Source organism: Peromyscus leucopus, chromosome 22 (assembly GCF_004664715.2).
Source record: "Peromyscus leucopus breed LL Stock chromosome 22, UCI_PerLeu_2.1, whole genome shotgun sequence".
NCBI lineage: Eukaryota > Metazoa > Chordata > Mammalia > Rodentia > Cricetidae > Peromyscus > Peromyscus leucopus.
Window position 1 is genome coordinate 31,971,140 of NC_051081.1, and position 288,358 is coordinate 32,259,497.

Consider the following 288,358-nt stretch of genomic DNA (forward strand, 5'->3'; position numbering starts at 1 on the left):
TGGCTTTAGTGTAATTGCAGGCCTGCATGACCATTGCAATAATATAATTTTAGAGCATTTTTCATCTCTATATAAAGAAATGTAATACTCCCCCAGCATTCACTCCCCAGTTCCATACAACCTTTAGTCTTAGGAAAGCACTAATCCATATTATGATTCTGTAGATTTGCCTATTCTGGGCGATTCGTGTAAGTGGAATCATGAAATGAGCGGCCCTTAGTAACTGTGTCTTTCACTTAGCGTAATGTTTTCAGGTTCACTACATTGAAGCATGCCTTGAGTCTTTGTTCCATTTTAGTTCTAAGTAGTATTTCATTGATGCTATACCATTGTTGATTCATCATTCCACAGCTGGTAGATGTTGAAGTTATTTCTACTTTGTGATGACTATCATTAATTATCATATTGTAAATGTTTGTAGGTGAGCTTTGAGGTGGACATATGTTTTCACTTCACTTGGCTATATAGCTAGGGATGGGCCTTAAGGATCACATGATAGCTCTGTATAACAATCTGAGGAGTGACTTGCCTTTTCTATCTTGCAGTTACTTGCAGTGACTGGGAGTTTAAGCAGCATTTGGTATTGTCTGTCTCTGTGGGTTTGAAGTGGTACCTCACTGTGGGTTTGATTGGCACTTTCTTGATATCAAATGATGCTGAGTCTCTTTCCTATTAATTATAGGCTGATGTATGTTTTCTTTGGAGAATTCTATTCAAATCCTTTCTGCATTTTGAAATTGAGTTATATATTAACATATTCTTGCTAGTGAGTGGTAAGCGTTATTTTCATATTTTAGTTACTAGTCCTTATACATATATATGTTTTTGTCAATTTTTTGCCTCTTCAAGGTTGTCTTTTCAATTTTTTAATTTTAATTTTTATTTAGTTTTTAATTAAAATTGTTTTCATGTAATATATTTTCTCATATTTTCCCTCTCCCAATTCCTCCCAGATCCTCCCCCACTTTGTATTTTTATGGGGGTTTTGTTTTGTTTTTGTCTCTTCAGTGTTGGGCGGTATCATTTGAAGGTCATGAGTGTCTAGGTTTGATGAGATCTACCATGTCTGTTGTCCTTTGGTTAGTTATATTTTGGATGGTAGATCTCAAGGGTCACTTGTCTATCCTTCAGTCACAAATGTTTGCTCCTGATTCCCTTATAACTATTTTTTACAATTTATATTTGGTCATTTAGGCTTTTGAATTATCTTGAGGTATTTCTTTTTTTTTTTTTGCCTGTGTATAGAAGGAGGTGTAGCTTTATTCTTTCACATATGGATGTCTGGTTTTCTCTGGACCCATTGCTAAAAAGACTAGTGCCTCTTCCCTCTTGTTCTCTTTGAATATCAACTCATCATACTGTAAGGATTTATTTAGTCTATATTCTCAGTCCTATCCGGGAGTATGGGGGTAATAGGGATCACATTAAATATTAAATTAATTGGGAAATGTCATATTCACAACATAAGGTTTTGAACTGAGGCAAGAACACACCTTAATTTTTGCATCTTTAGTTTCTTTTAGAGATGCCTTCCTGTTTTCAGTATGGAAGGTCTGCAAGCCTGTGGTAAACTGTCTCCTGGGTTTTATATTCCTTTTTATGCTACTGTGAATGACATTGTTTTCTTGCCCCCTTCTCATCTATCCATTGCTAGTTTTTAGCAATACGTTGAGTTTTATATACTGATCTTACATATTGCAATCTATCTAAACTCATTCATTAGCTCTGGTTTTAAAGGGTCCCTTTGGATTTTAAAGATATAAAATCATATCTGAAAGTAGTTTCATTTTTTTACTTTCCAAATTGTATCCATTTATCACTTTGGGTTTTTGTTTTGGTTTGTTTGTTTTTTTTTTTTTGTTTTTCCCTTGATTTATTATCCTGAATAGGACTTCTACCACAATTATGAACAGAAATTAAAAACAAATGAATGAACAAAACCCCAGACATCCTTATATTCCTGATCTTGGCATAGAAGCCTAGTCTTTGACTGTTCCATATGATGCTAAGTTTTTTTTGGGGGGGGGGAGTGGGAATGTAGTATTTTTAATGTTACAACAAATACTGTATGATATTGTCCCCATTTTACAATTGAGAAGGTCGCTCAGGGTTTTAAGGCTAGTTAATAGTAAGGGGGGATTTAAAAGCTAGGTCTGCCATTTTCCTAGTTTCCTATGGTGCTTTTCCAGCCGTGTATACAGTGGTTGGATTGTATGTGTTCACGTCTAGGTGACAGTCTATTTAGTATTTAGAAAACATTGCATCTAAATTTCATTCAGAGATGAGTATGTCCAGGACCATGCATGTTTGTGTGGATGATGGATTTTTCCCTTTTTTATTATTTGAGAATTTCATACATGCATACAACGTGTTTTGATCAGATCTATCCCCCATTGCCTCCCCTATAATTCCTCCTATGCCTCCCTAACCACTTTCCCCTTCTAAGTTAATGTGTTCTTTTTTTAAAACCCACTGAGTCTACTTAGTGCTACTATATGACCTGGGTGTAGGACCATCTTCGGAACCCGAGTAGCCTCTCAGGGGCCATATCTCTGAAGAAGACAGACTCTTCCTCACTCAGCAATCTGAGAGTCCCTCTCTCACCAGCTGCCAATAGTGCCTTAGCTAGGGGTGAGACTTTGCGACCACCTCCCATTCCATGCTGGGTTTTGTCTACCTTGACCTTGTGCTGGTCTGGAGCATACCGCTGCTGGTCTGGAGCACACCGCCACCACTTCTGTGAGCTCATAGGAACAACGATGTTTTATAGTAGTCCTCCACCCCCTCCGGCTTCTGCATTCTCTCTGTCCTCTCTTTCGAGATGACCCCTGAGCCTTGGGAGAAGGGAGTGTGATATGCATGTCCCATTTACCTTTGAGTTCTTAGTAGATACCCTCCATCTGGTTAAGGAACTTCCATCTGTTTGTAGTTGGCTAATACACGCTTAGTTATTTGCTTGGTGACTACATCCCCTGCATGTGTCACATTTGTTGCTACCTGAGCACAAAGTAAAGTGTGGGAAAGGGAATCATTCAGTCACCACTTCCCACATTGCAAAAGAAATCGTGCTTTCATTTTTAAGTTTTATTTTAATTCAAATATAATTACGTCACTCCCCCACTTCACTTTCCTCCCTCAAACCCCTCCCATGTCCCCCTCTTCATTCCTTCTCAAATTGATGGCTTCTTCTTTTATTATAATTACATATATCTATGCATATATAAATGTACCAATAGATAACCACAACCTGCCACATCTGTTGAGTGTTGCTTGTGAGTGTGTGACTTCTGGGATAAACAGTTAGGGGGCTCATCACTGTGAGGGAATAACTCTCCCTTCCCCAGAAGTCATCAGTTGCCTGTAGTTTTTCTGTGTGGTATGAGACCCTGTAAAATCCACCCCCTCTTCCATGCTAGTATGTCTGTTGGTATTGTCACTGTTCAGGTCTTGTTTATTCAGCCATATTGTTGCTGGAATAAACAAAGGATTTGTCATGTTTAGGACAGGAGCTTCTTCCCCAGAGAAGAAAGTAATGGAACCTTGTTGCCAGGCCATTCTATTTCCGGATCACATTCTATAATCTATACAAGAAGCCTTTCATGTACCCTAGACTTGCTGAGCGGGTTGGCTTGTACTACCTTTGTTAGAATCATGTTTTCCTCTATATCTGCCTCATCTTCAGCCCCCCTGCTCATTTCTGATTTAGCTTAGGTTGTGAGTAAGCACAAGCCAGGCTGAACAGCTCTTATCCTCTCCCCTCCAACCTGTTTGTTTTGAAGAAGGCATGGGTCTCCACCGCCACATTACAGGTGGTGTTTAGGTTAAATTATCAAGTTCAGAAATGCTAGCCGTGCATTGAGACAGGCGAGGCCATGTTGATCTCAACTGATTTCAAGAGTTTAGAGGGTCAGGACATTGTAAATCACATCTTGCTGGGAGCTCATCTAGCTAATGCCATCCGCATCCATGTTGATGTACTGACAATAGGGCAGGAGAATACCTCCTAACAGAGTTAGTGTTTGTACCATTTTCCACTGCACAGCAATCTTTAATCTCTGTGACAGTGAAAAATAGGCAGCAATGACCTTGATCTTGCTGATTGCTATCAACTATTCCTCAGAGTGGCTTCTACCCCAATAAATCCATCTCTCCTAACCTCTGAGGTAGCTGGCTAGACTTTGGGTTGAAGACTGGTAACACACCAGATGAGACCATCAGAAGCTTGGAGCAAACTCTCTCATATAGGTCATAGGAAGAGCTGGGAGTCTGGATTTGCCACTGGTAACATGAGAACTCCAGATCCCACTAAGAAAACATAAATACAATGGTTCCCAGTTACCCCAGAAGATCATCATCCAGCTTTCCGAGCTGGCTTTGGAAGAGAAATGTACTGAGCTAAGAGATGAACATGCAGCCTCAAAGAGCATAATCAGAGGGTGGGGGTAGGAATCCAGACTCGTGAGCTCCATCAGTAGAAAAGAAGAGTTAGCGGAATCAGACACAGCACAGAGGGCAAGCCGTCCCCAGAGGAGCAGAAGGGTGAACTGAGGGGAGAGAAAACCAGAATATTTCTTTGGATGGCTTTATCGTGCAAAAAGCTTTGAAATTCTGCTGGAGACTTAGGAAGAATTATTAAGATAATGACAGACTATACAGACAAAAAAAATGAGGCAATTAGTAACTCCTGGAAGAACAAAAAGTTACAGAAGAACGGAAATGTGATCCAAGAGTATTTCTTCACTCAGCGGTGAACGGTACATATATAATTGTAATAAAATAGAAATTAAATATTGATTTAACAAAAAGTGGAATATAAATATATTAGAAGAATGAAGAGAAGATAGAGATATAAAAGTGGATGAGGAACACCCAGCTCCATCTTCCATCACAGAAATCGATGGGCATTTAAAACTGACAAGTGAGGGAGCCACTGTCTGAGCTGAGTATTTAGAAAAGTAGAGTAAGGCTTCCAAAGCAAGTCTGAGGAGAACCGAGGACAGGAAGAGACACAGCCTTCTGCCCTTTTTCCTTCGTGGCTTGTAGTAATGATTGAGTTTTCAAATTATATGTGTTAAATTAAATTCTTGCTAGAAAATAAATCTAAGAAGTCAGAACAAGCCTGAAAGTCAAACGCTTAGGTCTTGAAAGACGAGACCAGCTGGAAAGGAAAACGGGGACCCCTAACTGCCGTGGACGGGGACATATTACAGTTGCAGGGGCAATATCTATGCAGGGTTGTCAATCTGAGCCACATACACTTGAGAGAAGCTATTCTTCTGCAGAAGTCCGCAGCCAGCAGACTGGAGCACACAGAGGGCAGAGCTGCCTTTCTGGTCTGCCCCAGGGAGGACAGATCCGGGCTGACTCCAAGATTCTGTCATAGCACCACAGGCGCACGGAGCCATGGGAGCCGTGGCGTGGAGTCTAGCCGCAGGCAGAGTAGAACAGATGGAAAGCAGCTTCTGAGGGTTTTAAGGAAAAGAGCATCCCTGTCTACTGTTGGGGGGGAGGGGACCCAGTGAGGGAGCCAGTCACTCTCACAGTAGGAAATGCCCAGGCTTGCTATGCTGGTCCACACCGTGAGAATGGGGCTGGGCCTCCGTGGTTACTTGAAGAAAGGAACCGTTTCTTTATTCCCCCTTGGACCTTTTGCCTATGAGCATCTATGTCTTTCTCTAGGACAAGCTCCTGGTGGTCACTCAAGGAACTGGCTTCCTCCTCCAAGGCGTTGTGCCGACCTCCTGTGGCAGGTCTGCAGCTAAACCTGATCTTGGAAGTGGAATCAAAGATGCCTTTCAAGATCTCGGGGTGAGTTGCCAGCTGAGTCAGGCTCCGGTAAACCCAAGGACGTTAGGTCATCAGAGCACTTTCTGACATCGGTAGGCACTTCCAGGAAAACAAAGCAGGAAGTCTCCCCTGTGGGGAAGAAGGGAAGGAGCCTACACTACCAACTCTCGAATCCATCTCTTGGAAAAAACAGACTGACCCAGTGTATTCACCCCCCAGGTGGCGTTGGTGACCCAGGAATGGTCTATTCAGTGTCATTTACCAGTAATGACATTTTTTTGTATCTGCAACATAGTTGTTTTACAGCTGAATGGCAAAATAAAATAAAATGTCCACAAAGGATTCTGGGTGTGAAAGAAGACTCTTCGGTCTGGTTTTAAAAGCTCAGCTGAGGGAAAGGACAGTCTAGCCAGCAAAGGAGCCGCCTTCCTCCTCCTCGTTCATCGTTTGGTTCTTGGGTATCTCAAAAGGGTCATTTTGAATCATGGTCATTTCAGAAAATAACCAGGGGAGACCTACTCTGCAGTATATGCAGTGTAAGAACTCAACTCTGGAAGCATCTCTCAGTGGGGGATTGTATTGGTTGTTTTCCTCATCTACGTAACAGAGTACCTGATATAACAACTTCCGGGAAGAAAGGTTTATCTTGACGTATTGTATCATGAGATTTTAGCCTACTATGGTGGGGAAGGGATAGCAATGTTCATAGTGACTAGAGAATGTGGCACAGGTCCCTCCCGCCATAGTGGACTAGGAAGCAGAAATGGACCAGAACCAGGAACCAGGCTATATAGACTTCAAAACCCACTTCTGGAGACCTATCAGTTCCCTCCTCACCACCTGAGGGTCCCACCATCCTCCAAAAATAGCGCCCCCTGCTCATGCATGAGCCTTAGGGAGACATTTTGGTTTAAACCACAATAGGAACAGCAAATGTGTGTGTGGAAAGGACTTTCTCGAGTGACTTTGTGAGAAGACCCCATTAGAAAACAGATGGCATGGGCAGGATGGCTCCGTCATGCACACATTCATGCCAAGAACAAGGTCACCATTTGAAAGTGACCACATCCAATGCACAAACAATAAACCTAGCCAACTCATCCACACATTGAAGGGTGTTCTTGGTCATTGCGTGTCCCCTGAATGGAATTTAGAATGAAATAGCTAATGGACTGGATTGCCCAGTTCCACAAGATCTTTTTGCATGCAGAAATATTGGATCCATGGGTCAGCATAAGCTCTGCTACAAGGGGAAAATCCAACACACTGAAGCAGCCATCCCTGAAGAAGGTCAAAGGTGACTTTTTCTGAATAGCTAGCTATGTGGAAATCCAGCATGCCTGTGCTCTTGGCTGCCTCGGCCTCCTGATAGCCTGTGCCCCTTCTGAGTCTGCTCGGGTTTGAGGAACCAAGAAAGAGCATTTTGTTTTGCAGCCATAGGGTCCACAGTGAGCAGCCCTGGGGTTGACCAAGCCTCTTTGGCATTGCTAGACTGGTATCCACAACAACTCAGACCAAGTTTCTCCCTCCTGAGGCTCTGTTCGGGAGCCAGGCTTTAATTTTCTCATTAAAGTAACAAGACATAAGAGGAGAGGTTATTTGGTCAGTTGATTGCAATGCTGACTCACAGAGAGCCACGCTGAGCTCCAGAGGACCCGGGGGGGCCATAGTGGCCATGACATGACACATAGACTCTTCCTGTCTAGAGTTTGGAGATCCTTTCCCCCAGTCCCTCAGCACAGGACAGACCAGTTAGCATGCTCCCTTGCTGTACCTTCTCAGGGTTCCTTGCATCCCTCAGCAAAGGTCAAGAAAGGCCCCAAGGCAAGGGCAGTGTGATGTGCTAAGGACTCCAGATGCTCACAGCCCTGCCAGAGTCTCACCGCGCACGGGTGACAAAGCCTCTGTGATCGCCTCCTTCTGTGACGACTGCCTTTATCTTCCACGGACCTGGAGATGCTGAGAACCACGTTTGGCTTCTTTGCTGTTTGAGGAAGAAGCAAGGCTGAAGGAGTCCCCACCCCCACCCCCCAAAACCAACCAAACAAAAACACTTGAGTCTGCATTGACAGCTGCTTTGGGGGACTCAGCTTCCCTGAGTAATGAGTCTTCCTCTTCTGCCTTCCAAGCACCACACAGGCTTATCAATGGTGGGCCTGCAGATGTATCTGGAATCCTCTCGGCAAAGCCATTCTCAGGCTTCCAGCCCGGGAGAGAATAAAGAGAGAGGTGTAACATGTCCCTGTCACCAAGAGATAGTCCCCTGCACAAGTGGAAAAGAAGATGGAGAAAAGGGGGGGGATGGAAAGATCTGGAAGGGGGATTTGAGATTAAAATGGTAGGCAAGCCAAGGAACAAGGCTGGAGTAGTATAAGCAATGCTGAGAGACGACAGGAAACCAAAGAGTGTCGGGGAGGGAGGCTGGCATGCCCGGAAGCTGGTAGGGATGCTGCAGGTCAAGCCCACCCCCACCCCATGTGAAGTGCATGTCTGGTGGAAAGAAATGTGGACCTGCTCATCAGTCACCAGACTTAAGTAACTCTTAAACCCTCAAGGCCAAGGCTCCCACACGGCGTTGTGAACAACAAAACCCGTCTGGAGTAACTTGTCTTCAGAACAAAGCAAAAAAAAAAAATCTTCCAAGATTCCGATCGAGAAAACTCAAACCCAGGCCTGCGTGAGTCTGAATTTTTAAAGCTCCCCAGGAATGGATGTGGTCCTTGAGTGACATCGGGAACCACGCTCTTCCATGCCACCGAATGGGGTGCCTCTCCGGCCTCTGGTAGCCAGAGGGGGCAGAAATGTCTGGTGAATTCCAGCAGAAGGTTTGCTCTGGTCAGAGGCCCCACCCCCAATCTGCTCGAGACAGGGGCTGCTACCCAAGAGCGCTCCGAGGTCCCTCCCACCCCAACTCACTTTCCCCTTTCCTTCCGGCTTGCAGAGAACTAATGTCCTGGTTGATTTTCTTGCCCTAAACAAGCTAATTAAGCAATAATCCTACCAGAATCCATCACTCTGACAAGGTTGTTGATTAATGGTCCCCCAGCCAAGCCCAAAGTGCTTAATATCCCAGCAGAACGGTCAATAATGAATGCGGCAGTGGCACGCGGCGGCTGCGGGTCTGGCCACATCAGAAAAGACGAATGCGGAATGGGCAATGGGGCCAGGTTTGCATCCCGGTAGAAGGCAGAGGAGGGAAAGGAAGAGTGGAGCAACTCTAACCACAGGCAGCAGTGGGCAACCTTTTGACGCTGTGACCCGCGGCCATCGTCTACAAATGTGTTTGGACACATCGGTTGCTCTCCTGAGACTTGCGTGGCCCCCATCCATGGAACTCTGTATCCTTCCATCTGAGACCATCAAGTGCTCTCAGAATGTAACCCTGAATAACTCTGGACCACAGAACGACCCCACACAAGGTAGATGAACACACGAAGGCTTTGGTTTTACAGTAGTGTCCACTCCGGAGCTGCTGGAGTGAAAGGGAAGACAGGTGAGATGATACAATGATTTCTTCTGAGAGGTAGATTTCAAGTCCAGACTGACATACCTATTCATTTTCTGCACCCACAACATTATTGCAAACACTCGAGTCCCTAAAAAGATAGATCCCAAAGTAACTTTCTTCAGCGTTGAGAGATGGGGGCCTTGATCAAGCAGAATGTGATGAAATATCGCCCCCTGGTGGTCACAGTTGCAGCTTCCACGGGTCTACCTTCCTAAGCAACCTGCCCCAGCAAGGGTTCAGGAGCCTCTGTGAGGACCCCACACTCGGTATCATCTGAGCTGCCACAGCAACATACACAAACATACGTATTGGCGAAAGTTCTGCCCATTGTGAAGATTTCCCTTTAATGGCGCCTTTCAGGGTTGTCCCAGAGAGGGGTTGTAATGCTGCAGCTGTCCACTTCTGGGTGGTGTCTGTACAACGTACAGAACCATCAGTAAACCAAGCCCGGGTCTTCTCTTCCTCAGTCAAATGACCACAGGGCACACCCCCATGAGGCTGTAGGTGCATGCTTTAGAGCAGAAGACATTGTAACAGGAGTAGAAAACGTAGGCATTTGGGCAACGTCTTCATGGAACTTGCTGGTGCCTTTAGGACCTGCTTGGGCCTGATCATGTATCTACCACTTCCATTTGATAATGGATTGCCTGTGAAACTGCCCATCATCTTTGAATCCTCTTTTTTTTTTTTTTTTTTTTCTTCAGAAAGAGTGGATGTTCTTGGCAAAGCATCCTTGACCAAAGAGAGGGAAATGATCTCCCTAGCTCTGCTGCCTCCTCATACATGCCCTGACTGGTTCTATCACATGCCAGGGCATCTTATGTCTATGCAAATGCCCAGTTATTTCCCCATGAATGGTAAGAGCGTAGTTGATGGAGCATAGTATAAAACAGGGCACATGATGGACTACACAGCCTTCCGCTGAACCTCCCAGCCTAAGGCTTAAGTCTGTTCTTTCTCTATTCAGCTGTATGTCCTAAGGGAAAGGCTTTCTCCTTCTGGCCCTCTTCTCCAAAAAGTAAGACTTTGACTCAAAGATCTCTAAGGTCTTTTCCAAATGACAGTGTTAAGGAGCCAGTACCTAATAATCAGCAATCAGCATTGAGGGCAGCCGTTAAGCCACAAAAAAAGACCCCCTGGCACCACAACAGCCCGAGACTCATACTGTCTGGGGCAGTAAGCCAAACAGTGCTCTCTCCCTACAGTATGGGAGAAGATGCTTCTCTGCCTTGGATGTTTATGAGCATGAAAATGAAAAACCCCTTGTCCCTGGACAGATGCTGGTGGGACAGCGACACCTAGTGGCTATCTCTACTAATTACTGTCCAGCCCCCCTGCTCTGCCCTGAAGGCAAGGAGGCAGCCGGGAGTCCAGTCCCAGCCATGGCTTTAACCAACAGCCTTAACTCACAGTGTGAGCACTGCGGAACTGATGTAAGCCTCAGTCTGGCTTTAATCAGTTTCTTCAATTAGTTTGGCGTGGCCCCCAAATCCTTCCCTTGTTCCCCAAGTCTCTCCCATGCTTACAAAACAGTTCTTACCAGTTAGGAGTATCCCAAAGCCCAGTATGGGAACACTGGGATTTCACCTATGTCCTCATATCTGTCCATATCCACCTCCGTATGTGGAGCAGAACAGTACGACCAGGCTATTGACTGCAGACATTGCATGTCAAGGCTTCCCTTCATCCCAGATGCCAGAACAGCAGACACAACTAGAGTAAGCCTATCCCTGGACCACCGCAGAGGTCTTGTGTAGTAGTAACCCGTCAGAGCCCTCCCAGAAGGAAATGGTCATTGGCTCTGGCTGAGGATACAAATTTAGAGTTGCCATAGCTTCCGGCAGTGTATGGCCACTCTCTGTCAAGAAATCATGTTTAGCATCACACCTTCTAAAGGTGAGAGCCGGTGTACTGCCATTTCAAAAACACCTGCTATGAATTTGTCAGAGTCTCTGTTGGGGACGTAAGTCATACCCACAACTTGAATAGGGGAATCTAATTGACAGGCACACACAATAAGTAAAAGGCAGTTAACTTCTTTAAAGAATTGAAGTTGGAGCCCAGGAGGCTCCCTGCTGGGTACTGGGAACACTCACTGGAGATGGGACCTGGTTATTACGCTAAGCTTTGCAATGTCTCACTGGCTCCCTCTAGTGATAAAAGTGAGTGTTGCAACAGTGGGGAAAGAAGACATACACCGGGTACATACAGCTCTAGAGTGTCAAAGTCTGGCATCTAAGGACAGATTTTGAGTTGGGAGGCAATGTTAGGTAGGCCCTGTGTTTTGGATGTCTCTCGTGAATTTATGACGGCTTTGTTTATAAATCTTTGAACTAGAGATTGCAATCCATTCTAACATTGGAAAAAAAAAACACTAAAAATGAAGAGCAGTAACTCCAGGTGAGCTTGCAAGTAATTGCTGAGCTGGTATTTAAACTGATATGTGTGGATCTGGAGTGTGCCTTTCCACACCCAGCCAGCAGTGCCTTTGCTTATACAGAATTTGGGGCAGTAATCCCTCCCTTTCCAATTCTCCCAGCCCTGACTCAGAGGCTCCTTGGAGAGAGAAACCATGAGGCAGCCATCCTCTGGGTGTGATGATGCTCAAACCAAGTCACTAGAGAGCTTTGTGAAGAGTGTCCTGGGCCTGCTCTAAAGAGTCTCGTGATAGACCTGGGGTGCTGATGGAAGCCTAGAATTTGCATTTAACCACCCTGTGGTGATATTTGTGCACCCCAATAAAACTTGTCTGGGGATCGGAGAACAGAGCCAGCCACCAAATTAGACATAGAGGTCAGGCGTGGTGGCACACACCTTTAATCCTATCACTTGGGAGGCAGAGATCCTCTGGACCTCTGTGAGTTCAAGGCCACACTGGGAACAGAGCCAGATGTGGTGGCACACACTTTAATCCCATCACTTGAGATCTCATATCTGCTTGGGAAGGGCACATGCCTTTAATCCCAGGAAGTAATATGGTAGCACCCAGAAAGGTATATAAGGTGTGAGGAAGCAGGAACTCACACTCTGGAGGCTAAGGAGTTGGTAAGGTGAGGTTGGCTGTGGCTTGTTCTGTTTCTCTGATCTTTCAGCTTTTGCCCCAGTATTTGGCTCCAGGTCTTTTTTTTATATATTAATAATACTATTTAGCAATTCATGTTACACTACCCCAAGTCACTGCTGCGCCCCAGGAGAGGATCATAGCTCCTCACTGGGCTAGATATAGCAAGTGAAGTACTGCCTACTGGATAATAGGAGGGGATGATGAAGGCACCTCGTGGGAAGACTTGACATCTGGTGTCTGCAACGGAAATCCAGTAGGGTCTTGAGATCTGCTTTATGAATGATGGAGTTGTAATGCCTCTAACAGAAACAAAACTGATCGCTGTTTATCGGGCTGGTCAACAAGAGAACTGAGCTTTGAGACACCCTGGCTTTTGTCTGGCAGTCCCATCTGGCATACTTTCTAGGTGGGAGGTACTCCAGAGTTAGAGCATCTTGCTCAGGGATGAGGGCTTCCGGCTGCTGAACACACCTGTGGGGTGATAGGAATGATGCTGGATTCTCTGACCCCTAAGCACTCCTCATGGACTTACACCACAATTACCAACTAAAGACACAGGGTTGTGCCAAAGCCATGCGCTAAAGGGGTGAAGCATGGATAACTGCCACAAAGCCACACTCTTTCCACTGGTGTGCACAAATGTCAAAAAAAAAAAAAAAAGAAAGAAAGAAAGAAAGTCTAGGCTAGCTGCCCACAGGCCACTCCACACAGGCTAAGCACTTACAGACCTGAATGGCTGGACTGCCTACCAGGAAGCAGAACTTGACCAGAAGAACCCAGAAATGTCCTAGAGGAGCAAGAAGGGACACTTACCCTATGCCCCGAGTCTTCCAGGTATTTGGAGATGAGGGTGAGGCAGCGTAGGGATGTGCCTTCCTATGGGGCAGGGATCCAATTCTACGGTAATAGACACCCACCAATATTGTTATATCAGACCAGGAGTCCTGAGTCACTGCAGGAATGCTTCCAGCACCAACCTGCCCAGTGATTCTGTTTGCCTGCCAGCCCATGCTCCATGTGAGAAAGCCCAGTGAGTGTGGGCTAGCTAACAGGAGCCACTTACTACAAAAGATAGGCAAATGAGGTGCATCCGTGACCCCACAAGGCTGTGGCCAGCTCCATCCAGCAGCCAGCCTATGCCTGACACACAGTGGACCCTTCATCAGGAAGCCACAAAGTTGGAAATAAAATCCTGCAGATCTGGGCTGGGATCCTTGCCACCTCCCACTGTATGACCTTCACCCTAACTTCTAGACCAGCTACCGTCCTCTGTAAATAGACATAAAACACACAATTGATTGTCTCATGACTCTAATACCCAGGGTGCCCTACAATGTATGGACTTTGGGAGATAATGAGGTGTTAATGTTGGTCCATCTGTTGCATCAAAAGGACCATTCTGGTGAGAGATGCTGATGTTGAGGGATGGGAAGGAAGTCTACACTTTCTGCTTAATTTTGTCATTGAACCTCAAACCTCTTAGAGAAAATGTACTCTTTTTTTAAGGTTTATTTATTGTTTACACAGTGTTCTGTCTGCATGTATGCCTGCAGGTCAGAAGAGGGCACCAGATCTTATTATAATGTTGTAGTCACATGTGTTGCTGGAATTGAACTCAGGGCCTCTGAAAGAGCAGTCAGTGCTCTTAACCTCTGAGCCATCTCTCCAGCCTGAAAATGTACTCTTTAAAGTGTATGTCTGGGGAGATATTACCTCTTAAGGTTACTGTGAGAATTACATAAGACAATATCAAACAGCCTCACCTGGTCTTTTCAACACCGTGGGATCCATGCTAGCTGAATAATAGATTATCACCCTCTTACAACCCAAGATGCCCCCACAGCAAGGGGGACATCTGGTTCCATGATATCTCATCTCCCACAGGAAGGGTCCGGGGTGGGGACAGGTATAAGGATCAAGGAGTAGACCTGGCCAGAGAATAGCAAGTCCTCGCTCACTCCCCAGTCGTCATCTGGCACACAGGTCTTCCCTCCACTTGCTCAACCCTGTTGGATGTAGCTCCAGGTGCCACTCAGCAAAGCAAAGAGAGAACAAGCTGGTGTCTGCAGACTTGAATTTCAGGGCCGACTTCATGCTTCAATGTGTGGCTTTGTAATAATCTCTTCCCTCTCAGTGCCCTCGGTTTCCCTGGAATGGATTTCTCTCCTTCTGTCACTGAATACATTTCCAGTTGCCAGCTTCGAGCCAGGCAACATCTAAAGGTCCTTCCTCTTGTGATAGCACACGTGTTTTTAAATGATAGGTCGATGTACGGAGAGAAATAGAAAAGGCACGATGCTCGAAGCCACAGAAACAAACATCTCCATCACCACCTGTCCCAGAGCTGCTGTGTTTCTTCCCTTGCTTGCCTCTTGATCTGCACTGTTGTGGGGCTGTGGATGCCAGTGCTTGTTTAGACCATGTGTGGATAGCTTTAAGGGCTGCAGGGTTGTGATCCTGCTATGGGTATCTGTTCACTACTGGTCATTCTCCAGGCTCTGCCACGAGGGCAGCATGAAGCCCAGACAGGCAGGGATGCTTCTGCCTGTCCACAAATTTGATTTCACTTGGGGTCTCCCTTTTCGGCCACACCTGTCCTTCCTGCCAGATGCCTACCTGAGCCCAGAGCCTGTACAGCAGTGGTTCTCAACCTTCCTAATGCTGCCACCCTTTAATAACAATTCCTCATGTTGTGGTGACCCCAACCTTAAAATGATTCTTGTTTCTACTTCATAACTGTAATTTTGTTGCCGTGTGAATGGTAATGTAAATTTCTGTGTTTTCCAATGGTCTTAGGTGATCCCCATGAATGGGTCATTCGGCCCCAAGGGTCACAACCCACAGGTTGAGAACCACTGCTGTAGAGCACTCCAAAGCTTTTCTGGGGGAGGTACAACAAGATAGGACTAGCGTGAATTTTGGTTCCCATCCTAGACCTGTCTGTGTGGTCCTGGGAAGGTATTTAGCATCTCTGGCATTGTGGTGCTATATCTCAGTCACGGAGGGGATAAATCTCCATCTGATAGGATCACACAGACTAAGTGTCAACGGTGATGCCTCTGACCACGTACACAGCAGTGTCATTTTATTTAGTGACAGGCTGAATCTAATCATTAAGTGGGGGTAAATCACGTCATGTGTCAGGCCCATGCCTAGATGTTTACGCTGCATCTAGTAGCGTGATCAATAACTTTTTAGTTTCCTTCTCTTCGGTTATTTTTGTTTCCTTCCCCATGACCTCCAGATGGCAGCATGGGCCACAGAACCAGAGCTTCGCTTTATAGGCTGTTGCTTCACAGGCTGCAGCTGCTGGCAGGGCCGGAGTAACAGTAACCACAAGGCTGTTTGCTGGGTTCTTACTAAGCTAGGGAGGTAGAGAGCATCTCTCATAAACAGAGTTCGAGCGCTTTGGCTTTATGAGGAATGAAAGGGGTCTCTGACAGAAGGAACCCCTGACAAGGAGAGCCAGGAACCAAGCAAATCTCATCTCCAAGGCTGCCGGTCTGGCTACTTGCCCACCATGCCAGTCTTCTCTGTGAGTGTAGCATCCTTCTTCACTAATGAGGAGAGTGAGGCAGAAGGACACAATGGACCAGCCTAGAGCCCAGTTCCTGGAAATGTCCCATCATGCAAGGCACCAGTAAGAGGTCTGACACAGGTATGGGAAAGCTGAACCCCTGAGTCACCCAAGAGAACCACTTTCCTACTCAAAGCGATCTTTGATCAAAAGCCAAGATGGATTGTGGGAAAGTTCCTGCATCCCTCTGCTGAGCGTCCTCTTCCGCTGAGCCTGTGAGCCACTGCCTTTGGAACTCAGTCTCTAATCCTTTCATCCCAAATGTTCCTGGGGAATCTCTCAGCCAGCCACATATACAAACCCAGGTCCCTACTGGGGCTTCTTCCATGCTTGCCTTACTTTCCCTTCCCATGAAAGCGGCACAGGGCAACGCCTCAGGCCTGTGTGTGGTGTGTCTGGATCAGGCATACTGACTCTCTTTCCACTGTGCTCTGATCGGCTCTCAGAGGGATGCTCGTGTGTGAAGTTGGGTCCTCAGTTTCTTCCTCTCTGGAATGAGAAGAGCTATAGTGTTGCTTTGAAAGGAAAGCTATGAAGACCAAGGTCGTGTATGGAGTCATAGAAAACAACTGGAGTGAGCTATGTGTGGTGTTTTGAGGAGGAATGGCCCCAACAGGCTCACAGGTTTGAGTGCTTGATCTCACCAGGGGGTGGCATTATTTGAAAGGATTAGGAGGGATGGCCTTGTTGGAGTAGGTGTGGCCTTATTGGAGGGAATGTGTTGTGGCGATAATGCCCGCGCTACCATTACCCGTTCACCATGTCCGAGCGCGAGGAGCTGTGGATCGAAAAACAGAGACAAGAAACAATTGATTCATTTGCCTCAGCAGAATGCCAAATGCTGTTTATTGAAAGAGGGAGGAAACCTTAAATACAGGCTTACAGCACAATGGCAGAACCCCAGAGGGCAGAAGTTCGCTACTGATGTTTTACAATCTTGCATCTAAGCTGTTAACGCCCAATATGCAGGATACACAAACAAGGAACTTACCTTAAGCACTCAGGAGGGTGGAAACCAGCAGGGAATTAGCATAGGGCGGACATCTGGTCAAGGTCAACAGGTAGGCAACAGGTACCCAAATTGAGAGGAGGCCAGGGCCCTACAGTGTGTCACTGGGGGTGGGCTATGAGGTTTCAATGGCTCAAGCCAGGCCCAGTGTCCCTCTCTCTTCCTGCTGCCTTTGGATCTGGATGTAAAACTCTCAGATACTTCTCCAGCACCATGTCTACCTGGATGCTGCTACACTCTTTGCCATGATGATAATGGACTAACCCTCTGAAACTGTAAGCAAACCCCAATGAAATGCTTTCCTTCATAAGAGTTGCCATGATTCACCAGACAGTGGTGGCACATGCCTTTAATCCCAGCACTCGGGAGGCAGAGCCAGGTGGATCTCTGTGAGTTCTAGGCCAGCCTGGTCTGCAAAGTGAGATTCAGGACAGGCACCAAAACTACACAGAGAAACCCTGTCTCGGAAAGAAAGAAAGAAAAGAAGGGAAAGGGAAAGGAAGAAAGGAGAGAGAAAGAGAGAAAGGAAAGAAAGAAAGAAAGGAAAGAAAGAAAGAAAGAAAGAAAGAAAGAAAGAAAGAAAGGAAAAAGAAAGAAAGAAAGAAAGAAAGAAAGAAAGAAAGAAAGAAAGAAAGAAAGAGAAGAGAGAAAGAGAAAGAGAGAAGGAAAAGAAAATGAGTTGCCATGGTCCTGGTGTCTCTTCGCAGCAACAGAACATTGACTAAGATACTGCATCTAACAGTACCTAGAACATCTGTAGCTGCTGTTTTCATCCCTCGAGGACCACCACCATCCTCTTCCCTCTCCACCTCTGGAAGTGTGGCACCCTGAGGGACCACAGCTGCTCAGAAGCTGAAAGACACACTGGTATGGGCAAGTTGCCAGGCAGTTTCTGGATGTTCTGCGCCCATCAGTGACTTGAGCACAGGAGGCAGGCAGGGGTTTGAATGGAACCAGCAGTTATGATGTGGTCTTTGAGCAGAAGAGATAGTCAAGGTGCAGGCACCATTGGGCTTGAAACTTAATTCCCTGAGAGATGTGAGGGTACAGGACTAGGGAGGCTGACACTGAACTGGGACCACCATGCCTTCCCACCAACCTCAGTCTGGGGAGATTTTCAGACAAGGGAGGCTGGTCAATTGGCTCCACAAACTGGGCAGTTAGCGTTTATTTTGTAACCACAGATTAATGGAGCTCCAACTGCCCCTAAAGAATAAAATTCAATTGGTTCAAGCCCTGTATGGCAGGGAGCTCGATTCTCCTCCCTCAGATTTATGTGAATGCCCTGACTTCCTGTCCCGGTACTCTGTCTCTGCTCTAGGATCCAATGCTGGTCCCTTATCTCCTCCACTGCCACATTAGTCACAGATTCTTACTTTCTTTATGGAACAAATAAAAACAAACCTCCCGGTTCTCAAAGCAAAGGGTCCTCTGCATTCTCTGGAGCCACCCTCTGCCTAGCCCACACGACAAAAGTGTGTGCCCTAGTCAGCCAGGGGCAGCCCCTTTACAGGAAAACACTAACTCAGCTTCCACCATACCCTAGAGATGTACCTTGAACTTGAATGTCCAGGAAGCTCAGAGTGGACCATGAGGAAGCCTATGTTTTATATTCCCCTGAAAAGTCTCTCAACTCTATTGGTGAAATTATTAAGGCCACTCCACGTAGTTAAAAGGGAGGTTTATTTAGTGGAGTAACTTACAAATGAAGGGATAGGTAGGTTGCAGGGTCTGGGAAAGACGTAGCGCAGTGTGGCAGTGTTCTCTGGAGAACTCTGCTTGGTCTACCTCCAGTGTCCAGGGTCCAGGAACCAAGAGAGGCGGCACATCCAGATCTCAGGTCTTCAGTGTCCTCTCTTGGCCCTGCCTTGTAGGCGTAACAGTTACCGAAGCCTCAATGGGGGTTGGAACTCCCAGGTCAAAGTTGGAATGACTACCCACTACACAACTCAGTCCCTGAAACCTTACCCATCTCAACCAGAAATGCTCACCCCTCTGGTCACTAAGGGACTGACCCCCCCCAGAGGGAAGAAATACAACAGAGGACTTCATCCCTGATTAGCCTTCAAAGTGATTCAAAATGACATTGCTTCAATCAGTAATTTTTCTGGGCTTTTTTTTAATGCAATAGTGGTGAATCTATCTATCTATCTATCTATCTATCTATCTATCTATCTATCTATCTTTCTATCTCTATATCTCTCTCAGCCCACACCCACATCTTAGAGATGTGATCTCCCTTTTCCAACCATCTCTCTCCCCTTAATGCCTGTGCTTGAATTTATATTCAAATTTTCAAAATTCCTTGATAAAATCCAATTCTGCAAATAGATAAATGTAACAGATATATTTGACCGACATGAAAGCTTCACACAGTAACCCCAACCTTCTTGTCTGAATCTAGAGAAGGCAGAAGGTTGGAGAAAGCTTGACCCTAGGGAGGGTCTTCCCCAAACTCTGTAAACACATCCCAGGCCCCTCTATCTTCTGCAGAAGCAAAAGGTGAATGCAAGTGTTTCTTTAACCCATGTCAGGATGCCCGGTTTAACTCTTAGTGAGAGAAATGCCAATGAAATCCACACTGAGATACTATTTCGGCTGTATCATCAAATCGTGGAGGAAGACATTCTGCTCTTACAAAAGTGCAAGAACAGACCAATTCTCCTGCACTGTGGAGGAGAATTGAAATGGGGGCAGCCTCTAGTTTGGCAGTGACTGTAATACAAATGCACATGTGTGTAGGTCCAGGAATAGCATGGGCAGGCTCGTATGCCACAGATAATCTCTATCCATAAGGGAAATGACTTTCAGTGCTGTTTGTAAACAGTGTCAAGGCCGGTAACCAATCTAAATGGCCATCAAGAGGGAGTGGCTGTGGTATGTTTCCAAATAAATAATATGCCCATATAATGGAATATTCTGTAGCTGTTAAAAGAACACCCCTTATTTTATTTCTTTAGATTTATGTGTCTGAGTGTTTCCCATGTCTGTATGTATGTGTGTGCACCATGTGCATGCTTGGTTATCTATCCATGGATGTCAGAAGAGGGTACCAGATCCCCTGGAACTGGAGTTGCAGATGGTTGTGAGCTGCCATGGAGACGCTGGCAACTGAGCAAGGGCTCTTAACTGCTGAGCCTTCTCTCCAGCCCCCAAATTCTTATTTTAATTAAAAAAGAGGGGCTGGAGAGATGATTCAGTGATTAAAAGCACTGGCTGCTCTTCTAGAGGACCCAGGCTTGATTCCCAGCTGTCTCTTGTCCGTGAACCACCTTAAGTGCTCACAAAAACGAATAGGGAAGGTAAGACCCACAACAGCCTCTCTCCTGGTTCAGATCTGGGAGAGAGTGCCGAAGCAACCCCCAAAAAGACCCTTTGGGGAAAAATGAGCCACTGGGGAAAGGTAACATACCCTAAATTTTTTTTTTTAATAATCCTGAAGTAATCAGGCAACAGATAGTCTGGGAATTGAACCCAGGTCCTCTGGAACATCAGTCAGTGCTGCTGACTGAGCCATCTCTCTCCTCTCTATACCCTAAATCTTGAAAGCATGGTTGAACACCTGCTGCAGTTGGAGGGAGAGAAAAAGAACAATCCTCCATCCCTGACTGAGAATTGAAAGCACATGTAGATAGAGATCTGCACATGAAGGAGAGAAATATCTCCATGGAGGGCCAGATCGCTGTTCGAGACTGGAGCCAAAACACAGCAGCCAAGCTGTCCCTCTTTTCCCAAGCACTAACTCCCATCTAAAATCTATCGAGTAACGAGTAGTAGCAATCTATTTAGAAAGAGGATTGGAAAAAAAAGACCAAAACAAACAAACAAACAAGAACAATTTTCTTGGTCTGTGAGCCAAAGAAAAGCCCTAAAGGTGAGATAGAACTGAAATTAAGAAAAGCCTTCTGACCAATAAGGCAATGTGAGAAAAATTAAATCCGTGATGCACTGGGGGTAACCATAGAAACAACAAAGTCCAAATGCACCTTGAATCCTGATGAGACTGTTCAACCCTCCATAAAGAAGGTTCAGTGAAAGATAAGGAGGCCTGGCCATTCCCAGTATTTACTTCAATCCATAGTGTCCTACACAAGATGCTCAGCTCTCAGCAGCAGCAGCAGCAACACAGTTATAAAGCAAGAAAAAAAAACATGATCGATAAATAGGTGGATGGATAGATGATTGATAGATAACAGATAGGTAGGCAGATAGATAGTGATAGATAGAAAGAGGTAGATGATTAGGTCGGTAGACAGATAGATAGATAGATAGATAGATAGATAGATAGATAGATAGATAAAAGATGATAGATGACAGAAGACAGACCCATCAACAGAACTAAACTTAAATATGATACACATGTTTAAACTATCAGATAAGAAATTTAAAATAACTATGGCTAATGTGTTAAAACTTTTAACAAAAAAGTGGGCAACTGTGTGTTCCAGGTGGTAATTCTAGAAAAGAGATACAAACTGTAAGGAGTGGGGCGGGGGGGGGGGTATACTGCTGGCAGGTAGAAAGACTAGAAATGGAAAACAAAGAGAATGACATCCAGAGTCTCATCATCAGGCTTGATACAGCAGAGGAAACGGTGAACCAAGACAGAGCAATAGAAATCACTCAAACTGGAAAGAGGAAAACAGAACAGCACTGATGATGAGTGGGGACAATGTCCCAAAGCCAAACGTAGAACTGCAAGGTGAAGAGCAAGAGTAAGCAGTGCTAGCATTCTAAAACATGTTGACCGCTGGGCAGTCATGGTGCACGTCTTTAATCCCAGCACTCAGGAGGCAGAGGCAGGCAGATCTCTGAGTTTGAGGCCAGCCTGGGCTACAGAGTGAGTTCCAGGAAAGGCACCAAAGCTACACAGAGAAACCCTGTCTCAAAAAAAAAAAATGTTGACTGGGGGCAGAGAGCCTGCTGCCCAAGCCTGATGCCCTGAGCTTGATACATCTGTAAAGGTGACGGGAGAGAACAGACTCCACAAAGCTGTCCTCTGACCTACACACACACACACACACACACACACACACACACACACACACACCACATTAATAAACTTATATACTAACAGATACCGGACCTTACAGATCTCTCAATCTAAGCACTGTTAAAAATGATAGACAAAAACAAGGTGTTGAAGGATAAAGAGGGAAAGGAGCATGGGAAAGAAGAGGGAGAAATCGACCACACTATATTTAAAGAATTGAAATCAATCTCCAAAAACAAAATTTTGAAAATAGACAGAAAAGTGACAAAGAACGTAGAGCCAAAGACAGAACACACCAACTTGTCTGCAAGGTCTAAGCAAGCCAGAAGACCGCGGAATGACAGCTGTACAATTCCGAAAGAGGATGTGGGAGGGGGCGGGGACTGCCCACCCAGATTTCCACTCCGTGTGATGAAACCTTTCCATCACAAATGTCCAGCAGAAGCTGTTTCTGTTAAAAATTAAAACTGAGGGGACCTGGTGCCAGCTGACTGACACTCTAAGAAATAATAAAAAGTTCTTGAGAACAAAATTTATGATAACAAGCAGAAGCCAAGACAAGCAAAAGGAGGTAAGGAGCACAGACATGGCCAACGGGGAGGCAAGTCTTAAATTGCTGTAAAAGGTTGAGAGAGTGACTGTGTCTTGGGTCTTACAGCACACACGGAAGAAAACCTACGACAGTACTGGCCCGAAGGATGCGGAAGTCAGGACGGGGTTGTGATGAGAGCCCCATAGTTTACAGGAAGCACAAGTATGGCTATTGAAGATATTCTAAAACGTTAGGGCAACAAATGAAAGTCAAGTCTAAATTAAATAAATAACCCAAGAGTGGGGATAAAGGAGAATAATAACAAACATTCGATCTGGAAAAAAAAAAAAAGTGAATTTAAGAAACAGATCGTAAACTACTACCAGGAGCCAGGAGCATAGATTTTTAACCTAAACATACCTATCACTACATTATGACTTGTGGACTGACTTGTAAACCTCCAGAATATATATACTGAACCCCTAATATCTAGTCCAGTGGTTCTCAACCTTCCTAATGCTGCAACCCTTTAATACAGTTCCTCGTGTTGTGATGACCCCCAACCATAAAATTATTTTCGTTGCTACTTCATAACTGTAATTTTGCTACTACTATGAATTATGCTGTCAATATCTGGGTTTTTTCCAATGGTCTTAGACCCCTGTTAAAGGGTCATTTGACCCCATAGGGTCACAACCCACAGGTTGAGAACTGATGGTGTAGCAGATTAGAATGTGACTGTGTTTAGGGCTCTTGGGGATAAATAAACTTATATGAGATTTAAAAGTTAATCTCCAAACCACAGAGAGCGGTCTCAGTAGAAAACAATTCTTGCTGTCTATTGGCATCTTCATTCTGGACTTCTAGCCTCTAGGACTGAGAAAACTAAGTGATGTTGTTTAAGGAACCTCATTGGTAGCAGTGATGACAGCCCTAGCAGAGGAATGTATATCTAAATTAAAAGACGCCATTGCAGGATGGAGAGGTAGCTCAGTGGTTAAGAGTGTTTGCTGCTTTTCTAGAGGACCCAGATTTATTCCCAGTGCCCATTTTGGACAGCTCACAGCTATCTGCAATCCTAGCTCCAAGAGAGCTGATGCCTTCTTCTGGCTTCCATGGGTACCTGACACAAGAGGTGTACACACAAACACACAGAGAGACATGAGAGGAAAAGAATTGCTTTAAAGATGCAATCGCCAGATTAGAAACAGACAGACAGAAAGAAAGACAGACAGAGAGAGGGAGGAGGGAGGAGAGAGAGAGACAGAGAGAGAGAGAGAGAGACAGAGAGAGGGAGAGGGAGAGGGAGAGAGATCTTGTTCATGTGTGTATATCCAGGTGTGTAGAAGCCAGATGTTGATGCTGTGTGTTTTCTTCTATTACCCTCCATTTTACTTATTTTTTCACTTAAAGGTTTTTTTTTTAGAATTTCATGCATGAAGTACTGTGTTTACATCATTTCCTCCCTCTGCCCTTTTCAGATCTTCCCGTATCTCCTCACCCCTTCTCAAATTCATGACCTCTTCTTTAATTACTGATTGTGTGTGTGTGCGCATGCGTGTGTGCGCACGCACGCGCCCGCATACACATGTGCAAACATGTATAAACAGCCTGCTTCATTCGTTTGGTGTTGCTCGGATGCATATGTGCTTAGGGCTGACTGCTTGGCATTGAATAACTTATCAGGGGTGGTCTTGTCTCTGGAGAAGACTGATTCTCCTTTTCTTGGCAGTCATTAATTGCCTACAGCTCTTCTTCTAGGGGTAAGATCTTGTGAGATTCCCCCACCTACTTTGGCATGTCAGATGGTGTTGTCAATGTGCAGCTCTTCTTTAAGCAACCATATTGTGAGCTTTCATAGGTCAGCTTCCCTGACATATATAAAAGACACTATCTCACAGCAGACATCCTGGTCCTCTGGCTCTTAAGATGTTTCTGCCTGACTCTCCTTCTGAAATGTTCATTAAGCCCTGGGAAGAGGGTTTGTGTTGTAGATGTATCCATTGAGGTTGGTGACCCCACAGCAAGTTTTTATCTGAAATTTGACCAGTTGTGGCTTTCTGTAAGGTAATCCATCTGTGGTGTGGCCAAAAGAACTTTCATTGTTGAGAGGTGAGGACTACTTCTCTGTGGGTTTAAGGATACGTATTTAGAATACAGTTAGAAAGAATATTGGCTTAAGGAAAAATGGCAGTAATAAATACTTTCTTAGTGCTCACAGCCTTAACATCCATGAGTAGTTGGCTAGATTTAAAGTACAAGGCATAAATCCCCTCCTACTGAGTGGACCTTAAGTCCAATTAGGCAGCTGTTGGTTACCCCAAGATATAAGTGCCACTAACACACCTTTCAGGAGAGCTTGCCATTCTTGCCGTTGTGGTGGCTCATCAGCATTATAGCTGGATTGGTTGCTTTTCCCTCTTGGAAGTTTAAGCAGCTTCTCCTAGAACTATGAGAATTAGTCCTCAAGGAAGAGGCTTCTGGGACATTTCCAAATGGATCCCTCCAAGTCCAGTGTCCAAAGTGTGTTGTGTCTTCAGCGACACAGTCTTACTTTCAAGTTCTGACCCAACCAAGAGCAACTGCAGCAGACAATATTCTAGTTCTAGAAGTCTCCTTGACTCCCCTGACCAACAACTGGAAAGGAATTATCCTGTGCCTAGCTTTGGGGATTTTATTAGGTAGCCGCCCCCGCCCCCAGCCCCCCCTTTTTGAGACATGGTCTCTTCGCCGAACCTGGAACTTACTCATTGGCTAGAATGGCCAGTCAGGAAGTTCCTGGAATCTACCTGTCTCTGCCCCACTCCATCCCAACGCCAGGGTTGCAAAGGTACACAGCCATACTTGGTTCTTTACATGGATGCTGGGTATGTAAACAGCAGCAAGCGCCTTACCCACTGACCCGCAGATTGGGTTCTTTTAAGAGACCAAAGTAAATTCTGTCTCTTACTCTAAAGGCAGAGCTCAAACTAAATTGATTATATATATATTATATGATGTTACATATATATATATGTAAAATATATATATGATGTAAAACCATTCGAAAGCAAGTTGGAGCACTCACATTAATGTCAAGCAAAATAAACTGCAGAAGAGAGTATATTGCTGGTGACAGAGGATGACAGTTAACAGGGATGGTAGGGTCATGCTCCAAATAGGATAGCAATCCTGCCCATGTGTCTACTAAAGCCAGAGCTTTGAAATATGGGAAGGAAAGTCTGACATAGCTAAAAAGGGGACTAGAAACTCCATATTGTGCTTAACAGCCACCATGGTTCTCTGGAAATAACAAATACAACCAATGGTCAAAAAGAGTCTCCAGACACACAGAAGGTCTGGAGACCAGCTTAATCTGGGGGATGCTTGTAGAACATTCCACAAACAGCAGCAGTGGGATACCTTTTTTTTTTTTTTTTTTTTTTTTTAAGAGCACATGGAAACAATCACCGAAATAGACCATATCTGGGGCTTAAAAAAAAAAAGTAACACATTTAAAGGAATTTAAATAACACCAAATATGTTCTCTGACCACAGCAGAATTAAACTAGGAACCAAAGCCAGAAAGTATCTGAAAAATCCCCAAATATTTGGGAAGTTTAAAACGACACTTCTAAATAACCAATGGGTCAAAGAGAAGGTAACAGGAAATTGGAAAATAATTTAAAGTGGAAGAAAACAAAGCCCACAAAGTATTTAGCTTCGTGTGAGACATTTAAGACAGTGCTCTGGGGGGCATGGGTAGCTTTAAATATGGTACAAAGAAGACACACGTAAAATAAATGACTCGTTTTCCACCTTAGGGGACTGAAATAGAAGAACAAACACAACTCCAGACAGGAAAAAGGGTAGAAGTCTGAAAAAGAAAGGGCAAAAGTCAAAAAACAATAGACTAAAAACAGAATGAAGCTAGGCATGGCGGAACACATCTGTAATCCCAGGACCCAGGAGGCTGAGCCAGAAGGATTGTGAAAAGCTTGAGGCAAGCTTGGACTTATGGTGAGACATGGTCTCAAAAACATGAAAAGAGAAAGGAAGGAAGGAAGGGAGGGAGGGAGAAAGAAGGAAGGAAGGAAGGAAGGAAGGAAGGAAGGGAGGAGGAAGGGAGGGAGGGAGGAAGGAAGGAAGGAAGGGAGGGAGGGAGGGAGGAAGAAAGGAAGGGGAAGGAAAGGGTCTGGTTTTTTAAAAAGAAAAAAAAATAGAGTTGACAGACCCCCCTAGCCAGACTAAGAAGGAGGACCAAACACTCAACACTTCACATAATTAGCATAACTTTTACAATATATACAGTATACATATGGTGAAAATTAAAAATACTTCTGAAAGACATTTTTTTAAAAAATGGAGTCAGAAGATGTTAAGATGTCAATTCACCCCAAACTGACATGTGGATTTGATTTAGTTCCAATAAAATTGGAGTATTTGCAAAATTCTCTGCAAGTTTTTTATAAATATTGACAAGATGATGCTAAACTTTTATGCAGAAAAGCAAAGAAATTTGAAGAGCCATAACTGTCTTCAAAAACAGAACAAAGTTGGAGGAATCACATGGCTTGATTTCAAGGCTTACTAGGCTTGAAGACTTCGCAACAACTGAACCTAAATGAATATTCCACTCAACAGCAGAAACCTGTGCCAGGGTATGTAACTACAGTAATAAAGAGGAAAGGGTGAGCCGGGCAGTGTTGGCACACATCTTTAATCCCAGCACTTGAGAGGCAGAGGCAGGAGGATCTCTGTGAGTTCGAGGCCAGCTTAGGCAACAGAGCAAGATCCAGGGCAGGCACCAAAACTACACAGAGAAACCCTGTCTCGGAAAAAAAAAAAAAAAAAAGAGGGAAGGGTGTACATACATGCACACGTACATCTGTCTGTTTGTATGCACACATATGTGTGTATATACATAATATATAGTTTTCGTTGTCAACATGACTGGATTTGCATATGCCTCCTAGGTTTGTCTGTGAGGATATTTCTAGAGAAGGTGAACTAGGACAGCAGTTCTCAACCTGTGGGTCACAACCCTTTTGGGAGTTGAATGAACCTTTCACAGGGGGTTCAGAAATCCTGCATATAAGATATTTACATTACGATTCATAACAGTAGTAAAATGACAGTTATGAAGTAGCAATGAAAATAATTTTATGGTTGGGGGTCAGCACAACATGAGGAGCTGTATTAAAGGGTTGCAGCACTGGGAAGGTTGAGAACCACGGCACTAAGAGGACAGACCTGAATGTGGGCGGAGCATCCCACAGGGGGTCCCTGGCTGTATTAATAGGAGTAGGGGGTGGAGCCAGCTGAGCAACAGCATTCATCTGTTTTAGTGTGAGGGAAACTGGCCCAGAGTAGAAGAGGTGGTCTCAGGAAACATCTGCCAGGGCTGGGGGCTGGGAGATCCAGTCAGAATGAGCAGTTCTCTTTCTGGCACTGGACAGAGCCCTAGGAAATAGATGTTGTCACCCCATTTTTATGAATGGAGAGACTGAGGGCAAGGGTGACTGGGTAAGTTACCTGTGAGCACACAAACGGCTCAGTGACAGCAGAGGGGAGGCCTTGCCTCTTGCAGGTGCCAAAGAAGGCCCCCCCGCTTCTCCCCAGCTTCTCCCAGGAGCAGCGTGACAATCCAGCCTGCTGCCAGCTAGAGTCTGAGCCAGCTTTGGTCCCAGGGGTCCACACTGGTCCTAGTTCTTGTGGGAACAGGAGCTTCGGAGTAGGTGTGGGTCCTCCAGGAGGAAGCAGTAGGGACATTCGCATTTGTGAGCAGCACAGCTGGGATTTTGGTAGAGCCCTCCCGGGCCTCACCCTGATGCTCAGCATCTACCCCTCTAGCTGGCTAGGACTGGAAGTTCTTCCTTCCTTCTTTCTTTCATCCTTTCTTTTTTTCATTATTTATTTCCTTCTTCCCTCCCTCCCTCCCTCCCTTCCTTCTTTCCTTCCTTCCCCCTCTGTCTGCTTCCATCCTTCTCTTTTCTTTCCTTCCTTCTTTTTTGTTATTATTTTCCTTTTTATTCATTCTTTGAGAATTTCAGTCTATTTTTTATCATATTCTTTCCCATCTCCCAACTCCTCCCAGATCCCCACCCACCCAACTTCATGTTCTTCCTCTCTACATCCTCCCCCACCCCCACCCCCAAAAAAAGGAAGGAAAGGGGAAAGACACTAAAAAAAAAAAAATGCAAAGGGTCAACTCCTGAGCCTGGAGCCTGCTCTGAAATGTGATTGCTATATCCAGTGTCACTCCATTGAAGAAGCCTGATTTTCCTTTTCCCAGCAGCTCCCAGTTGTAAATCATCTCTTGGCCATGGCTGGGACATTGTGCATACTTCATCTCCTGTGTGCTGGAATTTGGGGGAGGGGCATCTTTCCTACCCCACCAGGCAATGACACCTTTGGTTTCAGGTTCTGAACTCTCATGAGAGGCTTCTTCTTAACATCTGGATCCATTCACTAAGGCTGCTGTAATAAAACACCATAGACTGAATGGTTTGAACAGTAAGAATTTCTGCCTCATGGTTCTGAAAGCTGGAAATCCAGGGTCAAATGCCAGCACTTTTTAGAGCCAATCCCTTTCCTGGCCTGCAGATTGCTGCCCTTGTGCTAGTTAGTGTCCACACAGTGTAGGAAGGAAAAGGCTCTTGGGTTTTAGATTTAGCCCTAGCCTTAGGGCCTCATTTAACATGAATTCTTCCTAAAAGGCCTATTTCCAGATATGGCTACACAGGGAGTTGGGAATTTTAAAGGAATAGAAGCATCACTCGGTAACATTTTTTAGAAACAGAAAGTCATGGGTTCTATTTCAATTTCTGTCCCACTAACCCTGTGGCCTTGGGGGAAATCATGCCTTGAGTGTTAGATTCCTAGATGTCGGTACCGACATAAATGGCCCCTGGTTTAAAACAACGCAAGCAATACTTCGTAGCTCTGAAGTCAGAAACCAAACTCAGCTTCACTAAGTTAAAACCATAAGCCTTCTGGCTCCCAGACTCTCTCCTTGCCTTTTCCAGCATCTAGAAGCTGTTCATGCGCCTCAGCCTCAAGTCCAGTATCATTTATACAACAGTTTCCATGGCCATATCTCCCTGATTCTAAACTCCAGCCACCCTTTTAGAAGACCCTGTGGGTGACATTGGACCCACCATACAACTTTTCTCATCTTAAGATCCTTCATTGTGTCTACAACATTCTTTTTTTCCATGTAAAGTGAGTCAGTCACACGTTTTGGAGTTGATAATGTGGACATTAGTGTGGTATTACTCAGCCTACCGTGCCTCAGTTTCCCACTTGTAAAATGAGGATGACAGTGCTCTGTAGGGAGGTCTTAGAATGTTGCTAAATGCTCAGCACCATACCTGACACAGAGGTTATATGAATACATGGACGGGTAGTTCCTGACTTTCTATGTTTTGAGTGCATCTGGGGTCACCAAGGCCCAACTCCATGCCTGCTTCTAAGTAGTGACTCAAGATACCCGGCTGGAATAACATGCCTGGTGGTGATCGACGGCTCTGACTCTCAGGTGTTGCAGTTGAACTCTGCTCGCCCATCTGAAGGCCTCTAGACAGCAGCAGAAGGACTGTGGATGGAATGTGGAGCACTCTGTGCAGAGACACAAATGCCACGTGATTTTTGTCAGGAATGCTGAGCACAAACTCATTCCATCTCCCTCCCCCATATTGGAACTGCTCTCCCAGCTGTCTCGGTAGAGACTCACTTTAGCTCCCATACATCCTTGAGGCAGAAGTGAATCCCTAAGCAAGCACAGAAACCTGAGTCCAGGGTCCCTGCAGAAGCCCTGAGTCCCATGTCCCTGCAGAAGCTGTCGCTGTCCCCCTGTCTGGGCTGCAGACAGCGATGGATCACGGTGGCAGGAGCCGAGCCACAAGTGTTCAGTCGAGCCACACAGTTGGAAAGACCTCTGGCCTCATCCCTTCCCCGCCGCCGCGCCCCTCCCTGCCCCCCCACACGTGCCGCCCCCCCCCCTCGTTCACCATGTTAGAAGTGACTTAAGAACATTGATACCCAGACAGTAGAAAGTACTTTGCACACAGCTGGTGCCTAATAAAATCAGGGAACAGTTTCTGAACACCTTGGAAGTCAGCTTTATAGAAGAAGGCCCCTCAAAGAACAAGACAGAGTACTCATATTTCCTGGACCTCAGAGTCCCAGGGGAATGAGTCACACCCATGCCTTGCTTCTCCCCAGTACCACACATGTCAGAACAGTGTGGCTGGGGACCCCTTGCCCAATCCCTGAAGTGTGGGGCGTTGTTCTTCTAACTTCGGGTCTAGCTCTCTGGGTAAGCCTGGAGCCTGGGGATGCTCCAAGCTGAGAGGGTCATGTCTGTTCTCAGATGAAGAAGCTTCAAAAGCTTTCATGGCTAGTGGCTTGCACTTCAACGTCACCCTTACTCCAGAGGCTGGGACAAGGTGGTGGGCAAACTGTTCACTGCTCATTTCCAGAGTCTTTGGCCAAGCGTTTTGCCTGAGGAGGGCCCATGGAGTGGCAATAAAAAGTCTTGGAGGCTCCCTCAAGGGCTGGGTCAAATGCAACACCTGATGGGCACAGGGTGGGGTCAAATATAACACCCGATCAGTACCTTAAAGTCATTCTGAGAATAGACTTGGAGACAGGAGACCCAAAGCAGAGGCTCGTGTGGGAGTGTCTTGAGTCTAAGAAAAGTAAAGCAAGATTCAAGAGCTTGATACAGCAGGAAGCCCACACTGATTACACCACACCCCACACAGTTCAAAAGCAAAGCCTACCTTGATGGTGGTCCATTTCCATACACTGGCATTGGATGGTACTGGGTTAGGGATGAAGTCAAGGTCAGAGTCCTTGACGCCTCCACCACCAGCTCAGAAAAGACTTGTCGCTCTGCGTGGGAAGGGCCACCAGGGCCAGATCCACCATACTATGAAGGGGGAAAGGGAGTAGGGGAGCACTCATAGGTAGAGCCATCCCACCAGAGAATCCAAGGCTCATATCAGGTCTGGCCAGAGAACCAGGTACAAGGGCTTCGGGAATTTGTTCTGTTCTGAGCCCCTAGCAGCCAGCTTTGTTCTCCTTATATAGGCACAAAAATGATGGGCTGCATATCCTCTGATGTCCCAACTGGACATTCTTGGAGTGTGTGTGTGTGTGTGTGTGTGTGTGTGTGTGTGTGTGTGAAGTCATCTGATCCCTAGCTGTCTTCTAGCCTGAGCCAAGAGCCTAGTAAACAGTATGGCACCTAGAGGTGATTCGGCACTACTAATGGGATTCTGAGATGTGAAAAAGGACTACATTTACTTGCTGAGAGGTAGGGAAGGCACACTAAGCCTTGCTCTTCCCCACCCTACCCTACTTTAAGCACTGGAGACAGTACCACTCTGTCTGGTAGCCTCTGTGGCATTCTGTGAACCAGTCTGAAATACATTAGAGACAGGAAGCCATGACCACTCCTCTCCCAATGGCCCTCAGAAGCTCTGCCTGCTACCTCATCCAGTGCCTCTGTCATATATCCATCGGCTGTTTTGACATGGAGGGCACCTCATGCATCTGGAAGGTCTCTCTTGGAGGATGAGCGGCATTAGAAGAACAGACTGCATCAGGACCAAGGTCTGGTTCTGGAGTGATGGACAGTCTCCATGGGCCTGGGATGGAAACATGCAGGCTTCCTTCTGTAACTTTCCTTAGTGGAGAGTTAGGATACAGGCCAGAGGCACATTGGCCGAAATCCTGTGAGAACAGAGATGGAGACATGTCCAGGACCTGGGGCTGAAAATATGGAGTAAGGAGTCAGATCACCAACAATGTACCTGCAGAAAACCCTAGCCATGATAGTTAGCAACAACAGTTCAAATGGCTAACATACTCTGTGCTGATAGATATCTGTGTCAGGGTAGAGGGGCCGGTGGATGGAGTTCATGGGGTCTGGGAACTTGGAGGGGAAAAAGTTACATCCTTGATTTCACTGCCCTTGCTCTGAACTTTAGGTGCATTTATAGATATATGGAATGGAGCTCAGATGTTCCAGGAGCACCTGTGATTTGTCACCCATAGAAATCAAAGTCCTCTTCCATAGCATAGTGTACTTGTTGAAAATATTCCACACTCCCGTTTCATCTCATCACTGCTCTGGAATTAGGGAAGTTGTTATACCTTGTGTGTTCACACACCCTTGTATTGCAGCATCTTGAATTTGGAGTTGTAAAACGTGTATGTGTGTCTGTCTGTCTGTCTGTCTTTTGTATTTCAATCTAGTTGGTTTCCTGTATAACCCCATGCATTCCATCTTATGCATTTCACATTGTTGCTCTGAGGAGGGGTTGCTAAGTTTGATCCAGCTGTGCTAAGTATCAGAGGTTGGAGAGATTGCTCAGTGGTCAAGAGGAGTCTGCATGCTTCTTGAGCATCACTTTGCATAATCTTCCCAACTAGCCAATGTGCTAAGGCAGTGTTGGAAGGACCTAGGTAGACCTGTGGACATTTTACTGATGCTCGTCCCACGGTCAAACAAAATGTTTATCAGGAAGCCTCAGCATGATGCTGTCTAAAGGTGGGACTTCTCTAGTTGAATTTGGGTGTGGGAGTGTGGCTGGGAGATGTGCGCCTTCCACCACCCAGCCCCTTTCTTTCTTCCTTCCTTTCTCCCTTCCTCCCTTCCTCCCTTCCTTCCTTCCTCCCTTCCTCCCTCCCTTCCTTCCTTCCTTTCGAGAATGCTCCACGTGCTTCCTAGGGTTGCACAGAGCACACGTGCGAACCACAGACCTACGCAGTCCCTCTCTAGGCATGAACAGTTAGTGGTGTGAAGTCCCACACTTGATTTCCCATACTCATGGAAAGACCAGGATGCTTTTGGCCCAGGTCTGGAGATTTGAGGTGAGGTTGAGTGAGATCTCATCCATGACTCTCTTATGAGCCCCTCATGCATTGTTTAAAAAAAAAAAAATCCCAGGAAAATCAGGGCTTCCTGGCAATTAGGAGTAGGAAACAGGAACCAGTAGGATCTAGGTTCAAAAGCAGGCACTAGCACCTCCCATTAGCAAGGCATGTCAGCCTCAGTGTTTATCTGCTAATTACAAATTGGTCCCCACAAAGTTGTTTTGAGTATTAAATTAAAGAACTAAAAAGTGCTTTAGTGGTATGTCTAGCTGCCACTCTCTGGGAAAGAGCCTCGCCCCCCCCACACACACACACACCCTCCATCCCTCCCCTCTCAGGAATCTAGCTCCCTAACAGAGACCACCCACCACCAGCTTTTCACCTTCCAGGCTTGAAGTATGTGCTTCTCCATCTTTTCAAACATGACACTGGGCATCTTCAGCGTATTTTGGTAGCAGTGGCGTGTCTCTCCCAGATGGTCCACACTGTAGCTATTATCTAATCATCTGATAATTAGCTTGACATTTATAAAGGGCTTCAAGGGCCGTGGATGACTGCTGTCTTCAGATGTGAGGAAAGGGTGCTCTCGTTTTGCATATGTGCGTGCCAGACAAGATGCAAACAGAAGGGACCTGTGACCCGTGTCTTGGCACAGCCTCCATCCTCCCGAACATGTTGCGAGCAGAGACACAGTTAAAGTACGGCACTGAGATACAATCTTTAGGATCCCTTAATTGTATAGACCTGTGTTTTCTGTAAAATTTGCAAAAGTAGTTTTCTTCCTTTCTTTCCTTCCTTCCTCCTTTCTTTCCTTCCTCTTTCTTCTTTCCTTCCTTTTTTCCTTCCTTCCTACCTTCCTTCCTCCTCCTTCCTTCCTTTCTTCCTTTCTTCCTTCCTTCCTTCCTTTTCCTTCCTTGTTTTCTTTCTTTTTCTCCACTCTAAAGAGGCCCTCTAAAATTGAATAAACACGGCGGGCAGTGGTGGCACATGCCTTTAATCCCAGCCAGGCGAATCTCTGTGAGACCAGGCCTGGGAAAGCTGGATCCTGCAGACTAGCATTTTATAGCCTTAGGAGACTTTATTTGGTGTTCCCAGTACGCAATTAAAATGTCATCATTTTTTATGTTTCATCTATCTATCTATCTATCTATCTATCTATCTGTCTGTCTGTCTGTCTGTCTGTCTATCTATCTATCATCTATATAGATATAGATATAGATATAGATATAGATATAGATATAGATATAGATATAGATGTATAGTGCAGCTCATTTCCAGAAGGGCCATCAGAATTCCCTGTGGCATGAAAGTGACTGAAATCCACACACAGCCACAAGGGCAGGGCAGAGACCCAAAGCCAGGATCCATTCTTGCAGTACTGACCTGTGAATTGAGATGTATAGGAAAAGGCAGCCATGGGGAATGGAGAAAGGCTGTGTTCCTTGCTCCTCCTCCTGGGTGGTGGTGGTTCTTAGATGCCACAGTGCGCAGGCATCACTGGGTACCTTATGGAACACATGAATTCCAGGTCCCCTGCCCCACTACAATATTCATTCAGGGGGTTTGGAGCAGAATCAGCAGTCTGCATGTTAGAAAGGGCACTGAGGTGGATACTAGTATGGTCCAGATTTAACTTCGAGAAAGTGTGTTCTATGACCTCCCCTAGTCAGCCTGAGAGGTGAAACACCTAAGAACTTAAACCAAAGAGATCATGGAAAAACATTCTTTAAGAATAGGGTCATTCAGTTGGTCTGTTTGTGGGGCTCCTAGGAGTGGGATCAGGGCCTGTCCTTGGTGCTTGAGCTGGCTTTGGGGAACCTATTCCCCATGCTGGGTTGCCTTGGCCATCCTTGATGCAGGGGGAGGAGCTCGGTCCTGCCTCAAATTGATGTGCCATGCTTTGTTGACACCCATAGGAGGCCTGGCCCTTTCTGAGGAAGAGCAGATGGGTGGAAAGGGGTGCAAAGAAGTGGCAAGGTGGGGGAGGGAACGAGAGGAGAGGAAGGGGGAACTGCAGTTGGGATACAAAATAAATGAAAAAATATTCATCAATTAAAAAAAAAAAGAACAGGGGTCATTGAAATATGGCAAGTGGTTGGAAGGAAAGCCATTAAGGCAAACCAGGGCAGCTTTGAGGGACCAAAATAAATATTCCTGCTTAAGACCTGCCTCCTAGAAAATAGCATTAAAATTAGAAAATACATTCCTAAGGAGAAGGGAAAGTCTCAATACTTCAGAAAGAAATTATTTATAATCTATAAGTGATGCCGCCCTTTGGGCAGACAAACAGAAAATCTCTCTTTAGAATGTGACCGGGTAGAATTTATATAAAAAATGATGCCTGATGCATGTACACATGGTCTTGTGCCAAATGACCTAGAGGATTCCAGACTGGAGCACACTTCACCAATGGCATCATGACCTACTCCCGGGACAATGCTTCAGCAACAGCCTAGCCAGCATGAAGACCTATCTCTAGACACAGAGAAATGGCCCTACCAACTACTCCGTCTTTTCCAATCCCCAGATGGAGGCATCGCTCGGTCCCCAGGAATGTCACGAATGAATTAGCAAGTGGTCCCCAACCTGTGACATCCTGGGTGGCTTGAAAACGGAGACTGCTTGCTGGTCATAGTCCTCTTGGGATGTGTGCATCTTTCGGTTGGCAGGCGCTTGCCATCCCTGCAGGCCACCATACTGCTCTATTGTTCTCCTTTTGCACATTGCAGACGCCATCTCAATCCTCTTCAAAACTCTGCCCAGAGCAGGGAGCAGAGTAGAAGACACGGGAAGTGACTGCGGGCTTTCTCTGCACAAGGACAAACATGGAGGTCTTTCTCTTTGCTTGGGGGGCCAGAGGAGACTGGAACGTGGTTCCAGAAGAAGCAGTTCCCTCCAGCCTCTCAGAGTGGGAGGACAATCACAGACACCATTTCCTCAAGGAAGTGTACAATTTCGTGACTGGCTTAATTTGAGGTCTCCGTACTTGATCAATAGGGATGATTCAGAGGGAGGCTGAGAACCAGTGTGAAGATGAAGCTAGAGAATAAACATGTTTTTAACTTGGATGAGATATCTGTCCAGGATGAAACACAAAAAGTACAGACAGATCCTTTTCAAGGCATGTTGAGTGGACATCTTGACCAAAGGCAGGCAGGTCAGTAGATGTCTATAAAGGAGACGTCAGTCACATAGGACTCCCTAATCAGAATCCAGGAAGGCGGTGAGCTCCACAGGCTATCAAAGTCCAGAGGATTTGCATGGTCACTAGATGAGCTGCTGGACGCCAGGTATACCCACTAGAATAAAGCCTTTAACAGACCTCCAGACTGAGATCAGAGAAGGGTCCAGACAGGCCTACTCAAAGGTCAAATCCCCTGAGTCACTGGACTTTAAAGATTTATTTTTATGATTTAAAAAAAATTTACATGTATGGGGCTGTATGCACAGACTTTAAATTTTTATTTTTAATTATGTATATGGGGAGCAGGTGTACACACATGCATGCGGTACCAGCAAAGGCCAGAAAGTAACATCGAGTCCCCTAGAGCTGGAGTTACGGGCAGCTACGAGCCACCCAACATGGGTGGTGGGAGTGGAGCTCAGGTCCTCTGGAAGAACATCATATGTTCTTAAAGCTAAACCATCTCTCCAGCCCGAGTCGTTGGACTTTAAATTTCTTGAGTTGCCAGAGACTGCAGCAGGGCAGAGCCCATGCATGGTTGCTCCAACAATCCCAGGAAAGAAGTCTAAGCGAACGTAAAAGCAGGAAGTCAAAAATGCCATTGCATTTAGCAGGGAATGGAAGCCTGTGGGTAGCAAGCTATGTCAGGCTGTGATTGAGATCTGCCCCCCTGGTTGGTGAACACACCAGCTGATGACCACTGGACAACAGAGAATTAGTGGTCCTGCCTCTGTGCACCTCCTATTTGGAGCCTAGAGGCATGAAACAGTCTGTAAAGAGAGAGGTATATATTCAACTGTCTTCATGTAACACTCCACACTGAGCAGAAAGCCAATGTGTAAAAGCTTTGTAGCCAGAAAGGCTAACTATGGGCAATATTGGCCGAGGAAGGCTTCCTGGAGGAGACAGAGTGTGCTCGGACCTACAGAATCCCTAGGTACTACGGAGTTCTGATAGTTGACCAAGGTCACCTTGTTGGTTGGTCAACAAGCAAGAGCATTTCGAAGTCCAAGATGGCTCCAACTAGCATCTCGTGGGACACAGAAAAGCAACCCCCCTTCTGCTAATGGGAATGCTGGGCTTCTCTACATAGGGGGAGGGCTGGGCTTTTCTTTACTTTGAAGAATGTAGTACAGGAGGAAAGGGGGGAAGGAACATTTCTTGTTTTCTTTGGTGGTGGGACCAGATCTGCCTGCTGCAGGCAGAAAGACCCCTCCCCTGGCCAGCCATTGGGTAGCACTGCCATGAGCGCCCCAAAGGCTTTGTGGCATCTGTTATATTATTGCCCCACCTCAGGCTTAACAAGACACTATCATCTCTTATTAGAATAAAATAACATACATTTATTTATTGCCTTAGAAGTCCTTGGTCAGAAGCCAGCCTGGATGTCCTACAGGGTACATTTTTATCTGGATGCCCTAGGGTAGAATCCGTTTTCTTGCCTCATCCATCTTCTAGTGGCATCCTGTGTTCCTTCTCAAATATCTCCTTCCCTCTTCAAAGCTAGTGAAAAATCTAATCTCTCTCAGATCTCATCGCTGCGACTTTTTCTTCGACATCTATTTCCACTTGAAAGGTTCTACATAAGCTTCTTTTTGTTCCTGTAAGGAACGGTCTGACTTTATAAGCAAAGAGGTTGATTGAGCTCATGGTTCTGGAGGTTCCAGGGCATGGTACCACTATTCCTTGGCCATGGCGGGAATGTCTTGGTAGGTGACAAGAACATGTATGTAAGGGGGAAAAAAAAAATCACACCACCAAACAGCAAAACTGACAACTTAGAGATCAGATGCAGGTTTCTATAACAGCTGGCTCTAGTGAGAATCCACTCAAGGACTCCCACATTCCCTGGAGGATAGCACCCCCAGTGACATAAAAGCCTTCTACCAGGTCCTCCCTCTTCTATAATGTTTCCATGCTATTCCCCAAGATGGCCACAAGCTTTCAACTCATGAAGTGTGCTAGGGGACGCACCACATTCAAACCATAGCAGGACTTTTGCGATTGCATTGGATCACCCTACCAGAATCATCCGGAATACAAACTCCTCATATGAAAGGCAGTCAGGTAGCAGACTAATTTGGAAAAAAAAAAAATGCATGGGGGATTGTGGTGTAGCCCTGTTTCAGGTGAGCATTACTAGAACTACCGTAATTCACCGTTTTAACATTTTGGTGACCCGGTTTATAATGTTGAGTACCCTTGGATATTGTGTCTGAACCCTCACCCTAGGCCTCCCAGATGTGATGGGGGCTCTGTAGGGAGCAGTGTTTGCCCCATAGTAGCTGTCCTAATGGTTGCCGATGGAGTAGGAAGGAGCAGAGTCTTCATATTTGGCTGCAGTTTCCCCACTGGACACTTTCCATGACATCTCCACCCTCGTGGTCCTGTAGAGAAACATGTCACCTCCCCCATCTTGTTCCTGCTTCAAACCCAGTTCCCTGATTCCTAACGTCTCTCTCTCTCTCTCTCTCTCTCTCTCTCTCTCTCTCTCTCTCTCTCTCTCTCTCTCTCTCTCTCTCTCATGCCTTTCCTCTCAAGTAAGTAAATTCCAGTTCCTTTTGCTTTTTACTCTTATATAAAAAGGGCCAACCGAGGCAAGGAAGCGATGAAGCCCCCTACTCATCCCAGCCCCAGTAGTAAAGACACATCAGCCAATGCTGAACACACACACACACACACACACACACACACACACACACACACATACACACACACACACACACACACACACACACACACACACACACACACGGCCAGGAAGCCAGAGCTTGGATTACATCATCCTGCAGCATATCTCTAAGCAACTGTGGGATCAACATCTGTTTCCATGGAGATGTCACATCATCACCATTGGCCAGGCAGGGCGGAGAAATACATAGGAAGCAATGAATAAGCCAAGCTGTGTCACAGAATGACAAAAACCTTGTCACCTTTGTGGGCATGAAGGAAAAACTTTTCATCCGTGTGAAAGGTGGAGGACTGTGGGAAAAACTGCCATGAGGAAGAGGGGAGCAGACCTCAGATGGGATCCAGCAGGGGTCCCTGGACAGCTGGTACCACCCAACCCAACTCTCTTATGATGACGTGGCAGTAGCTGAGCACCTCAGTCCCTTGCTGATCTCACTCAAAGGTTCATGACAGAATCCAAGCAAGCCCTGGGGCTCTCTGCCCAGGACTTGCCCACTAGAGGCCACTGGTGCCTTCTCTGAGGTTGAGTGGTCCTTGCTCCTCTTGCTCCATCCCTCACTCTGCTCTGCCTTGGACAGTTCTTTCCAGAGATGGTGGCCCCCACCCACTGTTGACAGACTCTGCGGTCCTAAGGTGTGGCCACTCACGTCAAGGTGCTGCAAGGATGGAAAGGAATAGCTTTGCTATGTGCCAGGCTATATGCTTCCTGTGTGTTGGAAGCCATCTCCATCAAGCTTCAACTTCTGCCTATGGAATAGGATCTCTCATCCTTCAGTCAAAGAAGTGAGGGGGAGATGCCACTTTTCTGATAAGATTCTGAAATACTTAGAAAAGACAATGCGCCAGCTCTTTCAAGTGTTGATTCATGTCTTCATATGCTGTCTGTCAAGAGACCAGGCGTCAAGGTCAGAGCTGAATCTGGAGTTCCTTTTCTGCTGCATTGCGCTGACTCCCTGGCCTCGCTGAGCTACCTAAGAGTGCCAGAGCCAAGGTCAGACACACAAGGATGAGTTCATGAGGGACTAGAGAGTGAAACAGGATGCCCAGTGGGATTTTTTCCTTGTGTCCCAGGATTACAGTCATTGGCCAAAGCTGAGCAAAAGGCATTGAGAATCTGTTACAGGGAGTTCAGAAGCCCACACGTAAGACCAGCTAGTACCAGCTCCCATCTACAGACTGTGGGAGAACTGTTCACACTGATACCCACTGCTCAGCCTGCTTCTCACTGGCTATGCCCAAGAGTCCAGGATGTCAGGGATTTAGTGTCTCCTGGGAAGATGAGGTTTGTTGGAGGTACAGAGTGGTGCTGTGGGATGTCTTTGTTTGTGCTGTGAATATGTATTGCTTCCATTGGCTAAGAAATAAAGCTGTTTGGGCCTATGGCAAGAAAGCTTACAGCCAGGTGAGAAATCCAACCAGAGAGACAGAGGAAAGAAGGGCAGAGTCTGGAGAGATGCCAGCCCACTGCCCAAAGAGCAACAAGATGCCAACAGACCAGTAACGCCATGGCCACGTGGCAACATGAGTTAATAGGAATGGGTTGATTTAAGATGAAAAAGCTAGCTAGCACGAAGCTAAAGCCTCCGAAGGGTGCTGTGGGATGGTCTGTATGTCAAATTGCTGTGATTGGTCAATAAATAAAACACTGATTGGCCAGTGGCCAGGCAGGAAGTAGGTGGGACAAGGAGAGAGGAGGATTCTGGGAAGCGGAAGGCTGAGGCAGAGAGACACTGCCAGCTGCCGCCATGACCAGCAGCATGTGAAGACACCGGTAAGCCACCAGCCACGTGGCAAGGTATAGATTTGTGGAAATGGATTAATTTAAGCTATAAGAACAGTTAGTAAGAAGCCTGCCACGGCCATACAGTTTGTAAGCAATATAAGTCTCTGTGTTTACTTGGTTGGGTCTGAGCGGCTGTGGGACTGGCAGGTGACAAAGATTTGTCCTGACTGTGGGCAAGGCAGGAAAACTCTAGCTACAGAAGGGTTATTTTATAAGCGGCTGTGGGACTGCAGGTGAGAGAGATTTGTCTGGACCTCAGAACCAGGTGGGACCAGAGAAACTTCCTTCTACATAGTAGGGCCACTCTTACAGTCTAATCAGGGAACTATTCAGGATTCTCTTCTTCCTGGACAGTCTATGGGAAGCTAGTGACTCAGGTTTAAAATATGCCAATGTTCACTGAGCCACAGACACAAAATACTATTGAGGCTGTTGCTGGAGAGGGTGGAGAAGAACCCCAGGCATGGGACCTCAGAACAGAGGTGTGATACAGGTCTGTCCCCAGGATGGGAAGGGAAAGGACACATGACAAGTTCCCTTGGTGTGTGTGTGTGTGTGTGTGTGTGTGTGTGTGTGTGTGTGTGTGTGTGTGTCGGGTGAGGTGGTTGTTCACTTCACCTTGGAAATCAGTGTCTACCTCTCGTAGAGGCCTGATGACGTGGTCTTTTGTGCCACAGACCTCAGACAGCAGAGATGGGGGGATGGTTCTTGGAGGAAGGTAAAGAACCCAACCCTGTCCTCAGAGAATCCACATAAACACTCTAAGAAGATTCAGGATCTATGCAATGGAAGCACAGAGGCCAGCAGGGAACAAGAGTCATGTGACAAGTGTTGGCATGCCCAGATCTGAGTGGGGCTGAGGCCACATTCACACACACACACACACACACACACACACACACACACACACACGGAGAGAGAGACATTCAGCAGAGCTTGGACTCAGCTACAGAGTAGCCATGAAAGGCTGGCCAGAAAGCCTCCTGCACCAGCTGTATGGAGATACCATACCATCAGTACCACCGACACTGGCCAAAACCACTCAGACCCAGCATGAGGCCAGGGACAACCTTTAATCCCCACCTGGAAGGGGCTAAACTCAGAAGGTCCTTACCCTCCCAAGCTCTTGGTGAGTAAGGCAAAGAATAAGCCATGCACATTTAGAGCCCAGAAGAGGGAGCAAGAACTCATATGCAAAGAGATGGGATGTGTCTGAGCAACAGATTCCTCCCCACCTCTTCAACAAGCCTCATCACAGAACAGTCTATAAAGGGAGAGGAGATGAGCTTGGAATTCAGCCTTGGTGGGAAGCTTGACATGAACAGAATCAAATCTAAAATACTAAACAGAGGGGGGCAGAAAATATGACAACTGGCCAAGATGACATGGAGAGGCACCATAGAAAGGTTTTTATATATTAAAAGAGGGGGAGGAAAGAAGGGAGGCAGAAAGAGGCAGCTAGAGGTTGTGTGTGGCCTGAAACACCTGGCATGTTAACCATCTGGCCTTTGTCAGGAAAGTTTGGCAGTGCCATTTAGAGCCCAATTGCTGGGGAAGACACAGCTGTGGAAAAAAAAATAAAAGAAAAGCCATGAGTTTCTTGCATTCAGCATCGTGTTTATAGGACTCCTCCATGTTGATAAGAAGTATAGACAATTGGCTATAACTCTCACGAATGCAGATATCACAAATGAGTTGCAGTTAATTCATCCATTTCCCTGCCCATGAACACGGGGGTGGTTCCAGGTTTATCTGGGAACTTCTTTGTTCCTCTTTGTGCCCAGGTATAGTTTCTTTGGGCTTCTTACCTGAAAGTGGAATTGCTAAGCAAGAAATTTGTATTGCTCCAGCTTTGCTGAACATTGTAAAAAATAATTGGTATTGACCTCCACTAACACCACAAGCTGTCCTTTAAAATCCTTACCCATAATTGGTAGGGTCAGGAATTAAACATTATTGTGTGAAGAGTCTTTCCCAGTGGTCTTATTTTGCATTCAGGTGAACAAAAAGAGGACATTTCTCCAATTGGGTCCTCCTTCTGTTCATCTTTTGTTCATTTGTGCTATTTTTCCCTTGTATTCTAGATATTAGTTCTTTTAGGTGGGGGTTATAGGTTAAGTATTTTTTTCCTCAATATGAGGTATGTGTTTTGCTTTGATTTTGAGTTTTTCAGAAAAAAATAAATGCTAAGTTTCAATACAGTCAAAATTCTCAGTCGTTCTCTGAAATTTGGGCTCTCTATGCCTTGCTTAAAAACTTATTTCCTGGGCCCGGAGAGATGGCTCAGCAGTTAAGAGCTCTTGCTGCTCTTGCAGAGGACTCAGGTTTGGTTCCCAGCAACACATGGTAATGCAAAAACCTCTGTAATCACAGTTTCAGGGAATCTAAAGCCCTCCATAACCTCCTTGGACACCAGACATGCACATGGTACACATACATACATGCAAGGAGACACTCATACACATTAAATAAAAAGTAAATAAATCTAAAAAGATTTTTTAATTTATTTCCTGTCTCAATGTGATATAAATAATCTCACGGCACATTTCTAGCTACTTTTTTTTTTAGCATTTGGATTTTTAGTTCATCTAGAAATTACCTTTTAATGGGGCAGAAAATGAATTTTAATTTTCTCCATTCAAATAAACGAATATATCTGTCCTTTCACACTGACTTGCAATGACACTTCTGAAATACATCATGTCCACCTGACTATGTACCTGTCCCTGTACCACGACACATCTGTAGTTACTATGCTCCTGCAAGTCTTGGTGTCCAGTCAGAACTCCCCCCATCCCTCTTCCAGGCACCTGCACAGTTATTCCTCCTGGGTTCGTCCAGCTTGACCCTACCATTGGTTTCTCAGGTTCCATAAAAAGAAGGTGGTTTTAGTTAGAACGTCGTAGGCCATGCGGACCAATTAGGAGATCATTTACACTGTTGATTGTTTCCTTCTCTCCACCTGTGACATAGCTCTTAACCTCTTCTCTGCCTTTCAATAACTTATATATTTGAATGTGACAGTGGGAGATCAAGCCCTATGTAAGCCAGGCAGTTACTGTAACATGGATCTATGCTGCTAGCTAATAAAAAACAGTTTTATTGTTGCTGTTGTTTGGCTTGGTTTGGTGTGAACTGGTTTTTTGGTTTTTGGTTTTTTTTTTTTTTTTAGAAAGGGACCCTCATGGGAGTAATCCATGGGGTCTATTTAATGATCAAAGGAATTTTTGGGGAGGTTAACTCCCAAGTCAGAATAAAGGAATTTGTTGCAGGATCCTGGAAGGGTGAGGCATGGTCCAACTCGGTTCCCTGGCGAGCTCTGCCCTGTTCCGTACCAGCATCTAAAACCATGAGTTAGTGAAGCAAGATAACATATGGTCATCCCAGGTCTTAAGGGTCCCCCACAGGCCACGGCCCAGGGGCATGTACCTCAAGATCAGAGGCAGGTGTAACAGCCACCTGCTACCTCACTAGGGGTGGGCCTTCAGAGCATGGCTCAGACAGCCACCCATTACAGACTCATATAACACAGGCTGGCCTCAAACTCATCCTGCAGCCAAAGATGCCCTTCAACTCCTGATCCATGTGTATCCACCACGCTAGTACTGCAACTACAGGCCTATATCACCATGCTCAGCCCACCAAGAAAGTCTACTATTACACATGTATGCTTTGTATTATCTTTGTTAGGTGTATTACCTATCAAATTAAATTAATCAATAAAATTAAGTATTTTCTGTTTTGACAGATGTGCTGATACAGTACTCAGGAGGTGAGGCAGAGAGATTGCTTGAAGTTCTAGACCAGCTTGGGCCATGTAGTAGTACCTGTTCAGCCAGAGCAAGGTCCTGTTCCCCTTGGCCCCGAAGAAACAATCCCACTGTGTATGCGGTTTGTAAGGGACAGTGGTTCACCATCCAGCACAAGTCTCTTCCACCATGTGACGTGTACTGCAAATGACCATTCAGCTAGGGGTAGAGATCTCAGCTTTCCTGGTGTCTAGGTGTAGCCATGGTGAGCAGAGAAATAAACATGAAACCCCTAGACCCCTCCCTGTCTGCCAGCTGGATGCCAGGCGACTCCAAGGTGCTTAGAGGAAGATGGAGCCATAAGATGGGAGGAGAGGAGCCTGAATTTCTGACCCTCCAACAACCGGAACCATGTTAATAAGAAAGGAATTTCACTAGCTGAGGTTTAATGCAGCAATTGTCGTGACATGAGTTATAGAATAGTTAGTAAGGTGTAGCTCCTCCTAACCAATATCTCTTCTACTCCGTGCTGGTGGTGAATAAAACAATATGTAAATGTGTTTGTGTGTGTGTGTGTGTGTGTGTGTGTGTGTGTGTGTGTGTGTGTGTCCATATGTTGTTTTTGAACTAAGAAAACCCCTTTAGTGTCTGATAACCTTGTATTGTCAGATTCTATCACGGAGTTGTTTTATCCACAAAGGTAAGGACCCAATCTCCTTCCATCCACTCTTTGTTTATTTTTCTTGTCTTGCTGCCCTGGCCAGGACCTGCAGTTCGCATTTCCCCTCTGATTGTAATAGGAATGTGTCTGCTATTTCTTCATAAAGTCTGAAGTTGGCTAGAGCTGGGCATGAATGCCATTTGCTAGTGTAAGGACGTTTCCTTCTACGTCTAGGGAGCCAGTAACTTTTATTGTGAATGGGGCTGAATCACAGCAAGTTCATTTTCTGCATCTCACTGAAATAACTTCCTTTTTCATTTGCTCGTGCAGTGAGTCATGCTAATTCTCCAATAGCAATTCACTTTTACAGTCGTGGTCTGAACTCAGTTGTGAGAGATTACTTTTACACATGAATAAATTTCTTTATCTAATGTTTGTTTAAGATTTTTGTACTCTTTGTTTTTATTTTATTTTGATATTTATTTTTATTTTGATATTGTTGAGACAGAGATCCACCTCATTCTGCTTCCCAGGTGCTGGATTAAAGGTGTGCACCATCACACCACATGAGTATTCCTATTTTTAAAAGGCATATCTGGTTGTGGAATTCCTCAGGGGGAGGATAGAGTTTGACTAACCTATTAAGCCACCAGATGATAATTTTTTTCTAATTTTATTAGTTGATGAATTTATTCAAATATATATGAGTTTCGTATTTATCCTTGAACAATATCTTATTTCCATGATCTCTGAGCTGTTGTCTATTTTATCTTAATTTTTTTAACCTATTCACACAAATTTTTCCATACTTCTTAAAGTCTGTATTTTTTTCTGATATTATTTGTGGCTACCCTTTTCTTCCTTGACAAATCTTGGTAGAGATTCTGCCATTTCACTCACTGACTGATAGAACCAGATGTGAACGTGAGTGATTTTTTTTCTGGTGTGTGTTCATGTTTTACTGTTTTCACTCTGGTTCTCTGATGTATATTGGGATGTGCTCTAATCTCCCTTTTCTCTTTGGGAAGTCAGATATTAGTTCATTAATTTTTATTCCCCCCAGTTTTCTAATACCAATATTAAATTCCTGCCTTAGCAATATTCCACGTTTTTTTTTAATGTTTTCACAATGAGCCAAGCACATGACACACGTGTGTGGAAATGTCAGGATGAAGCCTAGTAATCTCTAGACTAATTAAAATATTTTCACTAGTTTAGTTATGAAATTTCCAACTTGGGGGCTGAGCAGCCGGTGCGGTGACAGAGTCTCTCTTGTCTAGCATGTGCAAGCACTGGTCTGATTTCTGTCACTAAAAGTGACATTTTCTAGAAGCTTCTACAAAAGTAATAAAGACATACTCTACATTGTTAAGCTTTCTCCAATCAGAGAAGTTGTTTTGAGATAAACACATGTTCACTCCTTTCTATTACTGACTAGAACACCACTGTACGACTGTGCTTCAGCTTGCTTATTCATTCTCCTGTTGTTGGACAATTATTACAATAGGACTGTTAGACATGTTTATCTTTGTTAAACATGTTTGTCTTTGTCACAGACATGCTTTCATCTGTTTGAGTAAACATCTCAGGTAACAGTGGCTAAATCACATGAATGTTTGCTTAGTACTTTAAGAAATTGTCAAACTAATTTCCAAAACAGTTGCATTATTTTGTATTTCCATAGTGCACAAGAGTTCCATTTTATTCCATGTTTTCACCCTAGCTTGGAATGAGCAGCATGATTGCATTTCTAATAGAGGCAAGTGGAATTTTCATTGGCAGGTACCTAGTGATTATTATAATGGACTCTTTTTTTTTTTTTTTTTTTTTTTTTGGTCTTTTAGAGACAGGGTTTCTCTGTGTAACAGCTCTAGCTGTCCTGGAACTAGCTGTGTAGACCAGGCTGGCCTCAGACTCACAGAGCTCTTCCTGCCTCTGCCTTCTGAGAGCTGGGATTAAAGGCGTGTACTACCACTACCTAGCTGGACTTCTTTTCTTGTGCTTGCCTCCCAATTCAGTAAGGTGTCTATTCAAGTCTCTTGATCATTTTGCACTTACAGTTTTTGTTGTTATTACTGATGTGTGTTTTCTTGTTGTTGTGTTTTGAATAACATCTGTATTCTGTATACAATTCTGTATACAAGTCCTTTATCCTATCTCTACTTTGCACATATTCTGTCTCATCCTGTGGCATGTCCTCTCATTCACGAATGGTGTCCCTTAAAAGGCAGAGGTTTTCATTTTAATGTCAAATTTTTTCAATGATTAATTTTATGGGCTTTCAGTAGCATATATTTTAAAGTCTTTGCCTGATCCAACTATACTAGGATTTCTTCCTGCCTGTGTTTTCTTCTAGATGTTTGATAATTTTAAGATCTATGATTCAACTTTACCTGTGGTGTGAGGCATGGGTTGACATTTGTGTAATGCATGAGCATGTGCAAGTACGACTGAAAAGTAGAGGACTTGCTCTGTTTCCTTCTGGAGAGTTCCTCTTGCCAAACCTCGAAGGACTCACTGGTAAGCCCTTCCCCATTACCTTCTCTCAGAAGCTTCTGAGAAAGACTGGGGAAGGCAGATGGTGGCATCCTACATCGGCCAGCAGGCTTGAAAGTGAAGTAATCCCCAGTCACTTGAGAACAGATGCAAAACACTACTTTCCAGACCCTTCTCTCATGCAAGAAATACTGAGTTAAAATACTGAAGGACTGGAAACTAAAGGTTTGGGCAAATTTTCAGTGCCCTGTGTAGGTGGAAGTTTCTATCCTGCCAGCAACTCCCAAATGCCTGGCAGCTGCTTCCCAAATCACCACACAGAGGCTTATATTAATTATAAATGCTTGGCCAGTAGCTCAGGCTTATTACTGACTAGCTCTTACACTTAAATTAACCCTAATTCTTATCTATGTTTAGCCACATGGCTTGGTACCTTTTCTCAATATGACAGTCTCATCTTGCTTCCTCTGTGTCTGGCTGGCAACTCCTGATTCCACCTTTCTCCTTCCCAGCCTCAGTTTGTTTGTTTGTTTGTTACCCAAATTTATCCTGCCTGGATATTGGCCGAACAGCTTGTTTATTAAACCAATCACAGCAACAAATCTTCACAGTGTACAGAAGGATCAACCCCCAACAGCCCCACAGTCATTTGACAGTGGAGAAGGATGGGGGTGGTTTTCCTTACTGCCTGCCACAAGTGATTGGCAAGGCACCCACTTGGGCTACGTCCTTGATGACACAAAGCAAATGTCCTTTATCTCTGAGGATGGATGGAAGGTGAGGCAGAAAGATCTTCCCAACTCCCCACAGGCATGATTCAAGATGTGAAAGCCATGAAAGAGAAGAGCAGGCATAATGGGAGCCAGGGACAGAGATGGTGCCTCTGCAATGCTAAGATCGACCAGATATTCTGAGAACCCCACATCCTCCTATGTAGCCTCGCACTAAGCAACCATCAACACGCGACCTGTAGCTGAGGAGGACAGGTCCCCTCTGTGCTGCAGACTATCTAGTCGGCATCCTGTGATTGGCTGATGCTTAGCTCTTGAGACTGCCTGAGACTTGGTTATTTATTACAATTTTTTTACTTTTAAATTAGGTTGCAGTTTGTTTACATCCTAAGTTTGGTTACAGTTTGCTATGGAACTCAAGAGTTCCGGGGCTGCAAAATTCAGGAGATGAGTTTGTACAGGCAAGCCCACACACCCTAGTTTTCTGACCTCCAGGTCAAAGCTCTTCCAACATACTTAGTGTCCTGCCTGAAGCCTCCTTGGCCAAAGGATTGGGAAGGTTAAGGGTTGCTTATGTCTTCAGGAAGGGAGAGGGTAGGAAAGCAAGGCTCTAGATGTGTGCAGCCAGTGAGATCAAACAGCCATCATTGGAGCAAGGGATGATAAGATTCTCCTCGCTATGGAGATCCTAACCTGTTGACCAGGACTGTCTGGCATGCACCCACAGTCTTGGCTCTAATAAACTCTGATTTGTCTCCTAGTGTAGGCTTCACTGCAGTTCCCAATCATTGCAGTTCTCCTTCAGCACACACTCAATTCTGCTGCCACCACCCCGGTCCTATCTGCTACTAAGTGTGGATCCCACCTGGCTATACTGCCAATCCTACTGATCCAAAAGATGATGTGGCACCCAGGAGATGGGCCAAGCAAAAACCTAAGGGTGGATCTCCTCAATGGACAATCGGCACATGCAAAATCAAGCCATACAGATAGATACAAACTGTGCTCTCTATGTTCCTGAGTGGATGCAAGAGCAGGATGGGAGCCAGAGGTATCGCTCAGTGGTAGAGCACATGGCTAGCATGTAGGAAGTCCTGGATTCAATCCCCAGCACTGCATCAAGTGGGCATGCTGGTGCATGCCTGTAGTTCCAGCACTCGGGAGGAAGAGATGGGAGAATCAGAAGTTCAAGGTCATCCTTGGCTATATCGTGAGTTTGAAGACAGCCTGGGCTACTTAGAAAATGAAAATTATTTATGGGTGAGGGGTACAGGGGCAAGAAGGATGATAAGGACTAGCATTCCAGACCCCTGTCCTCAGTCTCCATCTTCAGGAAGCAAGCTCTATATACTATATATCCTTATTCTTCCAGCTACTGTGCATACAAAATAGAATGTGTATACATAGATGTATATTGAGATTACACACACACACACACACACACACACACACACACACGCAGATTGTATTAAACTTCAACCCCAAGTGGAGACATTCATTCACTTTCTCATTCAGTTGTTCATTTCAAACTGGCTTAACACCAAGGAAAGATCGATGAGCGAAGGCCAGCCCGGTGTCTGCATCCACAGCCTGGGGGCAGATGCAGTCAATTACTGGTAACCACACACATAAAAGATACGATAACCTGAGACCTGGGTAGGAAATACAGGTGAATGTCTGGACTGTAAATCCCCCATCCAATGACAGTCACACCTGTCACTGTTTAAAGGCCAGCTGTCAGCAAGCTTGACGCCCCAGACCTGTCTGTGGACACTGTCTCTGTGGGTTTCTAAGCTGCTTCTGATTAAGCATTGGAGCTGTGGCGTGACTCACGATCCTCCGCCATCTGCGGAAGTGGCTCACATGACTCAGCCTCCACCCACTCTGCCTGTCCCTTGGAGCCGCTTCAGAGTAACAAGACACAAAATACATTCCATGTGACTCAGGCAGAAGGACACAGCCCGCCCTGGCCGACCCACACCTCCTGCCTCTCCATGCCTGAGACGTGGTAGAGTTTTCTCTGGCTTTTCAGGAACATGGTCTTCAGGTGACAGATGAGTCAGCAGAAAGCTTAGTCAGCCTGAGATGCTAAAACAAAAACACCACAGACTGGGGACTTAAACAGCATCACTATTCCCCACAGGTCTAAGAGCAGGTGTATGCAAGGCAGATGGAGGGTGTAGTCAACATCTTCTTGCTATGTCCCCCAACAGGAGAGGAGCTAGGCAACGCTTGGTGCCTCTTGTTACATTTGTATACCTGAGATAAGGTCTGGCTTTGTAGTCCTAGCTGATCTCAAACTCACCATCTTCCTGCCTCAGCCTCTCGGATGCTGAGATCACAAGTGTGTGCCACCATGCCCAGCTTTATAGTGTTTCTTTTATTCCTTTATTTTCAAATACTTTTTGCTTCTTTAAAATTTTTTTGTTACACATGTTTGTTTGGCAGGGGAAACTGGGAAGGCGTGTCGGGGAGGCATGTGCATGTACAACACAAGGCACATGTGGATGGCGGTGGACAACTTGCAAGAGATGTTTCTCTTCTTTTCCCGTGAGTTCTGGGATTGAACTCCGATCATCAGGTGTGGCGGCAGGTGCATTTACTGGGTAAGCCATCTTTCCAGCCCCTGTCATTTCATGTATCAAGGCACTCATCTTATTGATAAGGGCTCACTCCCTCGTGGCCTAACCATCTCTTCAAAGCCTCCCCTTAATATAGATAGCATCACCACAAGGGGAGGTTAGAATTTTAACGTATGGACTTGGGGGTGGCACAAACCTTTAGTCTACAGCAGAGGTCCTTCCAATACAAGCCACAGCTGGCTTCTGGGGTCGGGAGCTGAGTTTGTAGGGAACAGGGAGGAGGCTTAGCTCCATCCATTCTGTCTTAAGCAGAATCCTCACTGATTACACACAGTCAGGGAATCCCAGACCTGTGGCTGGTTCTCTAGCATACCAAAGCCTGGGCCTGTGCTAGTACACCTGAGCATTTATCAGGAGTTGTACCTGCCCAAGTACCTCAAACACAGAGCTGGGCATTGCACTCCCTGTTCTCTCTGAGCCCCCAGCTCTGCCCTCTGCCCCTGTCTCCCTGAACAGTTCTGCCTTCTGCCCTGAGGCATCTTAGAATTTATTTTGGCCACGCCCTTCCCTCATCCTCCTTACCTTCATCATAGTCAGTAACTGGAATTCTGCGATGTCTTCCAATGCACGCTTCTTTCTAGGCACCTGATTCTGTCTCTGCAGGCCCTTCCCCCTGCAAGTTCTCATTCAAGAGTTCCTCTCTGCACTTGGTATCTGCAGCCTAGAGACTTTTCAACTCTTAGGATACATTCCTCAATACAGGCCTGGAGGAAGTTCCTCCACATAGACCACGGAGGTCCAGCAGATGACAGAGGCGGGCATCCCAAGGGACAACTTGTTGCAGGCCACTCTAGAAAGTGTTGAGGAATTGGGAAGATTGAAGAATGACTGTCCTGTCTAGGGGTAGCCACTAAGGGAATAGAGACTCCACATTCTAGACCCTTCAGACTTCCGTAAGATCCAAGTACCCAGTTATGTTTATGAAACAAACTCACATCTGTGAATAGTTTTCTCGTGCCTGCCTATTGGCCTTTCCATGCTCCGGGTCTCACTCTACTTCCAGCATCATCACCCATCACAGCTGTCCTCTCTACTAATGGCCACAGGTATGCCATGCCCTAGGGACCTGGCCCTTTGCTCTTCTCTGGGCATGGCTCAACTGTCTTGTTTCTATGGCCTTCTGGCTGATGTGCGTAGCACTGTACTCTGCCTTCCACATCTACCTATGCCATCCCTTCCATCTCCATCCCTTCCATCTCCTTCAAGGAGGTATCCCTTTGCTCCAAGTGTGATTCCTCCTTTTTGTCTCCTTTGCACATTGTACTCATGCCCTAGTTACAAGACAAAGCCTGATCTATTCATTATGAGCTCTCTCTCTCTCTCTCTCTCTCTCTCTCTCTCTCTCTCTCTGTGTGTGTGTGTGTGTGTGTGTGTGTGTGTGTGTATGTGTGTGTGTGTGTGCATCTTCCTTGCAAAGCTAGAGATTAAGATGGAAGACAGTGTGTCTTGATCTCAGAGCTTACACATGGCAGGTACCCCAGAGACGTTTCAGGAGCTATAATATCTTAGAATTAAAGATCCTCCAACATCATGTTGTATGTGTTTGACTCCACCCCTCACCATGTCCTCTCACAAGACTTCTCAAAATCTTCCCATTCCTTACAATGGATTTGGATAAAAAGTGACCCAACTCCAAAAAGAGTCATTGGGTAAGCATCAACCTTCTTTCTTTGCAGTAACTACAATATCTGACAAGAAGAAACTTACAGGGTGTCATAGTTTCATATGTGTTGTTGTGATAAAGGAAACTCTGGCAAAAATCAACTTTGGAAAGGGTTTATTTCAGCATACAGGTTAGTCCATTATTAAGGGGACTTCAAGGCAGGAACTCAAACAGCTAGTCATATCACATCCACAGTCAATAACAGAGAGAAATGAATACATCTTGATACCTATTTTCTCTCATCTAACTTTTTCTTATCTTATATAGTTTAGGAACCCCCTACCTAGGGAATAGTGTCACCCATGATGGACAAAACAATTACCAAAAGACATATCCACAGACCAACTTGATTCAGGTAATTTCTCTCTAAAACTCTCTTCTCAGGTAATTCTAGTTGCTTCAAGTTGGCAATAAAAGCTAACCATCACAAGATAAGATTTATTACAGTTCAAGAAAGATACAGTCTATCATTCAGGGAAGCCACAGTCGCATGAGTATGAGGAGACTTGTCTCATTGCTACATTGTTACAGCCAGGAAGCAGAGAGAGATGAATGCTGATACTCAGCTGACAGTCTCCTTTTCATTCAATCTGGTACCCCAGCTCAGGAAATTGCTACCCACTCTTCAGTTACCCTTTTTAGAAACAACCTGGTAGGCCCAGGGGTGTATTTCCATGGTGATTCTAAATTCAGTCAAATTGACAATAAGGATTAACCGTCTCCATCTCAAAGGAGCCACATGTGAGCCGACACCTGTGTGATGCTGTATACCAAGGCTGATATTGTATAACCCAAAGCTTCAAAGGTCACCAGCCAGTAGATAGTTCCTCACATTTCATTAGAAACGACTTCTCTCTGCCCTGTACTGGTAGGCTGGTTCAGTCATAAGTACGCTTGGAAAGAAAAAGAACAAAAGAGAATGGATGGATACCAGAGCAGGTGGATGTTTGGTAAATTAGGGTGTCTGTGTGTTTGCACAACCAGGGTGGGCCTCTTCAATTTCAACTTCCTCAGCTACATCCCCCCCCCACCGAAGGCCTCTGGCCCCTGGCTGGCTTGCTGTGAGGTGGAGGTCAGCTCTGAGGAAGCTCTGAGTCACTGTCTGCACTTCCTCCTAATGCGCTTTGCAGGCCTTGTCCTTTGCAACCCGGCCCACCTCTGGCCCACCTCTTGCTCTGGTTTACAGCTGAAAACATCTGTATGAAAATGGGCTCTGCCAAAGCAGTTACTCCCCACCCTGCTCCTGCACCTGAAGTGCTGGGCCCCTTCCGGCTGTTTACGACTGTTTGCTGTGGAAACGGCTGGATTCATGGCCCAACAGGGAGCAGGTGCAGAGGGGGAACCCGGGGAAAGCAAATGAGTTCATGAGAGTCCCTGTGTCTGCTTCTCACTGAAGAGCAGGGAATGCAAGGCAGCCCGATCCACTGAGGGAGGATGCGAGCATAAGAAAACCCAGGGGAGTGAGCTGGATATGAAGTGGCCCCCAGATGTGGGGCTGAGAAATCCCCTCATGTCTGAGGCTGAGCTTTGAGCACTGTACCCGTGAGGATCTGGAGAAGCCCTTAAGCTATGACAGTGTTTCTTGCTTCTTTGCATTGTAGGCGTGGTCTGTTGGACCAGCCTGCTGGGCTCTGGGTTTTGTACATCCCATGGATTTTGGCCATTCAGAGATGAGCTTCTAGAGAGATACAGAAGCAGCCCACCTGGTCAGCTCTCCTGTGGGGGCTACCTTCTACCCCGTGTGGAGAACATTTAGATAAGAAGGATTGAGGTGGAAGGCAGAGACACTGGGTTCATTATGCAAATACACGCAATCAGTGCACTCACTATTCTTGGGAAGATTAATAGGCCAGTCAAGTTTTCAGAGTAAGACCCAGAAAGAGACTGTCTAGAGAATCCCATGAAGGAGGGCCCTCTCCCTCCACCATGTGAGAACACAAAGCTCCATGGCCAGGTGTGCTTGAAGCAGCTTTTTTCCCACTAAGGTATACTTTCATTCCAAGCTGTTATTAAGCTCCTACTGTGTGCAGAGCACAGTGTTAGCTTTGTAAAGACAAAACATGGGCATAGGCCCTCACTGCTCTCTAGGGAAATAAGAACACGAACCTTCTAGTGCCAAGAGGCCTAAGAAAGGATGATGGAAAGGGAGGGTCACTGGTCCGTGTGGGTGAATCACCCTTGAGGACAGCAGATGGAAGCTTGCAGCCTCGTGCAGAGATCTCTGGGAAAGAGTGGGCAAGCAAAGTGCAGAATGCAGGTGTGTGAAGGGGATGGAAGGCTGAGGGGAATAGCTTTGAGTCCACGAGAAAGGTCCAAGAAGACAGCCTCTTCAAACGTGTGGCCACAGGGCCTTGTGTGCACAGCTAGTTGGGAGAGAGTGTCCTCCACTGTGGGATTCTCTGACAGTAGTTGTCAGTGAATGGAGTAGATGACTGATGAAATGGGTCTTCTGTTTCGGAGCCCAAAGGCTCCTCCACTGATATGGAATGGCAAGCCATAATGGATCAATGACAAACTCAGCAATGTTGCCTTGGAGAAGCCAATTCAGCCAGTCCTTTGGAACCACCATGCGGAGCCTAGGTTTGAGGCCAAGCTCTGCTCTTTCTGTTCGTAGAAGAAGGACGTTTCCCCTCTTAGCACACAGCCATCTGCTCTCCACAGCTACAGCCCCTGGGACCCCCACGAAGAGTTGTGTTGTAGGGAAGATGGGCGTCTATCTGGAATGTTCTAATATTCCTTCTATTCAAGGTCAAGGCCATTTGTGCACAACTCACATTCTTCTGTGGTAGGAAAGGTTATCTGGATGATAACTGTTACTCCATCTTTCCTCGTACCTCTCATGGTGAGTTCACTGCCTTCTCTGAGTAGTTCTTCTCTTGGAATTGAAGGACTGAACTGGTTGGGACATTAGGCTTTAGAGATCCTGGCATTAGAGGTTTGAAGACTACTCACCAAGCTTTCCCTAAGGTCTAGGAGACGAATGTAGACATGATTCTCCCTCCAGTTCCCACCCCTCTCCTCATCCCACAGTTCCTAGGGCAGCTGTGCAGAGCAGTCACTGCTAGGAAAGCAGGCCACACATTTAATGAGGATCCTCTTTGTGCTTCAAACCCCATCCACGTCTTTTTCTGACTTAACTTTCCAGACTGCTGATACGGGATATCCCTAGAGAGGGGACCCTGTGTCCTGGGCTAACTATCCAGCTTACAGCTACTGGGGGAAGATGAGACCTGCATTCTCCATAACCTTCCTTTTTTCAAGCTAAGACTGTTGGGGTCTCTTTTAGTGGCCCTTGTAACCAGCTGCCTACATTTGCACAAGATCTCTGTAAGAGTGAGTAGGCTATGGAACATTCATTTTGGAGGTACACCACAAGGTTTTTAGTGTGACCTTCATACCCTCAGATGAAGGGACACTGGGGTGTCTCATGTAGAGCTGCGTGTGACACTCACTTGTCCAACATTATTGTACTATCTTCTTGTCCATGTCTATCTCATCACTACGACACTAAAGGAACTGAACAGAACCCCCATGAGTGTATGCTGTCTGCATCCCTGATGGCTTTTGAAGAGATCCCTCTCTTCTGCCGTCTCCATCTGTTTATAGGACCCTGTATGTGCTTGTTGGGTCAGAACTCTGGACAGGCACAAGGGGAGTGGAAAAGAAGTCACGAGTCCAAATTTTAGACTAACCCTGGAGCATGTAGACCTTTTGCGGGAAGCTTGGGGCTAGAATAAATCTAGAAACGGTTCTTCAGGCCTCATCTGGACAGCCTGGCACTGAGATCTGAAGCTGGCTGGGGACTTCAGGCCCCTTGTCCTCTTCAGTTCAGCTCTTCCAAGCCCAAATGAAGGCTGGCCAAGAGACCAGATGTCTCAGGCCCAGAAATCCTGAGCTGTGGGCCAGCTCTGCCACTTGAGTTAGCTCTGGGTAGACTTGGCAAATGCCTTTATGTCCCATGGCTCTCCACTCCCATCTGTGTCCTGAAGCGACTAGAGTGGATGGCCCAGAACACCGTTCCACAGGGGCTTCTTAGTGAGGCAACAGAGAGCTGGCTTGAATACTGGCCACAGGCCACTCTCTTGAGAGCACATATATCTCTCCCACAAAGCTCTGCACTGTGCTCCTTCCAGACGTTCACTGAGAAGCATATGAAGATCAACAGCCCTGTGCTAGTTCAAATGCTAAAAGGCAGGCAATGGTACGTTTCCATCACTCACCATGTACTGTGTGTTTTACATATTTATGGTTACTATATATACACCACAACCTTAAGGCTGGGTCTTATCATCCCAATCTTCCAGATAGGGAAACTGAGGCTCAGGAAGGTTAAAGAGCCCTGAGCTCTGCCAAGTCCATGGTGTAGAAGCCACATCGACCTTCATGCTCAGGGTCTGTGTTCCCTCCATGACATGGGACTGCCTTCAGTAAAACTGGATTCTACCCATAGCCCTTATGACCTTGCCCCTCTGTTGAGCATGGCAAATTGCCCATATGACTCAGGTAGGGCAAAGCCTGTTGGTCCCCAAAGTTGACTTGTGGGGTGAGTGGTAAAGTGAATACAGGAAGCTGAGGCAGCAGAACCCAGAGCCGTCACCAGAGCTAGGGTCCAGAGAGAAGAAGGTTCCTTAGAGGAAGGCAACAGAAGCAGGCAACAATCATCCTTGGTGCCCCTAACCTCAGAGAGGTCTGCTCCAGGGTGGAGACTTTTGCAAGTGTAGAACACTTCTTTCCATTCCCCAAAGCTGCCTGGAATTTCAGGAACATCAGCCACAGCATGGTTGCACTCTGCCATGATGTCGGAGTAGACACCAGCTGAGGGTATGAGGCAGGATCCTGAACCTGAAAGCTTTACCTGGGTCAGCATGAAAGTGAACGGGGGAAGAGGGGGTGCTGGGGGGGGAGGGTGAAATCACCATGCATAGAACAAGGAATGTAAGAGAGGGACCATGGGACTCTGGCAGTCCTTGCCATACGGCAAATAGATGTCCATTTCTTATCTGGTAGTTCCCTGAGTTCATAAATTGATCTCCTAGGTGCCTCTCTTAACCCCTACAGCACAGACAGCTGGTGGCACTGGAGTAATGTCTCTATAAAACTGGAACCAGATGATGTTACACCTATTGACGCCTCTCCAGTCTGCATACAATACTCGATATATATATATTCTGCTATAGTCTTCAAGCCCTCCATCAACTGGCCTTAACTCCCTCCCTTCCCATCTGTCTTCACCCCTTTGCTTTGCTGCAGGACTACTGCCCATCCCACCCCACCCTAGCTAAAGCAAACTATTCACAAAGGCCGGTGGACTGAGTAAGTGGGCAGAGTCTGGGTTTGTCAATGAAATTGTGTTTACCCCTTAACTTACTCCTGTTTTCCTACCACTGAGCAAAGGGGCCTCGCTTCCCAGTCTTCCACCTACCTTCTTTCCATCATGGAATGCTATGAGGTTCAAACACAGGATGACCAGGAAGGGTCTCGGATTTTCATTACTTTTTTTTTTTCAAGTTCTCTCATGGAGTCTGGACTCCTCCCAGTTGGTGGTGATACACAGTAGGCCTTCATCCCTTGACCTCTGCGCTGCAGAGATTGGAAACATCTGGTCCCTCTCTGAGGAGAGAGAGGGGACTCTAGGTCTCCCTCAATGGCCAGGCCTGATTCTGGTACATACAAGCTGCCCTTTGTCTGGTTTAACACTCCTTGCACTTGGACATCTGTAGGCCCCATTCATGGCTCGTATCCTCTGACCTTCTTCTTTCCAGCCGAGAAAGATGACACACTGGCCCGGCATCTCCCACCCTTGCTGTTTACCTCCTTCGCTTCAATGGGAAGACTGTGGGATGTTTCCTGAAAAGTGAATGGGCAGCCCATGTTGGAAGAATGACATTCTCCTACACTGGAAAGTCTGACCGCATCTCAGGCATGCTGAGGAAAGGTGGGAGGGTAGTGAATGAACAAACCAAATGAATGGAGAGAGCCATGGGCAGAGAATCTCAAGGCAGTTGACTCAGCTCCCAGAAATGTCACTACTCTACATACCCAAGATACAGTTATCAAAACCAAACCAAACCAAACAAAACCAAACAAAACAAAACAGGAAATAGCATCAGTTAGCTGGCGCATGCTCAGATTTTGTCAGGATCCCACTTTGCACTCATGTGTCCTATCTCCTTTGCCTCCTCCATCCATAATTCCCCAACTTTATCTCCTTCAATGTTAATACTTTCGATGAGCGCTGCCCGGTTGGTTCACGAGATGTCACTCCGTTTGGGATTGCCTGAGCATCCCTGGAGATCAGGTGAAGTGTTTTTGGCAAGAATGAGGCACCCTTCTTGGAGGGTACATGATATCCAGCATGGCTTAGGCTGGTGATGTTGACCCTGGGCGGCCAAGTATTATTGACCATTTTGTTCGTTCATCATGAACTTGTCTAGGGCAAGATACCGTGAAAATATGCATATATCCTGATTCCAAGCATATAATTTTGCTTAATTAAATGTAGTCTCCATCAGTGAGTTTTGCCTGTGAAAGTTGTTCCCGTGGTGATTTATTCTTGCCAAAGGGTGATTCCCAATTGCCCTCACTCTTTCTACACGTATTAACTGGAATCCTACTGAAAGCTAAAATGGTCACTCCTTCTACATTTACTTACCTATTATTTATTTACTTATGCCCACTGGAGCTAGTGCCTGTTTATTGTATTCTGTGCATTGTAATCCCTCTACCAGTCCTTGTTTGATGGCCTTATTGTTCTGGCTGATGCCTTGGCTTAGTTCCTGTGGTGGTTCATGTTGTCATCTTGATGGGACCAAGAAGAACACACCTCCAGATAAGTTCCCAGAGAGGGTGCTATCATCCAGGCTCTGGCCTAATGAACAACTTTATCCCTTGATGGGTTCAAAATCAGAATGGACTTCTGGCAAGCAAGGCACAACCTGGCTGGAAGAAGTGGGTCCCTGGGTGCATCCTCGGGGGCTGTCTCTTGTCCTTCCTACCTTCTGTCTGCTTCATGATCACCATGATGTAGGCTGTTTGCTCTACCACACTCTCCCTGTCACAAGGACTGAAGTCTTTGAAACGAAGCCTAGTGTCTCCTCTGTGAAGTTGTCTCGGCCAGGCATTTGATCCAAGTCATAATAAATGTACACAACTCCTAGGCCCTTTGGTTGGGGGAGTGTACACTAACAGGGCTCTGGCTTGAGGCATATTGCAGCTCTCTGGGAGATTTCAATGTGTACCCTGGGTTGAGACTCATTGATATAGCTCAAGCTTAGCAGTTCACACAGGAGGATTCTGAGGCTGAAACGGGGATTGGCTTATCACAGATGAGCTGGGGGAGCTGGAGCCATCACTTGGTTATCTACTTTGCAGGTCTGGCTCTCTCTTCACCTTTCCCTTTCATACCCCGTCTGCCATACCCTTTCATACCAGTGAAAGCAGACAGTCTAGACAGTGGGTTTTACATCTAGAGACTCCTTTCGGTCCCCATCAGGGAGGCTCTCAGGTCCACAGTGGTCTCCATGGGTGTCCTGCCATCTGGTCAGGTGGTGTCTTGGAAAACAGTAAGACAATGCTTGCTTCTGTTCTCTCACAATTGTCTGGTAGAGTTTTCTAGAAGCTGTATTACATGTGATAATCAACAGACAGAGGAGTTGATCTTCTGGTAACCGAAACACAGAGTGTAAAATTGTGCCATGTTTCTCGCTCAGATTTTGTTTTCACTGGAAAATAGTTATTTTCATTAAAATTGATTATTTATGTTAACACGTAATAGATATTATTATAAGTACTTAAAATGTTTGTCACAGTAGGTAGTGATCACATATAATCTCTATATAAAACTTTTTGAGGTCCTGAGCAGTTTTTCAGTAGTATAAACAGGTCTCAAGCAAAAAGAAAATCTAGAACATTCTGGGTTGTTTTTTTTTTTCCTCTTTTATAGAATTTTTTTTTTTTTTGCTAGTCGTTTATAACAACTGAAAAAAAAAAATCAGAGAACTGCACTCAATCCCTTCCAAAGCCTTTGGACACTGCTAGAGTGGGAAGCCTCCATCAATCACCTTGCCTCTCAGTAAAGCCTGCTGTGGCCTTCAAGAGCCTGTTCCCAGCTCAGGCTCAGCTCAGTGCTGGGAAAGCAGGCTCATCATCCCTGATGAATTCCACACAAATAAACACAGAAGGACTTCCCGGAACACACATAGGCGGGCAGTGTACTTCACACATTAGACAAAAAATAACGAGTATATTGAAAATAAATTTGACTTGTTTATACATTTTTTTTAAAGCATGGGACATTTAAAATGGCTAATAAATCCACTTTGAATGGGGCTGTGATAAAAGTGTCATGGTGAACTGTGGCATATAATAAATTTCAGTTTTACTCAATTATTGAAAAAAAAATAGCCAAATGAATGGAAAACATGAACTATGAACAAAGGCTGAGGGGCCCAGCTGGATCAGGCCTCTGAATAGGTGAGACAGTTGATTGCTTGATCAGTTTGGGAGGCATCTAGGCAGTGGGACCGAGTCCTGTGCTCATTGCATGAGTTGGCTGTTTGAAACCTGGAACTTATGCAGGGACACTTGCTCAGTCTGGGAGAAGGGACTGGACTGCTGGACTGAGTCTACAGTTGATTGCAGTCCTTGGGGAGGACTTGTCTGGAGGAGGTGGGATGGAGGTAGACTGGGGTAAGAGGAGGGTGAGGGGGAGAATAGGGGAACAACGGCTGATATGTAGAATGAATAATATTGTAAAAATATATATATAAAAAAAGCTTTAAAGAATCAAAAGAAAAAAGAAAAGTGTCATGGTGAAGCTGTTTCTAGAGTTCAGGGACAGCAGATTCATTCCAACCAGGAGACATAGATATTCTCTTGCATCCCACTATGGTTGGAGAGAAAAGAGGTGGTCTGTGTTGGTCAGTCCAATGGTATCTTAGCCTCTGGCTTAAGGAGTCAGTAGTAAAACAAGACCTTCTGTGGGGTTTGGTTTGTTCTTTTTTTTTTTTTTTTTTTTTTTTTTAGTTTGAATGAGTTAGAGAGGACAGAGTGTATCTAGAGTACTAACATGCCTCACAGAGAAATCAGATCCAGTCTCTGTCCTCAGGTCTCGTAGGCAGTAGATGGGCACTGTACTGTCTACAGGGCTGTCCCTAGGACATCCCTGGAGCTGTGGTGCCACAGCCCAGCAGGACTTCTCAAAGGCCACCCATCCCGAGTTGGAGAGGCATTCCTTGGAACCCCTGTCCTCCAATCTGATGTGTGTGAGAATCCTGTGGAGGGGGTGCCTGCCTCCTTCTGAGGGTGGGGCATGGGTGGGGTAGATGTCTGTGCTTCCCAAATATCCCAGGTGATGGCCATGAACAGCGGGAGGTTAGGATCTCAATTCCCAACCAGACTTTCCCAATTCTCCAATAGCAGCCAGCATAGACTTGATGATATGAATCATGGATGGGGCTCAGTGGAAAAGGGAATTGGGCGGCCTTTGCTGAAATACTATTAGAGCTTTTGAGACGGTGATGACTGCACGTTGAACCAGGTGCACAGGCAGACCCTGGTGCTTGCCCAGGTTATCTCCCATGCAGTGAATCCTTGGCTTCTGGCCACTGTTCCCACAGCAACCTCCTCCACATGGTGGCTCTGTTGCTTCCCCAGGCAGCTGATACAGTGGTCTAGGGCAACCTGGAGAGGAATGAAGTCATCTCCAGGCAGGGCAGGGACCAGAGGGAAGGTCTTCTCAGCTCTTTCCAAGCTCCTCTCCCTTACACAACGAGCTCTATCTTCCTCAAAGCCTAGCTGGTGCTTAAAGTCTGCTGTCTCTGGGCTGCAGACCCAACCTCTTATGAGCCCCTGTCCACCATGGTCAATAGCCCAAGGCTGTCTCAGGCCTATTGTTTGAATCCAATGGTGTGGAGCAGGGGGACAGTCTGCCCTCCAGTCCCTGACACCGGCTGCTCAGTAAAGGGCATTTCCAGTGGGACTTTCAATCTTCTAGAATAAAGGAGTAGAAGAGGAGATGGATGTTCTCTCCAGCCAACCCTTGGGACAAAATGTCAATAACGAGACAAAAATGCCCTGGTCTCAATAAAGAGGGACGTAAGTGGCCACCGAGAAACAGACTGTGCTCATCTGACAGTTGATGATGGTTTCTGGAAACCGTTCTGTCTATGACACTCTGGGCAGTGGGGAGGTAGCCTTGTGGTGGCTGAGTTGATGGCCTCTGCTCACCAGCTGGGGACACAGGGCCTTCAGCCCGGTCTGCACACAAACTTTGGCACCAGAGTCCGCTAAGCCTTGGCATAGAGCACCATCTCTGATTTACTCTCTTCATCTCTGTCCAGCTGGCTGTCCCTTCATCTCTGTCCCTGGAAGGTGGCACTTCATAAACAGTGTTTTTTTCTTTTTGGTTTGGCTTGTTTGTTTCTGTTTTTGAAGGAAGGAGTGAGCGTAAGGGGAATGAGGGGCAAAGAACTCAGCATGTCCATCTTTGCTTCCTCCTGGTTCCAAGCCAACACCCCACAGCTAGTGACGCTTAAAATATTTACAAATGAAGTCAACCTGCGCATCACACGTTGCTCCTAGAGCATCGAAGGCCCAGTGCTCATTTCATACACAAGGGGCCCGAGGCCGGAGAGTGGAAGCCTCATTTCTGACAGCTGAGAAGAGCAGAGTCAGCTCTTAATCGGAGTCAGCTGAAAAGCTTGAAAAAGCCCTGGGGTCCAGGCTGCCCACCTGACCCTTTAAAGACTACTAGGGGGTGGAGCATGGCGCGTGGGGGGGGGTGTTTATAGTGTTACTGTGGGACAGGTGCAGCAGATTTTGTGAGTACTGGTCTTGGGGAAGGAAGTAGAGACAGAGCTTGGGGCCAGAATGAGTGCAAGTGTTCCCCCCCCCCAATCCAGTCCCTGTCCACTTCTACAAATCTCAGCCCTTGTTGAGGCAGGTAGAGGAGCGTCGGGGAGAGCTTGCTGGAGGAAGCCTTTCAGGGGTTCCATTGGTGGGTTAGAGCCCTCGGGTTTAACATGTGCCCCACGGGCCTCCCTCTGCCTGTTCCTTTTGAAGGGCTGGTGTTTTGGCTGAAAGGTTCCTGATGATCTGGGGTCCAGCAGCTCACCGGAGAAGATCGCCAAGCCTCTCCATGGTGTCCTCTGGGCAGATAACTGAGGCAGGAAGGACTTGCTCCACACACTGGCCATCCTGCTACAACTGTTCGAACTCAATCCCTGCTTGCTTCCAAGGCCTACTCAACACTACTCACCGTAAGTTACAAAACTTTTAAAGCTTATATAGCATTTATGAGACTTATTGGATGGAGGAAATTCCATTTACATTTTCTGACCTGTTTATTTCACTTAGCAGAATGTCTTTCAAGTTTACTCATGTTACCATAAATGGCTAAAATTCCAGAATAGCTACGTATTATCTGCATCAGGGTTTTGATATTCACTCATCTTGTTTGGGCTGACTTTCCTTATTTTGGCCACAGTAGACATTGCTATTCTCAATATCTTTTTTATTTCAGTTATTTGAATATATTTGCAGAGGGAGGTTATGAGATTGATTACAGGAGTCTTGTTTTTAATTTTCTTAAAGGAATTTCTTCCATGTTGCTTTCAATGATGGTTGTAATTTTTATTCCCACTAAGAATTCATGAGTTGAAATTTCTCCATCTTTGAAACTGTGAGGTGACAGTTACTATACTTTTGATTTGCGCTCTCCTGACGTGACATTGGGTATCATTTCATACGCTGCTGGCCTGTCATCTGTTATGACTGGAAAAAATGTCTGCTCAAAGACCGTTTCTGAGTTTAAATTGGGTCACAAAGCATTTCGCTATTGAGTTGTAGAAATTCTTTAAATATTTTGAAAACGCGTCCCCTACCAAATATGTGGCTTGTGAATATTTTCCCGTATTCTGCAGGCTGCCTTTTCGTTCTGTTGATTGACTGACCGTCTCCGACGCTGTTGCCTGAGCATGTCATGTCTGAGGAACCATTGCCAAGATCAATGCCATAACCTCTGCTTCTAGTTGACAGTTTCAGATTTTTTATGTAGAAGTCTTTAATCAGGTGTCAGGTGTGGGTTTTTTTTTTTTTTTTTTTTTTTTTTTTGTGTGTGTGTGTGTGTGTGTGTGTGTGTGTGTGTGGCGGGGGGGGGGGGGGGGGGGGGTGGATATGCAGTTTTCCCAGGATCATTTGTTGAAGGTAATGTCCTTTCCTCACTAAGCATTCTTGTTGCTTCTGACCTTAGATATGTGGGTTTATTTCTATGGAGCACATTTTTTTATTTTATTTTATAGTTCATATAGAAAAGAGAACCAGCATGCTGAGTTATCTGCCATTTTACCTGCCATTATAGGGCAGCTTTTACAAAAATGACTTGGTCACCCAGACTGTCCAAATGAGCGTAACTAATGTGGAATGTCATACCTTCCTGGTTTTGACTCCATCTCCTATATTTCCACTTCTGTTGCTGTACCATTGTTCCAGCTGTTTCTCTGTGGTTATAAGAGCCTCTTGCATTTGATCCCCCAGTTCTTGTGACTTGGCCTTGGCGGTCTTTGAGAACTTCCTTGGCTTTCGGTATTTTAAAACGACCCCACCGCTCACCTGTGTGTCTAAGCTAGGTGCAGCCATGTGTCGTGGAACCCTGCTCTCTTTTACTGGAAAAATAGCTTTCCAGAATTGGGCACAAGGATGCTGGGTGCCATTGCTACTGGTTGGTTATTAATTCTGGGCCTTTCCGATGGAGAGCGTTAGAGCTCACAAATGGTTTGCTGCTGTTGTTTCTATTGGTTTGGTTGGGTTTTTATTTCAGGTTTTTGTTGCTTTTGTTGTTGTTGAAGAAACATTTAGGGGGCTGGAGAGATGGCTCAGAGGTTAAGAGCACTGACTGCTCTTCCAGAGGTCCTGAGTTCAATTCCCAGCAACCACATGGTGGCTCACAACCATCTGTAATGAATTGTGCCTTTCTGGCTGCAGACATACATGCTGTATACATAATAAATAAATAAATCTTAAAAAAAAAAAAAGAAACATTTAGGATTACAGGGGTTTTACATAATTGCTTTATCTTTCTGTATCTTTTATACTGAAAATCTTGGTTCCTGGTAATATCCCAACTATAACAAATGTTGTATTTTCAGAGAATAAGCCTATATATCATTACTAACACTATAAAGTTAAAACAGTCTCAGTGGTTTGCTTTTTTAAAAATCTCTGGTAGTTCTTTTGTCTCTATCACATTTACTGTTTACTGTTGGGGCTTTCCACCCCTCATCAAGCAGAGCCACTGTGGTCTGAATGTTCATGTGCACATCTCCAGGATGATGATATCAGGAGGTCGGACCTTCTGGAGGTTGTTAGGTTGCCTAAATGGACTAATGAGCAGGATTAATGTTAACTACCATCATAAAAGAGGTGTCTTCTGAAGGAGACATGTGAAGACATGACATGTGAAAACAGAGCAATAGTCATCTATGAAACCAGGCCCTCCTCACTAGACTATGCCTTTGCAGGTGCCTCACTTAGGACTTCCCAACGTGGGACCTTTGAGAAATACTGGCTCCTCTTTGCAGTATTTTGATATGACAATAAGCAGACCGAGACAGTAGCCATTTTACCTTGATTTATATTATTTCTAATTTTTGATATAAGCATATGCTATATCACTTTTTCTAAATTAAGAAAAAATCGTGTGTGTACCTGCACACATGTGTAAGCCACCATGTATGGGTGGAGATCAGAGGACAGCTTTCAGGAGTCAGTTCTCTTTTTCAAGCTTGTAGGTCCTGGGTAGTGAATTAGGATGCCATGCTTGCATTTTGAGGGCTTTTAACCTTTGAGGCACCTTCCAGCTTCACCTTTTGTTTTTATGGTATTTTAACAGGGTCTCCTTATGTAGTCAAGCCTGACCTTGAACTCTTGATCTTCTTGCCTCTGGCTCTGCAGGAATGAGAACACGGCATGTCCCTTAGTTCTACTGTATCTGGATGGTCTTCTCCGATAAAGGGTAGCATAGCTGTGTGTGTATCCATCTCCTTTCTTGTTTTACTTAGCGTGATATCCTGGAGATAACCCCCAGCTTTGGGCTCCTGCACGGAACCTGATGATGTAATTACAGGAACCGGGGACCATTTCATCAATCCCCAGACATTGAAGTTTTACATCCTCAGAGCCAGAGTGAAGAGCAGTGTGTGACATCTCATGCTGTTTGGGGCAGTGTGTTTGAGGAACAGGTTTCTAGAAGGAAGACTGTGAAATGGGACTGGAGTCAGTGCAGATATTAATTAGATAGTGGTGAATTTTCCTTCAGGGGTGAGGATGGAAGATGGGGAGATAAATTAGAAGTATTTCTCACAGGCATACATTTTGAGCTGGCTTTTCTACTTTTAATAATTCAGATCTTAATAAATTTTGGTAACACATACTGTCAATCAAAAATGATTTTCTAACATACATATATATCTAAAACAAATGTGTGTCTATGTATATATTTGCTAAAATATATGTTTGCTAATATATATGTTGGAATATATGTGTATATATATTTGTTAGAATATATATGTATATATATTTATTAGTCTATATATGTGTGTATACACACATATATATGTATGTATATATATACATATGTATATATATATGTATTTGTTAGAAAAAATTTACATGTAGTTTTTTTGAAACGGTGCCACTCTGTAGCTCTGGTTGTCCTGGAAATCACTATGTAGACCAGGCTGGCCTCGAATTAACTCTGCCTGCCTCTGCCTCCCAAGTGCTGGGTTTAAAGACATGCTCCACCATGTCTGGCTTTCTACCTAAAATATTGGCAGAAGTCAATGAACTTCCAGGCCTCAATTGTTGTTTTCCATTTTGGACCCATAAACCTCTGTACTCAGCCTGTTACAGAGGCTTTGTGAATGACTTAAAAAAAAAAAAAAAAAAAAAAGTTACCATGAAGAATGTATTGTGTAAATGAGCGAGGCTCAATGGTTTGCCGTTAAGAAAAATATGAGGTGCCCTTATCTAGGCTTTCCAGGAGCTTGTACCACAGTGGAGGTGGATAAGACTAATAAGTAACTGTGACCTAAGATAGTATGTGACACAGGAGGACAGTGCTGCTGGAAGGATGGTCCAGCTAGACTGATTGGGGAGGTTTCTGGGAATCAGTTGAGATTTGCTAGGTCTCAGAGTTAGGGAAACAGTTTCCTAGGTACTAGAAAAGTCACGTGGATGCGATGAGGTCCGGGAGCTCAGTCGGGCTTTGAGAACCCATGCTGATTGAAAGGCTTCCCAGGGCAGAACAAGCCTGAGAATAACGAGTGCCAGTTGGAAGGACCCTGGGCTAGGTGGAAGAGCATGGGTCTGTGCAATAGCCATTGAAAAGCACTGGGGGCTGAGAAGGGGACTTCCGTGATTCAAATGGTGTGGTGCTGAGGTCAGTGGGTCCTGTGAGTTGAGACCAATGAGGGAAGAACCTGGCCAGGCTTGCTCAGGTCACGTGTGATACATGTGTGGAGCGATAAACACAAGGAAAGGCTATTCGGAAAGACAGGCGTGTTGAAAGCTTGCGTGTCTAGGCTTGAGGGAAGGAATGAGCAGTTCTATAAGATTCTAAGTCTGTACACCAGGCAACAGCGAGGGTCACTGACGCTGCAGTATTTCTTTATCTTTTTTTTTGGGGGGGGGGTGTTGAGACAGGGTTTCTCTGCGTAGCTTTGGTACCTGTCCTGGATCTCACTCTGCAGACCAGGCTGGCCTCGAACTCACAGAGATCCACCTGGCTCTGCTGGAATTAAAGGCGTGCGCCACCCCCGCCCGGCGATGCTGCAGTATTTCCATCTCAGCAAACTTACCACTGCAGGAAGGAAACTGCTCAGTGCTGCGATGCTTGAATCTGGGTGGTCTTCAGGGAAGCAATCGCCAAACTGTGCAGGCGGACTCATTATTTAATTCCTTCTCTGTGCATGTGAGTGTGTGTGCGTGCGCGTACAAGTTCATGTGTGGAAGGAGGCAAAAGACAAACGTGTAGCGTCTCAGGTGCCATCTCCCTTTCTTGAGATGGCTCGGGTCTCTCATTGGCTAAGAGCTCATTCAGTAGGTTAGGCTGTCTGGCTAGCCAACCACAGGGAACCCCAGTCTCGGCCTCCCCAGCACTGGGATTTTTTACGTGGGTTCTGGGGATTGAACTCGGGTACCTGTGCTTGCAAATCAAGCACTTCACTGCCTGAGCCATCTTCTCTCTCCCCAGACCCCCTCCTCGACTCGTACCCCCTTTTTGAGATAGGGCCCTGCTTTGTAACCCAAGTTGACTCATTAGGTAGCTCAGACTAGTCTTCACCTTGGATCCTCCTGCCTCGGTCTCCCAAGTGCTGGGATTACAAGCATGAGCCTCCATGCCCAACCCAGGCTGACCAATTAGTGATGAGACTCTCCACATCCAGCTCTACGGAGTCTTTGACTTCCCAAATATATAGCCACTGTGGATACAAAATGTCGTCAGACTTCTCAGTGACTCTCCCTATGTGGGGCCTGAGAGCAATGCATGCCCACCTACTCTGGCAGACTTGAGTTTCATAGGTAAGGTGGACATTTGTGGCCAGTTTGCCGTCCATCACAAATATGCTACTCTCAATAAAATTCTCTTAAAATGCATCTCCCTCCAGCCCCCAGTCCTTATAATCCAGGAGAATGTGCCCTGTCCCCAGATTCGGAGGGTGTCTAGTAACTAACTCGGGGATGTGACCCACAGGGTGATGGATCCAGGAATAAGTCCTAGATTTAGTGTTGTTTGACCCATGAGAAGACAACCTCTCGTTCTTTCTTACTAGACTGAAGCGCAGAGGATGCATGTATCATGTTGCCATGGGGATCCTGTGTGAGGTCCACCAGGCAGGAGAATACAAATGGTCACTTTAGTTGTATTTGGTATTTTAGAATGTACTGTTTCTATGTCTGTAGTTGGCATCTGAGGTCCCCACATCAGAAATCCATTCTCAGTAAAATGGGTGAATCTGAGCGTAAGTGGGACCTTCATCAGTGTTCTTCTCAAGTCCCACTCCTTGGGACCAACACTCTTAGGGCCAGGTCGACACTCTTTTGGCCCATGTCAGGGAACATCATGGCTGGCACACAAAGCGCTCCTTGGAGGGCCAAAGACGGAATGGGCACTTGAGCTCACGATGGGTTTCCCCGATGCTGTGTGCATTTAGCTAATGGTGTTCTTTGTGCACCTGTCACACTGGGGTCTGAGGCTGGCTTTCGGAGCTCTCCTCCCAGGCAGAGGCGAGGGAGGGACATAGAGTCCCTGTGCCCTTGTCCTTTAAGAGCCCGTGTCCCACCCTTGTGGGATGAATAGCTGTCCTGAGGAAAACAGGTTCTGTTGACACAGGGGCAGGACTTCCAGTGAATCCCACCTCCAGCTCTCTCAATCGGGGAATAATGCCTTCTGTTTTAGACCACTCTTTAACACCCATGGGAGTCCTGATCCTCAGTTCCTCCTTAAGCCCAGGACAATCTGGGAAACAACACCACTCGGACCTTTCACGTCCGTCATTCCTGTCAAAACAGAATCACAACAGCTCTGAACAGTGTCGTTCACCCCACTTTATTCTGGATGCAGTTTACAGACAAACACCTCACAAGCATTCCAGTGGACACTGAACGCTAAGGCCATTCTGTGAGTTGTGTTTTTCAAACCTGGTATTCTCCATATAATCATCTTTTTAAAAAAACGAGGTACCAAAACCAAGACTCTGAAACGAAAATTTAAGGTAGGTACGAGACACCTTTAGAGCCTTATCTGGTCTGAAGTTCACTGCTCGGCCAAGCCTTTTTCATCTTCTATGGTTAGGAACTCCAAGGCAGCCGCTAGCTCAGCACCCAGTGCTCTTCTCCAAGATACAATGTAGTGTTTTGTTTCTGGCAACCGGGGACCAGGATGGAGAATCCATGTTTCCTCCTAGTGAGGAACAAGGAGAGACTTTATCTAAGAACACGTTATAGAATTCTCGGAACAGGAAAAGAAAGGGACCGGTAACTAAGGCACCGAAAGCACATTATTTTATATAAAGAAATGTAAACAATTTAACGCCAACAGGCTCCCCCGCCACTAGTCTTTGTGGTGACTGGACTGGAGCATCTCTGTTGGGCCAGAGCTTGAGAGCCGGTGAAATGGGACTCTGTCTGTCTGCAGAACTCAGGCTTGGCTACCAATATCTGGTCTACATGTGGAGTGACCACCATCAGAGCACATGAGTGGGGGACGCTGATTCTTCCTCGTGGATGTTCTGAGAGCACACAGAGGCAGGATGTTAGTGAGTCTTGAGTGATGAGTTCTTTCGGGTGTTTACTCATTTCGTTTTCGGCCTTCCCTCACGCTGCCTGATTAAGGGTCAGGATTCCTTGGACTTATTTCAAAGAGACCTAGTGTGGGAACTCGTCACCTAGCCAGCTCCCCTTTTTTATTGGTTCGTATTTTAAAGTGAAATGGTTTACATCATAAATAACCCACAGCAACTGTACTTAAAAATCTCTCAGAATGGGGTCAACTAGTGCTGTGAGCATTTCGGTCCCTTGGGCTCACCATCACAGGGAGCAGGGGGGGGGGCGGGTTCTGCCATAGCAGGGCTGCCAGCTGCTAGAAGCTCTGACTGACAACCATCAAGGATTGATTTAAAGCAGTTCTAAGCTCAAAATCATTATATATATGTATATATACACACATATGTATATATATTTTTTAAGTTAAATAAAAGGTCTTAACATAGCTAAATAGGTAAGAACAAATAATTATAATTTAAAAACTTTTATTTAAAAGGGTATTTTCTTGTTGGAGAAAAATCTCTTAAAGCAATCTCTCTAGTTTTATAATGTCATACTCAGAATTATGAATTTGGGGTAGATGATAAAGTTAAGGTATTTTCTACCTTAAGCATGTTTTCTATGATCAAACGAGGAGGAAGATCTTCCCATTTAAGGGAGAACAGAGGTAAAGAGTTTGGGGGCCCACGATGAGATGGACATCACTGCTGCCTGGTCCCAGGTACTGTGGGCATAGAGAACAGCTCTGCTCTTTTACCTGGGGGAACAAATGTAATTTTAATTGTTCGCTAACAATTAAATTAACATGTTTACATGTGATCCGTGGAAGTCGCATAAAAACTTAAAAGCTGAAGTCTTTCTCATTAAGAGAAAGAAAAAAAAAAAGTTCTTTTTTGTGCGTTTTTACCCTTAGAAACTATAAAGTCGAACAGCTGTGCTGAGAGCAGATGTGTCCGGGAACTAATTAGTGAGCTCCGGGCAGGATTCAAATGAGCTCCGGAGGAGCGGTTAACCACGGGCTGGTGTGTTTCACTAGAGGCGCCACTCAACACTCCCACTGAAACACACACACAAGCTCCAAAAGAACCAAACAAACATGATAGGCTAACGGTCTTCTGTCCCCACCGGGGCTTCCTCGAGAACGTGCTTGGTAAACTGAGCAGGAAGGCGAATTCCTGTCTGAGGACACGGCAGTGACAGCTGTTAGGACTGCCCGGGGCTGGGGTGACAGGTTTGCTAACAGCTGAACTACAAAAGCCAGGACCATGCGGCTCAGTGGAAACAATGGCCACATGCTTCTCTCACCCAGGGCACTGGTGCTACAGGTCTGCTGGGTCTTCTCTACTTCCAGATGACAGGACGATGAGACAAAGTCGGTCAGTGTGGCTTTAAATGTTACTGTTGAGAATTAGAGAGGAAGTCCTTGCTATCATTGAAAGGGCTCATTCTGGGCTGGCATTTTTGGTTTTAAGAGTAAAGTTGATCAAGGTTTGGGGGCTTTTGGCTATGCCATCCTGTCTGCGGGCATTTATGTCCTGTGCATGGAGGGTGTCCAAAAATGGAAGGTGGACACCCTCCATGCACAGGACATACCTGCCTTCCATTGTGTGTAGGTTCTAAAAAAGTATTTCATAAGACAGTTTGTGTCTGAAATACCAGAATGTTCTTCTAGCACATCTTTACATGTATCGTTCACACTAAAGATGAAGTTACACCTGCTAAGAGCAAGCTGAACCAGGTTCTGTCCTTGAAAACCCACATGGAGAGCCTGAAGGTTTTCCTAAGCAGAGTGCAGGTGTGACTTCCCAGGGGGGAAGAGAGGTCTCCTGCTGTCTCATTCTGCACAGGAGACCATGAGCGATGGAGGGCTCCCTACGAAATGGTGATCAGTTTAGGACAAGACAATTTCAGTTTGGGGTTTGACTGCTGGAAAAGGATAAAGACCGTGCCCCGTGGGGAAGCCAGGCTACCACCTGCCTCCATGTGCGGGAGCCCGTGTTCACGGTGCCAGGCCTGTCTCTGGGCTGGCAGCCTGTCAGAAGCGGGCTGACCCTTTCAGAAAAGCTTGCCATCTTGTCTCAACAGCTTGCTGATTGTTGTTAATATTCTGGCCCACGTTATTCACAGCGATTGACCCTGCTACAGATGCAGCATTGGAATTACATTCAGAGGTTTTAAAGAAACTGTAGCAATATTTCCCCCACAAAATTAAGTGCAAAATATCCTTAACAAAGAATGATGATAGTAAGAACATTTGACATAGTCATGCAGAACTCATCTCCGTTTACAAGGCTGTGGCATTTCCAAAACGCCCCTAGGGTTTTATATGGCGGATGTGACCGGCTTACTTGTTTCTCTTTGAATTTAAATGTGTGCGCTTGTGGAAAAAGCGGTAACATGCAAGTTCAATGATTTCCAGTCCACCAAATATTCTCTCCTGCAGCACGAAAAACACGATGCTGGTTATGAAATACCACCAAACAAGACTGTACAAATACACGAGCAGGCACGCTGCAGAGCAGAACGCGGTCCAGTACAGTATGGAGAGCAGCTTGACCACAAGGACTCGGAGCTCAGACTTGCAAGGTGGAACTGTGCTCTGCCCAGTAAAGTGGAAGTTTTTTTCTCCTTGGTAGAAGGACCGCAGTCTCTCTTCCTTCTCTTCCCACCTCTTGTGGCACCAGAGCTGAAGGTCCTCCTTGGATGTGGGAAGGGTGTCGATCGGATACCTCTGGACGTGGAAGTGGATCTCCTTGGGAAAGTCTCCAAGCAGGAGGTGTTTCTCAGTCTGAGGAATGTTGTAAGGATATGCCACAGTGATGTCATGGACAGCATCGAGGTTCTTACCTAGGATTTGGAGAGATGAAAACATCTTTGCTTTAGCAACAGTCAGTGCGGTGGTAATGCTGATTCCCTCTGCCAGGCAGAAGCCTGAGCATGAAGAGTCAGGACAGAGTGAACAAACAAGAGCTAAAAATACCAGGGTTTCTGGGTACTTAGGTCAATATTTACCAGCCATTTTTAGCCTTTTTTCCTGTCTACTAATTACCACAAAGACCTTTAGAAAGAAATTATCTTCATTCCCAGAAATGGTAATCTGCATTCTAGAACTACATGGATACACAGTGAGTTGGAGCTGAGACAGGATTAAAGGGTATAGGCTAGCCCTTCAGCCACAAGATTTGTTACACTGTAACTATTAACACACTCATCTCATTAAAGACAATAGAAATGTGTTCGTCTTTACCTTAAAATGACCATGATAATTACTGCAAAGAAACCTCAGAAACAAACTTGAAGAAATTGTCAGTCACATGAACATTTCTAAACAACTAAAAAAAAAGAAACAACAAGCATAACAACTTTGATCCTGACCCGAAACACCAATGTGCATAGGTATTCATAGGGGTTGTTTTTGAAGTCACGGTTAACATGGTCCCTGGCGTCCTTCAAAATGTTCCCAACAGCATCAGGGGAACAAGTATGCACAAGATCAAACAGGCCCATGCGGCCATGGCAGATGAGGTGGGGGAGGAGCAGGTTCTGCAGAGGAAGAGGACTGAACACCATGAGAATGGTATAGGCCCTCCTGTACACTGTACATGGCAGAGGAGCATCTTGGGGGCACTGGAGCACCAGCAGTGTGGAGACCAAGGGCAAAACAATGTGGCTGTTACACAGGCCAGAGGAGAGGCGGGGCCAAAGGAAGGGGAGGCGGGGCCAAAGGAAGGGACTCTACAATCCTAAGAACTGGCGTGATATGTGCTCCACTGGAGGAGGGGGAATACACAGGAGGGAATCAGGATTATTTTTTGTCTCAGCACTGAACTAATGGTAGGGCCTTTGAGGTCAGAGAGCTAGTGCATTGTAAGATCTGCAGAAGACAACAGATACCGCTCAGCTGAACCCAGTACACACGGACCCAGGGAAGCTTAGTGTTTTTCCCAGGGGCACAGCACCGTTGGTGACCATCTCTGATGTTGTCGTTATTTTCAGTGAACAAAGTCTTTTTTGTTAGTTGTATAAGATAATGGGCTTTGTTAGACAGTTTCACACAGGTACATAATGTGCTGTGACAGGACCCATCCTCTAGTCTCCTCTCCCCTTCCAGTGAACAGACTGGAGGAGGACCTGAGTTTCTTATAGAAACAGATGACGCGGACAGGACTCATGTGTGGCGACAGCAGTCAGAACAGTGGTTCCTACATAGGTAGGAAGTACCGAGAAGGCACCTGAGGAAATCTGGGGGACATCAAGAATATTCTAGACTGAGGTGTGACAGCCCAGCATTTACCTCTATCAGAATCAAACAGCATCTAACTGAGAGTATTTTACTCTGTTGAAGTTTTGCCTCGACAGCAGCAATGGCAAAGAAGTGAAGCCATTTGCTATCACCCCCCTTCAACTGAACCCGGCACTCCTAACAATGTGTGCCTCAAGTCTTCTATACCTGTCAGTCTCGGCTACACTCTGGTTTGCCTTAGGGTAACACCCAGGTTTCAACTTGGTTCCTTTGCTGTCTTTACAGGACCCTTCTCCTTGACTAGAAAGTCAATGTACTAGCGCTCTCTCCACACAGACCGGGCTCTGTTCGCTCCTGCCACCCGCCACAGCCCTTGGGCTTGCTGGCTGCTGGACCGAAACTCTGCCCTCAACTCCCCACTTTCTCTCACAGTGAGGAAAAGATGTCACCATGTCAGTTAGCCCGAGTCAAAGTTATGTTGACATTTCATTTCTCTTCAAAACTCCTCTGGCTCCCTCCTTCCAGCCAAGGCTTCTCGGGGCTACTGGCATCTCCACAGTACTGCTCCGATCCTGACCAGACTGCAGCTCTCTGTAGCTCCCTGGCGTCTATTCATTCTGCACTGGTTTCACATTTAACCTTTGGATCTACCTATTCTTGATGTCCTAGCCTTTCTCCTGTAAGTGTTCATCTATGTGCCTGATGTATACAAGTAAGGATGTGGATACACATGGAGGCCAGAGTCGGATGCTGGGTATCTCCCTATCTCTCTGCTTGTCTCTTGACATGGACACTTAATGAACCTGAAGCTTGCCATACTGGCTAGACTGGCTGGCCACTGAGTTCCCGGGATCAGTATGTCCCTGATTCCCAGTCATGGGGTTACAGGCACCCAGGAGCATGCCCCAACCTTTATGTAGGTGCTAGGGATCTGAACTAAGGCCCTCATACTTACATAGGAAGGGCTCTTTACTCATCAAGCTAGCTCTCAGCTCTTATAACTGGTTCTTAATATTAATATGAAATAGTCACAGATTGTCAGAAATGATCAGAACTGTAAGAAAAGTAGCTTCCTTGCTCCAGTGAGAAACTAAAGTACTTTCCCACACAATGTGTGCGGTGTCCCTTCATGTTTATGAGGTGCTGATGCTTGGTAAGTAAGTTGTACGTTTTGACACAGTGATAGTACTCAGACGGAGACCTCCTAGCCTCACTGCCATGCAGAGCATGGGGTGAGGTGGGGGTCTATAGAAGTGACAGCTTGGGTCAAAATTCTGGCTAAGCCTCCTGAGCAAGTTACAAAGTCTCTCTGAGGCTTACTTGGTCTTGTGCCCACAAAGTACATCACTGAACGGTTCTGAGAGTTACATAAGACATGCAGGAAAATACTCACGATCATGGCTCATTAAGTGTTAGTGAATACCAGCTATCACTACCACAGGCCACCAGGTAAAGCCATAGCCTCTCTCTTAGAACAGATCCCACCATCATGGTGTCTGTCAGAGAACTGCATTCACATCACCTTTCTGCCACTATCCATAATACTGTTTGCCTAGACCCTGAGGATGCCAATTAGGGCCTTCCATACTCAAGACAAATGTTCCAAATGCTGTTTTACAAGGCTTTCTCCTGAATTCCTTCTGTTTCAAATATGTAATTTCTCTTGATGAAATACCTGATCTCAATCTCCTTCAATGTCCAGCTCTAATGAAGAGCCTTTATTAAAGGCCAAGGCCCAGGTGGCCCTGCCTGCTGTGAGACCCAGCTACCACTGTATGCTCAAACAAGAGCCAAATGTTTGCCTCTTTAGTTTTCAAGAGGGTCTAGAAATTTACATGTGATCAGTATGTGTGTGATTTATCTTCTCATGTGATAGTATGGGAGCTAATTATGCCTTCTTTGTTGGAAAGTTATAATAATTCAGTGGGTGACTGCAGAGTGAGTTCTTGGACCCAGGAAGTTCATAAATGTTAGGATCTACTACAACACTTCTATTTCCTTTACTAAGACTGAGCTGGCCTCTCGATATTTTGTTTTTTCTTACTTGAATTCTACGAATTGTTGGTCCTGAAAGGGCAATAGTCTAAACTTGTGTGAGATTTAGCACTTTGGAAGGCTATTATTATAATTCAGCATCATTAAAGTACTACCCACTTACATGCAAGCAAGTGCAGAACAGCATTATAGTGTTTAGAATAAAAAGATAAATTGAAGGGAAGGGGAGCTGGCAAGAAGACACTTCTTGACATTCACATCCGAGCTTCACAGGTAACTTAAGGGCTTCCTTAAGCCCAGACTCGGACATGGGTAAACACATTGGCAAGAGAAAGGCCTTTGGAAGGAGAGTCAACAGTCCTGATACGTTTTAACCTTTCCATTAAGTAAAGGTCTCCAGACAACACAAAAGCCACAAGTCACTGTTTTGCAGAGTGGGAGAGCCCAATTCCCTGCAGGCAGAAGAGCTTACTTTTGTATCGCATTTCATTTAGACCCGTTGGTCTGTGTCCTTGAGCCCAAGGGAGCCAGTGCCATGAGATAAGGAACAGGGAAAGGGGCAGTATGGCTGTAGGGGCTGGGCTCACATACAAGACAAGAAAGGGAGAGTCAAAAGTTGAGACGTGCTTCCACTCACCAATGAAGAGTTGGACAAAATATTTCTGCTATCACCAAGGTTTTATGTCATTCTCACACCCAGCTGCCATCAACAGAAAGCATTTTTAAAAGATCTCATTGCTTTTCAGATGAGTTAAATTACAGACATGGATGTCATCTACTTATCTTCTGCCTGCACTGGGCTCAGAATGTAGATCTGTTCTGTTTTGGATACTGTACCTAATGGAATTACTGTATAAAGCTAGCACTCTGTTAGAACAGTCATGCTCACTGGGACCTCAACTGTTTTAGTGGGAGGAACAAAGCAGTCGCTTACTCTTCCAAATCTTCCTTCCAAGACTCTGACAGACACTAGGGGATTCTGAATATTCTAGTCATGTTTAAATAACCAACAGAAGTTGAAAACTAGGATTGATTTTTCCAAATGTAATATAAGGGGATGTCTCTAATCATCTCAAGTTGAAGTCATAGTCTTTAAAAGAGTTCTATCTAGTGTCAGATGCTCACCAGGAATAGGAGATTGGCAAATCTTTATATATTTGTATGCTTAAAGACCTGCAAGAAGCTTTCATGAACTCTAAAGTCGTATCAAAGGGAAGGGATGCTGCTGTGCTCATGCCTCCCAAAGCACACAATCCAATGTACAGCTTGATGACAGGATAATACACATTCCCAACAGGGATCTTAAAGAGAACTAGCAAAGACTGCAAATTTCCCTTTCTTTCCCCATTTCATAACTAAGTATGTATAAAATACACAAAATATAACTTTCCATTTCATTTTGATATCTTGATTAAATACAATCTAGTCAGATCTGAATCCATAAATTTAACTACAAATAACGGCAACTATTAAAGGAACTTTTTACTCATGATGTGTTTTATGTTAAAATAAAAAGCTGAAGGCCACTGATTTTTTTTGTTTTCATATTTTAAAAAAAACCAAACAGAAAAATCATCATCCCCCGGGGACAGAAGTTGGGTTTCATAACTAAGCAACCATTGCTTTGAACTAGCACTGACACATAACTGTACTAATAAACCATGACTCGCTGGCACTAGTCAGCCCACACGGAAGAGCGTCTTGAATGGACAAAGTCAGAGTATATAGACTAAAAATAGCAATAAATAAGAGCATGCATGAACCACTTAAAGCTAACTGGCATGAAGACTCCAACAGCACCATGTTCATAACTAGAGAAAATTCTATAGTGTCCTACTTGGAACATTGACTGTTTTTTTCAGCCCAAGTTGAAAATGTATGGGACAAAAGACAGAGACATACAGCAACCAACCCTATACCATACTGAAGCACTATTTTATACTGCCCATCCATGTCATTCCAGATTTCCTAAAATATTTTATGGGTGAATGTTTGGAAGAACAAAAGTCCCTTGTTTCCGGATACATTATTCCTATTCACATGGCATTAAGTAGATGTTTTTGTAATCAATGATAATGATTTTCTAGAGAATGTTGAGATGTTAGATCAAAGAATGTAAATGAATACATTAAGAGATTTTTGCTATGCACACACGAGCAACTGACTCCCCAAAATGTTTGAATACACACAAGAAACTTACTTTTTTGTGAGATTTCACTAATGCTTGTACTGTATTTTTAGAAAGTTTCTGAAACACAATTTAGATTTGATTATTCATTATACATTGGGATTTATGTACTTCTAATACTTCTGCATGTTTTCAAAAATTTAGTTATGTATAATTTCTTAAGCATGTACAAGCTTTTTGAAGCAAAGGCATTACATTTTATGATACCTGTTATTATTTTGACACCTGACCACCAAAGAGTTTTTTTCTTTCTAATTAGTTAACTGATTGTGTGTGGGAAGGTGGGGTGGCTATGAATGGAGACCAGGAGAGGGTGCCAGCTGTCCTCTCGAATTACTCTCTACCTGCTCCTCTAAGGCAGGGTCTCTCTCTGAACCTGGGGCTCATGTCTCCGCTAGAAGCTGGCAGACTCCAGAAATCTCCCTTCAGAGCAGGAGCTACAAACAGACATTTGCAGTGAACTTGTGACTTGTTTGGCAGATGCCGAGATCTAAACTGTGGTGTTCATGATTTAGGGAGAGAACTGTGGGGTTTATTCCTCTGTGAATGCAGCTTCATTTCCAAGTTCATTTCCTGCAGGTCCTTTATTTACTCCTTTTATTCCATTTGCAAAGCTCCTTATCATAAATCAGTATTTCTCTGAACACTGTGTTGCAAATATCTTTACAAATATTTATTATCTTTTTGATAGCATCTTCTCCAATGTAACTGTATTTTATCAAGAAATTTTCTCATGTTAGAGGTTTTCAATACTTCTGTCTCTCTTGTGTCTACAATGTATGGGCCTTTACATTTCTTGGCAAGATGAAAACAAGTTTTTTCACTTCTTGTATCAAACAGCTTCCCTCCTCTATTACATTGCAACATACATTAACTTGGCCATGGCTCAAACCCCTTGCTAGCTCGTGTCCTTTTTCTCCACTGCTCCACAAGCCCCATGCCTATTCCTGCTGCCATACCACTTTCTTCTACTGACGCACGGCTGGCAAAGTAGGAGTGTATTTGTGTCTCCTTTTGGAGACTTCAAAAGTCACTGTTATGCATCTTAAACATTTTAAATGTCATATGCAGCAGATCTCAAAGATGTTAAAGGACCATAATTTGTTATTTACAACCTGAGTACAAAAAGTTAATTCCTAGTTACCTGATAGAGACTCAAGCCTGAAATCATGTACAGAATGCTAGATGAAGCCTTAGTACTCTATATGACCTATAAAATCATGACAATAAGTTTAAAATATATTAATCTTATAAGTTTTGAAATATTTATACCTTTAGAAGAGTTTTGAAGAATCAAAATAAAACCAAAAGATTTTTTTTTCTTTCCCATATCAGGTATCTCTTCTGACATGAGACAGAGATTTTGGATTTTTCTTTTAACAAGCATGCTTGAGTTTAGAGGAGAGAGCCATGCTCAACTCCAAAGCCAGCTTTAATTTTTAATTGACCTGGGACTACAAAAAGAACATTTGCATTATGTGTCTGTGGAGAAGAGCAGAAACAAACATTTGGGAAGATTTATAAAATTTTATCCTGTTGGAAATGTGATATCCCAACAGGCCAATTTACTCTTTTTCTTGGGACATTTTTGCTGTTTAATTTGTCCTTTTTCTTTGGATGTCTCATTTGTCCAGTGGTCTTCAGATTCCTTAGCTTTCATTCTCCTGGAAAGACAAAAACAAAACCCTGCCTCAACCCTAACTTTAGGGAGTTTTCCTTCTGGCAAGTTATATCTGATCAAATGAAAAGTATTTGTTAGTTTTATAAATTGGTTTAGATTCAATGGTCAGGCTGGCTTCTGATCAAGAAGTCTCTATTGTTCAAATCTAATCTTTATTAATTTTGATGGTATCCATAGCTTTTCTTCTCTTGTGGAACAAAAGCAAATCTCTTCCCCAATGTAACACATATCCTGGTTTCCATTCTTGGGTCAACACATCTTTAAAGTACACAGGCTGATTTAATTCAGTAGTTTTTTCTATTATCCAATGTCTCTCGAGAGCTGTCATTTCTTTTCATTAGCATTTGGAAAATTTAAAGTTAATAAAGCATTATGTAACCTATCTCTGGGGGTCTTTATTAACCCTTTCTGTTTATTTAGCATGTCTTTTAGAGTTCAAATAGATCTTTCTATAACTGCTTGCCCTGTAGGATTGTGTGGCATACCTGTAATATGCTCTATGCTATAAGATACAAAAAATTGTTTCATTTTACTAGAGATATATATTGGAGCATTGTTAGTCTTAATTTATACAAGTATCCCCATGACGGCCATTTTGTTTGTGATCTAACAAACTTTGCCTGAAGATCAGAATGTGGAGCTAAGCCGCTAGTTAGCCATCCAGGCCAGGCAGTGGTGGCGCACACCTTTAATCCCAGCACTTGGGATCTCAGGCCTTTGCCCTCAATACTTTCTGCATATTAATGGTCAGTAACTGTATTAAGAGGTTCTGGAAAATCTAGTAATATCAGGAGAATGGCATAAAATTCTGATTTTTGAACAGAATTATAAGGGCTTTGAGCCACTTTGTTAAAATTTCATGATTTATAACCTGCCTTTCCTGATTTGTTTGCATCAGTACAGAACGTAGGGGCTCCAGAAATTGGTGTTCCCTGTACAACGTGAGGAAGGAGCCAGTTAGTTCTCTTTATAAACTGAAATCTCTTGCTTTGGGGATATTTGCTAATCTTTCCCAAAAAATTACTGCAAGCTCTTTGCCAATGTTCATTTTCTGTGCATAAACAAGAAATTTTGGCATTAATAAGAGATACTACAATTTCTGCTGGGTCTATTCCTGATAATTGATGAAGTCTCAATTTTTCTTTTAGAATCAACTCAGAAATCTTTTCTATATAGGTTTTTAAGTTTTCACTCTGTTTGTGTGGTTAAAAATATCCATTCTAAGATGTTATCTTCTCTCTGCATTAAGATTCCTGTAAGGGAATGCACAGAAAGTAAAATAACCAGAATGCAATCAAAGCTCTGGATCCAAATGATCCACATGTGCATCCCCTAATTTCTTTCCTACCAAAGCCAATTCTTTCTCAGCTTCAGCTGATAATTTTTTATATGCATACATAATGCATTTTTATTATGTTTTAAATTTTACTTACCATGGATTAGACTATCTTGTTCTCACACTCCCACTGATGCCCTTCTTAGTCTCAGATGGCCCCCATTCTTTTTTTTCTTTTAAGAAATTTATTTATTTTATATACCAACCACAGACCACACTCTCATCCCTCCTCCTGCTCACCCTAGCCTTCCCTCCCTGACCCACCCACCCCTATCACCTCCTCTGAAAAGGTAAGGCCTCCATGGGAGTCTGCAAAGCCTGGCACATTCAGTTGAGGCAGGACCAAGCCCCTCACCCCTGTATCAAAGCTGAGCAAGGCATCCCACCATAGGTAATGTGCTTCAAAAAGCCCAGCTGATTATTTTCTTGGACAATTTAAGTCCTTGTCACCTTGTAAGGTTTGAAACAAATTACTCAGTTCTTGAGTTGTTAATCCAATGTCGGTCATAGTCAGTTAATGTCTTCCAGCAACTTTAGAAAGTCATTAAGAGTCTGCAATTGATCTCTCCTGATTTGTATCTTTTGGGGTTGAATTCTTTGTAAACCTATTTTATATCCTAAGTAATTAATAGAATCTCCTCTTTGTGGTTTTGTAATCCACAACAAGGCAAAATTTTCTTTACTTATTCAAAAATTTTCTCCAAAGTATCTACATTTGAATCAGCTAGTAAGATATCACCCATATATTGGTAAATTATAGACTGAGGAAACTGTACACAAATCATTTCCAATGGCTGTTGTACAAAATACTAGCACAGGGTGGCACTGTTTAACATCCCTTGTGGGAGAACCTTCCATTGATATCTCTTAACAGGCTTAGAATTATTATATGTAGGCACTGTGAAAGCATATTTTCCTCTATCCTTTTCTTGAAAAGGTGAAGAAACAGTCTTTTAAATCAGTAAGTATAATACACCATTCTTTAGATAATAGAAGGCAGGGAAATTCTTGGCTCTCAAGAGCCATTAGCTGAATCACCTTATCAATAGCTCTTAGATCTGTTACCATTCTCCATTTTCCAGATTTCTTTTTAATAACAAACACAGAAGAATTCCAAGGACTAGTCAATTCTTCAACATGTTGAACATTTAGCTGCTCCTGTGCGCCAGCTGTTCTAAGGCCTGTAATTTTCCTGATGTCAAAGGCCATTGCTCTACCCAGACAGGTCTGTCAGTTGACCATTTTAAAGGTAGGGCTGTTGGTACCTTTGACAGATCAGCAGCTGCTGTGCCCTGTTTTTGTACAACCTGAATGGTCAGAAACTGTTCTTTATAATATCTTTTAATGTGTTTCCCAGAAATATATGTTAATTTATGGTTTGTTTATGAGACCAGAGGAATGTTAATCTAGATATTCCATTGCTGTAACAAATCATGTTCCCATAAATTCATTGCTGTATTAGCCACATATGGCATTGATTTTTCCTCTCTGTCCTTCTGGCCCTATACATTTGACACATCTCACTCTTTGTTTTACCTGAGATAAAGTTCCAGTCCCTAAAAGCTGAACATTTACCTCCTGAAAAGGCCAGTTTGGATGCCAAGATTCTGGTGCAATTATTGTTATATCTGCCCCTGTCTACAAGACCTTCATTACAATATCATTTATTTGTATTTCTAGCTTTGGTCTTTGATCATTTATAGAAGTTTGCGAAAATATTTGCTTTATGGTTTCTCCTGAAATTTTTGTTTTATCTTCTAAAGCTGTCATATCCTCCAGAACAGTCCCTCCCCCTCCACCCAATAGGCATTAAGTCCTTTAATTGCTCTGGGAAGGAGTTTCCCTCCCCCGCTGTGACAGAGAATGACTGAACCAAATTTGACATGGCCTGCCAGAGGCCCCCCCCCCCCCCCCGTTTCCCAGTGGCAAAGGGTTGATCTGCATTCATTGGTCCAATGTCGGCCTTTGCAACACCTTCTTGCATACTCCAGAAAGCAGGGACCTTCTGCTTGGATTATTCCTAGAAAAAAACATTGTTTCTAGGAAGGCCTGTCTACTATCCTTTTTTAGGTGACCTTGTTTGCTACAATTAAAGCACCTGACATTTTGATTTTTCTTCAAGCCTCTGGAAATCACCTCTCCTATCCAAGCATCTTCATGGTTATGAGATTCAATATTGACTGTATCTTGGATCCATTCCTTTATGGGTGCTAATTTTGCCTTTAAAGGCCTAACTATAATTATCCGTTTGTATTGTGAAGTAGCATTTTCAAAAACCAAAGATTCAATTATTATTTGTCTAGCTTCTGAATTTGGTATCATTCTATTTAAAGCTGAAGTCAATCTTTGTGGGGGGAAAAATCAGTGAAGGTTTCTTTTAGGCCCTGTATAACTTTAGTAAATGACTCAGTTCTCTTTCTGACTTCTCCAATTCTGTCCCAAGCATTTCTGTGGCTGCATGGCATAGTGCCAGCATGTGGTCATCATATAGAGACTTTCTTTATATATCAGCATAATCACCCTCTCCAAGAAGTTCATCTTGGGAAATTTCAATACTTATATCCCTACTTCATTGTTCAATGGTCCTAGCCTCATCTTTCCACCAGGTCTTCCACTGTAATTGAAGATCAGGTTCCAATACTGCTATAACCAAGTCTTTCCAGTCTTGTGGGAAAATTCTGTTAGTAGCTGAACATGAGTTTAACATCTGCATCACAAAAGGTGAATGCATATCATGAGACTATCGCTTCCTTAAATCTCCTCAAATCTAGCTCTTATATAACCTTGGGGATGCCTGTCATTTGGCAGTTGTTCCTGTAAGGCAACTGGATAAATTAAGGTTGGTTGTCTTAAAACCTTGGGCTATTCCTCTCTAATTTTATAATGTAATGGTGAGGTTGGTTCTCCTTTAAACTCCCCTATCTTTGTCTGAATATTTCTAATATCTGTTTTAGTATGTTTTTCTAAGGCTTGTAACTTACAGTCAAAATGGCAATATTTTCTCTAGTAACTTTTTCTAAGACCTGTCTCTTAGCACTCATATCAACCAACTTTTTTAGGGATAAAACAAGAATTATCAAACCAATAATGATTATAATTAACATTATGTAAATCACAGCTAAGTTATTATCCCCTCATTTAATTATTCCATTTTTAAACCATCAATTGTGGAATCATACAGAGACCTAAACTCCCTCCATCGCAATAGTGTTTCCCTTTTTTTTTTTAATGTGAGAAAAAGAAATTTTTTTATTTTAACTAATTTCCACCCTTTAAGAATTCACAATTGGCCAGGCGGTGGTGGCACATGCCTTTAATCCCAGCACTCAGGAGGCAGAGGCAGGTGGATCTCTGTGGGTTCGAGGCCAGCCTGGACTACCAAATGAGATCCAGAAAAGGCGCAAAGCTACACAGAGAAACCCTGTCTCCAAAAACCAAAAAAAGAATTCACAATTGTCTCACTAGATCTGCTGCTGATGACAGTGAAGTGTCAGGCTGGCTGCCGCTGCACAGCACAGCACAGCAGAGCTGAGAACACAGGTGGTGCATAGCCTGGCTGAGGACCACTGCCAATGATTGGGTATCAGCAGCCTGAGGAGGGGGTCCAGGGAAAGTCCATAACCCATGGGGGAAAGGAGCCAGCTCTCTGCACGGGAGATTGTGCAAAAGCAGCACGTGTGGCCCATGGAAAGTGGACGCACAGAGCTGCCTGAAGGCAGAGCCCGCTGGTGGTAGAGATTGCTGTAGACAGGCTGCAACAGGAAAACCCCAGACTTGCTCATAGGGCTTGGGGAAGAAAGGGGCAAGCCAGCCAAGTGTATAGTGACTCCACTGGGTGCAGTTTCTGCATGCAGCTCCAGCCGGTGCTGGTGGCTGCAACACCACAGGCAAGAGCTATTTCGTGAATTCGTGCCCCAAAAGTTGGACACCAGATGATGCATAAATATAATTAATCTTGTCAATAAAAACCAGGAGTCAGGTATCAGGGTAAAACCTGAAAGATCAGAGAAGCTGGGGTGCAGCCACCAGTGACTATCCTACCTTTTCTGTTCCTCTGACCAAAAGGGCTGAGATCCTGCCTCAGCCCTGCCTTACCACTTCTGTCCCTCTCTCTACAATCCTCCAAACCTCTATGGTTAGCTCTGCCCTCTGACTCCAAGCAAGCTTTATTTGTCAGAATACAAACAAATTATCACACAACAAGACATACCTCCAAAAACAAAAGAAAAAGAAAACCTACCTGGAAACTCTATATTATATTTGCATTATAATTTTAGAATAATTGCCATTTAAGTCTATTTATTTAAGAAAAGGCGTATATAATGTTTTTCTTGTCTTATGTTTAGTTTTCAAGGCTTTATGGTGATTTTTTATTGCTTTCATTATTAACATTTACTTAATAAAATGGATAGTTGAGTTTAAGTAAAATGTAGGGTTTAGTGCTTCAACATTTTAAATACTCATTTCAACTTATTATTATAGAGCTATAATATAGATATGATTGTATTTAAGTAGTTAATTTCTATTTTATTATTCTTAGGTTTAATTATGAATGGCTTGATTTCCGCTAGAGCTAGAGTGATAGATCTGACGTGGGTGCTGGGAACTGAACTTGGGTCCTCTGCAAGTATATGCTCTTAATCACTAAGCACTCTCTCCTGTCCTGAGTTAACAACAGCAAGGAAAGGTCAACCAATGATCTCTTGAGAATTTATGCATGATAGGGTCAAAAAGTTTCCCCAAAGGAAATTACCAAATACCCACAGAATTAAGTCTTACTAGTAAAATATTTAAAAAATAGAAAGGCAAAGAGAAATTGAAAACTAAATTGTAAGCTTCAAAATATCTTCCCTAAGTGAACCCCACTAGATAGAAATTAAATGAAGGAACTTAGTACTGACAAATTTGAATTAACATACTTATATGGACCCATATATTCTCCTATATGTGGCTTATATAAAATTACATGTAGAAAGAAGCTTTCAATACTTTTGAGAATTTATAATATAACATCCTCATATCAAAATTCCACAATAGCAACAATTATAATAATATACTCCTCTTTAGAAATCTTTTTGATAATCTTTGGGTAAAGGAAGAAATTGAAAGGAAAATTAGGAATGAAAATGGAATGAAAAGGAGAAACTAAGAGCTACTATGAAGGCTGTACTCAAAGGAAAACTGTATGACTTTATATTTCTGAACAGTGGAAAGGAAAAAGAAGAAAATACTTATCTTGGAAACTAGAAGAAAAATACAAAAGGAAAGATGCAAAGAACATTATTAAAAGTGAAGAGCTGTAATTAGCAAAGCTAAAAATAACAGAATAAACAAATGACAAGATGAGGACAATACATCCCGTGGGTCTGAGTAGTGAAGGAAGCCAAGCGTGAGAAGAGGAAAGGGGTGATGAGAATCCAACCCTACCCACGTGGCAGAACTGCAGAGGATTTGCAAGCCTCACACACACAAACCACAGCTGATCAAGACGTGTAAATATACTGCATGTGACACTAGAAATCTGACTGACGAACATTTGTGTTCCATTAAGAAGTCATGTCATACCACTAAACTAGCATAGTGCACAGGTGCTGACTACGTGGCAGGGTGGCCTAGCAGCTGTACCAGTGTGCAGTGGCTGGACTGGCTCCTGGGATTTTCACATACACATTGCAAAGCCAAAGTGGGCAGCAGTAAATAACAACATAAAGTTCTTTGATAAGAAAGGCACAAGCTGATTGGACGAAAGGGTAGACTATGTGACACACTTTGGCTCCCAATGACACCAGGACAAATGAGGAGGTGTTGGTAATGTGGGAAAGATGGAGGAGCAAAGAAGTTTTTGTTTGCTTGTTTGTTTGGACATTTTTTTTAAAATTTCTTTTGGGGGCATTGCAGGGGTGAGGGGAGGATATGGGGAGGGCTGGGACGGGTGTGGAATTGGGGTTCATGATGTGAAATTCCGCTAAATAAAAAAAAGGGACAAGTGACTTGTTTTCATGCCAGGACTAACAGGTACAACTTGTACATCTGTATTGCATCACTGACAACATAGACTCTTTTAGTCTATTCTTTTAAAAAAGTCTATGTGCTGTCTTTGTTTTTGTTACCATTCTTCCTAAAATAGTAAGAGAAGACAGTTAAAATTCATGTGAACAGGAAGAGAAAGAAAGGCTACTTGTTTCACTGCTGGGCTCTGTTAAAAACCACTACTAGAGGCAGTGTCAGAGAACTCAGCTACCTTGAAACACCTGTCTGGCAATGGCCCAGCAGCCAAAGGCGTGCTTAGCCCCCACAACCAATCAACCAACCAAACAAACACCACCAACAAACTCAATCTCACATAGATTCCTGTATGAAAATATTCTTAGTGATTTCATATACTATGCACAAACCATATGTGTACCAGTCTGTAAACAGGTAAACAAAATGTGATATATTCCATACAATGGAATGTCATTCAGTAATAAAAAGGAAGAAAACATACAGCAATATGGATGGAAGTTAAAAGTACTTCTGCTAAGTAGAAGCCAGAAGCAAAAGGTTATATATTATATAATTCTGTCTACACAAAACTCTAGACAAGGTAAAGACATAGTAACAGAAAGCAGATCAGTCATGACCAGGGTCCAGGGGAGGGCACAGAAGAGATCTTTTGGGAGTGATGAAATGTTCTGTATTTTGACTAAGGTGTTATGTGATGCTACATATTTATCAATATACAACTGTATACTTTAAATGAATAGAATTTATAACATTGAATTCTAACTCTAAAAGTGTTAGGTTTTACAGCTTGGGCCACTGAGGTATCTCAGCAGGTAGAGGCATTTGCACTCAGGCCTGATGACCTGAGCTCCATCCCCAAGTCTCACAAGGTGGCAGAAGAAAGCCAACTGAAGAATTGTCCCTCTGACAGCATCATGACATGGGTGCATGCAGACACATGAAACTGGGGGGTGAACTGGGGAGTGGGTGGCTTCTCAAATATTTGCCCTGAAAACATTTCAAGTAATTTAACAAATGTGTTATATGTGCAATAAGCTAAAGAGTTTTATAAAAAGCTACTTGGATACTTACCCAATCAAAATGTTAGAAAAGTTTGAAACAAGTCCAGAATTCATTCCCATGTACTATGTTTAAGAGTTTCTTGATGCTAGGATTATACTGGAAACAGTACTTGCCCACTCATGAAAATAGACAATCACAAACCATAGGCTGTGCCTCATATTTCCATTTCCTGTCCAATGCACAGCACAATCCCCTAGTTGTGCTATAAGTAATCGAACAGTTTAAAACTTTGACTGCCCTAAGTTTTTCAGGGTCATAAATGTTTTTTTAATACTATCTAGAAGGAATATCATCACACAATTTTGAAGCAATTGTAGATAATTCAATTAGAAGTGACAAGAACAAAAAAACTCAAGAATAAAATTGAGGAAAGTAATGGCCAGTGTGTCTGGAGACAGATGTTTTAGAGGCAGACAGCTCTCATTTATTAGGTTATCACAGTGGACATGGGGCTTCCTGTTCGCCAAAAAGATAAACACACATATCCATATGCAAAACTTCCCATGAAACTCAGCACATATTAAAATGACAATGTTTTAAAGCTGTTAATAGTTGGACCAAACCCTCCACTCACACGTTCCATCTCATTTCTTTTGTTAACTCGGTAATACTGCCCCTCCCCGCACAATTCCCTGTTATGACCTGTGATAACCTTGATTGTCAACTTGACGATCTTATCATAACCACAGGAGCAAACCACTGGGCACGGCTGTAAGGGATTTTCTAGATTAGATTAACTGAGGTGGGTAAACCCACCCTAAATGTGGGTGGCACATCCCCTGGGCTGGGACCCCAGACAGAAGCGAGCTCTGCAGCAGCATTCAAGTCTCTTGTCTCGTGACTGCAATGCAATGTGACCAACCGCCTCAAGTTCCCGTTGCCATGACTTCTCCACCGTCCTGGACTGCACCCTAGAACCAGGTGCCAAAATAAACCCTTCCTTTCTTAGGTTTTCTGTCATAGCAACACAACAATTAAACACACTCTTTGATCCTTGTAACTTGCCTACCAACTTGTTATAGCTTCTCTCATTATCTCCTGACACAATTTTATCTCCCTTTGGCTACCATTCATTTCTCCGGTCACTTACACAGCTATACTTGAGCTGTATGCCAGCGATCTTCATCCTCTACTGTAGTGAACCAATCAATGCCAGTGAAGCTCAAGAGCTCACCATTTGTGGTGGTAAGAATGAAAGTATCCCTCATAGGCTCAACATTTGAAAACTTGGTCCCCAACAGGTGGCACTGTTTGGAGAAGTTTAGGAAGTGTGGCCTTGCTAGAAGAAGTATACCACTGAGAGTATGCTTTTGAGAGATTATAGCCTTGACCTACATCCAGTTCACTGTTTCATGCCTATGGGAAAAGATGTGGTTGCTCAGCTTCCTGTTCCTGCTGCATGCCATGCTTAGCGATCATGATGGACTCTTATAGAACAGAAAGCCAAAAGAAATCCTTTTCCTACAAGTTGCCTTGAGTGTGGCATTTATGACAGCAACAGAAAAGAAACACCACTCTCGCAAGCCATTCTCCTCAGTGACTGCCATGGAACCCCATCCAGTGGCTCCCTTTGGCCTCTTGTGCTTTACGCTTAGCCACACAGCTCTCTTCGGGCCACTCTGACCTCTGTGGACTATTGGCTTACATGACTGCTGAGGAGCAGATGCTCTAGGGCTTGGCTTCTACTCTTCTCCATCCCTGGGTGACCTCGATACCAAATACGTGCTGCTGACTCCCAAATTCCTAACTCCAGCTGGTCTTTCATTTTTAGACTCATATATTTGACCACTAATCTTTACATCATCTTGGATGTCTAATAAGTATCTCAAATCAATGTGACCTAAACTGAACTTCAACCTAGTCTTTCTGCTAAAACCTATGCTTTCCTCAGTCCTTGTCTCAGTTGAGGCCAAATTATCTTTCCCCCGACTCTTCTGTCCAGTGACCACCTATCTCACACAGACGGCCCGCAGGCCTCTGAAGGCCTGTGCTGTGTGTGAGCTTTCACCGTTTGTATCCAGTTCCTACTACCCAATGCCCTGCTCTGCTCCAACCACAGTGAGGGCCGTGTTCTTTGTCCTACTGCCTGTTCTTCTACCAGGGAAGCCCTGGCCCTATTTTACTGAAAACAGCAGGCTTCCTACATCCTTGGCACATAGAGTTATCTGATATACTATAGATTTTACTTACTTATTGTCCCCTTTTCTTCTGCTAAATATAAGCATAACAATGACACAAGTGTCCCAGTGATTTCAGTAAATATACTTATGGATTAACATTCCAGTAGGCAGATACAGGTAAACTGAGCTGAGCCTCTCTGGGATACTTCTGCTTGAGAGACCGCCTGAGAGCATCTTCTCTAACAGCTTGCAGTGGGAAGAGACACAGATGAGAGGAGCTGGAGAGTGACTGTGACTAACAATCCTCCAGACCAGAATAGAGAAGCCACTAAGAAGAGTCTGTATGTCTCCTGTCCCCGCTGGGCAACCATTGCTACATGGCTCTCTGCAGGCTCTGGTGTTCTTCCCGGCTGTCCGCTGACGTGCACTGATAAGATTTCACACAATAAATACAGTGGGAAGTCAAGGTCACAAGTGTGGTATTAGCAGCCAGTCATGGGAGCTAACTGAAAGTATCAGGATGTGCACAGGGTCCCAGAAGGCCCACAAGTCTAAAGAGCTAAGTGAGTCTGGTAGGTCCCTCTGTCTTCTCCATCCTCTGGATGAGGACCTTCTTAGCCATGGTATGTTTGACAGTGCTAAGTATATAATGCTATTTTAAGATGGAATTATTTTCTGAAATTCTAGAATACAATCCCCTGTGCGTTGTGTATCAGTTCTGATAACAAAAGAAACTTATTAAAGATTCAGGAAAGCAGCTTCTCTATTCAGATATTATCACAGGAGCATTTGTTTCCTAATTAATTCCCAAGGATGTCTTTAAATAGAATAATTAACCTCCTTACAGCGTTCTTCATTCTCTGCTGTGCTATTTTTTTCCCTTCCTATCCATAAGACACACGGGACCCCCGCCAGGTAGAGAAATATTCTCACAGAGCATTTTAATCGGGGCAGACACCTCCCTGAGTGCGGACTTTGCTGCCTTACACGTGACATTCTTGTTCTGACTCTGTCCCTTCTCCTGAGTTAAAGACCCTCCTACTTCAGGTGGCCGCTGTGTGGCTTGACAACTACCTCCTTTGCTGACCCAGCCAAGGTAGACTCTGCTGTTGGGCAGCTTCCAGCTCCTAAAACCTCTCTAGGCCTGCGAGGAATCCTAACTTGGCCCGTGCGCCCTCAGCTTCCTGGACTCAGGGAAGTCCCTTCTTCTTGGTCTGGTCTTTGTTCTTTTCATTTGGTTTCCTGACATGGCAGCGTTCAGGGAACAGCTCCTACAGGCAGAGAGCACGGCAGAGAGAGGGGAGGAAGTGTCGGCATCTCTCGGGGTTCCTGGGAAACTGTGGACTAAGGGGTGCAGCTAGAAAGGGGGCCTGAGAAGGCACAAGGATGCCCGGTGACTCTCCTTCCCCTCTCCCGGCATTCCCCTCTCCGTCCTCACACACACTACCTGCTCTCATTCTATCCCCAGGCTTCCTGAAGGAGGAGCTTGGTACAACACTTCCTGGATTTTTTTCTCCCCCGGCAGCAAATCAGTTCACATGTTTTGGCTTCCCATTACTAGTTTACTTAAGTTTATCTCTCTTTACACACAGGCAGCGATGCAAACTTTCATTTACACACGAGCAGAAAGAGTTAGAACTAAATGAACCATGAACAAAAAGAAGGCTGGACAAGAGGTCAGAGGAAAAGGTTGAAGTTCAAGAGCAGGTGATGAGACCAGAATTACACAAACTAGGGGAAAGATGATGAAGTCAGAAGTTAAGGATGCCACCAATTAAATTTAACATCTCCTTAACAGTCAGCACAGAGGGAAGAAAGGCGGAAGAGAAGTGTGGACAGAGCAAGGAATGATTAAGTTCAGCAGCTTTAAAGGAAAGGCTGGGTCACTGCTTAGAGGTAGAGTGCTTAACCAACCCCTACGCCAAAACACACTCACATTCCCAGAGACCCTTAACTCGGGGTGTGTAGCTAGAGCTACAGTGAACTTGTGGTAAAAACTAAAGAGGCTCATTAAATGTGTACAACCACCTAGATGGAATGAAAACCGACTCTCAAACCCAAGGAACGCAGCAATGTAATGACTTTAGGCTCCAACACATTTTAGAACAGGATCAGCAGGTTGAATTCAATGGAACGCTCGAATTAGCAGTGTGACATTACACCTAGACTTGCTAACTACTACAACCAGATCTTAAATATCCCAGAGACCTGTAGATATAAAGATAATCTCACTATGCCCAGTCCTCTGGTGTTACCAATTTTCCCCACTTCGATACATAAGTGGACAGATCATACTGAATTAAATCAGCCTGTACTTGAGGAACTATCTTAATCAGAAAAAGATTTAATGAAAAGCCTTACTTTGTCGAATACTCTAATTATTACAAGCTAATATTTGTCCACAGAAAAGGAATTTGTTTCAGGATTAGTCAGAGGCCAGGAGAAGCTAGAGGCACTAATTCAATAATGGAATGCCTAATTAAATGATAATGGATCCTAATTATAATATATTGCTTTTTCCTGCACATGACTGATGGAGCACATAGCTTTTCACAGAGTTCATTAAGGAAACCTAAATAAAATGCAATTACTGAAACTAAAGGAGGAAAGATAAAGAGAATTGGTAAGTTTAAGTTTTCTTTTTTAAAATATGGAGAAAGTCAAGTATAACAGGAGGTTTAAAGATTAGAGGAAAAAAATCCTCCTGGAGAAAGTATGTTCAAACAGTGCATATCAAAATTATGCTTGTGTCTCCTTCCTAAACTGCTTGTTGTTCTCATATGTTTACAATCCATTATCTTATGTGCTCATCAAATTAAAAGTACAATGAAGAGCCTATTAAATGCTCACTAAATCATGGTTATGATGATAACCTTAGGTGTCCTGTTAGCTGAAATAGCCAACACAGAGTCAAAGACATACGAGCAATCCCGTGCCTGTTCAAAACTTATAATGCAGTTGAAATACAGGATATAAACACGGGAATAGCTACGTAATAACACAGGAAATGAATAAACATAAAAGATCTCAAGAGACGTGAAGCGAATGTCATAGGAAGTAATTGCTCTGAGTTCAAGGACGACAGTGGAAATATCCGACCTGTTCCGGATAAAACATGCAGGACAAGTTCTTGTGACCAAGAGGACACTAGGTCTTCAATGGCTGCAAAGAAACAAGTGTCAGGATGTAAGGGACAAGAGAAGAAGAGATAACAGTGCTGGAGAGGAAAAGGCAGAGCCAGTCTCACGGACGTGCGGGAACTCAATTTACGATAAAGATGATCACAAAGCAAGGGAATAAAAGTGTTTAGAATGTAGTACTGGGGGAAAATAAAACAAGATGCACACCAAACAAGGCATTTAAAGGATTCAAAATGAATAAAAATTAATATAGTTAACATTAACAAAAGAAACTGAAGACCAAGGAGCACTTGGAAGACTTCCTTTTTTTTTTTTTTTTAATTGGAAGACTTTCTTTAAAAACAAATTTTTAAGAACATAAACAAACCATAAGGCAAAATTGTCACTCTGATTATAGTAAGAATTTCTGTTCAAGTGGGCATATGCTGGCACGGGCCTATGACCTCAGCACCGGGCAGGGATTGGCTTCAGAAGGGTAGGGATTCAAGGCCAGCCTGAGCTAATGGCACCCTGTCTTTAAATACACAAACTGTTCAGTAGCTACACAATACAACCATGTTTGTATTATCTAAAACTGATTTTAAAAGAACACACAGAAATTACTAGTTAGTACAAATGAACAGGCCTCAGAGTCACCTCCAAAGATATAAAGAGGCAGTTCAATGAGAAGAATTCTGGAAAGGGGCAGACATGCAAAAACCCTATCATATAACAAGAAACTGAGGCCACAAGTTACCATTTAAAATCTGTTCAACTGGCAAGGACCACAAAGCAAGGTAATGCCAAAGGCTGGCAGGAGGGTGCAGAGGCACCCCGAGAGGGGACAGTCAAGTTAGAGGAAGTACTGAGCAAGTCACACACCGCCAGCCAGTACCTCCAGACACTTCCACTACAAGGAACTGATAAGGGTATTCATGTGATGACAGACAGGGTGCAGGATAGAAACTACCTCCACATCGTCTTTAGAAGCTTCAGGAAACGGGACGTGTGGAAGGGACACACCAGGGGAGGCACTTGTCAGGAGTCAAGGACATGAACATATGCGTGCTAAAAACAGAATGCCATTTCAAAAGCAAGATAAAGAATGGGATAACAATCCTACTTGTGTACGTGAAAAAATACAGGAACACAGAGCCAAACATGAAGTTTAACAGGAACACAAGCAAGAAAACTACTCCCGCAGTAGAACAACTGGCCTATGGAAGATGAAAGAGAAGGTACAGGGGAAAGGTGTACCAGGAAAAGTGGAGAAGGAAAGTAGCCCCACCCATAACTAGCAATGGAAGCCCCCGAAACTAAGACTGTGGTGACCTCTGTCCCCGAAACCGGGATACTATTCTTAAATGACAGACAACTCGGAACAAAATCAGGTCCTTCCCAGTACTCCTCTTCCAATCTTAGCTTCTTCATTCAGAAGCAGCATTTAAAGGTCACTTTTCCTATCTCAGCCATGGAACGTTACACTTTATTTTTGTTGGTTTCTGCTCTTGAGGCAGGGTTTTACCATGCTGCCCAGGCTGGCCTCTAACGCCTGGGCTAGGTGAGGCCCTGGCTCAACACCACAGTTTTAGAACACACCACCACGGAATGAGGGAGGAAGGGACAGGCTCACTGTGGCCAGGCAAACCGAGTCTACGCTGGAATAATGCAAGGTGCAAACAGAAGATGATTCAGAATTCTTTGTTTTATGTGAACCATTGAATTTTGGGGTTTTGTCAAACATTTTAAAACATAGGAATGCCCGCACTGCGACCTCTCCTCTCCCTTCATATGAATATTTTATGCTGGAGTCACTGAGACTCTGGGGTTTGGTCAGAACATGACATTGTTTCCCTTCTATAAATCTGTGCCTCTTTTACAGAACTCACCTTTTTTTTTTTCTGGTGGAGACAGTGTTACTCTAACCAGGTTTCCTCCCTACTTTACGATATCTGCAGGATCCCCAGGAGTGAGCTTGAGCCCTGACACTCAGCTTGGCTAATCTGTTACAACACCCACGCCGTTCGCCATAGAGGTGCAGATTCCAGCCCGTGTGACTGTAAAGGCCCTGGGAGAAGGCCCAGAATGCACTGGGAGACAGTTCCGAACCTCTCTCTCCCTTTCAGTTGGAAATGGAGGAAAGGGGGCTCCAGTGGGTTTGGTTTTCAAGGGTCTGGAGTTGGCTAAACGGAAGGACTACATAGGAAACCAGGCCCCACCTCCCAGTTCTGCTGGCTCTTTTTATGATGCAGAGCGACTGGAGTAAGAGCTCCTGGATCGTACTTACTGAAATTCTTTCCCATTTCTGAAATACAAGCTTCAGTTACTCAAAGTTTGAGGACCAACAGTCACATTTTGAGGCAGGGCCTCCGGAGCTCTCCCTTCAGCCTGTGTCCCTCCCTCCTCCACAAGCACTGGGATTACAGGCAAGAGCCAACGATGGTCTTTTCTACAGGGGTGCTGCAGATCTGACTTGGGTTCTTGTGCTTGTACAGCGAGCTCTTTACCCTCTCCCCCCCATCTCTCCAGACACCGCCCATTTTCCTATGTAAATGAATATACCTGCTTCCTATTAAATTGTAGAGGCAGCCCCACAGGAAAGCCTACAGGCTCATCAAGGAGTAGAAGACCCACAGCGTGTATGGTCTGCTGTCTCTCTTCACTTGGGTCTGTGTAGTGCTCTACTTACCACCTCAGGAAAGCCGCCAGCTCCTCTTGGGCAGTGCTACCTTCAGAGACAGAAACACTGTGTGCAGTGTTCTAACAACATTTGGTTCAGCTCGGTCCCGGGATGAATTCAAGTCTCTCTGACTTGACACTTTTCACATCTCTTTATAGTTATAGCTTCCAATTTTCTTGCTTAGCGATGTGTGTGTGTGTGTGTAGAGAGAGAGAGAGACAGACAGACAGACACAGACAGAATGAATTTGTGTTGTGTTGCTCACTGGCAAAATTAGAAAAGACAGCTTGATAACATGAGGACATTCATTAAGACTCAGAACTGGATTGCACATTTACAATGAAAGCTAGACGAGAACAGTCTAGTCATTCTAGGGCTATCTGTTTCAATATACTGGGGTGAGCACACATAGATGGAGGCTCCTCCCTTTGTTGGGGAGGCTGGTAATCCTCACCTAAAGTCCAAGGCCCCAGTTCCACACTAATCTATCTTTACTCTAGAGCAGTGGCTCTCACCCTTCCTATTTCTGTGACCCTTTAATACAGTTCCTCACGTTGTGCTGACCCCAACCATAACATTATTTTCATTGCTACTTCATAACTGTCATTTTGCTACTGTTATGAATCGTTATGTAAGTATCTGCAAGATATCTGATCTGTGACCCCCAAAGAGGCTGTAACCCACAGGTTGGGACCCACTGCTCTAAGGGGTCCCGAGAATATGTCATTCTTGACCTGATTAGTGTTTGGAATGGTCTTGAAGAAGTCATAGAACCAGCTCCTGACATGTAAGAACACACCTAAGTGAAAAGGAATACCTGAAACTGCCCAAAATGTCACAGATCTTACAGTATCCATTTCTGAATCATGAGGAAGTAACATAATTTTAATTGCTTTTTAAAATTTACAACTCATTCAGAAATGTTACCAGATGACATTGGTCCCTCAAGGGCAATGTCTGAGTATTTTAACTGTGTGTTTCTACGTCACTTCATCCAGTGCTGACGTGTAATTATTCAACACTGCTGGACAGGTGGCTAACTTGACTGTTTGGCTTAATGAAGATTTCTCAACCTTGGTGACTATCATTTTCACTGAAATAACCTAGGTTTTGAAATAGTGACTTTAACCTGATGTACTCACAGCTTTTATGTCCTAGTTACCTGAGACAATCAGTGGCAGTATTTTCAGATCGTTAGAGTAGAAAAATTCCTGGTCAAGAAAATACTCTAGCCGGGTGTGGTGGTGCACACCTTTAATCCCAGCACTCAGGAGACAGAGGCAGGTGGATCTTTGAGTTCCAGGCCAGCCTGGTCTACAGAGTGAGTTCCAGGACAGATAGGGCTACACAGAGAAACCCTGTCTAAAAAGAAGGAAAGGAAATATTCTGGCCTGGACGGAGACTCTAGCATTCCATTCCAGTTGGGCCTGGTCAATTACCTACACAAGGGGTCACCTCTAGGAACGTGGACTCGCCTCTAGACAAGCTGAAGAGACAGGTGGAATAATCAGTCATTTCATGAGATTTTGTACTTTTCCTTCCCAGATTCCCTACCCAATGCAGTAGCCTGCTGGACTACAGCCATATAGCTTTCTAAATCTGCCACTTTTCTGAATTGTTGAGAAAAATGTCTTTTTTTTCCATTTCTCTTTTCTAAGCATGCTTTCTTAAAATTTTGTGTTTCCCCAACATTTCGGGTTTCCTTACTCTTTCCTTAAAGTCTTCCTCCCAGCCAGATGGCTTTTGTTCCATGCCAACATGCCTCCATGCCAGCTGAAACTGCAAGCTATTTTTTCCCTCCTTCCATTCTCTAGGCAGCTGTTGAGATTACAGCTGTCCTGAAAACAAAACAAACACTAATAAACCATTGTCCTTGAGTCCATTCTTAAAACCTTTTATTAATGAAACCAAGAATGCCAAGAGGGGAGGACCCCAAGTCCCCTGTGTCAAGACTACCTAGAGAGCTGAGACAGTCCTTTTCTTTTTGTATCCAACGATAATATAAGCCTCGAGTCCTCGGAAACTTCACTAAGAGTTAAGGAATTCTGAATGAGATACTATTGGCTAAAGTCATATTTTAAAAAGTAAGTAGCATAGATCTACTTCTAGCCAATAAGAAGATGGATACCCATCATCTTAAGAACAGAATAATTTCAGGGCCCTCTGGAATTATGTGAATTTTGGTAATTTTGGGGGATTTAAATAATTTAAATAATTCTTTATCAAATTAATCCCCAAACTGGAAGACAGACAACATCAGTCTATATGGTTGCTATGGTGGTTAAAATCTCAGGGCTAATTCTACTCTTACTGTGTCATTATCAATGGGAACAGCCTCCTATGGATATCCTGAGGATAAGAACCACTAAAATCTACAGGTTTGGCTTAGAACAAGACACATTTTTGGCACTCATCAAATTAAGATGAACTATTTTGCTTGAACTTCTGTGTACCCCTTCCTGGGACATTTCCAGTGTGAGAGTATATAAAAATGGTGGTACTTCTTCAGTGAAACACAGAAGGCAGGAAGAAAGGAAGTTCCTATTAGACATATTATATTTGAGGTGGTAAAGCAGTGTCTAAAAAATTAATCAACACACTTATTAGAAACACAGGAAGGTCAGACGTGAGGAGACTGACTAGCCAGAAGCATGCATCTGAAAATCATTGGCAAGAAGAAGCCAGTGAGTCATGGTTGGAGGTACACTCTCAAGGAGCCACTAAGGAGACCAGCTGGGGTGGCGGTCACAGCTGTGAGGAATGGTTTTCACACAGAAAATCAGAAAAGGAAGGGAAACCATGCAGCCAGAAGGCTAACATCAGAGTACCATCTTGAGGAACATCAGTGACGAAGACACTGGCAATCATGTGGAAAGTGCAAGACCTGTAGGCCAAAGCCTTGTTAGGTGGCTCTGTCTGTCCTTTCCAGGTTTAACTCAATTACTGTAGGGATGAACTGGGGCAGCCTTAGCATCCACCAAAGCAGCGAAAGTCCCTTGCTTAGTGTTTTCAACTTTCCTTTGTGGGCAATCAGTCAGAATTCAGGATGCAGGAGAGTAAAAATGGAAAGTTGCTATTGGTTACTTTTCAAAACCAAAGGAAGGTCAGTGGGGCCCTCACAGGACCACAGGGACTGACTGGGCTCCTTTAGTTTTTACCAGGCACTGGATTCACTCAGGCCTTCAATTCACTGACACTGCTGCCCGATCTTTCTTTCCAAGAGCAGCTTCAGGGCTGCAGGCGGGACGGAGACATACTTCCCTCTCAGAATTGGTAATTGTGTTACTGATGAGGAAAATAGCTTTCGGAATTCTTGTAAATTAATTCTGCAAGTCTGAAATTGACTTACATATTTATTTTATATATTTGAACATATTTTAAGCACTAAAGCAATTTCTAAGAATAGTAGTAAGAGGGAAAAAAATCTGGAGAAATGAACCAAAAACACAGCACGCAAATTAGTCTGCTTTAGAATACATCTGCATACAGTGTCCTGCAGTGGTATATTACAAAGGGAATTAAAGCCATGAAATTAACATTTTAATGAAGCAGACAGACTATTGGCGTCAGGACTACTCACTGACTGCTGCTTCCAGGTGGCCTAATAAGATGAAAAGGGAGTTTATACCTTCAGCTAGTCTAAGCTAGGGCAATTTGGAGATTATCACTGAATTTAAATTAGAAAATACTGCTGTGTGCAAACATGGTAGGCTAGTAAGTAGTCTTTGCAAACCTTGGCACTATTAATGCTTAATTTAAAAAACTAAACACACACACACACACACACACACCACACACCCCGAATTTTTTTCTAAAGCACTGTCTTCAAACCCAGGGAAGTCAGTGCACTTTGAAAACATTATAGGCTTTATCTGCGTAACTCCTCCTAATTGCGTAGAGGTCTAGGTAGGGTAAGAACTAAAAAGGGGGCGCTTGGAAGTTACCCGGGCAACTTTCCACCTGCATGGACACTGTGAGGACACAGGGAGCAGCTTCTCCACTGCAGCCAGCACTAAGGTAAGAAATGTTCTTAGTACCCAAGGAAACCGAAGGCTGCAATCTGTCCCCATCTCCAGGCTCACTCTTTAGTTTATCCTAAAAAGAAGAGTATGCTATCCTTCAAGTGGTGTGAGGCAGGGGTCGGTCAGTAAGGTGAAACCCATGGGTCACTTCTTCCTGTGTCTGCTGAGGAGCTTGTGCACTAAGGATAACTTTTTACTTTTCCTTTTAAATGATGAAATTCTCAGAATATTATGAAACATGAAGTTCAAGTTTCAACTTCAACAAATCGAGTTTCATAAAGACCTACTCATGTGTTCTCATTAGCACAGTTAACACAGCTGGAAAGCTAAGCACATGCCTGCACAGCCTGAAATATTTACTAACTGGCCCTTTACAGGAAAAGCTTGCCAGCATGATTTCTCCTAGCCTGTCCTCTGTGAAGTCACAGCTCCACAGAGCATGGAAAAGATTTACAGATTACTTGAAGGATCCCAGTCTGACCTTGTCCCTTTCAAGAAATGACCCTCCTGGGCACATGTGCTTCCCCAGGGAGGAGAAAGGACCCATATTCCTTCATGGACTAGGATACGGAGCTACAGTAGAGCTACATACCAATTCTTTGTAAGGCCACTATTTAGCATTCACATTGTATAGTTAGGTAAATACGGTGGAAAGTGAATAGCAATTGCATTTCTTTTCTGTCTCACTAATCTTTTTCCAAAAATTACAATTACCTCACTTTTCTCTCTGCCAAATTTTCTAGAGACCTGTCACATGCTCATCCCCAAACCATCTGCTAAAGGTCCAAATCTCTTCCCAGGTACTCAAGCATCAGCTAACCCATCAGTCTCACCTTCTAACATGGACTGTACTCCCTTAGGGTTTCTGAGACAGCCTTCATTTCTTTGGCCAAGCCTTGGCTCAGGATTTTTCTACCTTTGACCCTGGTCCTAGCACACTCCTCCAATAAGGAATCAGTCATTTCAAGACACCAAACAAATTATCTAAAGGATAATCTGTATTATGTTCGACTCCATTGTAAATATCCCTGCCTCTCCATTAATGCAGACACTTGGCTTCGGGACCAGGGTCAACGTTTACCTAATGAAAAGACCTCCACGGGGGCTGTCTTGTTCACCTTGGGCCGTGAAAACGATCAATCCTTTATATAATGATCATTATCAAAGTGTGTATCAGAAGAGTTGATGAGGCTAAGATTTTAAAATCCTCAATCATCCAAACACCACAGGGTCTCGTGCCTTCCTGAAGCCCGTGATGGCAGCCCCATGCCTTGCTGTGGAGTGTGGAGGTGAAGAGTCTCTGAGTGACTGGATAGAAGAGCACGCCAGGACAGTGAGGTCCTCCGGCAGCAGCTCAACTCTCAGAGATGCTCTGTGCATGCGAGAGGGCTGCAGTGCAACCAGGGCACGGTTCCGTTTCCTTCCTCCTGACAGCCTCCACTCTCCCGGTGGCCCGTCCCGTACACAGGGCCACCTATTCTTCCCCTGACAACCTGCCTTCTTGGCTTCCTTAAGAAACAGATCCCTGAGGTCTCCAGGGTGGCGGTTAACCTAACGCTTCTTCACCCGCACCTCTCACTGAGCATGAGGCCACTGACTCCCGACTCCCCCTCCCACATTATCCCATGCCAGCAGGAAGTACCCATATACCCCAAAAGGTTACAGAAGGTTAAGATGTTTAGCTGGGAATTCCGCTCCAGCCACCCCCACCCAGCAGACCCTCAAAAAGCACACCAAGCTGCAGCTCCTCAAGACCAAGCCTCCAGGGGATTTAAACTACCTCCTGGAGAACTGCCACCTGGCTTTTCCTGGTCTCCTCTCCTGATCACATCCTTGGGGGCGGTCACATCTCTGCCCCCTCCCCCCCACGTAAACACCTGGGTATGTTTTTGCCCAATAAACTTGGTCTTTTATTTTTAATTCGGCTTGAGTGGGCAGAAAGACTTAATACTGGGGCACGGAAACCTTTCGCAAAGGTCGGGAAAGCAGTACTGATCTTGTGATTAGGAAGCAGCGCTTGCAGACCGCAGTGCTGCTTCAGAAGAGTGGCCCAGGTAGAGAACCATGGTTTACACTTTCCGGTACCAGGATCGCTCCTTTTAGAGCTGAGGAAGCAAAGTCCGCACCAAATGTGTGTGAAAGCAGACACTGAGGAGAATCAAGGGCTGCGCCTCTGTGAAACATCGGAAAAGGTCAGCAGGTACACAGTCCCAGCTGTGACCAGGGAGAAGTGTAAGGTGACCAGAGCCTCAGCTCCAAGCTGCGTTACTCAAAGCCAGAGTAGAAGTTCACAAGGGAACTTCTCGAAACCCTGTCTCTTCAGTTGCAATTCTTTGCGCCCAGCACCGGACGCAGACTAGTCACGCAGCAGCACCAAGAGCCTGAACAGCTCGGCCACCAGCGTGACCTTTCTTAAAGCCGTCTCCTTGCCTGGTGCTCACTATGAAAAGATCTTGCGGGGTCCACTGGGTCACCGGATGCTACATCCGTCCACCTAAATTCCTTTGAAACAAAAGCTACATGGAGAGGGCGGGGAAAGGCCAGGTAACATGGTTTTTGTTTTGTTTCGTTTTGAAACTAAGTTTCTTCCATTTGTTTAGAGATTGTTTTTTTAAATTTTATTTGTGTGCCTGTGTTTGTGTCGAGGTGTGCCACGTGTGTGGGTGGCCTTGAAGGCCAGAAGAGGGCGTTGGATCTACTGGTGCTAGACTTAGTGGCTTTGTGAGCCCCAGTGCTCACAAGTGAACCAGGTCCTCCATAGGAGGAAAAAGTACTCTTTGACTGCTGAGCCATCTCTCCAGCACCCAGGAAGTTCCTTAAGTGACTCATTCCATCCCTTACCATCGACATCATTCCTAAGAGATGAATTTTGGTGTTATCTCCCCATCTGACCTAGTCTCAACTATGTTTTTGTTTAAGTTTTGAAGTATATATAGTTTAACAATCATTTTATATTATATGCCAACTGCATGACTATAAAACACTTGAATCCTGCATTTATATCACTTTGTTGGTATGTCTCTGGCACTGTTTTAAAAACAGAAAGAAACTTTGCCAAATAACTTGAATGCTTTTGTTAATATGCATTATTTCCTGCATCTGTTAACCTTGAAGTGTGACACTTATACTGCTTAACTGGGATAAAGAATTTGTGCTGAACTAGTCACGTTCTATAAAAACAACATTGCTGTTAGTGCACTCAGCTCCCCCGGGTGGACCGAAATCTCCAGTCTTGATCTTAATGTTCACTGACCACAGGAAACACTAAACTGAGGAAAAGTCGGGGCTTTGCTTGGGTTGTCTCAGCACCTCAATAATTATAAGCATGCAGAGCAACCTGGTGTTGAAAAGCAGCCCAGAAATACAACAACAGCTCTCAGCATGTAGAAAATAGTTGGAAAGAGACAGCATGCAACATTCAGACTTGGCATCCAAAACTGTAGGTTCTCTTTGGGGAAAGAATACAGATCTATTGTTTGAAGCCCTTGGTATAAATATCACCTTGACATAAATAAACCTAATATGTGTGTATGTCTGGAGGGGGGGGGGACTACTGTATCTATTAAGTTCAGTAAAAGGAGCTGTGTACTGAAGGATACTGGTAAGAAACAGGGAGAAAGGGTGCATGTGGCTTTGGAAACCAAGGGAAATGTTTTAGCTAGGAAGAGGCATAACCTATCCAGAAGGGACTGAGAACCCAAGCTGAGCACAATGATACTAAGACTCAAGTTTAGTGCCTGGCACTTACCTACACAAAATCAAGCCAGTCAACACTGCAGCTTGGATAGGAGAGGCTCATGAGGCTCTACCCCTGGCTCAGGAGCTATTGGCATCTAATGGCTGTATTGTCTTAGGAAGTGCGGCAGGCCAGGCTGCCTATGTGCACAGGGGTAGTACTAAATCGACCAGGTGGTTTATAAAAAGGGAGAAAAGGACATAAAGGTGGGAGGGGCACAGGTTGGGGGTAGGGATTGAGAGCTGAGATAAATATGATTAAGATGCATTATATATATATATATATATATATATATATATATATATATATGGATGACACTGTTCAAGAAGACATTAAAAACCAACAAATGTTACCACAGCCATAGTAATATCAAATCAAGGTAACAGAAACAGGAAGTAGCATGAACAATGAATCTTATCCCTAAAGAAGACACACTAGCTTGTTCTTTAGTTTCATCTCGTATAAACTAGATTTTCATATGTTGATTTTAGAAATAACCATGAGATAAATTTACCAGGGATTTTCATAATAAAACATTGGTTGTCTTTTATCTATACATTTTGAGTTTTGAAGGGCTCTATGAACCCAGGCTCCCTAAACCAGAATATACTGTTTCATCTGGTTTTCAATTATGAAAATCCTTTCACCTATAACACTCAACACCACGGGTGAGGAGCTCATTAACTTGGCTAACTGAGAAGAAGAGGAGCTACTATCCACGTCACACTCCTGAAGGAAAGTGCTGGTAGTGGGCTGGGCAGGAACAAGAGATTTCTGTTAATGAACAGATGGCTCTTCTTACTTCTAAGAAATGAAATGACTGAATTTACCTAAACAAATGCTACTAAAATGTATGGAATGAAGTAAACAATCTTTTCTAAGTTTTATTCAATCTAATACTATGCTGGGTAATTCCTCCCTTCACAAATGAAATTATATTTTTCAGCTCAGTTCTAGAAACAATGTAATTCATTTTGAATTGAGAAAACCACATTAATAGAACTTTATAATACAGCAATATAACTAAGTTAGGAAAAAGAAATGCTCTCTTATCAATTACTTTTTGGATTCCATTCTGTCCTTACTGTTACATCAGTCTTTGTAAGGCACGTGCTGGGATATGGGGACTGGAGTAGAAACCAGAGTGGACAGTATGCACTCCAATCCCAGCGACATGAGAAACAACCCTCACACCATGAATGGTCTGGGAGGAGAAACCACTTGTAGCCCAGACAAGTCTTGAACTTGTGGTCCTCTTGGTTCAGGCTCAGTTGAGATTACAGACTGGTACTGCCAGACCCCACTGAAAGAAACCATCTAAGAAGAGCATGAGTCAAATCCAGTTTTCAAGGAGTATAGATAGATATCCATAGACTACTTGGGGCATTTCAGACAAAGAAAGTCAAGATAGTGTGGTCCATTTTTAATTGTTCATGTCTGCCTGTCATAGTCTGTGAGCTCTATGCTAAGCAGTGAGGCAAGTCTACGATTCTTTTCTTTACTTTTTTTTTAAATCTGGGTACTTGCATGCGTGTGTATGTGTGATGCTGGTACTTAAACTTGGACAACAACAAAATATCTCTTTACCAGTTTTCAGAACATTCTAAATACACCACATAAATATAAAACAGTTGTTTATAACATCTATAGAGTAGTGAGCCAAGAATTAGAGAAACATGCTATCCTACTTAATGTGGCAAAAACAGTTCCAAAAGCCCTCTCATTTGTTTGCATTGAGATGTACACTATGAAGATTCACTTCTAGTGGTGGTGCTCACCCTTAATCTCAGCACTTGGCAGGCAGGCAGATCTCTGAGTTAGAGGCCAGCCTGGTCTACAGGGTCAGTTCCAGGACAGTCAGGGCCACACAGAGAAACCCTGTTTCAAAAAGCAAAGCCAAGGGGAAAAAAAACAAACAAACAAAAAAAAAACACCTCCGAGTTCAGAAGCTGCAAACTGTTCGGAACCAGGAGCGACTGTGCTGGGTGATGTGTTTAGGGACAATTTAAATGGTCCAGCACTGAGCTAAAGTCTTCATGTAGAAGTCACACCCCTGACAATCCTGGGAGGCAAACATCTTCATTTTACAGATTCAGCAGGAATCATTTAGTAAGCTAATCACCATTTGTTCAATAGCTATAATATTTACATTTCCAAGTCGAGTTACAGGAACTGGTCCTTAAATTTTTTTTTCTAAAAAACATGTGATTAATGTATTTTTCTTTTGTTTGGCAGAGGATGTACCACAACACAAGTATAAAAATCAGAGAACAACATGCAGGGGCTGGTTCCGTTCCTTCCACTGTGTGAATTCCAGGGATGGAACTGGGGTTCTCACGCTCAGAGGCCTGCTGAGCCACCTCATCAGCCGATTGAACTGTTTCTCCCAAGCCCTACTGAGAGAGCAGCATTCACGCATGCAGAACAAATTACATGTCCCTTATCCAGTTTGCTTGTGAGATGAAGGACTGCAAAGCAGAAGAATATTTAGGACATTAAACATCATTGCAGCTTTGATGTCACGAATCCTAAGTGGCTTTCCTGACAACCAAGAGGAAGCATATTAGCCTTGGCTGGTGGTGACATGCTGGTTTATTAGCACTCACCTTTTAAAAATATGCTATGTGGTACTATCAACTGTCTAATGTCCTGCATACATGATCCACTGCCTCCGCTTTCTGTGCGCTGCATATACTTTCATGTACTGAAACCTTTACTTAGCTTTGCCCATGTGCGAGATATCAGGTGCTGTGTCAAGTTTCCACCCCAAAGTAAGTATGTTCTGCTTTTGTATCCCACTCCTCAAGGCAAGCGCCTGCTCATCACTTCTAGAATATGATTAGGCCTAGTTTCACACAATAGTGGGCATAATTAGGTCACTGCCTCTTGGTGGGGCAAGTCTAACCTTCTACGCTAATCCACTAGACACTTTTTAAAAATGAAATGTGTTCTCTGTGCCACCCACCAAAGTGCTTTCAGTCAGAGAATAATGAAGCAGCTATTTTTACTCGGACATCAAAAGAAACCCATCAAAAAAATGCTAGTTACGAGTATTTTTAAGGTCAATGATAGACGTTTAAAACGAAACAAATAGCTTCCAAAGAAATTTAAGTGACAGTCTCAAGTCACATCTTCTTCCCCACAGATGTTCTAGAATCACAAGTTTATGTGGGTGAAGTATGCACAAGAACCCCGATTCTTGGGGTTGGAGAGATGGCTCAGCTAAGATTAAAGAGCACTTGATGCTCTTGCAGAGGGCCCAGGTTTGGTCCCCAGCACCCACGTGGCTGCTCACAACCGTCTGTAACTCTAGTTCCAGGTGGGCCAATGCCCTCTTCTGGACTCCACAGGCTCCTGCACATGACATAAACTCATGTAGGAGCAAATACATACACATAAAAAAAAACAAAAAAACAAAAAACAAAACAAAACTCTATTTTAAAAGATGAAACCAGAAACCTGTAGACAAAGCAGGTTCCAAAACTCCTGTCAGGTGACCCCAGTGTACCAGCAAAGCCTTTTGAAGGCACATGTCCCTGTGCCCTCTGGCTCATGAGAAGTCCTAACTACCATCTTCTTCCAAAGCAAAGTCACTGCACCAAGTAATACTTAGAGCAGTCATCTGGAAGGTAGAAACAGGAGGAATCACATCTTGGATCCCCGGTTTTATTACCAGGGACCTTCCACACAATGGGGTGATGAAGGGCAAAATAGAATCCTGGACCGTTACTTAAGTATCTGCCAAAGACGCTGGACACAGTAGCTAGCATGCACTTGCAATAAGCACTTGGCAGGCCAGGTGAGGGACCCTGATCTCCAGCCTGGCCTACAAAGCCTACCTCAAAATAACACAAGCTTGTGCTCTGTACCTAAGTACATCCGATGCTTTGATTCAGAGATAAAGCAGACGCAATTGTGAATGAAACCATCCTGTTTGGACATGCATTTCTTGTTGTTTTACCTACTTTAGAAAAAGAAACCCAGTGTACTACAGATTCCCTCCCCACATCCTTAAATACTTTAGTGAAGGCACTTAACATCAGATTTTAAGAGTAAATTTCTGTTGTTCGATCGACAAAGAATTTGTTACAGCAACCCTGAAATCCAATACGATTAATGACGAATTTACTTTGGCAGTAATCTGGATGCTTTGGGAGACTCCAGAGTTCAAACCCAAGGTACGTCTAGAGGAGGAAGGCTGCTGGCAAGGCTCAGGGTTCTGTCTCCACCAGGTGTGGACCAGTTGGGGCAATGTGGCCAAGGTGACGAGGATACTGGCAAGGGTATGGTTGAAAAGATGGAAATCAGAATACAAATGAGATGGGAAACAAGAGTGAAGAAAAAAAATATTTTTTTAAAGATTCAAGTGGATAAATCAGAGGTGGGGTAAAAAACATCCTAACGTGGTAACTGTGGTGGTTTGAAAGAAAATGGCCCCCACAGGCTCACATGTTTGAATGTTTGGTTCCCAGTTGGTGGACTGCTTAGGAAGGATTAGGGAGTGTGGCCTTGTTGGAATAGGTGTGCTCCTGGAGGCTTTGAAAGCCCACACCAGGCCCAGTGAGGTGTCTCTCCTCTGTTCGTTGTCTCTCCCCCCCCCCTCTGGCCCACATCTCTTCACAGCAATAAAACAGTAACCAAAATAAAAAATAAATAAATAGCAATCTCTGGTTCGTGCTACATTATAGCATCCACATCCTATTAGAGAAGCCAAAGCAAATGCTGCATATGAACAAAAGCGCGCGCGCGCACACACACACACACACACACACACATACACATTTTTAAAGAAAAGTAAGCAGAACTAACATTCAGTCAAGAAATATCACTCCCGGGAATATACTGGAATGCCTCTAAGTCAGTATAGTAAGAGTCACCTTTGTGTTCATATTTATGGAGGCACTATTCACAACAATCAAGTTATGGGATCTATCTAGGTACCCATCAACAAGTGAATATGTAAAGAAAATGCTCTATACACAATCAAGTTTTATCACAACCTCCAAAAAGAATAAATTATGTCATCTACAAAAAATGGATGAAACTGAAGATTATTATATTAAGCAAAATAAACCAGACACAGAAAGATAAACATATGATAGGTTTCTCTCACTTGTGTGTGTGTCAGAGACAGACAGACAGACACACACACACACACACACACACAGAGAGAGAGAGAGAGAGAGAGAGAGAGAGAGAGAGAGAGAGAGAGAGAGAGAGAGAGAGAGAACGGGATCAGTAGGAAGGGACAGGAGAGGGCAACAGGATGACATATGGAATGCTAGAGAGATTGCTCAGTGGATAACAGTGCTTGCTGTACAAGCATCAGGACCTGAGTTCAAATCCCCAGGATCCACATACAAAGCCAGTCATGGCGGCACAAGTGCCTGCAACGCCAGGACCGCAGGGTAGAGAGAAGAGGACTGGAGAGCTTTTGGTGAGCTGCTTTTGCCCGTTTCCCATAAGAGCGGCTTCTTTGGCCTACCCACCCGCCACCATCAGATCACCTAACCTGATCTGCTGGAAGAACAGAGCCAGCCCACAGCAAAGAGTCCCTCTTCTCCACCACCCAAACCAAAAGGTATGTCGAGCCTCAACCCCACTTCTGGCCTTGGAAAACTATCTGCTATTAAAAGGCTCTATCATTAATCCTTTACTTTCAGCTTTTGCTTGGTCAATCTCAGCTTCAAAAACACTATGCTTGAGGCTGGAGAGATGGCTCAGCGGTTAAGAGCACTGGCTGCTCTTCCAGAGGACCCAGGTACGATTCCCAGCTCCCACATGGCAGCTCACAACTGTCTGTAACTCCAGTTCCAGGGGATCTGACATCTTTGCACAGACATACATTCAGATGAGACACCAATGCACATAAAAAAATAAATCTTAGAAAAATAAAAAAGAAAACCCCACTATGCTCCCAAGCCATCCTTGATGGGGCTTCCTTCTGGTCACTTGAACCCTTTCCTCTTCATCAGCAAGCCCCCTTACACCTCCACTTGTATCATTTCACTACATCAACTCTGGCTTCTGACACTTCAGTCTGCTGTGGGATGGTCTGTATATCAAATTGCTCTGATTGGTCAATAAATAAAACACTGATTGGCCAGTGGCCAGGCAAGAAGTAGGTGGGACAAGGAGAGAGGAGAATTCTGGGAAGCGGAAGGCTGAGAGGAGAGACACTGCCAGCCGCTGCTATGACCAGCAGCATGTGAAGACACTGGTAAGCCACCAGCCACGGGGCAAGGTATAGATTTATGGAAATGAATAAATTTAAGATATAAGAACAGTTAGCAAGAAGCCTGCCATGGCCATACAGTTTGTAAGCAATATAAGTCTCTGTGTTTACTTGGTTGGGTCTGAGCGGCTGTGGGACTGGCAGGTGACAAAGATTTGTCCTGACTGTGGGCAAGGCAGGAAAACTCTAACTACATCAGTCCTATGCAACTTATTCACCAAGGTCACCAAATAGATGGTGCTTGCTGCATTCAAAGGCCTCTTTCAGAATTTACGCCCAAGGAGATTTCTGGCTCCTAGAAACCGGTTATCTGAAAGACATCATACAGAAGGCATATCCATTGTCTGTGTGTACCCAGCCGTGCAGTCAGACCTATTACTGTTGAAAAGATTGATTCAGATCAAATCAATGCTTACAGATATAAATAAATATGACCATTTATCACCAGACAGGAGACAAGGTGGCTTTTTTTCATCTCCATCTACTTTGTAAAGACATAAATAAGGCATTTCTTCCGTAACTCTTTTCTAGCATCTTTGGAATCAGGATGAATCATACTCTATTCCTACTATATGTCATCACATGCTCTGTAAATATCTCACTTGTGGTTCATGCAGATTTAAAAATCATGAGGTATAATTACTTTTACTGAGTCTCCTTTAAATGGAACTCAATTACTGCAAAACTCTGAGAAAGAAGAACTATTTTGGGATAATGATAAAGCCAAAAACAAGTAGTAAATGCCTAGAATAAGAAGGGACGGTCTGCTCCCCGGTTCTGGAGAGCTACAGTCAATGCTCCACCTTTCCAGAGGACACCATGTCTGAGTCCTCCACTTTCTGTTTTGATGGAAGTGGACTTCAAGACAGTTTAGACAACTTTACTACCTTAGCTGCCCTGCCTCTTTACGAAGACCAACCCTGGCCTCCAGCCAGACCAGTCTCCACACAGTGTATCATATTAAATTTTCCATTCAAACTATCAGGAACTAATTCAACTTCTAACTCCCTCAATTTTCTCTCTCACCCTGCCTGTCCTAACGGTCCTTCTCTACTCAGCAATCTTGTGTGTGTCTGTGTGTTGAGATGGGTGCATGCATGGGCGCACATGCACATAAGCACCTGTACTGTCAAGGCCAGAGTTCCCGATGTCCTGTGTTCTCCTCACTTTTTACATTATTCTTTAAAGACAGGGTCTCTCACTGAACCTTCAAGCTCGTTAACTGATTAGTCAGCCAGGCCCAGGGATCCCTGTCTCTGCTTCCTGGGTGCTGGGGTCACAAGCTTATGCCAGTGCTCAGCCCTTTATGTGGGTGCTGGGGAACCAAACGCAGGTCCTCATGCACAGCAAGCATTTTTCCAGCTCCCTACTTGACAATTTGCACATGGTTCTGACTATTGGATCATACACTATACTTTAGACACTGATCATACAATAGTGCTTCTGTACTATTGGATCATACACTGTACTTTATACACTGATCATACAATAGTGCTTCTGTACTATTGGATCATACACTCTACTTTAGACACTGACCATACAATAGTGCTTCTGTACTATTGGATCATACACTGTACTTTATACACTGATCATACAACAGTACTTCTGTATTATTGGATCATACACTTTCTAAATGTGCTCATCATAAATTTTTATGTTGATGCTGTCACCAACATACTTTGATCACATGATACTGACTACAAGACAAAGGCCTTGAAAGGAAGGCATAATATCATTCGTTAAAATTAAATACAAATTTATATATTTAAAAAAAGACATGTTTGTTAGAATAGTTACACATATACATCCTCGATCCTGATCAGCTTTCTGTAACAGGTTTATCTTTCTCTGAACTCTACTCATCTTTCAAAGTGAAGCCACAGTCCCAGTGTTTCCTGATTTCAGATCTTGTCAGTGTCCATCCCTGAAATATTCAAATCATCCTCATTAAAAATACTAACATAGGAGTTGCTATAATACACCTGAACTGCTAAAGAAACTAATAATGGCCAACACAGTAAAGATGCTTTTTACAGATAAGAAAGGTTTTTTAATTTCTTGTAAAGATTTTTTTTAATTGCATGTTGTATGTATGTATGAAGGTATATATGTATGTGCATGTGCTCATGGAGACCAGGGAGTCAGATCCCTTGGAGCTGTAACAAGTTACCTGACATGATTGCTAGGAACTGAACTCAGGGATCCTAACTTCTGAGTCATCTCTAACATGTTTTTAATTTCTATAACCAAAATTAAGTGGGAAATAAAATGGGCCTTAAGACACCGTTCTATGAAAACATGCATCTTGTAACTCTGAAAACAGTGTCATTCTTTTTAGGCACATGGATTATAGATTCAGGGTAATTCCCAGGCACTCACAACAGGAATAACCAGACATTCCTGTGCGGCTGTGTAGCATGGGTGGATTGTTGGGTCTTCTTCCATGACATCTGAGAACAATCGGCAAAAGCAGGAGTACTTTAGTGACCAGCTTTGAAGAATGCTGTCGACTGAGAAGTTCAACCACAGGAGACTAGGAAGTAGGACAAAGCTCACTGCCACTGTAAACCGCGACACCTTGATGCAAAGAGGAAACAGGAAGACCTCGATGCACTCATGTCTAAGAAGGTCAGTGCTAAGGCTTGTGTTTGACTAACTCATCTTTCCTCGGCTTGGATAATGCCATGCCTTCCCTTCAAGCCCTATGCACACATACTTTATTACTTGACTTTGGCACTTGGACCACATTTCACTTATTTTATCTTCTGGTAAAGGCCATTTAAAATTCTATGAGGAAAGAAGGATAATATGTTATAAATAGCTATGAATGAGGGATTTTTAAGCTTCTGTTCTCAAAAGTTCTGTTGAGTTTCTCCATGGGATACCATATTACTGATAATATCACAAAATTAACCCAAGAACTGTGAGTGTGGGGAGACTAAATTATTTCAATCAAAGTGGCTTTTAATCTACAGATAAGACAACACAATACAAATGCCTCAGATTTAATAATTTAAGGAATTCTGTAGCACTATCACACTGTCAAAGGCATGTTGTTTAAAAGTACATAAGTAACCACATGATACAGATTATTTTAAATATGATAAATGAATCATAAGAAATCATAGGCAAATATTTATGTATTTATGAAAGGAAAGTATTTCAGTACCCACAAGAAATTACCCTGAGCAGCAGAGACAATGTTCATGGGCAAAACCAAAAAGGACGAGCACACTTTCTGTTTTGCTGGAATGGCAATATAGAAACATAATCAATTCATATTGTTTAATATATATGATAGCCTAAGCAGAATGCAAGTGAACAAGCTATGCATTTGGTCTTGTGTTTTGTGGAGCTGTTATGATTTACTTGAAAAGTAAAGGGCTATGCACTTCTTTTGCACACACACACACCCCATCAAGATCTGAAAGTGCTGTAGTATTAATTTATAATATTCCAAATAAGTTATGCCCTTTTAATGCAAGAAAGTACTATCTAGAAAAAATGCAGAAAGAATATTTTGAATAAGAAAGGATTAAAACCTACAAACCCAAGAGAAAAACTGCAACCTTCATTAAAAAAAGAAACCGACACGTGTCCAGATTAATGACAAACAAGATAAACCTTTTTTGGACAAACCCAAAAAAGAAACACAGCATGTTCACAATGAAATTATGTACAAAACCAAAAGGCAACCATATGCTCCTGTTAAAATGAATTCCTTGATTGAAGACTGCAGTGAGTTTATTACATTCAGGCCAAAATCGGACCTTGCTGAGAACCAGTTTTCATGTGAACAGGAAGCTGAGAGCATTGTTACATACACTTCAGATCCTTCCCTCACTCTCCTCGAGGTTGCGTCTGAAGCCATTTCAAGGCATTTTGCATGCCGCTGCCATACATTCGGTTGCCGGTGTGATGGTCCAGCACAGCCTCTCCTGTGCTTCCTTTTCTCACTCTTGCCTGCAGAGGGAAGACTGGGAGAACCTGGCAGTGTATGTAACAATGCTTTCACGGTCAGCGCACAGTACAAGTCATCACACAGAGCCAATGCCACAAGCTGTACTTACAGACACTTCTTCTTCCACAGTTCTGAAGTTTAAAATAAACATTTCATAAATGTCAGTAATAAGCAATTTCCAGGGTGCTACCCTTAATATATACATCCCAACAGGACCCCAATTTATGTGGTGATAGACAAGAGTTTGAAATGAGTCAAATGCATCAAGTATACAATGTTCACTGTTTATAACAACGGTAACTGTGTAACAACAGAACACATTCTGGGAATCTTTGTCAGTGGTGCTATAAAGCAAGCAGACCTTATATCCAGGCCCTCTTCCCATTATATCCATATCCAGACCCTCCTCCACTATGTCTGTATCCAGGCCCTCCTCCATTATATCCGTATCCGGACCCTCCTCCACTGTATCCATATCCAGGCCCTCCTCCCATTATATCCGTATCCGGACCCTCCTCCACTGTATCCATATCTAGGCCCTCCTCCACTGTATCCATATCCAGACCCTCCTCCATTATATCCGTATCCAGACCCTCCTCCACTGTATCCATATCCAGGCCCTCCTCCATTATACCTACCCACTCCTTTACATCTGTCTGGTATTAGGAAAACAGTATCTGACCAAGGACAAAAATCTCTCCTACTGAAGGCTAGTGGGACAGAGTGACCCAAAGCTGTCCGACTGTCCCTGTGGCAACACCTCAGAACTGAAACGTGCTAACAGAAATTCTAACACTGGAAACATTAAGAACCACATTCCCAATTAACACAGGCTTGTTTGAAAATAGTCTTGTGTAATAAAGTACCAAGTATGATGAAAATAAACAACGAAGACATATATATATATTTGGTTTTTCGAGACAGGGTTTCTCTGCGTAGCTTTGCGCCTCAATGAAGATAATTTAAAAGGCATGTTTCTATATAGATTTTTATATAACCAAATTCAATCACAGTTCCAGGAAGCATGTTTCTACATTTCTCTTCTAAAAGTATACACAATGGGGGGGGGTCACTCTATTGTCTGAATAGTAGTTATTAGCTGCAGCCACCTCACATGGCCTTCCAGACTGCCGTACATCTCCCTTCAGAACAGAGCAGCCCTGCTGTGTGAGCACCTGCTGCCTAGTGTCCAGTTCCAGAACGCAAGTGGCAGGGCACCGCTGTTGAGTAGCAGACAACTCTTGGCTCTGGTGACCTGGGTGGCACAGCCTTGGCTGTCCTTTTAGAAAGGTTGGATGAGACGGTACTGAAGCCGCCATTTAATGGAGATCAACCATGTGGAGTGCTCCACTAGACAGAAAGCACAAACAGAGAACAGACTGGGGAAGGGCCTTGGAAGAGAGCGAAGAACTGTAGGATTTAATGTGGACAAAGTAACCAGAGGAAACATTCAAACGCAAAGGGTAGGACTGGGAATGGCCAAGCGATTCAGCGTCTGGCTCAGTGCACGAAGGGGCACGCAGATAGTGAATTTTTAAAAGAAGAATGGAGCGCCATCTTTACAGACATGTTCACCTTCTTCCATGCCCTTTGTGTCCCACGGGGGGCTCAGCAGTTAAGAGCACTGGCTGCTTTTTCAGAGGACCTGGGTTCCCAGCACCCACACAGGGGCTCACAACCATCAGTAACTCCAGTTCTAGGAGACCCAATGCCGCCTTCTTGACTCCACGGGCTCTGCACACATCATGGAGTGCACAAACACACACAAGCAAAACACTCATCATACACATTAAAAAAGAAGATTAAAAAGCGACTTTCTTTCGATCGTTAAAAACAAAGCAGAACGGAACCATGCTAAGACTTGGGCAAAGACTATGAAAGGGCCACCAATCTTCAGATGCCTCTCTGAACAACGCCTCACCCTCTAACTCTCACTTCACATGCTGTATGTGGTCTACGTCACTAGGACACTATTATGTTTACTTCTGACAACAATGCACTGTCTTGTTTCCTAAACTCTACAGTCCTCAAGAAAACGAGTGTGGAAGAACATGTTCTGAACAGATCAACACATGCGTGATTATCCAAGAGTGGTACTTCACTCAAGGCAGCCGGCAGCAGTGTCTAGAGTAGGTTAGCAAAGGAGCCGTCAGGGCAGGCAGTGAGGGCGGGAGGAACACAGAAAGGGAGAGGCGATGGGGCCCACACCAACAGGACATGAAGGCCATGGAAGAAGAGGCTGTGTCCGTCCAGAAGAGATGCCCCCAAGGCCTTCTCAGTGGAACTGAGGGTCAAATAAAGAAAGCAAAAGGTTTTTCCAAACCTGGAGAAAATTTACACATTATGGTAATTAGGCTGAGGAAATTTCCCCTAAGAAGCTATTCATGAGGCATTATTACTGGTAAGGACAGGAAAGCTGAAATCTAGTTGAACAGTATTCTGATAGAGCAGAATACATATAATAACAAATGAAAGTCATGTTGTAAATTATTATAACTTTAAAAACAATTTTAAAATAGGAGCATGACTGGACCCAGTCTAGTTCGCTCTGTGCACACTGAAGCAGACAGAGCCAGGAGAGAGAGTGTCTCTCAGAGGTGACTACTTAAGGCTTTGGCTGACTTTCCTTCTTCCTCATTTTCCTACTTGTAATAAATGTTCTTTTTATAATAAAAATAGACACCTTTATTTTTAATAGAAAGAGACCCTATATTGTAAATATCAAGTTATGAGGCATATCTTAGACTTAGTGGCTAAAACAAGGGAAAAATGGAGCCCTGATTTGAAAGAATGGGCTCTTCAAATATGATTTTGGGATTGGTTGCAATTTTTAAACTCTAGAAGAAATACAAACAAATACACAAAGACAATCAAGGTACCTGGAATAAATAATGCAATAATTCCAAAAAGAACCTATCTGTACAGTGTACTAGACATAACTGGTGTTATATTTTAAGGTAAAAATATTCCATTCTAAATGTTCACTGATCCTTAGAGAAATGGAAATGGACTCGGTAAATAAAGGAATTAGACCAAACAAAAAAGTTACTATAGTGAACCACCACCACCCCAACACACACACACTTAAACAAAATTTATAATACACCCAAGGAGCTCAGAGTGAAATCTTTGATTGGAGAGTTGCTGCAGGAATAAATTTTGTAGTATTTGTAGCAGAAAAACTGTGAACTTATATTGAGAAGTGCATGAGCTTTAGCATGAAACAAACCTAACTTCAAATTACCATCTTTTTGCTCACCCACATGACCCCAGACAAGTTGCTGAAGGAAGCCTGTCCGTAGAGGGACAGCACATGGCTCCGTTGGGAGAATTAAGCGGCATGTGTGACAGTGGGTTGGGAGGTTGGGGACTATGAACCCAGGATGGCACCACCAGACGGAGGCAGCAGGTCTAGCAGGTCTGAGCTGAAGCTAAGTGTCCACGTTTTTACAATGCAGCACGACTGATTCTACTACACAGGGAAGGGAAGGGAAGCCATGTTTGACCCTATGCCTGGAACATGATGGGCCTCTGCTAATGTTAGGCAACTGTTGCACATAAACTAGATGTCTTCCATCATTTCCCATGAAGCTTGTCATAAACTGGTTCATTAAAAGGATAAAGACAGAATCTGTCCACAGTGAAAAGCTCAGGTTTTTTTTTCTTCGTTTGTGTTTGGTTTTGGTTTTGCTATAGACGGGAGTTAAAAGGAACAGAGTCAACAGAAGTGCCATTTACAGTGCATAAATCACCAAGTCACTTAAGTGGCCTGTGTGCTCACCCCACTGATCAGGACATAAATCTCCTCTTAGGTGTTGCTGCGCTTATGTATCACAATCAACAGACAGGATTTGCTCCTTATGGCATGACCTCAAAAGAAAGCCAACTGCTAATCTACAAAGATATCTGCAAATGTGGGGAAGCATAATAGGTCTCAGAAAATATTCTTGCAAATGTCAAAGGTCTATTGTACAATCACATTTTTTAACATAACGGAAAGGTCTTGGCATATTTATAAATGGCTCTCAGCAATTAAGAAAAGTGCCATGAAAGGTCAGGATTTGATGCCCCCAATATTTCAATTGTTTGTATGCCTGCCTGTCTTCCTTACCATCTTTCACATGCTGCTAAGAAGGGTGGCTGAAATTCCATCCTGGGAGAGGCTGACTGACTAAAACAAATGGAGTGTTTGCTGCACAGGGTGGTGATCTCTGCTGCCTTTACTTCTTCCCTAGGCCAAGCCACTGCAGCGACAGACCGTCAGCAGGCAGGTAGGCGTGAACCAAGCCTCAAGGTGAGGCAGGTAAAGCCCCACAACGCTGCTGAAGCCTGAGCTGTCTGAACTGCTGTTCCTGCAGTTTTCTCACAGCAAAGGAGGGCTTCAATAACCAACACCAGAGAGCCAGACACGGGCCCACAGATATCAAATATGCATAAAATCCAGCATGAAAAGCGGGCACTTCTCTTTTCCTGAACAAATCGAAGGGCTCTGTTCAAGTGTGCTGATCCAAAGTACTCGGTAGGAATTTAGTGGTTAACTCCGTGCCAGCCAGGTTCCTAGAAAGGCTATATCCTCCATTTCCTCCTCTGTAGATCGTATGCATACAAGTTAAGTACAAACAGAAATACAGACTTGTTTTAATTTTTAAATAGAAATGACTGATTTCAAACCTGAAACTTAAATATATCTACATGCTCATTTGGAGCCTTAATAGATAAGCCAATTTGCTTGGTGACACTCAACCTGTCAATAGACTAAAGTTATGACTACCTGAGGGATTACGTTTTTCAACAGTCGGGCTCCAAACAACATTTCGAGTACTGACTGTCACTTTGCAAGCGGTCTTCAGCTCCCACAGGCTGAGGTCTACAAGGTGGCGGCTCGGTCCACTCTGGCCCTGACTAGCCCTTTCTTGTTCTCCCCTCACCCATGAATGTTCTTTCTGCCTATCCAGCTCACATAGTCTCCACTGTTCAGGAGGAATTCAGCTTCTTACAAGAGTCACCAATTCAGTACCACAGGACTCTCTTAAATGAGTACTCTTCATACTATTTAGCATAATATCTGCATAAAACTTAGCACTTAACATACATGTTAACTTAGACATTTTTCACTGTGTGTCATTCGTATCTCTAGCCATTAGGACTATAAACTTCTTAAAGACAAATCCCATCTCAAACTGGACCATACTTTAAAACAAATGTTTATATTTCCTTCCACTGTATAGTCAGGTGAGCCTTATTTCCAGGTCTTTTCAACAGGAGTCAGAGCTTTCAAATGAGCACACCTGTGCCTCCTACTGGTGACTATGACTATTACAACTGTATGTATCTATGACAAAATTATAATGGTTGGACTAAATCATTACTTGTTGAAATCAAAGAAAAATTACAAATCATCCAAGATTATAATGAATAGAGTGTTTGAGGGCAATCGTTTTAAGGTTTAAGATTACATTATACATTTTTATTATAAGTGATAATTAAAACAAAAAAGTGAAGCCTTTCCTCTAAATTAGTAACTATTTTTGAGTTTGGATTATTCCAGTATTTAAAAAAGAAACAACAATGATCATATACTGAAAGATTCTGTGATTAGGAGTCTGTATGAATCACCCATACAGAATACCTACTAGTATAACATATAATGTTCTAAAAAGCATGCTAGGACACTACTTTGTATTACTTTCGGGGACTTTTTTAAAGATTCGGTGCAACTAATACTGTCTCTCTTCATTTGCAGGGCAATTCCATTTCCCCAAGAAAGAATCCAGCAAGACGTAAAACAAGCACACAGATGGTAACAATGAAGCAATTCAAAGAAAACTCAGTGACGACCACAGAAACAACCTGCTTGTAAAACATTACCTAATGGTGTTCCATTTGTAAGTTAGTTTCCCAAGTATTCTCAGTCCTGGTCAAACAGCCTCTAAGGAGAGACCTGGGCTCCCCTTGCTTGCCCCGCCCCTTGCTCAACAATGCTGCTCTGGCTTTATCCTATGTTTGCGGCCTCTGCTGTCTGTGCAGTAGACAGCTGCTGCGAGCTAAGCTCAGCTGCAATCGAGATTCATGAAGATGGCACTTTACGGTGATTTGTTCTAATGTGCAGTCTCTGGGGTTCTATTGGAATACTAATTATAAGGGCATTTGTTATGACAGCAAGCTTGCTTTTCACAATGTACTGTCAAAAGCAGATCTCCGCAACCTGAAGATCAGGAAGCCATGCTGGGCCTCCTTTTCTAAAGGAGCACTCTGGACTCAATGGCCTCTAAGACTCACTCTCTTCACTGCCGAACCGGGTGCAGATCTTCCTCTCTGTTCACTTCAAGTCCTATTGCCTCCCAAGAAAGCAAATCTGTCCAACACTGCAAACGGAGCCTGCCCCTCCTGTCACCTCACACAGCATCCCGACCTCCACCTGTGGCCGGCCATTAGCCTTCCAGCATCGGGCCTTTCTCTCTCACATCCTCTCTTCATCCACGCAGCTCCCTCTCGCTATGACAGTGGTTTGGTGGTCTGGAGACTAACTACAATTATGCTATACATGACGGAGCACAGACTACTCGGTTCAACACGGTTCCAGCAACTGGTCACTCCCTTCCCCTTGCTGTGTGCCCGTTTTGTGTGATAGTGAAAACGGCTTTGCAAGCTTGTGAGGAGGAAGGGAACTGAAGACATTAAAAATACTCAGCACAACGCCTGATACTTATAAACACTCAATGTTAGTGCTATTACTGTTTTAACAATCACCATGTCTCTTCTTTTTCAGTACAGATTTGTAGTCCACAATTCTAAATGAAATAAAAAAAAATTATGGTCTGGATTTCTAGCCAAGGCAAATGAGATCATCATGAATTTCTCTTTTTTTTTAATGATATACAGGGTGAGGGGAGGGGAATCAGTCACCAATTCTGGCAGGAAAAAATGACTGCATGTGGTTACTGACTAGTGCTCTGAGTGACAACTAAGCACTATACATTTCTCAAGGGTGCAGCAAAGTTATCAGGTTGCTAGATTTCAGAACAAAACAGAACAAATATACTCTGATCAACTATAAAATAATCTGTCCATTATCTTGTCTGTATCAAGGATGAGCTTTATAAGTAAAAGATATGTCCCAAAGTCAACCTCTACTAACTGAGAAATGTGTTTCCTGATGTCACATATACCTTTAAAGAAATTACTAAACACATACATTAGAAACCATATTGTCAAGTCTAAGTTAGATACTAAAGTGGTACTACATCAGAGAGAGGAGAGGAGAGAGACAAGAGTGAACACACAGGTGTGAGCAAACCACCTGAATGCCTTTGCACCACTTTCCACAGATACAAGAAGCCCACCCTTCACGAGCTGCTGATGTAGACAGGCAAGGCAGGCAGTGTCCACTGGCAGAGTGGAAGTCAACACCACAAGTCTACATCATATTAGTTATAATCACAGAGTCTCAAGAGTCTCAAAAATAACCCAGACTGCCCATAGACAGTTCTGGTTTTACCATCCCAATGTGATTTTGGACTAGTACCAAATATTTCTTCAAAATCATGGTACTTACATGTAAAGAAGCTTTCTTTTAGCAGATTATACTGGGTATCCTAAAGCACATCAGACTCTAAAAGAACGGTGATGCCATTCAGGGAAAGAAGCACACCTTCTCTTACATGTTTCAAGGCCTTTCATGTTGGGCACAGGCAATTTTATGGCATGTACCATTTAGAAGAGTAGGGTGATTATTATTAGTCACAGGTGAGTACTGTCCTAATAGGGCTCACTAGATGTCAGAGAGCTAGCTACATATAAATCTCAGAAGAATGTGCCACATTTATTTTAAAACACATTTTAAGGTAAGTGCTTACCTTCTCTTAGACGGTCCACCACAAAAGTAAATCCAGTAGTTCTTGGATGTAAGACGTATTCGTATTTTTGAAGTCCATTCTTCTCAGCAAAATCATTACTCCGAGCCTTGTTATTTTCTAAACAAAATAATAGACTGTTAGTAAAGTAAAAAATGATAGTGGGTAATGAAAAACAGTAAGAATTTCATAGATAAAAATACCACTTATGACCAGGTATGGCGGGCACAGCTTCAATCCCTGGACTCAGGAGGCAGAGGCAGGCAGATCTTCAGTACAAGACCAGCTTAGTCAACAAAAATTCCAGGACAGCCAGGACTAACAGTGAGAAGTTGCCTGGCCCCAAAAGATACTTACATATTCCATTGTTACAGACAGTATATGAAGATGATGCAAACTTTTGAATATATATATGAATGCTTTGCTTCCATATATGTGTGCCAGTGTGTGTGATGCCCCAGGAGGCTAGAAGAGGATGTCAGATTTCCTGGAACGGGAGTTACAAATGGATGTGGGCGCCATGTGGGTGCTAGAACCCAAACTAGGTCCTCTACAAGAGTATCAAATGCTCTTAACCACTGAGCCATTTCTCCAGCCCCCAAATGCAAACATTTGTGATAATCCCTTACAAAGAAGTCTATTGGTATGTGTGTGGATATATGTAAATATATGTTAGGAACAAGGCCTTAATAAGTTCCCTTAAATGTATGTCACAAAATTTAAAATTAGTTAAAAGCCAGTATATAACAAAAATTGAGATATAAAATACAAAAAACTACTAAGCTCAAATGTTCATGAACCTTTACGTGAGGTGAGGATGTAATTCAGTGATAAAGCAGTTGTCTACCATGTACAGGGTTCAATCCCTACCACCACCACCAATAATAATAAAAAAAATCCTTAAATAATAAAAGTTCAAATATAATATAAAAATGCTAATAAAACTGAAAATTAACAAAAGTCAAGGATTTAGAGACATCCAGAAGAAATGGCCAGCAATCAAATATATCAGATCAATGTTTTCTTTAACCCAATAATTTAGGCTTTCAAAGCAGTAAAATATCTGCCTTGCTCAAGCACAGAGGGGCTAATATTACTAACCAAAACCACTGCACAACAAAATAAGCACATGATTAGCACATCATGTACAAACATCTGAACATGGTTTGGCTGAATATAGTTACAGAGACAAGTATATGTTCCAGTTGTTGGCAATAACTTCTTTTTCCATTCCATGAGGTCACTTTACAAATTCCAAGAAGAACCAAACTCATTATTCAGCAAATACAATTGGAAAATAAAGTGTTCAAAACTTTGGCCTTGACTAGAGATCATCAAACACCTTCTGATGACAGCAGACACTAGGGCCTGCAACCCAGCTCTATCTGGAAACCTACACGCTAGTGTAAGAAAAAGATCTACACAAACACAGCTTTCCTGGGAGTACATTTAAGACTGGGAGTCCTCCAGGCCTCCAGCAACCACAGATACACAACAGCCAGCAGATACTCTTAGAGGCCTTGTTCATTTCTGACAGAGGCACTGAGTCCAGTGTCCACAGCTTCCCCAGCAATTAAAGGGAAAGGCCTTGGACATGAAAATCAGTCAGCTCTTCTCCACTAGTCTGTGACTATCCTGGGCACGGGGCGAAAAAACAGTACTTCTGGTCCAGCCAGCTGGCAGACCTTAAATGGGATTAGCAGTCCCAGAGGAACCAGAGAGGTGGGCAGTCTGTTTTCCAGTTGTTGGTGACTTGGGGTTCTCAGGTATAACTGAATTCTGTTGCAGATGTGAATACAAACGCACACAGCTCTAAAATGTCCAGTCACACTGTGGGAAGTTGGAAATGATCAGACCACTGAGTGTGGCATGTTCTCCCCCTCCTCCATCTTCCCGTTCCCAGGCCGTCATTATTAGTAACTGCACTTGCATCCCATTTTCCAACCGCAGCCTCTTGCCAGCTCACTGCCTGCAACGTTCCCACCCCAGCACCGCCTCCACCCACACCCACAGCAATGCCGGCCACTCATCTTCTCAAGCCAACCTGCATGTTCCGACCTCAGGCCTGTGCAGCTGGTGTCCAGTTACCCAGAAGGCCTCCCGCTGCTGATGCAGTCTTCGGCCTTCTACATATGATCCCTACTTTTTAAGAGAAACTTAATAGAGAGGCTTGCCCTGATCACTTTACAGACTAGCATCCTTTACTCTATCTACCCACCTTGCTTTATTTTTCTATACAAACTCTTACAACATCTGTACATATTCTTAGCTTATTCCTCATCTAACATAAGCTCTAAAGAAGGGAATTAATTTTGTATATAATGTTTCAGACACTAGGATATTTACTACATAAAGAAACTTTATATACAAGAGTGTCATATTGTTTGTATTATCATTGTTAAAACCAGAAATAGTTTTTGTTTTCCAACTCAGGAAAATGGACCTAAAAATTAGGACGAACGATGTGAAAGATCACAACATTGAGAGAACTGAAACAGATAAAGAAACACATGGTCTGTTTGCCAGTCTGAAGGTTAAAGAAGAGCTGGTCTGCACATACACACATTCCCAAGAATGTACTTGTGTATCTGTGGCCAAAGGATGACCCAAATGGAGCAAAATTTCCAATCGTGTTCATTCGTGGGCTGTGGGATTACAGCAACCTTTGTGTAGACTTCTTTCTGTGTCTTTCAATTTCCCAATATACCATGCTTCCCTTAACAAAAGTTATAACCAACTATAGTATATGAAGCCAGAACATATATAAAGTCACAGTGAAACACACTGATCTAAAAACATGCAAGCAAACTAGTTTCAGAATTTAAAGTAAAATATAAAATGTTGTAATAGGGTTTAAAACAATCCAAATTTAAAGTTAACACTAATAATTAAAAAATACTTTAAAATTAAATGATCTTTTTTCTAAATTGGAAATATTTTTGTTAGCTCATTTTAAAAAACAAAGAAATCATGTAATTTGCCCAACTCAGTAAAAATTATCTGTAGAAGTTGGCTTTAGAAAAATACTGCAAATCTCCATAACCAGTCTACGACAAGCATGACTTTTGCAAGCGGGCCCGAATGTAAATACCATGCTAACTTACAAAAATATCATGTAGAGCTGGAAATGCAACTCTGTAGCAGTAGAACCCTAGCCTGAGTAAGGCTGGCCTTGAACTCAGTGAGCTGCCTGCCTCTGCCTCTTGAATGCTGGGATTAAAGGTGTAGAATATTGGGACTAAAGGCATGCCACCCAGCATAAAATTACACTTTAAAATGTCCTTTCTGTTTGGTCTTCCCCTCAGCCCACAGTACTGGGAAGCGGACCAGGGCCCCCTAGCAGTCTACCGCTGAGCTTTCTGCACAGCCATCGTTTCACTCTGAGATACTGACTCACCAAGTTGCTGAGGCTGGTCTTAAACTTGTGATCTGCCTGCATCACTCTCCTGAGTAGCTGGACCTTTAGGATTGTTCCCCTAGGTCTGGCTTGGGTACCATTGATTAACTGAGTGACGTTGGGAGGCATCCATTAATTTTGTTGATATTCACATACTTCATGTTAGGAAAAGAAGATTTGACTAGCGGTTTCTAAGTTTTTAAATTCTATGACCCAAACCCAGGCTGCCTCACCTGTGAGGTCAGTTCCTTCTGGAAAGATGAGAAGTTGTAGTGGTTCACGGATGTCACAAAAATAATCAATCATGTCTTCAAAATGGTTCTTATCGTCCTTCCACTTCCTATGGATGAAGATGAAGGCAGCAGCTTGCATGGCCCAGCCTAGGGAAAAATTAACAAGCATTTGCATGAACTTCAACAGCGATATCCACATCCTACTAATCATAATTTTTGGTTCTTCAAGTTTTTACTATGTTTACTATCATAAGCATTCTATGACATACCATAAATTTAGCACTAATAACACATAAGCCACAGTATTTTTTAAAGGAGTTTGGTGATCCTGAGGTTTGCAAAATTCTTAAAATTCTCCTTTAAGCCATAGCTTGTCACTATAATCTCAAGGCAGTACTATTTACCAAGCAGTAAAAAATGAACTTTCTCAGGTCACAGAAGAATTCTCTAACATTTCATTTCCTATACTCTCAAACTAAATGCAAGTGCTAATTTCAACAGTAGTCAGCAGATTTTACTTAAATGGAAAGGGAAATTCTGGAATGTTACCAAGTGCATTCCTTGGTGGGTGTATGTGGTCACACTGCCTATCTCAGAGGCAGACCCACCTTATTACTGAAAAGGTAGCCTTGATAAGCCCATCTGTTCTCTGATGCCTGCCCACCCTTCCCTACCCAGTCTTCCCAGGCCTCTGTGGGAGATGCCTGACTCAGGACAGCCTATGCAGTCTCTGAAGAGCTCACACAGCATGATAAGCTTGGGCCACACAGAGTAATTCTGTAAGCCAACTGAATGTCCACCCTGTCTTAAAATTATACCCAGGACCATGGGAAAGTAGAGAGTGTGAAGCAAAGGCAGGCAGGCAGTAAAGATAGCATGTGTAGTGAAGGCCAAAGCCTCTTGCTGCTGAGCCAAACAGAGCTGATTCTGATTCCCACCAAAGCACTTTGGTCCCCATTCTTGGCAGCCTATGTATGGGGTCCATCTCCACAATGCCCATGAGAGTCTTCCTCTCTAACTCACACACAATGACTACAGCACTCATCTCAACAACTAGGGACGAGGGGTAATGCCTTGCAAGCATGCAGTGCTGTTCTGGAATACAGATATGCTACAGTTTATCTATCCCGTTCGCTCCTAATTTAGGCTAAACCGATTCTGAGACTCTCTTACTGCTACTAGAAATCTTTATTCTGGTCATATTTATTAGGGGTAAGTTTTCCTGACATTTTTCATGTTTTCCTGTTACACTTCTTGGTGTCCCCCTCTCCCATTGTTCCCGTCTTTGGTTGAAATGAAGGATTTTTTGTCCCTTCTCTTGTTCTCTAAAATCCAGGCTTTCCTAGAACTCAGCCATCGTCCCATTTGTTCATGTACACTATCAATAGCTCTTTCTGTCTAACAATGTTGGGGAGCACTGGGTGCCACAGGGGCAATATGGCTGCCACAGGACCGTACTGCCCAGAATATGAAACATGAACTTCCTACCCCATGGCAGACAGTGTGCCGACCTCAGCTCGATTGGCTTGGAAACAGAACACCCCATTTCATTCCTTGGCTTTTTTTCACCCTTCTATATTTGGTAAGCCTGCTGAACCACACAACCCCATCAACACGGAGTTCACTTATTAATCTCCACCAACCAAAACAGCTCCTAATTCTACCACTGTGTAAACAGGAAGACTACAGTTTAAATTTAAGTTTAATTTTTTAAAAGTAAAATAATGCCAAAAATGTATGCTGCTTACCACCACCCTTCTTACAGGACTTGGAGGAACGAACCACTCAATCGCTCCGAAGACTGTTTACCTCTCTACTACATTCCTAAACTAGACGGAAATGTTTTCGATATTTAGATTTGACCCCAAGTTTGCCGAACTCTTTGCTTGTGCCCTTCTGTTAGTCCTTTCTTTTGAAAATTGTTTCTGTCCTCACATTCCTGAAATGTATTTTTGGTTCTTAACTTTGGAAGCTGGTTTGGCTAAAAATAGAATCTGAGGTTCCAAATCACTGTTTCCTCAGAATCTCAGAACGTTTCCCACAGCCCTCTACCCCTTGGAGCAGCCAGTGCGGCCAGCATCCAGGAAGAAGCCAAACCCAAGCTATCTACTCGACAGCCCACCAACCACTCCCTCGGCTTTATGATTGTTCTCTGCTGTCCCAATAACTGAGCTAATTTCAACAATCATATTTTTGTTTTTAATATTTGCCAATGGTTCTTTCCCACACCAGCTATTTTATGAAAAAGGAGTGTAATTATAAAAATAATGTTTGGCGAATGCTAACAACGTGCTTGGTATTTATTATTCTGAGCATTTCATTGCATTAATTTTTAAGACAACTATGAATCAGTAACAGTTACTATCTTATCAACTGCACAGATGAGGCACTCTGAAATGCCTCTCACTATGTAGCCCAAGCCTGAGCTAGCCTCAAATTCACTTTGTATCCCAGGCTGGCCTTGAACTCACAATAATCTGATTCTCATAACTGTCTCCCAGTATGCTATTTATCCTTACTTTGTTGGCTTGAAATCACAGCACCAAATGTTTTAAATCAGTGTGAAGGGGCTGAAGAGATGGCTCAGTGGTTAAGAGCACATACTGCTCCCTCAGAGGACCCAACTTTGGTTCTCAGCACCCATGTTGGGTAGTTTGTGACCACTCATCATCACTTCAGCTCCAAAAGACCTGACACAACTAGGTATCCATCCACAGGCACCTGCACTCCTGAGCACATACACATGAGGACACACACACATAACTTAAATATTAATAAACCTTTATAAAATCAGCATACTTTATAAAAGTATAGCGTATATGCTCAGAGAATTATTACTCATATTACAAGTCCAATTGTATAAAACATTCAACTCTTTAAAGCTGTACAGTTTCTACAAATGTTTATTTATACTGTGTTCATATTTGTAAAGAATGTTCTAGGGTTGACAAGACAGCTCAGAAACTAAAGGCCCTCACGGCCGAGCCTGATGTCCTGAGTTCAATCCCAAGGCCTCACGTGGTAGAAGAGAAGAGGTCCTCTGACCTGCACACGTGCACCATGGCATACACACACACACACACACACACACACACACACACACACACACACACACACACAGACGTAAGGAAAACAGCGTCGCATTGCCCACCTCTCTCCGCCATTGCCCACCTCTCTCTGCCGTCGCCCACCTCTCTCCTCTCCGCAGACCACACCCCTTCCCTGGCCTCTACCATTTTCCTTGCCACTTAAACGCCAGGCACCAGTGTTTTCAAATCTCCTTCCCACAATTTTTGTTGTTGTTGTTTTCATAAAAACAAAAAATAACAAGAACATCTTGCAGGTGACATTTTACTGTCACCAGTGCATATTTTATCCATGTTTAAAAATACTTGGATTTTACTTAACCTTAATGAAATTTTCAAAACATGTATTTTCATAACATTTACTTAAACTTCCAGAGTTAGTTAACGGCAGCGCAATTTAAAATTACAAATCAATCTACGTCTCACATTTTCACAGTTTCCCATGCATTGTCTTCACCTGGGTTTCTACAGAAAGAATGTGTGGAGTCAGCTAGCCCCACTGATGCCATCTTCATTATAAACCCGGTCACAGTGTCAGCATCGACCATCTCTCAAGGAGAGGGGAGGAACCCCTGGGTACCCTGTGTCCCACCACAGTCACAATCTATAATTTAGCTTTGTTCTTCCTTACATTTCTTTTTATTAAGGTGTAGAATTTGCTAGAAGAAACTATTTACTTGAATGTATTTTTGGTTTCCGCTTCTCTGTGTAGCCCTGGCTATCCTGGAACTCCCTCTGTAGGGCCTCCAACTTAGAGACCCACCTGCTTCCGTCTCTCAAGTGCTGGGATTAAAGGCATGCACCACTACCAGCTGGGTCAATTGAATATTTTTAACTTAAACATCCTTTCCTTTAAAAAAAATATATATGTATATATTTATTTATTATGTATACCGTTTTCTGCCTGCATGCATGCCTGTGTGCCAGAAGAGGGCACTAAAGAGAGACAGCAGATCTCATTATACAGGGCTGTGAGCCACCATGTGGTTGCCAGGAATTGAACTCACAACCTCTAGAAGAGCAGCCAGTGCTGGTAACCTGAGCCATCTCTCCAGTCCCAATACATTGTTTCTTAATAAGTATACTTATATGCATTATCACTGCTGTTTGTATAACCGCTAGTGCATGCAGTAAGGTAGCATTCTTCCACAGCACTATGAAAGAGACATCAGAAACCAAAGTAGCTAGACAATTGTTCCCGTCCATGGTATTTTCGATTCTGAATAGAGGATAAGGAAGAAACCAAGAAATGCTACCCAAAGGCCTCTAATTAACTAAGAATGAATAATCTGAGCAGATGCAGACTGTAAGTGAAAACACTACCACAAAGTTCCCGAGAAACATGACTGAGTGGGTGCTTGTGTGCAACAGTAGCTATACAAATAAATGCAGAAACTAACTAACAAGCAGTCACAGTTCCCAGAATGCCAACCTCAGTCCCAATACTACTGTCACATAGACAAAGTCAGGGGAACGCCATCTTCCTGGAACTTATGTAACAAATGGAGAGGATCAATTTCCACAAAGCCTCTGGTTTTTCAAAATATCTTGACTGGAGGCAGACCATTAATTTATGACCTTTCCCTTCAAGAATTCTATTGCAGTATGCCTGCTATGAGGCTTCACAGATGCCTGTACTCAAACCAAAGGCAAGGCAAAAAACGCAAGTGAGCAAGTAAACGATCTTCTAAAGCAAACATTTTAAAACACAACTCCAAACTTGAAAAACCACAAAACTGAGAAGGAAAACAAACCAAAACAACAAAAAAAGCATGCATGGCACCTCCCGTTATATTCGAGAAGAGTCGAGATTACACTAGAAACTACCCCATTTCCTGGCAGACTCTGCATCCTTGTTTGACATTGAGGAAATAAACATCCACTGATGGCATTTGTTGGCAAGACAAGGATTCTCATTTGTGGTGCAATTTAAGGGTTCCATTCTAACACAGGCCAATAGTTTTTTCATCCTTTAGATTTGCCATTGATCAATTTCTAGATACTTTATCATCTATCCATACCTTTATTGAATTCTCAAACTAAGTATATCACTAGCTCTGTAATATCCAGACTATAATAGCACCTCCAATGTGGGAGACAGAACCATGACAAATCCCTCAGCATAGCCACATGCCAACTCTTGAACTACGGCATATGTCACATTACAGACAATGGGCAGCAGAGGTTGCTACACAGCTGATTTTAACACTGGAAGATGAACCTAGATTAATTTAGTGAGCCAAAAGTAGTCATAAAAGCCCTTAAAAGTAGAAGAGATTGAAGTGCATGAAGGGGGACTTCAGTAATCAAAATGAAAGGGTAAAGACTCAACTTGCCACTGCCGTCTTTTAAGATGGAAGAAGAGGCTACAAGCCAAGGAATGTGTGTATCGACTAAATACTGGGAAAGGCAAGAAAACAGCTCCTACAGAGAGCATGTCCAAAAGGAAGTAGAGCCAGCAGGGTGGTGCACAGTTTTAACTGCAGACTTGGAGGCAAATGGCTCTCTCTGAGTTTGAAGCCAACCTGGTCTACATAGTGAGACCTTGTCAGAGAAGGAGGGAGGGAGAGTCTTAGAACATCAGAATATAAGCAGGTAAAAGAAACAAGATGGGTATATAAAAAAAGACAGATGTATCAGCCTGCAAGAATTTCCAACATCCAAAGCTAAAAAGTTTTCAGTAATAAATAAAATAATGATAGCACTAGACAATAAGCCAAATAATAAAACAAATATGATGAGCATGGATTTTTAGTGATGAATTTAATATGGTTACTGGTGAATATACAGAATATAGTGTAATGAATATAGTACCAAGGCAGTAGAGAAACCTGGCTGACACCACACATCACTCAAGTGATTAAGGTAAGTGTCACCAATGACAGAGCACTTGCCATCATGAACCTCTCTGAGAGGAGACTGGCACTTCACCTCTGTGGTATTTATCCCCCAGATGCTTGACCACGATCTAAGGTAGAAACATGAAAAAGCTCAATCTAAAATGGAGAAGATACTACCCAGAAGCACCACGTAAAGCAAGTGCATGATGACATAAGTGTGCCAGCAGCAGCCATGTCAGAGGAGCAGCAGGCATCAACTGAAGTGCAAGTGTCAGCCACCAGGAGGCGATCACTGACGGGTGAATCTCCAGAATGTCTTTTGCTTCAGCTGTGCCTTTACATGTTTGCTGCTGACATCTTGCTCTGCTATCTAGTATGGTGTGAACAGGTGTGGGGAGATCCCCACTGCCTGTAATGTAGTGTGTTTATCTCATAGAAAACATCTTGTTCTATTAGGCATTTTTACCTGTGGATTATGATGAAGTTGATTTCTTCCTAAGATGTAATTGATAATAATAGTTAGTTTAAATAGAGTTTTGATGATAAAAATACAAACAAAGAAGTGTCACACAGCCTGAACACATGAGTTTCTATTGAGGAGCTGTATAGACTGTGGCTTAGGTTAATGATTAAGAAAAAACAATTGAGTCCCAGTAGCCCAGCTAGTTTAAATTCTTTTAATCTTAATGTTGGGAGATGTGTTCATGGGCTTCAAAGTGCATCATAGCTGAATCAAAGATTTGAAAATAACTTAAGGTTAGACTAAGATGTTTTTGTTAAATAGCTTTGAGGTGAAAAACCCAAGAAGACAATCAAAAGTTTTAGAAAGGCGCATACCTGAGTGACGAACTCGTTAAGGTCAGGGAATAAGAACAAAGCAGCCCAATTATCATTAGCTGACATGCCTTCTTGCTAGGATTGGTTGGTGATCAAAGGTGACAATTAATTCCTTGTACCCATGTCTGCCCTCGATCTCCTGATATAAGAAACTATTGATGAGTGGGTGTGCACCCCAAAGATTTAAAGTAGAGCTGACTGATTCTTTTTCATACATAAAAATTTAGATTTGTGACTCCTTTAAGATTCTTTAAAAGATTACCTTTCAAGGTAAGTAATAAATGACTGGTCCTTTCTTTGTAACTGCAAAATGCAGCCTCCCAGTAAAAGAATATCTTGCTTACTTACACATTGTTAACCTATAACAAGTTGCTTGGGAATGAATGTACATGGGTTCTTAGAATAATTTTTTTCACCTATAATACGTAAAATGTTTAATCATGTAAAGGATATGGAAAACATGCTGTTTTTTTACTAGTATTTACTGTAATCATTCACTTGAAAAACAGAATGTAACCACATTGCAATTTGTATATTGGCTGGAAGATTTTGCTGGGGTATATAGGCTGTAAGGGAAAGAATAAAGATAGAGTTAAAATGAGTTAGAAGGAAAACATCAAGAACAAGAGAGTCAGAAGGAATTAGATGAAAAACATCAAGAATGAGAGAAGGAAATCACCAGGAAAATAAAAAATAGAGAATGCAAAAGAAGAATAAAGAAAAGGTCTGAAGAAAACCGTCAAAAGAGTGTGTGAAGGTCTTTTCCCTTTATCCACTCAGATAGAGAAGTCACAGTAAGCGCAGACTCTGTGGATTCCCTTTGAGCCCTGCGCTGCTGGAGGCTGGTCCCCCGGGCGGCAATAGAAGTGGAGCAAAAATGACTAAAAGAAAAGTGGTTCCTCAGAGGGATGCGAGGACAGAAAAATGACATGAAAAAACAGGATTGTTGACTATTTATTACTTCTACAATACCAATCTAACCTTTCATTTGAATGAACTATTGCTATGAAAACAAAACAAAACAAAACAAAACGAACAGCATGGGAGACTGGGTAAATGGGGACATCCTTTACTACCTTTCTATTTCCAATAAATCTAAAATTATTCCATATAAAAGTGCTTTTTTCAGAACATTTACTTGCTGATGAAAATTTCTGCTTGATTAAAAATATATAAGTAATGACCATGTTCCATCTACTATCAAAGTCTAAATATTTTACTAGAAGTCATAGGAGCTATATTAATTGATTTCAATAGTTAGAGAGTTATCAAGTAACAACATTTTTTAAAAGATTTTTTAAATTTATTTAATTTTATGTGCACTGGTGTTTTGTCTGTGTGTGGGTATCAGATCCCCTGGAAACTGGGGTTACAGACAGTCGTGAACTGCCATGCTGGGTGATGAGAATTGAACCTGGTCCTCTGGAAGAGCAGCCAGTGCTCTTAACCACTGAGTCATCTCTCCAGCCCCAATGTTTTGTGGGGTTTTTATTTGATTGTTTTTTGGTCTTTTTGAGACAGGGTTTCTCTGTGTAGCCCTGCCTGCCCTGTGGAACTCACTCTGTAGAGCAGGCTGGCCTGGAACTCAGAGATCCTCCTGCCTCTGCCTCCCACTGCTAGGATTAAAGGCATGTGCCACCACCACCCAGTTGAAATACCTGACTTTAAACATAAGGAAACTATTTTCTATAAGATTTACTACAAGAAATAAAGAAGATGGCAGCGCGAAGCTTTAAAAACGCCACATGCTTATAATAAACAGCTAATCATCACAGCACCAAAAATGCAATCACAGTTTACATACTTAGTCACAAGAAAAGAGATCATGAAAACCATTGGTCAAATAATCCATTGAAACTCAGGCTAACAAAAAACTGTCAGGTACAGAGTCCATCTTTGTGTCTTTTTACTATTATTGAAAAGTTGGTCATTGCATTGTTTATGCCTCACCAATAAATACAAAGCAAACTAACAACAGTCTTAAAGTTCACCCCGATAATTCCTTTACTGCTCTCCTAAAATGACTAACAAAAGCACACCTTACAGATCATTTTAGAATGCAATTACAAATTCGAGGAAGGGAATTCTTGGATTTTCAGCCGACCTAAGGATGCAAACTACGCTTGTTGCTTCCCCATGCCCCACCTGCAGTGATGCTCACCTGACCGAGGGACCAGCTGCAGCACACACGACATGATACCCGAGGTAAGGTTCATTAATCTACCCTTTTATCTTATCATCTCTATATCCCATATATCTATATCAGACTGCACAGTAAGTTCAGTGAGGGCTTGACTGGGTAAACCCTAAAGCCATTTCTCTGGACCAAGGAAACCTGTCAACTTCCACTCAGTTTTTATAAAACCCTTAACTCATGCCAAGCAGTTAACCCACCAATGAGCATTTCACAGCATGCAGAAATGGTGGGAAGCACATTATCCACAACGTTTATGGCTGTCAGTAACAGGAGAGCCAGCTACCAGTCTAGACCTAAACAAGCTAGGCTTAAGTCTCCCACATAAAAGAAATCTGGCCCCAAGGCTGGCTCAGAGCCCAGGATGTCACTTCCTAGCTGCCATGCCCTTCTGTGTGTGTGTACCTCACCACAACTTGTTTTGTGGTTGGCCTTTCTGTTCCCCAACACATGCAGCCGAGTCTTTTCATGTCCTATATACTGTTTTAACAGGCTTGGCTGGTCTACATTTAAGTTATGAATTCAGACTTGTCAGCGGGGCATGGTGGACACTGTAACCCAAGTTCCACAGGAACAGGGGTTTGAGGTGTGAGAATGTGCGGGACCTTTTGTTCTTGGCTGTCCTGGTCTGGAGTGGGGTCTTTGAGAAGGCAGGGAATGGAAAGAAAGCCTTGGGATGAGAATGTCTCTGCATTTGCTGGGGGACTCTTGGAACTATTGCCAGGGACTTAAGATAGTTCAGAATTTTCACCATGTCTTTTTTTTTTCTTTTTTTTCCCGAGACAGGGTTTCTCTGTGAAGCTTTGTGCCTTTCCTGGATCTCGTTCTGTAGACCAGGCTGGCTTCAAACTCACAGAAATCCGCTTGCCTCTGCCTCCCGAGTGTTGGGATTAAAGGCATGCACCACTACCGCCCGGCTTCACCATGTCTTCTGGTGAATATCACCATCCATCTCTGGTGGATGCTACAAGCTGTTAAGTCCCGCCAGCTCGTCTATTACATCTTCAGTTATCTTTTAAGTATTACCTTTAAAATGTTTAAAGTCACACTGGTTTTTTCCTGGAATGACTTCAAGTATTAGTTGAGTATGCTTTGTCCTAAATGCTTAGTGCCACAGATGGCTTATTTTGTGTTTTTTTTTTTTTTTTTTTTTGGTTTTTCGAGACAGGGTTTCTCTGTGTAGCTTTGCGCCTTTCCTGGAACTCACTTGGTAGCCCAGGCTGGCCTCGAACTCACAGAGATCCACCTGGCTCTGCCTCCCGAGTGCTGGGATTAAAGGCGTGCGCCACCACCGCCCGGCATTATTTTGTGTATTTTTAAAAAGTATTTTCATACACATAATTCAAACCAAGTCTAATTACAAAATTCATTTTACTCTCATATAAATCTTATAATCAGAGCCTGAATGATTTTAAACAAGAGTTTTATTAATTTTGTGCATTCCCAAAGCCACATGAGGTCAGGGATAGAATGTTTGGCTTGCAGTATCATGTTAGTATTTAAAAACTCAGACTTCTGAGCATTTCCAATTTCAGATCGATCTATGAAGGTGCTCAGGCTGATGCAGGTGTGAGAGCACCTGTACCAACCCTCTACTCCATCGCATCCCCTGGCGCCACTGGTTCCTAATTTTGGTTCTCTTTGCCTTCCTTGTAAAGCACTATGAAATTTCTTATTACTATGCTTCCTGATTTTCTTTTTCCTCCATGTTCTTCTTTAATTCAGTGGATTCTCACATTTGATCTTATTTTCCTGTCAACTATCATTCTTTGTATTACTCATTCATAGGGTTTTAGTCAAATGCCTGCAACATAGTATTTGATTCATTTTTTTTTTTTTTTTTTTTTTGGTTTTTCGAGACAGGGTTTCTCTGTGTAGCTTTGCGCCTTTCCTAGAACTCACTTGGTAGCCCAGGCTGGCCTCAAACTCACGGAGATCCGCCTGCCTCTGCCTCCCGAGTGCTGGGATTAAAGGCGTGCGCCACCACCGCCCGGCTAAATTCATTTTTATAGTGTTAGGGTTTTTTTCTGCTTCTGTTCTACATATCTACAACAAATTTGACTGAAACTAATTTAAAATATCCCAATTGTAAAAAATTGCTAAAAACACTCTTCCAACTAAGAAAGTTGAGGCATCCCTATTTGCAGATATTAATTCTATATGTAAGAAAACAGAGCTCATAAACACTCTCAGCAGTGACAGGATATGATATCAACATATAAAAATCAATAGTGTTCATAACGTACCAATGACAAACATACTAAAAAAGAAATAACCCCATTTACAATGAACTCAAAAAAAATTAAAAAATCTTGGACTAAAGCTAACTAAGGAAATGAAAAAACAAACAAACAAACCTCTAAATGTAAAGTATAAAATACTGAAGAAAACACTAGCAGACTGAAAAGCCTCCCCATGTTCATGGATCAGAATAATTAATATTGTAAAACCAGCTGTCTTGCCGAAAGCAGTCTACAGATTAAATGCACTCTCCATCTACATTCCTGCACTATTTTTCATAGAAATAATGGGAGTGGGTCTTTAAATTCATATGGAAGATGAAATACTCGATACCCAAAGCAATCCTGAGCAAAAACAATGATACAGAGGGGAACCGCTGACTTTAAGCTATACTACTGAGCCATAGTAATAAAAACAGCACGGCACTGGTACAGAGACAGACATGGACGTCAGTGGGATAGAACAGAGGACCCAGAGATGAGCCCACACAGCTACAGCCACTTAAGTTTGACAAATACGGCACAATACACACTGGAGAACAGTCAGCCTCTTCAACAAACGCTGCTGGGCAAACTGTACATCTACAAGTAGAAGAATGAACCGAGATCTTTATCTCCACCTGCACAAACATCAGCTCCAAATGGAAAAACCTCAACGTCAGAGCCAGAACTCGGAAACTGTTAGAGGGAAAGCAGAGAAAACACTCAAAGGTACAGCACAGGTAAGCACTTTCTCAACAGGACTCCAGCCCCTCACAAAATAAGTGACGCAATCATGAAATAAAAAAGTTCTCTGTCACAAGGACACAGTTGAGGGAGTGAAGAAATCCTCATGAGCTCTTCATCTTGTGGGGAGAATGTACAAAACACACAAAGGGCCTTATTAACAAAACGAGAAAGCAGATAATTCATTTTTTTAATGAGCTAAGAAGTTGAACACACGGTTCTGAAAAACAGAAATACAAGTGGCTAACAAACATTTGAAAATGTGTTCAATATCCTTACCCATCAAATAAATGAAAACTAAAACTACTGTGAGGGTCCGTCTCACTCCAGCGCGAATGTTTGTCACCAAGGAGACGGAACAACAGCGCTGGGGAGGGAGGATGGAGAGAAAGGGAGAACCTCAGTCAGCATCTGTGAGAATGCAGTCTGGGGCAGTCACTGGACAAGTGGTGTGAAGGTTTCCACAAAACCTCAAAACAGCCTTCCAAAGACCGAGGCCATGTCTACAGGACTCCATATCCCACCGAGAGCCTTGCACATCCATGTTCACTGCTGCTTTATTTACAAGGGCAAGGAGATGGAAACAGCCCTCAAGTGATGAATGGGCAGAGAAAGTGTGGCCATACACACCACAGAACTCTATGCAGCCACAAAGAAAACTGAAATTATGAAACAGCGTGAAAAGGGATGGAGGAGGGAAATAATGTATTATGTGTGCTACCTTAGGGTCACAGAGGCAAATTCAGCTTTTATTTTATGTATATGTGCATTTATGAAGAAGTAAGGAAACTACAGATTCTTTAAAGAGAGCCAGTTGTGCAGCAGACCACATGTGATGTGAAAGCAGGGGGAGAAACAGCAGGAGGGAGAAATATTTAAGTGGGTGGGAGGAAGGAAGAGCGGGGAAGAGGAGGTGGGGAGGAAGGGTCAACCAACACTAATGAGGTCTGGAAAAGGAGGAGGACTTGTGATACTCCATAAGCTAATCTAAACATTTTCCTTTAAGTGTTTGAAATGAAAATGCCCTGTGTGGGTGGATAAATCAGCTCCCAGAAGCCACATGTTATTATAAACACAAATCCCAGTGCAAGGAATTCTCTCTCTATGAGATCTTCAGTCAGGCAGTGAGGGCCCTAAAGCCCCAAACAATACAGGCAAATGCCATTCAACTGGTCCTTCTCCAAAATCAGAGCAAGACCCTATATTGCTGAAAAATGCCACATACATTGATCACAGGACACAGAGAAATGAAGCTGGAAATGAGCTAATGCGACCTCCCCGCTCGCTAGCTTTCCTAACACTGCAGGGTGCCACAGAGATTGCTAGGGGAGAATTGTTAACAGTCTTACTGTGTGTGTGTGTGTGTGTGTGTGTGTGTGTGTGTGTGTGTGCGCGCGCGCGCGCGCGCGTGCGCGCAACAATATCAACTGGCCAGGTAAGATGTGCCAATTAGTGCAATAGTGGAAAATCATTTATGGAGATTACCAACTGCTTTTCTGATTGGAAGTGATGCCTAATTCACAGGAAGGAATGCCCATCTGATACGGTAAACTTGTCAAAAGCCCGTGGCTGGGAGGTCATAGGCTCTAGTGAGAAAGCTACTGCTGTTGTATTACTAAATGGGTATGATGTGCCTTCAAAGTGTCTTCTAATATAACTACATTCATGCAGCTGTCAGTGCTACTCAGAGAAGCTTCTTTTTCCAGGGAGCTATGGTGATTGCAGGAACTCCTAATTGGTAATGTCTCTCAAATCTCCAGTTATAAATGAGACATCTATATTATCTCTGAAGGCTCTGGAAATACAATGGAAGGAGCAGAAAAGATATAAGAGCAACAAGAAGGGACTGAGCAGTGTGGACCACGGCCTTCCGGAACGGCATGACTACTCTACTGACAGCAGCTATGATTGATTACCCGGGGAAGACTGGGCCTGTGGTGGTGGAAAGGGCGAGCCTCGTGGGACCTCGACCCCATGAGGATTTCCATGCACCCATAGTAGGTGGAGGAACAGGCTGTCCAATGGTACAGGCACTGGAAAGGTAGCTACACTCTGTGAGCAAGCTCTCACCTGTGCTCCTGTAGACAAGTTTTATATTCGGTCACATCAAAATAGAAAGAAACACCAAAGGACGAGGTGGCCAACTCAGAAAATGGAAAAGGATTAATGAGTGGGGTGAGACAAAATAAGGAAATGGAGTGAACCTGGTCAAAAAAACATATGTGCATGTATAAAAATGTCATAATGATATGCTAATAAAATATTTTCCAAAAGTGAAAGAAGCAGAAAGCATGTGGGTCTTGTCTTCAAGAAAGAAGTCCATTGTCAAAAGCCTCAACTAGTCTGGTGGTGCACTGCAGTCCTAGCACCTACGAGGCTGAGGCGAGAGGACTCAAGTTCGAGGCCAGCCTGAGGCTGTCTCATAAAAACAAACCAAGAAAATCCAACAAAACGATCAGACTCAAACAAACAACTAAGTAATACAGGACACGGCTCTGACAAGTGAGAAGAATAGAGAGGATGCTGGGATCAAGCCTGCCATTGTAGGAGAACCTCCGTGGGACTGGTCTAGAAGCAGGCAGGCTAAGGACAGAGTGGCTAATTTTGGACTCCTGACTGCCTGAGAATGCGTTTGTGTCACTTTAATTTGTGAATGAAGTTTTACAAGAAAGTAACCAATTTATTAGATTCATATCCTTCAGTGTGGTAGTCCTAAGAAATGATCTACTTCCTTGATGGTAGTTTATTTTCTCCTCTAGAGTCAAAATAGTTTTAACACAGAGATTAAGATAAAATCACCATAACAAAGCCATTAAGATAAAAAGAAACTGGAAATATTTTTAGCTTCATGAGAAAAGCTGAGAATAACATACAGTTCAACTTACCTCATTTTAGTCTTAGAGCAGGCACATTATATACAAAAATGAGTTAATCACTTAAAATAATGTATGAATAACGTACCAAATCCAGGAACACTTTTCAGACTGGATTTGAGGCAAATTTTCTCCAATCTGAGGTAGCTGTATCTCATTAGACAATTCCACAGGAACATCCAGTCTACTCTTGTCCGATGGTTCATGATGATGACGCTTCTTTCTCCAGGTACAAACGCATCCCCTGTGATAACCACTTTTACACCAAACATGGTCTCCAACAACGCCTACCAAAATGAGAAATGCATACACAGAGCAACTTAGGATTTCCAGGTTAAGAAGCCAGAGGTGAGATTATTCTTAATCGTGTTTATAAATTTATTAGATATTTATAATAGTCAAAAGAAATGAAAACAATATTTAAGAGTTAAGGATCTTTTTCATTCTTGCTAACCTTGTCATGATTATGCTATATTGTTTTTATAATACAAAAAAAAAAGATGACACTTAAAAACTAAATAAATGAAAAAAATTGTCTTTGGAAAAGCAAATCTGAATCCAAACTAAATAATTTAATTATTTTTTTACAATTACTGCAATTTTCCATAGATAAATTTTATCATGTTATATCCTATTACTTCTAACATATAAAACATAGTTTTCCACATTCTTGCTTCTGTTATAAATGTGGGGAGGTGTTGATCAAGTATGAGAGAATTAAGTACCATATACATTCTTCCACTAATTTTAATTTCTGGAGGTTTCATAATAGAAAAACATGAACTACATTTCAAATCTTCAATTATATATTACTAAGTTAAAAGAAAGACAAAATAAGATTCTACTAGTACTTTTAAGTATATAAAGATAAGATTATTACATAATTTTTCTCAAAAGAATAATCAAAAATGTAACACTATAGAACTGAAGAAACTAAACTTCATTTTTTTTTCTGTAAGATGATCTTTTGTTACTCAAAAAGAATACATAAAGACTAAAATAACTGTGTCTACTACAATCTTTCAGCCTACCACCTACGGCAAATGTCTGGCACATGTGAATGCTCCAATGCTTGCTGAGTTTGTTAAACTAACATTTCTAAGGCCTATGGCTATAATCTAGACTAAATATTCAGAAGAAAAGTGTGTATTACATCTAGAGTTCTTAAGAAGTGAGCTAGCAGCCGGGCGGTGGTGGCATACGCCTTTAATCCCAGCACTCGGGAGGCAGACAGAGGCAGGCGGATCTCTGTGAGTTCGAGGCCAGCCTGGGCTACCAAGTGAGTTCCAGGAAAAGGCGCAAAGCTACACAGAGAAACCCTGTCTCGAAAAAAACAAAAAAGAAGTGAGTTAGCACCTCCTCCTTTTAATTTCCTTGTTTAGACTGTCCAGAATCTGCCTTCAAGCTCCCTCTACCACAGTCTCCCAAGAAGCCAAGACAAAAAAGGGTGCATGACATTCCCAACTTCAGTCTCAATTTCAAGCTATTGTATGTAACATCCTACTTTAATTGATAACTAATCAAGAAAGGGTTGACAGAGAGGTAAAAGCTAAGAAGATCAAACCTCGCTAACACCCTGAAGTCATTCAACATGGACAGCAAAGAGCTCTGAGCATCTAAGGGAGCATGGAGCACAAAGGTAACAGTGAAGGAGAAGCAAAACAATATAATTAAAACATCCACGTGGAGGCTTTCTGCAAGAGCAGGATAGCGTAGAAGGAAATTAGTACAGGGAAGAAACAACTGTTTAACAAGTTATAGTCATGGCTACTTCATCCCAAAAAGAGGACATTTGGGTTGGGTGGCTGGGGAGAGCTACCACTGGAGCTGGCCACGCTGCTTCTTGACCTGCTTGTCAGTGACGGTTACTCCGAGGACCAGGGAGACAGGAGGGTTGCTGGGGCTTGCTGACTGCTAGTCTGAGGAAATGTGAGCCCAGGTTCAGGGATAAAACCCCACACCTCAAGGGGAATAAATAAGTCAACAGTGATGAAGCAAAATACAGGACACACTCATTCTTCTAACCTACTGGTGTGCACGTGCGCACGCATGCACGCACACACACACACACACACGCTCACGCGCGCACACATCAATACACACATATTATTCATTAACATGTGCGTTTGTGTTTATTAACTTTTTGATGTTTTTTCTATTTGAAAATTAAAAGCTTTATGGGCTGGGCATGGTGGCACATGCCTTTAATCCCAATACTTGTGAGGCAGAGGTAAGTGGATCCCTGTTTCTATGATACAATAATACTAACAATCTACTTCTATTCCATAAGAAAGGAAAGAAGTTTTTCATTCAAGTGAAAAGTAGAAAAGACAAGGTGTATACACTTAAAATTGAGGATATTTTAGGTTAAAGGGCTGTCACCTCCACAAGGTGGATATCCTTATCTGTCCTGTTCATCATTACATCAAGAACCTGGCTCCATTCTGCCTGTGTCCTCAGAACGTTAGTGAAGGGGAATTTAAAGATAATGGACTAATTTGTTTAGCAGAAGAAATTCTAAGACAAGAGACCATTTACTCTGTGGCATGGCTACTTTTTACTATATTTACCCAGATATATAGTTAAAAAGAGAAAAAGAGCTGGGCAGTGGTGGCGCACACCTTTAATCCCAGCACTCAGGAGGTAGAGACAGGAGGATCTCTGTGAGTTTGAGGCCAGCCTGAAGTACAGAGATAGTTCCAGAACAGCCAGGGCTGCACAGAGAAACCCTGTCTCTAAAAACAAAACAAACAAAAAGACAAAAAGAGAATTTTGTTTTTTTTTTTTTTTGGGGGGGGTGTAAACTTTACAGCAAAGAATAACCACGTGGCTCTGCGCTGGGACAACAGGAAATGTCCCTGAAGAGAAAGACTACCCAATAAGGGTTCCAATTTGTGAAGATGAAAACTTACTTGAAAAGAGAGATCCTGACTGGAAATGTAGCTGAAGGTGTTCCTCATGACAGAAAGCACCTGTCTGGGAAAGCGCTCCCCAGTGTCAGCCCACGGAAGCCGACAGCTGTGCTTCGAGGGGACCAGGCTATAGCTCACGCTAGCAGAAGAATGGGACCACACGGCCATGTTACTAGCTTTGCAGGCATGAGAGATCCAGGACTGAAGAGGTCTGCTGAATGTGCGCAGGGGCAGACTCTCTGTAAGAGTGCTGAGAGGACACGTCTAAGGCTCTGAAGGTGAAGCCCAAGTTTCTACAGAGACCCAGGATATTGAAGATGTCAGGGTCCTTTCTCCTTAAGTGGTTTTTATCAGAGTATTTCATCACAGAATGAGAAAAGCACCTGGTACAGCAATGACTGGCAAGTGACTAAATCCCTAAAAGTTTCCACTTCCTTCTCTGTAAAAACGCTAACAATGGCGGCACCGGAAACAAAGCCATCCTCCTTAAGCACTTTATGGGGTCACGTAAGTGGTCAACTGGTGTTACTATTATCGCATCTGGATTCTTACACTGTTTCTCTTTTTAACAGAGCCTTCTAATTCTTTTTGTACTTGAGCTAAATACACAAGCACACCACGGTTACTTGTGTCCCAGGCCACTGGCAGCCTTCTCCTTGGGCCTGCAGAACAGACCACTTTAAGTGTGAGTGGAGAAAGGAGGTCAGAAGTGAGGAGGTTCATAAAACAGATACATCTGTACAGAAACCTTAGAACCCAAGCAACTTTAAAAAGGGAAGAATAGCTTTTAGCAAGTGATGAATGAGTGAAAGTTTAAAAATCACTCACCATAGGACTCACTTTTAAATAAGGAGAGTATACCGTAAATGGTTTAACAGTCAATTATCAGGAAACGTTTAAGAAGTATCTGTCCTACCCCAAGCGCCATTTCAGTAACTACTGAGTCAACCTTCATCTGAAGGATCCACAGCAACTGCATGACACTTCCATCCTGTGGGCAGGCAGTCTGCCTGCTGCCTGATGGGAAATAAGCAGCTCAATGAAAGGGGGTGTGTGTGGGGAGGAAGAGAACAGTTCCCTTCTTGTTTTCTTTGTCAGGTACTAAACTCATTGTCTCTCTATCAAAACAGACTGGTACACCCTGCAACCTGAGGAGAAAAGAGGACTAGCTGTTGCTAGGAGAAAGAAGGACCAGAAGAGTCCCCAAGGGGCCATCCAAGGGGAAGACAAGGGCACAGTGCCCACTGATGCACAGTCCCAGAGGAGGGGAACCTGGACTGGACACCGACAGTCATCAGCTCAAGGTCAGAAGGAGATGCGCTCAGAGCAGTTATAGTGCCATGATCCCCAAGACTCTACTGAGCACTGGATGGACTTTAATCTTCCTCATGCTAGTTAGTAACTCCATCTGCAGATGGAAATCACCTTTCCTTGATTTTTATGTTCCTAATTTCTGTCATTACTGGAAAGAAGTGAATCAATCACATCACTGTCAGAAGTTTAAAAAGATGTTTCTTATTCATATTTTTACTTAAAATTTTTTCATGCACTATAATTTGACATTCTTTCCTCTTCCCCATAGAATCTTCATATGTGTCACTACTTTGTAAAACACAAAATGGAAACGGAGAATAAAATTCACTGATGGAAACATTCTTCAGTCTTTAAAATTTACCCTATTTTTCTAGATAAAAATTATACCTTACATTATATAAAATATAAAAGAAAATTCATGAAGAATTTAGAAAGAAGCTCTTAATTTTCTACAAGTTTTTTTTTTTTAAAAAAAAATAAGGGTTTGCTTTAAGGGTATGAATGTTTGTATTTCTATTTTTCCTATTTTCCCACTTCTTTTTAAAGTCAGATATGACTACTATAGAACACCAGGGACTTCTGTCTCCCTGAAAACCAAATCTTTGGGGCTAAAAAAGTACAAGAGATGGGCCCCCCAAAACAAGCACACAGACCCTTCCCTGGTGTGGAACTTACCACAGGAAGCGTGAGCCACGTAGCCACAAGGCGGCTGCTGATCCAGCGATACCATGACAGGCTTATAAACATCAAAGGAATAATGGGACCCAGCATAAAAATACTTCCAAAAAAGCTTCCCGCAAACAGGAAGAGTATAAAATAAATCCCCTTCCATGACACCATGATTCTGAAACATAAAACAAAAACAAAGATTATGTTTTATTACTATGCATTTAGCTGTTCCAATTCCATCAAAATTATACATACAATAATCTTTAATGAGGCTACTGAACAACTCTGAGGAAGGCTAGAGAAGACTGAAGTCCCTGCTCTACAAGCCTAACAAGTTGCCAGTCCACTAGAAACTGATCCTCTCAAAAGAGTACATAAATGTCTGCTCTCCAGAAACACATGCTCTCTGGTGTGTAAAGATGCCTTTTTAAAACTCAGCTGGCATTTACATAGGAGGGATCTTTTTCTTTCCTGGGTTACTATTCCAAGGTTTTCTACCTAGAAGCCAAAATAAGGCAGGAAGAGCACAAGAGCTTCCAATGAGGAGTACACCTAAAAGCAACAGTGTCTCAACAGGGCACACTAAAGCTAGAGAAAGGAATCTGGAAGGGGTCACTCTTCACAGGGACCCGAAAATCCCATCTCTGGGTACCTGGTTTTAGACTGCCTCTTTACGACCTTGCTGGGTAAGTCAGCTGACCCTTTACTTTATCCAGACATCTGCCCGAGTATTACCTTAAGGGGACTTGAAACCAAAACCTAACATGGATATTTTAAAACAAATGCCTGGAAACATTGCTAAAAATGAAAATTCCAACATTTGATTTTATAACCTAAACTAAACACAGCAAACTGACCCAGAATGAAGTTTAACTTGCTACCAAGTGTATGTTTTCAATTTCTACCAATATGTGATGGTATATACACAAAATCCTACAAATATTTACTACGAACTTCTAGATCTGGACCGTTAGGGAGAAGGATGGGGGAATCATGGGGAAAAAGACGACTAGGAAGCAGTGGAAGGAACTCCAGCCCACACAGGGCTAGAGGCATGTGTCCGACCTCCACATCACTGTCTCTGAGCCTCTCTGCATTAAAAATAGCAGCAGCAGCGGTGGCTTCTCCTCAATCTTCAACTTAAATCTCTTTAACAGAAAAAAGGCACACAGGCTTTAAATTCACTATTTCAGACCTGCTTCTTATACACCCACCCACCACCACCACCTATATAATGCTCCTCTCTATCTGAAAACCCTCCATCTACCTGTCCTAGCTGCTATTTTCTGTCGGCCAGCCACCAGCTAACTCTAGACTCTCGTTCCTACCCTCCCTGGTGGAGCCACATTTTCCACTGTTAATCCACTCGGACAGTATCCTCATCAAAAACTCCCGCATGCTTCTTCCTTACCAACTGCTGATTTGATGTGATTCTAAGGAAAAATATATAATTAAATGGCCTAGCTATGATCAGATGAAATCTTTCCACTGTATAGCAATGAATCTGATCCACATGGAGGCTAAAAGGGCTTTCCTAATTCAACACAAAGCATCCAGTCCTGCCTAGATCACCTTCCACTGCTTCATGCCACCTCCCTCCTGCCATTCAGCTGAGAATTAGACCAACATCAACCTTTAATCATGTACTTAAATAAAGACAAACTTATATAAAGGGATCTATCACATAACTGCAATGGGATTCTATAGCTCCAATCTAAGCTAAAATTCTTTAATATTTATTTATATGAAACAATAAACATAAAGAAATCCCTACTGTGTGTCAGCCATGGTCCCTACCATTACCATTACCCAGACCATTACCAAATCTCACAAATCTAGGAATGGAACTCAGGGCCTCTTGCATACAAAGCACAAGCCCTATCCTCCTCCTGGTGATCTCATTTCTAACTTGGGTGCTCCTCTCTGGCTGCATTTCAAAGCCTTTTTCTCTGTCTTCATTCAAGTCCTAATTTGGGGGTCAACTAGGTTAAGAATAGCTGCATACTTATTCAGAATAGTTAAATATTGAAGAAAAAGGACAATGTCAAGAACTGACACAGATGTGCAGCAATCTGAACTAACACTCATTGCTGGTGGAAACTCAAAATTATTCAGAACTCTGGGAAACAGCTTGTCAGTTTTATAAAATACTACATTGATACTCACTATCTATACTAGTAAATCCACTGGCTGTCCAGTACAAATAAATATTATCTTCATACAAAAGGTTCTACACAATCCTTTATTGCACCATTTCTCATAGTTGCATAAAACTAGAACTACCCTGTCAGTCAAGGGTGAGTAGATACTGAATTAGTACTGTCAATGAAGATATACGCCTAAAGCAGGTCTCTTGAGTTATTCTCAAATGCACTGTGCTACAGGAAAGATGCCAGGCTCAAAAGACATTTCTTTTAGGGGACATTCTGGGAGAGGCCAATCCTCAGGAGGCGAAACAGATCAGTGGTTGGCAAAGGTCAGGGCGAAGAGACGGTCTGAGCACTGAAGGAGAGCACCGGGAAGCCTGCGAGATGAGCAAACTGCTGTTTCCTGACTGCACAGTGCACGATGGTGGAACACATCCACTGGTTTCCTTCCCTTCCTCCTGTGGAGCTCAGCACTGAACCCAGCTTCTGCATACCTAGTAGAGCTCTGCCACTGAGCAACATGGCCAGCTCGCCTGGGTATTGTAAACTGTGATCCTACCTGTCATCTAGCCCTTGGGAGGCAGGGATCAGGAGTGTAAAGCTCCAGAGTGAATGTGAAGCCAGCCTGAGCTACATAGTGATACTCTGTTTCACAAATACAAACTCTTAAAATGACTGAGATAAAAGCTGTGTTCTTGTGAAATCCTATACTTCAAATTATTTCAGTAACAATGATCTAAAATATTTTTCTAAGCTTTTTTAATACGCCAGATATTGTTTCATGTATTTGGGTTGGATAGACTTAAACAGTCACAATAATCTCATGGTGTGGGCATTTTTATTACCCCTGTTCTAGACATCAGGATTCTGTGGCACAAAAATGTTAATGTGCTCAAGGTTAAACAGCTACTAAATAGCAAAGCTGAGAACTGGCTCTGGGGATTTTGGTGTCCGTGTCTATACTGGATCTGCTGTGTTATACATTTTTTTCAAGACTGTATTATTTTTGTAATTAAACACACATACTTTAAAAGAATTATACTATAAAGACATAATTGGAAACCAAATTTTAATACTTTATAAAAAAAAAGTATTCTGAATTTTAGAGGTTCACAGGAGCTAAATGAGAAAGGCTCATTAAGCCTCTCTTCACTTAATATCTTTTAGTTCACACACACAAGCGATACGGGTTAACCTGGGATTCCGGTTATAGCAGTTATCATGAAACAATCGGTCAGGGGCTTCACGAAGGTACTGAAGAAGGCGCCTTCCTGGAGGAAGTGATGGAGGGAGCAGAGAGAGAATTCAGGCAGAAAAACAACATACGGGTTCTTAGAAATTAGAAACAGCAAGCTGTAGAGACTTAGAAACTGCTGAAGTAGAAGAGAACAACAAGGTTCAGAATGTTGGTATGCAAGATATCCTAAGAGCACTGGCCCTAGGGAGAAAGCTGCACCCAAGTCAAGGATGGGGCAAAACAGCACCACATCTTGGCACACAGAGTGGGAAACAATCTAAGGCCTAGGACTCATCTTTTGAGATAAGTGTTAGAAGTGATAAAGATGGACACCCTGGCTTTGTTAAGAGTCTTCTCTGGCCGGGTGGTGGTGGCGCACGCCTTTTAATCTCAGCACTCGGGAGGCAGAATTAGGGGGTTCTCTGTGAGTTCAAGGCCATCCTGGACCACACAGAGCGAGTTCCAGGACAGGCTCCAAAGCTGCAGAGAAACCCTGTCTTAAAAAAACAAAACAACAACAACAAACAAACAAACAAACAAACAAAAAGAGCATTCTTTGGACTTTGCAATAGATAACTCATAAGATATACTGGCAAAAATTACGGAACTGAGAAATGCCACTACCAAAGAGGTCTTCAAGGCTGGACAGGCAAAAACCACACCATTTGACAACCAACTGATCATGAGCACACTTCCTTACCTGGACACCTCAGCTGTAACATGAGGAGGCTTCGGGCAGATCCCCTCTAAGACCTCGGCTAGTCTGAATATAGGCTTCCTTTCCTTCATCAGACACTTTATACAGGGCTCGTGGTGTTTACCTACTTATCACCTAAAGGTTTGCCTTGCTCGTCAGCACAGGTGTGTCATCCCAGCTACCACTCACAGAACCAGGGAGATCCAGGTTCAAGGCCTGCCTGGCTACAGTGAACGCACCAGCACCTGAGTGACTTTCACGACCCTGCTCAGTGGTAGAACACTTGCAAGGTGTGGGTCTAGTCCCCAGCACTGCAAATGAAGTCCACAGACTTCACATTGTATATACAACCCAAACATCTATCGCATGGAAGAAATCTGTAATCTTGCTCAAATTCAAAGTTGAATTTTAAATACTACAGTGAGTCTGCAAAAGCAACTCATGATATGAAAACATCATACTGAAACCATTACTCTGTATACTAACTTTAAAAAATGAAAAATAACAAAAGGCATTTTAGTAACAATGACTCTAGCCAAATGGCTAGCACCCACTCAAAGGACCTTTACTCTAGTCTACGTCACATTCTCTTCTGGGTATGCACTATGCTACAGTGGATTTGTACATCTGAGGATTAAATAAAAGGACTTTCCTGTATCGCCTGACAATGCCATGTGTCCTAAAATAAACACTTAACATTTCCATCCAATCCAAACAAAAGCCTCAAATGTGTATTGATTGATTTGTGTGTGTGTGTGTGTGTACAATTTCTACAGGTGGATACAAATATTATTAGGTGAATTTTTAAGTCTGATGGGGAGACATGGCATAATAAACCCAAGATCACTCCACAGAGGCTGACTAGAAATGCAGACAAACCCTCATGCCAGTCCCCTGTCCCTTCAGCTCCTCAAAGACTCCTCCTGACCAACCCAACAAGAACGAAGAGCCCCATGCTGCCTCGCAGGTCAGGCTTTTGAGGAGAAAAGAACAGATTCTAGGGCAGAACAACACAGAGCTAGTGAGAATCAGGTTGTAAACTACATAATTACCATTTTCTAATGACAGCTGATTTGTATATACTTTTGTTTCTTGGGGTATATGCAGTAAATCTTTCTCTCTATTCCTGTTACCTATATCCTTTTTGATAAACAAGTTAAGTTACTGTTTTGTTTTAAGGTGGTGAGGATCAAATCTAGGGCCTCTCACATGCTACATAAGCACTCTACCACTGAACTACACTCCTGTTAATTTTGATTAAAACTCAATTATGTCAGAAAAGAAAGTACCTCCTGTAGATCCTTATCTTTATCCCTATAGGTCAGTGTACACCTCAACTCTCACCAGAGAAGTTTCTTATTGCAGTAGATGGTGACCGAGACAAGAGACACACAACTTAAGAGACAATGGAAGACTCTGCTCTGCGCTGCTAAACAAAACATCTTTCTGAGCCCCAAATGGAAGGCCCAAGGGAGTCTGGCACCAATTCTAGTTTGAACTTGGCTTCTTGACCACAGGATAATACAAGTGTTGCTGTCCTTTCCACACCTGGTTTCCAGATCAGATGACACTCATATTTTATCTGTCTCGGGCATCTCTTCTGACACACTCCTGTGAGGTGGAAGGCAGTCACCATGAACTAAGAAGCAGAATGAACACACATTCACTCCCATTGGACAGCCGACACCCGAAGGGTCCCACCAGATGGCCTGACTGCTGAGTCTGTTTACCAGAACTCACCCAACACTTGCCCACTGCTTCCCCCAGAAGAGGATCTGATCAACTCTCTAGAAACTGGTTTTATGATCATTCCCAGCTGCCCCAGCACCTTTGAGAGTCTCAGAGTCTTCAGCTAATGATAGCAGTAGCAGAGTATGCTTAGCTTACCTCTCAATTAAATCAAAACAAGCAGACAAACAAGAACACCTAGGTAGGAAGGTGGGTGGGTGGGTGAGTAGGTGGGTGGGTGGTAGGTGGGTGAGTAGGTAGGTGGGTGGGTGGGTGGGTGGGTGAGTAGGTAGGTAGGTAGGTAGGTAGGTGGGTGGGTGGGTGGGTAGCTACACAGGCAGATACAAAGGTAGGCAGTAAATTTTTAAAGAAAAAAATGGAAATGACTCATATAATGGCTAACAGCTGTAGCAAAGCACATAGGAAGCTTCTAAGGTACTAGTAAGGTTCTATTTCTTAAGGACTGTGACTAACATGTATGTTCACCATGTTTTTAGATTGTCAATATCCATTTTTCACATATTTCATATACATGTTACATTAGCAACAACATAAATATTTATTTTATAGGTCTTCCCCACTCTTGAATGAAACATGGAGAGGTCAATCCTTAATTCATTTACTTTTGCATGTCTAAGTTTTTAAGAATAAACATGCATTTCACAATTTAAAATATTTTAATTATAATAATTTCAAGAACACACTAATTAATCCATGGTTAAGAATATTTGTTACAACCCCTAATTACTTTACAAAAAAGACAATCCTTAAGAGTTAGCTGAGACAAATATATCAGAGAAGTTAATAATCTCTCTAAACTAGAAACATGTAAATCTTCACTCACATGATAAAATCAAATATATAAAAGGAAAATGTGGGCACAAATCTCAGTGACTGCATACGCATGCATATAGAATAAGTCTTTATTGGAAAAATGATCAAAGAGCAGTGAAAATAAAGAGTAAACAATCCTAGCCCACTTACTGAGATTTCCAACATGTTCCCTGTGTGAACAGGTGAGAACCGGCAGTTCAAGCGTTACACCAGACACAACCATCACTAAGTTACTGTTTCCTAACAGTGAAATACTTCAGTACTTCAGCATACAAAGTACTAATTTCTTTTAAATCTATGTATGCATACTAATTTGCACAGCCCCATTCTCATGGACACATCTGCATTTTCCTTGTGACCACTGTTTACATAAGCTTCTCTGCACAAAACAAGGACCCGTATCATTTTTTTTTTTTTCCCCAGAACCTGGTAACATAAATACATCTGCCTTGCCCAGTAAACTAGAATGTCTCTTCATCGAATCCCAGGAGAGCAGTACTTGTTTTCCTTTCCAATGTCAAGGGACAGAAAGATCTTTCTAGAAACAAAGCTGATGGTTATTACCTCTTTCTTCTCTGCAGTCCTTCATTTTTATTCTCAATGGCATTGTCACACATGTCTTTTATTATACCCAACTTTAAATTCTTTCAGGAAACAGACTACTCGTTTAAAATAAATTAAAATCTAATGTCACCAATGTTATCCGTCTTTACTTCCTGGTCATACAATTGAGTCTTTATTAAAGCATAGTATCAGGAAACAACTTATTTAAAAATTCCATTCAAAATATTCTGAAGATAAAGTATACACAGAGCATCAGGACAAAGGCGTCTTTTGACAAATAAGTCAAAAACTGAAAATAGTTTCTGTATCAACTGAGTACTCAGAAGAAGCTGCAAAAATAACAGAATTTGCTCTGGAGCGTTTTAACTGTTTGGAAAAAAAGACAGAGACATTATAACAGGGAAGAGACAAGCCATGTCAATTCTTTCCTCCTACAGTAGCAGGAGAAAATAGGATTTTTCTCAGGTACAAAACATACAGGTAAACAGGCATCATAGTCGGAAAGGTCTTACAAGAAACCAAACCACATTTCCCCATTCTGATAAACACAACAGGCCTAAGAAGGAGCAGAATTGGGCCAAGCTTCAGTTCCATCTCCTAGAAGAAAGTGAGAAGTTTCAACCCCCAGCAGACAGTCAACAAGCCTGCTCTAACAGCTGCTTTCGGGGAAGTCCACCCTGGCAGTTCCTCGAACTGGAAAAGAGCAGCAATGGTGGTGTCCAAATGAAAGTGCTTATTCCATTCTCTACCTTTAGTGTTCGGACAGAGAAGAATTATATGTGTCTGCATGAGACTTACCTACATAGTCTAAGTAAATACTTCATACAAATATTCAGTTCTCTAACTTCAATCTTTTACTTAAAATGTACTCACAAGTCAGTATGCAGAAAGAAGAAAGTAGATGTCATATTATGACTCTTTTTACTGAAAGTTCTAAAATAGATAAGCAGTCTTGGGAGGGGGGACACCCGGAATGCTGTTCCTTGATTTGGTGCTGGCTACACTTAGGAATGGAATAAGGGAAGTTTCACAGAACTGTGCCCTTGAGATACATGTGCTTTATTTGTGCCTCTCCACACACACTATTTATCAAAATGTTACATGTAATAATTTAGACACTTTATAAACAGCCCAATCAGATACATGCAGTCTGGAGAAGGAGTATCTGCTTTGCCTTCTCTGTTCTGAAACTGCCAGCGTCCTTCCCTTCCCAGTTGAAGGGGTATAAAGTGGAACAAGCCCTTCAGAGGGCAAACTGGTTAAGTAGCTGTTATGGTACTGAATATGTCTAGCATCATGAAACAGCTCTCAGTGTTTACCTCAGAGAAATCCTCAGCTGCGTGTACAAGCACGGTCCACTGTCACACCCCAGAGAAAAGGAGAAGTGACAGGGTCCCCTGATGGGGCAGGCCAGATGAGGGCACGGCATCCCGCGCTGCAGACCCCATGCAGCCGCTGGAAGAACGAGCTGGCATGCTTCCTACACTGCACTCAAGAGCTCTTGAAGAGGATTTCTTTTGAAACCTCAAACTTGAGATCCATCCCAGCTGCTGAGATTCTAAGCATGATCCCAGCACGCCTGGCTCCAGGATACACTGCTCACAGAAAAAGACTCTGATATCATTTTGGGGGTGTGAACTTCCCTCTCCTAAGCTCCCGATGCCCTGTGGCTAATACAGATAACGCAAACAGACACAGAGGCATTGGCCTATATACAGTTCTAGCGCTTCTGAGGCTGGGCAGGAGGATTACTTGAGTCCACAAGTTCATAGCTAGCCTGGACAATATCAAAAACCAGTCTCCAAAAACCAAACAATATTAAATAAAATGCACAGAAATCTGTCCACGAGGGTGGCCGCCAGGGCAACAGACAGTCTCCTCTGTGGGATGGGATGGCCCACAAGTGGGAGAGTCAAAGGTTTCCATAATGTTTTCTAAGGAAGGCATTTCCACTGGTACTTTACACTAAAAGGAAGCAGAGCCAAAGATCCGCTCTCAGCAAGGCCCGTGGGTTTCTATTTTACCCCATTATCAAAGCACAAGCAGATATCAAGTGATAAAGCTCTTAGCCAAATGATTGTTTGCTAGACCCTAAACTCAACATAAAATTTTACACTCAAATTTAGAAACAATTTCAAAATACATTAAGGCAGGAATGACAAAAATCTTCTCATTGACCTAAAACTATAGCGACACCACCAAGGATCCTGAGCCTGACAAAAGAAACTCGAGGCCATCATTGAGCCAGGCCTTGTGGCACTATTGTAACTACGGCATTGGAGCGGCCAAAGAGTGATGATCATGAGTTCTAGACCTACCTAGGCTATATAAGGACACCCACCTTCAAAAGAAAACAAAACTCATCCAACTGGCCTCACAGCACTTGGCCCCATTTAAACTTGATGTTTAAACCCCTGCTCAGTGTCTCCCTCCATGAGACAGAACTAGCTGGTCAACCCGTGCAAAGGAGGCGCAGGGATGGAAGCTGGAGAGAGCACTGCCTGGAATGCAGAGCCCTGTCCATCCCCAGCACCACATAAACCAGGGATGGGGGTGCACGCCAGTATCCCAAGCACTCCAGAGACAGAAGAGACAAAAAGATCCCGGGTTCAAGCTACTGAGTGACTAACAGAAGTACCAGTGACTGTTAATGCAAGCACAGACTCCGGTAAAATCACATTTACAGAGTCTGAGGTCATGAAAACCAGACAGAGTGAGATAAGAGATGGAGGATCGAGGAAGCAGAGAAAGGAGCGTGGGGAGAGGAGGAGGTGAGTCCTTACAGGTAAGGTTCTACCAGGAAACAACTGTTAAAATGTGAGGAAAATCAAAATCAGCACCTAACTGCACCCCTGTGCACCCCTGTTTACTCTCAAGTATACACGTGTTAATTGAGAAAAAGGAAAACCAGGAAGATCTGCCCGGATTTGCCCAGGTATTTCAAGCATTTGCAGAAAACTAACCATGGTCAGGCAGGGCACTGTCAGCAGCAGCATGTGGTCCCGCCTCCCGCTGTGTGTGGTGGAGGGCATTCGGCAAGGACTGAGGAACACTGAGAACACAGTAAAGCCAAGTTCACAGAAACTCAGCAGCCTGCCTGTCTGTCTGTCGGTCTGTCTGGAGCTGGAATTAACGCCACTGGCCTTTATAAACATGTGGTCTGGCAGCCCAGTGTCTCGGCTGACACACAGTGAAGAGTGAGGGGGAGGAAGGTAGGACTGACTTGTACCTAACAGGACACTGCCAGCTGTGACAGGGTGACCGCTGAGGAGACCACAGAAAGGGAGCCACTGAAAAGGAATTAATACAGGAATTAATAATCCTGGGCCTGGACGGGGGACAGTCACAGTAAACTGGGACTATGACAGACAGAGGCGGGCTGGGGCTGCCGTCCTTATGGTCCACACCATGGGTGGGGTGGGGTGACTGGCAAGTCCTGAAGAAGCGTCACTGAACTCTTTGGATCTCTGTTGGATTCTGTTGCTTCCAAATTATTTCAAACAATATATGCGAGATTTTTAATGAAATGTCACCAATATTTTCCTGTATGAATGGCAAAAACACTGTACTTCAACAATTTCCTGTTATTACAAAAGATTTCTAAGACCTAAAAGTTAAAACCACATACACCCACACTGAGCGGAACACAACTAATGTGAAACCATCTCAGAAAGGATGATTAGGGTAGCCAAGATGCCATCCAGCCGGTACTTAAAAGACTACCTTCCTTTTCCAATTACTTATTATAGCCCTCAAAATGTTAACCATAGAGTTCTATCATGGCCCAGGAACTCTACTCCTCAGTGTACACCAAGTGAAATGAAAGCACACATCCACACAAGATCAATTACAATTCAGAGGCACATGTTATTAACAGTCTTAAAGTGAAGTAACACAAATGTTCATCACTTACTGAACGGGTAAGCAATAGGTCAGAGAGATCCACCAGTGAATACCTCAGAAACCCAGAGGGGGAGAAAGCACTGTTACACGCTAGATAGACTGCCTCCCAACACTGTGCTAAAGAGAAAGACCGAGCCAAATTCATGGAGACTACGATTCTGTTTCTAGGAAATGTCCAGATAGGCAAAGCTACAAAGACAGGGACAACAGGTGGGTGGCCCCCTCAGGCAGAGGTTTCAGGAAATGGAAAGTGACTATGAGTCCAAACTTTATTTGGAGAACTTAAAAGAAAGGTTCCACACTTAGACAGTGGCTGTATAACTCCAATCTATAAGCCGGTGACTAGTACACTTGATAAGCACACGCCACTTTAACTGTGTGTACGTAATTATATCTGAAACCAAGAAAGCCAAATGGTGATTACCAACACAGGAATAACTCTAGCCAATTCTACTCTGTAGATCACAAATGCTGATGGAAAAGAGAAATTATGAGATGTTGTAAGAAAGAACTACTACCCTGGAAACTATCAAGACACCTGTAAGTCTGTTTCCTATGTGGGATGGGGAGGGTTGAGGCAGAGAAGGGGCTATCAGAAGTTAAGTTTCAAACCTGGGACAATGCTGAGGTGCCTACTTAACATATCAAAGCAGACCTGGCAGCCAGGTCCTCCAAGCATCCCTTCCCTACCTGTTACAGGGCCCTCCTGGCTGGCACACCTGGACCCTACCCAGAATTCTCCTGGGCGGCCCTTCCCTAGCTGTTCTTCCCTATGTAATCCAACCGTTTTGGTTACCTGGTCCTTTCATCTATTCTTTGGGCCTCCTGGCTGCTGTACCTTGTCCCCTCTCCCCACATGGCTCAGGGTCATGTCCACTCTGGACTCTCCCAAGTGTCTCTGCCTCTGGCTTTGCTCTCCCTTTTATCTACAATAAACTTTCTCCCCCACCATACCTAGGAGCAGTCATGTCTTCTTTTATTTTGTTTTTCATTCACCAGGGAAGAGAAGGGAAAGGAAACTTATGAGCAAAGTGAGGCATGGATATCATCAGAGTGCATTTTATACATGTACAAAAATGCACTGCATCATTTTGTATAATGAGTACTTAGTAACGTAAATGTTAAAATTTGCAAAATGAAGCCAGAGAACAAAGGGGGACCACAAAATAGATAAAATAACATCACTGAGAGGAAGAAAGACCAGTCACTCAAAACACTAATAGCTGTCCCTGTGTAGTGACCACAATTGCTTGTTTCCCAAATGGTGCAAAGAACATTATTTTTATTTTATTTTTTCGAGACAGGGTTTCTCTGTGTAGCCTTAACTGTCCTGGAATTCACTCTGTAGATCAGGCTGGCCTTAAACTCACAGAGATCCACCTGCCTCTGCCTCCCAAGTGCTGGGATTAAAGGCATTCGTCATCACCCCCCAGTGATTTTTATATAATAGCGAAATCCCCAACAATATTTTAAAAGGATACTCAGATGTCAGTATTTCTTTTATTGGGGGTCTGAATAGAGCCTATCACTGATACATATCTTAAGAGTCGTACTGAGCAAGCTAGGCTGTGGTGGTACACACCTTTAATCCCAGCACTCGGGAGGCAGAGACCGGTGGATCTCTGAGTTCAATGCCAGCCTGGTCTACAGAGTAAATTCCAGGACAGGCAGGGCTACACAGGACAGCCTTGTCTTCAAAACAAACAAACAAACAAAGAGTAAAATTAACCACTAATGGAAAGTATGAAATTTGAATCACATGGTATTAGAAGACATTGTTCCAACGTTTTAGATATGTGAGAGCTGATATTCAGGCTTTGGACTCTTTTTCTTTCTTCCAGATGCAGAACTACTGATTTCACTGGGTCAGCAGGATACCTAACAACTCACAGGACAAAGAATAAATTGCTTCCCTCGAAATTACACTTCTTCAAACAACATCCTGATCATATTGATTCTATGGCTCATGGTCATGCCGCTGCCTTTAATAAAAGATTTTTTTTTTTTTTTTTTTTTTTTTTTTGGTTTTTCGAGACAGGGTTTCTCTGTGTAGCTTTGCGCCTTTCCTGGAGCTCACTTGGTAGCCCAGGCTGGCCTCGAACTCACAGAGATCCGCCTGGCTCTGCCTCCCGAGTGCTGGGATTAAAGGCGTGCGCCACCACGCCCGGCTAAGATTTTTAAGTTACAGGTTATGATAACTAAACAAACTATTTCAAGTAAAACAAAGACAGCAATCATTCACGTTAATAGACACAAGCGAAATAAATCTAGTCAAATCAGTGCCTCTCTTTTAATCCACTCTCAATGCAGAGTAACTCAGCCTAGATACGCTCAGGGATTTGACATCTAGAACTGACTGCTAAGCCATATACGTGTATTTTTTTCTTGACGAGAAAAAATCCCGGGGGCTGGAGAGATGACTCAGTGGTTAAGAGCACTAGCTGTTCTTCCAGAGGTCCTGAGTTCAATTCCCAGCACCCACGTGGTGGCTCATAACCATCTGTAGTGATACCTGATTCCCTCTTCTAGTATGCATAAAGACAGAGCACTCACATAAATAAAATAAATAAATCTCTAAAAAAAAAAAAAAAAATCCCGAACGTGTATCAGGCAGGGACTTCATAACTAGAAAGACACAAAGAACTAGTCCTTAGAGAAATACTCACCAGCGGCCTCAAAGGCCTGCTGCTGAGAACAGGCCTAGAGCCACCTTAGGACTCGAGGAACCATGCCATGTGGGCACCATGTGGGCACCACGCCACACGGAGCAAGAAGGTGGAACCAGAGATACATCACATGCATTTTCCATTCTAGAAAATAATTCTAAACTGGAAAATTTAAAAAAAAAAAAAAACTGACAAATATAAAAGAAAAAATAGAAACAGGAGATCTGCTCACAAAAAGATCATGCCACTGTATTGTTTATATTCTTGTATTAGGCTTTCTTTTAAAACCATTTGGGATGCTGTGATAATTATATAGTACTTGTAATTTAAATGAAGTTATCCATTTTTATCCAAAGCATGTCAGATTGAATTCTATCAACCATGAAATTCTCTGCAACTGTTACAAAACACTTTTTTATGGCTTATTCTGAAAAAACAATGACTGGGTTTCAGTTCATGTACAAACTATATTTTGTACAAATAATAACAGGGTTAATATCTGGAACGTCTGCTTTGCTATTAAAGTATTACATCTGTGACCCTTTTTTTCCTTAGACTAGCAAAAATGAAAATAAGGAGCAGATGGGGAATGACCGGAACTCTATCCATCTATTTTCAAGTGTTTCATGTAACATGTTCTTATCAACAAATAAAAACATAAATGAAGAAATTATTGTGAAGGCCTGTAAAAATATAACAAAAACTCAGAGGCCTGAAGAAAACTAACTAATAGTTATAGTCATAACATTTTTTAAAGTATTTGTCGTAAGTATAACTCTTCTACTTGGTGGGCAGAGGCAGTAGTTTTCAGAGCAATACAGTGCAATCTTTAAGATATTATTAGACACATATCTGAAAATTTAGTCAATTTAAAAGTCATGCGGCCTATAAATTCACCATGGAAACTCATCTGTTCAAAGAGGCACTACACATAATGGCCATGGAACCCTTCATTTAAAAAGCCCATGAAAACTCATGTGTGAACCAAAAACTAGCAGCTCTGACTGGAGTTGCCCTTCCCTATACCCAACTCTTCCATGCATGGGCCTCTCTCTCCCCTCCAGGGTATCAGAGAGCATCACCTGAAATGCAGGGCAAGCCCTTTACAACACACTTCAGGCACCAGGGACACAGACTCAGTTTTGATGGTTTCCTTCTCTCTGCGTACAGCTATGAGATTTTCTTACTTAAAGTCACAGACACAGAATGTTGGCGATAGAAAAGGCCTCGGAGTGGGGCAAGCCCTCCTCCACCTGCTCTCCTTCTCAACTACCTGGCTCTATTTAAATGGAGTGCTTGAAAAATGAGTCTTTTCAGAAATCATCAGAAGACAAGAGAAAGCTGGCATATATAAAGTATTTTACATTTTGCTTCCGAATTCTCAAAACTCTGCAAGATGGGTAAAGTATTCCCCTTTGCTGTTGAACACGACCTCAAAGAGCACTTACATGCCTAGACGGCATAACCAACGGTAGCGGTCAGATTTAAACCCCACATACATTTAACTCCAAAGCTTGTGCTCTTTCCAATACAGAACTTCACATCTGTGTAGCAGGAATTCCAGATTACAAATGAGGAACCCACGGTGCAGACAACGAGAAAGGCACGGTCTCTACGTCATCAGTTACAAAGGAGGCCAGGGAGAGGGCAGGGGCTGGAAGGACGGTTCAGTGATCAAGCGTACGACTTCTCTTGCAGAGGAGTGGAGTTCAGCTCCTGGCAGCCATGCGGTGTTAACAGTTTACAGCCACTTCTAACACCGGCTCCAGGAGAGCCTTGTCTTCTTCCGGCCTCTGCACTCACACGTACATATCTCCCCCACACACAGACATACAAAACTAAAAACCTAAAAACCTTTTTTAAAATTAAAAGAAATGAGGTTGTAAAGATGACGCTGACAACCCATATAAAAAAGAAAAAAAGGAACTGTAGACCAATAAAGCAAAGCCCAGTTTAGATGAAGGCTTACCAGCTGAATTAAGGATGGTTCCATAAAGACACAGCGAGGGACGGATGTGGAAACAACATCCATAATCCCAGCGCTTAGGAGGCAGAGACAAGAGGAATTATAGTACAGGTCCAGCCTGGGTTATGAAGGGAAACCCTACATCAAACGAAACAAAACACATACTCTAACATCAACAAAACCAAGTGGAATCAATGTACTTAAGTGAAACTATGATGTCTAGAAAGGTTACTAAATCCTAAACTGGGTGGTGGTGGCACAAGCCTTTAATCCTAGTACTCAGGAGGCAAGGCCAGGCTGATTTCTGTGAGTTCAAGGCCAGCCTGGTCTACAGAATGAATTCCAGGACAGGCTCCAAAGCTACACAGAGAAACCCTGTCCCCCCCCCCAAAAAAAAAACAAGCAAGCAAACAAAAAAAAACCATTAAAAAAAAAAAAAAGAAAGAAAAGTTACTAAGTCCAAGACCACCACAAATACACGCATTATACTTTTTTTAAAGATTTATTTATTTATTATGTATACAATATTCTGACTGCATGTATGCCTGCAGGCCAGAAGAGGGCACCAGATCTCACTGTAGATGGTTGTGAGCCACCATGTGGTTGCTGGGAATTGAACTCAGGATCTCTGGAAGGGTAGCCAGTGCTCTTAACCTCTGAGCCATCTCTCCAGCCCAACATTATACTTTATTTAAAACAAGAAGTGTTTGCAAAAAAGTAAACTATTCTTCAGATAGTTAACAGAAATGACTAATGCAAAGTCTACCATTTAAATAAACATCTCCGTTTTTCTCTAACATCAGTATCTTTAATTTCCTGGGATCTTGACAAAAGTGGAATTCAATGTACATACTAATATAAAGTTAAACTACTCTAAAACCCCACAGAACTGACAGGCAACAGTCTAGAAGCTACAGGGAACAAGAAGTTAAGGAAGTGGGTGAAGAGCTGGTGCTGGAGTCCTAGACTCGCATTCATTCTCACGGGATGGAAAACACCAGAACACTGGCGAGTGCCAAGACAGATGCACACAGGCCACTTTCCTCAGTGACCAACAACTTACTACCATATACAGAAGATAACGCTTTAGCCTCCAGACACAAGACTACAGAATTCTCATGGAGTGTATTATTTAACAGGAAGGTGTAACACGTGAGATGTGTTCTCTAAAGGGTTCGCTTGGCTAATGCATAAAAATGGAGCGAAAATAAAAGTTTTGCCTAAATTTTGTGCGGTTTTTTTTTTTGTTGTTGTTGTTGTTATGATCATTGGGGGTTGAACGAGTAGCACTAGGGACTAAATGGCAGGAGCATGGCATCTTACCCTTACTGTAAGATTAGCAGTTACATTGTCTTGGGTTCTCATGTTATTTGCATTTTTACATTGAGACTTGTGTATATGGAGCTAGATCATTGGTTGAATTCACTTATTTTTTTTATTAATTAATTATATCCCACCCTTACTCTTTCCAAGTAAATATCTGTTAAGAGGACTTGGATAGGAACTTTTTTTTTTTCAGTGAATAGCAAATACCTATCTTACAATTTGAGAAGAAAACAAAATAATCCAAGTGAACAAGAATAGTCAAAAACTACGTCCTACAACACACACCAACCCTTTGGCTTCTCTAGCCACAGTAGATGAAGAATTATATTGGGACATACATCCAGAGTTGTCCAAACTGTATGTAGTCTAGAGACTAAAAGAGCATCCATGCATTCAGTTTCCTTAACAGAGCAGGATGGTGGGCTATCCTACAAAGTGCACACTCAAAATGGCACAACTGAGTTACACACACACACACACACCCAAAAAAAAAAATCACAAAAAAAGCCTATAATGTTCTAATTAAGCTTACGGTTTTGTGTTGAGCCATATTCCTAGCTATCCTGGACTGCAGGAAGGACACTCACAGAAAAGGGAGCGTGTTCCTGAAGGTGTCACTAGGGTAACAAGGAATAAGTAATAGCTAACACAGCATTTGCCTCTTGACATGTGCCTTCGTCCTTTCTAGTTGCTGTGATAAATACTGACAAAAATTAATCTGAAGGAGATGGAGTTTACTTTGGCTCACAATCCCAGGTGACGGTCCATCACTGCAGGGAAGTCAAGGCAGCAGGAACCGGAAGCAGTTGGTCACATTACATCCACCGTCAAGGGCTGGGGCAGAATGTATGCACTCATGTTAACGGTCACTTTGCTCTTTCCTTTGTATTTGGTCCAGCCAGGGCCCAGTCTATGACTGTTGCTGCCACCTCAACTTATTTTTTAAAAGACTCTCTTGGAGGATGATTCCAGATTGTGTCAAGTTGACAAAACTATCTACCACGATATATAACAGTTACAGGAGTCCTTGGGTTGGTGGGCAGCTTTCTCCTCCCACAGAGCCATTCAGGGGTCTAGGTTACTTGCACTGAGGCTCCTCGTGCCCTAGTTCATGTTCATCCTCCACAGAACTTAAGGATGTGAGGGGACAAAGTCTTTCTAATCACATCCCACTGTCTAGAACTCAGTCACAAGGGAAGCAAGTTCCACTTTCAGAAAGAAGGAAAAACCAAACTCTAGTGGACAGCTGGCAGCATCCTCACAAAGAAAATTCAAAAACGAACCATACAGGAAGGGTCAAAGGGAGCTGGGAAGAGGGAGCCTCGTGAACAGAAACAAGCCAAAGTGAAGCAAAAGTCATCCAAATGTGCCAAAGTTTCTGTCTACAAGAAAGTGAAAAACACCAGCTCATAACTCGTTAAAAATGCTAAACTATTATTCAATATTCTATTACTTACATGTGTGACATTATGACACTGTGAAATAAAAATTTCATGTCCTAACTTTATGCTAAAAATATTTTTAAAATATGTCATTTAAGGCTGCGACTGAAGTTTTTCTCAGATAATGCCCTTTCCTGACTACAAAGCAATTCAGTCTTTATCCCATAAGCAAGAGGCGTTTAATTTCATCTTCGCTTACCCACACATCATCGCTTCGGTGTCTGCTAACAAGCAGATCTCTATTAGGCTTGAGTCTAACCAGTCATAGAGTTCAAACATGAGCATGAGTTACCAGAAGTGAGCAGAACAGCTTACCAGCCAGTATGAACTATAATCAACAGCTAAGTTCAAGCCAGCCTGAGCTACAAGCAGGATGAATGCCAGTCTCAGAAGATAGAGGGGGGCAGGGGGAACAATTAGCGAGCTAAAATACACTCTGCTACAAAGCATTAACACAAAACTCCTTTTCTAAAGTACAAATACTAAAGCAAGGGCCCAAGGGGGATGCATGGATCTCTCTGGGAAGGGGAAACAGAGATCTCCCAGTTGGAATGGAAGCTGGTAGGCATGGGAACTTGGGGGATCAGGTTGGGGGTTGGGTGGAGGGGGACAGTACTGGGACAGATGACTGGAAAGGGGAGCTTCACAAAGTCAGGTAAAAGACAGATGCAGCAGTGGATGCATAGCCTGAACTGGCCATCCCCTGTGATCCGATTGGTGACTACCCCGGTTGTCATTGGAGAGCCTTTATCCAGTGACTGATGGAGGCAGATTCAGAGACCCAAGGTCCAACACTGGGCCCAGGAGTCCTGCTAAGGAGAGGGAGGAGGGATTGTAGGAAACAGGGGAGTCAGGAACATGGCAGGAAAACCCACAGAAACCACTAGCCTGGCTCATGGGAACTCACAGTCTGAACCAACAACCAGGGAGCCTGCATGGCACCAACCTCGGGCCTCTGCACATACTTGACAGTTACGTGGCTTGGTCTGTATGTGGACTCCTGGCAATGGGAGCAGGGCTGTCCCCATGCTTTGAGTGGCTCTTGGGGACCTATTCCTCATGCTGGACTCCTTACCCAAACCGAATACAGGGGGAGGTGCTTGGTCTTATAGCTGCTTGATATGCCATGCTTTGCTGAAGCCCATGGGAGGCCTGCCCCTTTCTGAGCTACCACAGAGGAGGAGTCGGGGTGGGGCGAGGCAGAGGGAGGAGAGAAAGAAGCAGGAGGACAGGAGGGAGGGGAGGCTGCGGTCAGGATGTAAAATAAATAATAAATAAAAAATACTAAAGTTAAAAAAATGGCATAATATACACACTGTGTTTCTACTCTCTTCATTAGAGCAGTGGTTCTCACCGACCTAACGCTACGATCCTTTAACACAGCTCCTCGTGTTGTGGTGACCCCCAACCATAAAATTACTTTCATTGCTACTTCATAACTGTAAATTTGCTACTGCCGTGAGTCATAATGTAAATATCTGATATGCAGGATATCTGATATGTGACCCCTGTGAAAGGGTTGTTCGACCCCAAAGGTCACAACCCACAGGTTGAGAACTACTGCATTATAGATTAGAAGGGAGTATTTAGTTACCATTACAAACTGCCAAAAGAATGGAACATGTTAGCTCACTCTGTCATCCCAGCACTTGAGAAGCTAGGATAGGAGGACGAGGCCAGTCTGGGCGTATTAAGTCCAAGGCCAGCCCTGACGACAATGTTGGAACCCTCAAAAAGGGAGCGGGGAGAAAGGCAATAAAGAAAGTAAAATGATCTTTTTGCTAGAAAATTCAAGTGTTATTTAACAATAAATGTAAGAATTTTATTTGAAATCTAAGAGTATTAAGTTTGAACACTAAAGAAAGTGAGCATTGGTATTTATGACTAATAATGGGAATACGTGCTGATTAAAAATACGGGCTTAAAAAAAGGCCAACTCATAGCCTCTAATAAAACCACGGCTCTTTAAAATGTCATTTCTCCCATCTCTCGCCACGTACCAGGGGTGGCGAGCACTGGGAACCAGGGCACTGCACAGCCCACCTGGAATGCAAAGGAGGCTCAGCCCCCAAGTGAAAGCAGCACTAACTCCATGGCATGCCAACCTAGAAGGGCTTCAACAAGTTGCTAATGTCCCCGTAACTGCCGCATCTTTCCAGGCAGTTAGAATTAGTTGGCCATGCGAGGAACAAACCAAACGAAGCCAACCAGGCATGGAGAAGGCCTGCTGAGGATCTCCACAGTGAGGGACTTCCAGCGGTTGGGCCTATCTTTTATTACCATGGTGGAGAAGGTTCAAGTATTTGCCGGTGAAAGATCACACTGTGTTAAATGGAAGGACCGTCAAAATCCACTACTTCCATCGGTCTGTTAATGTTTAGATAATTTAATTCGGTCCTGAAAAGATTCTGCGTGAGAGGTGTGACTTCTTTTACTCCTCATGCCTATGTGACTCAACCAGTAAGAAAACAGAGGCAAAGTATGGTCTCTTGCACTGGTGTATAGCATTCCACTGGACAAACACAGCAAGGCGCCTTTCTAGTCCCTGTATCTTTCTGGATTTAACTGTATGAATGGTGAGATTATGAGCATTCTTTTTTGTGTGGAAGAAAGGCAGATTCAGAAATGGAACAAGGACTTCATCAAAGAAGCAGAGTAATTAGGCAACCCAACTAGATTCCACAAAGCGTTTCTCCTTTGCTGTGTACTCAAGTCGGGAAATCTATCTGAACCTTAACATAAAGGTCTTAATTCTTATGTGATACAAAACCAAATCTTAGGCACAAATACTATGCAAAATACGACTGTAGTTTGTGGCTATTATAGTTACTTAATTAAAAGCTTTTAAGGTAAAATTCAATCTTAACCTAACTTGCAGAATCCAATGAGACTACTGACACTTGGGGTGGGAATGTTTTCATGGTAGGTCTACTTTACAGATACTTGCCTAACTTACTGTCAAATAAAAATGTGACTCCCAAATGAAAAATTAAATCTGGAAAGACAGGTCTTGGCTCATGAGCAAGGACATTCCAAAGTATCACATTTCTGAGTCAGCATTTCCTCACTACAACTGTAAGATACGCAGTGATCAAGTTTTCACATCAACCTACAGCAGTCAGTTGACTCCAATGTCCCTGCAAACAGCACTGGTGACCCCGAGACAGAGCCTAACGTGGAACAGTGGCTAAAACCTTGCCTCCCACCACTTCAACCGACGTGTTAACTCTCCCCGACTGTGGAGACCCTTCCTATCGCCATCTATTCTGTTGAACACCTCTGTGACTGCCTTGTGCCTATTTTTTACCTGTCCCCAGTACTCTTTACGTTGCCAGATTGTAGGCCACAGGATTCAGACCACAATTTATTTCTTCATTTGTACACTCTAAGTTCCTTTTGACATTTTCCACAGCTAGAAAAACCTTTGGGGACGAAGAACTGAACTAGAAAAATAAGAACTCTTTAAAAGAAAATGTCCTGTTTTCATCAAAAGGCAGATGGGCTCAGGTGGGATTTTTCTCTGCTTCTCCTGTCATGGAAATGTTTTCTAGACCCTCCTCTTCCAGACTTTAAATCCCAGGCTGGGCACTGCTGAGCTTCTGTCCTACTAGAAAAGCTTCCAGTCTGTTCCTTATCAGACTGCCTCTCATTCCTCCTTCTGACTCTAACTAGAAAGTGGGGAGACATGTGGACAGTTAGTCTGTAGGGACACAGAACATGGAAGTGTGAGGAGGCTAAGGGCTTGTACTTAACCTAATTAAGTACAAGTTAGGGACTGGAGCAAATAAGAGCTTCATTCATTTAAAACAATACACAACTTTCCAGAAATGAGAAACATCTCCCTTATACACAATATATAACTGCTCTGGTTTTCTGGAGGCTTGTCTTATTATTCCAGTAATGAGATATATCCTAAATTGTGTCCACATAACAAAACCTGGCCTGAGGATACACAACCTGGAATATTAAACAGCTAGTTCTAACCTGAGATTAATTTATTTACAGATGGAGAAATCAATTTCTATTTAGTCAACTATAAAAACTAAAAGGACACGACAAATGCAGAGGGGATTAAATGGCGAGGCCAAAAGAGTCCTTAAATTTATAAACACCAGGGCTGGCATAGTGGCGCATGCCTTTAAACCCAGCACACGGGAAGCAGAGCAGGCGGATATCTGTGAGTTCGAGGCCAGCCTGGTCTACAGAGAGAGATCCAGGACAGGCACCAAAACAACACAGAGAAACCCCGTCTTGAAAAACCAAAAAAAAAAAAAAAAAGTTATGAACACCTTGAAGAAATCTGATACCTGTACAAGTGTCACTTCTCCAGATCTCCAAAGTGTTAACCAAAGCATAATTAGAAAAGACTGCATCAGGCTGGCAAGGAAGTCTTTATAAAGAGTATTACAGGATGAAAACTAAAACCAAACTAATATTCCAACAGGCTTAGGAATCTGCCACTTCTATTTATTTATTTGTGACAGGGTCTCACTGTGTAGCTCAGGCTGGCTTTGAACTGGCAATCTTCCTATCTCACGCTCCTAAGTGCTGGAATTGTGTCTAGCTTAAACCACCACTTCTACCACTGAAACTCACAAGAAAGCACACAATTAAGCGCACAGTGTAAAGATGACGCATCAAAAAGCAGTTGAAAGTGAGGGGTGACGGCAGCAGTCTGTCCTAGTACTTGGGGGATGGTGCTAGAGAATCAGTCCAAGGACATCCTTGGCTATATACAAAGTTCCAGGCCAGCCAGGGCTACTTGAAAGCCTGACTCAACAAACAAAGAGACTTGAGTTCACCTGACAACTGGGTACTTGTGAGAGAGTTGTCAATTGTAAAGCAACTGGAGCCACTAACCTGCTCCTCACCCCACTGTTAACTTACATGAGCTGGTCATAGGTCTACTACTTTCCATACAACCTGGCGCAAATTATTTATCCTTTCTGAATCTCAACTTTCCTGTGTTTTTTTTTACCCAGGATCTCAACTGGCCCAGGCTGGCCTTGATCTTCTGATCCTCCTGCTCCCACCTCTCAAGTGCTGAGCCCACAAGTATGACCATAATACCTGGCTCTCAGTTTCTACACAAGGGGTACAGGATTAAAACCTGTGCGGGTTAAATGACGAGGCAAATGGATGTGGACAACTCTGGGAACCATCTTCCATACACAGGTAGCTACTCTCAAGCCCACAGCTGACATATAGGACTTTTCAAACTCACACGGCCCCCTTCAGTAAGGCACTCCAGAGATGCTCAGGCTGCAAGGTCTAACTGGAGCCTCTGAGCTCAAGAGATTTGAAATGCCACCTGCAAGAGTCACTCAAGTCAGTAAGATGCAGCAGAGACGGTCAATCTCTGCTTGAGTATGCTGGGGTCAGAAACTTACCATGTTAACACAGCACGTGGGGATTGCTGGTATGCTCCTGGTCAAGATTTCATTGTACTGGCTACAGCCTCTCAGTCACGTTTCTGAAAGGCTAACTTCACTAGAGGGCATCGTATATTAGAAGAAATCACATCAGAGAAAACCATGTAAAGGAAAGACTTGCTCAACATTTACTCAAACAGAGAAGTTTTGCACCCAACTGTACAAAACACACATGTTAACGTAGAGCTGTTCACTTTAGCATACATTAAAATGTTCAGGAGGGGTTAGAGGAAACTTCCGACAAGGTAGGTAATGGAGCCAACCAGGTGCTGGTCCTGTGTTGTGACAGGCCAGCGGAATCATTGGAAAGCCTGGGTTCTTTCCAACCCCGTACACACAGCCTCCGTAACTTCGCGCACGGTTCTTGCTTGCTCTAAAATCATACAAACAGCACAGCACTAACTCTAACTCTTTTTCCTTGCTGTAACCACCAGCTGTTCCCTCTCCCCCTCCAAAAAAAAAAAAAAAAAAAAAAGCCACAAATCCAAAGGGAAAATTAGCAAGTTTCTATAAGACCAGGAAAGAAAATTTAAACCTAGGTCTGTATATAATCAAGTATTTAAAGCCAAATTATTTTAAAATGTTTTTTTCATTAACAACATAATGATACGGCTATAAAAAGTCATGGAGTTCCAAGAGTATCCAGAGAAATGAACTCAAATACCTCACAGCTCTGCCCACCACAGCTCACAGTAACAAATACCCCAAAGCTCCGCCCACCACTACAGTAACAAATACCCCTAGAGCTCCGCCCACCACTACAGTAACAGGCAAATACCCCAAAGCTCCGCCCACCACTACAGTAACAGGCAAATACCCCAAAGCTCCGCCCACCACTACAGTAACAGGCAAATACCCCAAAGCTCCGCCCACCACTACAGTAACAGGCAAATACCCCAGAGCTCCGCCCACCACTACAGTAACAGGCAAATACCCCAAAGCTCCGCCCTCCACAATTGACCATAACAAGCAGGAAAACCTGGCGCCATGCCCAGCATCCCTCCACCACCCTGCTCACCAGGGCTTCCTGAGAGAGGCCAAGGTTCCACCCTCATCAGGTGAAAGAGGCAACTGACTTCAGCCTCCAAGCCCCTCCTCCCCCCCCAAGCAGCTCCATGTGCAATCCATTTCAACATTCCTTCACCCCACATCAATTTGTGGGTTGTTTTACTTTTCCTTTGAACCAGTTAAACCATGTGCCTCATCCCACACTGACTATGAGTTACATGAAATCCTTAACACATGTTTATTTTTATGTCTGCCTGAGTCCCTCATATTCTGGACAACTTTGTTACTAGGAAGCCACAACTCAGTACTGCGATATCCTCACAATTAGAAACTCCGAACAGTGAAAGCAAATTACAATGGAAAGGTCCACCTCCCAAGGCATATTAGTACACGGGCCTTTGGCTTTTGAAAAGCATCGACCCCTTTGTGAATTTGGTTGGGTGAAGTACTGAGCACTGGATGAAGACAGGAACTTGGTTTCACAATCTGCAAAATCCATCTGCAGAGTGCAGACAACATGAAGATGGTTTCAGCATCCATTCCCAGCATCCCGTTGCCCACTCGTATTTACTGAGCACTTAGGAGTCCTTGGAAACAGTTGCACCAACTGAGGAAAATGATACTCAATCCGGCAGCAGAATCCCCTTTACAAAGAGGTGTGATAGACTTGCGTGTGCTGTAAAAACGGTTCTCAAACTGCCCCAGTCCTTTAAGTACATCCATGTTCAAAAGTCATCTGTCACAGTAGCTATTTTATTCCACGAAGGAAGAAGTTAATGGAAGAGTCTGTTTAGCTTCATGAAGTTCTAAGACTATACTTATGGAGAATTATAAGGCAAGTGAAGCCATGAAAAGGTGTGGACAACAATGGATGAAGGCGACCCAAGCCAGAACAATCGAGTGGTATTGAAATCATTAAGTCCTCCCCCGCTTTCTGTACCCCCAAAATTAACTTTATTAAAAAAAAAAAGAAAGAAAGAAAAGAAAAGAAACTGGGCTGGCAGGAGGGCTTAGCTTGTAAAGGTGCTCGATGTGAACCTCATTCCCTGAATCTGATCCCCAGAGCCAAGACAGGGAAGAGAGAACCAAGCCCAAAGTGGTCCTCTGACCTCCACGTGTGCATCATGGTGTGCATGGGCCTGTACTCTACATACACACACACACACACACACACACACACACACACAATACTAGTCACTTTAAATCATAATAGAGTTCTTTTTATTTAAATTCTTTTACTTATTGTGTGCATGAGTGTGTGTTTACGTGTGGGCACATCCATGACACAGTGCACATGTGGAAGTCAGAATATGGCTGGTGGGAGTTGGTTTTCTCCTTCCACCAAGTACATTCCAGGGATTGAACTCAGGCTATCAGGCTTGGCAGCAAGTGCCTTTATCTGCTGAGCACTCTTGCTACACCCTGTAATAAATTTAAACTCTTTTTACTTACAAGAGGTACTTGGCCTATTTTCTTTGTTCAAAACTGTCATATATATATATATATATATATATATATATATATACATATATATATATTATATAATACACATATTACATGGTACAGATACACAAGCATCTTGCAAATACAGTTTAATATATAGACATATATAACATATATAAACATATATAATTCTCAGACATACATAAGGCCTGGTCCATTAGAAATATTTGTGTAGAACCTATTTAAATGTTATCAAAATGCCCACAGAGACAAATGATAAGACAGTTTACCAAATGCAATAACTTTGTGTGTTCTGACTCTATGGCATTCATTTTCCTAGGACAGGAGACATTTCATAGCAGCCACAGTCCTTTCCACTGTAAGCAAAAGCATCAATAAAAGAAACCGGCTAACGGCTTAAGAGAGAGATCAAATCAAGCAAGAGACACACGTGCAAAAGTGTTTAAAGCTCCAAAGGGTTAACCTGGGCAAACTGTCCATTTCTGTGAGCAGTGATAAAAAGTGAAGCATTAGAAGCAAATGCCAAAATCCAGAGTGAAAGCGGGTGGAATCCTCCATTCCATGAAGCCTCAAGTTGCCACCTCCTTTTACCGCTTTTCATTGACGCTTTTTGTGTAAACTCCAGACCATGAAACTGCCAACTCCAGAAATTACAACCGTGTGAAAATGTCTCCTACTCTAAAATTTGGGACTAGCAAAAGATAATAAATTACCTTTTGAAAGATTAGCAATTAACCCAATTTCTAACCATTTTACAAATGTAAAAGCTAACATAGTCCAGGACGAAAGACTGAATACGTAAAATCAGGAAATCAAGGACAATCATTCTCATGATTGCTGTTCAGTACTGTGGGGAGTTCTAGCCAGGGCTGGTCAAATAAGGAAAGAAAACTCTTCCAATCAGAAAGGAAAACGTGATTTCTACAAGACATGATCTTAAGTCTAGAAATCTCAGAAAGAAATTACAAAATTACCAAGGGAGGGGCTAATAGACTCAGCCGAGTTGCAGGGAACAAAAATCAACACAAAAATCAAAACACAAAAGCCAACTGTGAGTCAAGCATGGAGGTCTGTGCCCAAAATCTCCACACGTGAGAAGCTGAGACACAAAGATTACCGTAAATTCAAGGCCAGCCTTGTCTACCTGGAGAGTTTCAGGCCAGTGTGAGGATTACAGTAAAATCCTACTCAGAAGAGAGAGAGAGGGGGGGGGAGGGGGGGGAGGGAGGAGGTGGGGGGGGGGGGGGGAGGGAGGGAGGGAGGGGAGAGTAAACCCAGAACGAACTTAAGAAAACAATCCATTTTTATAAGTACACTCAAAACAGTAAGATATCTAAGAATAAATTCAACCAAAGAGGAAAAAGACTTAAAAACTGTTACAAATTAAAACTCCAAAGCACTGCCAAAAGAAATTAAAGACAATTTAAATATTTAGAAAGAATCCCACATTTATGAATACGGCAACAAAACACAGAGTCATTTTTAGAGGCAATATAATTGCTATCAAAATGCCAATGCTTTTTTCCCCAGGCATGTTAAAGAAAGAACTCTGCCACCCGTAGGACATGTAAAGGCATTCAAGATGGCGGAGACAAGCAGGTAGGCCTGTGGCAGCGGCCTGCCGAGGTTGACTGGTCCAGCGGCGCGGCCGACAGGGACATTTAGGCCCGGTGGCAGCCGGCAGAGACTTATAGGCCCAGCGGCGGCCCACAGAAGTGGACAGGCCCTGTGGCAGAGATAAGCAGACAGAGGTGAACGGGCCCAGCGGCGGAGGCCGACAGAGACATTCAGGCCCGGCGGCGGCCCACAGAAGTAGACAGGCCACGGGGCAGAGAAGGGCGGACGCAGGTCGGCAACTCGCGGAGGTGGAAGGGCCCGGTGGCAGCGGCCGACAGGGACATACATGCCCAGCGGCAACCGGCAGAGACATACAGGCCTGGTGGCAGTTCGCAGAGGTGAATGGGCCCGGCAGCAGTGACGGGCAGGGGTAGGTAGGCCCGCGGTGGCAGCCGGCAGAGATATACAGGCCCGTTGGCCGCCCGCAGAGGCAGACAGACCCAGCGGCAGCTGACAGGGACATACAGGCCCGGTGGCAGAGACAAGTGGACGCAGGTGGGCCTGTGGCAGCGGGCCACAGGGGTGGACAGGCCCGGGGACTGAGACGGGTGGACGCAGCTTGGAACGGGGACGCCCCTGGCTCCAACACCTGGGGAAGATGCTATCTCCGTGGGTCGGAACCAGGGCGAGTCTGGGCACTCCGTCTGGGGACAACCCAGGGCCCAACTGCTGATCCTGTGAAACCCAACAACTTGGAGGTGTTGGTGAGACTACCCTGCTCAGCTGAAACCCATCTGGGAGAGGATTCAGATGCCTAAAGTTTGAAGTCTGAAGAAACAAGATCAGCTGAGGAGTTGACAAATGAACAAAACGTGACCTGGGAACACAGAAGAAGGCGCTACCCAGCCACTAAACCAGATCACCAGAATCATAAGTATATAATTCACCGACTGAAATCAGCTGTCCCTGAAGAAACAGCCCAATAGCACCAATTTAACCAAGAACCCCTACTAAACCAAGACTAAAAATTAGAACAAGAGAGGCACTCTCAGACACAGACACCACCTGCACCGCACAGAGGAAAAGATGAGTAGACGCCAGTGCAAAAATACAGGCAACAACATAAAGACCTATATGGCAACATCAGAACCTAGTGATTCTACACCTGCAAGACCTAAACATACCATGACAGAAGGAACAGAAGAGATCAACCCTAAAAATGACTTTAAGAAGATGATAGAAGCCCTTAAAGAAGAAATAAAACATTCCCTCACTGAGGAAATAAAAACTTTCCTTAAAGAGGAAATGAAAAACTACCTTAAAGAGGAAATAAAAACTTTCCTTAAAGTGGAAATGAAAAACTCTCTTAAAGAGGAAATAAAAACTTCCCTTAAAGAGGAAATGAAAAACTCCATTAAAGAGGAAATAAAAAACTCCCTTAAAGAAATGGAAGAAAAAACGAACAAAAAATGGGAAGAAATCAAATCAAGCCAAGAAAAAGCAATTAAACAGATGAAAGAAACATTCCAAGATCTGAAAAATGAATTTGAGACAATAAAGAAAACACATGCTGAGGGAATGCTGGAAATAGAAATCCCGACAAAACGAACAGGAACTACAGAAACAAGCATAACCAACCGATTGCAAGAGATGGAACAGAGAATCTCTGACACTGAAGACACGATAGAGAAAATAGATTCGTCAGTCAAAGAAAATACTAAAGACAAAAAAGTCATAACACAAAACGTCCAGGAAATTTGGGACACCATGAAAAGACCAAACCTAAGAATAATAGGGATAGAAGAAGGAGAAGAATACCAACTCAAAGGCACAGAAAATATATTCAACAAAATCATAGAAGAAAACTTTCCTAACCTAAAGAAAGAAATACCTATGAAGATACAAGAAGCTTACAGAACACCAAATAGGCTGGATCCAAAAAAAAATTCCCCTCGACACATAATAATCAAAACACTAAACACACAGAACAAAGAAAAAATATTAAGAGCCGCAAAGGAAAAAGACCAAGTAACATATAAAGGTAAACCCATCAGAATAACACCAGACTATTCAATAGAGACTATGAAAGCGAGAAGATCATGGACATGTAAAGGCGTCCCCAGCAGCCAGAGCACCACCGTGCAAGGACAAGGCTGACAGACCGGCACTTGGGACAAAGGCACAGCAGTCCAAACAGGCCACCGTCGGTCCGGAGAACCAGCACTGACCGGCAGCAGAGACTAGCCAGCCGTGAAGCACTGACAGGTAACTGCAGAAGAGAAATTAGGTTTGTTACTAACAGAAGACAGCTGGCCCTCATCTTAGGGTACACCGGTTTCCTGCACCGGTAGTCAGAAATTCTCAGTGGCCTAAAACAAGCCTCTGCTCTAACCGAGGCATCCAAATGTCTGAAAGAGTGTCACTGTTTCAGGTATATGCCGTTCTTGCTCCACACGGGGGAAGGAACAGCTCATCCAGCTGCCACAATTCCTTGATGGAGACCATGTCCTTCCAACCTCTGCCTCTGCTCTGCGGCCACTGTCCCTGCTCTTCTGTGCATTCTGTCCCTCTACCTGCCCTTGTATCAAGGATGTAAGTGACCTCTTGTATGGCCCATCCATACAACTGAAGACCGTTATCCTACTCCAGAGCTCATAATCATTAAGAATTCCCTCTGCCATAAAAATAATGCATCTGAGCCCCCAGATTTCAGATACAAGGTCACAGGACTTTTTCCTACTGAAACCCAAGCATCTCATCAGGTGTATGAAGAGCTATCACACAGCACACAATTGTACTCCGAATACAAGGGTTTCATCTCTTCTGTATAAAGAGGGTGCAATTCTGCTCAAATGGAGTCCGTCCTGAACTACCTGTAAGCACGCATCTGACATGCCCACTCAGTAAGGACCCAGCTTTCTTTCCGCTGTACTAGTACAGAAGGGTCTCCTGTTACAAGCAGGATTTACAGAGCCGCCTAATACTAACTAAGGCTTTAAATAAATCTGAAACAAACTACTCTCCAAAGGCAACAAGTTTATTTTTACCCTCTAAATTTTTCCAGACAATTTCAAGGCCCACTAGCCCTTGAATCTCCTCCAGAATCAAGCAGTTTTCATTCCATGAAATCAAAATAAATTCCAGATGAATTAAAGAGTTACATGTAAACTATGAAAGCACTAAAGAATTAGAATAAAATATAACAATAAGAAAAAATGGGCAAGGGATCAAAATAGTCACATATGAGAAAATACAAAAAAGATCAAATTAAGGCAGCGTGAGACATGTTTTCAATTACTAGTTTTTTCCCTATTTGTCAGGGATAATATGTAGCAAAAGTGAGTACAGAGGGGATGGGGACAAGGACACTGTTACTATGGGGGTTGACAGACGGGGCTCCGTTAAAGATAACACAGTAAAGCTGGTACATAAGTGGATATATATATTTACACCCAAAAATACCATTCAAATTTCTATCTTCGAAAAACACTCATAAAAATAAGAAACTATATTGTAAAGATCTTCACTGATGGCCGTGGCTGTAGCTCAAGGGAAGAGAGGCCATGGATTCAATCTCAACACAATAACTAGGGAATGAATAAAGAACTTGCTGGAGTAGTATTATGTGTATATGAAAATCAGAAGAGTAAAATGTCCATCAACAGAGAAGCGGGGGCTGGAGAGATGGCTCAACAGTCCTGAGTGCTTAGAGCTCCTCAGAGTTCGGTTCCCAGCTCCCAAGTCGTGTGGCTCACAATCACCTGTCACTCCAGCCTCAAGAGATCCAATGCCTTTTTCTGGCCTCTCCCAGCACCTGCACTTATGTGCACATCACACACACACACACACACACACACACACTTAAAACTGTATCTACAGAAAATAGAGAAATGGCTAAGTTATGGTCAACAGCTGTGTACAAGAGTACGGTAGGGCCAGTTTTAAGCAGTGAAACTACAGTTAGAAAGCCACCAATGAAGTAAAATGAGCAACTTACAAAACCGGAAATAAATGATTCTGTTGTTAGTCAAAGGAAAGAAATCTTCCCAAACTCTATATATGATGTTTATATGTTAATAGAAGTCATGGAGGGAAAAAAACATGATACAGGAAAGATACTGGTAATATAAGCTAGTGAAAAAAGTGGGTACAAAGTTGTATATCTAAAAATCATACAACATAAGGATATCAACTACCTTAATAATTTGATTTTCACTGTTCTTTACATATTATTTTTCCCAAAGTGTATAAATATTACATAGCACAGCTAATCTTCAAACAAAAATCAACTAGATTCTTGTGTCTTCAAAGCAGGCAAATGACCAGCAGCCAATTCTTATGCTCTGAAGAGTCAGGAAAGATGTCACAAACCTGCCCTTCCGAATGCCAAGAGAATCATACATGGTTAACAATGTGCGTTCACACACAAAAGCCTTTAAACCAACCTGAAGAATGCAACCTTCTTCAGACTGGCTGTTTTGATGTTCATGTCAATGCTTCACTACTTAAAGTAGTTTTGAACTATTCTAATTTAAAGCTTCCTTTGGTGAGCTCGAGTAACATATAAAGTAAACCTCAATAATAGTCACACCTGTGTTTAGCAAAACTGTGACTGATTAACACACTTACCCAACCTTTTCGCTGGTTGACCCTAAAACAGCTTTCAGTGTGTTTAAAAGGAGGGCATGAACCCAGATCTGACCAACGTTCGCTGGAAAAACATAGCAGAGCTTTTCAAGACTCATTTGGGGCAGGAAACGGACCCTGGCTCAAGAGAAGGTTCCTCCAGATAAGGTAAGGAAGCTCTGCCTTCAACTTTAATCCCAAATCCCCTGCTATCCCTTTGACTCACATTCATCCTGCCCAGGAGCATCGCCTGCCCGGTCACAGGTCTCCAAACCCTGCATTCCCTTCAGGACAAGCTCACACAGCCCTGCTCCATGAAGCTGCTTGTCTTTTAACCTCTGGAACTATTCACATGGTCAGTATGTGCTATTTTCATTCCAACATCCTTTTCCTGTATTCTGATCTCCCATTATATTTTACCAGGGACCAGAACCCACATATTCCATCCCTAAACATCCCCTGTAGACACAGAACGGAGTGGCCTACCCAAAAATACAACAGTGTTTATTTTGTTCCCTATGACGACGTCTGGGCAGTACTGCCACTTTGGGCTGAGAACGGTTGCCTAAGGAGTGTACTGCAATAGGGGGAGCAACTGAATAGGTCCTGAGCTCAAAAATGATGGCCAAGCTCTGCATGGGATTACATGAATGCCCATCATTCATGGAATCCCAGCACTTCAGAGTGCAGGCATGACCCTGGGCTTCAACACAGACCCTGTCTCAAAACAAAAAACAAAAGAGATGCAAAGATCACACCTGCCAGGTCACAGGAGGGTTTTAATCTCTAAAGCAAGAATGGCAGTTGGCTCAGCACAAAGGGTTAAGAAATGAGGTCTGCGGTCAGAAGGCACGGAATTCTCCCAACAACCCCTAGTTCTGTGGCCCTGGACTACCACCATGACTCCACCTTCCCTACCAAAAGGCCAAGGGAGACAAAAGCGGGTGTCACCTTCCTAAGGTGCACATAAAATGACTCATGTAGCACACAGCCACAATACCGGAAAGGGCCCACGCTGCGCGGGCACCAGCCACATGTCCTCCAATGTCTACTGGATCCTGACACTCACTGCCTGGAGGTAAAACCCGATCCAACAAGTGAAGACCAAGAATCCACCCAAAGCGCTCTTACTTCAGAGATCTCTGCTTGCTACACGAATGCCCACCTAACCACAAGGGCTAAGTTTCTCTAAATTCTTTCTCTGGTTCAGTAATTCACTACAATCGTTCTCATGAAACAGGGAAAGTACAATCTTAAACAATCACAGCTTTACTGCACTGTAACAGGCTCAACTCAGGAACAGCTAAATGGAAAGAAGCGGTGCACTGAGAAAGGTCTGGGAGAGGGAGAGTGGACACAAAGCGTCCATGCCTCTCAGGAAACCCAGGTGTCACTGCCCGCCACCTTCCCACGGTCTCCACTGTTCCAGGCTTGCATTACCTAAACAGGACTGGCTAAATCAGGGACCCCCTAATTAAACTCAGTATCTAGTTTCCTCTTCCCTTCTCAGAGACTTGGGCAAGCAAGCATGGGGGGTGGGTGGGAGGTGTGGGGTGCTGAAGGGTCCAAACTTCTAATTTTGGACCATTAGCACGAACTCCCAGTGTAATCAAGAGACACCGGAGATAACAGAAGCTATTCTTACCATTCAGAAAATTCCAAGGGTTTTTTTTTTTTTTAAAGCCCAATGTCAAGACTTAGAGAAAGATCAGATACAGTTTATCAAATATGCAATAAATAGAAGTTGCTATTTTTAAAACCAACCAGCAGACTACTGAAATAACGCAAGCATAAAGAAGAGGGGGAGCCCAAACCCTACAAAAGTAGCAACAACAAAGCAAAACTGTATACAAAAGTTCAAGACAGGGCAATTAAATGGACAAAAACGGACAAACCCTGCCAGGAAATGGAATACGGGACTGAGAATAGATTTAGCTCAGCTAAGTGAGGGAGAAAGTGGTGACTAAGGATTTCAGAGGGACACTAAACAGGTAGGACCTAGAGCAGTACGGACAAGGCCAGACTGTCAGCTATCCACGCAGGTAAGGCCCTCCCACGAGTCCCCATTGCTTTAAGCACTGATGGTACTAGCCAACGATGTCATTTAAGCCAGTGTGTGCCCTGCAAGAGTCACATAAGTTGGGCCAATCAAGTGGCACAGGCCTGTAACTCCAGCTGCTGGGAAGGCTACAGCAGAAGGGCTGCAAGTTCGAGACCAGCCTAGACTACTTTTAGACACTTGCTTTCCAAATATACATACATACATACATACATACATACATACGTGTGTGTGTGTGTGTGTGTGTGTGTGTGTGTTACCTAACAAGCAAGCCTCAGCCTCTGAGAACTCCCTCTTCTAACTCAACTCTGTTTTTCTCCCCTGCTAGCGATGGACACCAAACCCTGAGCTTTGCATACGCTAAGCACACACTCTACCACTGAAGTTACCCCAGCCCTGGAATTCACCAGTCCCATCCCACTACCACCCACCCCCTTCCCTGCCCTCTGCCCAAAAAGCCATTAAGGAAAACATTCTTAAGCACTAAGTGTCAGAAGGAAAGGCCAATGCAAGAAGAAAGCCTGGAACAGTCTTTCCAGTCCCAACCCCCACACACTTACCCTCACAATGCCCAGAAAGCTCTAGTGGATGTCCCTACATTAAGGGGCAGTGTAGAAGGAATCTTAAAAGTTCTTATTAATAAAGTCAAACCCGGAGCCAGGTATTGGGGTGAACTGGAAGATCAGAAAAACAGAACAAGCCACAGCTATCTCACCTTGCCAATTCCTCAGCTGGTCCTGTTTCCTCAGACTGGAAGCTTCTGTGTCCTCATCCCAATAGCTCTCAGCTGAACTGCTGCTTAAAAGCCTGAATGCTTAACCAGCCAAATGCTTCTAGTTTCTGGTCCTCATGCCTTATATACCTGTCTGCTTTCTACCATCACTCCCTAGGATTAAAGGCTGCTTTCTGGGATTAAAGGCGTGAGTCACCATGCCTGGCTGTTTCCAATGTGGCCTTGAACTCACAGAGATCCCAGATGGATTTCTGCCTCTGGAATGCTAGGATTAAAGGCGTGTGCTATCACTGCCTAACTAGTGGCTTTTCTGTTCTCTGACCCCAGATAAGTTTATTAAGGTACACAATATTTTGGAAAACACAATACCACTACAGGGCAGTGTTGGTCCTTCCCGATTCCCTCTCCCAGAAGAGCATATCCAGCTCCACCACGGTGTTAGCAGCTCCCCAGCATCCCATGAGGACTCACTCTCTGCACTGCTCTATAAAACAACATGGTCAGGTCTATTACAGCAACACCCAATTTCTGTATTAGGTACCTGTGTGTTGCTGTGGTAAAAATACCATGCACTACACATATTAAGGAAAAAACAGCTAATGGTTCCAGATGGATGTCTATCGGGCAAGGAAGATGGCAAGGCAGCAAGAGCGGGAAGCTCAGAGCACATCTCAACCCCACATAGAAGAAACAGAAAGAACAGGACACAGAATGTCCTGATTAGTGTCAACTTGACACAAGCTAAAGTTATCTAAGAAAAGGAACCTCGATTAAGAAATGCCTCCATCAGACTGTTTGGAGGACATTGTCTTGATTAACTCATGACGTGTAGGGCCTAGCCCATTGTGAATGGCGCCACTCCTGGGCAGGTGGTCCTGTATAGTATAAGAAAGCAGTCTGAGAAAGCCATGAGGAACAAGTAAGTAGCGCTCCGCCATAGTCTCTCCTTCAGATTCTACCTCCTGTCTTGAGTTCCTACCCTGACTTCCTTCAATGGCAGACTGGGACATAGAAGTGTAAGCAAAATCAGCATTTTCTTTCACCCTACTTTTGGTCATGGTGTTTTTTTTGTTTGTTTGTTTTGTTTTGTTTTTTTTTTCAGAGACAGAGTTTCTCTGTGTAGCTTTGCACCTTTCCTGGAACTCACTTGGTAACCCAGGCTGGCCTTGAACTCACAAAGATCCGCCTGCCTCTGTCTCCCGAGTGCTGGGATTAAAGGCATGTGCCACCACCGCCAGGCATGTCATGGTGTTTTATCACAGCAATAGAAACTCTAAGACTAGGGCCAGGCTATAAATCCTCCAACTCTGCCCTCAGATTGTGATACCCTTCCTGTAGCAAGGCTCCACTTCATAAAGGTCCCATGATTATCTCCAGTTGTGTGACCAACTTCAGACCACACATCCAAATAAATACATGAGCCTGTAAGAGACCTTTCACCCCTATTCTTCTCCATTAGGATGGTACCAGAAGAGGCTTCTAGACTGTCAAAGTTGTCACTGATGCCAGGAGTAGGCAAGAAGGCCATCGCCCTGACCCAAGGTGTCAGCTAAAACCATTTGGGGGGCAGTAGTGAGACATGATCACATCAACAGAATTCAACAGCCTGGTGACACTGCCCTTCTACAGCTGCCTAGCAGGAGTGAGGAACCCTGCTGTGTGCCAATGGCCAATTCCTCAAAAGCATTGAGCAACATGAGTCACCCAAAATGAAACGATAAATCTGAATACCCCATAATGATCATGGGAAATGAACTCAGATCTAAAAGGCTTCTGAAAAAAACTCTCCTAGCCCAGACTGTTTCATCAGAGAATTCTATCAAAGGAAAAAAAATTAAAACTAACTCTTTAAATGTCTCCTAGGAAACAGATGATGAATTGGAATCACTTCTCAATTTTATGAAACTAGTATCACCTCAAAGCAGAAACTAGAAAAACAGTATAAAAGTACCATAGAGATATAAACCTTCAGAAAGCATTTGAAAAGGAATTCAATGATATTAAAAACTGTTTGAATCCAGGATGCAAAGCTGTTCAATAGTCAACAATCAATACAATACACGATACTAATAGGTCCAAGAAAAATAAGCACACAGTCATACATACCGACAGACAGACAGACACACACACACACACACACACACACACACACACACACACACACACACACACACAAATGGCTTTTTCTTTTTGGTTTTTCAAGACAGGGTTTCTCTATGTAGTTTTGGTGCCTGTCCTAGATCTTGCTCTGTAGACCAGTCTGGCCTTGAACTCAGAGATCCACCTGGCTCTGCCTCCTGAGTGCTGCAAAAATGACTTTTGAAAACAATCTATTCCTTGCTGTGATCGTGTATTTTGACTGTCAGCCTGAAAAAAGCAACTAGAAAATTTGTACCACGCCTCTAGTCATGTCCACAAGGATAGTTCCAGAAGAACTGACTATAACAAAAAACAAATAGTAACAAGTATTGATGCTGAGAAATGGAAACCTGGCCACAACCATCGGTGAGATAGTAAATTCATACAACCAGTTTGGAAAACAGTTCAAAAAGTTAAACACTATTACCCTATACAAAGCTTATACATGAATGTTCACAACAGCATTATTCCAAATAGGCACTAAGAAAAACAACTCAAGAGTCCACCAGCTGATGAATGGATAAATGTGGCAGGCCGGGTGTGGTGGTGCACACCTTTAATACCAGCATTCAGGAGGCAGAGACAGGCAGATCTTGAGACTGAGGCCAGCCTGGTCTACATAGTAAGTTCCAGGCCAGTCAAGGCTACATAGTAAGACTCTGTCTCAAAAACCAAAATAATAATAACAACAACAATAATAAATGTGGCACTATCCATACAAAAGATGGTTTGGCAATAGAAAAAAACTAAGAACTGATGTATCACACCATGTGTGGTGGTGTGAGAATATCCTCCAAAGGCTTATGTATTTGAATACTTGGTCTCCAGTTGATAGAACTGTAAGGGAAGGAGTAAGGAAGGGTGGCCTTGCTGGAGAAGCTGTTTCACCGAGAGTGGGTCTTGAAGTTTCAAAAGAATGCAGTATTCCCAGTGCTCTCTCTCTCTCTGCCTCCTGCCTGCAGATTAAGATGTGAGCTCTTGGCTGTTCCTGTTGCCCTTCCTTTGCCCACCATCATGGGCTCTTAGCCTCCTGACACTATAAGCCCCATTAAATACTTTCTTTATAACTTACCTTGGTCATGTTGGTTTGTCACAGCGACAGAAAAGTAACAAAGACACTGTGCGCAGGAACGCTGAAAATATTGTGCTAAGTGAAAAAAGCCATTCAAAAATGACCACATAAAGCTGGGCATGACTGTGTGCAATCCCAGCATTTGGAAACCTGAGACAAGAGGATAACTGTGAGCTCAAGGCCAGCCTGGATTACACAGTGAGTTCTAGGCTAGCCTGGGCTATAAATATATATATATATAAATAAATAATATATATATAATATATATATATATATCTATCCTGTACCAAAAAGGGGAAAGGGGTTACAGAGGGAGGAAGTACGAGAGGGGGAAACAGTATCTCATCGGTCCATTTATATAAAATGGCTGGAATAAACAAATCTAGGAGAAAGCAGACCACAGCTGCCTCGAGAAAAGGAGAGTTTAGAAGAGGGCAGAAGTGCCACTGCTGATGCACACAGGGACTCTTTAGGATAATGAAAATGTTTTAAAATTGATCCTGTGAAGGCTTTACAACTTGACGAATAAAAGGCACTGCCTGTCAGATCCCCCAGCAGCCTACACCATAGAAACTGACAAAGTAATTCTAAAATTCACAGAGACTTACTGGCACAGTGATACAATCCTGCAACCAATCGTAGCACACTGGAAGCAGAGGTGGGAGGATTAGACATCCAAGGTTAGCCTGTATTACCCAGTGAATTCTGAGATAGCTTGGGCTACAGAGTGAGAAACAAAACAAACAAAAAATTATACAGACTTGTAAGAAACCAAAAACAAGTTAAAAATAATCTTAATGAAGAATAAAATATGAGCCGGGGCGGTGGTGGCACACGCCTTTAATCCCAGCACTCAGGAGGCAGGGGCAGGCGGATCTCTGTGAGTTCAAGGCTAGCCTGATCTACACAGGGAGTTCCAAGATAGGCTCCAAAAGCTACACAGAGAAACCCTGTCTCAAAAATAATAATAATAATAATAATAATAATAATAAAAAAAATAAATGTCAGGCCAGATGGCACAGCTAGTAAGGATCCTTACTGCCAAACTGGTGACCTGAGTTTGACTGCCGGGACCCTTGTGAGAACCAACCGCTGAGAGTTATCCTCTGACCTCCACACACACACCACATATACCACAGAGAGAGAGAGAGAGAGAGAGAATTAATAAAGAAATTGTTTCTAAAGGACGAAATAGGATTCGTGTTTCTGTTTTCAAATCTCGGCACAAAGCAACAGCAAAGAAGACAGTGTGGTGCCGCCATGAAAACACACACAGAGCCAGGGACAGGAGCTGAGGGTTCAGAAACAAACCCACAGATCTACGCAGCCTCCATATGGCCTGGCAATTACACTGCTGGGTATTGACTCCCGTGAAGTCCAAATTTACATTCACATGAAACACACACACACACACACACACACACACACACACACACACACACACACACGTTCCTAAGAGCCAAACCCTGAAAACAGCCCAGATGCCCTTCAGTGTGCACATCGCTATGGAGGAAGTGCTAAGGAGACTGGAATGCAAGGGTGGGAAGAGAACAAGCTTACGCACACTACAGTGAATCCGAGAGAATCATGCCAAATGGGGGTGGACAACAGCCAAAGCCCACGGACTGAAAGTTGTTTAAATCCACTAGTATAACATTCCTTCAGTGACAAAACTGTGAAAACAGAAAACAGACTGGTACTTGTCAGAAGTCAGGAAGGGAGGGAATGTGTCCATCAGGGGCAACAGAATGAGACCTCAGGGCAAAACTGTTCTGTATCTTGGTTTTGTGTATGTTTTGGGGGTTTGAGACAAGTCTCATTATGTAGCCCAGAGTGAGCTGGAATTCACTATGTGACCCAGAGTAGCTTCAAACTACCAATCCTCCTGCCTCAGCCTCCGAAGTGCTAGGACTACCGGTACATATTACTGCACCTGGCCCTGCACAGTCCTAGTTTCTGACAGTTAGGAGGGGAGAGAGAGAGGAAGAGTAACAGCCATCTCCAAACTTTGTGACTTTAGACAATTCATCCTGCTCCTTCACTTAGAAACACAAATTAACAAATATCACTACGGTTGGCTGAATGACTGTCAAAGTATATTCACACTCTAGGAGTGCCCACTCTCACCACTTTTATTCAACACAGTGTTTGAGATCATAGCCAGAGAAATAAGACAAGAGAAAGAAACAAAGGAGACACACATAAAAAAGAAGCGGAACTATCTCTACTTGAAGCTGTCATCTTATGATTGAGGAACCCTAAGACTCCATAAAACAAGTAATATAATAACCCTTCCCAGTAAGATCCAAAATCACACAAGAATCGGTAGCTTTTCATAAACCAAGAAAAAATTCCGGGAGTAATGCCTTTAATCTCAGCACTCAGGAGGCAGAGGCATGCAGATCTAAGTATGAGACCAGCCTGGGCTATAAAATAGGTTCCAGGACAGCCAGGGCTACACAGAGAAACCCTCTCTCAAAAAACAAAACAAAATGAAACAAAATCTCACGAGAAAGTAATCAGGAAAATAATTTTACTCACAATAGTCTCAGGGAAAAAATCCTAACTATAAACCTACCCAAAAACATAAAATATAAAACACTAAAGAAATATACTGAAGAAATACAAGAAAGGAAATACTGTTCATAGAGTGGCAGAATTTCTACTGTGAAACAGTTGTGTGATGGTTAATACTGTTAACCTGACAGGATCTAGAATGGTGTGGAAACCAGCCTGTGGACATGGCTCTGAGGGATTCCCTAGATTGGGTTCATTGAAACAGGAAGCCCCACCTCACTGTTGAGGGCACCAGCCCGTGGGCAAGGATGCTGGACTCAACAGAAGGGCTGAAGCAGGGTTTGAGAACTCCAGCATGCATCACTGTCTCCATCTGGACTGTGAGACAGTGTGACAGGTGCCTCATGCTCTGTCCCCTGCTTTCCATACCATGATGAACTGTATCCTGTAACTGTGAGCCGAAATCAGCTCATCCTACCCTAAGCTGCTCCAGTCAGCTACTTCCTCACAACACGATAAGTAAATAACACAGCACGTCTGAAAGCGTCATTAAACTCATTTCTTTGATACAATTAACATGTGCTAACTGGAGAGACATGAACACAGCAGCACATCCTAATCTCTGAAAACTATAAACATTACGTAGAAAGAAAAAAGACTCTGGAAATGTGGTTACATGGAGCACTTTACAACGGGAGGGTTATGTGAATTCTTAGGGAAGGCCTAAATACGTCACATACAGCGTGTACTTTTAAGAGGAAGGCAGCGGAGAAGTCGCCAACAGAGAGGAGAAAGAAGCTGTGACGATACAGACAAGGACTGGGGTGCTCAACCCACAAAAAGGGACCAGCAGTCAATCACCACAGGCTGGGAGGCCGAGAGCCATCATCCTCTGGAGCCTCTGAGGTGCCACAGCTCCGCTACTCCTGATCTTGGCTAACTAACAACGTTTCAGAGTGCCTGTTTCCAGAACGCTGGGAGAATAATCAGGGTTGCTGAAAATCACCGTGTTTGTAGGAATTTATTACAACAGCTATAGGAAACTAATGTAAACACACATCAATCCCCTAGAAATGCTGGTAACTACCCGTGGTGGAAAGACCCTTGAGAAGTCTTAAGAACAACACCAAAAGACAGAATCAGACATTTAAGAGTTCAAAGTAAACATGTAAGACTCCCTTTTTTCTGAGACTTAATGAAATTCTAGATTCAAAAAGAAATAAATAAATACAGCTTTGGGAATAACTGAATCCAATGAGGACTCAGTTCCAACAAAGATCAGTACCTTCAACAGACAAGAATTCTTCATCACAGTAGCAAAGAGGAAATATAACGAAATTCTAATTCAAAAAGGAATAAATAAATATAGCTTTGGGAACAATTGAATCCAATGAAGACTCGATTCCAAGGAAGATCAGTCCCTCAATAGAACTTTCCATCACTGTAGCAAAGGGGAACTCTAACTTCCACCGTCTAGTCTCGGAAGGAACCAGGAGCTGGTTGCCGATTTCATCATGACCGTAAGTAAAGCTGATGAGTAAGGCCCGGCCCACTGTACTTCAGCTGTGCCCTCCCCCCCAAGAGAACAAAACACACACTTTTTCCTTAATCAACCGGCTTTAATGAACAACTTAACTTTTAGGGAGGTGTGGTGGCTCACACTGTACTTTCAGCACTAGTGAGGATGTGGCACCTCAGTTCAAAGGCCAGCCTAGTCACATAAAGACCCTATTCAGAAGAGGGGGGTAGGGAAGAAAGGGAAATAATACATTCTTACTAAATTTCAAGATCATATAACGGAGCATTAAGACCGTCCAATAGCTGCAAGAGCACAGGAAAGGCAAAGGGGAGATGTCATTTAAAAATCCCACATCACACAAAGAATGGCCATACGCTATCACAGGAAGGCATACTCCACACGGATATTCAGAAACCTTGGGCATAATTTGTAATACAGGAACGATTTTTGTTCAAGCCATCCCTTAAAAATAAAGCCACGAGAGTAGCTCATATTTTGAATTTACACTGAGCTAAAACAGGCTCATGCGGGCACAGAAGAACACAGGCCGGACAACGTGGCACGGGCCTGCAATCAGCACAAAGGAAGTGCAGTGAGGAGGATGAGGAACTCAAGACCAGCCTGCTCCACTTGGCATAGTTCAAGATCAGGCTGGGCTATGTAGCAGGACCCTGACTCCAAGGCAAGCTTTAAAGAAAAGTGTTTTAGCTACTCTTACTGTCCATCTTTTCTCCCTGTCCTAATTAAGGTGACTACTGCTGCGAAGAAACATGAAACGCTATGATCAAAGCAACTTGGGCGGGAGTGGACCAAGCCACAGCATGTCGTCAAAGTGACAAAGTGACTGTACCTACCATTTTACACTCCTGTCAATAGGAGTTCCCGCTGGCCTGCACAACTCACTGGTAGGGATCAGCTTTTATACGATCATTGCTTTCTGACTCCTTCGAGTAAATCTGTCTAATCTGTCCACGGTGCTGATTTCTGTTGTGATTGGAACGGCTCTGCAGCATGTTCAAAAGAAATAAACGGCTGCACCTGGGGCAGGTTTTCACTCTCACCCTGAGGTGACTGCCCTGCATTGCGGTGGTCTTGGCACTGAGTAACTGTCCTGCTGTACACATCTGCACGATCCGTTTACAACCAGCTCGTTTCACCAGTGACTGCTTCCACATTAAAATCACCTCTGTGCAAACAGGGAAGTACTCAAAATAAGCTGGGGTGGAAGCATGTGTCTATAATCCCATCATTGGAAAGCTGGAGGCAAAGGATCAGGGGTTCAAGACCAGCTTCGGCTACATAGAGAGTTCAGAACCAGCCTGGGCTACATGAGACCTGGTCTCAAAATAACAACAAAAGTGTAATATTAAAAGAAACACCTTTAATCCCAGCACTCAGGAGGCAGAGGCAGGTGGATCTCTGAGTTCAAGGTCAGCCTGGTCTACAGAGCTAGTTCTAGGACATTACAGGCTAGACAGAGAAACCCTGTCTCAAAAAAAAAAAAAAAAAGAAGGTGGAGGGAGGAAGGGAGAGAGGGAGGGAGGGGGAGGCAAAGGGAAGGAGGGAGAACAACCTAATACCCATCCTCCTAGCAGTATTCAATTTTCCCAAAACTTACCTTAGATTCTTCCCACTCACTGCCTTGGAACCCTCACAAAGAATTCGGTTAGCTTCTCCTTATCATCAGCCAACAGTACCTCCAATTTCCAAGCATTAGTTATAGAATACACAACTTTTGTTCTGCAGAGGAGTCCCGCCTCTGACTCTCACACCTGACTGCTCTTCACACCCAATCCACCTTACATTCTATGCTGATTGGAAACATAAGGATCTAAACTCAGCTCTGCCTCAGCTCGTGTCCAGTCTATACCCCAAACCTGGATTATGAAATGGTCCTTAACTGGTCTCTTCTTTACATTCTCTTACTAGACACCTCTCCAGAACATAACTAGGTGCCGTACTGCATATTAGCCTGTAACCTCAGCACTTAATAAGTGCTGAGGCAGGAGAATAACCTTGTGTTTGAAGCCAGCTACATAGCAAGTTCCAGGCCAGCCTGAGCTACAGAAAAATAAAGCCCAATAAATAAACAAATCAGCAGAACAGAAAGTTGATCATATTACTTCATATCTTAGTTAGGATTTCTAGTGCTGCCATAAAACACCATGACCAAAAGCAATTAGGGAAGAAAGGGCTCACTTCAACTTACAACTCTCCGCCACAGGACGTCACTGAGGAAAGTCAGGGCAGGAAATCAAGGCAGGAACCTAGAGGCGAGAACTGAAGCAGAGGCCAAGGAGAAATGCTGCTTACTGGCTTGCTTCCCATGGCTTGCTCAGCCCATGTTCTTATCCAACTCAGGACCATCTGCCCAGGGACACCACCACCCTCAAGTAGGCTGGGCCCTTCCATATCAATCATTAATTAAGAGTGTGACCTACAGACTTGCCTACAGGCCATCTGATGGAGGGATTTTCTCAACTGAAGTTCCTCTTCCCAGGGAACTCCAGTTGGCCAGCTGACAGAAAAGAACAACCCTAGTTTAACTCTAAACTTAATGTCCTTAGGAAATCCTTACTGCCAACAGCATAAGGTCAATCTTAGCTGCGAATTCCCAGCCTGGACCTAACTTTCCGTTTCTCTCCCTGAAGGGATACACGCTCTCACCTTGACTGAGTTCCTCCTACCCAGAAGCCGGTCTCCCTCATGTCTGCTTGGCTAGGTCCGTCCCAGCCCATGTCCCCACAGTTCTCTGTACCCACGCGGCTACAGCTGAGTGCTCAGCACACTGTAAGTTAATCATCTATCCTTCCCCTCGTCTTCAGATCGGACTTGGGCCCCTCCTTGAACTCAAGGATTAGATGAGGAATGAATTTTACATTCCAAGGAGGTAGAAAGACTCCAGAAAGAGTTGAGGAAACAATGAATGTCACGGCCACTCCTATTTATGTCATTTTTTTTTCCATAAAGACTGAGAAAATAAAAGACTCGGGAGGCAGAGGCAGGTAGATCTCTGTGAGTTCGAGGCCAGCCTCTTATTAGTATAGCTTGGCAATGAACTGTACTAAAACCAATTTGTTTTTAAATTCATCCATCAAATTATTCTCTCAAAGAATTTAACCGGGGTTGGGCAGATGGCTCAGTGGGTACAGTGCTCTCCACACAGGCATGAGGACCTGAGTTCAGAGCCCCGGAACCCAAGTAAAACCCCAGGGTTAGCAGCATGTGGATGTATGTAATCCAAGCACCAGGAGGCAGAAATAGGAGGATGCCAGGGGCTTGATGGCAAAAAAAAAAAAAAAAGCCAATCTAGTCAGCCAATGAGTGTCAGGTTAGCAAAAGACCCTTTCCTCAAAGCCTTTACATGTTACACCACACACAAATACAAAAGACTTGAATAAAAACCAAAATTACTGATTTGTGTTTCCTGGTAGGTATTAGTTAAAATTCTGTTTTAAAATAGTTTTTAAGAATATTGGATATCAAAGCTGGCCAGGATAGCGCATTCTTAGAGTCCTAACTCTCCGGAGGCTGAGGGTATAGGACCGCCTAGAGTCCAAAGCCAGCAAGGATTACAGATCAAGTTCCAGACCAGCCTGTCCTACAGATGCCATTGATGTCTTAAAAACAAGGTAAACAGGGTGGTGGTGGGGGCGGCGGTGGTGCACGCCTTTATTGTCAACACCCGCACTCGGGAGGCAGAGGTAGGCAGATCTCTGTGAGTTTGAGGCCAACCTGGTCTCCAAAGCGAGTTCCAGGACAGTCAGGGCATTACACAAAGAAACCTTGTCTCCAAAAAACAAACAAACAAACAAACGAACAAACAAAAAAAAAGTAAAATGAATATACTACTTAACCAAAGCAATTGTAGCCACTGCCACACAAATAACAAAGGATGTCAAAAGAATGAATCATAATTGTTTATACAACAAAAAGACCTTGAAAGCTCAGCTCACATATCCCCTTAGCACATGATACACCTGTATGCATACAGTGAAGGGATGGAAGAACACAGGGGCCAGGCCTTGTGGTGCAGGACTGTAATTCCAGCTATTCAGAGAGCTGAGGCAGGAAGAAGATCACAAGTTCAAGACCACCCTGGGCTACAGAATGAGTTCAAAGCTAATCTCCGCAATTCAGTGAGACTCAGTCTCAAAATGAAAAGCAAAGGGGCTGGGGATAGACCAGTGATGGAGCACTTTGCTTAGCATGTGCAAGTCCTGCATCCAATCCCCAGTACGAGAAAGGGGCAGACAGGGTGGGGGTAGGGGGTAGGCACACGCTGGACTCTCGATGCTAGCTGAATGGTTAAGGACAAATGACTTAAACTTCAATGTACTCCAGTCCCCTCACCTGTTAACGTAACCACTTTTACACTGGTGTTGAGTGACTGAATTGACACTTAGAAGGCCCTGGACACACAGCCAGGCTGAGCAGTGTCTACTAATAAACGTCAGTTCTCACCACTGCTTTTAAGTCTTTTATGTGCACTGGCCCCCCTCCCCTTACAAAACCTCAAGGAAGACTGTTTGGCCAAGAACTGTCTTCTCCCTTCAGAGACAAAACACCCCACAGAAGTTAACCGAACCACCATATCTTAAGAAGCAACCTAGTTATCACTACATATAACCTCAACCACAGGCCAAACTGACCCTAAGTCCCCAGATTCAGTTTCAAAGAGTTCCCCTCCTGACATCTGCAATAGCTAGCCTTTTGACCTGGTGGGAAAAGAGGGATCCCCAACATTTATTCAACTTACAGGCAGAAGCCATGTGAAAATCACAGTGCCAGATGTACACTGAGCACTCCTGAGAAAGTAGCTATTGATGGCTGAAGCTAAGCAAGAGTTTTCAATTCTTTTACTAATCCCAAAATACACAAGTTTAAGGGCTTGGCAGTTAAGAACACTTCTTGTTCTTTTAGGGGACCAGGGTTGGGTTCCCAACACCCACATTAGGTGACTCAAAAACATCCGTAATCCAGCTCCAGGATGTTTCCACATTGCATGATGCATATAAACTCATGCAGCCTCAAATAGAGAAATAAAAATATTTCTAAATACACAAATTTTGCAAAGTCAAAAACAGTAGTTTTTTAATTAGCCCAACTATTTTGTTTGTTTGTTTTGTTGAGACAGGGTTTCTCTGTGTAGCTTTGGAGCCTTGAACGCACAGAGATCCACCTGCCTCCGCCTCCCGAGTGCTGGGATTAAAGGCGTGAGCCACCCACTGCCCGGCTTAAGTAAATAGCCTAACTATTTAAACTTTTTATGACAAGATGTTTCTCTGCCGAGATACGTGAAGGACGTGAATGGGAAGCATTTATCTTTGGTAATCCCTTCACCAACATGTCTTCAATACTTTTCTTGGACTTAAACTGGACTGCAAAACTACGTCCATTCAAAGCACACTGAATATAGCTAAAAGAACTTTAAAGGCAACTAACCCTTCAGGAAAGGACAAGAAAACTAAACAGCTCCACAAACACAAGCAAGCACCGTATTTCTTTATTGCTTCTGGCCAAATATAATCTTAGATGTTGAGATACAACCGGAAAGACTAAACCTGGCAGGTGGGCGTGGTAAAGTACGCCTATTATCGCACCAATATGAGGACAGGAAAGGACCGTGAGTGGGAAGACTAGCCCTTAGCAAGAGCATGCCTCAAAAAGCGAACAGAAAAAAAATCAGACCTCTAGTGTGGCCTACCATTCCTTCTGTGGAACTGCCACCTAGACCTAGTGCACACCTCTAGCACTCGCAGCCAAGAGGCAGCCTGAGCCCTGGATAGCTTTGTTGTGATAGCTTTCCCACGTGGCGGCCCCAGGGGAGCCTTGTGCATCCGGGGCCTGGCCCCTGGCACACCTTAGGTGGTGTCTGGGGACCCCAGCAGCTCCCGGGGGGCCGCCAAGGTGTGATGTGGACAGAAAGGTGCCTGTCCGTGAGCCCAGACGGGGCACGGGGCGCCCCTCGTCCAGCAGCCCGCTCGGCTCCAGAGGCCTCCGCCTGTCTGGAGTCGCTCGCCCTAGTCCTCCGCCCAACTCCCACGAGTGACCGTCCCCCCAGGGCCCACCGGAGGAAGCGTGCGTTCGGGGAAAAGTGGCCCACGCCGCAGCTCCCCCTCCGCCCACTCGGGGATATCCCCGGGGCCGCCGCCATGTTCCCCGCGCCGAAACCCGCACCTGACACCGCGGGCCGCGCACCTGGGCCACGCCGGGGGGAAACGCGCGACGTTGCGGGGACCCTGGAGAGAGAGAGAGACTGCGACTTCACCGGGGAGGGGTCACAACCTGCTAGCAGAACCCGCCGCTAATTCATCCCGAAGCGGGGAGGCGTCCAGCCCGTCGCCTTAGTAATGCGTCCCGCCAGGCTCCACCCTGATTGGCTGCGGGCGCTGTGACGCAGCGGCGTCCCCCGGCTACGTAAAAGCCCTTGTGCGGAGCGCCCCGCCCCTGCTCCGCAGCCTGGTGAAATCCCGACGACGTCGTCGTCGGCTAGGCTCCTTTAAAGGGGCCGGTGCCCAGATCTTGGTCTGGCCTGCTGCGGGTGACTGACTGGCTGAGAAAGCAAGTCGGGTAAAGAGCGGCGGGAAACCAGGATCGGAACTCAGTGAAGATCTCTCTTTCTCCGTTCCGGGGAACCCAGTTGCTGCATAAGGAATATCAAATCTAGAGCGCTCATTTGCAAGCCTGATTTTTACGCCCCAAGTCAAAGAGCAAATTAGCATCCAACCAGTTCTAGAACCCCGGGTCCGGATGGCGTAAAACTAAAGGCACCTTCGACCTCTGAGGTTGCCTAATGGAGAACACATTCATTCGAGGCACTAATTTACAAGCCTTGTTTCCTTGCCCCAAATCAAAGAGCAAATCCACAGTTCCTGGCGCACAACTGTTGCTAATTCAGCCGTGTTTGCTCAGCTCTCAATTTACACCCCACCCTACTCCCAGTACCCCCGACCCGCATTCCCACCCCCTACAGTCCACCTTGTTTTTAGAGCATAGTCTTCTTGAAAGGTCTTCAACTGTTGCTGATTCAACCTTGTTTGCTCAGCTCTCAATTTATACACACACACACACACACCTTTTTTTTTTTTTTTTTTTTTTTTTTGTAGCATACTCTTCTTGAAAGGTCTTAGTGCATTTCTACTGCCATGGGTCTGAACCCAAACCTACTAGACGAAGTGCCTGGATTTAACCTCTCTGCACTTCCCCTGCACAATGCCTTCCTGCTGGCAAAATCTTTAAAAATAATAAACATCCACACATAGTCCACAGAACCCCTCAACAGCCACTTTTGTATGTTTATACTTTAATTTGTTTATTTAACATGGAACAGGGAGAAACGAATTTTTTTAGTACAGGGTGGCTTGTGTGGCAGTACTTGAGTGTAACCTCAGCACTCCCTGTAGCAGAGCCAGGAGGATTGCCTCAGCAAGACTCGGATTGTTGTTGTTGTTGTTTTGGTTCTGTTCGTTTGTTTTTTCTAGACGAGGTTTCTTCATGTAACCTTGGCTGTCCTAGAACTCGCTCTGTAAACCAAGCTGGCCTCAAACTCAGATTCGCCTGCCTCTGCCTCCCTAGTGCTAGGATTAAAGGTGTGGCTACCATCTCCCCACAAAACTCTCAATTCTTAAAAAGGAGTACTAGGTACTTTCCTGCACAGAATCAGCATTACATCTCCTTTACTTTTGTTCAGTATTTAACTATTTGAGATGTGCCAAAATTGTATTTGAAAAAGAAAAATACAGCAAAGGAAACCACAAAAATACAGTTATCCCTTTGAGGTTGGGTGGACCTCATTTTTTTTTCTCTAAAATCGGAGTTGTGGAAATTCTTTTTTTTTTTTTTTTTTTTTTTAGGGTTTGTCATTGCTTTAGAGTGAACGTGGTGATCCCCCAGAACCCTCAAGGGTGTACTGTGACTTCTCTGAGGACTTGAGGAGACTGGCTGGACATGGATGGCCCTTCCTCTACTGGAGAGGCCTCTTGTGCATTACAAGGGTAATGTGGCTGGAGAGACAGAACTGATGCACCAGTCAAGACATCCAGCTGAGCCCTTTCCTCTTCTGAGCCCTACTCATGTTGGACCCCAAAGTTTAGGGTCTCAAGTGGGTGCCCCAAGAACCCAGGCTTCATTCAGTCCAGTTGATGCAATAGCAGGAGGATATTATTGAAGCTTCTATATAGAAGGGCAAACTCTGCTCCTAAGAGCAAGAGCCGCGTCTTACTGCAGCCACATGGGGGTTTTTAAAGGAAAACCCCACAAAAGCCATAAGATTACAATTCCCATACAATTTCATTTCACAAGATCATGGTCTGGTTACAGAGTGATCACAGAGGGGATACAGTTATGTCAACAGGTACATTCTTCCTGAAACCTCAAGCGGGGTATCAGGGTGGGAGTGGAGTTTACACACAGGTCACAGTGGTCCTTCCTGGAACACCTGCAACTATCCCAGTCACAGTTGAGCACATCTCTTAACAGAAATCTTTTTACATTGTTATATGTTTGCAGGGGAGATTGAACAATGGCTAAGTCAGGTTGCCCTTGGAACTAGATTTTTAGTTTCTCATTTCCTGGTGCTTGAAGTTTCTCTTTTCCTGAGGCTTGGGGGTGTAAGCCTGAAGGATTAGGGTCTTTCATTCAGAAGTAGCTGCTCTCCATATGAACTGCTAATGGATAGCTCAAAGCATGCTGATTCTTAAACCTGAAAACATCATCCAAGTCTTATGCTTCTTTTCTTGGCAGTAAAAGGAACAAGCTGCAGTAACTTGTTCTTCATTTGGTAGAAAATGTCTTAACAGGACCAAGACCACTGGACCTCTTCACCACCCAAATGAGGTCTATGAGCTAGATAATAGCATAGTGTGAACATTATTTTCTTTGTTTTATTGTTTGCCCAGTGCTCAAGATTGAGTCCAGGACCTTGCATAGTCTTTTGTTGTTGTTGTTGTTGTTTTTTTGGGGGGGGGTTGTTTTTGTTTTTTTGTTTTTTGTTTTTTTTCAAGACAAGGCTTCTCTGTGTAGTTCTGGCTGTCTTGGAACTCAATCTATAGACCAGGCTACCCTTGAACTCACGTAGATCTGTCTGTCTCTGTCTCACAAGTGTGTCCAGCTTGACCTTGCATATTCTAAGCAAGCTGAATTAGATCCACAGACCATTTTTTCTTGTTTTAAATTTTTATTGAGAGACAGGCTCTCACTAAGTAACCCAAGCTGGCCTTCAGCTCACCAAGTAACAGGTTGACCTTGAACACACAGCCCTCCTTCTTCAGGGAGGGTTACCACCACACCCCCAGGTGGCTGCAGTAACCACCACACCCTGCCATTGTCTTTTGTTTTGCTACCTGTTCTGGGCTTACACAAGAGGTTAACAGAGGAAGGGCATGAGGAAAATCTCTATCCTCTTTTTCCATCTCTCTGAAGTCTAAAATTATTTATTTAGAGAATAACAATTGCTATTTAAAAACTTCATCCATGTAACCAATACTTGAATTTCTGTGAGCTTTAGCCAACCTCTAGCATGCATGTGTCTCATCAGGGCATCCAAAGTACTTGAGTTTTAGGTGCATCATACCTAACTGGCATGATGTTTCAATATGGTAGACCAATTTGATGCCAGGTGGTCTGGGTCCTTGGGAATACATTAGGACAGTGACAGGAATTCCAGCCACACCCCCATGGTCGCACATGCTCCAGGGGGATACTTAGTCATTTCCACCTAGTCATTTCTGGGTCATATGTCCTATGTCCTACATAACCCATGCGCTGCGTGGTCACATAAATCGTGAGCTGTGTGACCACATGATCTATGCGTATGTGGGGAGTAGCCACGTACTTTTTTTTTCCCCCTCTAAAAACCATCATACAGAAAACAGGAAAACAAGCCCAGCCTTGGAGCAAAACTGCACAAGTCTGTCCCATAGGAATGTTATCTTCCCCTGGACGTGAAACTGGTTTTGTTTACTGTCTTCGTTGCTAGGGGAGAGGCAGGGGGAGTTCTGAGGGTGCTTGCTTAGCCTTTTCTGCTTCAGTAGATGTTACTCTTCAGGCTGAGCACCAGTGTGAGACATTGGTCAACGTCTCAGTATATCCACACCAATAACACACTCAGGAAGGGGAGAAGTGGCCTCTAGGATGGTGGCAGGATCCAGGAGACCCACTAAGACAGACCTAGGCAAGGACTCTCTTTATTATCAAAATTCAGTAGTGTCCCATTCTAATGGTGGATAAGGGAGGGTATTGAAAGAAGAAAGGACACAGCCGGGTGGTGGTGGCACACGCCTTTAATCCCAGCACTTAGGAGGCAGAGCCAGGCGGATCTCTGTGAGTTCGAGGCCAGCCTGGGCTACCAAGTGAGTCCCAGGAAAGGCGCAAAGCTACACAGAGAAACCCTGTCTCGAAAAATCAAAAAAAAAAAAAAAAAAAAAGAAGAAGAAGAAGAAGAAAGGATACTTAGGACTCCTGGATAGTTCCAACTTAGATCCATTGACCAACTTTTCTCAAAATAAATAAATAAATAAATAAATAAATAAATAAATAAATCAGAGGACTTCTCTTCCCCCAGTCTGTGGTTATTTAAAACAAAAACCAAAAATAATAATGATGTTTGTAAGACACTTTGGAGAAGGACCGAAGAAACCTGTGTGCTGGGTCCTCATGTATAGCTGTTTCTCCTTCAGTCCTTGCAGTCTGTCTAAGAATAGGCTCGGGTCTTGAAATTGGGCAACAGATTATAATTCTCCATTGGGGTGATATCTGACTCCACCCTTCTACTTATCCTGATCTGCTGAGACTATATATTATACAGTACCCTTATTGTCTGCCCACATATCGCCTTCCTAAAAAAAAAAAAAAAATGTTATGTTCCATCAGCCATCTTTATAAGGTCAGGTCAAGACCCCTGGCTGCCACTTAGACCTTGCTATCCATTATGGTAATTAGATTGCCACTGCTTCTCACAGATGTCTCTGCTATTCTGGCATCTGTCATTCCCCCAATGCTACTAAAGGTTCCTGTTTTATAACATCTTTCCCATTAGCCTGGTCCTGCTTTTAGAAGACAAATGCCTCACAGCTTCTCAATGATGTTGTTACTCCCAGGCAGAGCATCTCTCATCACCTTAATAAGCAGCGTCATCCAGGCCCTTTCTGAGGGACACAGTGAGCAAGAAAATTTTCTAGTCTGTTGGCTGATGTTTTTGAAGCTTCTATAAGGTTTTTCATCCCTACATCCATGTTGTACCATGAGGGTTCTGGCATCTCTATTAGTGTGGCCATTTGCATTGGCCATACTTAAAGAACCATCCCAGTAGTATGTTAGAATTGGCTCCCAGAACTCTGACCATAGTAAGAAACATTTTGCCATGGAAGATGTTCCTCTGGCTGGTTAAATTATCCTATCCGCACTTTTATATTCTGTTTCTCCCTACATCTAGACATAACCCTCCCACTGTGAGAAAAACCTTACAGTCCCTTTTCCCTCACTCATCATCAAAATAAACTTTGACCCACAGACCCAAGTTGAACCTGTATCTTCCATGAAGTTAAAGAGGCCTGCTTGAATCTGAGGGTTCAAGGTTCCCAAGAGAGCCTCACCCCAAGGCTCAAAGTTCTGCTGTTTCTGTGTCAGCTTTGGCACTGGAAATATGCCCAAGATGAGAATCTAGCCAGCTCTAAAGTTCCAGGGCTATGACTAGTTTTTCAGTTTGGATGCAGGTAACAAAAATCTTATAAAATTCTGCTGAACATGTCTTCCAACGCCAACATATTGTTTGCCATCCATCTCCAAGTCCTTACAGGAAGTACTCAAACCTGTCAGACACCAGAGACCACATCAGCTAATGCACCTTCTTCGCCTGCACCCTTCTCTTGTTCAGCAAAGTCATCTGCCACAGTATCCCAGGGTACTATTAATACTCCAGTAACTAGCCATGAGCTCGGTTGCTGTTGCCTAGCAATGGGACGCGTCCTGGTTACCACCCTGTCCTCTTGAGAATCCCAGCTTACAGTCTTCAGCCTAGGAACACCTCCTGCTGGTGGCTTCCTGGAAATGGGGGGGGGGGGGCTGAAGTAGAGATCTGCTTCCAAGACTCTTGCTCTCAAGAGAAGATGGGGTGAAAGAAACAGAATATGGAGAGGAGAGAGGAAAGTAACAGTGTGGTCTCCACAAGAGACAAGCTTCAGCTAGGACCTATGGGAACTCTGGAGCAGAAATTACTCCACGTGCTCACTCAGCTTTGAGACAAAGGAGCTTATTCTCTTGTGTTATATTCCAGTGTTGGTCAGTTATTAAGTATGAGTGACCTGAGGGTGTGGTTACAGAACCAGTGTAGCCAGGCACCCACACTCTTCTGATGGCTGTCCCCTGGAGAAGAGGGGCAACTAGGAGCCGTTAACAATCAAAGCTCATAGCAGCTGGAGGATGGGCGCCCCATATTGAAAGGACCCTGTCAGCATCCACAGCAGACACATGAGGACCACGAAGTTAACACTAGCCTCTTGAGTGTACATGCCTGGGAATCTGTGGGAAGATGCAAGAGAAAGTCTTGCAATAGTTGCTTCTGGGTGGAGGAATTGATACCAGCAAATGGGCATGTCTATATTCCCTAACCCACAGTTAGAATTTTATACAGGTGTATGTCTTTTCCATTTTGAAGTGGAAAATAAAAAAAATGAAACCCCTTTTTTATGTAACCATAAGTTTATAGGATGGTATTAATCTCCTCTACTGCCCAGAAGGGTAATTTCTCCCCTACTTTCTGAATCTTTCTTGATTCCTTACAATACAATATGCAGCTGATGAATGGCTCAACCTCATGAGCCATTGATTTAATAGGCACATTCAATAGGGCACTGTCTGCTGTGCTCAGGAAACAGGATCACAAGCAGCAAACCCCATGTCCTGGTTCTTATTGTGCTTTTGTTACTGTTAAATACCTATGTGGCCATGCAATTGCTTCTGCTGCTTCTTCCAAACGTGATAGTAATAAGGTAGACTATGTGCTCAGTAATAGACTTCAGAGAAGGGCCAAGTGAGTTGCTGCCAGCAAAACCGGAACTACTCTCTCCAGTGGCAATGAGAAGGAATACACAGAGCTGGCAGAGGCCACAGACACTTAACTGAAGCCCTAAAGCCATCCCTTCTGTAGCCCACAGCATCCCTGGTTCAAATGACATTTGAAACAGGACGTTTTGACTTCCCGAGAGGTAAATGTTGTCACTGATAGTTCAGGAGTTTGGGTGCTACAATGAATGGAAGACGTTCATGCTAACACACACATACATACACACAGACACACACACACACACACACACACACACACACACACACACACACACATACACACACAGTGAAAAGATGATTCTTTTTTTTCACTACTTCGCTAGCCCCTAGATCTTGCTTTATGCTAATCTACCCAGCTGACATCTCCAGAATGTCTGATCCACTGACTCATGACGGGCACACAGGTACCTCAAGGTGTGCATTGCCCTGCTCCCTCCTTGGGGTAGGGGAGGTAAAGGGGGGAAACCATGGTATGGCATGTGCCTAAGGCCATAGTTCCATATCTAAGGCTTTTTCTCTCCAGCGTTCTAGAAGCCACTTCTTCCCCTTGTCCCCTTGAGACAAGACCCAAATGCAGGACTGGCTTCGCCTCTTCTATTTAGTCTTGAGGTGCGTCAATATCTTTTGTTAATTTCCTTTCATGTTAATGGTTCCCTCCTCCCTCCCTTCTTTCCTGCCTTTCTCAGTCTTTCCTTTTTTCTCTCCTTCCTTCCTCCCCTTCCTCTTCCTTCATCTCTCTCCCCTTCTCCCTGCCCCCTGTCTTTTTTCCCCCAGGAATCTAGCTGACTGTACCTAAATCCCTTCTCCTTCTGCGATCTTCCTTTATCCCTCCTTAGTCAAATAGACTAGTTGCTTCTTGACAGAACTCTGGCTGATAGATACATCGATAAACCTCCCTTTCCTCTTCCTTTAGCCCTTCTTAGTCAAATAGACTAGTTGTTTCTTGACAGAACTCTGACTGATAGATACATCAATAAACCTCCCTTTCACTTGGGCTAAATGTGTATGGGATGGGGGAGTCATTCATCCAACACAGACACAATCATTTCTCTTGCAGACACAGTGCAGACCCTCGGAGTCTGAAAGGAATTCCTCAGCGATAAGTAACAAACCCAGCTAACAGTGGCTTAAACTGCAAGGACATTTATTATTGTTCCAAGTATAGAACCAGCCAATACAGAATTGGTTGTGTAACTCAAGGATGCCACCTGAGTCCAGATTCCTTCATCCTGCTCTGCTTCCCACGGCTCCAAGGGTCACAGTTAACTCCGGAAACAGGAAACAAGGAAGAGGTGTTCTTAGTGGGAGGCTTTTGTTTCGTTCCTGGTTTTGTCTTGTTTTCTGGAGACAGTCTCTTGTTAAGCAAGGCTGACCTTGAACTTGAACTCCTGCTCCCACCTCCCTCTTCTGAGATGACTGGCTCAGATCACCACTGGCCCAAGGGTTTGTAGTTTACATGGGGGCAGGGTTCTAACCAGAATCTCCCCAACAGATGTCCCTTTTTGCTCAGTTTTCTAAAACACTGGCCACCTTTATCTATAAGGAGGTGGAAAGCATGTATCTAACCTTCTAAACTCTGTAGTAGAAAATGGCTAAAGAGAGAAAGGTTGGGGTAATAATTGCATAGTCAACCTATGCCTCAAATGAACTGACCCTCAGACTGAGTGTCCCTCCCTGAGAAATTCTTCTACTGTTTGTAAGAATGATAAGTGGCACTGGTTACCAAGTAGAAAGGTCACAGTCACGACAGAACCCAGTATCAGTATCAGAGCTTTATTAAGAGTAAGAGGGGTGGGGTGGTGGTGGGGGAATGACAAGAAAACCAGGCCTGAGGAAAGAGCCCGTGCAGAGAGAGAAAGATGGGGGGGGGGGGGAAGGCGCGGCAAAGAGAGAACAGAACAGAGAGAGCGGGTGGGGTCTGAGTCATGACTTTTTAAGGTGCAGGTGGGCTTACAGAGCTATGCCACACATGCGCCAATTGCATGAGCATGCCACACATATGTAATCACCAGCACACACTGATGACATAAGATGCAAGACCCCTTGTCTAGCTCCTGAACTGTGCATGTGCAGTCATGCAGCAGGAGTGCATCAGAATCCTAACACTGCTGCCGGGGGTGGGGGGGTGGGGGGGGTGGCCGCGGACAGCTTGACCACACAGCTGCCATGACAGGCTCAGAGGCCCAGACACAGCTTTCTGGCAGACCCCATCCAGTGGGACCTTCGTCTAAGGGGAAATACCTGATGCCCAGACACAGCTTCTGGCAGGCAATACCTGGAACCAGGAAGAGCTATAAGCTGACCCCACCTAGTGGGGCCTGCATCTAAGAGGAGGAAATACCTGACATTCCAAACATTCCCTATACAAATGTCAGTCAATCAGGGTCCTGAGCCCTGGAAATCCCTTCACCCCAACCTCTGCTATGATTAAAAACCCCACCCTGCCTGGGTTCTGGGCTCTTACCACTGCATCAGACAGAGAGACCAAGCTCGCAGCTTGAAGATAATAAAGGCTCTTTGTAGCTGAAGTTTTCTTGGCCCACGGTCAGGACAAATCTCTCTCACCCACCAGTCCCGCAGCCGCTCGGATCCAAGCAAACACACAGAGACTTACATTACTTATAAACTGTATGACCATGGATAGGCTTCTTGCTAACTAGTTCTTATATCTTAAATTAACCCATTTCTATAAATCTATACCTTGTCACATGGCTTGGTAACTTACTGATAACTTACATCATGCTTCTTCTCACGACTGTGGCTGGCAGTGCCTCTCTTCCTCAGCCTTCCACCTCCCAGAATTCTCCCCTCTCCTTGTCCTACCTGTACTTCCTGCCTGGCTATTGGCCAATCAGCACTTTATTTATCAATCCATCATCCACAGCAGCTCTTTGCTTTTACATGCAGGACTCGGTCTCCGTGGTTGTCTTTTGGGGGCCCTCTGCCATTTGGGCATAACACTGTTACTATACTTATTACATTTCTTTGTTGATTTGTTTTTGGAGGGCACACTGCCACAGTATGTATGTGGCATGTGGAAGGCGGAGGACAACTTGTCAGAGTCATTTCTCTCTTTTTCTGCCCTGTGTGAGTCTTGGAGAATCAAATTCCGGTAGTCAGGCTTGGCATCGAGGATTTTTAGTCTGAGCCACTGGCCTCTCTTTGAGGCATTCTTACCCCATCTGCCAATAGAATTATGTATTATCTTTCCCACATTATTTCTCCTAACAGTAGTAACCTTTAAGACCCAGTGGCAACCTCTTGAACCTCTATTTGTGAGTACATGGCATTGAGGGGGCCAGGCAAATAGCATGGCAGGCCCCTAATAACTCAGTTAAGAACTAGGCCTCAGTTCCTACATGTACTAGGCCCGGGCCAAACCCCTCTCCCCACACAGGCAATGACCAAATAAAAACCAAGCCCGGGACTTGTCCAGACTTGACCCAAAATGGAAAAGCTATAGCCTTAAGCCCACCCCTGCTAGCCTTAGCCAATTAGGAATGTACTAACATAATTGCCACTTGCTTATGCTGATTGTAGGTAAAATGACCAAATGACCTAACTGCCTTAGGAACTCCCATTAACTGTACTTAAAAAAGAGCTTACACATCTCTCTCAAGGTTGTCGCCATTTTGCACAGGTGAGTGACTCCACATATGTGTGGTATAACCAACGCTCTTGCTGATTACATCATGACAGGTGGTCTTTTTGGGACTTCTCATAGACACTAACAGCATGACCTCTGATAGCCACACAATCTACCTAGGATGGTCCACCAAAAATCCATATTAACTGTATATTTTATTTTTGTTTTCTGGATGCATCTGGAGCCTCAAGATTGGGAAGGGCTGTTTGTCCCAGGTTAGCTAATTCCCAGAGACGGCAACTAACCTTCCGGGATAGGAGCCTTTCCTAAGCAAACCAACCAATCTGGAGCACCCCATTCCCTAGGTTTTACACTCCAAGCCAATATCTGCCTGTTACAATCCCACCCACTCCCCCATCCCCCCAGAGCTAAGTATCTGTGTAAACTGAGGGTTTCAGCACCAGATGTGTAAACCAACAGGATGACTACTTCAAGGTGTGGTTGAAGGGAAGGTTGAGGGAGAGAACAGCCAGAGACATCTGAAGGAGTCCAGAGCAGGGAGAGATTGCAAGTAGTAGAATGAACATGGCCAGCCTACTGGACTTGACCATGAGAGGACAGAGCCAGGAGGAGATCAAGTGACAGAGACACACAGAGAGGACCAGGGAGGGCAAAAGACAGAGCATAGCCAAAATAGCAGGGTTATAAGGACAATGAGAAGCTTTGGGGGGAGGGAAGCCCATGAGCGGGAGGGAGGGAGTTGGGATGGGGTTGGGGGAAGGTGAGGAGAGGAGCTAGGATATCAGCATGGGCTCTGAAATGTGTAACAGGTACTTGTGATACTGAGGGAGCCTGGAGTCGAGTACTTGCTTTGGGATGCTGATAGGCACCACAGATAGCCATGTGTCCATTCTGCCAGTGATGAGGAAACGGATCCTTTGGTAGAGGGGAACTGGCTTCACAAGTTTCTGAGGGATGCTGGCTTTTGTCTAGCCATCAGAATTTGGACCTGACAGTATCTTCTAACAGGATGGCCCTGTACTCCAGAATCAGCCCACTCCTAAGCCTGCTTTGCCCTGCCTCACTCACTCTTTTCGTGGAAACCACAGTGGCTTCTTCTTGTGCACATTCTCTTGCTTCTTTTGCCTCCTAACTTACCCTGTTGCTTCCCACTGAAGCCCCAGATGGCATGCCAATCACTTCTCTTGGGAACCGTGAACTACAAACTGTCTTTTCCATGGGCATCACCTCCTGATCTCTTAGCTTCACCATAACTGAGTAATAATATACTCCTTTTTAATTTGTTCAGATGTGTTTACTTTATCTTATGTGTATGAATGTTTTGTCTGCATGTATACATGTGTACCACATGTTTGCCCGGTACCCGGTGAAAGCCAAAAGAGGGTGTTGGAGCTCCAGGAACTGGAGTTATGGGTGGTTTTCAGCAAGCAATGATGCTGGGAATTGAACCTGAGGCCTCTGCAAGTGTGATAAGCACTCTTTAACTGCTGATGAGCTGTTTCTCTAGCCCCATGACCTATATTTTAAAGTAAACCCAAGTGAGTTTCTCTGCATTTGCTCTTTCTTTCTCTGAGAGACCAGCTCTGTGAGGATTACTGTTCCTTCCCTACAATGTGTCACTTTCTACATTCTTCCCCAGACCATCTACCCATCAAACTTGCTACCAGACATGTCTTTCCATGTTTATGTTGGCCACCTCCAGAAGTATAGCTTAGCCAGATGTCATGGCACATACCTGTTGATTATAGCACTTAGGAGCCTGGGGCAAGAGGATGATGAATCAAGACTAGGCACAAGGAGTTCAAGGCCATCTTGTACTACATAGTGAGAGCCTGTGCTGGTTAGTTTTTGCCAGCTAGAGTCAGTTGGGAAGAGGAACTCTCAATTGAGGAAATGCCTCCAACAGAATGGCCTGTGGGCACATCTGAGTAACATTTTCTTAATTGATAACTGGTGTGGTAGGGTCTGGTCATAGTGGCACCATCCCTGATAGATGGTCCTGGAAGGTGTAGTTGGTTTTTTCTTTTACTCTTTGGAGGTGTGCCACCCAACTGCCAAATAAATACACGGAGACTTATACTTACTTATAAATGCCTGGCCTTAGCTTGACTTGTTTCTAGTCAGCTTTTCTAACTTAAATTATCCCGTTTCTCTTTAACTGTGTTTTGCCTCTGGGCTTTTTGCCTTCTTTTATTCTATATATCTTTCTTTCCTTCTTACTCCGTGGCTGGCTGTGTGGCTGGGTGGCTGGGTGGCTGGTCCGTGATGCCTTCTTCTCTTCCTTTTCTTGATCCTTGCTCTCTTCCCTAGATTTCTTCTCTCTGCCCACCAGCCCTGCTATCTCTCTCTCCTGTCTAGCTGTTGACCACTCAGCTCTTTATTAGACCAATCAGTGTTTTAGGCAGCAAAGTAACGCAGCTTCACAGAGTTTTTAAAAAAAAATGCAGCATAAAAGAATGCAACACACCTTTGCATCACTAAACAAATGTTCCACAGCACAAACAAATGTAGCACATCTTAAACTAATATTCTACAACAGGGAGGTGTAAGAAGATAGATGAATGTGAGCCTCAGAGCAAGCTAGGAAGCAGCCCTCCATGGCCTCAGCTTCTGTTCCTGCCTCCAGGTTCCTGCCTTGAGCTCCTGCCCTGGCTTCCCTCAATGATAGACTCCAACTTTATGGGGAAATAAGCCTTTTCCTCCTCATGCTGCTTTTAGCCATTTTATCACAGCATTAGGAAATCAAACTAATACAGGCCGGTCTCAGAAAACAAAGGGAGCCAATAATTTTTAAAAAATATGTATTTCCATAAAAAGGCTTTTGGGGGCTTAGGAGAACTACACAAGGGAACATTAAAAGAAATAAAGCCCATCTGCTATAAATGTATTAATGATTCAACGTTATCACAACCCCAGAAATAATATATTATCTTCATTTTACAATTATCACACTAGAGTTAGTGTATTAGTCTCCTGATGATGCCGTAACAAATCTGACATAAACTGAGTGGCTTAAAACAAGAGAAATGTAGCACCTTGCAGCTCAGGCATCCAAAGCAAAGGGCCTGTGTGTGTGAATTACTTTGTGTCAATGGGACAGAACCCTTGACAGAGATGACTTGAAGGAGAAAGTTTTCATTTGGGTAACAGTTTCAGTCCACTCTGTCATGGAAGCCATGGTGGAGTTCTCAGCAGCAGGGGTGTGAACTGGAGGCCGTGGACATGACGGTAGACCAGAAAGCCCAGAGTGGCAGAGACCAGAGTGGCAGGCCAGGCTGCAACCTTCAAAGCCCAGTGACTTATTTTCAGCCAGGTCCTATCTTCAAAGGTTTGTATGGATGTCTGAATTAGCTACTGGATGAGGAATAGGGATTCAAAACATGAGCCTATTGGGGACATCTTAGATTCAAACCAGAACACTGAACTAGCATTTAAGGGTTGGGATTACTGCTGCCTTCTGAAGGCACTGAGAAAGATGTCATCTCTTTCCTCTTTTCAGTTTCTGGTGGTGAGGTCTACTCTTTGTTTTATGGCCCTTCCCTTTATCTTTCAGGTACGTGGCTCCAACCCCTGCTTCCAAATCACTTCTTCTCCTCAGCCATAGTCAAATCTCCCTCTGTCCTACTCTAATAAGGACACTGTGATTACATTAAGGCCCACTGGATAATCCAGGATAATCCCCTCATCTCGAAATCCTTCATTTAATTGCAATTTCCAAGTTTCTTTTGCCATGGAAGGCAGTATACATAGGTCACAGCTCTAGTGCCTGGATGGTTTTAAGGGCCAATCCAGGTGCCTGCTGGGCTGCGTTCCTTCCAGTACAGAGGCAATTCCATGACCTTTCCCTTTCCAACTTCTAGAATCCACCGGCACTTCTTGCACTGCGACTTCCTTCTCCACCTTCAAAGCTTCCTAGCATCGTCAGATCTCTCAAGTGAACTCCAGTCCCCCACGTCCATTACCATAGTTCACTAACTCTGGTGGCCCTCTGCTCTCCTCTTCGAGGAAACACCTAACGTAAAAAAAATCCTGTTTGCCATATAATGTCACATTTTTACAGCTTTGGAAAATGATGCTATGGGCATTTGGGGAGGCAGGGGAGTGCTACATTGTCTCTGCTACTGCACACAGAAGGCAGCTTTGGAGGTTGCTGGCTACAAAGGTGGCAGAAGCAGATGGGAGGGATTACAAAATAGGCAGAAAACTTGGGGATTGATGGTTATGATTATCTAATTGGATGAGCTTCGTGGGTTTTGAATTCTGACATATGTCAAAACCTAAATTGTATGCTTTAAACATGTGCAAAGTGCTGCATGTCTTTTATATCTCATTAATCTGTTTTCTAAAACTTCATAAGAAAAGAAGGCCGAGACCTGGACACGCAGAAGCAGTGCAGCCAGGATGCACGTTTATTCTTGTGTTTGATGCCAAACTCAGTACCTGATATATGTTCAACAAATGGCCATTTCCTTCCTTTTCAAAACCTTTGAGATTATTGATCACTCAGAGTTTCTGAGAATCTCAGGAGCTTAAAGAAGCTGTGAGTGGCTATTTTCTGAGAGAGAGAGAGAGAGAGAGAGAGAGAGAGAGAGAGAGAGAGAGAGAGAGGAGGGGGGGAGCCAAAAGACCTTTCCTTGAGGAATTATTGATGATGTACAAAAACATAACCTTAGAAATCTGGTTTGGTTCATTTTGCTACCTAGTGACTAGAGACAGTTGTAGCTAGAGTTTTCCTGCCTTGCCCACAGTCAGGATAAATCTTTGTCACCCGCCAGTCTCACAGCCGCTCAGACACAACCAAGTAAACACAGAGACTTATATTGCTTACAAACTGTATGGCTGTGGCAGGCTTCTTGCTAACTGTTCTTATAGCTTAAATTAATCCATTTCCATAAATCTATACCTTGCCACATGGCTCGTAGCTTACCGGCATCTTCACATGCTGCTTGTCCTGGCAGCGGCTGGCAGTGACTCCTTCTGCCTTCCTGTTCTTTCTTTTCTCCTCTCTGTTAGTCCCGCCTATACTTCCTGCCTAGCCACTGGCCAATCAGTGTTTTATTTATTGACCAATCAGAGAAATTTGACATACAGACCATCCCACAGCACAGCCAAGTGCAGACCATCTCAGACACCTGCACGCAGGCCCATGGTCCTAATCATCCTCTATGCGGACCTGCTGGGTAAAGCTATGAAGAACCTGAGAACGGGCTCCCACAGGACATACAGAACATCCCACAGCAGACAGTGCCCATGAATGAAGAGGAGGAGGCAAGCATGTGGAAGCTGCCACTAGTTACAAGCAGGGGGGATGTGCAATGAATGTTGTGCCCAAGGACAATGGCTCCATTGGCTGACGTCCCACATGAGGCCCCATCGTGGTGAAATGCAGCGCAACAGTATTCTAAGGCTGCTCAGGTAACTCAAATCTGTTGCCAAGGTTACATTCTAAAGCAAGAAAATGTCAACTATGTGTCTTCACCATTTGTCATGTATGTATTCATGTGTTATCCAAGACCAGTTGGACATGTCTTGAAAAGGGTTCTTCACATCACGTGCCCCTGGAATTCTAGATTGCTTTCTGTTGATGTGATTAAAAAACAAACAGAAAAGCCAAAAACAAAACAAAACAAAAAAGCCACTCTGACCCAAAGCAGCTGGGGAAGGAAAGGGTTTATGTCAACTTACATTTCCAGTAACAGTCCATCACTAGAGAGGAAATCCGGGCAGGAATTCAAGCAGGCACTAGAGGAGAAATCATTGAGGAACATGGCTCACCAGCTCCCTCTGGCTTGCGTTCAGCTAGTTTCTTATACAATCCTGCTCAAGTGCCCAGGGATGGTACCACCCATAGTGAGCTGTGCCCCCCAACCCCATCTATCAAGACAATCTTTCAGACATGGCCACGGGTCAGTCTGATTGAGGCAGTTCTTCAGTTGAAGTTTTCTCTTCCAGGAAGACTCTAGGTCATATCAAGTTGACCATAAAAGGTAGCCAGCACAGATACTGGTTACTGTGGCTGCTCTATTTTTACAGGGGCTGCCTTGGCTTTCTGATCCAGAATGCATGGTTGTAGAGTTCACTTTGGAGTTATTCATTGTGTGTTTTTTTAGGCTGGGTCTGACTGACTGTGTAGCCCAGGCTGGCACCAAACTTACAATCTTCCTCCTGCTTCAGTCTCCCAAGTTTGGAATAACAGGCATGAACAACCACACTTTAGCCATTTGCTATTTCTAGATCTTTCTGTCTCACCACCTAAGGAATCACACACAGCTTATTTTCCTCATACCAATATAATTAAGAATTTTAAAGAGAATAAATAACTTGAGGGGACGATCAGAATTTTTTTTTTTTAAAAAAAAAGGGAAGAAAATGGCAGATAGGGCAATACTCAGTTCAGTGTTCTAAACAATGCAGCGCATAGGTCTGAAGGCAAGCTGTGGATCAAAAATGAACAGGAGTTTTAGTCATGGTTTGATAAACGGTAAGCATAACACAGTGACCCAGATACCATTGAGTCCCACGGCTGCTTCCCAGCTCTGTCAGTGAGGTGGATTGGTTTTACTCTCTTGTGCAATGAAAAGAATAAATAGTTCCAACCTCGTGGAGCTGCTGTGGGGGTGAATCTGCCTAGGAGACGAGAGTCACTCACTAGTCTTCCTAATTGGGCTTATGAATTTGTTCCGGCTGTGTCTCAGGGGAAAGGAAAATGCGAGTATCAATCAATCTGGAAAGACAGCGCTGCTACCCTGTGACCCGTGGAGAAACATTAGCCTCAAAAGCACCAGGAGGGTAGGTAGCTGTGGCCTGCAGCCATACTACGGCACTGAATCACGTCCTGTTTTGCATTGTTGTCTACTATTTCGAGGCATTTCCCCTCTCTGAGATTCGGTTTCCTAGCTGGTTACAGCTTGCGCTTGGGCGGGATTCTTTCAACTTACTCTCATGCCCGGTTCTCATTTCTACTCTCATATCTCTCAATTTGCATGATGGAAACTCGGGCCATAACGACTGCCATGGAGGGCTGAGCATAGCTCTTAGACAGACCAAGTTTTTGCTCTAACGTGAGATCTACATAGGGATCAGAGAGCCTCCAGCCGCTGCCCGAAATGTTCAATGTCTTAGACCATCCAATTACCAAGTCCTGAGAGTCAACAAAGCGCTCACCATTCAGAGGATATCTGATGGAAAAAGAGGAATGTCTCAGCTCAGGGCATGGAAGACCAGAAGAACCCTGCCAGAAGCAGTTGGTTCTGAGTCATGGCAGTCAGGGCTATTTTCCTCATAAGAGAACTGAGGTAGCCAATACTTTCTGCTCACAGGAACAATGGTTTCAAGCTTTTGTTGTATATGAGACTCACTTGCAGAGCTTTTAAAACAGCAGACAGCATCATGGTGTCAGTTGGGGATGGGGTCTGGGATGCTCCCCAGGCAATTCTAAGTACATTCAATATGGAGAATCATTGATCTAGGCCGGATCCTAGGTGTAATTACTGGGACCTACACCTGATTGCCTGCACACACCTGCCTGTAATGTGATAAGCCTTTAAGTATGACCGATGTTGGATGAGTAAGTGGAAGAATGAACTAATAAGTATGAGACAGTCTAAGAGAAAGAGTTTGAGATTAAAGGTCAGAAAACCTTACACCCAGCCCTGGCCCAATTACTCTACTAAATAGTAGCAATTATTTTTCCCAAGCTTCCATTCATTCTCTTGTGAAAAGGAGATAATAGCACTTGCCTTATCTAAATCACTGTGAACACAGAGTATGATAAAGGGCTTTGCATATTTGTTCATTATATAACCTTGTGAAATTGTCTAAAATACAGCATAGCAGTTATTCTAGCTGGCGGGTTCTTAGCCACGCTAGAAATGTGGCTGAGGTAGATTTGTGAGGGCTGATGTAGGGCTCTGGGAGGGAAACAGAGTCTCCTCTGCAGCAGCATCGTTCTCGTTCTCCTGTCTCCACCTCAGCATCCCTACTCTTCCTTAGGATTGCCATAGACAGAGTGCTTATGTCCTCTCAAAGTTCATGTGATGAAATGTGATCCCCAGTGATCCCCGATATAATGGTATTTAAAGGTGGGTCTTTGGGGGAGTAACTTGACAAGGAGGGTGGAAACCATGTGAAGGGGATCAGTGTGTTTCCAAAGGTCGCTCCTAAGAACTTCTGCTTTCTTTCCCTAATGTGAGGTCACAGGAGAAGTCACCCAACCATCTAGCCTATCAACAGACAAATGGATAATGGGATAGATACACAGCAGAGCTTTATTCAATTGTACAGAAGGATGAAATGATGTCATGTGCTGGAAGAAGGATGGAACTGGAGATCAATGCTTTAAGTGAAATAAATCGACAGAAATAGCTGTTCTCATACAAATTTAGGTTTACATGTAAATAACTATACACAAACACCACACACACACACACACACACACACACACACACACACACACACACACAAACACCATGCAAGAAGAAAAGAAACTATGAGGTAAGAGGAGAGGAATGAAAGATAAACAAAATACTGCATATTTTCCAACTGAAAGAGAATCTAGATTTGTGTGACTCTGTGTGTGTGTGTGTGTGTGTGTGTGTGTGTGTGTGTGTGTGTACAAGCATGTATGCATGTGTGATAGGAAAACAGAAGAGAGACTATTTGTGGGGAGGATGGGAACCAGCAAGAAATGGTGAGGTAGTGGAGAGGGAACATACGTCAGGTACAATAACTTCCGAGTTGAAGATGTCATAATGAAAACCATTATTTTATATACTAACTGCAAAATTGATTTTTTTTTTTTAATGAAGGGCTAAGGGCTCATGAGAATGCTTGCCCAACACTCATGAGGACTGATTACAATTCCTGGCACTTGAGAGCTGAAAGGCAGGAGGATCAGACGTTCAAGGCCACCCTTGGTGAGTTTTTGGCCAGCCTGGGAGATGTGAGACCTTGTCCCATAAAAGAAAAGAAAAGCCAGGAAGAGCACCCTTGCTAGAGACCAAATCCATTAGTGACTTGGCCTTGGGCTCCCAGCCGCCAGCACCTGGAGCAATAGATCTGTGCAGCTGAGCAAGCTTTAGCTTTAGGATCCTGTGTTCCCTAGCAGTTCAAATGGACCAGGAGAGGATCCTTAAGCCTTGCTCACTAAACAGCCACCCCAGCCAACAAGCCTTGAATAGCAGCTGCTACCCCGGGTCCCCCCACCCTGAATGTCCTCATCCCTGTTGCTCCACACAACACTGACCGCCATAGGTGTTCAGTGGACACATGCTCAAACGTTGCTGGATTTGGGGTTCCAGTTTCCAAGTACAATTTTAACATCTATCTGTCAGGTTTTAGCAACTCTCTGGATCGCCTACCTGGTTATTTGGGAATAGTTTCTTATAAGGCCCATGGCCCTGCCAGCTCTTTAGGCTGGACGGCCCCTGCTGTCACTTCTGAATGCTCCCACCCCTTGTCCCCAATCCTCTGCTAACGGGCCTGTCCTCAGCCCCTCGTGAAGGGGTATGTGGAATTCAGACAAAAACATATGGTGTTTGCCCAGAATCTTACAGTTTTTATTTATGTTTTAAATAACTTGTTTTTCTTATTGTTACAAAACAGCACATGGCTGTTTGGAAAAACTAGGCAAGCAAAAATTAAGTACAAATCTTTCATAAATCTCTCAGTCTAAGAAAATCACTGTTTAATGTTTCTGGCTTTGTGTACACAGACACGCGCGCATGCACACACCACACACACACATACTTTGAGAAACGGGGTCATCCTGTGTTTAGTGATTGGTAACCTGCTTTTTCGTATAACCATGTCTCGCTGCCTTAAATGGTCCTCTTGCACTGTTATTTATCCCCGCTCCCATGCGTCCCCTTCCCCAGCCATCAATTCCCTCCAGCTGTTTACAAAACAAGCACTATCAATTAGAACAAGCTAGACCCATTGACAACGTGAAGGGCCCTCCTAGCTGACTGGTGCTTCGGCCAGTGGTGGCTGCTCAGACGCAAACCCTGTATCTCACGACATGTCTGCTTCCTGCAGAGCTCCAGAGCCCAGGCTGTCACAGAAATAAAGAGTTTATGGGGCAGCCATACCCTTAACACGGCTACAAGTTTCTAGGAAACTGGAAAATTCCATTGCGACAGCCAATGTCAACAGCACAGGCAAGAAGGAATGAAGGGACTCGAAAGGAGGAAAGAATTTGATTAACAGACTAGGGATAACTAGCAAGAATGCCATGAACAAGACCAGAAGATGGTCCCAGCATTGACAGCTAGAAATTGGAAAAGACTTTTGCCTGCCCTGGAGTGAGCGGCTAAGTTGGCAGACATAAAACACATGTTGGTCTCAGGAAAGATTGTAGAGGTTGCGAGTATTAGCAGCAATGAATCTAGCTAACAGCATCCCAGAAAATCCCCCATCTTGGCTTTGGGCCTGCCTGGATACTGTCAAGACCCTTAGCCTAGGACCACCTGGTGATTCCTACAGATGCTAAGCCTCAGTGAAAGGGATCTTGATCCTGCTGGAAGGGAGGTGGAAGAAGCTTGAAGGAAGAGGCGTGGCATTCAGACTGGGATGTAAGGAACAAATGTCGCATAAGGAGAGGGTCAATTTCTCTAGCTTCTCCCTGCCTTCCTTCGCACTCTATTGATGGCAGAAGCTGGATCAATTTTGTTTTTGTTTGATTGTTTGTCTTTTGAGATAGGATCTCATTAGGAAGCCCAGACTGGCCTTCAATTCTTAGTGATCTTCCTGCCTCCCTGGGATTGTAGGCATGTGCCACCATAGCCAACTAAAAATTTTAATTACCAATTCTATTACACAATTTCTGGGCTTGATCCCCAGCATATCAGAGACATACACACAATTAATGGGGAACCAACAAGTAGGCTAAACAAAGTTTTTGGATAGTTTTATGGTTTTTCTTGAGTTTATGATTGCCTCATTTTATGGTTCTATGGTTTTCCATAAACAAATTTCTGGTTCTTTGTATACTTTGAAACACTCTCTAACTTACTGGCTACTCTTGCAGTTATACTTTTGTGCTGGTTATCTTTTCTGCATATCTTCCATTTCCCAGCTTCATAGTACACTCGTCTCATAACCCTTGTTGTGCCCATGTCTCAAGACCCCCCAAGCAAGACCACCACAGAGCCGATATCCGATGCAAAATACACAGGGATTTATTGATAACAAGCAAGCTCAATTGTGATCCGAGTCCAACACTCCAACACAGTGGGAAGAGAAGGACGGCCCTGAGCTCTCAGGGTGAGGGGTTTTAAAGGGAAAAACCACAAGCAGGGTGGTACAAGCCTTTGTGTCGTATGATTGGGTGAGGGTGTGTCACCTTTGAATTTACTGGTTGGGGGTTACAGTTATCATTTTTGGGCAGGCCTGGACAAGTCCCAGGCTTTGTCCTTGAGCTGCCATGGAGGCTGGCTGGCCTCGAATGTTCACATTGACCCATGCATGTAGCTCTAAGTTGGTGAGGGGTCCCAGGCAGTAAAAAATTGACTGAACCTTGAGCAGTCAGAGTATGCGCAGAAAGGGAGCTACTGCAAGGACTGTGTCTTTTGTTGATGGCCCTCCCAGAAACTGCTTGCTCATGTCTCTGGAAACTGACATTGAGGCCTGATCTCTGAGAGAAGACTGAGCAGCCTGTTATGGCATCTGCTGGGTCTTTTCACCCTCCTCCTGAATCTTTTTTTTTGGGGGGGGGCTAGTTTCCTGATGCAGACCCACTGTTCTTTGGCTCCATTTTGTTGTTGTTGTTGAGACAAGTTCTGGTGTAGTTCAGGCTGGCCTTGAACCCACTATGTCACCGAGGATGACCTTGAGCTCTGATCCTCCTGTCTTAGCCTCCTGAGTGCTGGGATTGGAGGCATGCATCCCACTCCTGGTTTTATTTACCACTAGAGATTTAACCTACAACCTCTCTCATGCTAAGTAGCCTACCAACCAAACTGCATCCCTTTACTTCTGAGTCCAGTTCCCAACAAACAGTATTTGAGAGATGGGCTTTCTGAATTTTGCATTTCTGTTGTCAGAATTCATAAAATTTATCAGCTGTTAAGAAATCCAGGGCACCAGGTAGTGGTGGCACATGCCTTTAATGCCAGTACTTGGGAGGCAGAGTCAGGCAGATCTCTGTGGGTTTGAGGCCTGTCTGGTCTACAGAGTGAGATACCAAAGCTACACAGAGAAACCCTGTCTCAAAAAACCAAAAAAGGAAAAAAAAAATCCAAGGCAATCCTTTGGGCCCCTTAAAAATGAACTTCTTTGCCTATTAATGGAATCTTTTTAATCTGGGTACTTAGATCTTTTAGTTTTGGGAAATTTTATTGGTATTTTGGTTAATAATTTCCTTCCCCTTAATGTGTCTGTTCTCTCCTTTCTGGCAGGCTGTTAGGTAAAATACAGGGTGCTCAGTTCCATGTGAATTTCAGATAATCAATAAGTAACTGTTTTTGTTGTTTGTTTGTTTTGATTTTTCAAGACATGATTTCTCTATATAACAGCTATGGCTGGAACTCACTCTGTAGCCCAGGCTGTCCTAGAACTCACAGAGATCCGCCTGCCTCTTCCTCCCAAGTGCTGGGATTAAAGGCGTGTCCCATCACTGCCTGGCTAATAAGTAACTTTAAAAGGTAAGCTCTTGCTATACAGCATAGGCCAGCCTGGAAATTTCTATATAAACCATGTTATCCTTGAATTGGCAATTCTCCCAAGTGCTGGGATTATAAGTATGTGCCACCAAGCAAATAACTTTTTAGCAGGGATATGAACCTTGCAACATTTTATTTATTTATTTATTTATTTATTCATTTATTTATTACTGCAAATGTGATACTTATCCTAAGTAACTATTCATTGTCAGGAATTTAAACTGAACCAAGCATGGTATATTTTATTAACTATATCTGAGCAATCTGTTTACTGTAATTCTTATTATTGGGTGTTAGACCTGTAAGGTTGAAGCTATCACTTTTGTTTGTATTTCATTGTCTTCTAAACTATTTGTTCAATTTCCTTGAAGAGCTTAATGAACTTGGTTTTATTATTGTTTGTTTTCAGATAAGCATTTCATGCAGCCCAGGCTAGCCTCAAGATTCCCATTTAGCTGAAGATGACCTCAAACTCCTAATCCTCCTGTCTATACATCTCACATGTTGAGGTTACAGGCTTGTGCCACCATGCTTAGTTTAGGTCATGCTGGGGATTGAACCCAGGGTGTTTTGCATGCTAGGTAAGCACTCCAGTAAATGAGCTATATCCCAAGCCCTACATTTTATTAATGTGATCTTTCATTTTTTTTTTTTTTTACAAACTCTGATGATCTTTTCTGAATCATTTTCTATCTGCTTTAATTTTTTAAAGATGTCTGTTCTCATTTCATTATACCCTATTCTTGTTTAGACATCTAGTGTCATACTATTTTTCTTCAGAATTTCCATCTCTATTCTTTGAACTCCTTTTTAAACCCTGGAGATTTCCTCAAATGTCATATGATTCTTGGTCATCTGTACATAGTTAGGATTGAGTGGTAAACACTATTGAAAGCCTTGTGGAGGCCTTCTATGTGCCTGAAGGAGCCTTTGAGCTCCATCCAAATGAGAAGATACTCAGCAACTAACAGGTTAATTATCTCCTACTGCTACCAAGTATGCTGTATGATCTACCTATCCAGTTAGCTCTCCACGCACCATCAACCTCCAGGTTATCTATTTCTGAAGTGCCTTCTCCCACATTCCTTTATGAAACCCTGCTCACGTCCCCAAACTCAGATACATAATGCTCTTCTATCTTCCTCTTATAACTCACTCCCCATGCCATCCACTCATAACCAGGCTTATTAGCCAGCATCTTTTTGTGTCTCCATAATCTCTCATTTGTGTGTACCAAACTATGACCACTACAGATTATAATGGTTACCAGAGAGTCACAGAAACAGAAACTTTTCATGGTGAAATGGGATTCTCTATGAAGCGGGTCAGATACAAACATTAAATATTTGTTCCTTAAAGATACTGGTACAGAGGAAGTACATTCTGTGTCCCCATCTCCAGAGATTAAGGAAGAAGGATGAATAGGGGGCAGCTATCGCAACTGACTGTCACTTGGGCAGGAGAGATGGCTCAGTGGTTAAGAGCACTGGCTGGTTTTTCAGAGACCCAAGTGCAATTCCCAGAACCCACATAGCAGCTCACAAACTTTCTATAATTCCAGTCCTAGGAGATGGGACATCCTCTTTCTGGTCTCTGTAGGCATCAAGGACTTGTGTGGTATACAGACACACATAACAGGCAAAACATCAATACAAATGAATAAATCAACGATCTTTTTAAACATTTGCCGTCACTTCCAATTTTGATTCATGAGATGGAAAGCTCTTGTCTGCATAGGAACATTGCCCATGGAGACAATGGAAGCTGTAATTGGACTTTGAGTTCTGACATGATGCTGTTACTCAAGGTACTGTCTGGTATTTGGCCCTCAGGACCCAAGAGATGTGTTCAGATAGGAATTAGCCCACCGGTTGGAGTTACAGCCAATTTCAAGTGAGTAGCCAGTACTGCTTCTGATAATCAAATCAAAGGAGAAGCGGAGAGCAAGCTATGGACTGTCTCCATCACTTCATGTCCTCTCCGTTGATAAGGAAAATAAGCAAACAGTTCCCTCCTGGGTCATCATATTTTGAAGCATACAAAAACAAAACCTGGAAATCCTATCGGATGGCATCTGAACACGAGACAGAGAACTGAACATCAACAAAAGCATTTCTACCCAAGATGAAAAGATGGAGGACTCAGATAGTGGGCACAGGAGTGTTCTCTGCATGAGACAGACAGCTCGAGATCTAGATAACAAAGACAGAACAGTTATTGCCTGGGCTCAGCCACGGAGATAAAAGCTGTGGGTATGCTGTGAAATTGCAAGAACAAAAAAAAGTCAGCTCATCAAAGGTTTCTGTCTAAGAGCAGGCAGGCAGGAGCTCTGAAAAGCATCAGCCATGTGACTGTCACATAGTGGGTCCTGACTTGAAAGGGGCCTCTCAGTTAGGGTCTTCGGGGCAAGAGGAAATCTAGTAACAGCAAATCATGGTTTGGCCAAAGGTCAGGGAAAATGGGGGGAAGAGGGTAATAAAACCAAGCTTTCCAAAGCAGAAAGAGAATGCTGACGAACTGCCTGGAAAAGAGATTATGGAGATCGACCTTTTATTGCTTTTCTGTGTTGGCAGCCGATGTATCATACCCAGGTCCCCTTATAGTGTGATAATAGAGGCAAAGCAATAAGAAAGGACAAAGCAATAGAATAAAAAAAAAAAAAAAAGGTTTGTTTTATTTAGTTACTACAACTGGCAAAGACACATGCGGAATGGTGTAAATACGTGGTGGAGACCGGTGTGGCTGGAGGGAAGGAGAAAGTGTGAGCACCAAAGAGGAAAGAAGACAAAAAGGAACTTAGAGGGGGCCGTCTGTGGGAGAGACACACAAACTAGAAGCAAAAGAACTTTATGGTCCTTTAACACTATATCCAATCAAAGGATGTGGACATGTGGGGACCCCTAATGCCAAGGATGACCTGGAGAACCACATAAAAGCCCCACAAACTGCCTCAGAGAACCTTCGCTTTGGATACCCACAAGTCTGTAATTCACATATGAAGAGGCATAGGAATCGTTTGTTGAACCCCAACAGGGTCAGATTTGGAGTTGGCTTTTTTAATCCTATATACGTGACTGATTGGGACCATCACCTCTTCTTCACCCAGAGCTTTACTAGGGCCCAGGGTAGATTCTGGGCCCTGGCTCCCAGCCTAGGCCTTGAACCTGATGCTTCTAGCTCTACCTTCTAGATCTGACTCTCAGCTGACCCATTGCTTTACTACCCCAGAATGACCACTTCAGTATCTCCATCACCAGCGAATATTTATGGGTTGACCACAAAGTATAGTACCTTTTATTTCCATTTACATGCTGAGGGAGAAGGGAAGGGATTTAAGGTTGGGCAAAGAAGACATATAGATCCTTTTAGCTCCTCCCCTTCCTCCTTCACCTTCCCCGCAAAAAGACAAGAATTTTTTTTACTTATCATCACCATGATGATGATGATGATGATGGATACAGAACAATTTCCGGTCACTCAGGCAACAGCTTTATGGTAATTCACAGATAGTCATTCTTTCAGTGTTACATAGAATGCTCTGTTGTCATCCCCATTATACAGGTGAGGCTACCTTCACATTTAAGAATATCCTATTTATCCCCATTCACTTTATTTTTCCTAGCTTAAAAACGATGTTTTCCTCTACAAGTCTGAACTAGACATACAGGAGATGTTACTGAATCATTGCTCCATGCAGTGGAAATATGTCATTGGCACACGCGATGTTATTATGAATTCTCTGGCCAGGATGCTAATTGGATGGTTTTATTCTGCATCTTTCAGCAGCTGGTCAGCCTTGGATGAAGTAACACTTTTCAGGCCTCCAGGCCTGGGCCACTGTGACCTGGTGGGAGAGGAAGTACAAGGGTTCTCACTATTAGCTACTTAGTATCTTGTCTGCAATGGGAAGGGACATGGTAAAACTCAGATGTGCGAGTGGCTGCCAGTGTGACTTGGTGTCTTGGCACTCATGACGACTGTCTGGGAAAAGCTGAAGCCAGTATGAACATCTGCCCAGGCCAGTCAGAGAGGAAACAGACTTGCTCAGCTAATCACTTGATTTATCATCTGTTGCAGATGATTCCATTTCAGTGCAGTGGTCTGAGTGCAGGGGCCTGGGAACCTGACTCATTCTTTTCGTATTTCCTTGGTAGGACCAGTAGGTCCAAACACCTCCCAGATCATGTTGCATCTATTTGGATTAGGCCCTTGAAGAAGAGGAGCTAACACCTGTCTGAACCACCTGGGGGGCTGAAACAGAAGGTGCAAGGAGTGAGTGTAGACAAAATACAGCCTCCAAAGACATGTCCCTAGTGACATGCTTCCTACTCTTCCTTACCATCCAACAATATTAATAACATTGCTAATCTATCTAGAGCCTGATCTACTCATTAGGCTAGAAGTCCCAGATCTGATTATCTCTGGAAATGCCATCACCACTGACACACCCTGAATCGTGCTTTGCTAGTAACTTATGATTTCAATCCAATCAAAATGACAATCAAGATGATCTCTCATTGATGGCTTGCTTTTCCTCAAAGGAGTGCACGTTAGCCCTGGAAGCATTGTAGTCTGCATTTGGGGGAATGAGGCCCGCCGGTGCCTCTCGCTGTAGTTTACTTGGTATCACCACACATTATGGGACATAAGTTACAATCAGAAACTCATTGCACTCCAGGAGCTTATGACCCAGGTATGTGTGTGTGAGAGAGGGGTGGGGGATGAGGTCAGGGTAGAGATAACATTTATAAGCATGAAGTAGCGTGACAGGAAAGTTTAAAACAAGGTACGTTCAAGGTCTAAGTTGCTCTATAGTCATCAAGAGAGCGGAGAGCTCAGTCTAGGCCTTTGAAGGATAAAAGAAACGTAAGGGAATGGAGGACCTGGGAGCAGCAAGGTATTTAGACCGGGAGGGAGCAGGTTTGCTGAGGAAAGTCACGGTCAGCTCTGGACGGCAGTCAGCTCTGGACAATGAGAGAGCAATGGTATTCTGCTTTCCTGGCAGGGATCATGCTGGGGGCCCCGGGGGTCTCTTCTCTAAGTATTTTCCAGGGCCCGCAGAGCTCTAACTGTTCCTCGCACAGAGCTCACCCAGTCCTCTGTTGACCTGTGATAGCTCTGTCCCGTCGTCGATAGTATTTCTGTCTAAACAGGAACATCCTTAAAGCTCTGGACTCCGGCTTATTTGTCGCCGCTGGGTCCAGCACGCATGCGTAAAGACGTGTTGAGAAAAAGTAACGGATGGAGCCATCCCTGAAGGGGAGACTGTATGAATGAACAAGCTGGTTCTGCGATGAAATCCGCTGTGTGTGCCAGGCATGCTAATGCATTCCGAGGACGCGGTATGGCATCCTGGGATTATACAGGTTTATTTTTAAAGCGTCCGTGTGTTCCATAGAGAGTTATTGAAAGCCCATAATGTTCCTGACACTGTTACAGAGGCTTAGGATATGACTGTGGTAAAAACAGCCAAGTCCTACCAAGGTAAAGCAGATGTTTTGAGTCGGGGAGACAGCCTGGTCTGCTACATAACTTGAAGAAGCTAGTGCACCATGGGAAAATGTGGCTCTGTTTAAACAGGAGGAAAATGGGTGCTATTAAAGTTACTAGAGTCTAAGACTGCATATACTTAGCATGCTTTAAGCCTTGGGTCAACTCTCAGCACACAGTTTTCTTTCTTTCTTCCTTCCTTCCTTCCTTCCTTCCTTCCTTCCTTCCTTCCTTCCTTCCTTCCTTCCTTCCTTCCTTCCTTTCTTTCTTTCTTTCTTTCTTTCTTTCTTCCTTTCTTCCTTTCTTTCTTTTTGGTTTTTGTCTTTTTGATACAGGGTTTCTCTGTGTAGCTCTGGCTGTCCCGGAACTCGAACTGTAGGCCAGGCTGGCCTCGAGCTCATAGAGAGCCTTTGCCTTCCTGAACACTGGGATTAAAGGCAGGTGCCACCACATCTCGGCTTACTTTCATTTTTTCCCCCTGCAGCCTCCCTTGCAACTTGTCACTATAAAATGTCCTAAGAAGAACCATCATTTTACCATGATCTCCATGATTTTGATCATCCTTGTAACACACAATGCCAGTTTCAAACGTAAAATAAGAGCCACTTAATGAAATTACACAGTTCATATTTCATAGCTCATATGTGCATATGGACTTAATTTTTGCCAGAGCAGTGGAAACTGCATATGGTTAGTTCAGTTGTTTTTATTTTGGTCATTGACATAGAATCCTCTACCTACACTCTACAATAAAGTTTTGCTTTATTGATGAGTAAGAAAGGTCTGAAATGGAAAGAACTATGGGTTGCTCCTTCTTGTGTGTGTGTGTGTGTGTGTGTGTGTGTATGAGAGAGAGAGAGAGAGAGAGAGAGAGAGAGAGAGAGAGAGAGAGAGAGAGAGAGAGATCCACTGAAGCCCTGAAAATCCTCAGAGGCTACACAAGAATTTGCTTTCAAAGCAGAGACAATACAGTATATGAGAATCATGCATGACTGAGGAGCTTCATCCCATTGTTCCTGACTTGTGGTACTTTCCTGTGTTATGTTAGGACTGGGTCTGAGCGTGCCTTCTGGAAGCACTGTCTGTTAGAAGCAACAAAAACAAAAACAAACAAAAACAACTTGACCCTCTTTCAACTTTGTCTTTGTAGTACAAGCTGACTAAAAGAGGACCCTGGAAAGCACATGAGAATCTTGCACACATTCATCAGAAAAGCTCAGACTTGACTATTAGTCCAGTGAGATGGAAATGAAAGGATTCTTGATTACAAAAATTGTGTGTGTGTGTGTGTGTGTGTGTGTGTGTGTGTGTGTGTGTACATGCATATAGAGCACCTGAGCAGTGTCCTGGGATGGTGCTAGAGTTTTTGCAATGTCGTGCATGGTGGTGAGCCTGTGGCATGTTCTAGTGAGGTTTAGGTAGTATGATGTTTGCATGTACATGGGACATGTATATGTTGTTTGTGACACATGCTGGCCATATGTCTGTGTGATTGTGTGTAGGCTCTGGGGCATGTTTATATAGGTGTGCAATGTGAAATGAAATTTGTTTCAGTTTTCCTGCACACTTTGTCTCCAGGCTCCTCTGTGCATCCATTTCCCCACCAACACACACACACACACACACACACACACACACACACACACACACACGTCTCTTCTCATATTCGTCTCAGTAAAATAACACACAGGTTTTTGACATTCACAAACAAAGCCGCGTGGTTTTTATCTGAGTCAAGTGCTCCCCGGGGCTTTGTGTTTTTTTTTTCTTCCTCTCCTTCCTGTAAATCCGTTTTATGCGTTGGAGTCAGAAGATGACATCTTGTTACATCATGTTAGACAGCACCATTATTTTTTCCAGCAAACCATTTCCAATGTGGCTAAGCAGACAGAACTGAACAAAGACAGGCGACCCAGCATAAATAAAGCATCGGCTTGTAGCCCTTTGGGAGGGACCCAGAGGAGCCCTGGTCCCCATTCTGAGGCTGTTCCATTTTAACTCCTTAGATTGGGGGCTGAGAAACCTCTATAAGCTCAGAACCTCTCCAGTGACAGTTGCACAGGACCCCTCTCTGCTGGAGTTGAGGCCGGAGGGAGGTGTGCTCTGCAGGGGAAGGAAGAAAGACAGAGATTGATGCTCACTCAGAGGTCCTTTCTATCCTGTGCACAGGTCAGGCCTGTCTTTTACTTTCCAGATGCGGCTGCTATTTATAGTTCTGTCCTTTTGCTAGCCTGCCCATACCCCCGTGGTCAGCTCAATGCCTATATTTAAAAAGAGCTGTTCTATGCTCAAGTTCAGACCATTCCTTTTTCTTAAGCAATCTTCATTCTGAATCTCAGGCACAAGAACTCCCTAGGAGCACTTTTCACCTTCTGGCACACCATACACCTGAGAGTGGACCTGGAGTCCTACAACCTTGGCATGGGTCTATACTGTAGTCTGGGCTGTGATGAGGGTTTTTTTCCCTCCCTAGGATGGAATTGGGCTGTGTTCTTCAGCTCTTATTCTAGGTGGACTGGGAATGTGGCTCCATTGGGAGTGGTCTTGTCTAGCATGCATAAGACCCTGGGTTTCATCCCTAACACCACATAAATCAGGTATGGTGGCACCTGGCTATAGTCTCAACACTTGGATGGAGGCAGGGGGATCAGAAAAAGACAGCTCGGGACACATGAGACCTTGTTTCCGAGAAGGAAAAGAAATCTTAATTTTGGTGATATACTTATGTGCCCTTTCCAAACCCAGGTCACCATGTCTGCCCTAGGCCAGAAAACATCCACTGTCTGTCTAGTTATACTGCCTAGACAACTAAGACATAAACCTTGAGGTCTGTTCTGTACAATGAGGGAGTAATGAGATTGGTAGACTTAGAGGTAGAGATCTAGGTGTGAACCATAATTCTAAGATAGGTGAGCCTGGCCAAGCCAATGAGCTTCCTCTGCCTGTAGAGAGTGCGCTTGTCTCCTGGGGATACTGTGAGGATAAAAATGAAATCAGGCACATGCTAAAGTAGTCCAGAAACTTCCTTGTTTCCAGATGTTAGCCTTAATTCTTGTACTTCCCATGAGAGTGTTGCAAGAAGGTGGCAAGGCCTTGAGATGTTCTAGAGCAGTGGTTCTCAACCTTCCTAATGCCCTGACCCTCTAATACAGTACTTCATATTATGGAGACCCCAACCGTAAAATTATTTCCATTGCTACATAGGTCATTTTGCTACTGTTAGGAATCATAATGTAAATCTTCGTTTCCTTGATAGTCTTAGGCGGTCCCTGTGAAAAGGTCAGTAGACCCACTAAGGGGTCACAGTCCACCGGCTGAGAGTCACTTTTTTTAGATGCAAGAGAATAACTTCTTAAGGAGTGATTCAACATCAAATCAATAATTGATTTTTTAATTAAAAATACTAGAGGTTCAAACTTGGTGGGTATTTACAAATACTTTACATTTAATGTAAGTCAATAAAGATTAATTGAGCACATTATAAATTAGTCACTACAGTCAACACCAGAGATATCGAGGAGAATAAACAAATAAAGTGGGTGATTCTTATCACAAAAAGGAAGGTGGATCAATATAGCTAAAAATAGAGAATCCAGAACTCAACCTCACTATATAAATTTGAAATGTAATAAATAAGAGCGTAAGGAGAAATTACCTAATTATGATGTAGGTATCACTGGGCATTCATTTAGGAAATGATTTCATTTAATTAAATCTTTTATATAACAAAGGAAATGGCAATTTGGCTAAAATGACAATATAAACAATCTAATTGCAGGACAAAATTGTACACATTAAAAAAAAACAGTATAGAGAATTTACCAAATCAGTGGAGTGATAGCGTCTAAATTTTGAAACAGTAGAAGAATCATAAAGAGGGACAGGGACTATGCTCTCTCCTCTGTCAGTGTCGCAAACATACCTGAGGAAAACAACTTAGTGGGAGAGATTCTTTATCATGACTCATGGCTTGACATGCTTTTGTCTATAGTCCTTGTCTCTGTTCATGAAGCCAAACACCATGGTGGTGGAAACATGTGGAAGAGCTTGGTCGTCTAATGGGGGACAGAAGCCAGAGAGGAACAGGAAGGAGCCAGGGGTACCCAAAAGGACGTGCCCCAAATGACCCATTTCCTCCAATCAGCTTCCAGCTCCCACAGTTCCACCGTCTTCCTTTAGTCGATCCAGATTCGGAACCTGTCCCAGAAAGGATGAATCCATTCATAAAGGAAGAACTCTCATGATCCAACCTCTCCTCAAAAGATCACCAGTTGATGAACAAGAACCCAAGAAAAGGACTGTGGGGGAACTTCCATATTCAACCCAGAGCAGGCACAGATGAATTGTTGGTATATGCATGTGTGTGTGTGTGTGTGTGTGTGTGTGTGTGGGGGGGGGGGGGGGGGGGGTGTGTGTGTGTGATGTATGTGCCTAAATACTAAAATATGGAAACCAGAGGATGATGTCCGGTGTCTTATTTTGTTGCTTTCTACCTCATTCCTAGGCTGGCTGGCCAGCAAACCCCACAGATCTCTGTTTCGACATCCCCAGCACTGGATTACAGTTGCACATCATCATACCCAGCTTTTATGTTTTTGATTGGCAAGTAAACATAATGCATATTTATGAAGAACATAAAATTTGACATATGTACACATTGTATAAGAGATTAAATCAAGCTAACTAACATGTACTTTGCTTCACAGTTCTCTTTGCAATAGAACATTCAACATCTTCCCTCAGCAACTCTCAAGTCCACATACAATATTGTTTTAAAATTTTTATTTGTGTATTTGATGGGTGTGTGTGTGTGTGTGTGTGTGTGTGTGTGTGTGTGTGTGTGTGTAGGTGCATACATGCCATGGTGCACTCCAGGAATTAGAGAGCAACATTTGGGAGTTGATTCTCACCTTCCTCTTTGTTAAGGCAGGGTCTTTCTTACCATTGGCCACACAGTGTACTCCAGGCTAACTAGCCTGTGAGCTTCCAAATCATTCTTCTGTCTCCCATCTTACCTTAGGAGTGCTAAGATTACAGATGTGTGCCACCGCATTTGGCTTTTTGATGTAGGAATCTAGGAATCAGGCGTGACATGATCTCTCACTGGGACTTTAATCCCCCGACCCCGGCAATGATTACTGATGACCAGTGTTTCATACAGCTGGTAGCTATATGTCTTCCTTTATGCAATGCCTAGTCAGTCACTTGAGTGTCTTTTCTTCTTTGCACATTGCTGTGGACTGTACATGTCAGGCAAGCGCGCTACCATTGGGCTGTGCCCCTGGGCCCTTTGCTCTTTTTAATTGGGTTGTTTATTTTCTCAATATTGAGTTGTTTGAATTCCTTCCTTATATATTTATAGGTAGGAAGAAAAGACAGAGTAGCAAAGCCCTCTCCGTGTTCCATTGAACGTAAATTCCGAGCATCTTGCTATTTTAGGGCTTGCTGCTTCTGTGTCTATTGTATATGATTTTGATTTTGGGGGTACTGGGGATGGAACTGAGGGCCTCACACGTGCTAAGCAAGCACTCTCTGACGGCGCTGTCTCCACCCTAGCTGCTGCCCTTTTGACCTGCTGCTTGTGGATGCATTCTCTCACCACCCTGCCCCAACTTAGCTCTGTAGTGCAAACTCCAATTATGTGGCTGCCTGTTGCTTTCTGATGTAACTTTCTGTATCCAATGTTCCTTTCCGATCGTGGCAACTTCGAGACTCCCAGATTCCATCTTTTGCGTTCTATAAAAGCATCCCGCAGCGCTCACTCCACAACAACACATGTGTCTTGCCCTTGCTGTATGCTCCGCTGTTCCGTTATAGCGACAGGAGAGCTCAGACTAGCTGTTTAGATCCACGGGCATACCGTTTGCAATTAGCTTGGAAGCAGAAAGAAAATACCAGAAGGAATTACATGCTTTTTCTCATTCCTCTTCCTTTTGACTTCCCGGTTACCTAGGGGCCAACCTTTGAGTCCTTGTTCAAGTGTAAGTTCACTCACCCTGCACCTGCAACCAGATCAGCAGTCCCTTAGAACACACACCGTGCAAGGCACACAGCTTCCAAAGATGAAGAAGATGCAGCCTCTGTCTCATGGAGCGCATTACCTAGTGGGGAAATACACATTAAACTCTGCCTTAGTTACTTTTCTGTTGCTGGAATAAAACACCCCAACAAAGCAACTTAAGGAAGGATTGTGGTGATATTTTATTTGTGCTGAAATGTGATATTTATTTGTATGTTAATAAATATTAATAAATAAAGTTTGCCTGGAGATTAGAGGTCATAGCGAGCCATAAACAGAAGTCAGGCGGTGGTAGCCCATGACCTTAATCTGATCACATGGCAGGCAGAGTCTCTGCATGTTCAAGGACACAGCCAAGCGTGGTGACACACGCCTTTAATCCCAGTACCAACCATAGAGACCTGGAAGTCTGTATAGACAGGCAGTGATGAGAAAGTGATGTGGCTGGGCTTAGAGCCAATGAGAAGGCAGAACAGGAAGGCAATAAAGGCACAGGTTAGACAGGAAGAGACTCTCTTGGGAAGTGATGGCGGTGTGGTGAGCTAAGGTTAGTTTGGTGGCTCTCACCATTGCTTTGATCTCTACGGCTTGCACCCCTGTATTTGGCTCTGTGTTTCTTATTTAATAAGACTGTTTAGAAATTTGTCTACAAAGGATTTATTTTGGCTCAGTTTGTGGGTGCAGTCCACTGTGAAGGGGTGAAGTCAAGGCAGCAGGACACACTGCATCCACAGTCAGGAAGAACAGAGCAATGAGTGCTTGTGCTCAGCTTGCATTCTTCTTTTTATACTGTCCAGGGTCCCAGCACAGGGAATGGTGCCACCCATGGTGGGTAATACCCCACAAGTGTGCCCAGAGACCTGTCTCCCAGGTAGTTCTAGATGTCATCATCTTGACAATTAAGATTAACTATCACAAACCCAATTGTTTTTTTTTATATATAAATGTGCTAAGTCTAACATTTGGCATTATGCTCTGGGAAGCATAAGAAAATTATTGACTCCACAGGAATTCAGAAACTGTATGCACTGAGATTAGCTAGAAAAATAAGGGCAATGGGAGTGTGGGGAAGGGTAAGTCCATAATGTGCTTGCTTGTTGCCTGAGTTTGATTCCCAGCACTTGTGTAAAACGGTGGGCAGGATGGTATGTGTGTGTAGTCAGAACTGGGGAGGCACAGACAGGAAGATCTCTGGGACTTGTAGGACAGCCAAGCCAGTATAGCCAAGTGATGAACTCAAGGTTCAATGGTAGACCCTATTTCCAAAAATAATGTATAGAAGCAGTTGAAATACCTAATGCCCACCTCTGCTCCCCCCCACATACACACTCATAGTGCACACACCCATACCCATGTGCACCAAGAAACATACTTACACACACAAGATACCTGTGCACACACATACCATACACATACCCACAAGTTTTTTTTTTTTTTTTTTTTAAAGAAGGAAAAGAGAGCGAGAAGGGTCAAGTAGAGTGATGAATGATGTGGGATGGGATGACATGGAGTGTGCTTGATACAGCGACACTCACAGTCAAGGGGTGACTGCCATTTGTTTTCACTTATACCAGCCCCTAGCAGGATGTGTCCATCTGTGAATGGTAGGAGGTCAGCTCTATTTCTCTTAGCCAAGACCAGCCTCAAAGACAGAAGCGCAGTGGACTTAAGGGGGATTACATTCAGCATCCCGGTAGTTTTGGAAAAGGAAGTTATTATAGCATCTGAGACCAGAGTCTACTCCTTCCTGTCTCTTTAAATGATCCATTTTTGCCAGAGGAAGCCCTCCCGCAGATGGCGCATTGGCCCCCTCCTCAGTTCTTGGCTTGCTTTTCACTCCTCAGATCTGCCTTTGTTCTCTGTTCTTTTTTTTTTTTTTTTTGGAGTGTTTGCCCTTCCTACACCTTGGGCACTGATCTGCCACTTACCATGGCTCTACCACCCATCTTCATTCCTCTATACACACATCATCCATTGGATTAAAAGAGTTGGATTCAAAAGGGCAGAGAGGAGAAAGGATTTTCACCCAACTACCCACAGCGAAGGAGGGGCCCTCATTTGTACTTTACTTATACAAGATCCCAGCAAGATGAATCCATTTTTGAATGGTGAAAAGTCAGCTCTCTTTTTCTCACCCATTCAAATGCTCTGTCCACAAAACATACCTTACAATTATTCTAGGTGTAGACTTTTATTGAAAACAAAATAGTATAAAGGTCTACACTATTGATACTAGCTTAAAATTCCAGGGGCTTTGGATCACTTGGGACACTTGTGAAAGACGTTCAAGCTCGGTGGTTGTTGGTTTTTTTTTTTTTTTTTTCAGATGGATTTTGATGTGTGGGAGAAGACAGGTTGAGACAATTGTATATTTTAAAACTCTCGGCATTGTCAGGTTTCCATATCTGTCTCAGGATGAATGACCTTTTGTTAAGTGATGAATCCAAGTATTAATCATTTAACAAAAGTAGAAGGAGTTCATTTTTAGCCACAGTGCTAAAATCATCCACTAGGGAAAGAACAGACTTTTCAACAAGTGGACACCCACATGCAAAAGAATGAATTTATACTCCCACCTCATCCCATATACACAAACACACTCAAAATAACATTTTGAAACCTAAATATAGGAGTCAAAGCTCTTCCCTTTGAGAGGGAAACAGTTATAAATCTCCACGACCTTGGACTAGGCGACAGTTTCTTAGATTTGACACCAAAATGCATGCAATAAAAGAGAAAATAGATAAAGATTTCATTGTAATTAAACACTTGTGCATCAAAGGTTACTACCATGAAGGTGAAAAGAATTGAACCACAAAAACCACAAGGAAACATTTGTAACTAATGTATCTGTCTAAGGTCTAATATCCAGAATATATAAATAGCTCTTAGAAGTCAACAACAAGATGTATAACGCAATTTAAGAGTAGACAAAGGACTTAAATAGGCACTTCTCCAAAGAAAATGGCCAACAAGCACAGTAAAACCATCTCAACATCATTAGTCATTAAGGGAAAATGCAATTCAGAACTGAAATGAATTTACATTGGTTTTCATACCCATTAGTATAGCTATAATAAGAAGAAACAGAAAAATCACAAGAAATGGTGAGGATGTGAAGAAATTAGAGTCCTCGTACATTGCTAGTGGGGTGGCAACATGGCACAGCTGCTCTGGAAAACAGCTTGGCAGTTTCTCAAAAAGTTAAACATAGAATTACCCATAACCCTGCATTTCCACTCGTAAATATATACACGAGAGAATTGAAAACATATGTCCACACAAAACCTCGTACATGAACGTTCACAGAAGCATTATTCATGCTCGTCCAGAAATGGAAGCAACCCAAATGTCCATCAACTGCTGACTAGGTAAGCAAAACGTGCTGTCTTGCACAACAGAATAGTATTCAACCATGAAAAGAAATGAGGTACCGATCCACGTTACCACATGGATGAGCCTTAAAAACACGATGCTAGGTATATGAAGCAGATACAAAGGGCTGAGTGTTGTATAACTCCATTTATGTGAAGTATCCAGAATGGGCAAGTCCATAGAGACAGAAAATAGCCTAGTGGTTCCCTAGGGCCAGGAGCCAAGGGACGGAGATAAAAGCTAAACAGGCAGAGGTTCTTTTGGGAACATGAAAATGTTCTGGAATTAGGTAGGAATGATGGCTGTCCTGCTCTTTCAGCTATAGCGAAGACCACTGAATTAAAATGGTAAATTGTTTGCTATGTGAATTTAATCTCAAAAGAAAGAAAGACTGGCCGCCTGTGTTTCACTGTGCTAGATTTAGCTAGCCTTCAGGACTCGCTGTGATGATGCGGTTCAGAGGTACATTTTCTGCGGTGTTCAGAGACAGAAATGAGTGCGGGCAAAACACCAATAGGATGTCGGCTCTGCCATCCAGGCGCTCATGCCCCTTTGGAGGACTCAGATCCATTCTTCACTAACTAGAGCAACTGGCCGAAGATCACAAACGGAGAGGGCTGGTTCTCCTGAAGCCCACGGGGAGTCCCACCTTCTGGCTGAAGAAACGGAAGAGGGGTGGAGATGTGACTCAGTTGGTCAAGCACTTCTTGCTCTCTAGGCTTAGCATGCATAAGGCCTGAGTTCGATGTCCAGCACCCATTAAAACTGGTACATGCCTGTAGTCACAGCCCTCAGGGAGTAGGGGCAGAAAGACGGAGAGTTCAAAGATCCTCAGCTACATAATAGATTAAAGGCCGACCTGAGCTATATGAGAACCTGTCACTATATACAGGTGTGTGTGTGTGTGTGTGTGTGTGTGTGTGTGTGTGTGTGTGTGCATGTGTGTGTAATATGGGCTGGCCTTACAGGTTAAAAAGGCATCTGATACATATTTGAGGTGTTGAAGCATTGTAGGCAATGGAACGGACTTAAACAAAGGCTAGAGACATGTAAAGCATTCAAAAGGAGCCATGTCACGCCTAGATTATGACTTTAGTTCTCTGCCATTGCTTTTTATTAAACATCAGAACCACTATCCATTTTGGTCCTTGGCTCTTATTGCAAAGAAGATGCCTTCTATTGAGCCCTGGTGGGGCTTGGCAGGGTCCCCTAATTCCCCTTACTTCATCAAATCCCACTTGCAGTTGTCTGGGCACCTGGAACAGATCCAGAGCCCAACTCTGGTCCACCACTCGATATCTCCTCTCTCTCTCTCTCTCTCTCTCTCTCTCTCTCTCTCTCTCTCTCTCTTTCTTCAAGATTCATTTATTTATTATGTATACAGAAGAGGGCACCAGATCTCATTACAGATGGTTGTGAGCCACCATGTAGGTGCTGGGAATTGAACTCAGGACCTCTGGAAGAGCAGTCAGTGTTCTTAACCTCTGAGCCATCTCTCCAGCCCTAGTATCTCTTCTCTTGACCCTCTCTTGGCTGCCATGACTAGATCCATCCACCTGCTGAACAGATGTCCTCCTTCCCTCTTACAGAGGCTTTTGACCCATGGATGAGGAAGCCAGGGGCAAAAGGAGACCCACCCCATTCTCCTGGGAAGAGCTGGAGCTGTCCTATCTGGCTCCTTTGGAAGGTAGATGTATTTGGCTCCTATTTGGATAACAAATCCACTGCCTGGAGGTGGAGAGCGTGCTGGGGAGAGGGGGAGAAGATTTGGGGAGGATTGTGGGGCTTAATGAATTGTTCAGCAAAGAGTATGCTGCAGGAGGCAAGGCAGGGTCTCAATCTGGAGCCACGGGCCCCCTAATGCCTCCCAGATGAGCAGCTGGCCGTAGACCTCCAAGGGTGGGACTGCTGACATTTGCTCCCACAAGCATAGGGCATAAGCCTGCTTTATTGTGTTTACCATTGTGTGTGGGGAACATGACGGATGTATTGCAAACACGAGCACCCTGGACGACAGAGCTGGCCCCTGGCAGGCTTTCTCTAAAGACCAGAACTCCAGTGTGATCAACTAGTCAGCGTTTCCAGCCCCATGTGCTTACAGGAGACCAAACATCTGTCCAGTCTACTGTCTCTCCAGGAGTGGACCTAAGCATGATACACTTGTGCCTACCTGGGACTGGATCTCCTACCCTGGGGCAGTGGGGTGGAGGGTAGAAGACCCACAGAGTAGTAAATATGCTCTCCTTTACTCTAGACCAAATGAGACATGATTTAACACTGACCTGTCCTTGAACCAGCAGACAATTTGTTTTTAAAACCCAAGCAAGCTCGACTCCTGTTCCACGGCCTCTCTCTCACTGTCCGGGGGATAATGGCCTGACAGCGCGGACAAGGACCAGATGTGCCGTGGATGGGTCGGTCAGTACTAGGAAGAAGAGAGGAGGGAGGGAGGGAATGAGCTTGAATGTCATTACTTGGAAGGGTCACAGGGTCAGTGACAGTGGCAAGAAACAGATTTTTCCAGCTGCTTTCAGGCTGAGATTTGCTCTGCATAATCTGGATGCTTTTATCTGTTTCTGAAAATAGACAGGAATTTTTTCCACAGGCTGCTCCAATCTGGCTGTGGAGACGTGAGGGAGGATGGAGGAGATGGTGGCACGTGGTCCGGCATGTTCGATCGGAGCCCCCATCCTCCACGAGCCCTTCACTGTCCTGACCCTACAGGACCACATCATCGTAACGTCTCTTGAAGATGAGAGTCAGAAAGGCAGGCGATACTTTCCACTCTGAGTGCTGCTTAGCACCAGAGTGAGCAAGCCTTCCTTCTTTTGCCATCAACACTCAAAATCAAAGGCCCCGATGAGGTCAGAAGCATGGCTCCTTGACCCTATAGAACAACACACACGGGAGACGAAGACTCAGCAGAGAAAACGGCTCCGTCGGACTTATGGCATATGGCTGTCACCAGTTCCACAAATCATTCTCCACCTTGGTCCCAGGCTACAAAGAAGCATCACAAATTATCTACAGAGATCTTCTGGAAGGTTAACTCTGGACTAAATCAGACTCATCTCTCAGCAGCTGGTCCCTCTCATCTGAGATCAAAAGGATCTTGAACCTTCCAAGTGAACTGCTGTCAAAGCGAACAGCAGGAGGACTTCACATATTATTTACATAGCATTCTCTTCCTCCAATTATGCATTGGTTTCGTCTTGTTACAAACCTATCTTATAAACATGGGAACGAAGACACAGAAGGAAAACAGTGCTCAGAATGATGTAGGCAGTCATTAGCCCAGAAACGAATGCATCTAGATCCTACCTATATTTATTCCAGTCATTCACTTCAATTGCCGTTCATCCACCTACCAAGAGATAGAGGTTATTCGCTTTGAGCGTGCAGGAGATATGCCAGCTCTGCTTTTCAACTTGGAACATCTCAGGCCTTCCGGAAACTGGTCTGAGCCTTTGAGACCGGCAAATCTGTGGAGCTTATTTGCAAGCTTCCTCTGAAGGAGACCTTGTTAATGGAGGCAAGAGAAGGGTACCCGATGGTCATAGAATGCTGACAATGCCCCGTGTCTCTGAGACACCTTCTTTGTCCTTATGAACAAACAGCCTCCTAGCTGCCTCAAGCAGGGAGGGGGTAAAGAGGGTAGAAATGGGAACTCACACAATCACCCACAACAGCCATCCTCCTCGGAGCACTCTCGTTGATGGCTGTCTCTAGAACCTGCAGTGTGGGAGTCAGTTTCCTAATGGCACCGATTGCAACATCAGGCCATGCGAGGGATCGAGTAGAAAGTCTCGTTTCCCAGCTCTCACACCTGGTATTATGGGGTAGCGTGTGGGAAAATGACTTCAATCGGTTGTGTGTGCAACGCTGTGTGTCTCACCAGTTTTAGACCTGGTCATCAAAGAGGAGACTGAGTGCATTTTTAGCAGCGAGTGGATCCCACACTGGCTCCAGCGATTGCCGTACCCCTCAGCCTCATGAGAGACCTAGACGAGCAATCTGACCCGACCTGCCAGGATCTTCCAGCACAAAGCAACTCAAAGGAACAGGGAACAGGGAGCTGGCTGGTTTCAGGCACATGGAAAGAAGTGGGCTAGCATCCGACTCATCCCTTGTTCTAGAAACACTAGCACAATGTAGGAACCTGCTGAGGATGTCATCCGGTGGTGACTTGTACAAGAGGATTTGGGGACACACAGGGCCAGGCGCTTGGCCACACTGTTCTTTACTTTCCCCCAGTACAGCTCAAGGTATGCAGAACTACAGCTCTCTTACAATAATAAACGGAGTCATAGACGGGAAAAAGTGGAGTATATGGAGGGACAGACTTTTAAAAAGGACATTTGCAGCAAGGGAAACAGACATTGTTCCTGGTGGTCCATTGGGAGGGTATGGTGTGACGAAAAGCACATGAACTTCCTCCTCAGGAAGATAAAAGCTTAAGCCTACCTGTGCCACACAGCATCCTTGATGTCCTCGAACCTCAGTGTTGACATCACATCTGTGCAATGGGAACATGATACCTACCGCGCAGAGTTCTTATGAAGACTGGTGTAAAGGACTTGGCATATGAGAGATGGATATCTGTTAGCTAGCAACACCCTTTCTGCCGAGTCCCACCCTCAGCCCAAGAACCAATTTTCCTAGGGAGAATTTTTGTTAGACTTTTCCACCTCCCTCCATATATATTGTTTTTTTTTTTTTGTTTTTTCGAGACAGGGTTTCTCTGTGTAGTTTTGGTTCCTGTCCTGGATCTCGCTCTGTAGACCAGGCTGGCCTCTGAACTCACAGAGATCCACTTGGCTCTGCCTCCCAAGTGATGGGAATAAAGGCGTGCGCCGCCGCCGCCGCCGCCGCCGCCGCCGCCGCCTCCTCCTCCTCCTCCTCCTCCTCCTCCTCCTCCTCCTCCCCACCACCACCCGGCCCTTCCTTATACCCTTTTTGTGCTATTCTGAAGTGGGGCTTCAGGAGCATGGAGTCCAGGCCGTTCCTTTTTTGGCCTGTACAGGTGGGGGGTTGATTCAAGACCATAAACCAGGCACAGAGCTGGGGTTAAAGCACCTGGCTTCTTAGGCAGTATTCCTTCCTCCACACCTTGTCTGTCTGTCTGTACAGGTGATCTAGATGGTTCTCCGTGCTAGCCACATACCTCGCCTCATCACAATGCTAACTCATGGCCCTTGTCTGTGATAACTCGAAGAAGAAAAGATGGAGATGAAAACGAATGAACAAGAGGTCTACCCTTCTGTTCGTCCCTTATCTGAGGGTCAAAGCAATTAAGCCCTCCATCTCCTGGGTGCTGTTGTTGTTGGTGGGGCCCGGTGGGCAGCTGAGACCTTCATTGGTCACTGGGCTCATGGCTGTCTTTTCCATGGGAGCCCTTTTTCTGCTTCCCTGCAGCGGAGGGGGGCGTCATAACACCCTGCTGTGGAATGCTCTATCCACTTGCTCTGGATTTTAGGAATCCATCCAATGACCATGCCGAAAGTCACCTCAGTCTTCCTTGCCCGTAAGAAGCTTAAAACTGGCCCGAACCTCGGGGGCAGATGAGCTATTAATGGAAAGTGAGTCAACTCTGGAGCCCTTGAAGGTTTATACTACTCGTGTAGTGTAAACCACATTCCCATAAACCCTGCTGGACATCTAGAAAGCCTTGTGGCTTCCTAGAAGAGGCAGCCTCCTCCCAAGCTGGACTGCTTTCTGCGTTTGTATGCTGAGTAGGTATGCATCTTTAACATGGGTGAGTCTGCACAGGCAGAGACAGGACGGAAGGATATTTCAAATGAGACCTAGAAAGAATGGGAGCACACCCTTAGCCCAACCATGTCAGGGCCAAGTTCAACCTCAGGATTTCCTTTTCCTATAGCGGGTAGAAAAGAGGGCCAGACACTTGCAAACAGGGGTTCTTTTAATTCCAGGCAAGGCTTGCGTTTCGGAGTACCGGCCTGTGGGAGCTGACTGAGCCAGAAACTGTCTAGCATTGGCACCCAAGCCTGGAGTCTTCATGTTGGCTAGACAGCTCAGAGGCCTGAATCCCAACTACCACCCAACTACCACATCTGGGAGGAGGCTGCTTAGCCCTCACTTGGAGAGACTGAACTGATGTTTCTAAGAAAGCACAAGAGAGACCCAGGAGGTGGTGGTGCACGCCTTTAATCCCAGGGCTTAGGACCTAGAGGCAGGCAAATCTCTTGAACTTGAGGCCAGCCTGGATTACAGAGCGAGTTCCAGGACAGCTAGGGATATACAGAGCAACTGTTTTGGAAAAAAAAAAAAGGAAAGAGAGAGAGAGAGAGAGAGAGAGAGAGAGAGAGAGAGAGAGAGAGAGAGAGAAAGAGAGAAGCAAGTAAGCACAAGTCAGATTGTGGGTTACCAGAGGGCCCTTTCTAAGCCAAATACCTCTTCCAGCTCCAGGCAAAGATGAGTTCATTGCCCTTCCTCCCAACAATCACCTACCTGCTCCATTTCTCTCCCTGTGCTCATAGAAGAGATTAGGTTCTACGTGCCTACCTAAACACAAGCATGCTCCCTGCTTTCTACTCCTGACCAACTCTATCATCGGCTGAGCCTCGTTTCCTTCCCCGGGCTGGGTCTTTGGAGCCCAGCACCGAGCTGGTGTTGCTCTAAAAATAACCGTGTCCGCAGTGATGAATGGGAAGGCATTTGCTCTCCTCTCCCTGCCGCAGCGCTGAGCCTGACTCATGTTGGGAAATGACATTCTGTTAACACAAGCACTTCTGTTTCCTCCTGTGTTCACTCACCATCCGGTGAGGGCCCTGGCTGGGACTGGCTTTCAATTTTCAAAGCCTCTTCCGGTGGCTTCTCTCCCTATCCAGTGATACTAAGGATACCTCTAGACAAAGAGGAAGAAGAGAAGCATCTTGTACATCCCTGGAGGATGCTAAGGATGTGCTGGGTTTGGGCCCCAGCAGCACCTAACCCAGGCATAGTGGTCTACACCCATAATCCTAGTACTTGGGAAGTGTAGGGAGAAGGACCAGGAGTTTTAGGTCATTCTCAACTGTACAGAGAGTTTGAGGCCAGCCTAGACTACATAAGACCCTTCCAGCAAACATAACAAAAAACCAGGCAGATGCTGTTGGGCAGAAGGGCAGGCAGACATAAGAGGAGATCTAGGTTCCAAACGTGAGCATAGGGTTGCATTGCCCAGTGAGTTTCACCTTTGGGGATTGATGGGGAATTGGGAGAAGTCGGACTTAAGGAGATGTTGGCTCTAGTAGAGTTCCAGCATTAACTCTTGTTCTGAACCCAGGCGCCTTCATTGGGCTGATAAGGAAGCAGGGTTGGGGCCTGCTTCCTAGATGCAGATACTTCTGTATTCAAAGTTGAATGCATCAGCCAACAGGAGCAGAGGGGCAGACTCTGTGGCTCTCCAGATCAGTCTGGGGAAGGACCAAGCAGATCCTTCAAGGAGGCTTCCTTCTGCACTTTTGGTGTCTCTGCTCTGCTCTGTGACTCCTTCTAGCAAGCAGGTCAGGAGACAGCTTTCTCAGAAGGCCTGGACTTCATCTCTGTGGTGAGGTCTTCTTCCCTTATGTCCCATTCAACATTCCTTATTTTCTCTCCATCTTGCCCTTCTTCCTTTTCTCTCCCAATTGGAAGACATGCCTTTAATCCTCTTGACACCTGCTTACTAAGCAAGCAAGGACCATTCTGCTTGAGTTCTCTGTTGCCTTCAGAAGGTCCCTGGGCCACCTGAGGGGCGTTCATCCTTGGTCTCTTTCTCCCAGGCATTTCCTTAGAGTTCTGTGGTTTCAATATGTCCCCTACAAGTTGATGTATTTGAAGCACCATCTCCAACTTCATAGGTCAGTGGTATTTTGGAGGTGGAACCTTTGAGAAGGTTTACATGAGATCATGAAGATGAGGTCCCTAGGATGTCATTAGTGCCTTTGTAAAGGGACAAGAAATTGGAATTGGCATGCTCCTTCTTTCGTAGGATGGCACAGCCTCCTCCGTGTTATGACATGGCAAAAGGGTCCTCACCAGATGACAGCATCTTAATATTGAACTTTTTGGCTTCTAGAAGAATAAGAATTCAATTTCCTCATCCATGTCCCAGTATCAGGTGTTTTGTTATAGCAGCAGACAAAGAAAAGCACTAAGCCAAGAGGCATGCCCATATTTAAAGGAATATCCTTGTTTCTAAATCAGCTTCTCTGAAGACATTGACGCCCTTGGCTGCTCTCCAAACTATTTTGGTGGCCACTTACTTCCTGAAGGCTGGGCCTGAGTCAACCCATATGGCTTTGTGTTTCCTGATGGTTCTTGCTTGCACACATATCTCTAACTTTGTGGTCTTGCCCCTCTCCAAGACTTTCATCCTCTGTAGTTACTGGAGCTCATCAACTAAAGAGCAAGGATAAATGGGAGAGGCATATCCAGAAAGAAATATCAGGCAGAGATACCATCTCTCCACCCAGGTACGCCTCCTGAGGTTTCTGTACTGAGAAAGCCTCCAAGAGTCTGGGGACACCTTACCCATTACAAGCTAAGATGGCGGTGGGTTCCCAGGGAATTATCTCGGATGTTTCCAGAGTGGAGCCAGAGCCCCTCCCAGGATATTTATAGGATGACAGACGCTTCCAACACCGATCAATGCCATGCACAGTTGAGCAACAGTGGCTCCTGCCAAGTCCTCTCCATTTGCAGAAGTCTCCCGCTTGCTAAACATGTCACTTCCTTGCTGAGGGTTAACTGCCTCAGCGAGTTTTTGATCTATACGTTGAAAAAGCAACCAAAGTCACTCCTGCAGGCAACCAGCCTGCTGCCTCTCACCTTCCCTTCCCCGTCTCTAGATGACATCTGAGCAGCCCTGTTCTGATGGGTGCCAGAGAGTAACTCTTCTAAAATTAGAGGGCGCGGAGATCTTTTTCAGTTCTTTTTAAACTTGGACCTTGTAAGTTAACCTTCTCCCCAGTGAGGTAAGCTTCTAGACAAGCTGGTTTCACTGCTGGAAAGATAAATGAAAGGCTAAGTGGAACTGTGAGCACCTCCCGGGGCTATAGCTGATGACTTGACAAGCCATTTATTCCAGGGCATAGCCTGGCTTCCAGCCAGGCCCTCCAATGTAAGCTGAGCTAAGGAAAAGCCCCAGTGAGGTGGATGACCCCCAGCATGGGTCCTCTGCTTTCCCGCCAAGGCCATCCAGCATCTGGTGGATGCGCACAATTAGTAATGCTTTTGAGGGGAATGATTTGGTCTCATGGAAAAAAGAGACTTGATCCAAGATAATGTCTGGTTAAACTCTGACATTCCACCCTGACATGGCCTTGCACTCACATAGAATCGCTAAACAGCTGTGTGATCACATTACAGCATCTTCCTCAAGAACCAGCTTGTCATTGAATCCATTCCCAAATCCCGGTTTTTCTCAAACAAAAGAAGCCCTGATGTGGGAGGGGCTAGGGATCACCAGATGGAAGAAAGAGTGTAGGCTGCCAAGGCTGCAAGAACCTTCTAAAGGTTTTGGTTCAATATTATTCATTTTATGTCTGAAAAGCCCAAGATTCAAGAACAGAGAATCTCTCAAAGTGGAAGAACAGAATGGATATGAGTGACTTTCACACCTTAGGCCAAGGTTCCCACTCACCTCTAAAAATTGCAAAGCCATTGTATCCCCACTCTTAAAGAACCCCTGAGGGTAAGTGTCTAGGTCAGGGGGCAGTGGTGGATGAAATCTCAACAGTTGAAAGAACCAAAGTGTCTCCATAGGCTCGGCCAGGACATGAGATCTTGCCCTCCAAGAGGGAGAAATGAAGAAGAGGTGGCGGCCGCGTCCAGCTTTTGGTAAGCCACCAACACAAAGTTCAACAAGACGAGATGAGTCACCTCAGTCTGGGACACAGGTGAAATGGATGGGTCACACCTGTGACTGTGAAATCTTTTCGAAGGACCCAGTGAAAGAGAAGATCATGCTTGCTCACTCACCAGCAAGTCCAAAACACCTGTGGAGCATCCTGCTGGCGTGCTGTTGTTACAGGGAGTAAACAGGACGGAGCAGGGCAGAGTGGCCAATCCAAGCGCCAGTCGGGTGGCTAGGATGGGGGTATTTTTACAGGTGCGCACCGAGTGCATACATGTCAAGGAATGGGCTACCTGAAGGCATCATGCCGTCATTTCCTATCCATTTGAGGCTGTTACTAACACAACTCCTAAGATTTAATATTATCCTCACAATAAAATGTTGGCATCTCACTCAGGGTCCTCTGGAGTCTTTTGAAATGGTGCTGGGTGATGAAATCTCCAAGGCTGGCAGTCGTAAATGTAGTGGAAAGGACTTAGGCCCTGGGACAGAGAAACGTGGTCTTAAATCTGAGTTTGTTTATTAGTTATGTGACCTTGGAACACTTCTTCCCGCCCAGAGCCCATATCCTATCCGCGGTATTGAAAAGTCTCCCAAAGAATGAATTCCCATGGAAATACATGCCTGGGTACCTACAAAATATATCCCATATCTTCAAAAAACATTTCATGGGTAATTACAGGCACATATGTATTGTACTAGGTACAGTGAAAGAAACAGGAGACTTTTGAAAATCTTTATTCTCAGGGAGACAAAAATGTGGCTGGCGAGAGTGGCCTCTGTCCCAGAAATCACAAGCAATGTAGAAAGCCTAGAGCGTCTCTCCTCTGCTCCAGCGGTTTCTTCGCTTTGGTAGCGGTGGCAGGAACTTGCAGAGGTTGCCTTCCACAGTCCACATTACATTGTTTTTCCATGGCTGGCTTCAGTTTATACTAGGGCTCCCTCAAAGCTCATAAAGTTCCCCTAAAACCTCGTAACATTTCACCTGTGGAAGTTTATTGCCCACAGGATGTGAGCTATGTCCGTTTGGTTTTGATAGGTTTGCCATTATTAAACATGCTTCCCCATTTATTTCCTACCAGCCTTGTGAAGATGGCCTCCTCCTGACTGGACAGAGTAGGCAATCTCCTTTATCCCCCCCTCACCCTCCTCCCCCGCCACTGCCACCTCAGTGAGGAAATATCTCAATTCCTTGAAACTGAGCTTAGGTAGTTAGCAAAGATTTTTGTTCTCAGGTTCCTGAGGTTCAAGAGTTTACTGGGCAATGGGTATACTCCAAAAAGTTCACCCCAAGCTTACTCCAGCTGATCAGACTCCTCCCAGCTGTCATTCTTAGGAATCTATTTATGGATGTATGCTAACCTGCATAGTCAGAAGTATTGGAGACTTGAGAGGGATATTAAAGATGCTTGTGGTGGCTGAATAGGAATGACCCCACAGAGTCGTAGATCTGAATGCTTGGTCACAGGAAGTGGCCCTATTAGGAGGTGTGACCGTATTGGAGTAGGTGTGGCTTTGGTGGGGGAAGTGTGTCACTGGGGGTGGGCTTTGAGGTTTCAGCACCTCAAGCCAGACCCAGTGTGACTCTCTCTTCCTGCTGCCTGCCGATCCAGATGTAGAACTCTGGGCTCCTTCTCCAGCCCCGTGTCTGTGCCCTGCCATGATGATAATGGGCTAAGCCTCTGAACTGTAAGCCAGCCCCAATTAAATGTTTTCCTTTATAAGAGTTGCTGTGTTAGCCGGGCGGTGGTGGCGCACGCCTTTAATCCCAGCACTCGGGAGGCAGAGCCAGGCGGATCTCTGTGAGTTCGAGGCCAGCCTGGGCTACCAAGTGAGTTCCAGGAAAGGCACCAAAGCTACACAAGAGAAACCCTGTCTCAAAAAACCAAAAAAGAAAAAAAAAAAAAAAAAAAAAGAGTTGCTGTGGTCATGGTGCCTCTTCACAGCAATAGTAACCCTGACTAAGACAATGCTCTTCCTAAAGTTAAGGTCAACTCTCAAGTGCATAAAAGCAGTCCTAATGGATGAAAACTCATCTCTCTGGAGCAGTCATCTGCCCATTTTGGTGTTATATCATGGTCCAGATGTTAGTGCAAAAGAGAGTCCTTCCTTTCAGGTGTATGTCTGAGTCATGGTGACATCAAGTAGGGTGTGTAGGGGGTGAGGCTCAGTCAGAAACACCACATTCTGTTCCTAAGATGATGGACCTGGCTATACAGAGACCCTTCAGGGGTAACCAGAGAGTACCATAAGTACATAGTCAGTTCAGCAAAGGCCAGCTGCGGCAAGTCCAAATGCAGATAAAGCCCCTTGACAAAGAATGCAACTCTAGAAGTTGAAGCTATAGAAAGAGAATCAAGGAAAAGATAGAAAGGACATTCTGGGTTGAGGTGGAAAGAAAAAGGGAGGCTCTGTAGCTAGATAGAGCTAACGTGCCTCGGCCTGATGCATGGGGGTTACTGAGTGTGGTAGTTTGAATGTAATTGGCCCCCACAATCCCATCAGGAATTGCATTGCTAGGAGGTGTGGCTTTGTTGGAGTAGGTATGGGCTTTGTAGTAGTTGTAATTGACCCCCATAATCTCATAGACAGTGGCATTATTAGGAGGTGTGGCTTTGTTGGAGTGGGTATGGCCTTATTGGAGGAAGTGTGTCATGGTGGGGGTGGGCTTTGAGATTTCCTATGCTCACTTGACTTCTTGTTGCCTGTAAGAAGTAGGACTCTCAGCTACCATCTGCTTACATGTTGCCATGCTCCTGCCATGATGATAATGGACTGAACCTCTGAGATTGTAAGCAAGCCACCCCAATGAAATGTTTTTCCTTTATAAGAGTTGCCATGGTCATGATGTCTCTTCACAGCAATAGAAACCCAAACTAAGACAGCCTTGTTGGAGGAAGTGTGTCACTGTGGAGATGGGCTTTGAGGTCTCATATGTGCTCAAGCCACACCCAGTATCTCAGACCACTTCCCGTTGCCTGCGCAGGATGTAAAACTCTCAGCTACCTCTCTGGCACCATGTCTGCCTGCACACAGCATGTCCCCACCATGATGACAATGGACTGAACTTCTGAACTGTAAGCCACCCAGTCAAATGTTTTCCTTTATAAGAGTTGCCATGGTCATGGTGTCCCTTTACAGCAATATAAACCCTAAGGCACCAAAGGTGGCACTTTCTCCGGGAACTGTTAGACTCGGGTGATTGTCTATCTCTTAGTTCCTAGTTGATGGCCTTTTCAGGTCGATGTTTCCAGGTGCTAGCTTCTAGAAGTTTTGGTCCACTTCCTCCTAGTTTCACATTTAATTGAACATGAATCCTTGTTTCCTGAGAATTCTTAAAACAGAAAAAAAAAAAAATTTGCAGAATTGGGGCAGGTAGACGTCTCTGGAGTTCAGGAGCAGAGGTCTAGCTCTGGAATGAGGGAGGATAGGTTCCCTGAGGGAAATGGGTGGGTCCTGGTAAAGCACACATGGCAGATGTCTACATCCTGCCCCGTTGCAGATGAGCTCTGGAGCTAGGGGCACCAGGCTTGAGAGGCAAGAGCTGCCAATGGTAAAGAATGGAGAGTGTCTGCCAGCTGGAAGACCTCCTCTTTGTCAAAGCTCAGCCCAAGACTTCAGACATGAGCCAACATGCAACACAGACAAAGGAACTCCGTTGCTATAGGTCAGGCCTTGTCCATTAAGGAATGCCCATGCCTGGGATGCAGGTGTCCTGGGGCCTCATCACACCTGCCAGGCATGCAGACAGTACCCCCACCCCAGGTCTTCTGCTTGGGGGACCCTCTTTAAGACACTCAGTCCCCATCTTTTCACAGCTGCAGTATTTGCGTTCATGCTCTCTCCAACATCAGGGGATATTTTGCAGAGTGAAGAAAGAACATGTAAAACAGCCTTATTCTGCTCATCTTCTTCTTCTGGCAATAATCACAATACTTCATCCCGCTTTTAAAATGCAAAGCTTGGCTCTCTCGGCTGGGTGAGGCCAGGCCAGGCTTGGGCATAAATACCAGCATAGAACTGCTCAGTCCTAGAAGATAGAATGCTGAGTTGTTTCAGCACCCCCTGATCTTAATCGTGGGGCTCCTTCCTTCTTCCCAAAGGCTTTTGGAGAAGAGGGGCGCTCTTCCACGCAAGGGGCTTAATGGGGAATCATCCACGTCACTTCACTCCCCGCACTGGTGACATTAGAATCTACCCTTCCTTGTCCTCCCCCACCCCACCCACCCGCCCCCCCACCTCAATTCTTCTACTCTCAAAGCTGGAAACTTTCCTGGCAGAGGTGACAAATCTTGTAGGGGTCACATTCCTGTGTCTCCCCCTCTTGGCTACCCCTAGGCTAAGGGAGTCTGGAAAACATCAAATGATTCAGAAAGTGAGCTTCATGCTTCCTATGTGGGGTGCCAGGGGGCAGAGCAGCAACGGATGCAAGAGTTGGGCAGAGCAGGAGCTGAGCTCAGGTCTCCCCACAAAGAATATTCAGACATGCGCAATGGGGCTTTGTGTGACTACGGGGCTTGCCTTGCTGTTGGGGGCTGGGCGGAGCTGGGGTCTGCTCACACAGTGTGTGTGTGTGTGTGTGTGTGTGTGTGTGTGTGTGTGTGTGTGTGTGTGTGTGTGTGTGTGCAGTCAGTGTTTACTGGATCCTTTCTCTGTTCCTGGGGCCTATTCCACTGAAATAAGAGTAATGGTGCTGGGTAATTGGGGCATCTGGGACAGGCTCAGCAAAGTCTCTGGGTTGGAGAAATGTCATTTATCTCATCTAGAGGTGACAAGCAGGCAGCGGGGCGGGGGTGGAGAGGAGGTCTCTCCTGGGACAGTGACACACTCCATACAAATTGTTCAGCATGTTCAACAGGCTGTGTGTGGTCCAGGGAGGCAGGCGCCTCCTGGCACAGTCTCCTAGCTTCAGCCTCCGTCCATAGGGAAGAAGACTCCCGGGATCACAGCCGAGCCATTATTGTTCTTAGAAATTCCCTCAGACCTTTTCTGCACTCCGATCTTACTCCACCCATTAGCAGACCCTCGCCAGGACCCTTCTCCTGCTTTCCCCCTCTTCCAGATCCGGTAGGACCTTCTCTGGCTCTCCTGGGGTTGGAGCGGAAGTGGATGCTTCCGCTTCCCCTACGCTCTTCCCAGTCCGTGTGGTCTTGTTTGCTTTGAGGCTGTGCTCTGTGCCTGCCATATAAAAATTGGTTAGCTTTACCGGGCGGTGGTGGCGCATGCCTTTAATCCCAGCACTAGGGAGGCAGAGCCAGGCGGATCTCTGTGAGTTCAAGGCCAGCCTGGGCTACCAAGTGAGTTCCAGGAAAGTTGCAAAGCTACACAGAGAAACCCTGTCTCGAAAAACCAAAAAAAAAAAAAAAAAAAAATTGGTTAGCTTCAAAACTGGTTTTTCAGATTTGGGGATTGAAAAGGTACAAACATTATTCCAGCCCAGAGGAGTGCATGGAGGCACAGTATCTAAGTGAGATGTGTCTTACATGGGATTCCAGAAAAGAAAAGAAATCTTTGTTGAAAACTAAGACAATCTGAGTAAAGGATTTTAGTTGACAAAGGATTTAAAACAAACTGGCTTTCTTTCCTATTGCAGTCCTGTTTGAATCATCCCAGATTCCACCCCCCCCCATGACAGAGATCTTGAGAGAATTAAGACCAAGAACTAGAAAAAGGGAAGTATAAAGATCAATTTTCAATGGGTAATTACATGTATTTTTTTTTCTATAATTTCATTCTTTCTTTGTAGCCAAATAATTCAGTGGTAGAAGACTGACCCCCACAAACAGTATTTCTTTGTTTTCATAATGATTCTATTAAGATATACTTTCATACACTGCATGTCACCCATATGAAGTGTATGATTCAGTGCTTTTAAAAACTGGATTCAGAGCTATCACAATTTTCCAGCACAAGTAGTTTGCTTATTAGTTATTTATTTATTTTCACTGGAGATTGAACCTAGGACTTGACACATGCCAAACACTCTACCACTCCTCTGTATTCCCAACACTGTTTTCATTTCATTATTTATTTATTTATTTATTTTATTTTGAGACAGGGTCTTGCTAAGTTGCCCAGGATAACCTTGAGCTGAATCTATATTCAGGCAGGTCTTGAACTCACTCTAAAATTTGAGCAGGCTTTGAATCTACAATCCTCTTCCCTTAATCTCCTGAACAAGGAGGATTATAGACCTCCAGAACCTGGCTTATATAAGCAACATTTTCAGAAAACAGACAATGGGAGGTAATGGGGTGTGTGTCTACACATGCATGAATATTTAATTCTATAGAAAAATCTATTTTAGATATGCTGACCTGCCCAAAGTAAAATCTAGTTCACAACTATGTGTAAGAAACCAGGAAACATCTTGCAACTAATCAGCACTCGGAGCAGAGCAGGGATCTGTGAGTCGAGCATGGTCTTCAAATGATTCAAAAGCAAAAAAAAAAAGTTAAAAAAAAAAAAAAAAAAAAAGAAACCAGGAAACATTTTCCCTGTGGCTTATGGGAAAGGGACCATCCATTGCTTGCTGATCCCAGCCCTTTCTGTAGCATTTGTCACACAATCATCTCAAGAAAGGTCTCCCAGACTATCGTCTCCATTTCTCAGATGACATAGCAGAAGGTTCAAACTATCCAGCTGCTAAGTGGCAGGGTCACAGATCTTAAAGCAGGTTGGTTTGAATTCATGGCCACTTTCATAAAGCCTCTTCTCCTACCCTGGACTGCTTCAGAGGACAGAAGATGGCCAGAGGCCTGCTCTAGAATGGTTCCCCCTGTGAAAGGGAGAAGTCGGAGTCTGGACTTCTCTATCATCTTGAGGGCCACCCAGAGGAAGCATTGCCAGGTTTATATCTCCAAAGTGTCGCTCTGAATCCCTGGATTGCCCAGCCAACCAGCCAGCTGCAAAGTCAAAGTCTAGAGGTTTGGTGAAGACTCTAGTCACAGGCTTTCTACCAAAGTAGCAGCGACATGTCCTAATTTCATGAGTCTTCCCATTCTCTGAGGTCACGGATAGAGAATGCCTCTAGAACCATCCTGCTCCTGTCTTAGTCTTAAAGACCCAATAACCAAGGTGATAGACTGTGGGGGTTTGGCCCTAGACACGAAGCTGTCTGCTCAGGAGCCAGTTAAACTTCTGCCCTCAGCTTCCCCTTCCTTCCTTGGACTTCATGACCCCTTTCGTGTATCTTTCCATTTATTTACATCTTGTTTCACTTGTGTGTGTATGTGTGTTTGCACAGACATCGGCGTGCTTAGGTGTTTGTGCACACATGTATCCATCTGCACATGGAAGTCAGAGGACAACCTTGGGTAGCGGTCCCCAGGAACACCAGCTGTTTTATTTTGAGATGGGATCTCTTATCGGCCCAGAGCTCACCAGGTAGGCAGTTAGGATGCTAGCCAGTGAGTCCCAGGAGTCCTTCAGTCTCTGCCTCAATGGGATTCCAAGCAAACTGCAGGTCCTCATGTTTACAAAGCAGGCACTTTACTAATGGAGTTATCTCCTCAGTCCCCTTTAAAACATCTTTTACCTTCCCACCTTCTTGGTGATGGTTCCCGTTCTTCTCTGTTCGAATAAAGCTATCATGTATAGGTTTTGAAGACTGACAGTATCTAGTGTTGGTAACTAGATCAGAAACAGTCTTATTTATAGGTGGAATTTAAAATGGAATGCCCCCTATGGAAAGCAATAGGCAATATTCGTGAAAAACTTAAATAGGTAAGGCCATGGACTGAGCAATTTAAGCTCCTGAAATGACTAATTATGGACATACATGAGGGCGCAGAGATATGCAATGTTGTTTGTTAGAATGCTTGGAAATATTAGACACATCTGTTAGTGTGAACTGGTAATAAACACTGGTCCAGCCACACGAAGATAACTGGTAGTCATTGAAACTGGCACTCTCTATATTTTCATAGATACATACAAGATGATGTATATGTAATTGCTTGAAAGCAGTATACAGTAATGGTCAATAATCATTAGCCATTTACTCTGTCCCAGACACGTGTGCTTTGGCTCATTGTCTTATTTAATTCTCAAAGCAATCATGCATCTGTTGTAACAATCTCTACTTTCAGACCAGACTTTAAACAAAATGTACAGACCTCACCCACATGCCACACACCTAATAAGCAACCACACCAAGATGGCAACTGAGATCTGGCTCATGTCTCAGCTTTCCAGTGTAGCCACTTCTGGTTCATTTATTTTGAGGTAGGCTGTCTTTCACTGGGCAGCCCCAGCGGGCCTTGAACTTGTGATCTTCCCTGCTTCCAGCTCCTAAGTGCCAAGATTATGAGTGTATATCATCATCATGTCTGGCTTTATAATTGTGTGTCTATAAGGAAGATAAGGAAAACATATGTATGATACAGGTCAGCAATTGCCCTTTATCCTTCCAAGATCCTTGGGAGTGTGCTTTTCTTTCTTCCATTCCAGAAGGAGTTTGTCATCTTTTATGGGGTGTCTCTCAAGTTCTTTGTCAATGACCAAAATACTCAATTCTAATCTCCATGTGTTTGCTCAATACCTCTATTATTTTAAAAATTCCTCATAGGCTAAGTACTGAAATTCCATTTTACAATTCTCATGCCTGTCACCAGGTTGAGTGTTAGTTTTATGCAGCGCTGTTTACCCTGTGAGAAAAAGTCACAAGGTACAACAAAACCCACTATAAGAGTTTATCAGGAGAAAGGAGGGACAGGAAAGAATGTGCTTAGACCTACCTGAAAGACATGTGCAGAAAGAGGGGGGAGGGTACGTGGAACCCGCCTTTTATGGACTCCCCCCCCCCGCGCATGCGCATATGGGCTTACATAGCTGTGCCACGCATGCGCATAGGTTACGTGATCATGCAGTGCGCAAATTACATGACTACACAGTGCAGCGCAAGGACATAGCACAAACGGCCAGAAAACGAATAGGCGTTTTGCCAGCGCATGCATGGTCATGGGGGCGTGGCTAGAGAGCCTGTCATAGAGAGGTGGTCACAGAACATTGGTTGAAACCATAAGGAAGTTTTGTGCAGGAGAGACAAGGGCCCCAGGGTTCAAGTTCAGAATCAAGATGCCCAGCCCTGTGCTGAGTGCCGTTGCTGTTCTGTGGAAAGGGCCTGTTGGCTGGAGCAGGGAGTTCACCTCAGCTGCTCTTTAGGATGGCCTGAGCAGTTCTGAGCCCCAGAGGAGTCTTGCACAGGGCTGGGACAAGTTTATGGAGAAACTGGTAAAAACCTAAGGCTTCAGGACCGATTGCTGTGACTTTTTGTGGGGGAGATGTTAACAAATACTTCAGATAGGATGCAACATTGGCTCAAAGAAAGGGCTCCTAGCTTAGTGAGCTGGTGAGATTCCCGAGGTTCCTTGCAGCAGCCTGGATGATTGCACACCATCAGCATCCCAGAAGAACCCACTAAAAGTCTGACTCTCTGGAGCTTCCTGCATGATTTGCAGGCACTCCGCCGGCAGGAGAGTCACTTCTCCCCAGCAATTGTTCCTGCTCTCATAACCTTCCACGAGGGCTTTCTATACCTGGTTTCGGGAGCTTGAGATTCGTGAGGTTTCTCTACTTCCTGAGCCTTCTAAGTTTCATGTACTTCCTGCTTCCTAAGAACTCCCCTCTTCCTCCGAGGGACTGTTTCCATTCAGAGGAAATAACTACAGGAGCCCTATGAAGCTCTGTTGTGGATTTTGCTCGTGTAGTTTCCTCACCTTTTTTTTTTTAACTAAGTCTACCCTCCTCCTCCTCCAAAACAAACAAACAAACAAACAAGCAAACAAACAAAAAGCAACAACAACAAAGACAAAAAACAAAAACAAAAAGATGATGTAATGTTTCAACTTCACAAAACCAGTGCAGCCATTCTCGGTGGAGAACTTCTTATGTCTCTCTCTCCCAGGCAGGCCATCTCTCTCCTTAGTGGTTTTCATCTGTGCTTCAAAGCACTGCTCCCCAGGAGGGGAGAAGGAATGTCGTGGGCTTCCAGGGGTGTTCAAATACTTGAGAAAGCTGAGGGAAGAAGCACATTTATCCAGCAGACCTTAAAGGTCATTTGAAATGTCAATTGGCTGTGAGCAGTCTGCAAGGTACCATCTCAGGTGGGAGGGGGCATTGGGTCCTCATGCCATCAGATGCCTGACAGACACATCCATTTATGATTAATCAGGCCACGGAGAAACAAGGTTATTTTAATGTTTTTGTTTTTTTATTTATTATTTATTTATTTATGTTTCAAATCATTTTACCGCTTGAACCTCAAACCTTTGGAAAGCAAGTGTTTCAATGGGAACCTTTGGCAGTGAGGTCCCTGGAAATCCTTTCCAATTTCTCTGTCCTGGTGAATCTTTTCATCACTTGGATCCCAGAGCCAAGAGACAAGGACTCTGAGGACAACAGGTAGGACTGAATAGAAGACTCCACATAACGCAGCTGCCCTGCTTCCTGCTAGTTGACTAGGGCCTGGGCTCTGGAAGGCTGTCTGGGACTGAGTGGATGGCTTTGGTTGTAAGGAAGTGATAATTGAATGTTGCCTGTCCAATTGCTTTTGCAAGCCTGGGAGCTCATCAGCCTGACCTTCCAGTTGGAAGGAGAAGCTATCTATATGACACATGGCTTAAGGGCAATTTATTATTTTAACTCCCCTCCCCCACACACACCCACACATACCTTAGCCCCATGTTATATTTTATATGTCTATGAATATTCATTGGCCAGAAGAGGAGAGTAAGTGAAGAAAGGGAGGGCAGAGAGAGTAAGAGAGAAGGTAAAGAGTGATAAGGAAAGCCAAAGAAGACAAGTCTAGGGAGGAAGTCAATGAAAATGGAAGAGTGAACTAGAACAGAAAAGGGAGATGAAGACTCATGAGACCAGAACAGAGCGGGCCATGATACAGACACAGCAAAGTGAATTATTTCTGAACCTCCCATGAAGAGAACATAATGCTTTTCCTCCCAGTGTGATGAAGGTCCCTCCATGGTCCAGGTTGTCCCCCACTCCTCCCCAGCACCAGCATGGCATTCCTGTGGAACCTGCATCCATTGTTCCAATGCCTGATGCCAGTTTCCACCACCTAATTCAGGGCTGACACAAGCCTTCCAGGATCACGATGGGCTCTTGCAAATCCCAAACAACACATAGCAAAGCAATTGCTCAACTGATTCTTAAGATACCACCACCTGGGGTAAAATGCCGGCCAGCTGTTGAACAGCTGTCCCACATCAGCCCTCAGCGACAAAGGTGGAGCAGAGCTGTAATTCAACAAGATAAAGAGAAACCTCAAGAGGCCAGGGACTCACAGCAAGAGCTGAGGCCTGCAGAGCTTCAGCCCGGGATCTTGGCCTGAGTTTTCTTTGTCTTTGCAGTTTTATTATAAATATACTCATAAAAATAAGTACCACTCTTCTTTTGCAAAAACACTTTATAATTTAAGCATTTCCCATGCATTGTTTTCATTTGATCCCTTTGCATTTAAAATTGTTTTAAAATTAGCTAAATGTCAAATATATTTATACTCTCCCCCCACTTGACCTACATAGTTTGCACAATGTCTGTTGCTTTCTTATAAATGTAGCAAAGGAAGAACAAAAAAAAAAATGCCTTTGCATCTCTTCTCTCCTCTGGCCACTTATCTTGACACCGTAATTACAGGTTTCTGCAACTTTGTTGTCCTGTGTGTGTCTCAGAGCTGGCAATCCTTCGTTCCCTCCCCCACCTCCCTTTGAGAAAAAACATTTTTGTTCCTTGCACCTGTGGCTTGTCCCCTTTGCTTCCTCCAATGTCAGAGTGTCACCAAGTTCTCCAGCACCAAAGGACAATGAGAGGCACAACAATCGTTTACCTAGTCGACTTCCCAACAGGGCCCTCTGCCCACAGCTGCCCTTCTCTGCTCCGTTTTTTTACTGCCTTAGAGCCAGCTCTCGCTTTACCTAACTGGGCAACATTCAAAGTTAGTGAACCCCTCTGAACAGAGGTTCCCACCCCTGTAATACCAGAGTAGAGTCCAGGTAACTTTATAGGCTTGTGATTAAAAGTTAAAGAGGGGGTGTGGGATGTAGCTCAGTTGTCAGAGTGCTTGCCTCGTGGGCATCAAAGCTGTCTGACCATTCTCAGTACCATCTATACCAGCAATGATGGTTCTTGCCTGTAATCCCAGCACTCACGAGGCAGAGGCAAGAGGATCAGAAACTCAATGTCATCCATCCTCAGATACACAGTGAGTCTGAAGCTATCCCATGAAGCTGCATGAAACCTTGTTTAAAAAAAAATTTGAGAAGGTAATGATGCGTAGGTACCATAGAGCCTTGCATCTGACGTGGCGTGAGCACTCATGTATGCATCTCCCAGTCTCTCCGTTCGCACTTTCACCTCTTTTAGAATGGTAAGAAGAACACTGGGCTGTGGACTAACAAGCTCATCCCAGCCTTTGCCCCCTTGGACTAGATGCTCATTTTTGTCTCATTTGGTACATACAGAAACTGGAACGATGAACGACGTCTTTGGCACTCAACAGTCAGTGTGGTTGTCAGGATCAAGTACCTTCTTGAGTAGCAGGAGCTCTACCGATGCCACTCTTGGCATCACGCATTCCCTGGGCAGGGCGGTTGTCCTACGTCTTGGTAAAACTTCCTGTGCATTCTTAAAGACATTTATTATTAATATTTGCTTTTTGTTTGTTTATTTGGTTTATTTTTTATTTTATTTTTTTTAGTTTTGGAGACAATGTTTCTCTGTGTAGCCCTGGCTATCCTGGGACTCCAGACCAGGTTGGCCTTGAACTCATAGAGATCCGCCTGCCTCTACCTCCCAAGTCCTGGGATTAAAGACATGTGCCACCACTACCAGGCTCTTGAAGATATTTTGAAAGCAGCAGAATGCACATATAAAAGTTATCATTCTAACCATTTTCAGTGTGCAACTTAGTAATGTTAAGTATTTACATTATTACATTACTGTAGAACCAATCAGCAGAAAATTTTTATCTTGCAAAACTGAAGAGGATTATTAAATGCACTTAATCTGTACAGAACTGTCATTGAAGGCATAAGCTGTTTTTCCTCTGAGGGCTGAAGAGGGTCATTGAGCTGGCATAGCCAGCAGAGGGCTGCTTTAGAGTTACCCAGTGATGGGCCCATGAGTCTCCTCTATGCCATATTTTCTCCACAGGAAGACTCCCCCTTCCATTTCAACAGCAGAATTATCATTTAGCTTCTAGTTATCTACTTTGGCTTTTCATTATTAAAAAAACCAAAACACACACACACACATAAAAAAAAAAAAAACAAAAAAACCTCTTAACAACCCCAGAGTGGTGAAAATTGTTTACGCCTCAAGGGGCAGAAAGGCCACAGAGAAGCTATGCCCACCTAGAGGAGCCACAACTTCTTGAAGCCCTGGTTTGCTTCTGTGCTGATTCGTTTTCCCTCGTACTGATGAAATGAATGACGCTGAACACCCGTAAAGAAAAGAGGTCTACTTAGCTCACAGTTTGGGAAGTCTGAACAACGTAGTGTCAAGCCTGACAAGCCCCCATGGCTCCATTACACTGGGTCAGAGTATCATAGAGGTTTTTTTTTTTTTTGAGGAGTGGTGTGTAGCTATTTCCTCCTCCCGAGTGAAACACTCACTTCCGGAGGAAGGCCTAAGAATCAGGAAGTAACCTCAATTGTCTCAGGAAGTTCCCAAGACAAGATCCACAAAACCCCTCCCTGTTGTTACAAAAAAATGAGAACAATTGCTGAGGAGAATCGACAGCCAGCCAAGCTGCCTACAAGTCATTCAGAAAGCTCCAGTTCCGAAACTTTTTTGAGTTGTCACCCACACTAGGGTGGATTTTTTTTTTTTTTTTTTTTTTTTTTTTTTTTTTGGTGAAGTTGCTGTCTTCACCCATGCTCCTGTAAGTAACCTCTCACCCATATGCCTGTTAGTAAACCTAAGAAATTCACTTGTTCACTAAGCTAGACTTGGGTGGCATCATCTCTTTGGCCTGTCATTGCTACCTAATCTGGGATAAATTGACATTTGTTCATGTCTCCCCAGGAAAAGCCACACAGGAGTCAGGTGGTTAGACAGGAAGCCAGGGAATGATTCAGGGACCAGTTTTGCTCCTGTGAGACCTCAGGCTGCTCCAAGAACTACTTAAATCACGTCTAGGGGCAACATCTTTAGCCTTTGGTTAGACCTCCCACCACATCCTGCCTCTTAAAGATCCCACTATCTCTTAAAGCCATCAGAATGGGGAACCAGGTTCCCAGTGCATGTGTCCTTGAGGACAGAGCACATCCAAGAGACTCTTGACTGGTCAAAGTGCTGAAAATAAGTGAGTCTTCAGGGCTCATCCTTAAATAAGACATCTTATATCAACTTTCTGTCCCAGACACAAGAACATCAATGAAAAGGGGCCAGAAAGAATGTAGGAGTCGGAGAATGGGGAAGGGAGAAATCCTGTCTTCTGGACATGACCTGGCCATTGCACTCACGCACTCACTACAGTTGTACTTACCTGATACGACTATCAAGTTAGCAAGATCTGGTCAACATTCCAACAGGCAGCATTCTTTGCTTAGACTCAGTGGGTTATATATAAAAAAGGAGAAGATGTGGCGTGGAAAGAGAGAGAGAGAGAGAGAGAGAGAGAGAGAGATGTGTTGGTGTGCCTGGAGGAATGACAGGGGCACTTGGGGATGCATCTGATTGAGATGCATTGTTTACATGTAGGCAACTGTCAGAGAAGAAATAAAAGCCATACAGTTTTAAGAGAGGAGCCCTGGGAGCTGGAGAGATGGCGTGGTGGTTAAGGGCACTTGCTGCTCTTCCAGGGGATCCGGATTTGGTTCTTAGCTCCCACGTGACAGTTCACAACCATCCTTAACTCCAGCAGGAGAGCCAATCCCCTCTTCTGGTCTCTGCAAGCACCAGGCACACCCACTGTGCACATGCAAACATACAGGCAAAATATTCATACAAATAAAAGAAAAAAAGAAACTTAAAAAAAAAAAGAGGTGGAGATGTGCTCTGAAGTATCTATATAGCCATTTTGTCTTGTTAGCCACTTTTGTCTTTTCTCATCTCCCCAACCCTGTTTGTAGAGACTTCCCTCACTTGACCTTTGAGTTTTGCTGTTTCTGTTCTATTTTCTCCACCTTTACGTGGGGGGGGGGGAGTGCATTGATCACTTCTGTGGAAGGGAAGAGCTATTCTGTTATTTAAAGTCCTTGGCTCAATGCCTCCCTTTGAGCCCTTTCAGCATGCCCTACTTCTTCATCTTATCTCGAAGGAGGAGAGGCCGAGCTACCTCTAATGATTCCTTTAATAATCTTAATTTCTTCCGGCTGCTTGGGAATTTGCAAAGTCTCTATTTGATTGTGCCAAGTTTCCGAGACTGTGAGAATGTTTCCCCTTTTGATCAGGAGAAAAACATCTTGGTCATCGCTCTATTCTAGGGAACCGTGAGACACCCTGTCAGTCACTGAGCTCTGTGTGCCCTGGGCTCCCCATTTCCACACAAAGGCAAACATGCTTTACTCAGAGGCTGAGTGCTGGGTATGGGGATTTCCAGCATCTTTGGTGCTCTGTCACCTGGATCTCCTGATCAGAAGGCTACATTTGTAACCACCTCTAGTTCATGAATAGCTGATCCTTCTTACTAGCGTATTTCTGCATCACCTTTTGCAAATTTTACGCTAGATTATTGGGACAAAAACCATCTGTGTTTCATTGTTCCATTTTAAAGACTTTCACACACTTTATGTGGGTTGGCTCCATCGCTGGTGCTTCTAACTAAACAACCTCGACTCCAGCGTCTTTAAAAATTCACATGTGCGGTAAAATCATGCGGTACCTCTGGTAGATCCTCACGTTATCCCATGTAATATTTTTAGCAGGAGCTCATTGAAAAGTTTCTATATTTAGCTTAATCCTTTTCCCTTTTCAAGTTTTCTTACATTTATTTTTTTTTAATTTAGCATATGGAGTAATGTGTTTCATTATGGCATTTCATACATAAATGTCACTGTTTGTTATTAGTCCTTCTTCTTCACCGTCCGTCCTCCCCCTTAACCCTTCTGCTCTACCTTTTGTTGATCCCCTACCGCGCCCCCCCAGTTTCAGTCCTTTGTTATTTTATTACTCTAGCTTTCGTCTCTCCTTCCCTTTCCTTTAGATCTCTTCCACCCTTCTTATGATCCCTTTCTACCCCCATAGACACAGACACAGATAGACACACACACACACAGACAGAGACAGAGAGACAGAGACACACATATGAGAGACAGAGAAAGAGAGAGGAGAGGAGAGGAGAGGAGAGAAGAGGAGAGGAGAGAAATTTAAATCTACAGCCTACATATGAAAGAAAGCATGCAGGATTTGTCTTTTGTAAGTCTGGCTTCTTTTGACTTAACGCAATGATCTCCAATTGCATTCATTTTTTCTTGCAAAGGTCATGGTTTCATTTTCTTCTAAGACTGACTAGAAGTCCACAGTGGATGTATACCACTGCTCTTTCTCAGTTCGTCTATTGACACACGTCTAGGATGGTTCCATGTCTTAGCTATCATGATGTCCATAGACCCAATAGTGGTATAGCTGGGTAACACGATAGTTCCGCTTCCAGATTTTGAGGACTCCCCACACAGACTTCCACAGCTGCTGTACCAGCCTATTTTCCCATTAGTAGTGAATAGGATTTCTCATTCCTCAGCATAATTCACAGGTTTAACCCATTCGACTAACTCCTGTATCAAAGTTCACAACAAAGAAATGTTAGTTATGATGACCTAAGTGTCCAACAATAGGAAAATGGACAAATAATTATGATATATTTATACAATAAATCTTATATATAACTGCTAAAAATTTTTTCCTAGATTTATTTCTACTCCTGATATTCCTGAGCTGTTGGCTATTTGAGAATATTATCATGGGAGTCATGATCCCATACCTGCTTTAAAAAAACTGAATGAAGCTGCTTCTTTTCATAGGCATTGAAAGTTGACAAGAGTATTTCGGTAATTGTCTTTGGCTTTGTAGGATGAGAGCATACTTTAGTATTGTCTAATTTTTTTTCTATAATGATCACATATTTTTAACAACAAAGTTAAAACTCAGTTTTTAAGAGATCTATAAAAGGAAATCCACATTGATCAGAAAGGCCTTTTATACAATTTGAGAGAGAAGATTGCTACTATTGAGATGATTTAAGCCCACTTGATACTTAGCTTCACGTAGACTAATCAACTTTTTCCTCCCCTGTTTTGGTAAAGTCGTGACTATTTGCTAATCTTTCCTTTCCTTCTATTTCTCCTTTGTATGTGCTCAGCATTCCACCCAGACCCCACGGCTTTCAAAACCCACATTCCTCTCAGGGTCTTACTCCCGCCTGTGGAGATACAGGGTTGACACAGGCACTTAGAAGCTCCTTATGCTAAAAAGCATTGGCTCAACTTGGGCCCACGAGGCAACTAAAAGCAGTTGGAAGCCTGGCAGCTCTGCCTACATTTATGGCTCCAGGCACAGAGAGATAAGTACATATCCTCGCCTAAGTCACCTTGGACTTCAGGAGGAGCAAAACCTTGTCGAACAGAACCCGTCTCTCCCCATGAAGAAAGTGCAACCTCAGCAACAAACAGACTAACACTTTATCGTCTTAATGGCCCACCATAAAAGAACCGAGTGAGATAATGATGAGTTCTGATGAGCAGTAGCACTCTTGACCAGACTCTTTAATTATGCATACCTCTTGCCCTCTACTTACATGTGAACTCATCTCAGCACCCCAAAGATGGGCTTGGAGTCACTGGCCTTCCCTAAGCAGACATATTGAATAAGACTCCTTACTCTGTTTTTCACATCACAGTCTCTTTAATTGGCAAACATAGATGAATGGCTGAACATAGCTTCCTAAGGCTGCCAGAGCCAGGCTTTATGCTAAAAACACTGGTAACATCGTTGTACCTTTGTCCTCCTGCCCATGTCTCCTGACTCTGTGGAGTTGCTGTTCAAGTCTTGTACTCATTTTGTAGGGAGCTAATTCTAGTAAGTACACAAGATTAACTGGGGCGTTAGAGTCCTAAAATGCTTTCATACGCATAACATTATTTAATTTTCCCAGTTGGTCTTTTCAGGGAGTGGATAAAACCTTATTAACCTTGTTTGACAAAGGACAAAGCTAAGCTTTCCCGTGTTTGCCTTCAGCAGGACCATACAGTGAGCAAGTGGCCACCACAGGAGCAAAACCCGTTTTCAAACTCAATGGTTTCCTTTCAACTCTTCCATACTACTCAAGAGCAGAGTTATCAGAAAGGTGATTACCATAGTCCAGAATAAAAGCAAAGTCCACCTAACACCCAAATGGTACCCGGGAAGGAAGAAAAACCAAGGTAACATCATGCTAAAAGGGCAACTGTAGGCTGGAGAGATGGCTCAGTGGTTAATAACACTGGCTGCTCTTCCAGGGGATCGGGGTTCATTTCCCAGCACTCACACAATGCCTCACAACCATTATTAACATCAGTCCCAAGAGATCTCGTGTTCTCTTCTGGCCTCTTTGGGTATTGCACACATGTGGTGCACATGCAAGCGAAACACTTATGTAGTGGGTAGTCAGTCATTCCAGCTTGCATGGAAGTTCCAACCCTCATTGAGGCTTTGGTAATGGTCACGCCTACAAGGCAGGCCTGAGAGAGGACGCTGAAGACCGGAGATCCGGATGCAGCAGCTCTCTTGGTTCCTGGACCCTGGACGCTGGAGGTAGACCGAGCAGAGTTCTCCAGAGAACAGCCAGACTGCGCTACACCTTTCCCAGGCCCTGCAACCTACCTATCCCTTCACTTGTAAGTTACGCCACTAAATAAACCTCCCTTTTAACTACGTGGAGTGTCCTAATTTCACCAATACACGTATACACATAAAATAAACAATAAAAATGAAAGACATTGCCCAAACCAAACCAAACCAAACTGAACCAAAAAACCGGGAAGGGGCCCCTTGACCCCAGCCAGGGAGCAGCTCAGAGCTATCCATGGTCCTGAGATGTCCTGACTGAGCCCACACTGACCACTGGGCTCTTGAGAGCCGATCCGACCTGCTTTTCATGGTCCTGTTACCACACCACTCTTTTGAGTCTCAGTCACCATTCTGTCTGGTGTCCTCTCTATTTCTCTTGTTTGCTGTCCTTTAAACAAGTGTCAGGAAACAAGTCTGTCGGTATACAATGCGTACATATCCCCCCCCCCCAGGATTGCCGTTCTTGAACTTGAGGGGTAAACCTAGCCTTGATAAATAATGAATTACTCTGTTCATCTTCGATTTTGAAAAAAAAAAAAAATCAACCAATGTCTAGTTGTTATTCTTAACTTTCAGAGCACTTGTGCTTTTTATCCCATGCATTCAACTTCTGCTCCACCAACATTTGTGTTTTTTCTCTTCTGGCCTTTCTTTTCTTTTCTTCTTTTTAGCGTTGCCTTCTCATCTCTTCCTTGCTTCTCAGGCTTTCTGCAATGCCTTCCCTCCATTGTTACTTCCCTCCTCCTGGGCTTAAGGTTCCAGGAACAAATACAAGTCTTAGTTTTTCTTTGCCTTGGTTGATTTAGCTCCGTATTTCTCGAAAGAGGAACCCCAAGTCTCCTGTGACATTTCGATTTCCCAGTTCTATCTCTATTTCTTCTGTCTTGGATGGGGCCTTTCACGATCTGATTTTACTTCCTAAGGACTTAGAGACTTATGACTTTCATACAACTCTGGCTAGCTAGCACGTGAGAAAGCTTGTGTCATCCTGGGACATCGGCCATCACTTGCTTACTGGTGTCTTATCTCCGATGAGCTGTGTGTGGTCCATGATCACATGGCACTCTTGCATCCATGCCCCCTCTTATCCTCTCCTCCTCCTCTTCTGCTGTGTACTTCACTTCAAGCCCACGTTTCCTTGGTTCCTCCTCTGGATAGCTTGTCTGAATTGCTTCTAGCATTCCCATAACTCTCATTTGACCAATACCAGCATTCCCGCCCTTCTTCCATCCTCTTCCCTGATTTCTGAAGAAACATGTGTTTTCCTATCAGAATTGGCTGTGTATGAATCAAAGCCAGTGTAACTCTAGTGATAACATTTGTGAATGAGCCTGTTTTACTCATCTGGAAACTGAGCTAGAAAACAGTCAGCATGCTGGGAGGAGCTGTGACAGAAATCTTGTCTGGAGACATCCATGTAGCGATTCAGTTCCACAGATACTTCTGGAATCTCTTTTATGTGCAAAGCACTGAATCAAATACCAGAGAGGACTTCACACAGGAAAAAAAGAGGATCCTCTGTTGTTTCCTAAAGCTTCCAGGGGTCACCAGGAAATCAAGAGATGTCCCAGTCACACAGCTCTGAGGCTCTGTGTTCAGTACTTTAACTGCTGAAATGTAAGACCCAAGAGAAAGGAAATGCTGAATTATTTAAACTCTAGAGTAGGAGGAATTGGCACAAGTAACTGATTGGACAGAGGAACTTGAAATAAGCATGGAAAACCATGTAGAACTTGAAGTAGGGACTTACTACACATTTGGAGCGTTTCTGACATGGCGGTGAGAGACTGAAGGGAGCAGGTTTAGAGAGGTGACCCAGGGCCACGTGAAGTAAGTTCTTTAATGTCTAGCTAATTTAGAGGTGAGTGAGACCTAACCTCTTATGCTTGTCTCACATTGTGTGTGATACACACAGAACTGAAGCAGCATTTTGCAAATGTTAGTACCAATTCAGGCACATGGATGAACTTGCCAAAACTGGAGGTCAAGGCCAAAGCAAGAATCCTTAACAAGGTTCTGGCAGCAGTTCTAAATTGTGTGTATATGCGTGTATGTGTTGCTGTTGTTACTGATGTTGTTGTTGACTAGAGAGATCCTCCTCCTGTTTCAAAGAGGAAAATGGCACATGCTGCCTAGGGCTTTCTCTTGAATCCCTGAAGAATGTCCTGAATCTGAAATAAGACATTTATGTTCTGCATCATGGAGTCTTTGCAGGCACTAGGATATTGTGATTCTAATAAAAAAAAAATTCCTGCAAATGCTTTAAGCTACTAGAGCAACGAAATGAGGCTGGGGGGTGGTGATAAACGTGATGTTTAAATACAAAAGCAAATATCTGATTTTTCCAAGGCATACAGTAGTGTGTGACTAAAAATAGCCACCTGTTTCAGGTTGGGTCCCAAATTGGAAGAGCTTTTCACATACCAGATTCAAAAAGCATCTGTCACTGGTAACCATGGCAACAGCCATCCCTGAGCAAATGTGGAGAGATGTTTTTGGAATAGGGCTAGAAAAGGAAGTGGACATGACAATCTCTGGGTGAAGGATGAGCCTCCCTGCTCCTCCTGGGGGTTGAAGTCACATCTGTCTCTCCTATTCCACAGAACTCTAATTTCCTAGTCATTTGTTTTGATTTTCTCTGTAGGTGAAACTTGTAGAGCCAGTCAGTGCCTTTCCAGTGGGCTGGGCAGGGAGAGGAAAGGGCTGGGTAGCCCACTGGCACTGCAAAGAATTGGCTAGGCTGCTCGGGGACCTTGGGACTTCTGGAGGAGGGGCGTGGTTCGAATCCACTGTGTTCCATGATATTTTGTTGTCTATGTTTTGCTTGTCATAGATGTTCTTAAAACACATTTCATGTGTGTTTTGGTGACTGTGTGTATGTGTGTGTGCGCACATGTGTGTTCATGGAGTCCAGAGAATAACTTCTTGCTTATTCCTTCATAGCCATCCACTTTTGTTTTTTGTTTCTGAGACAGGGGTTCTCACTGGCCTGGGACTTGTCAATTAGGCTGGACTGGTTGACCCATGAACCCCAGAGATCCTCTCTACCTCCTGGCAATGGGATTCTAAGCACACACACAACACTGTGCCTGGCTTTTTATGTGAGCTCCGGGGATTGAACTTGGGACCTCATGATTATGTGGCAAGCACTTTACAAACTAAGCTATCTCCCTAGCCCCTTAAAATGATATTACTTGTCACCTCATATTGACAGTACTGGGTCCCATGCATGTGTCCTTTAGTTTCCATGCTTCATAATTCCTTGCAAATACCTTGAGGACAGGAAGACCTCTGTGGGATGCCTCCAGGGTTGTGTAACTTTTCAACCTGTCACAGAGTTGCCTTGGGAGGTGTAGCAGCCTAGACTTCTCTGAAAGACTACAGAAAAGGTATTCTTAGTCCTTGCCCCTCCAGCCAGCTCTTAGCATCTCCAGTTCTGACCATTGTTTGGAAGGTGTTGAGCAGGGTTCTGTGATACTGTCCCACTTTGAAGACAGTTGCAAATTATGAAGGGGTCAGCATCAATCATAGCGATCAGGGTATGCTATTCAGTATATGAAAAAAAAATGTAGGCAACTAAAGATCCTCGAGATGGCCTTGGAGCCAAGGACAGGCATGTGAGGATGAAAAACCAGATTCTGCTCAGTGTGTTCTCAAGACAGCTAAATTAGGAAGACATTTGGTCCCCATAGAGAACACTAAAATCAGAATAATGGTTAGGTGAGGGGTCAGGATTGATTCTTCTGAAGACAAAGTCAGGAGTCACTGTGACATTCAGGCCTCTCTACTAGGCAATATCTGAATGCCCTAAGCCCACAAAGAAGAGCTCTTCATGATTACAGGATTCTAGATCTTGGCCATTATGGTTATGCAGAAACAGTTTGCCAGCATGGTCCTTTCAGCCCCCTTGCTTACCTGATAAAGAAAAGAATGTATTTACCAAGCATGTATAGCTGTGTGCCCTTTAGAGTATAGGAAGCCCTAGGCTCAATAGACTTCATTCATTCATTCATTCATTCATTCATTCATTCATTGATTCATTCACTGATTCTAAGGAGCCATCCCAAGAGCTACTGTGTACCAGGCATTGTGTTGGGTGCTTCATGATCCCTGTCTTCATGCACCTTGCATTTGGGTAAGAGTGGGAATCCTAATTGTTAGGATGGTTCACGGTGGCGGGAACCACCCAGCACCAGTAATCTGGATCAGTTGATTAAGTGTATCAACTCTGTTTCCTTCCATTCTTTTTCTTAAAGTACGAGCACAAAGAGATTTTCTGGGGATGGAGACATGGCCTCTCTAGGCCAATTTCTAGACCTAACAAAGGAGAGTACACCTTTTCCATGAACCAACCAACCAACTCAGGGCCCAGAAGGGCCCACCATGTCCCCTTTAGAGCTTCCAGACTGAACTACCTTTCCGCAGCCCAAATCACTCTGGGACAAGGCAGCAAGTAGGCCAAGGGGCAGTCCGTGTGCCCTGAAGAGCTCAGAAAAAATCATGGAAAGCAGCCAGGGAAGCATCTGATTGGTCTGCCCACCCTGCATCACCATTGTTCCTTCAAACATCCATATAGAATCCATGCTTTCCTCAACCCTGGCCAACCCTGTTGCCTCCTGTGTGGTCCTGCAGGTTCTGGTGGCCCTTTCCTCTTGAAAACTGCATTGGCAATAGTTACCTAATCTATTGGACTCAGCAAAAAACAAACAAAAACGAAATGAAAACAGAACAATAATAAAAAAAAAATCTCTGTTTTGAAACATGAGCTCACACCCTGGAGGCAGAACTCTTATATTTAAACTCGCATTAGTCACTCACTGAGTCATAGCTATAGTTTTTTTTTTTTTAGCCTCAAAATACAACAACTACAACAAAATCTATCCCAGAAAGTGGTTGTCTGAATTAAATGAGATAATCCATAGAAAGCATTACTGCAGAACAACTGCCGTGTGTAAGTTCTAAATAAATGTTATCTATAGACGATTGGACCCATGTATTTTAAAGCCTAGAGCCAGATGAAACTTTCCAGAATATTCCATCTTTGCATTTATGACCTCACTTGTTCCCACAGCTCCGTGTAGGTGGACTGTAGTGGGCACTTGTGTTTTATGGATAAGGACATTGAGAATCAAAGAGTATTATCTAGTGGAAACGGTTGGATGAGAACCTAGCTCTCGCAATAATGAGTTCTTCCAGATCAGATGTACTGTGGCTAGTACTTGACTTTCAGATAGATCAGGCTTAAGAGCGGGCTCCATCACATATTAGCCAGGTGCAAGCCGGGGAGGCTACGTCTCTTGAGGTTTTAGACAAAGGGGTTTAATCAAAGTGGGTTAGAATATGGGGAAATGAGCACTCACACATTCTTTTTCTTTCTCTCCCTTTCTCTTCTATTATTTTGAAACAGAGTCTTGTTGGGCTAGATAGCCCAGGATAGCCTCAACCTCATCATCTTAATGAACTGAGATTGAAGGTCACTGCCAGCATACCTAGCTAGTATTTCTACGTTCTTATAAGGTGAATCTCAGATAAGGAAGAGGCTCATGTACATGGCTGCTCATCAAAATGCTATCTGAATAATAGAAGTTAGTAGAAAATGATATGCTCCTATAACAGGGAAATAAAAAAAAGAGAAGTGTGATATCTCTACATGATGGGGCCATATATAGCCATTAAAAATGACATTTACCAAGTACAAAACATAAACTGGGTTTATTGTTAGATCAATACAACATGTCTTCTCTCCTCTTGGAAACTAATGTTTCATTTTATCACAGTTGTATATGGCTTAAAGATGCAGCAAGTGTCCCAGCCTCCTTAGGAAAAATGAAGGGTTTGCCAGCCACACCTCTCCGGAGACAACTGTCTTCAACTCCTTTAGCTTTCTTTCTTTTCTTCCCATTATAAATATCTAGCTCCTATTTTTTGCATTTTCTTTAATGCATCTAAAACAATAACACTAAAATGTTCTTCTGGGGCCAACGTGATGTCTCCGTCGGTAAAGTGGTTTGAACATGAGGACCTGAGCTGGATCCTCAGAACCACAGGAAAAAAAAGCTGAGATTGCAAGTGTGTGTGGTGTTACATACTTGAAATCCCTGTGCCCAGGCAGAGGAGAAGGAGGGTGCCTGAGGATCAATGGTCAGCAGGCCTAGCCCATTTGGTAAGTGCTGGGTCAGTGGACACTGTCTCGAAAGTAACATAGATAGTTCCCCAGGGAGCAACTCCTGAGGTTGACCTCTGGCTTCTACACACATGCTCACACACATGCACATGTGCTCACATGAACACACACAAATGCTGCTTTTAGAGTGTTTTACACTCGGAAGTTTGGGATTCTGTCTCCCCCACAGAAAATGTGCACAGAAGTAATGATGTCTGCAAATGTGAAGAACAGGGAAGAAATGCTTGCTGACTGGAAAAGAAGCCAGTGGGAGCTCAGTGAGAACCACACGAAGAGAGGATCTGGGAGAAAACTGCAACTTCCAGATGGTTTCTAGAGAGGAGAATTGTTAGACAACCCTCACCCCCACCCATACTTTTCTGTGATCATCATTCCTTTCTCTTTTTGCGGATCAAATATTTCATTCTAAAAACTAACAAAAATCCTACTTGCTCTCAGCAGGTTGTAAAGCCAGACTCTCACAGGACCCAAGATGTCTTCATCAGACTCTCAGAAGTGGTCGGTCCCTTCCCTGGGTGGGGCTTGACCAGCCCTGGGGTTTCAGGTCCTGGCTGCATAGACAGAGAGGACTATTGGAAATGGATCCAGGAGTAAATCAGTGGGTGCTTTGGATATGCGGCTGGTGTTTGACTTTTTTGCAGAATCTGAGCCAAGCCTGCAGAGACACGAAGGTCTGAGATGTGGCCAGCTCTGAGCCAGGCATGGCCTGCTTCATGCCTCAGCTACCTGGATCCTGGTTCATGACTTTTCTTTCACTGTGACAGATACTTTGACAGAACATCTTAGCAGGGAAAGGGCTTATTTTAACTCATGGTTTTGGGGGGATATAATCTATCACGGCAGCCAAAGAAGAGGGTTTCAAAATGATCAGAGCGTGTTTATGGTACAAGAAGCAGAGAGCTAGATGGAACTAAAGGCAGATCAGTGTGACATCGAAGACCCACCATGGTGGCCTACAGCCACCAAAGCTCTATATCACAGAGGGTCTGTAACTTCTCCAAACTGTACCACCAGACGGGGACTGAGTGATCAAAATGCAAGCCTGTGAGGGACATTCTGCATTCCACTGCAAGGTTCTGGAGACTTAACCTGGTGGGCCTCTGCTCAGAAGAATCAGGTCTCATCAGGAGCATGCAGCAGGTGGATGGCAGAGGCTTGTAAGACAGGGTTGGCTGAGAATGGAGTACACAAGAAAGAAAAAGAAGGGAGATTAATAACAATGAGATCTCCTAGACCTTGAGAAAAGAAAAAGAGCTCAGTGCAGTGGTTCTCAACCTGTGGGGCACGACCCTCTGGGTTGACTATCAGATATCCTACATTTCAGATGTCTACCTTACAATTCATAACAATAGCAAAATGACCGTTATGAAGTAGCAACCAAAATAATTTTATGGGGCCGGGCAGTGGTGGCACACGCCTTTAATCCCAGCACTCGGTAAGCAGAGCCAGGTGAATTTCTGTGAGTTCGAGGCCAGCCTGGTCTACAGAGCGAGATCCAGGACAGGCACCAAAACTACACCGAGAAACTCTGTCTCGAAAAACCAAATAATAATAATAATAATAATAATAATAATAATAATAATAATAATAAATTTTATGGTTGGGGTTGCCACATATGAGGGACTATATTAAAGGGTCCCAGCATTAGGAAGGCTGAGAACTCCTGGCTCAGGGTCTTGGCTGTAATGTGTGCTGAAGGGGACAAAAACATTTCTTCAAGGACAAGAAGGGGAAGAATGTCTAGATGGAAGACGCAGTCTACATTTAGGGAAAGCTGCATAAGATGAGCACTTGGTTGGGTGCCTGTGAACTAACATTATTCCAGGCTGCTGGCTACTATTGATGACCAGACTTCTATTTCCAGATATTTCCACACGAGGAGTACAAGTGCTAATGAGAGCCAAAATGTGGAAACAGCCCACACAAACGTGAATGGATGAATGGATAAATAAAATGTGGCATATGCATAAAATAAAATATTAAATGACCATTAAAAGGGATGAAATTCTGATATATGCTATAGCAAATGAACCCTAAAACCATTACACTAAGTGAAATATGCTAGGCAAGAAACAACAAATATATATGATTCTATTTGCATGAGGAACTCAGAACGGGCACATTTACATAGAGAAGAAATGAATAGTGGCTATCAGAGCCTGGAGGGAGGGGTAGTGGGAAGTGACTATTTAAAGAGTACAGAGTCCCCATTAGAGAGGATGAAAAAGTTCTGGAGATAAATATAGTAATGGTTGAGTAGATGCGCTTGATACGACGGAATTTTATACATTTAAGATGACTAAAATAGTAAAGTTTCTGCCATGCATAATTGGCACAACTTTAGAATTCCTATTTTTGTAGAGCTTTTGTGAGGAGGCAGTCAATAAGCTGAGATCTGATTAGACCATCACATGATGGTAAGTACAGTGAAGGAAGAAAACAGAGAAGGAGGAGGAGCAAGGAGGCATTATTTTGGGAGATTCAACATGTGCTCCCAATAGCCGTTGTGATACCTATAGAGAAGGAAGAGTGAGAAAAGAACTGGAGAGAGGAGGGTCATGGGTTACATGATAGAGCATCCCAAGTATTGCATTAAGAGCTTTTGGCTCTACCCTGAGAGCCAACGCAGGGTTTAAAGACAGGCAGTGGTTAGCTTTGGCCAGCACACAGGAAACACTGGTGGCTGCCCAGATGAGAGCACAGTACAAGAGGATATTTATCCTCTTCTGGGCAGGGAGGAAAAAGGCGTCAGATTGGATGGTGGGCAAGTATTCCAGATGCGGAGTTGGCAAGTCCCAGGGACTGGTTGAAGGTGAGAAGTCAGGGAGGAAGGGAGACCAGGTTCCCTGCTTGGGACCTCAGGTGGATGGTGGTACCATAGTTAACACAGGGATTGTAGCTGGGGAAAAAAGACCATGAATGAACATGCAATTTTTGGAAGGCTCAGGGAACCCATCAATAGGTAGTTCTGTGAAGAGACAAGCAACAGAATGGAAGAAAATCCTTGCCAGCCATTCACCTGACAGAAGATTAATTATTACAGGACTACATTACAATGAAAAACTTAATGACAAAAGAACAGTAAGCCAATTAACAAATGGGCTAATGATCTGCCCACATCCCAGAAGATGTATAAATGTATAATATGTTATATTATATATTACAAACTACTCAACACCTTCAGCCACCAGGGAAATAAAAAGCAAAACTAGATTGAGATTCTATCTTGTCCTATGTCAAAATGGCTGTTATCAAATAAGTAAATAGCAAGTGCTGTTGAGGGTGTGTGGGGGGAGGGAACCTTACATGTTGTTGCTATGAACGTAAATTTGTCCACTCACTATGGAAATCCGTATGAAAGCTCCTCAAAAAAGTAAAAGTGCAGGGCTGGAGAGATGGCTTAGAGGTTAAGAGCACTGGCTGCTCTTCCAGAGGTCCTGAGTTCAATTCCCAGCAACCACATGGTGGCTGACAACCATCCGTAATAAGGTCTGGTGCCCTCTTCTGGCCTGCAGGCATTCAGGCAGGCAGACAGAGCACTGTATGCATAATAAATAAATCTTAAAAAAAAAAAAAAAAAAAAAAAAAAGTAAAAGTGGTGCATGACCCAACTGTGCCACTCCTGGGCATATACTCGAAGGGATCCCAACCAGCATGGGATGGAGATAGGCATACAGCCATGTTTACAGCATTGCTCGTCATAATAGCCAAGATGTGGAATCAGCCTAGGCTCCTGTAACACAAGCGTGGATAAAGGAAATGTGTTGTATATGCTGGATAGTGTGATTCTATCACAAAGAAGAATGAAATCACATCATTCACAAGAAAACGGATTGAACTATAGAGGTCATTAGGTTTAGTAAGATAAGCAAGATAACAGAAAATACTGAATGTGTTTTCTCTCATATGTAGAACAAAAGAAAAAGAAAGCAAAGGCAAAAGACTTGAAAGTAGTAGGGGAACTTCTAGAAGAGAATAAGGGATGGGCCAGAGAGAAGGAAGGATAAGAAAAAAATAAGTGGGAAGTGCCCATGAGCAATTCTTGACCTATTCATGTGTGGGAATGACTCAGTAAGATTCAGTAATATGTACAACTAATGCACATTAGTAATCACAATTTAAACATACACTGGACTGTGAGAGTAGTTATAACCAGAAATATAGATCATGGACTATTAATTATTGATGGAAGAGTATTGGTTTTTGGTGATGTTGGGGATTGAACCCAGGGGCTTGTATATTCTAAGCAGAGATGCTACAGTTGAGCACTTACCTCTAGGCCCCAGGAAAAGCTAAAAATTATGGGAATATCTGAGAATTTCCAAGAAGTAGCTGCATCCTGGGAAGAGGAAAGGACCAGAATTCGGACATTAACAAGGAAACATCAGTACGACAGCAGTGAGAGATGAAGACAGGTGTCTCCCAGTTTCCTCCGTCTGTCATAGTTTCTGTCTTCCTTTGTCTTTCATGGCTTTAGCCCTTTCGAAGAGTGCTGGCTATTTACTCCACACTGTTTCCAGTTCAGGATGTCTGCAGTTTCCTCGTGATTGTGGCAGCATCACTAATGTGACATCCTCCTCACAGCATCGTATTGGGAGGCATGTGTCCGTTAATCCTGTTAACTGGATGTGTTCTAGAATCAGCTAGAAGACAAGCCTCTAAGTATGTCTGTGAGAGTTTCTAGGGTGAGTTAACTGAAGTAGGAAAACTCCCCTTAAATGTGGACCATACTCTCCATGGGTTAGACTCCTGGGCTGCATAAAAAGAAGAAAAGCAGCTGAGTGCTAGCACGTGGCTCTCTTAGCTTTCTGACTGTATAAGCAATATGACCAGCACCTCAAATACCACCATATCTTCCCCACCAGGGTGGATGATACCCTTGAACGGTGAACCAGACTAAACCCTTTCTTCCTCAAGTGGCTTTTGCTGGGTATTTTGTCCCAGCAACGTGGGCACACACAGTGCTGGAACGTTGTACATTGTGCAAACCCTAATTACATGGTTAAAGTAATGCCTGCTAGTCTCCCCACTGTGAAGGCAGGCTTCGGTTCTTTTGTGAATCGTTATTTCTATGGCATTTGTCTGTTGGTGATTTTTCTGTTTTCATTGTTCTTTCTGCATCTACTCATTTCGGTTCCACTATATGGAAAAGTTTTTCTTCTTTGGCACTAACTTATTCATTCAAGGGTTTGGTAATATCACTGCAAAGGTGTGACTATCTGAGTCGTTCATCTTGTCGCTCCACGGGCCTCCACTTGGCTCCTGGGAACTCCTCTGGAGCCGGCACCCCGCCACGTGGATGCACACCGACCATTTGCAATGCTTCTTTGCTAGTTGAACCTGAGACGCTTCATTGCTCCAGATGTGGAGACAACTGGACTTGGGTTCTCATTTCCCCGGGGTATCATTACTCTTTGGCTCTCTTTACTGACTGAGTTAGGAAATAACATTTGCTGCATTCAACCGCCCCCCGCCCCCATCCTATGTGAATGCTCAGACCTTAAATTATCACTTACTGCTATTTTTAGTTTTCCCTTTTCCTGGTTTTTAACTCTTTCCGGTGACACTGAGGAATCTAGCTTTCCTAAAATATATTTGCTTAATTATAATATACATACTGAATTATTGACACTTACTTTCGTGAGAGATAAAATAGCAGCCACTCTGTGTGCATAGTTCTTTTTGTCTCTAACCAGAGAGTTGTCACATTGAGACTTCAAATATATTTAGATTAATTCTTGTCCTCTCTGTTCTTTTAAGTATGGTTATATATCCGCATGTAACAGCACTGAGCGCCTTTATTACAGTTCATATATCATTTGAGGTTCTGTCTACAGTGTTTGTATACCATGCTTGGTTCTTTCTAGATTTATGCGTGTACTCTGGAGAGCATCACCTTCAGGGAGTCAGCATTGGACAAAAGTCTCCCCAGAGAACTGTCACTTCCTCCTCGTTCCAGGTCCCCCAGTGTTGATCCCCAAGGGCGACAGGCATGTCATAAACTGGTCTATGTGTCGAGGGGAAAAGTTGAATGAGAGCCACAGTTGAGCGAAGGGTTAATGAGGAAGGAAGTGTTCCGTAAAAGGCAGGACAGCAGCAGATGTGGGAGATTCGTAGGTGGAGAAAGACTGCAAGTGAAATGTTGTGTTTGGTGCATCAGTCAGCCTGACTCTACTGTCACTGATGCCGACTTACGAAAACAAGGGTTTCCTTTTTGAACAAGTTTTACATTTTTACTCTACAAGGTTGTACAAGGCCATTGTCATGCAAGTATGTAATGGACTTGAGTAAACCTTCCCACCCTCTGTCACCATCACCCTTCACCTCCTCCCATTGTTCCCTTTGCTCCCCCAAACAGCACTGTTTCTGCCTTCACATCACTAGTTCACATATGACCTTCCGTATCTATAACACCCATGAACCACAAGGAAGAGAAGACATAGTGTGTCTTTCTGATAATGTCTGAATTTGTTTAACATGGTGACCTCCAGTTGCATCTACCTTCTTGCAAATGACTTAACTTCACTCTGTTCTATGACTTAATGCATTCCACTGTATGTATAAATCACATGAGAAAAAGATTTCTCTGGGCTCAGAATTTTGAAGGATTCTTCCGCAATGGGTAGGCCCACTCTTAGGCCTCTTATGAAGGAGTACCTCACTGCAGCAGGTGTGTGAAAGCAGGAATGTTCAGGTCACCTCAAAGAGCAGGAAGAGAAAAAGGCTAATTTCCATTATTCCTAGTAAGGACACATTTCCAAATCCAAAGCCTCCAACCAGGCTCCATTTTCTAAAGGTTCCACTGTCTCCCAGGTGTACCACCGGGGAGTCCAAGCCCTTACACGGATCTTTGGAGACAAGCCCTTACATGGATCTTTGGGGACACTCTAGGTTAAAAACAAGAGCATTAGTAGTGTCTCTTCTCTCAGAAAAGGAGAAGTGATTGTCCATTGGGATGAAAAGGGGAGGTGGAGGTGGAAGGGGGTCTGAGTATAAGTAGAAAGATAAGGCATGAAGAAGTTAGGGGACAGTAGCTATGTAAGCCGGGACACTGCAAGGGACTGTGACCAGATGAGCTTGTGAGCATGAGTTTGGGAAAAATATTTTTAAATTTAGGGAGTGTGTGTGTGTGTGTGTGTGTGTGTGTGTGTGTGTGTATGTGTGTGTGTGTGTGTGTGTGTACAGTGGTTTGAATGAGAATGGTCTCCATAGACCCAGATGTTTGAATACTTGGTCCCCAGTTGGTGGGAACTGTTTGGGAAAGACTGAGAGATGTGGTTTTGTTGAGGGAAGTGTGTCATGGAGGCTTCCAAAGCTTCCAGCCTTTCCTAGTGTGCTGTCTGCTTCCTGCTTGTGGATCAGGATAGCAGTGAGCTCTCACCCACTGCTCCAGGGCCATGACAGTCTGAGTGCTTGCTGCTCTATATTCCTTCCATAATGGTGATGAACTCTTACCCCTCTGGAACTGTAAAACCTCAAAGAAATACGTCCTTCTGTAAGTGGCTTTGGTCATGGTGTTTTATTGCAACAAGAGAAAAGTTACTGACGTGGGTTGGAGGGTGTCCTGGCTGGATACAGAAAGAATAAATTAGGAGAGACTAAAGACAGTCATGTTTGGGAAGAGTAAAGGCTGTGGCTGGAGAGGAGCCTGTTTTAGCCGTAAGAATGAAACCAACTCACAGTGAAGACACGATTCAGCCATTCACTAAACCTGGAGTGTGTTCTCTACTGTAGGTTGTATGCTCAGCTGGGGGGTGCATTATTGTCTCTTGGAGTTAATGTTTCATCCTCTTTGTGACACTGTTCCTGGATCCTATATGACATGTGCTGGGAAGGCTTTAGTTCCACAGTATCCAATGGTAGAGGTACTTCCAGGGTCCCATTGGGAGACTTCCAAGAGGTCTCTTAGCTTGGTTAAGATCAGATAACTTGGTCACTAGCAGAAATCCAATCCCAGCAAAGTGGCTCCTACGTGCATACTCTAAATGCTCTTCAGGAAAGTGAGGGTCTTGAAGTGCAGTGGAGTTGTCTAGACGAGGAGACCAGGGAATGAAGAAGGTCACCTATATAGATGCAGAATCATCTGGGACAGAGACATCAGTCAAAGAGAAGAGGAGAGCTGTAAACCAGGTATCAGAGAGGGTGACATGCTTATTCCTGGGCTCACAGACCCCTACTCTGTGAAACTGGTGCATTAGCTACTTTCTGTGGCTGTGATAAAATACTATGACCAAAAGTGAACTATAGAAGACAGAGTTTATTTTGGTTTAAGATAACAGAGGGCTGCTGGGCAGTGGTGGTGCGTGCCTTTCATCCCAGAACTTGGGAGGTGGGTGCCACCCTCTGTGGGGAGGAGATTGGAGTCCTAAGAATGATCACTAGAAAGATGCTCCTGAGTTGATCTCTAGTCTTAGTCCAACTCTAAGGACCTATGTCCTCCCCATGTGCCACCATCTGGACCCATCTAGATTCCCTTTCTCTGCTCCCTTCTGATTCCTCCACATCAGTTAGGACCATTTTTTAAGCCTACAGACATGTTGGTAGGTGAAAAGATTTAGAAAAAGCAGACCTAGAAACACACAAACCCAAATATTGATCTCTTGCTCTCAAGTTCTTTTGTATGACAGCAATGAGGTCCTGGGAAAGTCCCCTCTGCACAGTTTCCATTCCTCCATGGCTGAAGCAAGTCTCCACTGCTCAGTGCCCTCCTGCTTCAAGGTAACAATATGATCTGCCTATGTCTCCCCTGTAGCCCCAACCCATTTCCTGTGCCCCCCTGTGCTTGCCCTGCCTGGGCCTCAGCTTGCATTCACATGGTTATGGTTACGGTTACGGTTACGTTTAGAACATTCCCTGCTCTTGACCTCCGAGAAGGCTCCCCCGTTATGTCCCCATGTGGGCAGGGCTTCTGGTGCCCACCTTCCTTACTCTTCACTGTCTTCCTAAAGAAGTCCTGTCTTCCCCTCACGACTAAAGGCTCAACCAGGGCAGCCCAGGCTGGTCTGTCTAAGAGGCTTGGGATACTTTGATGCATGAATTCATGCAGGCATGAATGATGTAGTTACTAATTATGGGGTGTGGAGGAGGGTGGGGGTGGGGTGGGGTTAGGGTGTGTCTGGAATTCTGAGAAATAAGCAGAACTCTGCCAACTTACAGTCCCCGAACCCTAGCTTATACTCTTCTCCCCAGCTGGGGACATGCTAAAGCCAGCAGTGAGCTCATCCCAATGATGTCTCCCAGGATGCAGAGCATTAACTACGTGGCCACCCCGTGGCATCACAGATCGTACCGTGGCAGACACCATCATTTCTCTTTGGCACAGCAGACGTTCTCATGGGAAGCCTGTGACAGCCTGTGGGGCTGGGAGTTGTGGGGGGCACAGACAGACACACTCTGCAAAACCTGCACGAGAGCCTTGATTGCCCTTTGCCCTTGTTTGTATTCTTCCTGCTTCTCCCTCCCAGACATCACTTCCCAGCTGGATCATAAATAAAAGAACAGTATAGCCACATATTTATAGTCTCTGTGAATCACTGGTGACTAATTTTCCCCATTTTGTCACCCCGAATAGTTTTCCCTCTAGCCTCCCAGCAAGGGTTCAGCACCAACCAATCATTTAAATGAAAGTGTACATTTTTATTGTTAAAAAATTCCTTGTCCAACATAGGGCAAACATTCACAAATACAAATATTTAACTGCGGAGTGACTTTTTTTTTTTTTAAATCTGCATCCAGCTCAAGAGAGTCAGATGTTTCCCACTGGATCTCTGGGCTGCTAGGACTTTCCAAGTCTCTGTGGTCTGTTCTCTTACACCCAGGGAGATTTTAAAATGAAAAAATTAAATACCCTCCCAGAGTGAGAGGTATGGCGCCCATGTTTTTCCATTGTGTTTGTTGGCTGTGGTCCCTTAGTAAAGCAACGGTCCTCCAGTATTTCAGTTACATATCATTATGTTTCATTTAGTAAACTCAACTTACCCAAAAGGAAGGTGAGGCAGTGGGATCCCAGCATCTCATAATCGGTGACACATCCTTATTTAATACTAATATCTCCCTGTAAAACTTGGCCTCCTGGGTTGTTTTTTTTTTCTTTCTATGATCAGCATTCTTTACATCTCGGACCCAAAGACTCCATCTCTCATGCATAACTCACATGACTTACTGCATTGCCTTGGAGGAATTTATTTCTGTGGTATGCTTCTAAAAAGATGCGACTGACTCCCAATTCAAACCACAAAGGGACAGAGGAGGGGAGGGGAGGGGCTCTGAGAGGAGATGGGGCAGGGAGTGGTAAGGACAGAAACGATCTGAGGATTTCGTGGAAGCAAAAGACAAGATTTTCTGCAATTATCATTTCCAATTTTCGGAGAAATGAATGGATAATAATACTATTGGGTACAGGAGAAAGGGTTTGGGTCAGACGGCCAGTCTCTCTCTCTCTCTCTCTCTCTCTCTCTCTCTCTCTCTCTCTCTCTCTCTCTCTCTCTGTGTGTGTGTGTGTGTGTGTGTGTGTGTGTGTGTGTGTGAAGAGGGAACAGAAAATGTACTGAGGAGGTATGGTGGGCTAGAAGACAATGCTCACACTGGAGGACGTACCCAGAGGCCAGCAGGCTTCTGAAAAGCACCCTGGAGGGGCTGGGCAGCCTTAATCTCACCAGACCTGACTGAGGCTCAGTGTTGGCACGAGGCTGGTGACCTCCGCCTTTGGTCTAATGACCCCTGTTGGGTCTGGCTGCTTCTCTAGCCTCTCCCTGCAATAAGTGTGTTTATGAAGTAATGGAAGCTGGGCAGAACACAGCCGGCTGAGCCACTCAGTGTCGGTCGTTTGCCCCGGACAGCCCCAATACACTCTTCTGGGCTTGAGTCAGGTCCTGCTCCCAGGAGCAAGGGACTTTTTACCTCTGCATCTCTGCCCATGGCATGTTCTGACCTTGGACTCAAGCTGGTTCCCAGGAGCCAGGTTTTACTGCCTGCCAATTGCCAATGCTGATTTTACACATTCCGATTCATTTTTTTTTTTTAACAAGTATTTATTCTAGTTATAAAATAGTAACGGCGGGGCTGTAAACTCACAGACCACGTGGCTGGAACTCCGTGCTTTAATTTTTTCTGAGGGTCTTTATGCCGAACCAGCATTCTGACCTTTTATTAACCCCGTCCTTAGTCAAAGGCTCCACAAGAAGTAAGCGCTTACTGTATACAAAGCTCCATGCTATATAATTGTGGGAGACGTGATCAAGACCCGGTTCTCCTCTCAAGACAGGGGAGAATAAGAGTACCCACTGAACCCCTCAAATCCATGCCTGACCGCTGATACCCTCTGCCCCCTGTGACCTCATGTGCTTCTATCTCATGGCTCTCTGTGCTCCCACAAGCAAGAACTCCCCCACTTCCGGCTGATGATGACCTTTCTCTGGTCATTGGCCACCCAAGCGCTGTTTCTTTGCCTTAAAACTCAAGTGCCTCCTCAAATATCTCCTCTTAAAGATTGTTTTCAGTTAGCATACAGAACAAAGGGCATCACTGTGATGTCTTAATACATATACAGTATTATACTATACATATAATACATATACAGTATTATATTATATACAAATACATATACTTTGTCCTGGTTTGTACCACCCCCAGCACCACCACCCCCATCCTCCCACCTTCCCTGGTCCCCTGCTTTCCTGCTTCTGCTTCCATGTTATGTATATTCTATTATTGCCTCATGTTCTAATCTCCTGCCTCACTTTAGACTTCTTCTCCTCCTCCTCCACATAGTTCCTTTTTTTTTTGCTTTCATGTCACACACACACACACACACACACACACACACCTAGGTTTAAATCACACATGTTTACTTTCTTGGGAAATCTTCCCTGACTAATTAACTCTGACTTTCACAGCCTGGTTCCTTAAGTGTCCCTGGACTCCCGTGTGTTCTCAGAGTCCATCACCCACCACTCCTTTTGCCTTCTCATCAGCAGCGATTGCTTCACCTGTGCCCAGTACAGGGTCTGGCTCTCGTAGAGAAGCTCGGTGGGAGGGTGGGGCAGGAAGAAAGAGGCGCTATCTCCCCCAGAGGGTCTGTAGTGTCTGGGCTTTGTGGTTCACCTGTTTTAGGACCCCTTCATTAATTTTACCTACTTCTATTTCAGGGTAGTGGTACCACACTTGCACCTGCTCACGTCCTGCCTGGAGGAGTCCCAGAGAGGCTTTTGCTAGGTCTGGAATGAACATGACTAGGGACTCTCATAGGCCTTTGACCAGACACTGTCTCAAATACCAAACGATCAAATATTCCATGAGAAGTTCCATAGACATCGATGTGAAAAACCTCAGACCATAGGATTCTAGTAGCCTCTGCCGCGCCCTAGTTTAGGCAAGCATCCTTGCTCAAGCCAGTGTGCAGTGTGGAAGCCTCCTGCTTTTTTTCCTCTCCCGGTGAGTGTGTACTCTCCATTTATCTGCAAGCCCAGAAGTGCTGGCTCCGATTGATCCTCATTTCTCTGCCATAGTTACTTGGGGATTATCTTGGCCCCTTTGGAACTTACAAACACACACCTATAGACATGCGTGCATGCACACGCTTGTAGAGCTGTGAAGGGCCATTATGGTACTGGTTATAAAGACTTAGATGATAGAGCTGTGTGACCAGGGCAAGGGTCAGATATCCTACATCTACGATTCATAACAATAGCAAAAATGACAGTTATGAAGTAGTAGCAAAAAATAATGTTATGGTTGGGGGTCACCACGCCATGAGGAGCTGTACTAGAGGGTCGCAGCATTAGGGAGGTTGAAAACCACTGAGCTAAGAGGCAAAGGATTGAACCAAGCTGGAGAGCACAGGTAACCCTCACTCTGAAGACTGGCAAAGCCAACGTACAAAGCATAGATCTCTAAGACAGGAGTCGGGGAGGGTAGAATCAAGGCAGAAGAGAGTTGGGATCAAGTGAGGGGCATCCTGGAAGCTGCCTAGGCTGCTGAGTCATAGCTGCTGAGCCAGGAAAAGGGACAGCTATGAGTAAGTAGCTCAGACTGGTTTCAATGGGTAGCTTGTAACTTCTCAGGAGTGAGGGATACAGTTATTCTGGAGAAGGGAACAGGAGTTCTGGTTTAGGCTGGCTGTGTGGAAGTGGCAGGGGAGCCCAGTGACAAAGGTTAATGTGATTGACAGGGACTGGGGCTGGAGTGGGCGGGGCATTCAGTGGAGTAAGGCTATCAACACAAGCCTGCCTGTGCTCCAGTTGACTGGGGCTGGGGGAGGGAGGGAACAAACTGAGGCCTGTTGCTCTAATGTGTCAGAGCCTGGGTGAGCATTCACATCCTTGGGAGCATGCATTAAAGGAGATTTGTGTATGGCGATTAGGAATCCCATCTTCAAACTTCGAGGAATGGATCCAGAGCCTCAGGGGACTGGAGAGATGGATCAAACAGTGAAGTTCTTGCCTTGTAAACATGAGGACGTGACTCACTCCCTGGAACCATAGAATCCACATTTAAAAAAAAAAAAAATCCGGGTGATGGTGATGATTGTAATCACAGTGCCAGAGAAATAGAGAGGAGGATTCTTGGGGCTACCTGGCCAGCTAGTCTCCCTTGTTGGCTGAATTCTAGGGACAATGAGAGACCTTGTCTCAAAACACAAAATAAGCCGGGCAGTGATAGCGCATGCCTTTAATCTCAGCACTCGGGAGGCAGAGGCGGGCGGATCTCTGTGAGTTCGAGGCCAACCTGGTCTACAGAGTGAGTTCCAGGACAGCCAGAACAAAAACAACAACAAACCCAACAAGACAAAGCAATGCCTGAAAGATGACATGTGAGGTGGTATCTGGCTTCCACATGTACATGCATCTTCATGCATGCATGCCCATGGAACATATGTAGATGTAACCAACCGTCTTATTAAATAAGAAACACAGAACCAATGCAAAGCAGAAAGCCAAGAGATCAGAGCTAAGAGCCTTACCCGCCTGCTGCAGCTAGCCTCTTCAGCCAAGAGACCTCTCCGAAAGAGAGCTACTCCCTGTCTGTTTGTCTTTATATAGACTTTCTGTTCTGCCTTCTCATTGGTTGTAAACCCAACCACATGACTGCCTTGTCAATGCCTGTATGTATAGCCCTCCAGGTCTTCTATGGTATTGAGATTAAAGGCGTGTGTCTCCAATGCTGGCTGTATCCTTGACTACACAGAGATCTACCTAGCTCTTCCTACCAAGTGCTGGGATTAAAGGCATGTGCCACGAATGCCCAGTTCTGCTATGGCTTGCTATTAGCTCCGACCCCCAGACAACTTTATTTATTAACATACAAATAAAATCACATTTCAGTACAAATAAAATATCACCATAAACATACACAAAAAACAACCAAGCAACTAAACATGCAGAGGTTCAGCTGAATGAAGAAAGTTACAGGTAGGGGAGAGGTCACAAGAAGAGCATTGAAATGGGCTATAAGGAGGAAGAGGAAGGTTTTTAAAGTTTAGGGGAAGGGTTTGTACATTGAACTTAACTGTGGAAGACTTTGATTATTTGATTAAAAAAATAAGGTTATTAGCAATTCTATGCCATTATCAAAGGCACTTCACCTTTAATCTGTCCTCCCCATGTCCTGCTCGACTCAGATCAATATTCTGTCATCTGCAGAAGAGGGATCAAATTCAGAGCGTCAGAGCATCTGGAGAGGTGCTGCTCAACCTGTGGGTTGTGACCCTTTGGGGGATTGGAACAGTCCTTACACAGGGATGACCTAAGACCATCTGAAAACTCAGCTATTTACGTTACAATTCATAACAGTAGCAACATTACAGTTATGAAGTAGCAACGAAAATAATTTTATGGTTGGGGTCACTACAACATGAGGAACTGTATTAAAGGGTGCTAGCATTAGGAAGGTTGAGAACCACTGATCTAGAGAGTCCTGGAGGTAGAGGGAGGTAGGGAAGGCAGATAGACTCCTACAAGGATAGGGTTCAGGCAAGAGGAAAATTGTGTTGTTTCCCTGGGGAAGCATTATAGAGTTAGTCCCTGGTGTGGAAGAAGCAGTGTGTTATGCCTAGGCACAGGACACCCAGCCTCCATCTTTCTGTCCTTCCCTATCCTCAAGCAGGTAGGTTTCCCAGGGCTCTCCTGGGGGCCATATGATAGTAGACTGTCAACAGCGTTTAGAATTACCATGGAAACGAACCTCTGGGCACATCTGGGAAGAATTTTCTAAATGAGGTTAATTGAGATAGGAAGAGCCATCCTAAATGTGAGTGTCCCAGACTAAAGAGCAAGCAAGGTGAACACCAGCCTTCATCTCTCTCTGCTTCCTGACTATAGGGGCCACCTGATGCCTCATGCCCATGCCACTATGATTTTCCTACTGTGATGGACTGTGCCCTTAAACTGTGAGCAAACAAAACCCTCCCTTCCTTCTTTAACTTGCTTTCATTGGGTATTTTGTCACAGCAGTGAGAAGAGGGACAGATACAGAAGTGTATGTGAGCCTCGAACATGGTAATGAAGTTATAAGTCTGCAAAGAGGCATCAGCAGGAGCCAGGACGTGAGCAGACAGGATGCTCTGGCATTGACCATTCATTTAGGGGCTGGATGAGAATGGCATCCATATCAACTTGGAAAGGGGTCATATTTGAGGCCCAAACAGGGACATGTCACTGTTTGACAAAAGGAATCCAGGGCAGACTGAGCAAGGATATAGTTTTTCTTAGCCTCAGTCGCCGGGACCAGGTATATCGGGGTGGCGAGCCTGAATTTAACACAGCTGAATACTGAAAGGATTGAGAAAGTCTCTAGTGCTGGATTTTACCTGGAAATGACTATGCTAGTGTTTCTGCACTTGCTACAATGAGGGCTTGAGATAGAAAATCAATCCAATTAAAGGCGAATAAAGGTGATGGCAGTGTAAAGCCAGAGATTTCTGGGCTAGGAAAGTCGTACCCTGCGTTTATTTCTTACCTCCTCTGCTTCCTTCCCCAGCTTGTCGCCCATCTCATCTACTCAAACCTGCTGAACTGTGCTCTAGTTTATAGAAATGTAGGCCTAATAGAAATCCCAGGAATGTGTAGCCTAGAAATACCAAAGCCAGAGGAAGTTTAGAAAGACCTAATATCTTTATTTCACCAGTGAAGAATCCGAACCCCAGAGAGGGAGACACTTTGCTCAGAGTCCCAAAACAATTGAGCAGCTGAATCCAGAAAACCTGGATTGGGACAGCTGTCCCTGTCCCCCCACCAGCCCTTCCTCAGGGCAGCTCTAGTTTCGCTTGGTCACTTTTCCACGGACCTTCCCTCCCAGCCTTGGTCTCACTCGTAGCCACAGCCAGTTACCAGCTATCTCCAAACTTAGGCACAAGTCTGGGTCTCCAGCAAGAAGGCAGCGGCTGGGTCTCCCGGGCGGTATCTGTGACATGTAGCAGATGGTGTCAGAACGGGGAGCAGAGGAGAGAGGACTAAGGGGAGCAGCTCAATGGGGAGACTTACGGGTGACCCCCTATAAAGTGACCTCTTGGCCCCAGAACAAAGCACTTCTCCAATACACCATGGATCATAGCTTGCGGGAGACAACATGACACATGCCAGAGATTCTTTCCAAGCCACAATAACTCTGGAGCCATGGCAGCAAGTCTGTGCCTGCCAGGGTCGGAGAGCACCCCCTCAGGCCGTGTTATGAGGAAAAGAGGCCTTGGGCCTCACTGGGGTAGGAGCACTGGCAGCCAAGACACCACCCCAAACACAGAAAGCCCAAGGGAACAAATGGTGAGGAGTCTCTGCCCTAATGGTCAACTCTAAATCAACAAGGACCCTTGCAAGGAGGGCAGATCTCTTCTGAGTTGATAGTCTCAGCTCTGGGCCAGCAGCTTTGGCCCATAGTTCCTCTAATGCTCTAGAAGGCAGGAGTTCTATACCTACTTTGCAGAGATGAAAATATGAAGCTGAAAAGGCTAAGTGTCTTAGTCAGGGTTACTATTGCTGTGATAAAATACCACGATCAAAAGCAACTTGGGGAAGAAAGGGTTTATTTGTCTTATACTGTTCATCATCGAAGGAACCTGGAGGCAGGACCTGATGCAGAGGCTATGGAGGAACATTGCTTACTGGCTTGCTCCTCACAGCTTGCTCAGTCTGCTTTCTTATAGAACCCAGGATCACCAGCCCAGGGATGGCACCACCCACAATAGACTGGGTGCTCCCCCACCAATCACTAATTAAGAAAATGCCCTACAGGCTTGCTTCAGCCCCATCTTACGGAGGCATTTTCTGAATTGAGGTCCCCTCCTCTCAGATGACTTTAGCTTGTGTCAAGTTGACATGAAACTATCCCACACACAGTTTTAAAGAGGATACCTGGGATTAGAACGCAGGTATGTCTCACTCATTGGGCCCTGGGCTTTCCAGATGGTTCTGATGTGTCTTCAGCTGCGAGGGAGCTCAGGGCAATGCTTCATGGCTTCCCCGAATCTCTCTGGGGAATTTCTTTCTGAGACTTCCTTCTCATGAAAATCTGACACAGAGGCTGTGTGTGTGTGTGTGTGGGGGGGGGGTGGTGGTTGTGCACAGCATGAACTGTCTCAGAGTCAAGCTGCTTGAACATTTGTTTCATCTCTGGCCGGCGGCATTATCTGACCACTCACTTCTTTCCTTAAGTAGGCTGTCCTCTAAGCGGTAACCGGAACTAGATCTCCGGATCCCCTGTTATTTTCACCCGTTTCTGCTGCTGCAACAAAGTTTCCAAGCTGTGAGACTATGAAGAGCAGAGGTTGAGTTCCCACGTTCTAGAGGCTAGACCGTCCACCAGGTGCCAGCATGAAAAGCCCTTCTGACTTCATCATAACAGGGCAGAGGCCACCAGATAGCAAGAGAGAAAAAGTGTGCTGTTGTTCTTATATAATAATTACTATTGCCACCATGGGGGTGGGGAACAGTTTCTAATAAGACTTCATTTACCCCAATCACCTCACAAATATTTTCCTCCAAGCAGAATCAATAATCAATATAAGACATTTACAGTTTAAGTTTTCAATACATGATCTGTGTGTGGATTTTTTGTTGTTGTTGTTTATTTTTTTTTTGAGGGGGTTATCGCTATGCAGCCCAGGCTAGTTTTGAACACCTAACCCTCCTTCCTCAGTCTCCGAAGGGCTGAGATTATAAAAAATGTGTCATCATTTTTGGTTCAACACCTGGACTTTGAAGAGACACACACATTTCATAAAGCACCCACACTCTCTCAGTGATGTTCTCTCTGTGGTTCTCAAGTTGTGGGTCACGGACTCCTCACTTTGCATAGCAGATATTCACACTGTGATTCATAACAGTAGCAAAACTACAGTTATGAAGCAGCAATGAAATGATTTTAAGGTTGGGAGTCAGCACAACATGAGGAACTGTATTAAAGGGTCTCGCGCGGCATTAGGACGGTTGAGAACCACTGCTTTAAGCTGTGAGTACAGCAGCCCTCCACTGGGGGCGGCAGCACTCAGTCAAGGCTGATCATGTGTGAGCGGAGCCTAATGTAATCCAACCAAGCCAAGCTAACACTCCACGAGGCGCGTGTCAGTACTGAGCCGACAGAAATTAGACCGCCGTGATGAACAGTTTCTTAAAGGAACTGTATGAGTACTTTTTGTTTGTTTGTTTGTTTTTTCGAGACAGGGTTTCTTTGTGTAGCTTTGCGCCTTTCCTGGAACTCTGTAGACCAGGCTGGCCTCGAACTCACAGAGATCTTTCTGCCTCTGCCTCCTGAGTGCTGGGATTAAAGGCGTGCGCCACCACCGCCCGGCTAATGTATGAGTACTTTTACACAACACGGCCAAATCATTCTTCTATTCTATGCTGAGTTTCTCTATTATAATGTGTTCAAACTATGTTTTGTATGACTCCTGCTGAAATAGTTTATTCTCACTGTCTTCCCAACCTTCACACCTACTGTCCCCCCTACATATGGAAAGATGGAAGTTCATGCTCCTGCTAACTACTAGTGGGGACCCTTGCCATTCTCACCATGACCCAGACAGGGGGGTTTCGGGTACTTTATTACAAGATTATGATTTCTTCCTCACATGTTCTCTTGCTCATCTCTCACACACGAGTGTGCACCTATGCACACGCATGCCAAAGTGAGCCCTCGAAGTGCCTCCTGCCCTCTGAAGGGTTAAGGTGTCCCGCAACGGTGAAGTGACCCCAGAGACAGCCAGCCCTGCTCCGAATCAGTCCTGATCCAGAGAGCTGTGTGTGGTCCCTTGCTACATCCTGTTATGAAGGATGCTGGTCTCTATTTCCACGAGCCTGCTCTCATTCCCAGGCAGGGAAGGAAGTCGGACACGGGAAATAGCTATGGGGTTGAAAGAAATACCGGGCTCTTGCCTCTTTCCGGTGTGATGGCTTCCCTGGGCCTCTGTCTGGCCCATGGGAATAGCATGTGCTAGTGAGGAGCATCCAGCCTGTGGAGGAGCCATCCTGGTCGATGCTAGAGATCAAAGTAGGAGGTAATTTTGGTAGCCCTAAAAATAGGTCCAGTGGTTATTTCAAAACTGTTTTGCTAGCATCAAGGAGCAAATGTTGGATTTTGCCCAAACTTCCTGTCACTCCCCCGAGGTCTTCCTCCCCCGTGCTCATTCCCTAGTCCAGCGGCATTTTAAGGCTATTGATGGTGGCCCAGAGACATTTACACACAGGGTTCGTAGGCGTAGACACACACAACTGAAAAGAACCAGGAAATATGGGCACGCATAGCTCTATTTTCTCTTGGATTATATTTCATTTCTTTGAAACTTCTGGTTATTGCTCAGTTAGTGACCCCAGTGACTGACCACTCCTGGCAGGTAGCACCCCACAATTTGAAGCCATTACCCTTCCTCTCTTTCCCCTGGGGCCGTACTACCCAAGG

General features: G+C 44.1%; 1 protein-coding gene across 5 annotated transcripts; it reads right to left on the reverse strand.

Annotated features, from left to right (window-relative positions):
- Positions 1 to 70,525: 70,525 nt before the first annotated feature.
- Lclat1 (lysocardiolipin acyltransferase 1) lies at positions 70,526 to 195,829 on the reverse strand. 5 transcript variants are annotated; one of them, XM_028873714.2, is made up of 6 exons: positions 195,653 to 195,829; positions 146,822 to 146,990; positions 142,009 to 142,207; positions 127,125 to 127,271; positions 123,498 to 123,614; positions 70,526 to 74,104 (listed from the first exon to the last, which is right to left on the reverse strand). In XM_028873714.2, exons 2-6 carry the CDS (start codon positions 146,984 to 146,986, stop codon positions 73,602 to 73,604), a joined length of 1,131 nt encoding a protein of 376 aa, XP_028729547.1. In that variant the 5' UTR covers positions 146,987 to 146,990; positions 195,653 to 195,829; the 3' UTR covers positions 70,526 to 73,601. The 5 variants fall into 5 exon arrangements, with proteins under 5 accessions (XP_028729547.1, XP_028729541.1, XP_037053948.1 ...); XM_028873708.2 differs by having other exon boundaries at positions 195,632 to 195,829; XM_037198053.1 differs by having other exon boundaries at positions 195,740 to 195,793.
- Between the last annotated feature and the right edge of the window lie 92,529 nt (positions 195,830 to 288,358).

Coding starts and splice junctions, on each gene's coding strand:
- Lclat1 (XM_037198052.1), bottom strand. CDS start 192,189: ATGGGCTGGGACGGACCTAGCCAAGCAGACATGAGGGAGACCGGCTTC. Junction 146,991..192,118: donor GTAGGAGGAACTCAGTCAAG/GTGAGAGCGTGT, acceptor TTTATGTTTCAG/AATCATGGTGTCATGGAAGG. Junction 142,208..146,821: donor CGTGGCTCACGCTTCCTGTG/GTAAGTTCCACA, acceptor TCATTTTGGTAG/GCGTTGTTGGAGACCATGTT.